We start from the raw sequence: 240824 nt of genomic DNA, 5'->3' as shown, positions 1-240824 counted from the left end.
CTAACTTTCACCACTATTTCTTAGCCAACAGTCTCCAAAACATCTCAGGATGGTTAAAACATACCCTCTTAGATGAGCTTTGGCTAGACGTAGAACAGGCACTATGCAATAATATAAAGATTTCGGATCTACCATTCATTAGCTTAAACATTAAACGACACGAATGCTTCAAAGGCATCAGTATCAGCTCTTCTCTGACAGCGTGGTGGGAGTTTCTAAAAGCGACTGAGTCTTCATTAATCCCATGCAAACGTACTCCCATCTGGAACAACCCTGATGTACTACTAAATAATAATATGATAAACTTCCCAGATTGGAGTTGTAAAGGTATTAAATACTTGGAACATATATTCGAAGGAATAGACTTTATTCCCTTTGACATATTAGCTAAATGATATGGGATTAACAAGAACAAATTTTTAGAATATCAACAAGTTAAATCTATAGTAAAAAAGAAATTAGGGTTTAATCAAATCAAATTACAAATACCACCAAGTGTGGCAGAATTCCTTAATCTAGAACCCCCAAATTACTGTCTAAAATATACAGGACACTTTCTAAAATGGATGAATCAATATCCCTTCCCATTGCAAAATGGGAGGCAGATCTATCAGTCAGCTGGGACCACAATTTCTGGTCTAAGATATGTTTAAAAACCTTTAAACTGATTAGAAATCCCAGTTTACAGTTAATACAATACAAAATCCTGCATAGAGTGACTATACAGGGCATCGGATGTTCAGGATGGGTTTTACGTCTTCTAACAACTGCTCACACTCTCAAGGCGACACACCTGACAGTTACATCCATGCTTTTTAGTTCTGTCCACCTACTCAGATGTTCTGGCTCAGGATCTGTGAAGACTTATCAAAGTGTCTGAAATGTACCATTCCAGCATCCCCTTCAGTCTGCTTGTTGGGCGACCTAGATGGTGTCACTACAGATTTTAACACAACCCACATGGCTTTCACCGCCTTATGCATTGCTAAGAAGACTGTCCTTATGAACTGGAAGAATAAAAATAATCTTAATATCAACCAATATAGAGACAGTTTGTTGAACCATATTAGTCTTGATACAGCTTCTGCCGCCACACTAGATCAATCTCTCTGGGCTCTTTTGATCAGCTCCATCACCTAGTGGGGGTGGGGGGTCAGGGTTTTGTCCTGCTTTTTTCAGTGTCGTTGGCATGGGGGGGGGCATATTGGTTCGGGGCGTCTGGGGGTTCCCAGGGGGTGGGTTGCTGGGGGGGGTTCGGCGATGGGACTGCGGTCCTGGCCTGGATGGGGCTTTGGTGGCTCTTGGGTGGGGTCCTTCTGGCAGCTGCAGGCGGCGCTGCTGGGGGAGCCTGTGCCGGCGGACGTAGGTTCCCGGCCTGGTGGCCGTGCTGCTCCTGGGTAGATCCGGGGCGGGCTTGGGGTTCTGGGGGCACTCTGCCTCCGGGCCGGGGTTCCGGCTGGCCTGGGGGGGCTTGGGTCCTGGTAGGTGTGCCGCCGGGGTGTGGGTTGGTGCATGCACGGGGGCTCGGCCCCTGTGCGGGGGCCTTCGGCGCGTCGGTGGAGCCGGGGGCTTCCTCGGCTGGCGGGGAGGTTCTTACCATCTGTCCGCAGGTGGTCCCTGCTTTTGGGGTATCCACTCTGCGGGGGGGGGGGGGGGGGGGATCCAATAGAGGAGAAGGAGGGACTCAACTTGGATGTCTTTTGTCTTGTCTTATGCAGTCTGGGAGTTGACTGAATGCTGGGGCGGGGGTAGTTTTTCCTCTGTGGGGCCCGGTGGTGCCACTGCCTTGGGCCCCGGTCTGGATAGGCCTGGGCCCCCCGCCCTGGGTGGATTTCGGGGAACGGGGGGTGCCTATGGGGGTCAGTGGGGGAGCTGGCTCCAGAGGGGGGGAACTTGCCCCCCCCATTCCTTTCCTCTCCATCCCGAAGTGCCTCCCTCCTCCTGCTCCATCACACCACCACACACGTAGGGCTTTGAGGTGCAGGTGCGTTGCTGAGATACAGGGGAAGTATCCCTCCTCTGTCCCCTCGCGACCACATGTACCTCATTCATACACTACACCGTAGACACTCTCATTACTTACTCTCTCACAACACATACATTTAGGGCCTTGGGGGTGGGCACACAGAATGGCATCCAGAGGGCGGTCTGTTCATTCAGCCTTACCTCTAGTGCCAGGGCCCACATCTCAATTTTAATCGCACATAGACATTGAGGGTTCTGGGGAGGGGCCGAGCTAACACCAGCTGTTGGTCGGCAGGGGGTGGTTAGCGCCATGCCCTTCACCTGTTTTAAAAGCACTTTAGAACAACACGCACCAACACCACATCTGAGCGGGCGAAGGGGGGCATGGGGTCTTTTCATACCCCCGTTCTCTGTTCGCCATTTGAAGCTGGGGGCTGAGAGGAAGAGCTGGCCGTCTGGTCGGGGTCTGGGCTGGTGGGCTTCTCGGCTGCTGCGGGGTCCGGGGTGGTCTTCTGGTCTCCTCGCCAGAGGAAAAAATGGGGTCCACATAGAGTATATATGGGGAGAGAGTATGTGTACAGCGTTCATTTCTGTGTCTCTATGTTGGGTGAATGTGTAAATATTTGTTTATGAGTACATGAGCATGGGAATGTATGCTTGTATATGTGTGTGCCTGTTTGTCTATACGCATGTGTCAGGTTGGGTCCTAGATTCCACCCGGGCTCTATTCCCCCCCGCCACACTCCCTGTCGGTGGATGGGGCCCCCGGCCGCTAGTGCGTTGGTGGTTCTCGAAGTCTGGGGCTGGATGCTCGGGTAGGTGCTGGCTCACCCTCGGCGGTTGCCTGGCGGGATCTGGCCCTCCTGGCTCTGTCGGGCCCTTGCTGGGGGGTGGGGGGGCCCTTGGATCTCTGGGCCCAGGGCCTGGTCTCCCCTGGTGGGGCTGGCTGCCACCTTTCAGGGGAAGAGGTGGACCTGGACAGTGATGCCCCAGGGCTACACAGAGTCACCTAGCGTGTGCAGGAACTGGCAAAAATTTGGAGGGGTTTACTGCGCCTGGGCGTAGCACACTGGTACAGTATGTGGATGGTTTGTTGCTTTGTTCTCACACTCGCGAGTCCTGTAAACAGGACACCATAGCAATGTTAGACTTCCTGGAAAAAGGGGACAAAGCCTCCAAAGAAAAGCTGCAGCTAGTGTCACAAAGGGTTAAATACCTTGGACATGTGTTGACAAGTGAGGGAAGGTCATTAGGACCAGACCGAGTGGCCTCCATACAGGAGATGCCCAAACCAGAGACTAAACAGCAATTCCTTTCAGTCCTAGGAATGATTGGCTATTGCAGGCCTTGGATTCAGGACTATGGACAGAGGTCACAGCCCTTGGTTGATTTGACAATTGGGCTGAGACTGACTGACAGACTGACGTGGACGTCCGAAGCTGAAGACAGCCTGACTGATTTAAAACAGGCGTTAATGTCAGCCCCAGCCTCTTAGGGGTTGCCTGATTATAGAAAGCCGTTTGTGCAGTATGTGGATGACAAAAAAGGGTTCTTGACTTCAGTTCTGACTCAGTATCACGGGGAAAGGTGCAAACCAGTTCCATACTACTCAAGACGTTTTAACTTGGTGGCTCGAGCATTACACCTTTGTCTTCCAGCAGTGGCTGTAGCAGCTGAGGCAGTAATGGTGAGTGCAGATCTAATCCAGTTGCATCCACTGAAACTTCGAGTTCCCCATGCAGTGCACGCAATCCTGACAGGTCAGGACATCTCATTTGACGCCTGCGCGATCTGTGCATTATCTGAATGTTTTGCTAACACTGGCAAATATGACTGTGGAAAGATACTCTGCTTTGAATCCAGTGACCCTTCTTCCTAGGGGGGGTGGACTGGGAGCCGCATGATTGTTTGCAGGTCATTGACTGTGTGTGCAGACATAGGCCGGATCTGACTGACATCCCACTGGAAGGAGGCAACATCCTGTTTGTCGATGGGAGTTCTTTGAGGCTGGAGGATGGATCCCCAGCGACCTCCTATGCCGTGGTGCTGCAAGATGGATCACTTGTAGACGGAGGGCATCTGCCCAGACATTGGTCCGCACAGGCAGCTGAGCTGTTTGCACTGCAACAGGCCTGCAAACTGGCTGAAGGACAAAAAGTCACTATCTACACAGACTCAAGATACACCTTCGGGGTGTGTCATGTTCATGGTGCATTGTGGAAGCAGAGAGGTTTTCGCACCAGCACTGGAAAACCTATTCAGCATCATCAGTTAGTGGAACAATTGCTGGACCGTCTCATGCTACCTGAACAGCCCACACAAAGCGGACTGATGAAATCAGTCAGGGAAATGACCTCACAGACCAGTGGGCTAAAAGTTTAGCCCAGGACTCCACTGGGTTTGGGAATAAGGTTTTGCTGGCAAAGAATGTTGATAAACCATGTGCTGAAAATGACCTTGTTTTGATTCAAACAGGTGCAACGGAGGCTGAGCTCCGCGGATGGAAACGGAGCGGAGCATGGAGTGATAGAGAAGGCGTGTGGCGACATTCTGGGACTAACCAACCTTATCTCCCTAGATCTGCGTATCCAGGGATGGCCAAAGCCGTTCATGGCCTGGATCATGTGTCTCGTGACAGGATGGTGGCGGCTGTGACTCGGGTGTGGCATGCCCCTGGGTTTGCCGCAGCTGCTGCCCAGTTCTGCGGGAAGTGTATGGTGTGCATGAAATTCAATGTGGAAAAGGGCATTCCAACCGGCCCTGCAGTGACCCCGAGTCCCCAAAGCCCATTCGATCACCTGCAGATGGATTTCATTGAGCTAACGCCATGCAGGGGATACAAGTATTGCTTGATGAATGTAGATCTGTTTTCCAGATGGGTAGAGGTCCAGACTTTTATTCTAAGTGAATCTCTGTGTTATCAGAGAGGTTGATTTATAATGTTTCTACCACAAGAGTGCAGCAGATGTCACTTTTCTGTGTTCCAGTTGATTTAGACTTCATCAAATATTTAGCAGGACTTTGACAAGTAATCATAGATAACTGATGCTATGTGCTATTTGCGTGTTTATTGTGTGAATTTTTATGCATAACAGTAAAACTTATGAACTGTACAAAAAAATAAAAGTAATATATTTAGCGTTTAGATTTAGAATAGATCGACAATCATGAAGCACAGATCGTGCATAAATATATGTGTAGGACATTTTTTTTCAAACCCGTTAAATAGATGTACATTTTGAAAACTTCTTCCTTTGTTCTCTGGGCATGCGTCAATCCAACCGGAAAGGGTCTGAGAGCGGCGTTGAGTGAGCTGTGTGCTTTTGCTGCAGATGGATCCTTCCGGAAATATCGAGTTTGTCAGTTCTATTCAAAGCGAGGGTCCTTCAGTCTCCACCAGATGGCACCGCTGATCTTAAGTACCGTCCTGTGAGGCGTGCAAGTGATGTGGATAACGGTGTCATCTAATAATGACCAAGTGATAAGTAAATAAAACGAAAAGTAAGATAAGCAAGTAAACGATACACAAAATTGCTCGAAGCAGTCAAATAAAAATTAGGGTAAATGTTAAATGTGACGGGATGCTGTTGTGTTGGTCTTCATTATCATTGTTTTTCCTATTTCATCATTAAGAATCCCCGCGACCCTGAATAGGATAAGTGGTTACAGAAAATCAATGCATGGATGGATGGATCATAAAGTATGTATCCTATCATCAACAATTGACCCTCATCCACACCAAAGAAGAAAATATCTCAATCTAACACGGAGACTAGAACCGTTTGCATAGGTGGGGAAATTTGCAGCAGTTACTAATATACTTACCATTCATAATTTCCTATGCAGAGGCCGAAGGTCTTCATTTATTATTCAATCAGCACTTTGAAGTAACACTTACGGTCTGAATAACCTTAGAATAAGTGCTCATCGTCCACTTTACAACAACAAAAAAAACTTTAAAAATAGAAAGCGAAGCATAGGCTCCCTGAAACATTGAAAACTAAAAAAAAAACTAATGTTGATTTCTGAGAAAGGTGTCAAAGTAGTACAAGTATGGTTCTCAGAAGCTTATCTGCATCAGTAATCTTCATTGTGCAAATTTCCAGAAAATCTTTGATGAAGATTCTCACACCTGATAATAAGGTGTGAACACCTCCCTTGCATATTTGTAGTATAACTTGTTTAATGTGACCAGAACTGCCATTTACACATCATACATTTACTGTTTACCTCAAATCAGCAGAATCTTATGCGTGATTCTCTTTTTCCTTTCAGGTTTTTATAAGAGCTCTTCTGATTCCTGTCTCTCTCCCTCCATTTCTCTCTCTGAAGGTCCTGTGAGGCTAGTGTTACACATCAGAGAAACCTGGCTGTCAGTATGTAAAAAGCCCTCCAGACAGCAGAGAACCAGTGGAATAGTAGTGTGCTCATGGTACGACGATGAAGAGCAGATGGGATTGGCTTAATTGTCCAATGGGGTGTGAGGTCAGGTTTTAGAATTCACCCTCTAGCTCCTCCCCTTTGGTTGAGAGCTGCGATGCACAACTATAGAAACAAGGAACTATCTATATTTAATTTTTAAATGTAAAATTAGACAGCTGAGCACACAAAGTATTTCATATGAACCATGTCCTAAACCACTGCTCCATCTGCTGCTGATTAGCTGCAAAATTCTAGGTATGTTGTTAATGCACTAGCAGCAACCCTTCCATCGCTGGAGTCCACCTCTATTACCTCTGGTTTTACTGTGCCCACCAGGTCAAGTCTGAAATGTCTCACCCCTGGGTTCAGAGGGCTGTAGGCGTCTGGCCTTTAAGAATCATGAAAGACTTGATAGAAAATTCCACGTGGTTCCAACTATCAACCTTTTCATTGCATTCAGTTTTAAGTAGATTTTAAAACATTCATCGCATTAAATAGATGAAAATGCCCTGATGAAGATCCTGAAACTTGATTTTGTTAAATGAAAATACCAGTTAGTCAGTAAAGTATTACTTTCGAGAGTGTAATACATGTCTCCTGTTTGGGTAGGGTCACTCCAGTTTTACGTCAGGCTAAGATAGCGAGACTGCCATGAACTGCGACTTTCTTAGAAGTTTGATCATTTCTGAACATGAACATCATTTCTGAAATGCTGGTGGTTAAGTAAGTTTCATTAAGGAATTTGTAGTACCACTAGTTGATGTTTGTCTCTTTTGCTGGTTTTCCCCAATATTTTATTCACATCAGTGAAAAATCTCTCATCATCATGCTTAGTGTCTTTCAGTAGTGATACAACCCCCTTCTTGTATGTTGTTTTCTGTGATCAAAGTGTTTTTAGACAACAATAGTTGGAAGAATAGAAGGTTCCTGAGAAGACCATTAAATGAAACTCAAAATGTTTCCTACACTTTAATTTATTAGGATTTCATAATATGAAATGTCACCTGTAGAACAGAATAGAATATCTTTATTGTATTTGTACACCAATGCTTTAAAATAAATAAAAATATAAAATAAAATATAAAACAAATAAGTAAAAATTTTTAGCTCTTGAATTGATATGAATATGATTATGAAACAGTTGTGTGTGTTCTATGTCTGTCCATCCATCCATCCATCGATATTCCCTGTACTTATCCTGGTCAGGGCTGCAGGTTTTCTGTTACATGTTATATAAAATCCCTTTTATAAGGCAGCATCGGGTACAAGGCACGGAAAACCCTGGATGCGTTGCCAGTCTGTCACAGGGCACACAGACACACACAGGACACTCATGATCACATGCTATGAGCTTGTCTTTGGACAGCCAGAGGAATGTATCGGCAGCTAATCCATGCAAAATAGGGAGCACATGCCATCTTCTGCGCACACACACAACACACACACACACACAAAGTGGAGGCAAAATCGGAGCCCAGACCTGGAGGTGTGAAGCAAGCGTTGGCCATGGAGCCACACATCTCAAAACAAGGTCAAAATCATTCTCATTATTGTGGCATTCATGGTGTAACTTTTGTTTCACGAGGCTTCCTTTAAGGGCACTAGTTGTGCAGTGGAAAGAGAAACTCATCCAATGATCTGGGGACAGGTCCATCAAGTGCTTTCACACCTCCGGAACGTTTTTCTGGAACCTTAGACTTTTGTCGTGTTCACACCGCAGGAACTCGGCCTGATTGTAGTTCCTTGAAGACAGTTCCAGACCCCCTTTTCAGTACCTACTCCAGACTTAGGATTTATTGTTCGTACACGAACTAGCCGCTTACAGGTATGTCTTGCTGATTGATTGACCACAAGTACCTGCGCTAACATGATTACCGGAAGTGCAAAAAATGAGATGCAGCGGAGCAAAAACTGCATCGGAAGATTCGATTGCTAACCGATACACTTAAGTGTAATACAAGGTGAAACTTGCCAGCACTTATTAGCGTTATAACGTTACATTGTTTTTTAATATGTGGAAAACGAAACACCGATCTTTACTTCGATTTAAAGGGGGAAAGACGTAGTTCAGTTGCTGTGCCGAATTCTGCACCCCTGCCGTGAAATGCATCCCCTGTCGGGAGCGCGCACTGCTCTTTACTTCGATTCGAAGGGGAAAAGACGTAGTTCCGTCAATCTAAATGCGCAACAGAAATATTACATTGCGATTGTAGTTTGTCACTGTTTCACTTCAGGAAAGCTGCATTTTACCCATATAAAACTGATAAACTGTGAGATGTAGACGATGAGCCCCGAACGAGAACATAGGCTATTTATTTGTCTCGCCATTATAGTTTACTATAGTTTATGAACAAGCAAGTCTTTGGCTTTAATAACAAAAGAAAATTACACAATACCATTCCATATACAAATTTAGCCATTTATTTTTTTCCACAATGAAGAGAATGTTGTGGTACAGTGATCTGAAATACCTAAATATAAAAGATGTTTGTCTTTGTGACGGCTTACCTGCATGGCAGTTAATCCATTTCCATTCTCTCCTTTGATTCTATCACGAAATTCTGTTAGCAACCAACACATTTAAGGAAATACAAAATAATTACTGAATTTCATAAATACCATATCACGTGCAGCACGCGAGGGAGGGGGGTACATTTTACTGCAGCTTACTTATTTCATATTTAAGAAACTGGCTCAGTAACTGTGTTGTTAGTACCTTACAAGGTTCGCACTGTTTATTCATATTATGAAAAGCATATTAGGAGAAGATCAACTGACAGGAACATGCAGGGGTGGAGGGGGATGCGTCCTTATGCTTTTCAAATCTAGCTGCACTGAAACTGATTCTGTGAAGTTTGCTTAGATAACAACTTTAGGTCCACTGTGTGTATTATCAAAAAATTATGATATGATCATCTCAGACAAAGATGCAGGGAACTGCACCCCCTTTGAATTCTGACTCGGAAAATGAAACTTGCTCAGATAGTACACTTTGCCACACAGAATGTACTCTCCAAAGCATCTTGTGATATAATTACCTGTCACAAAGATGCAGGGAGGGTTCATTTCACTCTGGTCGTGTCCTATGTGTCTTGTTCCGTGCGGCCAGCAGGTGTTCTGTTTTTCCTAGTGTGTATTAATCCTTTGCTTCCCCTTTTTGGTTTATCCTCAATTTGATATTGTTTATCCCTGTGTTTAATTTGTCTTGTTTATGGTTCTCTGCCCCTGCCGTGGTTAGGTTCTGTTTTCTTAGTTTCATTTCTTGTAAGTTCGGTGTTCATTAGTGTCAGTTTCTTCACCTGTGTCTTGTTGCCCTGTGCCCTCGTTGATTGGTTGTTTGATTCACGCTGCCTTTTGTTACTCCTCCTCTTCATCGTATTTAAGTGCCTGCCTTTGTTCATTTCCTCAGTCAGTTGTTGTTAGATGTCTGCGTTACTGTGTGTTTGAGACTCTGCCTGGTTTAATAATCCTGCTATCATTGTTCCCCTGATCCTTGTTTGGTTACTTTGATTCTTATAGTTACTTGTTTTGTTTTGTAGTATTTTTGCTCAGAACAAAAAACACAGTTTAGCACATATGCCAGTTAAGAGTAACACAATGAAAACTAGTCAGAATTTCTCCTGTTCTTCAAAAAGTTACTGATATCTTGTTAGAGAGCTAGATGAACACCACTTCAGTTCCCAAAACTCTCATCAGGGTACCCCAAACATTCCATGTCTTTATTATATTCCACAGCTCATTTTATTAACTTATTTAATTAGTTAAAAGTCAATGAGGTATTATGTGCTGCAAGGTGTACTAGTTGTCCAGTCAAAAACACATGGCTATAGTGGATAGTTGCTGCAAATTTTGGTTGATTTTAATAGAAGTTTTGAAATTTCCTGAGATTGATTAAATTTAGCCTTAAGAAAATCCACCTTTGCATTTTTGTTGGATATGTTATTTTCATGCACTAGAATCTGCTTACATATTTTGCATTCTAGTTAAATTGTTTTATTTCCGCTATTTGATTTAAGCCTAATGTGGCGCTTTCATTCTCAGTCACCAAAATTATGAGGAAATAGGCTACTGCACTCGCCGATAGAAATAGCACAATCATAGAAGTCCGTTAAAATCTGCTTTTCAGGCATGATCATCAGCAATACTGAACAGACCGTTCCGGTTTCCACGCAGGGGCCATTGTAACTGGCAAAATGCTGTTGCAACCTTGCAACGCAGGTGACGAAATTTCATCTTTTGAGGCAATTTCTTATTTATAACCGGGTTTAATTTAACTTAAATATTTAGATATTTATAATATTCACAATGCCGCAGTCTGAAAAACATATTGCATTATTAGGTCTACAATGAAGCCATCTAAAAATATAAATAAAATCTTATTAATTCCATGCGTAAATTTCTGACAGGTAGATATTAGACGTAATTGCTATTATATTAATGTATTTACGCGACAATTAAAAAAATCGCCGAAATGTTTACAAAAGTGGTGCCAAAAGCACTTCTATTTTAAGACGAAGGAAGTGAAACTCCTTTTTCCGTTAAAAAAAAAAGTGCAAATCGAGCCGATTGCACATGTACAAACATGTAGCCTACAGGCTACAGAGCAATGGATTTCACAATGTTTTCGATTGACTTAATTTCAAGATATATCGTACAGGTCTAACTAATATCCGTGTTTTCGCTGTACGTCTCTTATGTTACTTGTTCCGTGGTCACATAACAGTCATTAACAGCGTCAAGTTTAGATCTTATGCTGGGTTTTATACTTAGACCTATTTATATTTTAGTCTTTATATAGGCCTAATAGGTTGTGATGTACTGCCTGCTAACATTTTATATTAACATGCATAATCTTGTTAAACAATAGTGAATTGTTGAGCAAATTTGAACCTTTTTAATGTAATATAAAAGGTAGGATCCCTCACGTATTTGTAAGGCCATAACTTCGACTTTGGGTTGCACATTAGGGGGGAGGGGTGAAGTCTCCACTCATGTAAGGGGCTCCAGAGGGTTTTATTAGCTGGTTTTCATTATGGGGGGTAGGGGTTGCAACCCCCCCACACCATAATTTACGCCCATAGTTTTTCGCCAGTAAACCACATTACCCACATGGGGATATAGAAGCTTATTTCTGTGCATAACGTCTCAAACTGTTTTGGCTATTTGCTTTATTAAAATTAGTACCGTACATAAAATTCAAGAAAGCGGCTCCAGTTGCAGCTTGTCTTCAAGTTCACTTTTGTTTTCCAATTAGGCCTAGTAGTTTAGGAACTTATTCAGTTCCGTTACAGAAAGGCAATATATCATTTTACATGCATGCATTTCAGCTATTAAATGCTAAATGAAACTTTTCAACCAAGGTATAATTAATCAAACTCTCAGCCCATGGAAAGTAGTCCTAAGTTATGTGATATGCCTAACGTTTTAAAATATGATGGCCTACACTAAAGAACTCAGAGAAACCAAAAAATGGAGACGGAAGTACACTCCCTCATGTACTGTTAACTCGCTAAAACACAGACGATCTACGCTTTGCGTGATTTGACTTCTAATAGTTTTAGCAATTTGACTTTTCTTATTTTTTGATAAGAAAATGTTCGATTTGTCGGCTCGTTTTGAAAATGCTTTGTGTTTCTGCAACTGACTCAAATTGGACCCTCAACACCAGCTCCATTGCCAAGAAGGCCCAGCAGCGTCTCTACTTCCTGCGGAGACTGAGGACAGCGCACCTTCCACCCCCAATCCTCACCATGTTTTATAGAGGGACCATAGAGAGCATTCTCTGTGGCTGCATCACAGCCTGGTACGGGAATTGCAGCGTCTCGGACTGCAAGATCCTACAGAGGATTGTGAGGACAGCCGAGAAGATCATTGGGGTCTCTCTCCCCTCTATTACGGACATCTACACCACATGCAGCATCCGCAAAGCCACCAGCATTGTGGATGACCCCTCACACCCCTCACACACACTCTTCTCCCTCCTCCCATCTGGCAAAAGGTTCCGGGCCTCCACTGCCAGAATGGGGAACAGCTTCTTCCCTCAGGCCATCAGACTCCTCAATTGGAACTGAACACAATCCCCCCCCCCACACACACACACACTCATATCTGTACATCTGTATATACTATTTATTGTTATTTATTGCCTCTCAACTCTTTACTCTTCTATACCATAGCAGTTTTGCACAAATAACCCTCACTGCTACCATACAGTAACTCCACCATTAATTTGCACTATATGTTGTCTTGTCAATTTGTACTGTTATGCTGTCCTGTCTGCACTTATGATGTTGCTCTGTCTTTGTCTTGCTCTGTGTTGCACCATGGTCCTGGAGGAACGTTATCTCATTTCACTATATACTGTGTGTATGGTTGAAATGACAATAAAACCTACTTGACTTGACTTGACTTGACTTGAATTAGTAATAAAAAACCTCTATACCGTAATGTGGCCGTAAAATCAGACATATTTTGGCATTTCTCTAAATTCTACTTTATTCCGTCGTCCAGAAGTGTGGAACACTCAAAAAGAGAACACAAAGAAAGCGCAAAGCACTATGTAAGTAGTTTAGCTGAACTCCATTTATCAAACGCTTTGCCAGACGGATCCTCAGTAAGAGCAGAAATGCGATCATATAGAGACACGGAGGCAGCCGGAGCCAAACTCCTAAATCACGCAAACTGGTCCCCAGCGCGTGTGGCCCCTATCCGTTCGCCGTCCCATCGAGAAGGGCCCAGCTGCAGACGCCTGTAGAGTGGAGATCCACTGGAAATACGTCATCTCCACAAGAAACATGTTATCTCAACTCTGCGGTACAGCGAATTAACCTTAACCTTAACCCTAACCAGAACTCCACTTTACGTCCTTAAAGATCACATGTTTCCTGTGGAGGTGACATATTTCTGGTGGATCTCCACTCTACAGGCGTCTGCAGCTAGACCCTCTTGGTCCCACCTGCGTCCATGCGTGGGAGTTTGTGCGTGTCAGTCTCTGTATTTCTGTCTGTGTGCTTATCTCTCTATGGTAGGCCTATGTAGCCTATGTGAGTATGTGTCAGCAGGGGCGCCGCTAGCAATTTTGGGCCCTATGACAAAATATGAGGTTGGGCCCCCCTACCACACCCATTCAGATCTCTGGGGGCCCCTAAAGGGCGTGGGCCCTTAGAATTGTCCCAACTTTCCCCCCCTTAGCGGCGCCCCTGTGTGTCAGTGTATCTCTGTCTCTGATATGGTCTTTATCTGTATGCTTGAATAATCTTTCTATGTGTGCGTCTGTGTATCGGTTTGAGTGTGTGTGTGTGTGTGTGTGTGTGTGTGTGTGCGTGCATGCGTGTGCGCGCGCACGTGGGTGAGCGTGAGAACGCGCGCTATGTCTGATGTCCTGTCGTCTATCTTTGCTCATCTCTCACCAGTTCTGCACCCTTTCGGCAAACCCTCCCGAAGAGGTACTATGGCCGGCGCGACTACGGCTCTATGCAGAAACAGGAGTCTACGAAACCATAAAGAATTTCACCAGTTCGTCTTTGTCGTCATCATTTGTGAGTCTTTATTTTTGCTAGACATAAGTTATGCCTCCAGACATCATTCTCTTCTAGCGCAGTCCAATTATAACTTGCGCGAAGCTAAAATAGGGGCATGTGTTTGAACATTTAACAGCGCTGGAAAAGCTGAGATAATGCTGCACAGCGGCTGCTTCACTTATGAAGGTTTACGTATTTTGTTTGAAATATCGCTCGAAAAAGACTGAAAAGGCGTACCATAAAACGTATACGGGCTGCGCTTTGCTTTCTAGGTTTTCGTGGTTAGTAAAAACACGATATTTCGAGTTTAGCAATTGACATTTTTGCATGTAACTGCCACTTTTCTCTGTTTATAGGCTGCCTGTCTGGGTGTTGCTGGTTTTCCACTGTCAACACAATGGCTTATGGCGGTATTTTACTTGTTTATGTTTTAAAGCATCCTTCTTTTTGTAATGTAAAACGACCATTAAAATGTGTTACAAGTGTGACTTTGGCAAGTGTTTTAGTGGTAACCTTGTCCATGGTGAAATAGTTTAATCTCAGATACAAGGATTTATGTCGGGCGAAATTTCTGATTAATTTCGGATTAATTAAGTTTAATTAACTGACTCAATGGAACAAAAATCTGCATATATTTCAAAATTACTGATCCTCAGTTTGCTTAATCTGTGATCATTGTACTTTAAGAATAGTCTAACTAGTTCTTTATGGCATGGTCTGTTTTGAATTGGTTAAAATTATTCTGTAGTAAAGTGAGACAAATATATACCTCTACAACTTAAATATACACCGCAGATACACTATTTTTAATTCATATTTGTTCACGTAGGCAAGTTGGAGGTGTGATTGTGTGGTGGAAGACACGACACAGCTGGTCTCGAGCTGTGCTGCGATTCTCGCACATAAATTCACTGTCACACATTGACGCCTTGCGTGTGCAGGTGCCTGTTACCAGCAGCAAAGCTAGAAATTCTGGGGCCCTTGAGAAAATGTTTCCTACAAATGTAGAACAGGAGTCTTATGGTAAACAGCCACAATAAAGTGCTGGCCACTTGAATCAGCCCCCCTGCCTGTTACATGTGGAGATCTGTGAGGATGCTGAATGTAAGGGTCTCTGCTACCCCCCCCCCCCCCAAAAAAAGTTAAATTAATCAAATTAAACATTGGAAAAAAATGAATCAGATGGATTTTTGCTGACAAAGGATTACTACTTTTAAGAGGTGATCTCAGTTTACCACAGTTAGGAGCTTTTGGTTTATATGGATGGACAGAGCCTGACAAACAGTAACCTATATGTTTTTATTCCCCAGTCAACAGCAAACCATGTTCCAGTTATGAGCACTGCCGTTCATCTCCAGGTGAGCTGTTATATCTATATTTTCTTACGCAGCCACAGAAAGTAATGACAGCCACTACTGCAGTAATTACTGTAATATCATTGTGGTTGTACTTAATGATATAATATCTGATACGCTCTGATGGTGTGGATGCAGTATTAAAAAAAAAAATCAAAACAGATTTTGTTTCCAGCAGGGGCATTACCAGGGCTATAGCTCAGAGATCTGAGAATCTGTCCGAGGGCATGAGCACGATCATTAAAACATCAGAGCCAAATGATTCGGGGCTCATTCGCATTCATTCCGGGCTTCAGATAGTCCCTGGAGTAACAGATAGTTACAATGTCCTGTCTAGCTTTCATTAATTTATTATTATTTGTTATATGGGCCAGACCTGTGTCTTTTACAAGGTACAGAGCTGTAATAAGGATTTGCTGTAAGCCTGGAAATAACGTTATGTCAGGAGTCGTTTCAGATCCGTCCCACAAACGATCTGGCTGGTTATTTGCTGCTTTCGTGGCGTGTGTGAACATGCAGCTGAGCTCTTCGGCATTGGTGATACTTGTCTTGTCTGTTACCGATTAGCACGGACAGTCTGCCATAGTGAATAGGAAAAATAATATATTTCACAACTTTTGCTTTAGTTTTGGAATGAATCGAACTGTTACATAAGAGTTCATGGCAGTTATTGAGAGATAGATATGTAGTTTTGTGCCATTTTTTTCTGGGAGACGATATAACCACATAAATGGATGAAAATCTAAAATTATGTAAAACTAAGAATTCATCACAAATGATATTTATATTCTGAATTTTATATCTAACTGTGTATTTTTCAGTAAAATAATTCCTTTACCTGTAAAGCTCTCTTAAGACAGTAGCTGCTATTTATGGTTAATGAATTGTGTCTTTTAGATGGTGTGCATGATTTGGATTGTTTCTGGATTCGGAAGGGCAAGATGAAATGTACCTGGAAGTCAGGGAGATGGTCTTCAAGCAATGCAATGTATACATTTATCCATGAACAGTAAGTTTTTAAATTATTCTCTGGAAATGTTCAGACTTTCGTAGCTGTCTCTTTCAAATTAGAATTTGTCAGGCATGTTCATTTCCCTATTAATTTGTAATCTTAAATTAATTATACATTAATTTGTAATTTTTATCAACTGAATAAATAATGCTTTACTTAAAATTTTTTTTGATCTTTTTCACGGTTACGGAAATTGGGTCTATACCGTCCAAACCACCAAAACACATCAAATACATTCATCGAGTTTCTGGTATACAAGGCAGATAAGCTGAACGCTTGTGTTATTGATGCAAGTCATATTGAGATGAATTGTACTATGACAAATTTCAGTGGAATACCACAAAATCTGAGTAAGTTTTTCAAGGCAAGCATAATTAATGCACTAAATAAATTGAGTTTAATTTAACATACTTTAAATAATTAACCTATAACAATAACATAGCTTTGTTTTATTTGTATGTGATAAAAAAATCATTTTTTTAATTTTTAAGTGATGTCCTACTTGTAAGTGCTGATGTAACATTGTAGGTAGAGATAAAAATTAATGTGCAAATCTGATGTCAATAAACTGTATCAGGAAAGCTGGATTGGTTGATTTAACTAAAGATATTATCTTTGACTGATGATTAACTAGCTTTTTTTTTTTCAAAATATAGCATACTGAAGAACATGTTTTTTCTTTTATATCGACAACTTCAAGGTCGGTGCCATCCCAGAAACAATATCGACTTTAAACGATATTCAAGGCAGTTGGACATAATGCCATCTTGGGAGGAAGCTTATGTTAAGGATTATGTTGTACGAATCAGGGAGATGGGCGGCGAATTCTGGAGAATGGTATGGTACATTGCTCTGCACGCTACGTTGGTATATCACTCTGTGAAGTATAAACAGGGGGTGGCATGGTGGTGCAGTGGTTAGCACTGTTGCCTCACACCTCTGGGACCCGGGTTCGAGTCTCTGCCTGGGTCACATGTGTGTGGAGTTTGCATGTTCTCCCCATGTCGCCCAAAAACATGCTGAGGCTAATTGGAGTTGCTAAATTGCCCGTAGGTGTGCATGTGTGAGTGAATGGTGTGAGTGTGCCCTGCGATGGGCTGGCTCCCCGTCCTGGGTTGTTCCCTGCCTCATGCCCATTGCTTCCGGGATAGGCTCCAGACCCCCCGTGACCCAGTAGGATAAGCGGTTTGGAAAATGGATGGATGGATGGATGGATGGAAGTATAAACATGTAAGCAAGCTTGTGAAGTTGATTCAGCCTCTCTAGTAGTGTGGGGGGAAAATATGGTAATACAGATACAAATGGGATTCATCTGTCTCTCAGTAGGGTTATGGAATTGTCCATAATGTTGTTGGTTCAAATCCCATGGCCAAAATAGAAATTATATTATTTGTGGCCTGGTGAGAAAGATGGGATACGTGAAAACTGCCCAGTTTTCCCACAGACACAAAGACAGCAGCCGTCTCATACTGGAGAAAGAAAATGTTAAGGATTCATTTTTTTTTTTCTACCGTTACTGTCTACCTCCTGCAGCTGCAGCCAGTATCTAAAGAGATGAACAGCATTGCAGCCAATCTTACGTCATCAAAGTCCTATGAGATACAAGTGCAGTGTGTCACCAGCGACCAGTGCAGTCAATGTCCATGGAGTCAAATCGTCACTGTGCCACCAGGCAAGCTCTTCCGAATTTCATCGCTGTGTGATGTTCTGAATGACACTGGCGTGAAATATTTAACCAAAAACAAAAAGAAATTGGTTACCACAATGTATCATTTCAGAGATATAGCAAGCAAAAATGCCTTTATGAAAAGTAATTGATCATATATTTTTGGCCATTGTATGTTGTTTTTACAGAGTTGACAGATAATCCAACAGTCGACAACTTAGAAGTCAGCCCATATGAAAAGGGGAAAAGAATGATTATCATACACTGGAAGGTGACTATCTGAACTATACTTCAGTACTTTGCTGGATAAAATTAGTTTGTAGCTGAGGTGCTCTGCTAACTAACTGTGAACAAGCGTCAACAGTCGGCAGTTTTTGTGCTCTGGGGCTTGATCCTCATCGTTCAGTGGAGGTTGACACCATAAACGGGAAGCAGAAGGAGAAACAGAAATGGGGTGGAGCTGGGTCAGTGTTAACCCCCATCCCACTTCTGCGAGTAACCTTTACAAAAAAGTTAGGACGCTGTGTAAACTGTAAATAAAAACAGAATGCAATGATTTACAAATCATATAAACACATATCGTGCGCTGTGATGGGCTGGCCCCCCATACTGGGTTGTTCCCTGCCTTGTGCCCATTGCTTCCAGGATAGGCTCTGGACTCCCCACAATCCAGAAGGATAAGTGGTTTGGAAAATGGATGGATGGATAAACCCATATCTAATTGAAAATAGAACAAACACAACAATCTTTATTGCTTTATGAGAAATATATGCTCAATTTACATTTGATGCCTGCAACATGTTTCAAAAAAGTTGGGATGGGCATGTTCACCACTGTGTTGTAGCACCCCATGTGACCATATTGTAGCTTGATTCATCCAGCAAGCTGAAAAGTCAACTCATGATCCCATGAGATGAACTCGACACCACCATTTTATTCCCACAGCTCGAGGGGTACCGTTTAGTGGATGGTTACAACGTGATGGTGGCAAAGGAATCCAGAGAGTTCCAGGAGATGTTAAGCACTTCACAGCCTCCGTTGAGGCTCCTTCTCTCAGACTCAGCCTATATCATCAGCATCGTGGCCTTCAACCAAGCAGGGGCTTCCCCCCCCATGATGACTTCTGTGCAGACTGCAGACGATGCTGGTATGGGGGTCTTTTCTGCGGCTACCTAGCGCCAGACACTCAGAATACCAAGTGTCATGTTTAGCATTTAGCAGGTTGTCAGCTGATTTTCTTTACAAACCAATCATTGATTAGTTAAACTTCATAAAAGTTTGGTGGGGGCAGTGAGTGGTTTGGCAGGTTGGGTGATTGTGAGGGCATTTTTTTGATTATTGGGACTTTAATCCCAATTGTGACTTTTTGCTTTTTCAAAGAAATGTCCGTCATTTGGATAAAAAGCATCTGCTAAATAAGTAAAATATAATTGTAATGTATACAAGTTAATATTAGTTGTATATATTTATAAATCAGTTTAGAAATTTAATGAAGATTCAATTGTGATCTGTTTTCTTAGGTCTTAGAAATTTAGCCCATGGTCACTTTATGTAAACAAATACGTAATGAAGTTTATTTTTTAATTTGTTTTTTTCCATTTTAAGCTGATAGTCACAGAGTCTTATTTTGTCTGTTTCATAGTAAATTCTGGGTCTTTCAAAGGTTTGGTGTAGGGTTGCACGATATGAAGATATATACTGAACAAAAATATAAACGCAACACTCTTGTTTCTGCTCCCATTTTTCATGAGATGGACTTAAAGATCTACAATTCATTCCAGATACACAATATTACCATTTCTCTCAAACATTTCTCACAAATCAGTCTAAATGTGTGATAGTGAGCACTTCTGCTTTGCTGAGATAATCCATCCCACCTCACAGGTGTGCCACATCAAGATGCTGATCTGACATCATGGGTAGTGCACAGGTGTACCTTATACTGCCCACAATAAAAGGCCACCCTGGAATGTGCAGTTTTTTGCTTTATTGGGGGTCTGGGGACTCAGAACCGGTCAGTATCTGGTGTGACCACCATTTGCCTCATGCAATGCAACACATCTTCTTCGCATAGAGTTTATCAGATTGTCAATTGTGGCCTGTGGAATGTTGGTCCACTCCTCTTCAATGGCTGTGCGAAGTTGTTGGATATTAGTGGGAACTGGTACACGCTGTCGTATACGCCGGTCAAGCACATCCCAAACATGCTCAACGGGTGACATGTCCGGTGAGTATGCTGGCCATGCAAGAACTGGGACATTTTCAGCTTCCAAGAACTGTGTACAGATCCTTGCAACATGGGGCCGTGCATTATCTGTCTGAGTGGCTGGTCTCAGACGATCTTGGAGGTGAACCTGCTGGATGTGGAGGTCCTGGGCTGGTGTGGTTACACGTGGTCTGCGGTTGTGAGGCCGGTTGGATGTACTGCCATATTCTCTGAAACGCCTTTGGAGACGGCTTATGGTTGAGAAATGAACATTCAATGCACGAGCAACAGATCTGGTTGACATTCCTGCTGTCAGCATGCCAATTGCACGCTCCCTCAATGCTTGTGGCATCTGTGGCATTTTGCTGTGAGACAAAACTGCACATTCCAGGGTGGCCTTTTATTGTGGGCAGTATAAGGTACACCTGTGCACTACCCATGATGTCAGATCAGCATCTTGATGTGGCACACCTGTGAGGTGGGATGGATTATCTCAGCAAAGCAGAAGTGCTCACTATCACACATTTAGACTGATTTGTGAGAAATGTTTGAGAGAAATGGTAATATTGTGTATCTGGAATGAATTGTAGATCTTTAAGTCCATCTCATGAAAAATGGGAGCAAAAACAAAAGTGTTGCGTTTATATTTTTGTTCAGTGTATATCATGTGACGATAGAAAAATTCATACTCTTGTTTCATATTATGCTCTATCATTTATTTTGTGTCACATGTGATCTTTTGGGTAATATTTTAAATAATTTGGACTACAGAAATGTCATTACCAAATCCGTACCACCTATCTGATTTGTGCCTCACGCATCTCCCCATGTCTGATATTTTTAAGTATGACCTTTTCTGCCGATCAGTTTGTTTTGTCATTTTACAGTGAACTAAATTTACAACAAACTGCAGTGGTCGCTTTATTGTTTAATGAGAACTGGTGTTAATGATTCCACTTACTGAAAAAAAAAAACATTTTCTTTGCATGTCATTTTGAGTTTTCACTCCAGTCGTTTTCAGATTTTGGATCAATACTTTTAGCTAAATATCCCATATCTGAAATATTAGTTTATATTTCCATCAGTAGCAATTGCTGCTATCCAGTGACCTGATGTTTTAGTACTTATAGCTTTGGTTCACTTTGAACTGAATTATGAAGTTTGTCATATTTTGCATTTTTTTGCAGTCATATCACTCCACATCAGCAGAATCAGAAAAAAATGGACAAGTTCTTTGTCCTAGTGGCATAATGTACTGACTTTACTGGCAGCCATCAGAGACGTACACGGTCACCTTACCATGACTGGGGTAACCTAATGAGACCCATAAACACCCTCAGACACAAGTGCTGGAGCTATGCAGAACTTTTATTAAGCAGAGAACACAAAGAATCCAAAATCAGGTTATCGCATTCGGAACCGGTGGTGATTGCTCACAAGGAATACGTAAAAAGAACCTGATTTTAAGAAAAATATTAAGGGGATCATGTTGGGTCATGAAATTGTTGTGAAAATAAGTGGTTCAAATGGGGTAACATTGTAAAATATGCTGGAAAGTGTAATGCCTAATGGTGGTACAAACCAGTCCCTGCAACAGACTCAAACACCACGAACCTGAAACTGTTTACCTTTTTATACGTTATACATTTTATATTTTGTTACATGTTTAATTGAAAATTTGCACAAAAAGGGGTAAAATAATCTAATATCAGTAAATACCTTTTATTTGTCATGTATATAATTCAAAATGTAATAAATAGGTCTTTCCATGTGGTCGTTTTATGTAAACTCTTTGTTCATTGAATTTACATAAAATGTGCTATATCGTGATATGTATTGTTATTAGGATATGAAATGAAATGATATCAGAAAATGACATTTTTGTCATATCATACAGCCCTAGAAAAAACAAACATTTCCTTTTTTAAGGTTTTTTTGGGACGCTGAACATCACTTTCAACAGCAACATGAGCTTCGTGGTCGCCTGGGGTATCGACCTCAGCCCGACATACCGCTGCTTTTCTGTGGAGTGGTGGCTGATGGGAGAGAAACCGTCCTGGCAATCCTTTTACCTGAAGAAGGGACACCACAAGGAAATTATCCTGAAAGGTGACTTTCTGTGTTCACTGACATTGGCATGAAGGTAACGGAGCAGCAATATTGTTGATTTTGTATATCACATAGCTAGTCCCCAGGGAGCATGGAAACGTAACCACTCACAGCAATTATTCCTTACTTTCAAATACATCTGTTTTTGGTTGCTTGGACATTGCCCTGTTCTGACACCAGCTCATAGTGGTCATGTGGAGTTACTGAGGGACGGGATGCAAAATCCATTGAAGTGCTGATTGGCAAATAATGCTGCCGGAGGGAAGTTATGTATGATGGAGGGAAGGTATGAAATGATGTTATGATGCAAGCTGCCTTGAAATCATGGCAGGGAATGTGCATGTCATCTGTTTTACCGAAACAGTCAAAAAATGAAGACGCTGTGTGTGACATAAATGTGCCGCTTTTAGGAAACAGAGAAATGATTTAATTACATCTAATTCTATTGCATTTAATATCCTTTTTTAGCCCCTCTGCAACCATACAAGAAGTACTTTTTCCTCCTCAATGTGAGGCCAGACAAAAGCACTTGCAACCTGGAGCATGTCAACAACAGTGAGGCTACATACGGCAGGACTCAGCAGTACGCCTTGGAAGGAAGTAAGCTTTACCAGCACTATCTCGTTATATCATATCTATAGTGTCCTGTGTAGACTTTTTTTGGCAAAATATGTGAACTGAAGTTTAAATCCATGTGGTCATGGCTGTGCGGTTTTGGGGGGTGTGGTGGTGCTGTCATCTCTGAGGAACTGACATGGGGACAGGGATAACTTCGATTTGACACGTCTTTGATCAGATCTTGGTGCCAGCTGGTTTTTTGTTTTCTTTCCTGGAGAATGATATTCTTGTTGCCAAGCATAGAATTGTGTCTCGCTTCACTGCAGCTCCTGTGAGTGCCCCAGCGAACATCACAAGTTTAAACGCAACACGCAACTCTCTGGTCGTGCAGTGGAGTCCCATCGCAGAAGACGACCTCCGGGGCTTTCTGCTCGGCTACCGAATCTACTACAGCAAAAACAAACAGGAAAACCAGTCCATAGGTACAGCAGTCGAGCGTTTGGCTTCTTCCATTCAGTCTGTATGGCGGCAGTACTTTTCCCTCATACCTCGCAGAACTTGGTAAAGCAATTTACATTAGTAAATAGGCTAAATGTCTGGACCTGTTGGTGACTCCAAATCCGGTAGTGTGAAAAGTGTTGCGGCTGGCAATGAGTACAATGACGAGCAAAGACATATGGTGAAGTGAAACCCGAAGGAAGAGTTAAAAAAGGTGTAAAACTTTCAGTTTGTTTAGAAACTCTTCTTAATGTTTAGGGATACTGACCCAAGGGTACTGTTTCCAGAAAGTTCCATGTATACAAGGGTTAATTTGTCACACATTTGTAAATGTTAAGAGTGTGTTGTCATTTGATTACAGTTTTAACAATTTGCAATTCGTAGCATATTGACTCTAGAATTGTCATTTCCCTGTGTCCATGTGTGGTTTTGCAACAGAACGTAGTTTGGAGACCTGACAGTCTCATCAGTGATTTCTCCTTGTGAAAGATCTTGTAGGGTGCAACCGCCTGTCACTAATCATTAATGTAGTGTGTAAATCACCACGACTTCAAGATTCCCAATTACAAAATGACAAATTATGTGGTGTATAGCAACGCTATTGCAATTTGACGACTTTGAATCACGTGTAGTGTGACCTTAGCCTTAAGTGCCTTAAGTCTTTGGGAGCCGTCCGTCATATGACATCTGGATGTGATTAAAGCTCTTTCAGTATGCTGTGCTCAGACCACACATTAGTGCCAAACCCTCTGCTGGCCACAAACAGTCACTGCAGTGAATAATAAATAAACATAGGAGATGCTGAAGCAGCAACCAGATAGCAAGCTACGATCTTCAAACTCTGCTCGCTAACTACTTATTTAGTTGGGGGGGGGGGGGGGGGGAGGCACCTGTCACAACATGTAATGTCTAAGAAATAACTCTTTGTCTGCTATCTATCAGTTGTCCAGGTGGGGCACACAGAACACTCCCATGTGCTGTCTGATCTGAAGGAGCACACGGTTTACATGCTACAGATGTCGGTCTTCACTGCGGCTGGGGAGGGTGTCCGGAGCAAGCCCGTCTACCTTAAAACCAAGCCACCTGGTAACCTATAAAGTTATTCTCTTGGTCCAGTTATCTCTCTAGACAGTCTTTTAAACAAACGCACTCCATACAATGTGGGAAAAATTAAAAGACCACAGCACAATTTTTTGTTTCACTCATTTTTCAGTTTATGGGTGTGCATCTGTGAATAATATATATTTTTCGCAAATTTCAACCTGGTTTTTATGTTTCTCATTAATGTAGTGCTTCTTCCTTGCTTTATATGTCTTCAGTTCTGCTTCTAGAAGCCTGATACAAACTATCCTAGCAGTGCACTTCACAACTGCACTTACTTTTTCCCACTTCTTTTCAAGGTCACTTGATGTCATCCTTCGATTCATGAGAAACTGTCGGATAAGTCAATGGTCATCTCTGGCATTAGAATGATGCTTCCGCCCTCTAGCTGGCTTGTTTTTGATCATTCCCAGTGTTTCCAACTTATACTGCTGTCCTACAACCTGAGCCAGGAAGCAGCCTGCCTCGAAGTGTAGCCCTCTCCCAGCAGAACCACAATTAAACCAGGATTTTAAAATGTAGATTTGTTTAAAAATACAGAGTACACGTCTGTGTATATGCTGGCGTTTGCCATAAATGCTGTAATTTCGACCATTATACAAAAAATAACTGCAATTAAAAACAGTTTAAGCACCATGCAGGGCTGAAATGGAGTCTGTCACCCCTTCAGATCTGAGTGCAGTCAGACTTGTGGGAGTTATTACAGTGGTACTGCTGTTTCTCTGCGTGCCTGTTTTCTCCAGATTGCTTAAAAGGTACACTTACATTTGAATAATATTCATTCGTTTTGTATCTTATATCTAGCAGACATGTCAGTCATCTAAATTGTTTCAATGTTGTAGCGGTTCATTTTATTATCTTTAATGACAGTAGGTTTATATATATATATGTGTGTGTGTGTGTGTGTGTGTGTGTGTGTGTATATAGATATATCAGTGAATGAGAGAGAGTGAAACAGTTGAATGAAAGACCTAGTGCTTAAAGCAGAAATCTTCATAATAAATAGCTGTTTTTAGGGTGAAGACAGTTTTCTGGCCCAGTATACCCAACCCCGGCAACAGCAATGCAGTCCAGAAAATAGATGGCGCACACAGTCTCGTAAGTACTGATATCAGAGAGAAACACTCAAACTTATGCCCATAATTTCCACTTCAGTTTCAAATGCTGTTGATAACGTTTGAAGTTTGCTTCAGACAGAAAAAGTCACCCCCCACCCCCACCCTGGAGTGCATTCCAGGAAACCAGCGTCTGGCCACCAACTCGTTTTCTATTTTTACGCAGATGTTGCTGTTCAAGTTATTTTGGTGACCTCACCTGACAAGTACACATCTGGGTGCCTCAGACATAGCTTGGACTTTCTCTCATACCGCAATGGGTACTTTTATGGGTTGTTCCACCCACAAAATTATGTCCATTACATCCAGTCGTCATGCTAAATCCGCTGAGTGTTTGACTTAAGTTTGCTTTTATGAACGATCACATGTATACTGTATAACTGCATTGTTGCTAAAAATCAGCAAACCTAAACACGGATGCAAAACTCTCTTAGCTAGGCAGGTTGTGGAAGGTCGTCATGCACCATTGTGATCCTGTCATTCCTGGCAGATCCAAGGCAAATAAGTACTTATTTGCACCATTTCAACAAGAAATTACCATGCGTATTGCTTTACACAGAGGATGCGTACCAGTTATGTTAATTCCCTGACAGTTCCTAAGTATACCACTGTTACACTGGACCCCAAAATCTCATCCACTGGGAACGACAGGTTAGATCCCGGGACCAAACAACGTGGGCCTTGACCCTCTCACATTATTTATTTAGCTTTTATCAAGAATGACGTATATTTCTGAGAATGCAGTCAGACACTGACTGGTGCAATTAGGGATCAAGGGCCTCGCTCAGGGACGCAACAGCGAAATTGTTCTGCTGAGCCTGGGAGTAGAACCAGCGACCTTCTGATGACAGGCACAAGTTACTAACCCACTGAGCCACACATCGACCTAGAACATTTACGTACTGAACGTGACCTTCTGCTCCCAGGACCCACAGGACATCCTGGAGCCCATGGGGCATGGCCGGCTGGCCCATGTGAAGGAGAGCAACACGAGCAGCCTGCATATCATTGAGGACGAGGTGAGCCCCCAGCCCAGCTGCAGGAGCCCACTCATGGCGGAGATGGCCGGACAATGTGCAGCAGAAGAGGAGGGCCAGGCTGTCGGTGGGGACAAGGAGTCACCTGCAGCCACACCGCCATCCGCTCAGCCCTGCCCTGGGGACTACACCACCATGGCGCTCTTCCAGCAGATGACAACCCAATCGATGCTGAATGGTGCAACTCTGGTCAGCAAGCCAGGAGACGCTTGTCACACCAAACCGGACCAAGACTATATCCAGCAGGCCATCTGCTTAAGCATCAAGTGGTGCCATGAGGACAGTGACAAGGTCGAGATGTCCATCCTGTGAAGGTAAAATGGCCCACCCATGACCTGCGGCCAGCTACCCTGGGTGGAGACACTGTTACATTTCAATGTGAAGTGTTTCTCCCAAACTGGACCCTTCACTGCAAGACAGGATGAAAATGAGAGCAGTGTGCAATTAAATCGGGTCTGCATCACGTGGGCTCAATCACTGGACTGCTTCCTAGCAATGCAGCAATATTGTTTATGAAATTTTTTACTTGATATACTAACCTTGCAAACACAGGCCTGTATTTCTCTGGCATTTACATATAAATCCAGGTCACTTGATAATGAACTGAATCTGGATAAATGTGCATAGATCGGTCCCCTACCCACTGTTCTCAGTTATGGAGTTTGGGGAACTCACTTTTATTTACATGTAAGGCCACATTGTAGTGGTCTACAAATACAAACTGCATTACAAAGAGTGATGGTCATATCTTGAAATGAAAAAAAAAACAAGCATTTCTGTAATTCTCTGAGCAATACAATATTCTTTATATACACATATACATGGTGTTTCGGGAATCAATCCTGGGAGAATTTCATAAAGCAGGATTTCTTGCTTAGCCAGATAACATCACATTTAAGGTAGTCTGAGCTACATTTAAGTGGACGAAGACATAGCCCATTTAACACAGACTACCTTAAATCCAACAAGTTATCCGGCTAAGCAATAAATCCGGCTTCATAAAAATACCGCCCTGTTGTCTCATATCCTTTTTACTGTAATTTTGAGGCTGCTGGAATTTGAGAAAAGCTGTTCCTGGAGCAGAAAGACAGTGGTGGGGAGAAACTAGAGAGGCAGTATGGAAGAGATGCCCGTTTTAATCACAATCACAACTGTTACAAGTTCATGACAAGGCAATTATTTACAGTTAGCATGGGATCCAGAATGAAAAGGAAACAAATGACCCCCCCGCCCACCCTGGTTATTAAACATGATCGCATTCATGGTCACTGACCTCTTGTCAGATGCTGGCAGCGGAAACGTCAGAATGTAAACAGCCATTTTACTATCAAATGGGAAGAGTAAATCAGGGACTGAACTTTTTTCAAAACATCAAACCGTCACCAATAAAACTATCTTCGCAAATATACAATGAATATCTCTTTGTGAAGACTACACACATCCACCCAGTACCCAGATAAGCCAGAGAGCTGCATTAGGGATTAGAAAAAATACGCTTTGCAACAAAGTACCAGCATACACTAAATTTAAGCCTCAAATACAAGCAGACCTTTTTTCAGTATTACAAATTGTGATCAGTCTACCATTAATCAAATTTAATTACTCAAAGCACAAAATACAAAGCAAAACTCTGAAACTTGATGCAAAAGAATTGCCACTTTATCAAAAAAAAGTCACCCTCTAAAGAAACTTTAGAAGTATACAAATGGTGTACAATCGGGGAAGTCCACACTGACTCTCCACACAGTTAAAAATGATATATATATATTTTTAACACACTTCAAAATGTGTCACGCCTGTAATAACACTTCTGTCCTGAGTAAATCATTTCTTCCAAAAGACCAAATTCAGACTCAAACACACAATGGGTAATCCATCATCTTAGGGGAATAGAAAATGAAATACAAAACACATAGCTGAAAAGTCTTTTGTATAACACATATCAGTTCCTAGACATACATGGGTGCTTGTGGCTATTGGCGAAACAAAGTACTGCTCTAAAAAGTAAAACGTTTAAACTTCTGGGTTTAAAACCTCGGTTAAAACGGGCAAAGCTCTGTGAGATGCCTTATAAAACTGCAGAGCACGAAGAGGCGTCTCTACATCTCTGACCAGCCATGACTGTGTGTTCAGTGTTCTGTTCCCCTTTTGCGTGCTCACACCACTGAAGCAGACTGCTGCTCGTCCAGGACGCCCCTTCGTCTTCCACCGGAGGCACTTGTGTTGCTGTGCTTGCAGACCTTTTGTTCTTTTCAGCTGATGGGGGCTTACGAAAAATTTGCCAAAAGTACAGTGCGGCCCGCCTGACACCGCAGGACACATGTAACTGAATTTGGCATTGGGACGGGGGAGGGGTTCTCCACAGATAAGCCAAGCTGCTCTGGAGTCCCTCCATCACGGACACTCACCATTCCCCCACCATGTGAGATCTCTGCCTCTTTAAAACAAGTCGAGGTCTGCTGACCTATTTTACAATAGGGGGAATTAGCATTTCTTACAAACAAGGGAATTTTTTTGTTCTTAAAAAAACAGGACATCCAACCTTGACAACGGAAAACAACTTTCATGTGGGGGGGGGGGGGGGGGGAAATGAGAAAGCAGAACAAGAATCTACGCGTTTAATATAGCTGGTACTGAAATGAAGGTACTATTAGTGTGAAGGAGAGTGCGACGGGTTCATCCATTTTCTGTACATGTTGGGTGACAAATGGATTCACAGGAAGAGGGCAATCAGCTACAGTCTGTTTGGTGAAGATCACATTGGCTGCAGGACCTACAAGAGGCAGGAAGTGGGGAGCGGGAGCAGGTGGGTAGATGGGCTCAGCGGTGCCCTCACTGATCGTCGACAACAGTGCAGGCAGTGTCCTCGCCATGCTTGCTGTAGCTGCCATTGTGTTGGAGCTGGGAGGTCATCTCCTCGCCAGCAGGCAACGAACCCTCCCGCTCACTCTCGTATGTCTTCTCCTTGTCCGAATCCCTCTCCGCCTGAAATGACCACGCGCGCATACGTCAATCCCACCCAGGCCCCATCTAAGTCAGTCTTCAGAGGTCACCTCTATGACGACCTGATGCCATCCTCCTGTGGAGTAGAGCGCGCTGTAGGCTGAGCAAAAACCCCTCAGAGTGATGTCACCGAAACCTCTGGAGCAAAGACGTGAACCATGTGGGAAACACTAACGTAAGCCATGCATGATCCTAATTTGCCCCCAACTTCATTAAATAAATGAAGAAATAAATAAAAACTACCCTAAACAAATAAGCAAACTGGATGGCATCCTGTAACGAGCCAGTAAGCTGCTGGAATGGCAGATTGTGTGTAACTTTAGCAATGTGTAAATGGATAAGAAAGCGACCTTAAACACAGTGAGACACCGCAGGCTGAACAAGGCAGCATTTGAGGAGATTTTAACAGTAACAAGGGTGTAAACAGCGCTGATGCTCTACGCAATGCCTGCGACACCCGAATTGGCACATTAGACAGCCACAGCATAAATCAGGGCGAACTGAATTTCCACCTAGACTTCACGTAATGTCAGAGACAAAACACCATCACGAAACACAAAAATGTGTCGATAACCTCCATCTTTGGGTTACTGATTAAATGGGACACCTGATTTTGAAGGGATGATGGCAAGAAGCCTGACAGGCGCATGGGAGGCAGAACACCGGGCACGCGCGCCATATTACCTCAGCGACATACCCTGGAACTCCGCCTCCCACCCCTGCCAGCAAAGGGCCAAAGGCACTTCAGGCCTCCATAGTGCAGAGAAATGTCACGTCAACCACGAGATCTGACAGATTAAGGCGTTTCTTGCTTAAACTGGGCCAAAAAACCCAACAAACATCACAGACGCACGTCAAATACTCAGCCGGCTGCTGTGAAGCACATATCAGATTCTGGCTCAATCAGATAGGAAGATTGACCTGAAAACCATGTGACACTCACATGTTGTGCGAGGAGGCCCCGGCAGACAGCAGCCGCCCTCACCTTCCCACCTTTGGACCTGCGCTCCGCCTTCTCCTCATCCCGTCCGCTCCTCCTCGACCTATCCCGATCACTCCGCTCTCGGCTGCTATCCCTCACTTTATCACGTTTCTTGTCCTTCTTGCCCCTAGAGAACAAAGATGAGAGAGGATGGTCAGGAGGGTGTGGAACCCATTTCACCACGACAGTTGAAACTTCTGAAGTGCAGCCAAAGACGACTAAAGCACAGATAGGGGAACAGCAATCACTGTTTTCCACGGCACCTCTTTGGGGATGGGGATTTCATCTTTCTCCTGGGCGTCTTGGACCGGCTCCGGCTCCTCCTCCGATGACCTCTAAAGGAGAAAAACAAAAATCAGGGTTGGAATGAGGAAATCCTGATGGGAAACATTCCAGAGGTTGTTGTTGTGAAGCCAAACTAACTGCAAAAACAAAAGGCAGCTGTTTACAGCTCAACTTCAACACAATTAAATCCAGAGGTACTAACACATTTTTCCCCGGAAGGCATGTTGCTGCTAGAGCCGTGCTGATCGTGTTACCCACTGTAGAAAGCGCCAGAAAGGACACCCCTCCGCCCCATTCGCAACTTTACTTCAGGTGCTGCGTTGACAAAGGGTGAATCTCAATATGCGTACTTGTGTTGTCGCCAAACGAGACCAAACCCATTATTTATTGCACCCCATGTTTGTTCGTGGAAGGCAAATTCACAAGACCGGTTTGACCACAAGTATGGTCTTAGCTTTCTTGGTATTGAGATTCACCCAACATGTCAGAGAACTTCCTTTTAAGGTGGAGGTAGGTGACGTGACCCCAGCCTCATTTATCACTCTGCCAGGATACGCGTGTGCAAGCAAGCCATGACCCGCTGAGGGCACGCCCACCTGCTTGTGCTGCGTGACCTGCGGGAGGCGCTGTAGCTCTTGGGGGGCGTCTTGCCCTTCTTGTCCTTGGGCTTCCTGTCCTCCTTGTCCCGGGAGCTCTCCTCTTTGGCCCGTGTTTTCCCTTCCTTCTCCTTCCTCCTGTCCCTGCGTGCGGCACACAGGATGGTCATATGACCTGCCGCATACTGGAATTACTCTGGTTCCAGACGGGGCTTCACCTGGACCGTGAACGACTTCGCGAATGCCTCCGATCCCTGGACCGCGAACGCTTTTTGTGCGAAGCGCGAGAGCCGTGGGACTCGCCAATCTTTGACCTTGACTTTGTGGAGGGACGGCTCCTGCAGGGACAAAGAGGCAGCTCATTATAGGCTGTGAGATCTCGAGAAGCTGTCGGTAAGGTCTCCAAGCTGTACCTGTGCCTAGAGCGGGACCTTTTCCTCCGTGACTGGGACCGGGAGCGCGAGCGACTCCGAGATCTCCTCAACCTCCTCGAGCTGGTAGTGGAACGTTTCTTCCCGGAATCATCTGGGAGCGAAAACAAAATCAGCGCTCATTATTGGGATAACAAAACACACACACACACACAATCTACTGAGGGCAAAGGGGATACAGAACAGGAAGAAACCAAAGAAAATCCCCTACCTGGGCTACTGACCCAATGAAATGAAAATCTGATAAACAACCATTACGTGGGGAGGAAAACTTTCTGAAGAGCCACCCACTACTCTAATCAGCTGTCTGCCCTATTTTATCAGTGTAACTGTTTCTACAGTCATTTCCACAGGATGAAGGGATTTCATACATGTACAAGATACAGAGGAATGGGGTCAAAGAGCAAAGCAAAGGGCCCAGGGCGTGAATGGGGCTCAATGAATGAGGTGCAGGCCCACCTCCCGGCTCGATGGCTGCCGCAATGGTAGACTGTGCCTCCCGGACCCGCTTCATCACCTCCTCCAGCTCCTTCGCAGCACCCTGAGGCGTCAGCTCTGGGGGCTTGACGATCGCGTTGTTGGAATGATTAATTCTGCCACAGGACAGATGTGGGAACTGAGAGGAGACAGGCTGACAAGCTACAGTGACACGCAGCCAGAGCTGCAGCTGGCCGCCCAGGAGCAGACACCCAATTGGGAGAGACAGCCATCTTCCATGAGTGCTTAACCAATACAGGGTCATAGTGAGCCAGAAGCATAGGACAAGGCAGGGGATGGATGGGCCAGCTTGCCACCCATCACAGGGCACACACAAAGTGATTTAGTGTCACTTAGAGGACTTAACATTGAAAGTATGTCAGTTAATATATCAGTATCGATGTTTATCAATCAAGACACTGACAGAGGTCCAATGCATCAGTCTTGGTCGATAGTCAGCTGGTATTTAAACCTTAATCACGATTCGAAGTTAGCAGCAGCAGAGCTAAACACACAACTACCAAAATATCGTAGAATGCAGTGGACAATCATTTTCCTTAGTGGCAGACAAGGGATTATGTCAGCTTACTAGCCACTTACAACCATACTTTAGTCTCCCAAGTTCACGCTGCTTTGCTGACGTCTCACTGCGTACATGACATGATGTCTTACTTTAACGGCCGGTCGCCGAACATAACCCCGTTGAAGGTAAGGGCCCTTGACACAGACTCCTGGTCGGCAAACTCCACAAAGGCGAAGCGCGTGGGCTGAGTCTCATCCCCTGCCATACGCACAAACTTCACGTCTCCTACTTGCTTGAAATACTCCAGCAACTGCTCTGCTGTGGTGGTCTGGTGGGGATGAGAGTGTTCATTAAAACACGGGGTATGTACGGGATCAATTACAGGGTCAAAGCGAGGCTGTAACATGTCTGTACAGAAGTAGAGTTCATCAGTACAGAAAGCAATCTAGTCCACAAACCCTTGCAGAAATCAAGATTTATGCAACTCAGATTTACCTAGGAATGGATATTAAGAGTTGAATGGTACTACTACCACCACCAAAATGGTACTTTAACCGTACTTAGTACTTTTTAGGAGAGAAAAAAAAGAACAGAATTAACTTTGCTTCATTTTCTCAGATGTACATCAAATTAACATTGAATTGCAAAATGCAACATTATTTTGAAGAAGTCACTTATATAATGTGATTATTTAAATGCAGACATTTTTATAGTAAAAAAATAGCAATGTTTTGAACAAGTGAAAAGCTGAATGCATTTTCCTTGAGGTTATTTTACTGTGTGGTAACCTTAATTTGTCTGAATCACTAAATCCGTGACATGCAACTGTGAATTTCAGAACAACATATGATCCTCTGAACATATCAAATTGAATTTATGAAAGCACTCACAACAATCAGCTGCCTAATGGTTACTTTTTCATTAATCCATATTCGTTACATTTGATTAACCCTCTGGGATCTAGGGGTAGGGAACATATTTTCACTGACTGGGTCATGATCACACATTTCTTTAAATGTCATAAACTTAATTCATCGCAAATAAAATTATTTCTTATATATTCGTTTTGGCATTACACTCATCTTAATTTTAATGTATATGGTAAATATGTCAGATTTATGTGAAGTTTGTAATTTGACAAAGTATAGACATTGCAAAATGCAGTTTGGAACACTTGCAGAAACATTATAAAAGTACATAATAAGCAATGGTGGCAGATTGTTTTCATCCCAGATATCTGATCACCAAAGTATTGGCTACATGAAGATGACTAAATAGTGTAGTTACATCATTCAGTTGGATAAATAAGAAAAACTTGTCACTATTTCTGGCCTCCTTCCATTGAATATACAAGAGCCATTCACACCTGGCCACATCCTGCCCCCCCTTTTATGGTGCTGATGGGGATGTATGTGGACCACAGTTCACCGTTGCGTTGTTCATAAAATTACCATGAAAATGCGATTTGAATACATGCTAATGCAGCTATTTAGAATGCGAATAGTAATCTTCAGTTGAGGGCAGCACTACACGCCCTCGATGCAGGTAAAACAAAGAAAAGGTTTACTTTTTGCCGATTTAACCTAATTAAAAAAACTTTAATACTTCCGACAATGGACATTATGAAAAGACAACAGATTACGGATTTAGTCAGTGGTTTTGTCACGATTCTACATAAAAATTTCAGCGAGATATACACTGAAATAGACCCGAAAAATAGGCTGCATCGCCGACGATGCACTCAATCCCAGAAGGTTATGTATGAACTCCAGACCACCAAGCATACATAACGTATCTGAGGCAATAATAGATAAACTATGAGCTAGGCAGTCAAAAACAGCTAGATGTTTCCACAGATTGCTTGTGTTTCTGCCCTTACATGTAAAAAGACTTGTTACACTTGTGGCAACAAGCATTGTTAGCATCGATTCTAGTGAAGTGTTCACACTTTTGAACGTCTAGTTCTCTTCACCATCATCACTAAAAGCAGGGTCTCTGTGTGTCTGCTACACACTGCAGCACATGAGAGAACACAAGATGGGATTCACACAAGTAGATTTTATATAAGTAGGGAGTGGCCTGTAGTATCAAACGGAAAAAAAAACAATTCTCCTGTGAAGCACATAACAGATTCTGGAACACAGACTAACCAACAGACAAATTGAGGGTGAAAGGTCATTCTGCATGCCATAACGCACCTGCGAGTTCAGGTTGCCCACGTAGACAGTCCTCCTGATCTCATCGATCTTTGAGGGATCCACATTGCCCATGATGGGGGGCTGTGCAGAAACACCACTCAAGGCTGCCACAGACGAATCCAGGCCGCTCTGCATTGCCCCAAGGTTGCTGATTGGGATTCCCAGCTGTGGGGGGGGGGGGGGGAAGCATGGCGTGCTAGCATTAGTGCCCCGTGGAAACAGAGCAGCCTGTGTGGCTACCAAACGCAACCATGGCAACATGCTGCCAAGCAACACCACTGACTGCATCCCAGCTGCACTTCAATCTAACTAAATGCTATATGATTTAAAAAGTAATCAATCCTTTACTAGTTAGAGCCACAGGCAGCCAGGATTATGGCAGAACAGACAGTGGAGACTAAAGGGTAAAAGTGCTCCATAAGCATGGACTGTTCATGTGTGTGACGTTAGCGCCCCCTATGCTGATGGAAAGGTAAGAAACCATTTTTAATTACCAATATACTATTCTGGCCTAAAAAAAACATCAGAGCAATTACATCTCAACTAGGGCTGCCACAAACAACAATTTTGCTAGAGATTAATCTATCAATGATTTTACCAATGGTTCGATCAATCTTAATGATTAATTTTCCTCCAGAAAATCAAACTGTCCCATTTAAGTATATTTTATTTTGACAACATGTTGTATGTCATTGTAGGGCTTCAGATAATGGACGGCTATTTTCAACACTATACGAACATTCACTTGTGCCAAACGTTGATAAGCCTAAAATATTGACAGATATTGTAACGCCCAAAAGTTAGCAATCTGTATAAATTCAGCGTATTCTTATGCTTATTAAATATGTTTAGTGGAGCATGCCACATGCTACCGCTTTGGTATACTATGGAAGAGATAAGCACCAAAGTGGTGGAGCAAAGAACAGCTCAGCAACCGCAACATCTTTTAAAAGAAGAGATACTGTGGTTAAACAAGGTAAAGACGTCAGTGGTGTGGTGGTAGTTTTTGATGCTTTAAGTCCAACATGGCACCATGAGTCAACATAAGATAAGGCCAGATTCTAGCCTGAAAGTTCTCAAACACTCAATGGAGTTTCTAGGTTGGCAGGCAAAACAATTTATGGCTTTATTGAGGAGTGTGTTCGGCAGCTATAAGGAAAAAGGATATTAAAAAGCACACCATACTAATGATACTTTAATAAACATGAAAACAACATCTGTGGTAGTTTTGCCTTTTCTGGTAGTCCATAACCAAGAAAAGCGTCTGTTTTTCCTCTTCAGGTGCTCATAAATAGCGCTCGTCACACTGTGGTATGCCATCAAAACTTTGCAGTGTACAAACCACCTTTTTCTTTTATGATGATTTGAATTACTCATAGTAATATATAAGGATAATATTTGTTAAACCAAATTAAAGCATTTCAGCAATCAAAAAGGTAATTTCATTAAAATGATGTTAAAAAAAAAAAAAAAAAACATGCGTCGATTTAACATGAAATTGATGCAGTATTTACAGCTATAATCTTAACCTACACCAGGGTTTCTCAACCTGTTTGTTTGATGGCCCACCTTCATAATTAAAAAAGTAGTTACTTCTCACAATGAATGTAACCACACAAACACAATACAGTTTCATTACATGTTATTAACAACAAATACGCAAATGCCACCAAGCAAGCATATAAAATCTGAATACAAATAACTTTCTTTGCATATTTGCAGTGCTGTGGTGAAAGAACCGTTGTTTTTTTTCATGAAGAAGCTCGTTGGTTTGAGAGGGTTAGTTTTCTAGTCATTGTGGGTTGATCGTGAACATGTAAATAAGAATATTTTTGAAGCTTGCAGAAAGATCGCAGGAACTCTGTAAGCCAAAAACATTGCTGAAATGATTCAGCAGCCATTCACAAACAATAAATATTATGTATCAGTAATGGTTATGCAAATGCATACTATATCTAACAGTCTTGGCTTGGATACTCCCATGCATCATCTTGGCAGCCAGCCTCACATTAGTGCGGAGTATCACATTTCTTACAATATCTTTGACTTTTTAGTGTCACTAATTTAGCATTTTTAATAATGGGTCCAAAACAATGCTCCCAGTGTATACACTAGTAACTTTATACATGCCGGGACATAATTTAGATGGTTTGTATATTACAAAAAAAAAAAAATAAATCTTGAAAGAGAATGACAAAATAATCTCACATACAAAGTGACAAAGTGTACAGTACTGGTAATAAATAGGACTTTTTATGCAATCATTCAGGCTAGCAGACCATTATGGTTACGGGTGCCCAAGTATTATTAGTGAATTTTCATATTTGCAGGCATCTTCCTTTCCTAATGTCTACTTGCTCGTTGTTGGTTTCATCTCATTTTTTCCCTGTTGAGATTTTCTGATGGCTTGAGCCTGCTATCAAGCTTCTCATTAATTGACCTATAAAAGGCACTCTACAACATTTGGAGGCCCACCTTCAATACTCACGTGGCCCACTAGGGGGCCACAGCCCACAGGTTGGGAAACACTTTTCTACATTCACTCTTTAGCTAGCCAAATCACATTGCAGGCTACTATGTTAACCCAAGGCTCATGCCAACATATAGACTTTGCTGACCTTTTGTAAATGTAAGTTTGAACCTGTCCATCATCTTAAGATTCAGGGAGAATTTTATGAAAAAAAACACACAGCTATTTAAAGGACTTCTGGGTTTTAGCCAACATCAACTAGGTGACATCAACCCATGACAAAATTTGGAGGGAATTCCTGACTCTGTGATCAGAGACATTCTTGTTTACCAACGGCCCTAATTTAAGTATATTCCAGTATCAGCCTAATATCATTCATCTGTGCCAACCACTAGTAACAAATCCAGCACAAGCGGAAAGTGTACAGTGATAGGTGGCCAGATGGTGAACAAGACCTAGAGGACAGATACTACACAGCAGGACGTAAGCCCTGCCATCTGCCCTGGGAGGCAAAAGATCAGTCTGAGTGAGAACCACAAGGAAATGGAGCAGTCAAAGAACACCCAGAAAACCTCAGACAGTTCTGGAAGAGTGTGGCATCATTTGGGGCACTGTGCAACCAGGTTGTACGAGTGTGTGGCTTTCAAAAACTATGAATGTGAAGGTCATCAATGCAGAAAAACCCACAGCAACTTTAAATGGACAATATTGTCCATTATTGTCTGACAACACTGCTAGATTCTTGTGAAATCAAGACACAATGGAAGCATCACTGACATCAACAAAAGAGCCATAAAGAAAAAGGCAGAGGTAAGGAAGAGCAGCACACTCACATTCTGCAGAGGCGCTGGTGTGGGGATGGGCAGGAGCCCGCCCCCGGGCATCAGGCTGGCGACGGGAGTGGCCGGGGCCAAGAGCGACAAGGCCTTGGCCTCCTCTGGAATTTTACCTGCAGGGCAGAGCGAACGCATTAGGGCAGGTGGTGGAGAAGAAAACACCCAACCTTCTCCTCTATGAACTCACAATCAGCCCAGTAAGTTCTAGAGAAAAAAAACAAAAGGCCTCACAAAATCTACAAGCTTAGAAACTTCTTAATAAGAGTCACATGAAGTGGAGAATACCCTTTCCTGGAATACCACATACTGTCACATCTACTCTAAGGTTTCACTGTCATTTATTAGACTACAAGAAATAATTCCTTTTTTCCCCACAAAGAATCAGATCGCTCTTTCCCTTAAAAATTAAAAAAAAATAGTAATTTAGAGAATGAGTTAACACTTTGAGGCATGGGTCACCTGTACTGGAAACATATTGGTCATGAACCATACGATATCAAGCATGGGCGCCTTTCCGTGGGGCGATCGTTTCGCAGTGTTGGAAAGGTGTGCAACACAAGACAACCGTTCATGTTGGCTGCATCACTAATAGCACACAGAACATCGGATACAGAAAAGAAGAACATTTTTAAGAACCTTTCAATATCGCCAGATGCTAAACCAAATATATATATATATATATATATAAAAATATAGCCAAAATTTTTAAGATAACCAACATTCTCTACAGATCTTCTCCCTGAATGTTACATCCCATGGGCTTGGGGAGAGGGGGGTTGAGTGCATTCCTTACTGAGCAGTAAGAAACAAAATAACCCCCCCCATCCCAGCCCCCACCCCCTCCCAAAATAACATGCAGTTTAGCACTTTGGGCAGAGGCCTTAGCTACCTCTGCTAAAGCTGACTTATGTCTACTGATTGATAATGACCCCAATTACCTGTCATAAACACTACAGTAAAGCCTAAGAAATGCTGATCTGAATTACTTTTCCCAAATTGCTGGCTATCAATCATCACAGATGTGCAAAAAAGGCCAGTTTCAAGTGTGCCATCTTAATTTGCTTTAAAAAGTGACATGACATTTTAGATTGCTATCTAAAGACTAATCATAGTTTAACATCTAAAAACATACTAAACATAGTAATTTGTCTAGAAAGCAGCAGATTTAATCCTATTGTGATTCTGAGGTCAGAAATCCTACAAAAATGAGCGTGTTTAGGAGGACGTGACTGAGAGGAAATGAAATGTTAGCGTCCCCCTTTCTGCCCACTTACAAAACACAGTCCACGGGCACTGGTCATGTCAGCCCAGACAATATTCAGACAAGCATGCGAGGAGATCATTATGGGATAACGTACTGAGGGAGAACAGAATCAAAACAGGTAAACAAGGTCAACAATTGTGATGACGTTTTTTCTCTTAAAGGCAAACAAGGGACAAGAAAACAAAATGAAATAAAATAAAATGATAAAGAAATAAAAAGAGACAAGGTGTCCATCTTGGAAGGATTCAGCGGTAATTCTCCTGGTCACATTCCCCCCTGAAGGCTGCGCTGGCCCCAACGGGAATAGTGGCTTGGCAAACAATGCCGTACACAGGCTAGTGTAGTGTACCAGCTGGGCCAGTCTAGTCATCTGATATGCACACATAATCACACAGAAAAAAAACATACAAAACCAAATTAATAAACTCAGTATCCATCTGGCACCAAGTCACCAGGACAAGCATTATTAAAATTTTTTTTTTTTTAAAGAAAAAAATATATATATAAAACGAGAACCAAATTTAGAGGGAGTGCAGAAAAAGACCACTCTTTAGAAATGGGAACAACAGCTGTTCCAGGAGAGAAGGAAATAAAACAAAAAAACAAACAAAAAAAAACAAAAAAAAGAGAGAAAGAAAGTTGTCGTTAGCTACATGTTATGTATTGGGTCATCTTACCACAGCCTTTGATAACACGACAGCAGTCAAAAACATTTGGCATTTAAAAGCATCCCACCGTAGGGTTACAGTGTATTAAAGGACAGGTGGGCTTTAAGGGTTACTAGGCAAGGGCTGCATGGGGCTCACATGGAAATACTCAGTAATGTGCAAATAGCTACACACAGAACGGGTTGTGACTTTCTGAAAAATGCCCCCCCATCATCCCTTATGAAGCATGTTGGTCTTAAAAGGAACAACATCTTAAAACCTGCAAATCGGTATTCCATTATTTTTAAATGTGGATCTGTCAATATGCCTAAATTGCTGCATACTAAAGGGAACATGACCGTTATAAAATATAACTTTAAACCAAAAAAATAATTGACCCTGGGACTCTATCAATAGAAATTTACAGGAAAAAAAGGCATCCTTGACACACACAGAATCTCGCATTTGTAAGCAGTTTGTCTCTCACACACTCTCACAAACAGTGACAGGAATTTTTGCGAAAGGAACTCAAGGATACGGGAATCCTACAACACAGAACAAACAGGCTACAGTCTTCAAGTTTAAAATTCTCTATGCCAATTACGACTACACAAAAGACAAAGGCACAGACATCCTCTTGTACTTTTGCTTATATCTGGTGGGGAAAAAACTGGTTTCACTTAATTATTCTGTGACAGTGACTCGGGCATGCGAGACGGCCATCCTCACCTTCTGCGCAGGGCACAACTATCAAAGCTCTGTCAATAAAAACCGTGTTGGTTAAGTGTTGGGCCACGCCAACACTGGAAGGCTCTCGGTATTTTATATAACATACTTTGGAGGAGAAAGAGAGCGGAGCGTTGCTGAAAGAGAAGAGAAAACGACATCAGTCAGTTATTTAGTGGAGAATAATAATCCCCCTCCCGTGCTGAATGCCCATTCTTCGAGTTGCCTAAAACCTCCGGCTGCAATTCACAGGACACGGTGAATCTTTTACTATTAAAAGTAAATCTAAAGGAACATTGAGGAAAGTCATAAAGCAAAATTACACTAAGTGTAAAAAAAAAAAAAACAAAAAAAAAAAAAATCAGAAAATGGTTTGCCGGTAACAACCGATTGCTCTTCACCGGGGGGGGGGGGAGGGGGGCACGTATATCTGTATCTATGGGTTTAGAACTAGCCAAGAATGTAATTTATTTAGTTATTACAAAGTAACAAGCTTACTATTGCAACATAATAATGCAGACGTTAATATCGGATCTGAAGTATACAGAGCATTACAGTTATATAATGGTTATGGTGCCGAGCAATAAGTGCTGTCTCGTTCGCCAAGGCCGATCTGTACCAGTCAGTCATTGTTTACATGCTATAGTTTATAAAGGTGACCTGCCATGTCGACTACAAGGTTATAAAAACTATTTATGTTTTAACATTTCAGTCAGCTGTGAGCAAAGCCAAAAGCCAGGCGTTCAGCTAGCCGCCTAAAGAGACACTGCTGGAGATTATTTAGCCAGGAGATCTAACGCTAATTAGCCTAACTGCACAATATAAACGTGAAAAGCGAAGTAAACGTGAATTTATATTCCGGCAGGGCAATACAAATTTGCTTAAACCGCTGCTGATGAACGAGGGACGCGACAACAAACGCGCTCCGTGATTTGCAAAGGCCCTTCGTATCTCCGGTGTTTCCCAGCGTCAACGAGCCGATCGGGGGCTTACGTACTCAGGCGGGTAGAGCCGCAGCTCCTCGATATCACCGAGAAAGCCGAAGAGAGTCCGCATCTGCTCGCTGCTCACCGCCGACGACAGATTGGTGACCTGAACCACGGCGGTGCCAGGGATTCCACTCATGTCCGCCCGTTCCCGAGGAGACAGCTACTGAGGGAGAGAAAATACGAGCCGCGGATACAACTCTAGCGTTTAGTTTTAATATTTTTCTTCAATTTGTCTTCTTCTGAAAGTCGGTTACTCTTGCGAGCCAGTTAAATGAAATAAGGCCTGGCGCCGTGTCGTGGCTCATAGCCACAGCGCCCCCTTCCGATCGGGATGTCATGTTTCCTAAAATTACGTCATTCCAAAGCTACGGGTTTGCATTCAAGATTCAAGAGTATTTATTTGTCTTTTGTATATCAGTACATAAAAATTCTTACTCACACTATTCAGTCAGTAACATTCACATAAAATAGGATAAAGGCACTCACAAAATGTCTACATAAAATAGACCTATGGGTAGGTACTACAGAGGCATGGATTTATGACATAAATAATTAGATAAATAATTAGAAGAAACTGCGATGGGCAGTCCCGTCCTGGGTTGTTCCCTGCCTCGTGACCATTGCTTCCGGGATAGTCTCCGGACCTCCCGCGACCCAGTAGGATAAGCAGTTTGGAAAATGGATGGATGGATGGATTAGAAGAAATTGCCGAAACAGAAGATATAGCTATATAAATGATAATATTCGAAATAAATATGTAAAATTTCTATATTGTTTTTACCTTGCACTGTAGTTTGTCCTATTGTCTCCCGTGCACCTGCACCCTGTTCTTTGAAACACGTCACAATAAAACTTTAAATTTTAAACTCAAACTTAAAACACATGACTCAAATAGGAATATGGCAAAGTTTAATGCATTAAGTATTCTGCTGTCTAGTAAACTGTGCATTTATGAAGTTGTATTATTGTTTTGAATATCATGATGACTTAAAAAAAATACCGCTGTTATGCATTTATCGATTTGTATGCATGCTTTAGTACATAACAACTATGTTTAGCATCAGTTGAAGTCGCTCCTCTGACATCATTCCCCACCTGATAAGGGCTTCTCAACTCTTCCAACCAAAGAAGCAGATGGGAATGTCTGCATATAAAACTCAAGTATCATCCAGGGTTCAACTGATTACCCAGTAAAGGCTTACAAGGATCTAGGGGCCTATCCAGGAAGAACAAGGCACAAGGCAGGGATACATACCAGACGGGATGCCAGCCCATCACGGGGCACAAGGTACAGGTACATATGTGATTTAATTAGCGAAAAAAATAGTGATACACAGCAATTTTTCTGAACCTGGTCCTCTGGGATCCGCAGGTGTTTTTGCTCTCAGCCCCCTGCCAGATAGTCCACGTTTTTGCTCCTCACCGGGAGGGATGTACTGAGCATGAAAATAGTGCATCATACAGGATGGCTATCCCTGCCATTAGATACAAACCCAGTTGAAATTTTATCTGATTTGTTTCTTCTGCACCCTGGGTATGAGGAAATGCATCCAGCCCTGCAAGCAGCCCGCCAACTTGCAGGAAAACATTTAGGGGTTGGTGGTGGGGTTGGGACTCGAGCTACCGCAAAAAGTTCACACAGTTCCGAGACCGCAGATAGGACTCTTCGCAAGAGTTACTCGGCTGCAGCCGCTCACAGGAATCCCTCAGGAGTCAATGTTATGCAACCCTGCCTTGTGTGCCATGATGGGCTGACATCCCGTCTGGTATGTAGCCCTGGAATGCACAATCCCTGTGGGAGTCAAAACCGTCAGAGAGTCAATGGGGTCAGGCCTTTTGGGGACTGGAACTGGTGTGGTGCTGAGGCGTGAGCTACTGCATGGCCACGCTTAGATCCTAATTTGAGGTGGCACATCTGGGTAAGTACGTGAACTGCCTTGTCTCCTCGGTTTGATGACCATCTTTCCCTGCGGTTGGGGGAGCTTCTTAAACTTCACATTTCAGAAGCAGCATTTTCTGAGATATGCAGACCAGGGAGTGGCCAGATCTCTGTATATGGGTATACCTATCATTCGTCTGGTCATCCTGATGGCTGCCATGCTCAGGATCCACTTTGCTGTGGCAGATTGTCTCTTCCTAATGGCGTCCAAAGTCACTTCGTTCAATGACCGTATTATGAATCTCAAGCTAAGGTACTCTCTGGGTGTCTTGTCTGTTGCCCCAGTGTATGTTCCAACTACAGTAAGTTATATCTTGGTGAAGGAAACTTTTTAATCTCACCTCTTCTCACTTCACAAGGTGACACTCTTCTGGTCATGGGTGAATTCAGAGCAACCACTGATACTGACAGGGCTGGCTATGAGGACTCTGGTCCCCATGGGTCTTTGTGAATTCTGATAACAGGTTTGTTATTGCTACTCTGAAGATTCAGCTTAGGTCCAGTAGGCTACCACCTTCTAGGAGAATGAAACTGGACCTGGCATAGACCTTCTCAGGGAGGCTGAGGAATGTGATTCCCCTGAAGATGGAACACATCCTACGGTCCCCTTTTTTAAAGATGGAGACCAGCACTCCAGTCCACCAATCCAAAGGCACTGTCCCCAATTTCACACAATGTTGAATAGGCGTGTCAGCCAAGACAGCTCAACAACATCAAGAGCTTTCAGGAACTCGGGGCAAATCTCATCCAACCCCAGAGCCTTACCACCGAAGACGTTTTTTTGACTACTGCAGTGACCTCAGCCTTAGAGATTGGTAAGTCCTCCTGAGTCTTCCTCTACTTCCTCCTATTAGTGGGATTCAGGAGGTCCTCGGAATGCTCCTTCCATCAGGATCAACTGTATCCCCCATCCTTGCTGAAAACAGCATGGATAAAGCCTTGCTTCTCCCTCCTGAGTCACCTGACGATTTGCTAGAATCTTTGCCTCACCCAGCTCCTCCCACACGTCTTTTTCATCAGCAACTGCCAAAGCCCCATTGCACTTGATCTGCTGGTACCAGTAGCTCCAGGAATCCCTCCAGACAACCAAGCTTGGAAGGCCTCCTTCAGCCTCCTACAGGTGTCCACCACAGGCACCTGTGTTCTCTTCCAACAGCATCATGTAGTGACCTGAGAGATGTTATGTGGTACATTGGGCGGAGCTTAATTTTGCTCCACTTCTGACGTCATAAGCGAGAGGGGGCGTATCCTTTATTCTGATTGGTCGGGGGCTTATATCTATATACCATACATGCTTATGCCACGTGCTGCTGAGAGGGGGACATATGGTTTCGGAGATTGTCGTTAAACTTTAATAGAATTAAAATACCTTACATATCTTTTATTAATGTGCTTTTTTAAATTACGTTAAGGAATATAATAAGACATATAGCAGGATGAATGCAAGCTAGCGCATACACGTCCAGCGGGGGTCCGTCCGGCCGTAGCCGCGTGTTGTTAGTAGACACAAGCGCCACGGCGTATTTTAAGAGAAGAAAACACCAAAATGTTTTAAACAAGAAGAAAAACTTTAGCGTTATTTTAAAAGAAAAAGCAGGATGAATTTAAACAAACATGCCCGAAAGAAAGAGAAGAGCAAATTTAAACAAGCACAAGCGAAACCAATAGACATATCGCAGGTCGTTTTAAAAGAAGAGAACACTCATTACATTTAACCACCACGTTAAAAGAAAGACTTTAGGGATATTTACCAGGTTGGAGAAAGCATTTAAGCAGCAAACTTTTAGGAGAAATAGGACGAAATGACCACGGAGTTTTGCCATACGCGACTACACCGTTTGAACAACGCGGTCGAAATGAATGATCTTGGTCCAGCACTTGGCGCATGCGCACCCACACCGACGCCATTTCAAAATGGCGACACCGGCGGAGCACCAGTTATTTCAAATAAACCCCTATAACCATAACGTTTTTAAGTAATGAAGCGCTTTTCTGCCAATGTGAATAATAAACAATAATCAAGGAATAACGCGGTTAATTCTTGTTTATATGAGCGCATGCACTCTCTCTCTCTGGCTCACTCTCATGTAGCGCATGCGCGTAGATCCACACAGCATTTCCTTCAAAGAGCCAGCTCGTTGCGGAAAGCAGCTGTCAATTGGCTACCAGCGGAAATTGTGGCCGTGATGCTAACCATTGGCCCAGGACTGTGAGAAGCAGACAGCCAGCAGTCCCATCATGGCAGAATGCACATTAATTCTATATTTTATATGTTTATTTGTAAATAGTATAAAATAATCTATTTCTGATTTAAATAAAAGTTGATCACAGAACACCCCCGGATTGTTTAGCTGCATTTAGCTAACTTGAAAAGATGCATTTTTACACTTACATTTTACATACACATTTTTAAACAATACCATTTAAGGAATAAAAACAATTTACTTGTATTTTGTTAGTTTATTATTAATTTAATAGCCGTGGGCACTAGTGAGCGATATTTAGCAACATACATCAAAAAACATTTTAAAAACTTTGGTACCCAGCAAACAAGGTGTCACGCCCACACTGACGGACTCTGCCGAGGGTTCCACCTCGACCACGCCCCATAGGCGGGACTCGCCAGGTGTTTCACATGAGACTGATAGGGGAGCAGTTTTAGGCACCGAGCACCAGCGAGACGTTGCGAAGTATTGAGCCATGCGAGTGTGCCTTACTGAACAATCTATTGTCCTTTGTCTTCCCATTGCTTCCTCCCTGCTCTGTTTACCCAGTGTACTTACCATTCCTCTTCCTCTCCCCAGACCTGTTCCCGTACCTGAACCATCTTCCCTGCTGAGACCGGCTCCTCTTGTACCCCACACCCCGTGTTCTCGTGTCTTGTGTCTCCTCGTAGGACAGACCTATCAGCTTCGGACCCCTGCTATTCGACCTCGACTCTTCTCTTCGACTTGCCCTACCTGTACTTTTGCTCCCATGCATCCAATAATCCAATGCATCTGGTCCACCATCCGGCGGTTCCGGGCGGGAAAGCGGTGCAGCATCAACACTATTTATGGTGGGGATGGTGCGCTGCTGACCTCAGCTCGGGACGTTTTGGGTCAGTGGAGGGAGTACTTCGAAGACCTCCTCAATCCCACCGACACGACTTCCGATATGGAAGCAGAGTGTGGGGACTTGGGGGTGGACTCGCCTATCTCGGGGGTGGAGGTCGCTGAGGTGGTCAAAAAGCTCCTCGGTGGCCGGGCCCCGGGGGTGGACGAGATTCGCCCAGAGTTCCTCAAGGCTCTGGATGCTGCGGGGCTGTCCTGGTTGACACGCATCTGCAGCATCGCGTGGACATCGGGGGCAGTGCCTCTGGATTGGCAGACCGGGGTGGTGGTCCCCCTCTTTAAGAAGGGGGACCGGAGGGTGTGCTCCAACTACAGGGGGATCACACTCCTCAGCCTCCCTGGCAAGGTCTATTCGGGGGTCCTGGAAAGGAGGGTCCGCCGGATTGTTGAACCTCGGATTCAGGAGGAGCAGTGTGGTTTTCGCCCTGGCCGTGGAACAGTGGACCAGCTCTATACTCTCAGCAGGGTTCTGGAGGGTTCATGGGAGTTTGCCCGACCAGTCTACATGTGTTTTGTGGACTTGGAGAAGGCATTCAACCGTGTCCCTCGGGGGGTCCTGTGGGGAGTGCTCCGGGAGTATGGGGTACCGGGCTCCCTTTTAAGGGCAGTTCGGTCCCTGTATGACCGGTGCCAGAGTTTGGTCCGCATGGGCGGCAATAAGTCGGACTCGTTTCCGGTGAGGGTTGGACTCCGTCAGGGCTGCCCTTTGTCATCGATTCTGTTCATAGTTTTTATGGACAGAATTTCTAGGCGCAGCCAGGGCGTTGAGGGCGTCCGGTTCGGTGACCTCAGGATTAGGTCTCTGCTTTTTGCGTTCTGTTGGCCTCATCGAGCCGTGACCTTCAGCTCTCACTGGAGCAGTTCGCAGCCGAGTGCGAAGCGGCTGGGATGAGAATCAGCACCTCCAAATCCGAGACCATGGTTCTAAGCCGGAAAAGGGTAGAATGCTCTCTCCGGGTTGGGGATGGGGTCTCTCGGGATCTTGTTCACGAGTGGGGGAACGATGGAGCGGGAGATCGACAGGCGGATCGGTGCGGCGTCAGCAGTCATGCGGGCGCTGCATCGGTCTGTCATGGTGAAGAGAGAGCTGAGCCAAAAGGCGAAGCTCTCGATTTACCAGTCGATCTACGTTCTTACCCTCACCTATGGTCATGAGCTTTGGGTAGTGACCGAAAGAACGAGATCGCGGGTACAAGCGGCCGAAATGAGTTTCCTCCGCAGGGTGGCTGGGCTCTCCCTTAGAGATAGGGTGAGGAGCTCAGTCATTCGGGAGGGACTCAGAGTATAGCCGCTGCTCCTCCGCATCGAGAGGAGCCAGATGAGGTGGCTCGGGCATCTGATCAGGATGCCTCCGGGACGCCTCCCTGGGGAGGTATTCCGGGCATGTGCCACTGGGAGGAGACCCCGGGGAAGACCCAGGACACGCTGGAGAGACTATGTCTCTCGGCTGGCCTGGGAACGCCTCGGGATCCCCCCAGAGGAGCTGGACGAAGTGGCCGGGGAGAGGGAAGTCTGGGTCTCCCTGCTGAGGCTGCTGCCCCCGCGACCCGACTCCGGATTAAGCGGGAGATGATGGATGGATGGATGGATGGATGGATGGATGGATGGATGGCATCCAATAAAGTCTCTGGTTGCACGCGCAACTGGATCCCTGCTCCTTTCTGTTGGCCTGCACCACAGAATACTTCGCCATATCACTATGGATCCAGCACGCAGCCATGCTTTGGAGAACCGGATAGCGGCAGTAGAACAACTCCTGGCTAACCAAGCGGCCCAGGTTCCCCTGCCAGCTTCTCCACCTCGACCAGCCCCCTCCGTACCCATTGCATTACTGGAGCACTATGATGGGAATCCCGATTTTTGCCTCCCGAGGAGAGGCACTTTCGTTTGAGGAATTCGTCCGGCTAGCTGTCAGATTGGACAACACTGTCCGGGACCGGAGACGCAGGCGACTCCTGACCGAGGTACATCGAACCCCTCCCGGATCATCCTCGGACACCCCAGAACCTATGCAGCTAGGAAGGGCTCCCCTCTCCGCTGCCGAACGTCGGAGGAGAACCCTGGGAGGGTTGTGCCTCTATTGTGGAGAGGCCGGACACCTTCGGCTGACCTGCCCCTTAAGACCACGCTGTGAGGATAATTCAGCTCCGGTAGGTACCCCGCCTGTGGTAATACCTACTAAAAACCAACTCACTCTTCCCGTAGTCATAGGGGTAAGCGGAGGAACGGAGGAGACCCTGGCTCTTGTGGACAGTGGAGCTGCTGGTAACTTCATCGTCCAGACTCTAGCATGACGTTTGGGCTTACCCTTCAATAGACTGGCCCGTCCCCTTACCGTGCTAGGAGTGAAGGGGAGGAGAATCCAGGAGGGTACAATCTGATACCGGACACAACCGTTTACCCTGCGGTTAGGAGTACTCCACGATTAGAAGATTGAGATGTACGTTCTCCCTCACGCTAAGGATCCGCTTATCTTGGGTCTTCCGTGGCTGCAGCAACATAACCCGCAGCTAGACTGGAGAACGGGTGAGCTAACCTCGTGGTCGTCGAAATGTCTATCCACCTGCATCTCAATATCCTGTAATGCTTCCAGCATAGAGAGCCCCGAGCTCGAGGCCCAGCTCCAGATTCCCAGTGAATACCGGGATTTCATTGTGTGCAGCAAGTCACGGGCCTTTTCTCTTCCTCCCTACCGAGACTGTGTGACTGCGCTATAAACCTTCTGGAGGGAGAGACCATACCCAAGGGGAGGCTGTATCCCGTGTCTATCACAGAGGAAGCAGCGCTTGCTACATTCGGGAGAGCCTACTACAGGGGATCATCTGACCCTCTACCTCACCCGTCACGGCTGGGTTTTTCTTCGTCAAGAAGGACGGGGGACTTCCGATCCCGTCTCGACCTTGGTTCCACATAGCAATGGATTTTATCACAGACCTGCCCCAATCACGAGGTAAGACCATCATACTAACCATCGTCGATCGATTCTCCAAGATGTGTCGTCTTGTTGCTCTCCCCAAACTTCCCTCGGCGAGTGACCTTGCTGAGATACTTATCAACTCTCTTTTCCGCTATTACGGAATTCCTGAGGAGATTCCCGAGGACCCCAATTTAGCTCGCGAGTGTTTAAGGAGATTTGCATGAAGCTTCATATCAACCTTAATCTGTCCTCTGCTTATCATCCCCAATCTAACAGGCTTGCCGAAAGGACCAACCAGGAGGTAGCCAAAGCTCTCCGGACATTGTGCCACAGAGAACCCGCCGGGTGGGCGTCGCATCTGGTGTGGGCCGAATATGCCATCAATGCCTGGGTGTGTTCCTCTATGAACGTTTCCCCCTTCCAGTGTGTCCTCGGATACCAGCCACCCCTCTTCCCATGGGACTCTCCGGATGGACCAGAACCCCGAGTGGAGGAGTGGTACCACAGAAGCCAAGGAGCCTGGCAGAGAGTACAACGTTCCCTCCGTGGTCATGTGAAGTGGCAGAAGATCCAAGCAGATCGCCATCGCCGAGTCGGACCTAACTATCGGGTGGGGCAATTGGTTTGGCTGTCGACCAAAAACTTACGCATTCCGGGGTGTCGTAAGCTTACCGCCCGCTACATTGGCCCATTTCGGGTTCTGCACCAAGTTGGCCCCGTAGCAGCAGTACAACTCGAGTTACCCCGGGTATATCGAATCTGCCCTACTTTCCACGTGTCGCTTCTCAAGCCTGTCAAACGTTGTCCTCTACGGTCGGAGTCGAATCCCAACGTGGACCCCCCCCCACCCGGTAGAACCTGGCGAAAACTCCCCCAGTCGGATCCGAGCCATCTGGGACTCCCGTCGCCGGCGGGGACAGCTACAATACCTGGTGGAGTGGGCGGGTAGTTCTCCTGTGGACAGCTGCTGGGTCGCCGCCAATTCACCGACAGACCCCTCTGTCAAAGCCACTTTTCATGCACGGTTTCCTGCGAAACCTGCTCCGTGGCCCCGGGGTAGACCCCGCAAGCACCACCGGTCTCCAAGAGGTGGCCGTCAAGGGGGGGGGGGCACTGTCACGCCCACACTGACGGACTCTGCCGAGGGTTCCGCCTCTATCATGCCCCATAAGCGGGACTTGCCAGGTGTTTTGCATGAGACTGATAGGGGAGCAGTTTTAGGCACCGAGCACCAGCGAGACGTTGCGAAGTATTGAGCCATGCGAGTGTGCCTTACTGAGCAATCTATTGTCCTTTGTCTTCCCATTGCTTCCTCCCTGCTCTGTTTGCCCAGTGTACTTACCATTCCTCTTCCTCTCCCCAGACCCGTTCCCGTACCTGAACCATCTTCCCTGCTGAGGCCGGCTCCTCTTGTACCCCACACCCCGTGTTCTTGTGTCTCCTCGTAGGACATTTACATTTACAGGATTTGGCAGACGCCCTTAGCCAGAGCGACTTACATAAGTGCTTTGAGACTCTGCAATGAATTTCCGATGCTAGCTCAATAAGGACCCAAGCTATGAATACTATCTCTGAGAACTCCATTGAGTAGTGCAGAATTTTTTTTTATTTTTATTTTTTTAATTTTTTTATACACACACCAGAAAAAGAGTCGAGTAAGAATATAGAAGTTCTACGTCAGGTATTTCTGAAAAAGAAAAGTTTTGAGCCGTCGCTTGAAGACAGTCAAGGATTCAGCTGTTCGGACATCTAGGGGGAGTTCATTCCACCAATTAAGTGCCAGGACAGAGAAGAGCCGAAATGCGTGTCTTCCTTGTGCCTTGAGGGGAGGTGGGACCAGTCGAGCAGTGCTGGAGGATCGGAGAGATCGTGGTGCAGAGCGGGGTGTGATGAGGTCCTTTAGGTAGGATGGTGCCAGAGAATAGGACAGACCTATCAGCTTCGGACCCCTGCTATTCGACCTCGACGCTTCTCTTCGACTTGCCCTACCTGTACTTTTGCTTCCATGCATCCAATAAAGTCTCTGGTTGCACGCACGACTGGATCCCTGCTCCTTTCTTTTGGCCTGCACTACACAAGGGACATCCAGAGGACGTCCTCAGGTCATCCGCAACACGTCCCTTTTTTGGGGACGTCCTAAGGACGACTGTTTTACTATGAACAATAAAATCATTCAAAAGAGAGTTGTGTTGATAGCTTCCAGGAATAGCTTTTTAAATAAATAATTTTATCTGAATTACTTCTTTTTATTAATGGTCCATCAGGATGTCCAGAACTCGTCCTTTGAGGACGTCCTAAGGATGACCCAAGGAAGTCCGTATTACTATGAAAAATAGAGTAACAAACTTAGGCCAGCGGCGTTTTTGTACTTGATGCCATGGAGACGCTTTTTGCGGCTCCCGCTCCCTCACTCACCCTCACGCGCAGTTCAAAGCATTGTCACGGGTGAGACGCGACACTTTTCTTTGTGCATAAAACATTAACAAAATCCTCTAAGTATCATTAACGAGTATAAAGTTATAAAAATACGATGGGTTGAAACACATTTAGGCGTAATCCTACATTATTTTTTAGTATCATTATTAAACCGATTAAATTCCTGTCAGAACGAGCTAACGGTATTGCTATGTGATTTATAGGATCAGCTGAAGAGTTTTCTGTCGCCTGTGCTAACATTCAGGTATGTTCACTAAAATTGTCAGTTTATCACACAGTATCAAAGTACATGTTAATTGTTTATATTATTTGTGTATAGGAAAATATTGCTGTATATTGCTGTCCACCATAATCCATTTATATAACATTTGGTTAAAATGTTCTTTAAAATAGCCTCCTCCCCCCGATTGGAGAATTTTATCAACAGCAGTCCCATGTGGTACGTATTCCACCTTGATCGGAAAGTTTTGCTGCTCGCACATCGAAGTCAAATTAAACTGTATTATCTCAGCTATAAACATGTACTGTAAAGAAAAATCATAAAAAAAGAGAAATTCTGGCAGAATTTTTAATAAAAATTTAATAAAACATTGAATCGCTGTAAATTTAATAACAGTAAAAAAATTTTTTTTTTTCCAGTACTGTGAATACAAATAATTCCTGTAAAATAACATTAAAACTCTATTTTTTTGAAAAAATTTCCTTCGTGCCACAAAAAATTGTTAATCAGATTTAAGTTGGTAAAAAAACAGATCATCACTGGAAGAATACTAAAAAGTATTTGGGATTTAAAAAATTCCACAATAAAAATACCAATTAAAGTGTGTAAATTAACAGAATGTAACTGCTGTATCACCAAAAAATGCAGCAGTTTTAACATAGATCGCAGTAATATCATGATAATTAAACGCTTTTTAATATCAATTATACGGACAAAGGGGTGGCATGGTGGTGCAGTGGTTAGCACTGTTACCTCACACCTCTAGGACCCAGGTTCAAGTCTCCGCCTGGGTCACATGTGTGTGGAGTTTGCATGTTCTCCCCATGTCGTCATGGGGTTTCCTCCGCGTGCTCCGGTTTCCCCCCACAGTCCAAAAACATGCTGAGGCTAATTGGAGTTGCTAAATTGCCCGTAGGTGTGCATGTGTGAGTGAATGGTGTGTGAGTGTGCCCTGCGATGGGTTGGCCCCCCATCCTGGGTTGTTCCCTGCCTCGTGCCCATTGCTTCCGGGATAGGCTCCGGACCCTCGTAACCCAGTAGGATAAGCGGTTTGGAAAATGGATGGATGGATATATAGCACCCGCTGTCTAACTACAGCTGCATAACTATATATTTTCTATCATGTGAGGTAGGCCTGTTATCAGCGATGACACATATTTCAAATCCTATTTTATACATTTATACTTAAGTAATTCAGACATCCCTGTAACTTGATTTGGCAATTTAACAAATATTTATTCTCTTTATATTTTTACGATGAACATAAAAACAAGATTTCGTCGTGCAACTGTCTTCCATCTAAGTGGCTAGTGGCTCTTTGCAAATGAATCTCTGGATAAAGTTTTAACAGCTGAAACTGGGAGCTCAATTTTCAAAGAAAACATTCATTTGATGGTAAAAGTCATCAGCCACAGCCATGTTACAGAGCTAGATTCTTCATTTTTTTTCTAACTTTCTTCTTGTACATTTTGAACCACATATAACTTTAAAAACCAAGTAACCTTGTCATCATGAACAAGAGCAGATAATTCAGCACTTTGTGCTGCCTTACCTGATTTCCATTTAAATAGGCGGATCTGTTCCCAACAGAATGTGATTAACTAGAATTGTCTGGGAATGTTACAGTAATTTTAGATTTTTATTCTTAAGGTTGAATTTCTGCATGATTTATATTACATAAAAACACTTGTTGAGCAAGACAAAAGCAAGGGCTAAAGAGAAAGGGCACCAACAATGTGAAATGCTGAACGGGTCACTGTGCAAGAAGACTTGCTGCAGAAACAACTTTAATTCTGTGTTTTCTCCAGGAAAGCAGTACAAGATGCCCAGAGCTACATATGAGGAACTGGACACTAAGAGTGAATGCAAGAATCTCCATTTTATTGCAGTCACTTGAAATGCAATTTTCCTAAAAATATATTTTAAAAAAAGCCTGTCAATCAAAACCCCAACAGTGTTATCCTAATGAGGAGCGTGTTTGATACAATAATGAAGAGTTCACCATAAAGAGGTCAGAAAGGTAAGTAGGACACAGTCATTACCGCCATTTCATTAGGTGGGGATGGGTAGTGCAGTTGCCTCTAGGACGGCAAATATAAATCCCAGCCTGGGACAGCCATGTTGCATGCTGTATGACAGTGTTTTGCAACCCAGTCCAACGGGCCCCCCAGACTGTCCACGTTTTTGCTCCTTCCCAGCTCCCAGTAAGGAGCAAAAACATAGACTATCTGGAAAGGGGCTGGGAGCAAAAACATATTTTTTTTTTTAATCATTATATCGTATGGTGATTATCTCCACTGACAGGGCCAGAGTTTTTACAGCCAGGGCAATTCCAGCCCCATCAGAACAGAAATTCTTCACCACATGATGAGCCTGATCACCCGTGTGTGTGTGTGTATGTGTGTGTTAATACACTGCCTGGCCAAAAAAATACGTTGCCATTTGAATTTTTCATAAGACCGCCTTTAGCTTAGATTATGCCACACATTTGTCATGCCATTGTTTCCACAAGCTTATGCAACATCTCACCCTTTATTTTCATCCAGATTTGCATTCATTTCTCACCGAGATCCTGTATTGACAAGTGAGTTGAACCACTCCATAAAGCCTCCTTCAGCACATCCCAAAGACCTCCAATGAGGTTAAGGTCACAACTCTGAGGTGACCAAGTCATGAGTGAAAATGATTCCTCATGCTCCCTGAACCACTCATGACAATTAAAACTCAATGAACCTTAGCATTCTTGTCCTGGAATATGTCCATGATGATGGATGGAGGTGTAACCTGGCCATTCAGTAGATTCAGGTAATCAGCTAACTTTACTGCTGTATAATGTTGGTCAGTTGTAATAATGATTTAGTCATTGGCTCTTAAGTATTTGCTGATATAAATTCAAAGGGTGACTTTTTTTTTTTTTTGCTCAGGCAGAGTATTTACTGGTTTACCTAACCCTGCACTAACAGAGCCAACCCAGCCATAACAGAGCCAATAGAACACTTCAGCATGGAAAATGTGCCATTGTCTGACTCTACAAACCAAGCCAATCTGAACGGACATCCTTACTCAAGGCTGCTAGACTCGATTGTAATTTAATGCAGAGATGTTTTCAGAACAAAATTTGCCCATTTGCCCTACTCTAAAAAGTATTCTCTAACTTTGTTCACGCATTATCAATTCTATTGCTGGTTTATTTGTATTTCATGTGCAAATACATAGGGAAAATAAGCATACAGATGTGACATGATGCAACCATTCATTCAAGCATCCATTGGTTTGTTCATTGTATTTCTGAATTGTGTATACATTTTGGTGCCTGAACTTCAGGGTTGCTCAGGCATGTGTGTTTGACCATCTTTGCCTGGTTTTGAGTTTCCATGTGCTCCCAGTGTTGTGTGGGTTTGGATGCCATTTCCGGCCCATAGCTAACCAATGAGTCGGAGCCATTGTTAATATTATTGATTGGACATCACTCCTGAGAGATTATGAGACTAAGGGCTAAGGATAATGTTCTGCTTCTCCATTTCGGGGCTATTTTAGTAGCACATGAATATTCAGGAAAAAATAACCATAAGTTGTATTACTGCAAAAGAACCAAAGTACAAGGCACCATTTCAGGCTAAGCAAGAACTCTTACATACACATTTAAAGAGAATTAGTTTATTTTTATTTTCCAAAGGTCACCTCAGAAACAGAATAATTATATACAAAGTCTGGAATGTTGAATAACTGCGTATCATTCATCATAGCTGCTTCAGGAGATGCCTTTGAAAGAGTTGTACATTAAAACAGTCATTTCTGCTTTGCAATTTATTGCTGGTTTTTCAAACTCAAGTCACTAATGCCATAATCATTTGACTTTTAAAAAGTATTTACACTTTGATTAGTAATGTCTAAAAATCAGAGGAACGTCATCTAAATAAATAAAAAAGGGTGGGATTCACGTTGTCCTTTCTATGATATGCAAGCAGCCTGTGCTCTGCCCTTTAACCCCCAGATTGTCAACAACACATACATGAACAGCTTGGTCAGCATGGGGGGGGGGGGGGGGAGGGGGGGGCAAGACTGGCCCCAAAAATTACAATGACTTTAGTAAGCTTTTTTTTTTTTTTTTTTTTTTTAAATTCTAAATGTCGATAAACACGATTTGGAAGTGCATCATCTGCTGTGATTTCCAATTTCCAAAACCCTCAAGGATTGTTCTCCTGGTGCACTATTTCAGAGGGATTCAAGACAAAACAATCAAGTCAACAGGGGTAAAATCACACGCAGATCTTCCTGTTTCAGCTTCATCTATCAACATGGTGAACGCAGACTCAGCCAACAATTCGGCAGGCAGAGAATATTGTAATATCAGTAAAATGTGACAAAAGTTGATTCATAAAGCACATTAAGGAACTGGGCATTTCAAAAGCAAAATGCCTTCATTTATTTAAAAGTAAATCAAATAATGCTAAGTAATTAGGTGCTGTTATAGAATGGGTAAAATCATAAGTGACTACTGATAATGCAGACGATGGTCCCAGACTGTCTATTCAATTATTTCCTTGTTTAGGAAATTAAAAGAACATAGCAGGCTTCATGTTCAAACAAAATCTAGCCCCCCCACCCCGTCCTCCTGCCCCCAACAGACTCCCCATATCACTGAACGACATGCAGCAACAACACAGCGACATACCCGACATCTTTATTCACAAGACCACCTGGGGGAGGCCTTAAAGGGATGGATACCTTAAAGGGACGTACCTGACAATGAGACGTGCCGGGCAGAACTCAAGGCGACGTGGAAGACGCCATTAAGGGTGCTTCCATGGAAAGGCAACTTGTGGCCACAGGTCACAGTTTCACCAAGTTTGTGCCCCCCCACCACACAGACCAAACATTTGCACCCCTGCCACAGGTCATTGTGGACATGCCCCCCCAGGCTAATGATATGCCCAGAGGTTTCTCAGTACTTCCATGGAAGAGCAGGGGTGAAGGTTAAAAACAGACTAACACAATGGAGAAGACTCAGGGTCCCGTGCACACACATCATGGTGAGAGAAATAGTCTTCAATTTCCTCAACCAAACAATGCAGAAATTTAATTTCTGGTATCATAAAAAAATTTAAATTATATAAAATCCCATATAACAAGGGAGCACTTAAAGGGTCTCCATTTTGATTAAAAAAAATACATTGATGATTTTCTTTTAAGAAAAAAACCTGTCTATTGCTATTTGACCGAAGTACTTCTAAGAAGGACGTCTCTTCCCATGGTGGAGATGGAGATCATGGCAGCTACCCTCCTCCCAGGTCTATGGCACTTGACAGTCCATTTCCCAGCCTCATTCACACCTCTTAGCACAAAACGAGAAGTCGGGTACGAAACAGGATCACTCACTACAGGAAAAAAAATAAAATACGAAAGGTTTTGAATATTTCCTACAACATTGTGTGGTGCCTTTTTTTTACACAATGGAAAGGCAAACTGATCCTCATCCAAGTCCAAAAAGGAGTGAGACCCCTTCATAGCTGCTCCTTGTGAATGTTTTCATGAATGGCCATCCAGCCTGGAAGATGAGGTCCAAAGCCCAGGCTTGTCCAGCGTCCGACGTACTCAACAGGTTTCTCGCAGCTCTCTGACACCTTGCCAAATTGTACACATTTGCTTTGGTTACCTAGCACGCACACACACCACTTGCTCTTTTCACTTACTCAGGGCTAGGTGAATTAAGGCCAAGCAAATATTACCATCATCACCACCATCTCTTCTCACCTGCCACCCACTTCCCCTCCCTTCCTAAATGGTTCAGTCCATCTATTTCATATACAATGGGCATTTACACGTATTGCATGTTACAGGTTGGGAATGGTTTAGATTAAATTCTCTCTAAAGAGATTCCAGTCTTGGTGAGGAGATTCTGCTATAAAATTGTTTTCAAATTTCAGTGTTTGAAATAAAGGGGTGTCTTCACATGAATCCTGGCATGGGCTTCTCATCTGGACCTTCTTAATGGGCAATGCAAAGTCCTGTTCGCCAAGGAGCCTGGACAGCATAAGGGGCTATGGAGCCCCCTGGTGTTTGCTGAGTGCAATACTGGCTCCCCCTTTTGGTTCCCCACAGTGCGTAAGAGTCAGTGTTTGGGGGGGGGGGGGGGGGCATTCACCGGGGAATGGAAAAAAAGAACATCTAGTAAAACCAACTTAGCATTACATTGGTCTTCACATTCATCTTCAGGTCAGAGCACTGTCCTGATTGTATGTTCTGTACATTTTAAAAGTGGTTTTGTCACTTTAAGTTAAAAAAAAAAAACGATAAAAATAAAGGCATACAGGTGTTGGCAAACAGAGAGCCCTGCCCTCTACTAGCCAGCTACAAACTGTCACTTTACTACAAGAACTATTATTCTGTAAAATTCATATGGATAAAGGAGAAGGGGAAATAGGAAAAAAAATATGTCCTACAGTCTGTACAGAAAGCACACCAGGGTTTTTGTCACGTAGGAATACCACCTTCTTACTGTCCATCTGATTAGAAACAAGGGTAGGGTATCCCGCACTGGAGATTCTGCCAGGCCACACCACCTTTACTCCGAGAAGTGGTTTAGTCCCGTTTACCACAGCGGTGACACATCCTTTACCAAGTGTGAGCTGAACGCCTGCATATGAAAGAGGCTCGTTTGCGTGACGCTGTCCCACTCGTGGACCACCTCCATCTCAGGCGGACATCTCCCTGACAATGATCAGGTCCACTGTGCTGGGAAATGTCTTCAGGAGAGATACTGCATATCCATGATCGATATTAACAAAGTTGTATCCGTTTGCCTGTGCCGGTAAGTAAGCGATTAATTACATCAGTGTTATTAAACATGGTGACAGCAGTGAGACGGCACGGTGACCCCTAACCCCTCACCTGGATGATCTTGTCCCCTGGCTGCAGGAGCTTGGACGCTGGCCCCTCTGGCTGGACCCTTGTCACGAAAATGCCCTGAGAGGTGTGATGAAAGACTGTCACAACAGAGCCTGTTGCACTGGGACTCTCAGTTATGGGAAAATTGCCTTTCTGCTTTCTCTTAGTAAATGAGGAATTGGAAGAGCATCAGCCTAATATTAGCTCAACCTGTTTATTTTGAAGGAGATGAAGCATTAAATGTATGCCGATAAGGTAACTGACAAACACATACGTGATCTTCTGGGCGAAAGGGGTTTCCTCTGCCGCCCAAGCCTCCTGATATACTGAAGCCCAGCTCAGGATTCTTCTCAATCTGCACATGGACCTGTGACAAAGCCAAGTTTCAAAGCTCACTGAAAATAAGCCTGTGGTGATCATCTAAAGACACAATCCTGAGGTTATTTACTGCCATTAGGTAATGTCCAAATGTGATTATTCAGATCGAGGCAGCACTGTATTTTAATAATGTTTAAATAACCACCAGCTCCAGTCCTTTCCCAGTCCAGCTGTGTATATAAATCATAACGTTTAAATTTTGGCCGTTTTGCATGGCCCATGGGAAATGAGAGAACACAAATGCAGCTGCTGGCTGCTCGTCACTAGGGGGAGCTCTTTGCAGGCACTTGTCTGGTTGGCCCAGGTACCATTAATCTCCTAGCAACTCCAGCATGTACGTCCTGTTCAGGGACGATGTGCTTTCACAGGAGGACAGCATGTATTGACCCTCATTAAAACCCCTTAGCAGCAGTGTACAGGGCGCTGCGGCCATTGCCATGCGGCAGGACTCAAGGCCGCAGCCCCCCGTCGTACTAAACGAAGACTGCCAAGCGGAGCTGCTCATGGTACAGCCAAATCTTATCCGCAAAGGGCTAGTGTGTCTGCAGGTTTTTGGGATAACCTTTAGGTCAAATCTAGGTGTAAGGACTCTTCAACCAGTCAGTCATCTAATTAGTATACTAATTAGGAAGCTACAGCAAAAACCCACACATTCAACTGCCCTTTTTGGATAAGACTGGCCACACAAGATCTAGGCCGAGTGCGACCCAGCAGACTGCCGGAACTGTGTTTTAATGAGGAACACTGACATCTGACACAGCTGGGAACACAAGGGGCAGCTCTCTCCTTCATAGGGTACTAACGTGGCTCCTCTTAGAATGCAAGAGAGTCCCAATTTCGGTGATCCAGCCTGAAATGCAGGGCTGGTGGGGGGACCAGGACACCTGGGATATGGGCTGATCAGCTGGAGAAACCTGAGGCCTCTCTCCTAGCATCAGCACACCAGACTCCTTGTAGCAGATCCGGCCCAGAGGACTGTACATGTAAAACCCCTTGTTTATTACGTGTGGCTGGGGGTACCTCTTGCTGGACCAGGTCGAGCGGTGAGCGTGGGGGGCCCTGTGCCTGCTGGGACACCTTCATCTTCAGGTAGTCGATGAGCTGTTCGCGGGACGGGTGACGTGCCATGGGCGCCGGGCCACAGCTCATGGGGGGCCGTGGAGGTGGGCATACCTGGCCGTTGGGCAGAGGTACCTGCGGGGAAGTCGGAGCAGGTTATGTGACCTTGTACAGGCACAAATGGGAGACACACACCTTAAACACCATGCAGCAGAGCAGGCAGGCACCCCATCACTCACACTAGTAGAAAGACCTGAGGACTGGATGATCAAGCTATGGTCGAGACAGCACAGGCCGTACGACCGCAGGGCTGAACGTGGTTACCCACCCATTTATACTCGAGCTTCGTCCCATCACTATGGCGACCAAAAAAAGCAACCCCCAGACAGCATTAGTGGATTGAAGAGCTTTTGAGAAGATGGCGATGGGTGGGCAACTCTGTGGCAGCAAAGGAGGCTGCTTCCCCTGCACACAGTATGGGTGGCATTCCCATCTTACTAACATGCTCTCCTGAGAAACCTGGCACTGGGCACAAGGAATCCCACGGGTCTAATATCGTTACCTCAACGCTCTACTTGTACTGTTATTTAACAGACACTTATCGAAAGAGACGCACAACTGAGAAATCGGGGTCAAACAGTCCCTGGAGCAACTGGGATTTAAGAGCTTTGTTCAAGGGCACAACAGTGGCATCACTCTAAATGGTGGGATTTTAACCAGTGACCTTCGAATCAAAGGCACAATGTCCCAAGCCGCTGAGTCCCCACGCTCCACCCTTCAAGCATTCGCCATTACTGAACACCAGCACCAGCGCAGAACGCCATGAGATGGGTCACTCACGAGCCCACAGCCAAATGACACGGCGGCACCCCTTGGGGAACCGCACAGCACTTACGCTGCTAATAACCTACATCTTAAAGTTGATTAATCAAGGGTGCTGTTAATTAAGGCTTTAGCCACACTGCCACAGTATATCAAAGTGTGCTTTACAGGCTGACGTGAAAAGATGCAGAACTCTGTGTGAAAAAACGAAAACCTGCTGCAATGTGCTTCTGCTGACAGCTCCATTGCAGTTACTCAACAGCTTTTGCTCTAACACTGTACTACTACTACTACTACTACTACTACTACTAATAATAATAATAATAATAATAATAATAATAATAATAATAAAAGATGCACTAAATATTGCAGTTGCACTGTTCTGACGACAGATGGCACACAAAGCTACAAAAAATAAATAGATAAATGACCAAAGAACAGTTTAATGATTAGGGGGAAGGAATACCAAATAAGATGTGGGAATTCTCGGGAAAATTACATAATTGGTCAGGACAGACAGCTCTGTGAAGTGGAAACCCACAAGCATCAGCAAAACTGAAATGGGACACCAAATGGATCCATCACCTGGTGACCAGAGTCCATGAACCCACAGCATGAAACAAACTGGCAGACAGACCCCACGGCAGGCTGGAGATGGGCACCCCGAGAATGCCATGGAGACGCAGAGATGTTTTTCCATGAAGTGGTAATAGAGCAGCTAATGCGAGCCGCACTGGAATGTGCCTTATCGCGGTGGGGGGAGCTGGGAGAATCCCCCACACCCCTGAAGGGGGGGGATCTCTTCTCTTCATCTCTATTACCGGGGGAGGGTGGTGGGGTGTCAGTACTGAGAACGCTGGACGAGAAAAATGCTGTCAGCGTACACACTTCCACACGATCTGTTCCTCAACATAGGAGTGCAGATCACCACGGCTTTGGGACACAGCAGAGGCCGATTGGGAAGGGGGCATAGACTTGCTCCCGAGTAGAAGCTTGGTGGAGGAGCACAGAGTGGCCATTAAAAGCTGATTGGTACTATTAAGACATCATCTGCAGAAATGTCATGGGTCGAATGGGAGAGTTAGCTGTGGTGAAGCCTGTCTCGGGCGCCCCTAAACGAGGCTCCGCGTGGTGGACAACACTTGGCTCATGTCTGCGTGCTGCCTGTGTATAGCGCCTACCTCCTGCTCCTCCGACTCACTGCTTGCTCCCATTACATCCCCAAAGCCACAACGCAAAAAGCAGCTGGACTCAGTGGATCACAGTCAATCTCACAAACCATGATGAGCCACGCTGGCTGCTTTGAAACAGAAATACTGTAAATCACAATCAGTGGCAGTTAACTATCACACCACTTGCTGACCAACATGCAGAACTGCACTTGAAGGGTCTGATCTGGAGACTTACTTTTCGCAGCGTGTCCATGGTGTAGCTCTGTGGTCCAGGAAGTCCAAAAACATCTTCCTATTGAGGGATAGGGGGGACGAGGACAAGGAAAAAGTGTTTTTTTTTCCGTTTTTGGAATAATGCCAAAGAATACATTAGCAAATTAAATTAAAATGCACTGCTAAATAGGGTCATGAAAAGAAGAGAAAGGGTGAAGAAAAGTAGGAGAGGACCATGTTTTTTACAGATGGGCTTCCAGTGGGCGTTGAAGGCGAGGTCCACATCACCCAAAAAGCTGAACTCGAACTTGAATACCACTTAAATAAGCAGATTTATTCATTTTAAATAAATGTATATCAGGAGTATGAAGCAAGTCAGGTCACAGCTCTGTCCAGCTACAGCATGACACTGACACCGATGGCGATGCCGTCAGCTGGCCTAGCTTACGGGGCAGAGCAAAAAGCATGCACTGGCAGGTGGGGGGAGCTCTGCAGCGCTGCTTACAGACTCCCATCTCTGTGGCTTACTCCACCATCAAACACCAAGCCATCTCCAGCTTACAGGACCGGTCGGCTTTGGCTTTGGAAACCTGTTTACATGACATCACCCTGAGCGCATGGATAATGTAAGATGCTAGTGCTACAGCGATCCAACTTTCCATTGCGGGAGAGGAGGTACTGAGGTAATATATAAAATGAAAAATACATGAGAGTTAGAGTAAGCCACAGAGATGGGAGTCTGTAAGCAGTGCTGCAGCCCCCAGGCCCAGAGCCAGAACACTGACATCCTGGGACAACGGCAAAGTTTACACAACAAGCATAAACCAAGCGATTGTACTTCTGACTTTCCAGGTTTCCCACTGTTGACTGCCTATGCGAGGCGTAGACCGCGAAGCCTCAGCACAACACCAGATGAGCAAGCGCACGCCAAACTGCCCCAGCTGGGGGTGACTCGTACTTACCGGGGTGTGCAAAAATAAATAAAAAAATAAATTTAAAAAGCCACATGTTAGTGTGCGGTTCTGAGCATGCCAGGAAACGTTGGTCTGATCTGAGATCTAAGAAAGCAGCACAGATGACAGCCACTATGTTTTGGAATTACTGTGGGTTTTTCCAGGGGAATCAATGAACAGGGAGAGAAGTTGACTGGAGAATTATGTCAGGACCAGCAGGAATCTGGACCATGTGTCAAAAAAGATGGACCTTAACTGATCACGTTGCTGATATCATGGGATTATCGCGATATGGGCAGAGTGAAGGGTGTGGGGGCACAGCATGCAGGTTAACACGGGTATGTCTGTGCGGGTGGGAGGGGCTTGGGGACACAGCAAGCAGACAGGTTAGGATGCCTCTGCAAACGAGAGTCTGTCAGTGTTGGGGGGGGGGTGATGGGAGAGGCTTGGGGACAACATGCAGACAGGTTAGGATGCCTCTGAAAAAGAGGGTCAGTCTGTATAGGGGAAGTCATGGGAGGGGCTTTGGGAGACAGCATGCAGACAGGCTAGGATGCCTCTGTAAACGGAGGTCTGTCAGTGTGGTGGGGGGCTGATGGGAGAGTCTTAGGGACACAGCATGCAGGCAGGTTAGGATACCTTTGTAAACAAGGGCCTGTCAGTACTGGGCGGGGGCAGGGGTGAGTGGGTAAGGGGGGGGGGGGGGGGCTGGGTGTACTCACACAGAAGCTGAAGGCTCCGTACGGCCGTCTGTCCCCAGGGCTAAAGGCCACAGTGCCGGGGCTGACATGCACATCCCTAGAGCTGTCACTAGTGGCGTTAAGGGACCAAGAGAGCATGCTCTGTGCAGAGGGGACACAGATCCAACCATCATGGACACTTCAGTGAGCATGCAGGCGTTACACCCCACCCCTCCACCCCCCCACGACCTCCCCGAATCTCACGCTCTCACCCGTGCCCTGATATGGCATGCAGTGAGTCCCACACACCACGGGTAGAGACACAATCCACTTGAAGACGAACACAGTGTTAGAGGAATAGGGGGCCATTGCAGCACGCGGGGGGCGGGGGGGCAGCAGCAGGTGAGAGCGGAGTGGGTGAGGGAAAGCAATAGATACAGCGGCCTTCTGGAATAACAAGCACTGCAGAAGGTACATAAAACCCCCTGCAAAGACAATAGACCCAGGAAAGTGGCAGACCAAGAAACGTGAACCACAAGCCAGCTACTGGCGAGCAAAGGACCTCACGACTTCAGCAGACATCCGCGCTAAACCTGCGAGCACCAGCGAGGGGTGGCATCACATCCCGGCATCCATGGCAATCGCTTCGCTGTCCCTAGCCCATATCTGATTTATATTTAGGTCCTCGTTTTAAAGGCTGTTGGGGTTTTGACTCATTGGGGGAGCCCACGTTGGGGGGAGCCGGCGTGAAGCCGCCTACCTTCTCCATTTTCTTTGCCTCAATGTGCCTCATGACCTGGTCCCTCCAGTCGGCAGGCACGCGCCCCGTGCCTGGCCCTTCCAGCAGCGAGTGCTCTGACTTGACGCGCACATTGGGCCGCTTGCTGGGGCTCACTTGCTGGTAGTTGAAGTCAGTCACTGACATGGTCCTCTCTGGCACCTCATGGGGGGGTGGCCGCGCACTGTGAGGACGGGGCATGCCTGGCCCATCAACGCTATAGGTGCGGGCTGACAGGGGCCGAGGCCCCGCCTGACTCATGGATGCCAACCCCCGGCCCGGTGCGTGGATCTCACGGTATGTCAGGTAGTCACCCTCGGGAACCGCCACACGCCTGGGGTCCTGCAGTGAGATGGAGACAGCCGAGGAGGAGGATGTGCTGGGCTGCCGCTGCAGTGGGCCCCTAGGGGGCAACATCCTGTCCACGGGCCTCAGGTCCGTGGGCCGGAGCAGGCCACGCTGCAGCGGCTGCAGGGGGTAGGGCGGGGCATGGTTGCGGTTGGAGTAGTTGGTGTTGGCCAGCAAGTGCTGGGGAGGCAGGTAGGCCTGCTCAGGCGGCATGGGCGTACGCAGGGCCCACAGGCCGTCCTTGGACATTGCACTGCTGGTGTATTGGATGTTATACTGTGGCGGTGGCTGCTGCTGTTGCTGCTGCTGCAGCATGCCAGTGGGCAGTGGGCCCCTGGGGCCGGTGGGGTCAGCTCGGGCAGCAGTCATCCGGGAGCCCAGCATCAGGTCGGAGGAGGACGCAGAGGTGCTGGGGTATACTTGCAGGGGCTGGTCGCTTAGCAGCGAGGCTGACTTACTCCTGACGATGCTCTGGCCCTGAGCGCCAGGTGCAGGGCCTCGACCTGCTGGCCCCGCCTCGTAGAGGCCCCCGTCGCACTCGATACCATACAGCTTCATGCCGCCTGTCTCCATGTTGGTGATGCTCTGGGATTTGACCACTGGCGCGGGTGGCGCTCTCTTCTGGGGGGACAGCTCTTCAGTGCTCCGCGAGAGCTGGGCCTCGCCGCCAGCTGTGACACCCACGGCTGCTGTCCGGACCTCGGCCAACGAGCGGGTCCCCCCCCCAGGGCTGTCTGCAAGGGGCTGGTTTCCGTTCTCAAGGGCCCCGGCGAGCAGCGTGTTGTTGTTGGGGGTGGGTAGATCGGCGGCCTTGTCGGGGTCTCCCGCCCGTGTGAAGTTGTCCGTGAGCTCCATCACGTTCCGGTTGATGTGGTCCCACTTGTCCCCGGTGCGACTGTTCAGGTCGATGTCCCGGAGCAAGGAGAGCTTCTCCTCCATGGCGACGTCGAAGGCGGCCATGTGCCCGAGCCGTGGCTCAGAACCCGGCTGGCCCTTCAGCAGCGCTTGCAGCAATGTATCCGAGCCGCTGCCGTTCTGCAGCGGCGGCTCACTGCTGCACAGCTGGTTCTGATTCTCATCCTCTTGTCTTGAACTAAAAGAAAACAGAGATGGGGGGTTCATCACTGCGGTTCGTCAAGTGACAGGTCTGGCCAAACATCTGAATAGCCTTTATGCCGTGAATGGCCGGATCACTGTTGTGGGGCTCACCCGCTCTTGGGCAGAAAGGGCAGCCGGGCCTCGCGCTCTGGCGTGTACGGCGACGTGTCCTGGCTGCTGTCCGTCGTCAGGGACACAGAGTCTGACATGCGGGACGGTGACGAGCAGTTGCTGTTGTTCTGGTTGCTGTTGGCCACCGTATCGTCCAGCAGCGAGTCTGCATCCCTGTTCTCCTCTGGGAAGGGAGGAGAGGGATTCGGTTAGAGCTGCAAGGTCTGAGAGGCCCCCACCACCCCGGCTTCAATCTCCCACCCCTTCCCTGCCCTCTCACTCCCCGTACCTTTCTTATCCTTGCCCAGGACCAACACCTTCGGCTGGTTGATGGAGATTTCGATCAGAGGGGGGCGCATTTCTGCCACCTTCATCTCGTCGTCTTCTGAGGACAGCTCCTCTGAACCCTTTGGGAGAGGACGGTAAAACAAATAAAGATGAAAGAGGACCCTGCCGTGTATAGAAGCCTGTTGGTGATGTCACAACACAGAAGCAGGCCAGATTGCCATTACCTCACGGCTCTTCAGCTGCTATTCAGCATCATGGACAAGAGCACTGCGGTAATTACATTCTCAAATCCACATGCTGTTTTTAGATTTTTACAGATCTCTCAGCATGTAGGGCAATGACAGGGTGTGAATCACCAACAGCCTTCCAAAGACAAGCATATTTAATCATAAAATCTGGAAATGCACTCCAGTGTTTAAAGTGCAGTAGAGAATGCCCTGAAGCTGCTAACGTCATGTATGAGCTGTGAGCGCGAGCAGTGCCTCTTCATGGTACCTCGAGGGCATCCTTGTGGTTAAGCACCATGCCTGGGTTTTCAGGCATTATCAGGGGGGCATTCTGTGTCCTTGGAACCTCTTCCTCTCCCGGCTCAGGCGTGACACTGCCGGTGAGGCTGTTCATGGTGGCTTTGGAGTCTGCTTCCACTGGTTTTCCATTGGCACAGGTATTCTCGACCACCTGGCAAGGGAGATGAAGCATTGGGGCACTTTGCTGGAGGACAGATCACTCATGCAATGTGTGCTGTGACTCCTTTGCTGAGTGTGAAGATCAAGCCATAATTAAAGAATGATAAAAGTGTGCAGGAACTAATAGTTTTAAAATTTACTTAAGTAAAACAGGGCTAGAGCAGGGCTGGGCAATCTTATCTGCAAAGAATATAGACAAATTTTTAGGAGAACTTTCAGGTCAGGTGTTCAAACCCAGGTGTGAGGACTCTTCAGCCAATCTAATTAGTAATTTAATTAGTGACTTGCAGGGAAAACCCACATATCCAACTGCCCTTTCAGGATAAGACTGGCCACCCCTGTTCTAGAATAATGGAAACAAGGACTCCGTCCACTAAGGGGATACCATTTCCTTTTTAATGAATCCAGTGACCCTGAATAGACCCGCCTAAGCTGACAAGTGCCTCCTAGAGAACCGACCTTGACACCCATGTCCCGCACACCCATGGGTGTCCTGTCGCTGGCCTTGCTTTCCCTGCCAGACTCGTCACCGGACTCATCCTCCCTGAGGCGGGTGGCAATGGACTGGGCCGTCTTCACCATGTTCTTCAGTTCGTCGGGGTAAGGCGTGGGGTATCGTTTCAGGTTGCCCTCCTGTTAAAGTGAGCCACATTAAACAGCTGGGAGGAAGTAGGGGTGCAGCCCCAAACCCTCGCAAACCACAGGAGCCCAAATCAGCACCAGCTCTTGCACCCAGCACATTTACAGGCAGATGTGGGTTTATCTTATTGCTGCCTGTCTCACAACTAGGGATGAGAGAACATTCACCAAATACCAATGAGCAGGAAGTCACCACACCAGCTGTTACCCCCATTTATTAGCTATTGTTGGTAAGGGTCACAAGGAAAGCGGGCTGGGCAAGTCACACCCCATCTCTCCTGCCCCAGACAGTCCCCTTGCATGTTAAGTAAGGAAGGACTATAACAAAAGATGCGCTTGCAGACCCAGGGCCAGCACTGACCCGTGGGGGCATGTCCCTTCGGTCCGTGTCTTCGTCGCACTCGAAGGCCACCTGGGCGCGCTGTTTTCGCTGCTCCTCCCACAGGGAAGGGTTGAAGCTCTCATTGTCTGAGGTGGGGGTGTCTGAGGGCGGGAGGGCAGAGAGACAGAGTGGTGAGTTATCACGCACAGACTCACGCACAACACTGCACTGCGGGACGCAGTGGCAGCACAAGGTGCCCAGCATAGCGGGTAAACAGGGCAGAACGGCATCCCCACTGAGACGTGCGTCATCACGCCTCCCCAAGAGGCCACGCTTAGCGTCCCTGGTGCTGCCGTGCTCCTGCAGGCCTGGCCGTGTTGTGGTTACAGGGCATTCCTGGACTGCAGTGGGCTGTGCTTCATGCCAAGTGGCCACTTTTATTCACGGAAGACTGAAGTCAGGTTGCTAGGAAACAGGTTAAGACTTTAATGCCTCCCTGTTCCCCCGGGAATCGGTTTGGTTTCCAATTTGGGCCCCCCCCTCCTCCACCACCCCTTCCCGACAGCAAAACAAGCTGGTCACATTGTTCTGGTTGTACCGCAAAAAACCTGCTCTTCTAGGATCAGGTTAAACAGACATAGGTGGTGCAATGGCAATCAGACATGCGCACATGAAGCCTTCCCACTCTGCCACCGACACGAGCCTTTAAATCTAAGCTGTTAATCTCAACAAAAAGCTACAGAGCAGCTCTGTTAGATGGATGCGCAGAAACATCCCCACCTCCCGACTGCCCGGCCGTTCAGGTACCAAGCTGCACCACCCTGCTACGGCGACAGGCCGCCACAGGTGTGGTCATGTGACCTGCGTGTACAAGCAAGAGGGCACGGTGCAAGGCGGAACAGAGTTGCTCCGACGTCGTGTGCGTATTCTTAACAAGGAGTCAGACCGACACCCACTCTTAATACTATTAAAATGCACCCTAAGGACTGACTTATCCTTCACCAATGCCTGCAACACCTCTTGTTCGCGCTCCCCGGAGAAGTGGAAGACCAAAAACGGCTGAAGGAACAGGAAGCAGAAGCGTGCCCACAGGAGGTTATACTATCATTTTTAGCTTGACACTTTCCCCCCACCAGCTGGGGGTAATGGGGGGTGAGAAGACCAAAAAAAAAACAACCCAATTAACCAGCGGGAAAACTGTTTATATTTTTTAACATATGATGTCGCCTCTCCCCCGACCCCACTGACTGGTCTCCTGTAAACTGCCTGTTCAAACTCAGCAGCACAAGTAGGTGGAGGATGGCACTCCACACAGAACCCATTAGCAGGAAAGCTAATTAAATCTAAGTCACACATGTCCTTCTGAACTATGGGCCAATCAAGCGTGGCCCTGGGCCCCGAGGTGCAGCCCTGGCCCCTAAGGTGCGGGCCAGTCCTGGTAGGGCACCGTGCCAGGCGACATTTGGGAGACTCACAGTCCTCGGTACGGGGCTGCTGTGGAAACATGTAGTTGGTGAGCACGGTCTTGTGAGTCTCTGGGTCCTCTTCCTTCTGTAGCGGGATGAGCGGCTTCGACTACAGGGGTGAGAGAGCATAACAAATATTTTTTGTATAAATCCTGGTATTGTGTATTGTTGTTTAGCATTTCTGTAACTGTCCTTTGATGCATGTCCTTCTTGTTGTTCACTAATGCTGCTATAAGCACTGAACCAAACGCATTTTCCCTGCATGTACAATTCTTCATTCCCATAGGCTTACCACCTCATTAAAATCCCATGTGTGTGCTCTAATAAAAAATATTTAAACTGAATGCGGAGGACTCTGTGCAAGTGAGGCAAGGATGCTTGCTTCTGGGCCTTTCAGAAACTCCCTAAGATGAGCCGGGGAGTGGAGTTAACCTTTGACCCTTCTTAGCGACATCACTGCTTTCATCCACATGACTGAAGCACTGCCCTAAGATCAAAATCCGCTTTGGGGTTTTAAGCTAAATCCTTCCAAATCACTTCAGTGGATCTCATGTAAAGCTACATGGAGAGGCGCCCGTCTCAAACAGAATGAGCACGCCTAAACGAGGCTGCTGCTATTGAGCAAACCACAGTGGCAGCATGAGACTAAAGACTGGCATAGTAATTCTTAACCACAGTTCTGACCGTTCATGAAATCAGAGTTTAAAATCAATCTAGAAGTGTTGGTGTGTGCCTCATGTCTCTGGTCAAACACCCTGAAGGTTCCCCCTTGATGAGATTACAAAGCTGGGTCCTGGAGGGGGTGATCTTTTAATGCTACTAAATAATTATACCCCAGTACACAGGGAGCTTCACTACTCTGGTGTATTGGTGTGCAGAGGGGGAGGTTGCTGTTATCTTCTGAGTTTTTAGTTAGGCCTTTTGAGACGGCGGGGGCTGAACCTCATTCTCTGGCTGTCACCCCAAAGCCACCCATAGATGGGCCCTGGCCCCGCCCACATCTGCCTGCCATGCTCTGTGATAGAGGACGAAGCCGGTGGCTGTGTGCTAGCCTGGCAGGCATACCACGCAGGGCGGCATGTGGAGGAGCCTACGTGTGCCCCGGGGCTGCAGGTCGTACCTGGTTCTCCGATAGCCACATGGCAGTGAGCTGGTTCAGCTTGGTGAAGTTAAAGGGCAGGTTCTTCAGCCTGCAGAAGGACAAGGCGGTACAAGAAATGATGCACAGGAAATGTTGTGAGGGTCTGGTGGACAGGACCTATTTTCCATCACTGTCAGGGCCACACCTCTCTGCCGTTTCCCAAATTAAAGTCAGCCACAGCGCAATTAAACACAAAATCAAACACACAGCAAAGGATCATCTTACATAACTGGTGACTAAATATTTGCATATTAGCAAAACCACATCACATCGAAAGAAATGTAAGAAGAAATTCCTCTTTCATTGTACAGCAGTGGCCAGCAACCACAAGAACACACCCACTGATTCAAGATCAGAGCTCCTGGAGTTTAATCAAACCAGAGAGGAGCCCTCTGAAGCCGCAGACACTGACACCTCTGTCAAAAAGGGCCTTGAGTCCATTACCATCACCGCTGTCCTTGCCACGAATGGGCCGGAAGGCGGAGGGGGGCAGGAAGTCCCCGCATCACATGACCTTTAGCTTGTCCCAGTAACACAAGAGGAACTGATCTGTGGGATTATTTCACTGAGCTGTATAAATGGCTGGGACTGGGCCGGAGAGCCAAGACAGAAGTACTATTTAAAGCCAAACAGCACAAGTTACAGCATCGGTGTGTGGGGGGGCCTGAACTGATCTCAGAGTGCACAAATAAACTTAGGCCAAAGCGTCGTCTGCTGGGCATGAGGGCTTCCTCCGCAAGTCCACTTACATGCAGCTCAGGTGAATCAGCTCTGAGCGTGAATCCAGCGACAAACCAGCACCCCTCCCCCCATCCTAACCCTAACTTCTCCAATGGATCCTTGAGCAAAGCTCTTCACTGCCCACAAAATGCTCCAGATGAGCCAGATAAATGGCTGACCCTGTGCTCAGACTCAAAAACTCACATTCCTATGTACCTGTAGCTGCTCAAATGGTAACAAAAGCTTCACTCAGAGGGCCACCCAGTGGGGCTTGCTGCGGACTGTTCCGCCCCCATCTAATCCTGATTATAGGCCCGGGCTCATTCCCCATGTCGTAACTACGTATCAGCATCTTGCCACATGTGCAGGCCGCATCTCGCTGAGGGGCTTGGTCCTGGGCCTAATCAATAGCGAACATTCCTGCAGCAGATGCACATTGAAGCAGTGGCTCCGAAGTGACAGTAAAAGCTGTAAAGGCTGCCGCACGGATGAGTGAAAATGGCAGGATGGCTCGGATAAAAAGCCATCAAACGAAAAGTAAACGCACCCCAGGGTAGCGTAACTAATCTGGATTCCAGACGCTGAAATGGGAAAATGTAAAGTGGGAAGCTGTTCAGACCCCCGCTGGCCAGAAACTAACAAGAAGAGCAGCGCCAGAGACAGGGGCAGAGATGGGCACGGGGACTCACTTGTTGTCACTAAGGTTGATGACCTTGAGCTTCTGCATCTCCCCCATCTCCTCTGGCAGGGACTCCAGCTTGTTGGAGTGCAGGAACAGCACGGTCAGGTTCTTCCAGCTGCCCACCTGCAGGGGGCGTGAAAGAACATTTGTTAACTGTTATTTTGTTTAAATAAGCATTTGGGCAGTTTCTTCCACAATGAAATCTTTAGCCCCCTCCCCCAGAAAAAAAAATCCCACTCCACTATCCCCCCATCCCATATTGCATTCCTCTGCCTTGTGCCCTGGGTTACCTAGGATGGGCTGCAGGGCCCCTGAGACTGCAGGGCAGCCAATTGACCCTGACATGCCGGAGGGCCCCACTCTCACCTCTTGGGGCAGCTGGGTCAGGAAGTTGTGGTCGGCAGCGAAGGTGCGCAGGTTGATGCACTGGCCCATGGACGGCGGCAACGCCTCAATCTCATTTAAGCTGCAGTCCAGTTCCTCCAGGGCAGCAAGCCTAAGCCAAGTTTGGGGAGGGGGGTACAATAGCACGTGACCCAAGGCAGGCAGGCAGCGAGTGTTTCAAAAGGACATCGCTTCATCACTCAGTAAAGCACAAACAGGAGGTTGCCAATCCGTAGGCCGCGTCTGTACTAGTGTGACGTAAGCTAGGACTCAAATTCTCAAACCAACTGAAAGGCAGCCATTTGGCCCCACCCCTCAGGAAGAGACACCTGTCTATCAATCCTCCATTTGAGTTTGGCGCCCCCTTCCCCCCCACCAGCCTCGGGATGTGAGGTTGTCTGCTCCAAAGTCAGCTGCTTTAGTGAGTGGCCCGGAGGATCGAGCACACAAAGGGGGTCTTTCAGTGCCGCTCAGCGCTGCGGCATTTTCCGGAGAGAATCCATGAATAAATAAAATGCGTAAACGCGGTGCATATTAATTTCAGTGTTACTTATGCTTATGGATCAAGCATTCCTCAGAAAGGGAAAAAACACAGAATAAAACGAAAAAATACAGAATGTTCCCTGAAACCATAGTAGAGGACAATGCGAGTCGATTGGCAGAGCCGTAGTTCAGGTGAAGTGTGATTTACATGCGGGGGTGAAGGAAGGCGTTCACACAAACTGCTGGCAATCAAAGCATTTTACAGCATGACTGGAAAGCTAACGAACAGCCTGGGGGGGGGGCTTGACCCACTACACCAGAAGGGCTTCGGGTTAGAGCCCCCTTGCATCATCCTGTCCCATGACTCACAATGCATGGGACAGGTTTTTAAAGGTTTTTTTCTAAATAAATACATGACAATCAAACGCCAATCAGTCACTGAAACTCGAGGTTGTGCTTACATCACTCTGCTAAAGTCAGCCCTAAGCTACCAGGAAAACATCACTCCTCAAGGTTAGGATTCAATTTCCATTCCATGACCCACACAAAGATGGCTCACAATCAGCGACCCAAATAAATCGCTGTCATTCAGTGTACAGTCACACATCTGAAATCCACCTAACAACATGTGCTAATCCAGCACTTGGAAACACAAGTTCAGTGCAGGGCTGTAGCTCTTTGGGCTACCTGAGAACAATCCCTTGGACGACAGAGTGGTCACAATGTGATGGAAACCGAAAGGGGTGGGGTCACTATTGCCATACAGAACACACAGGGAGCAACAACAGGTTGTAACAATAATATCAATTATAGAGAAATAAGATAAGGGTTGACAGGTGAACCATTAAAAAGCCCATGGAGACACATTCGCGGGACATGGGTCTGCCTCTGTTTTATTTTCTTAACAAGTGCCTGCTATTAACGACATTTAAAATAACGGATGAATGTCTCTGTGTATTTACGTTATGCTCGACGTCTGGTCACTCTCAGCGGGGCGAGGCTGACGTGCTACATGTTGCCTGGCAGTAACAAGGATTCGGCATCCCTGCCTCCCCGGCCAAGTAGAAGAGACAGCTGCTTGTGGAGCCAGCCGCTCGACGGCGCCCCCACTTACCCGCCTATGGAGTCGGGCAGGTACATCAGCTGGTTCTCATCCACTTTCAGAGCAGTTAATTTCTTCAGGGATCCTGGGAAGAAAGAGGGAGGCAGGTCTGTCATGGTTGGGGGGTTTCAGGAGCTGAACTCAGCAGGCGCTGTTTTTATTTAGACTTCCTGACCAGGGCTGCAGCCAGGGATTGAAAAACAGTGAGACCTGGGACCCGGGGGTGGGTCTCAATCAATCACATCATTGAATCCACCCCCTTCATAAGCTATTTCTTTTTTAAAGCAATTAGTTAAGTGAAAACTACATTAGTGAGCCTATTTTTTTATTCAGGTAAATATTTAGCTTCAAATTTCATTTTTAGCTCCGAAAAAATTAGGTCTAGGCCTAGGTCTGGAACTCGGTGACCTCATAGCTAAGCCCCTGCACCAGACAATCCAACATCTTAAATCCATTTGATAGACACATGAATGTTGTTAGAAATTGATGTTGTTCAACTATTTAACATATTTTAATGGGTCAGATGTTACTTGCAGTCCTTTTCTTCTTCGCACAGTTAGTTATTCTTTAACTATAGTTTCAGGCTTATCACTGACTATCTTTTACGTGTTTATTGTCTTTCTCCTAATGTTTATCTTCTGTTGAATTTCTTCCTGTGCTGCTGGACAAAGAAAAATCTCCTCAGAGGGACTGATAACGTCCCATCTTATCTTACAAGCTGCTTTAACCCAATGGCGTTTTCATTTTAAAATGTCGTGAGGCCCAGCCCAGCAGGTAATGGTCTTACATCAGGACCGCATTCTCCTGCAGGTCCTTGCAGACAGATGCTGAGGCACCTGCTTTAATTTCCACATCAACCTGACTGTCTGAGCCTGACACTCTCCACCTTACGCAGCTTCCACTGCCCTCAGGGTTAGACAGCGGACGCCGCGTCCAGGTTATCGATTTCCACAGCTGAGGACACGGGGCCAGTATCAGGATCGGTGTCAGACGGATGAAATGTTTACATCGCTTTAGTGACACTGAGCCGTCTTGTGAGAAGGGCACCGCGGTTTGTGCTCGCGGCCAGACAAATCTCAGTGTGGTAGTGCTGCTGCCCGCCAGCTCACTCACCTATGGAGCCCGGCAGCTGGGTCAAGGCATTGTGGGACAACAGCAGGTCCTGCAGGTTCTCGCACCCTGAGATCTGCTCGTCTAGCATCTCCACATTGTTCTTGGACACGTCTAAGTAGGACAGCTGCTTCAGGCTTCCGAGCATCTACAAAATCAAAATGATGCGTGTCAGATGTGGTGGGGGTTTGAAGGCAGGCAAAAACCAACGAACTGGCTCAAGGGATGCCAATGGTGAAGGGAAGGCAGAAAGTCAGACATGCAGACAGAGACAAAGAGAGAAGATGGACAGACAGCATTACAGAGAGAGGCAAGCAGAGACACATGGAAGAAAAAGACACAAACTGAATTACAGACAGATCGACATATATAACAGAGAGAGACAGAATTATAGATAGAATGACAGGCAGAGACAGATCAACTGAGACAGACAGAATGACAGAGAGAAACGAAGAGACCAGGACAGGACAGACACAGCACAGGTAGACAGCCTTAATTAGTGGTCCAAATGAATAATTAAGAGGATGTGACAGGGAACGCGGCTGCCTCTGTTCACAACGGAGCCATAACCACATATGGACTATCCGACCAATTAAAAAGTAGAAGCAGCAGCAGCAGCAACCCAAAGACCACTAGCAGATCAGCACCAAGCTGCCCCCTGTTGCTCAGACGGTAGCCGCTCGTCCAGTGTGAGGGGCTTCATCACCCCAGCATTAAATGGAAAGACACTGATTTAAATCAAAGGTGGCACATTGACACTGGGCTCCATTTACCAGGAGAGGGAAATTTGGAAGGGGAGGGGTGGGGGATCACAACAATAATAAAACAGAACATGCTACCTTGGTTTTTATTAGGACAGAGATCAAATGCATGCAGAGGAAACAAATTTTATTACATTAAAAGATAATTAAATTAATTAAAAGCTGCTGAAACAATATGCCAACATACTAATCTGAAGGCAGTCGGCCTTAATTACTGGTTGCTGCCGAGATGCTTAATTACGACCCAGCCTGTTTCCGTGGGGACACACAGACACGCCCACTTGGCAGGAGGCCTATAGCAGGGAACACCAGCGCCGGAGAACGGTCACAGCATGCATGTAACACGTGCACGCGGTCAGGAATTCTGCGTGTAAACATGGGGAGCGTGAAGCGATTGCATGACAGTCAGCAGCAAGACAAGCACACACAAGTCCAAACTTAGACAAACAGAGTTTCGGTAACGTTAGCCAAATGTCCAAATGCATTAACTGGCAAGGTGAGAGACGGGCGGGCGTTAAACTGGAGCCAAGAGCTGGGGGATGGATGGGCTCCGCGCGTGACGCACATGGCCCGTATGACGGGCCCAAAACTACAGCTCGGAGCATCTCGTAAAGGCACACGGCGAGCCTTAGTCTGAACCTCAAGCTGAGAGAAAGGCACCATGGCGAGGGTGGGGGAGAGAAAGAGAGGGGAGAGAGAGTACATGGATAAATACCCCTGGCAGAAAGGTCAGTCTGTTTCCATCCAGCCAGAGCTCTCTGATTCCGGTCAGCTGCTCCAGGACTTCAGGCTAGAGTGATTCAACACAGAAACACAAAGGCTACTCTCAACATGTCATTACACCAGATCTTAAAAGTGGAGTAAGTACCACAGCGACATAACTGGACTACTTGGCACACCAACCGATTGGCTGTTTTCGACCACATGATCATCAAGTCAAACGATATTAAGGAAAAAATTCAAATACTAAAAAATGGAGCAATAAACTAGACATGGAGCAACAAGACAACTTCCCAAATAGTTCAAGGTGTACATATTTAAACACTAAAATGTTGCAACACACTGTAAACATGCTTGCTTTGTGGGGATGCTAAAACAATGACATTCTTTCAAGGTGAGCTAGCTCACCACTGGCCGAGGCCCATGACCCCTTAAGCCCCACTCCCACACTGGTACTCACCACTTCCGTGAACTCGTTACTGCCCAGGTCCAGCCTCTCCAGCTGAGTTAGCTTCTGCATGCTTCTGTGTTGGGAGAGCAGGTTAACAGGATCACGGAACTACCACGTATGGCTGGTGGAGGGCGCCCTACCCATACGTTAGGCCACTTAAAGTCACCCACTGCACTGACAGGACAGAGACTAGGAAGCATATCTATGCTGGCTAAAGGTGGCTATTTTAACTCTAACAGCAAAGTTGCTCATATCTAATTCAGTGCTTCACTGACAGCCTACAATAAATCACATGATATATATATAAGTCACATTGAATAGTCATGTCTTCATTTAGATGAGCATTTGCAGGTACAATGCAAAGGTTTTCAGATTACAGCTTTCATATTAAAATTACCCAATACTATTTAAAACTGAGTCTATGAAAAGAGTGTCAGCAGTGACGAGGAGCTGCCCATGTATTGCTATTCAGAACCGGTACAAGAAAAACAGGTTGAGCCGATACTGCTTGGGAGGCACTGAACCATCCTGCTGGGACACTGATGGGAGCCCATTCTTAAGCCCCATGACTGAATCTCACCACTCACACTCAAAGTGACTCAGTAATTTGTCTTGAACCACAGTCACTGGAGAATAACAGCCTGCGCTTCTAAGGCACCGCTTGAAATGGCAACTGTGTGGTACTTGCTTTGGGAGACATAGGGGTCTTTTCGACCGATTTTCCACAAAGATCATGGTGAGCAGTTTTCCCAGAATGGAAGGTAACAGACGTTTACTTCACAGCCAGGACCACAAAGACCCCACTCTGATTCAAACCGGACGGGACTGCACCACCATTTGTGAAACACCGCAGTCGGAAGAGTGCCTCAAACAGGAAGTTCCCTGTAACTACTAGATGACTCCACAAATGCTGTGATCATGTTCAGTGGCCAGACGCAAGGTCTCAAAAATCAAGATTTTGAACTTTTAAAACAAAAGGATCCAAGAACAAATACAGGAGGGTGCCACCTTCCTGCTTCCAACGAAGGACACGATTTGATAATGGTGGCGCCCCCCTGCATGGGTCACGGTGCGATAAAGAGCCCAGTCATGAGTGTCACCAGTACGGCCATGTGGGTGACAATAAGTTTCGAAAGCACTGAACACAAAATGTAGCCCTTGTTTGAGGGAGGGGGATTATGGTATAGCATGTCAAACAAACCACTACCAGCACAGTCAATCACATCATAGCTATTCTTCAATGCTGATGGGTATTTTTGTCATTTGCGACCTGAAATCTCCCTATTAAAATGCCAGCTCGCAAATCACCAGCAGAGTGCCCATTTCGAGTTTAATATTTCAACAACGCGGTTGGAGCAGGGGGGACAGGCTGGCTGTCCAGGCCGCAGAGACATGTCTGGACGGGTGCCAGCCCGCTGCCCTAGTTTCACCTTTCCATGAAACTCCACTCCAGCTATCCGGCCCTGCCTGACTGCTGCGGAGTAAACACAGCTGGCCCCTAATTACCCCCCGCTGGCTGGCATCCGCTGGCAGTGTCGTGGGATGACAGAAGTTTTTTTTTTTTTTTATTGAGAGTAGGGTAGGGGCAGGCCCCTCTAAACCAGGGGCCTAGAGCGACATGGCCGGTTGGAGGGGGCAGGATCCAGCCAGAGCAGGATAATCTGACTGGGGGAGGGAGGGGTGGTTTGTCTTCTAATCCCATATTGCTACTCCCAGGGAGTGAAGGACACGGCTCACTCACTTGGGCAATATTTTCAGCTGGTTTTCTCTCAGTTCCAGGATCTGCAGCTTCGTCAACCTGAAGGGAGAAGTGCTGTTAACAAGCCCGGAACAGAAACGTGGCAATGGCTCCCCACGCCACATCTCATATAAACATTACACTAAACGTACTGATGCACCTCTAAACTGCATTAATGTTTCTGTAACACTGTCTTAAAGAGAAATTCCAAAGATCAGGACAAGCAGACAGTGCCAATATGAAGTGATTCAAGTGGAGTTCTATGCCCTAAGCTTCCATAAGAGAAAGCCATGAGGGGGCGGAGCCAGCTCAGATCCATAGCCTCACCTGCCGAAACTGGCGGGCAGAAATTCCAGGAAGGCGTCATTCAGGTAGAGCTGGGTGAGGTTCAGAAGCTGCGTGAATCCTTCTGGGAGTCTGGGGGGGGAGGGGGCAGGCACGACATACAGTCACTAAGCACCTGAGCATGAATGATAATGGCAGCTCAGACCCCCCCACGCCTGTGGTCTGGCCATCAAATGGTCAGCAAGAGCGGGAAGGTGATGTACTGGGCTAAAAGATGAAGTGGAGCATCAAAGTCACAGCAGCCTTCGTTGTGAAACAGAAAACAAATCAGCAAGCGAATTGGCAGACAATCAGCAAGGCGGCGTCATGCCGCACGGGGATAATGTAGGCGCCCTGGTTTTAATTTAGCGCTTAAACGGAAGCTGCACTTCCTCTTTTAAAAACCATAACATTAGTGATTTTTACTGACAGTTATAACAGTTATAAAGCGGGAAATTAGAGCACTTGGCTGAGCAGAGACTGCAGATTTCAAGAGTAATTAAAAGCTTTTTGCTGCCTTATGAACAGCTGTTCCAGGATGTGGAGGATTAGAGGGCAGGAATCTCCTCTCTGATCTTAACCAAGTTGAAAATCAATTTTCTGGACAATCACAAGATGTTTCAATATTTTAGCCGCCTTTATTAAACACTTTCACTGATGGACAGTAAGCAGCCTATTAATCCTATACTCAGACAAACTGCTCTCACCCATTTATGCAGTTTAAATCACGTTCCTGGAAAAGCCCACTTACTTGGAGATGGGATTCACACTTGCTTCAACAATGGTTAAAACTTTGCAGTTCTTGATGTTTTCTGGGAACTCCTGGATGCCTGTTGGAAGGTGAAGTGGCAAAACGTTAAGCCATAAAACTTGACCAAAAAGTCAGCATTTAACACAAAACAAAACCCATCAGAGAAGCTTATCTGTAAGTAGGAGCAGTATTGTACATCACACATGCACGCACACATTCTGGATTTAACATTTTAACTATTTATGAAATGACTTTATATACTGGACATGGAAGTTCTACCAAAAAGAAATAAATACAAGTTAAAAAAATAAAATAAATAAATGAAACTATAAACCAGGCAATGAAGTTGCTTAAGGTGACCATAAATGTGCCATTGCTCACAGTTTTAATAGGTCATTAGGCGAGGTCAGTTTTCAAAACGCTCTGTTCATTCTAGCAAAACGCTTTTAATTTGCGCTGTTCCCCAGTGTGGTTTGTGCCGACCTAAGACAACTTATGGGGGATGCGGACAACTCAACAATGCCTTGAAGACACGACCTGGGATCGACCAGTTATCAGTCTGTTTCTTGAATACAGAGACCTGCCACTCTAGATTAAGGTGTCATCCATTCTGTTGGACAGCAGTTAGCTTATGGAGTTCTTTGTCACCTCAGGTTCTCACTGCTGTACAGATCGAACCTTGAAGCAGCCCTATATCATACGGGCCTGTGGCATGCCCTGTCCAGGTTTGGAGTGAACCTGGGAGAACAGGGCAAGTCCCATGTGGGCTTGAGTTCCTAGGCAGATCAGGCCACCGTATCAGGACAGGAAGGTTGCTGGTTCAAATCCTAGGCTTGGTGGTGTGACTTCACCGTTGGTCCCCTGAGTAAGGCCTTTGACGCCCGATTGCTCCAGGGACTGGCTGACCTGCTTTCTCAATTACATTTCTGCTAAATAAGTAAAGTGGAAGAGTGTCCCTCCTCCGGAGGGGGCGGATGTGCAGTGGTACATCACTGGTGTGACTGACGTGGTTACGCTCCTGTGGCCACTGACTCTCCACACATCACGGTGTACCTCTCCTTTCTCTGTGCACAAGCGGCGTGAGAGCGATGCATTTAAACATGCACAGGTGGTGGAATTTAATGATTCTGAGCAAATTCAAAATGGGAAAAGTGAAACCGGTTTCAGGAAGGTTGAATTGGGGGTGATTAAAGCTGTCAGAAATGCTTCAAGTGGTCAACTCCTCCGGGACACCAGTTGTGTGATCCACACGTTTATTTGTGGGTTCCGGGAACAGAAGCCTCAGTGATCTTCCTTCCTAGTTCCTTTATTACTCCCAATTACGGTTTCGTCCCCTGCAAGCTCCTACTAGATACGCGACTTGAAGCACCTTACGTACGAAAATGTGTGGGAGTGGGGCACAAACAGCAAGGAGGAGGATCGTTTTCTGCAAAGCTCTTCATTGGTCATGAGGGATGTAAATCCAGTCTCAGGCAGCCACTTAGCGGATTGCTAAGCACAAGCCTTAATCCTTGCGCTGGGTATGACTGGCATTGTCATTCTGGCTGGCTCCTGCACCCCCTGCCAAACACTGCTACCTTTGAGAAATGAGCCCAGCCTCCTGTTCGAGACAGGTGTCATTTTTCTGATTCTAAATCCCATCCTCCGGCTGCTTAAGAACAAATGTGTCCTCTAAAGAGCGAATCACAGCATCTTATGCTTTCCTGATGATGACAAGGGGCTGGACTAACGAGAGCATTAAGCAGAACATGGCCCTGAGGGCAACAGGGAAGAGCGTAGCTGCATTCATGCTCCCCACACACGTCTGCAGGCATATCTACAGAACTAAGGTGTGTTTCCTCGAGGCCAAAACCTGTAGGATCCGGCCAGTGTGTGAAAAAAGGGGAGCTGGTCAACGACAACGCTCATTGTTATTCACACTGACACAGTTTTTTAAATTATTTTTTATTAAAGGAATCATGTGCCCCTTCAAGGAAAATGCACTGAAATCTTGCAGGTGGGTGCTGCCGAACGCATTTCTTCAGACTAAAGTGGGATGAACTGGAGGCTCCCGGCCACCTCAAGCTCACAGGTACCGTGGCATCCTAAAGGGACCGAGCCTCACTGTAAAAGACCAGCTACTTGTACGGTGTTCCCCATATCATAGCCATTACATCACATTCCTCCACCCAGGGAGGTCTTGACGCTAAAAAAAATAAATAAATCACCCTGGGGGGCACAGCTTAGAATGCAATGCAGTTCGGACAGCTCACACACTCATACCCACAACTCTCTCCTGTCTATCCTCTCTAACAAACAAACAAACAAACAAACAAACACACACGGTGGTGGCTTTCAGAAAAGCAGGCAGCTGTGGCACTTACTGTTCTTGCTGATGTCGAGCTCCCTGAGATTGGCGAGGTTGGCGATGCCCGCGGGTAGCACAGTCAGGTCATTATCTGGCAGGCTCAGTCGATTCAGGGACTGGCAGTTGAACAGTTGCTGCGTGGAGGAAGCAGAGTTTGGGGGTCAGTTGCATGCACACGGTCAGGGGCCTTTCGGGGGTCTACATGCTGACAGGGGCAGTAAGCAACCCGTTGAACAGCACCTCTGCAAACACAGGATAGCAGAGGGGCTCTGCTGGCTGTACATGTGAGATGAGGATGCAGACAGTAGAAGTGGCTGTGCCAAGCCAGGAAGTGCAGGCAGCACAGTAAAAGATGAGTGAGGTGCTCGGAAGTGTGCTGCTTTTTGTACATTATTCCCTGGAGAGCAAATTCGGCAGAGCCTAAAGACATGCAGAATGGCATAGAGAAGACGTGCTCATGTCAGGTTCTGTATCCCACTGTATCCCAGCACAGAAACGGCACACACAGACACATGCCGATAAAATCATACAGATGCAAAAAGCGAACAAATCCACGGGGCAGTGAGAAATAAGTCAGGTGGTTAGTGCAGGTGTGATACCAGCTCCTGACCGAAGCATTGGAGGTACGGTGCAGTGCATAATTAATGTGCAGCCTGATCGACAGAAAGGGCAGGTGTGGTAAGGAGACACGGGGCCTGATCATGTCGAGAGGAGGCGGGGGCTCACCTTGGGCAGCTCCTCAATCTGATTGGCGTCCAGGTAGAGCTCCTCCAGCGTCTTCTCAAAACCGAAGATCTCCTTGGGCACCTGTTCCAGGCTGCAGTGGGAGTAGTCCAACGACGTGACGGCCTCCTCCTCCCCCCGCAGGCAGCGGCATGGCACCAGCCGCCCGAACAGGCTCCGCTTGCTCGTCATGCTCAGGCCCTGAGGGAGTAGGGGGAGGACAGCCATCAGCAGTGGGGGTGGTGGAAGGGAGGAGGGCACCACGGTCTCTTCATCACCACGTGAACCTTTTTAACAACCCCTCAGCTGCATGCTTTTCCCTCTGATTTCCCAGGAGATAAACATTTTTAAAGCCGTGCATGAGGTTAACGTGTAGGATGTGGGGAAAAAACTGCAGCGATCCAAAGAACCTTTTTATCCGGTTACATAAACAAATCGAGGCACTCAAGACCGCAATCAATGCAGTGAATGGGTCCACTGACCGTCATTAAAATGAAAACGACCCTTAAAACCGGTTCAAAGAGGAGAGCAATCACTCCCCCATAGGACAAGATGGGAACCGGGCGGCATGACTTCCTGCTTGGCCTGATGTTATCTACGTCACACCTCAGATGGGAACAGCTGCGGAGAACGTCGATGTATAGCAGAGAAGAGCTTTCAGATCTTTGCTTTGGATCTTCAACATCCAGGCTTAGATCTAGATCTTCCCTGGTGGGAGTGATGGCTTCATTTTGAAAGGTCTCCACACACTCGTAAAATCATCTCCATACACTCGAGTTGATTCCCCAACAATGACTCAACCAGGCGGGGTTAACAATTTAACATTTTGGGAATTCAGTGCACTTGGCTTCCCAACAGATTCCTTGCTGCCAAGTCGGAGCAAGAATAAGAGTATTAAAAAAACAGCATAAAGTGATCACACATTTCACAGCCATTACGAAAGCAAGCACCATTGTTTTTGGGGGAAATCCCACAGGCGCATGAATATTGGGACGACCACATTTCCCTGTTCGTAATGTGTGCGTGAATAGTAAACTTGCGCAGGAGAAACAAAGCCACTCCCGGTTTGCTACGCGATCACTGTGGAGGGGAGGATGCCACCCAAGTGACCCCACATAAACCAGGGAGTGATTCATATATCTGGTTACCGGGTTAAGGTGTCACATGAAGTGATGACTTATTAACGACGGCATAGCCGGAAGATGTATGCCCGTGTGGTCCGGGCATCACGTGATGTGGGGAGACTCGTTCCATTACAGGAATATTCTCCACTTTCAGATGATTACCATTAAAGCAAAGCTTTGCAAAGGGGTGGGAACAACATGTAAGAGTAGCACATTTTAAATATTTAAACAGACCACCTTAAGGATTCGCTGCAGTGGTAACTACACACTGAAACAGCCTTATAGGAGAGTACATTAGTGTACTAGGAAGAACCATGCAATGGCCTTAGAGGACCTATCAGGTTCTTTGACGAGCTTCAGTTTTCTAACAAGGTTAAGAAAGTTGGACAAATCGTAACTTGCTGAGAAGCGCCGTGCAGCACAGGAGTCCCGCAGAGCTACTCGGATACTGCCAACGGCCGCTTGCTTCAAATTCCGCATTGGGGGAGTTGTACAGATACCTACACGCAGGGGAGGCGAAGGTTCGTCAAGGCATGATCCAGCCGAGAACTAACATGCTTCAGTCACCTGGCACCTGCCCCACCCGGAAAGAGACAAGTGCCATAACTTTTGATTTGAAAAACTTGGAGAGCCCAAATTATGACCTTGACATTCTGCCAAGTGTGAGAATAGGTGAGTATTGCAAAGTGCGTTTGCTTAAAATTCTGCAACAGCTTCTTTTCTCATGCCAGCAGACTCCTCAGTACGCTTCTACCTCAGTCCTCCTGTCTGGGACTCCACTGAGCAGCTTGAATTCATAACCATCTGCACTGGTCACTTTCTGCATCAGTTGCACATAAATAAAAGAATGTCCACACACTGTACTTCATACACTGCTTTCACTGTAAGATGTTTACATTTCTTAAGTGACATAATGTACAAACTCACTGGACAGCCTTGGTCGAGAGCTGCACTACTTCTACATCTTATTCATTCATTCATTCATTCATTACTGTCTCATGTGTCTAACGTTCTGTGCCAAACCATTTTTAAAGACAGCGGCCATTTCACTCTACTGTATGCCTGCACATTTTGACATGACCGAAAAGACCGATTTGACTTGTATTGTCCATAACACAGAACAGTGAGAGATTGCCCTTAACACTTCCACTTAACCAAAAGCAATATTACACTATATATAAATAATACGGCAGCCCCCTCATGCGGGTCCAGCTGATGCTTCACCACATGTGAGCATCACTTCTTGCTGGGCCGTGCAACATGCCAGCAACACCGTGTAGCTCTGGGTCATAGTGAGAGACACTGTGGGGGTATACCAGGCCACATGCCCAAGGAAAACCTGTTTCAAGAGGGAAAACTGTATTCAATCTCTAACACTAAGTTTATAGCTATTTATAATTGGCATCATTCAGCTCAGCTAACAAAGACCATTGCGCTTAACTCTCCATGTCTTCGGCCAAGAGACCCACGTGACACTGTGGGATAGCAGCGGTAACGTCAGTGAGATGCGTCCAGAGGAATTACAAGGGAGCCATTATTCACCCTCCTGGTAAATATTTACACAATATACGTGGCAGTGATTTGTTACACCAGATAAGAGGCAAAAATAACCACTCCCTTCCATAGCACACAGACACATGCGTGTGCGCACACACACAAACATGCACAGCACGGCCCTGCAACCTCAGAGGGCCAGACAGGGCATCTAAAGGTCACACAAGCCGTGGGGTGTAAAGGGCAGCTAGGTCGGGGGAAACAGACACTTCATTGCCTAAATTCCACCCCCATGCCCCCTGCCCAAAGTGCTAAACAGAATAAACATGCCAAGGCCGATGTCTCATATCACTCTGACAACAGCAGTGCAACACTGAAGGAAATCCAGGATTCTGTTATTGTGTAAAGGTATACACCCCACACTGAGGTTTTCAATAAATTATCAGCTCTGGGGTGAAAGCAGACAGACAGAACCAGCGCCACTGGCTGAATGTAGGTGGGACAAAGCAGATTACAGGCCACAGGGGGAATTTCATGGGACATTCCATCGCAGGAGGTCATAAGCATTGAGCATGGCCACAAACAGATCTGCAAGTTTAGCTTTTGGGTTTCTAACCATCCCAAAAAAAAGAAGAAAAAAAAAGAAAATGCAAGCAAGGGGACGGATCCAGGTGCTCCTGACACTAAAAACAAGAGGCCCCATGGCAAGATGAAACAGAAACCGAACCATAAATCAGAACGGCCCCATTATTCAAACACCGTCACAGAACACACTGCGAGTTCGCTGGTTTCCTTCTAAAGAAACACCACAGCAGTACAGGATTTGAAGGGCCCATCACGACTCATAAGGGCCCAGTCACTAATGGAGCCCTCATAGTGTATGAAAGAGGGACCGCCTGCAACCACAGACAACAGGTAAACAAACTAACGAAATATCCTTCACTTTACGAGTCGAGGTGGGAGAAAGCTGGACTTCCCATCTGCTGCAGAGTGCTCCCCCCCATAACCGACTGGCTGGGATGCTGGTATATCTGCCTGCCACTTTTTGCTCTCAAGGTCCACCTCATACATCTGCGGACAGAGTGCGATGTCTGTGGGGCCCGCAGATGCCCCTCTTCCGTCAGGAAAAAGCCACATTCGACCCTTTTGCTGAATTACGCATTAAGTGTCTGATAGACCACTTTGCAAAAGAAAGGACTGCAAAATTAACTACAAAAACCAAAACATAGTGTAGTATAATCTGCATTTTACTACAATTGCATGACGAGGTACAAAACAAGTTCAAACTAAAGTAACGTAATCTGATTAAACATCGAAAAATTAAACATTAGATATAGTACCACAAAATTGCTGCCAGCAGCACTCTACAACCACCCACTGTGCAGAACATACTAGCACAGAGACTGAAAATGTGAAACATTAACCCTGGTGCAATGCAAATAACAAAAGCTCGCACCCAGTAGTTGCCCCTCCAGATCTGCACGTTTGCCGTGGTCTTGGTTACTAGGAGTTGGCTACGAACAATTAAATGGGAATATTTTTGGAGAAAGACATCACCCAGCCCTAAGTATTGACTACCAGAAAGTGAGCACTGGTATTCGTCTTCAGTCTGACAAAAATGGTACTGATGCATCCCAAATAACAATAAAAAAAAAAACAAACGCTAATGCTGTGGGCAGCTAGTGGGGTGGAGCCCCCCTGGTTGAGAACCACTGCTCTAAAGCACCATAAAATGTACAGGATGTCAGGCCTGTGATGCCGCCAAGCTGTAAGCTGCCGACATCTCACTGCCCTCAGCCAGCACTCAGATCCTCCCCAGTGAGTGCGGGACAGACTCTTGGTTCACCCTCCCTCTTTCCCTCCCACCCAATCAGTCTGTCCATGGGCATGCAGCTGATTTTCCACCTCTGAAGCTCTTACTTTGGAGACATAACACAGACCCAATGCCCCACATGACCCCGCGCCGACTTGCCTCTACAGGCCGCTTTAAAAAGCACAGTATTGACTTTATCGGTCCGCACTGGCAAAAATATTATGATGTCTGCCTTCAGGGTTTCTGTAAAGTTTAAGCCCATGGAGCAGCTACGAAAACAGGCCTCTCAAAAAATGCTCTGAGAAGAGTAATTGAAGTTCCACACACAGGTTCAGGTTAAGGTTCAGACCTGGCTCTGAAATCCAGCACGGCCGACTCCCGTTATCGTGAATTACGCTGAGTGGGTCAAGACGGATCGTGTGTGGGGTGCTTGGGCTAGTTCTTTTTAAACGTCCCCTCTGTGCGGACTGGAAGTATCACGTTCATATTTCAACAAGGGGGTGTGTCTAAAAAGCTGACACCAGAGAGGGGATACCTTATCGTACCACTCCTGGTAATGACAGCACTCACCTCAGGTAAGCTGCAAACATAGGCTGCATGGAGCCCAGAGAAAGGAGGGATTAAAGAGCAGTCCTCATTTACAAGGACAAGGAGAAAGTAGACCTGGTTAAACAAAGGGGCGCTGACCCAGAGAACTGAATGCCCTGTGTCCCCTCCTCATTTTTGTGCCATTGTAAACTCCCATGGGCATTGATCGCTGCCATGTTGGCCACGCTCACCGTTCCATTTGGGGGGGGGGGGGGGGGGGGGGGGACATTGAAAGGCCTCTCGTGACCCAGTCCCCATTTGGGTACTTGGACGCTACTTTAACCCCGTGACTCACAATTCAGTTCTCGGGGACCCCCTAGATCAAAGGTCTCAAACTCCAGTCCCGGAAGACCACAGCCCTTTTCTTTCACCCAGGTTTCAACACACCTGAACCAAGAATTCAGTGTTCTTGATTGCTTGGTTCAGGTGTGCTGGGAGGCAGCAATAATGTGGACTGTCTGGGGGTTCCTGAGTACTGGGTTGGGAAACCCTGTGCTAAACCATCACTAACATAAAGCTTAGATAGAGGTAGCTTTGAACTTATGCCATGAAGGCACACTGCAGAGACCCATGAACTAACAGCTTACAGACCCCGAAAGCCTGCATATATCCATGGCCAGAACCAGTAATCTACTTGTGAGGTAGATTAAAATCAATTTGCAGAAATAATCTTTTCTAATTTAAAATCAAGTAAAAAAATTGTCTAAAACGGCAGAATCGAGTTGTAGCTGGACAGATCTATAAACAAACACAGTTTCTGGGTAGTGTCAATTTAAAGTGGTGTGTAGAGGGCTTCTGGTGCCCACTGTATGTATCGATCCAGAACAAACCGTTTTAAAACACTGCCCGTCCTAGCCCGCTATGCTTCACCCATAGCCCTGGCATAGCAGGGGCTCATTTTTTACTGAATGCCAATAGCATATTACATATTTAGCTCTGGGAAAAAACAGAGACCACAGCACATTTATTATTTTATTATTTCACTCAATATTTGGGTGTGCAACAGCGAATGGCATTTTTTTTTTTTTTTGCAAACTGCTGTCTGGTTCTTCTATTTCTCATTAATGAAGAGCTTCTTCCTTGCTTTATGGGACTTCAGTCTGAAACGAACTGTCGTAGCAGTGTACTTCACGCCTGCACTTAATGTTTCCCATTACGTTTGAGATAATGGTCATCTCTAGCATTAGAAGGTTGCTTCTGTCCTTTAACTGGCTGATTTCTGGTTGTTCCCAGTGTAGTCTTCTTCAACTTATTCCTGTGTACTGCTGTCTAAAAACTTTTGAACCCTGAAGCTACCTGCTGCTCAGCATAGCCTTCTATGAGTAGAACCATAATTGAACCATGATTTAAAAATTCAGGTTTAAAAATAGAGTGGTCCCCAGAGCTGTGTGTGTGTGTGTGTGTGTGTGTGTGTGTATATATACAAATAATCACGCACATAAACCTATGCTATCAATGAACATTGACAACTAGAAAATCTTTTTTATGCTCTGATAAGTATATAAATTCCCATGCAGAAAACCTTACTGAAGAACACCTTCATAAGAATTCCTGTTATGCTAGGGTTCACCATAAAGCAAGGATGTGTAAAGTATTTGGTTATATCACAGCACCACCGAGGATGTCTGGACCCCATCCTGATGTGTCCGATTACGCTGTCCCCACACGTCGACTGTTTCTGGATGCTGAATGCTCACTCACTCAAAGCTCTCCTTAAAAGCTTTCACAGTCACTTCGGAAAGTGAGGACCAGGCCACGATGAGGTCAGGCAGCCAAGCCTAATCCTAGGAACAAAAGCAAGCTGCCGGGAAACAGCTCACAGAGCCGGAGGGCCGAGGTGCGAGACGTAAACAAACGACACGGTGTTCATTTCAAGGAGGAGAAGAATAGACGTGGTAACACCGGTACACGCGCTTCTCACAGAACACGGTGTGATTCGGCAAGAACATCGCCAATATTATTAATTAGAGCAAACAAGCGCAGCACCCCTGAACGGAAAACAAAAGCCTACTGTTACCGAAGCAGCCATCATTCATTTCCTTGTGTGTCACGAGGAACATTTTGTGTGGGGGCCCCTGCACGATAAGGGTGGAATTCCAAATTCCAACCCCACGCTCGACTGCTGCGGATGGGGAGTGGAGATCGGCAGCGGCTTCACCTCCATGTGCCGTGGTAACAGCGAGGTCAATCCTCCTTAAGGCAGGAGTGAAAGGGTGGAATTTGAAAAAGGATTTGAGAATTTCTTGGTGACGCTGAAAACAAGGGAGCTTGTGTGAACCCACTCTTCCTTAACTGGAAATAGCTTTAGGGGGTTTCTTTATACTCATGCAAGTTTCACTTCTCCAGGGATACTACCAGACAGGTTTTAGAGATTTAAGGTCACAAGAAAAACTACAAACTATTTGGGGCATAGGGGCATGACATGTGGTCTGAATGTTGAGACTCACAGGTGACACTGCATCAGATCCACCAGGACCAGCAGAAACAGGGTGAGGAGCAGAAAAACACACATGCAGGACAGGGCAGGGAATGGACACAGACAGACAGGGCAGGGTGAGGTGGGGAGTGGAGAGACATACAGGACAAGGCAGATAGCAGACAGACAGACAGGGCAGACTGGGGAGCAGATGGAGACAGACAGAGACACACCACGGCAGGAAGTGGAGAGACACAGGGCAAGGCAGGGGACAGACAGAGCAGGCTGGGGAGTGGACAGAGACAGGGAAGGTGGGGAGTAGACAGACAGATAGAGGACTGGGCAGGGAGCAAATGGACAGGGCAGTGTGAGGTTGAGAGAGGACAGAAACACAGGGCAGGGCAGACATGCGGACAGAACGACACACATTGTGTTTGTAAAGGAAAATTACTGAACTTTTAACAAGGCATCTAAAATAAGTGATTAGTTCATTAAAGTTACAAAAAAAACATCTAGAACGCCAATTAAAAACACATTCCATATTTTTGCCTTGCAGGAACATTTTCTAGGATGTTAAAGACAGGTTATCACTCTTTCCTAAGCCATTACCATCATGACTGTCGGAGTCATTCAAAAGAAGGCCAAGGCAGGAGCTGCACTCTGGCTTCAACAACAAAAAGGCTCTTGGACTGAACAGGCAAGGTCCAGTGCCAGGGACCGAAACGCTTCCATACAGGTGATTTTTAAATCTGTAAGTGGACAGTGCCAGGCAGTCTTATACCATCCAACCCACAGCATAAACAAGATGGCACAGAGCAGTTTCACACTTACTTTGGTCTTTATGGGCAGCATGCAATTCCATCCGGAAGGTTGCAGGTTCTCATCTCATGAGCAAAAACACAGTAGCTAAACATTAAGCTAGTTCAGGTTAAAACACCGGTACAGCGACACTGTTTCAAGAGTAGAAATGGAGGCTTGGACAATGGTTGTTCCTTGCAAATCCAGCCATGCCTCAGCTATCAAGACACTGTGCTCAGGTATGACCAGCTAAGATTAACAATAAGCCCCCTTCACTGCCAAATTAAGTGTCTTATCAGTTTCAGTTCATCAGCTTCCTGTGCTGCGTCAGTGTGCAAAGAGGTGACTTCAAAAACACAAGAAAGAGGCCAGATCTACCTGCTGCGGGTGAAAGCGGAAATCAACAAGGTCATCGCACGGTTTACATTCAGGCATTCGAGACCATTAATAACCCTGCCACATGGCCGAGTGCCCCCCCCCCCCAGTGAAGAGCAGACCTGCAAGGGGCCACCACACACCCGACACCTTTGTCAGGCAGTTTTTGAATTATGAAGCTCCTGCTCCGCATGGGTCCGTGCGTTCTCTTTAGGTGGCCATTCAAAGCAGAAACACAAAAACCTAGAAGGCAACAGGCACATCACAGGCGACAGAAAATATGTGGGTTATTTCAGGGAGAACTTCAGGGAGAACAGCTAATTAGCATATAAATGAGCTTGATGTTGAAGCTGACAAAGGTATAAGCTGACAACCTTTATAAAAATTTCAATCAGGGTAGTGGAGGGGGGGGCAGTAATTAACAGACGGTCACTAACGAACAGAAGCAGATGCATCAGTACTTCATAGGATGTGTCTAAAGATTCTGAATGACTGCTGCTAACGTACAAGACTGGGCAGTTTCAGTGAGTGCCTTACTCATCATGTCTACCAGGGCTTTAATCACGAGTGGTCTGGGGCAAGGGGGCAGAGCTGCGCATGCACACTCCCACTCACACAGACAAACACACACAGTATTCATAACGGAATGTACTGACACACAGGCTTCCAGAAGGTACGAAGGTTAAAAAAAAAAAAAAAACTGACATGTACCACACTGCTGAGACGGGTCAGGAATTTACAAACAAAGCTGATTTAAGGCTTATTAATGCAAGGAGGAGAACACTGGAAACCAGGGGAGACGTGGACCGGCTAAACAACAAAACAAGCATGTGATAGAGAGAGGAGAGCACATCAAAAGCAGGAATAAGAAGGGCTGGTTTGCTTCAGTTAAGTGGCAGGGGTCCAAAGCCATACACACGCCAAGGAAACACTGCTCAAATGGTGCGCTGTTGCTCAGTCCTGCAAAGCGCTTCGCGGTGCATATGCGGTCATAACGCAGATCTGCTACGGCCCCCTCTCCACGTCTCCCTGAAAGCCAAAGGACCCACTGCAGACAACCTGTAACGAATGACAACCTGAACGTTGAGCAGGAAGCTGCTGTTAATGAGGTGCTGAGTGTAACAGTTCTGCCACCTCGGTTTCCGTTTCGAGAGACAGAGGGAGAAATAAGGCCGGGCGGGAGAAGTGAAAAAGATCGGGGAGGGGCAATGGGCTGGGCGGGGCTCGGAGGTGGGGGTCCACATAATGAGATGTTAAACGGTCAGGAGCATTATAAGTATCTGCACTTAATTACACTCCACATTGCCATTCTCATTTTGACTGCAACTCTTTTACCACATCTCAGGCAAATGTTAATGGTAAAAGGATTGCATTTATATAGCGCTTTTCTACTCTTACGAGTACTCAAAGTGCTTTACATTTTTGTATGCCTAACATTCACCCATTTACACACCCATTCATACACCGGTGACGGAGGCTGTCATACAAGGTACCAACCTGCACACTGGGAGCAATTTGGGGTTCAGTGTCTTGCTCAAGGACACTTCGATGGGGTCAGGAAAAAAATAATAAAAAAAAAAAGGTATGATGCTCGTACAACTGGGCCATCTTAACTCTGCATCAATCTGTGGGAAACAGCAGTTTCCCAGCCCTTCCTCCCTTGCATGGTGCCCAGAGAATAATGCAATGCAGTGCTACTGCTGAAGGTGGCTGTATTCTGTGAGAGGAGTAAACACTCCCAGCAGGTATGCAGCCAGAAGACAGACATCTGTAAAAGCTTATCAGATACTGAAGTGCAACAGATACCCACAGCAGGCCCCCAAGTGCAGCTTCTCATTATCACCTTCATAGCATGGCCACCCCGCATCGGGGTTAGGGTGAGCGCATAACACATCCATCGCTATCTTCAGGGAGAATCTCAATTATCCCTGCAGACTAAAATGATAAAACTCTGTGATAATTGAATCTTGAAAGGCCTAGTGGAAATACAGTAAAGTATCTAACACTACAAGCAAGTTAGGGATGAGCAGTGTGTTAATATTACTATAACTTAATAAACTTTATAAAATATCCTGTAGCAAGTTAAATCTGACTATGTCTGGAACCATCTGTGTGGAAGTTAAGCCAGGTGACATTTCATATATTGAAAAACATTTTGTAAGATTGTTGAACATGTACGTGAGGATGGTTTTAGCAGTGAGGGACAGAAGAGAATCTAATGTTTGTGTGATATCCTGACTCGACCGTACGCTGACCGATTCATCAAGACCGTGTGGCCAGGGCGAACCGTGTGGCAGGAAACTCACAGCAACTAGACTGCAGCAACAGCCGGCCCACACAAAATCAAACCGTCAAAACCATGGGTCTGACAATCTGCCAATAGCAATATCATACGCAATCTATAATTAAGGATTCTGGTGATTCTTCTGAAACCAGAATACAGACCACCCTCGGCTGTCTTCATTTGGGAATTCATTCTAATTAAACAGCCTGAGAGACAGAATAAAAGGCATCCAGCAGACGACTGGTTCACGTTTGAAATCAGTCGTCTTTAAGACAGCTCTGTCTGTACTCTTACATTAGCCAGGTTCAGATAAGAGGAAGCCTCCTTCACACTTTTGAATTCCAGGAGCAGGGACAACCTGCTGGTCTTTTTACAGTGTTTTTATATCCCTCCCCTCCATTACAGGTCCAGTCAATCACGGAACGTCCCTGAATTTCCCAGCAAAAAGGGGCAAGCTGAGTATGTTTCTCCCCGGAGGAGTGGGTGGAATCCATATCAAACTCCCTCTTTTGAAAAAGGCACAAAAAGAGAAACAGAACCACCACTATGAGCTTCTTGTCAGAACTGACTTCCTGCATCCTAAGTTACTGTGCTGCCTGACAGAAAGACTTACGGCGTAAGCGTTCTTTGCAAGAGGGCGGGCACAACTTGGGTGACCAGACACGCTTAAGTGGCCAAAAAAGAAAAAAAGCCACCGCGGGATAAACTGTGCCGTGCCACAAGGTGGGTGGAAGTAGAGGCCTGGGATCCAAATTCAGGCGCCACGTTCAAAACTGTACCATCTGCCTCCATTAAAGTCAAAGAGATACACAGTCAGAGTCTGGAAACGATTCCTCAGCAATCATCCAAAGGGACAAGGTTTCCTCCATCGTGTTCTGTAACCGATGGCGGCCCATGGGAGCTCCCTGATACATTGACAGACAAAGCTAGCTGCTGCCAGCCTGGTCTCAGACAGTCTTTGAGGGTTTGGGGCCCGTCTTCTCAGAAATGCCCGTGTCATCGCTTTCCCCATCTTTGCCATTTCGCCGATCACTACTAGCAGTAACAGTCATTCAATATAAATGTCCCTCTGGGCGGTTCAGAACTGCTGCGCCGACTTGCAAAACCCCACCTGCAACTCGCATTTTTTGATAACACAAATCTATTTTGAACCCCGATACACTGCCTAAAAACACTTAGGGAGAGCTATGAAAATGTAGTGCGTGATTAATTTTCAGCTGCCAGGCCTCTTCACAGATCTCACTTAGCAGCACGGCAGAAACCCAAATTTGAATGCTGTTAAGATTTTTCATTGAGTATGTCTTGCAGGGTCCATGCCAGGGTGTGCCAGGGTGCTGAGGGGAGCAGAATGGTGGACTCGCCAATCACAGAAGAGAACAAGCATAACAGGCAGGTCTCTCACATCTCAGAAATGGGACACACTGGTCTCTCAAGGGTGATCGCAAATTGACACCATAAAACAGACCACAGCAACTAATGCTCGAGTGAAACTTTAAGACCAAAAACATTTTTTGTGCCATAAATAACATGTTCAGTGTGAGAGTGAGCACAATATGAAGACCAGCTCACTTGTATATACAAACAAAACAGAGTATGATGGAGTAAGTCAGAGACGGCACACGCTGACAGAGAGCTGAAAGGGGGGATTTGGGGGGGGGGGGGTGTCTGAATACATTGAGAGCTGTCCTTGATGAATAAATAAAAATCAATGATAAAATGTTTTCAGTCCCTCCATTAACTACTTACTACTTAACTAGTTACTCCAAGTCAGGGTCACGAGGGACCCTGGATCCTCTTACGAATTTGTATCATTCAGAAACATTTCAGAAAAAATCATTACCATTCATCCTAAATCTGCCTATGATCCAGAACAGATTCACGCCAAACACAGAATTTATCAACTGGAGGATAAACCACCAGTTTCAGCCCCAATCAAGCCCCATCTCTCACTCCAGTTTCTTTCACTCCCTGCAATAATCAAACCGCATACACCAAAGGGTTCTCAAATACTGGACTCCAGCCCACATCTGAATCAAAAAACACACGGTAATGTGGATTGTGCAACGGATCCCCCCTGCTGATAAATGTCATTGAGGGAGTCTCCCCCCTCACTTCCCTCTGTGTAACATTTTTTGAAACCGGTGGAAATGCGGGCAGGTTCTCAAAAGACACCAAGCGAAAACCAGCCCAGTACCTGCACTGTGTTGGTGGAAACGAGGCATGAGATGCAGGGCTGGCTCCTGGCTCCAATCTGTCAGGCTTCCTAGCCACGGTACGAGGCCAGGCTCACATTCACATGCCTCAGAGGCAAACAGGCCCATGGTGCTCACACCGGATTACATCAAGGAAGGACAAAGAACAGGAGAACCTTTGCCATGCTCACTTTGATGTTGTTTGGACGTCATCGGGGCCTCTCCCCTTTATTTCCACACAATGGGTGATACAACACAGAATACAACCAGATCACAGGCACTGTGCACAACCAGTTTGACTGTCACCAGACACTCTGTTTTAAATTGACGTTGTGCTTGTGAAGTGGACAGTTTTGGCGATATGAAGTCAGGTTCACCCCATGACAAAACATATGCAACTGCTCGATCAAAAAAAATCTCCCGAAACAAGGTCATGCTTTCAGTCAAGTCCGAGGCCGCACAACATTGCAGAGCTGTTAGAAACTAATCGTCTTTCAAAAATCCAAGGGGCATTGTAAGGAAATAAGTCTAAACTGAGTAGCTGTCCAGCTATGCTACCTTAAAAGAGGGCCTAGCATATCCAGTAGAAACTTTTTAAAGATACAACACAAGCATTTCGAAGTGGTAGACTCTGGGGTGGCAGCAACAAGCACCGGATATACAGGACGAGCAGGATTCACAAGTTATAGCTTGCGTGTTGAATAGAAAATGAAAAAATATATGCACGCTATATTAGGGCGCTTTTCCACCATGGTCATTTCAGTATTATCCCTTTTCCATTGACTTCGGTCGAGTACCAGGACCAAAAGTTCCATTACCTAAACTACCAAACCAACGGGTGTCATTTTTTGGTACTTTGGGGTGGGACGTTTTTGGTGATTGGTTATGCGATCAACCTGCCTCTGAAACACAATTCAGCCGGCGTCTTGAAAAAAGTTGCGAACTCAGAAAACACGATAAAGTAAGAAAATAAAAGTGACAATAATGGATGTGTGGACACATGAAGAGACCCAAGCTTAAACTGCTATCTGGTCAAGAACTGGTTGGCATGCAAAGAAATAAAGTAATGTATTTGGACAGTACGATGTTGAAAAAATTTGAAATATCACAATGTAATTTTGTTGTAATAATTACTGGGGTATTCATAAATCAAAAAAGTAGTTCAACAAATTTCTCACAAACCTGTCTAGGAGTGATTCAAAAAGCAAGGATGAAAATGATTATGATTGTCTCAGAGAAGACATGCAGCGCTCATGCAAAAGTGGTGACAGTAGACTTTAAACGGATTTTTTAAATATACTAGACTTTATAATGCTTATTCCTTTTAAGATTAAGTTATTTTTTCCTTTGGTAGAGTAAAAATGTTTTAGAAAAACTTAAGATCATAAAGTTAAATGAGGAGGCCATTTGGCCAATGGAGGTTGCTTAGAGGTAATTATACTAATAATTAAACTCCCTGTGGTATAATGTTTGCATCAAACAGAAGGTCTAGCTTCTGTTAATCTAGCTGACTTGTTGTGGGAATTGTATGTGCATAACATGCGATGCTGGTATTAACTGCACATCGTCCAACCCTATAATATACTACAGCCATTTTTCAAATTCAGTACAAAATACCCTGCCTTGTGTTGTGCTGTCATTCAGCGTCGATGTCAGGATTTACACCAGTGGAAAACCAACACCTTGAAGTACTGTACTCGTAGTACTTTCTTGAAGGACCAAAACTATGGTAACTGGTGCATTGGAAAAATGCCCTTACATCTTATATACAGTATGTATATATATTATATGTACACACACACACACACACACACACACACACACACATTATATATACATATATATACATATATATATATATATATATATATATATATATATACACACACACACACACACACACACACACACACACACACACACACACACACACACACACACACACACACACACACACACACACACACACACACACACACACACACACACACACACACACCGGCCACTTTATTAGGCACACCTGTCCAACTGCTCGTTGACGCAAATTACTGATCAGCCAATCACATGGTGGCAACTCAATGCATTTAGGCATGTTGACATGGTCAAGATGAACCGCTGCAGTTCAAACCGAGCATCAGAATGGGGAAGAAAGGTGATTTAAGTGACTTTGAACATGGCATGGTTGTTGGTGCCAGACGGGCTGGTCTGAGTATTGCAGAAACTACTGATCTTCTGGGACTGTCACGCACAACCATCTCTAGGGTTTACAGAGAATGGTCCGAAAAAGGGAAAACATCCAGTGAGCGGCAGTTCTGTGGGCGAAAATGCCTTGTTGATGCCAGAGGTCAGAGGAGAATGGCCAGAGTGGTTCGAGCTGATAGAAAGGCAACAGTAACCCAAATAACCACTCGTTACAACCAAGGTATGCAGAAGAGCATCTCCGAGCGCACAACACGTCGAACCTTGAGGCAGATGGGCTACAGCAGCAGAAGACCACACCGGGTGGTAGGGCTGTGCAATTAATCGAATTTCGATTTCGGGTCTCAACGATCACAAAAATGGTGTAATCGAAAAAAATGATTCACTTTTTTTTTTTTGAAGTTATTTTGACATGTGCTCTGACGCGCGCACGCATCCGCACTTTCGCCCTTCCAGAAGCCTGAACTCTCTCACTCTATAGTCAGCGAAGAAGTTGTGTATGTGGCATTTGATCGCATTTAAAAATTAGCGCGAGTGAAGATGGCAGAAAAAGAGCAGCCACAGAAGTCTTTGGTCAACAAAAGAGGTAGAAGCAATTCTGTTGTTTGGGAACAGTTTGGATTCGAAGAAGCGGACGTGGATCAAAAACATATTAGGTGCAAGATTTGCTACGCGGTTGTGTCGGCACCGGTTGGTAACACCACAAATCTTTTTAACCATTTAAAATTTAAACACAGACCGACATATGACCAACTAATAAAGAAACAGAAAGAACGGCGAACAACCACCACAACATCCTCCGCAACACAGTCATCCATTAAAGACACGCTCTTCAGTGCAACTCCGTATCCATCCAGCTCAGATAGGCAAGAAAAAAAAAACAACAGATGCTGTTGCATACTTTTTAGCCAAAGACATGTGCCCTATTAGCACGGTTGAGAATGAAGGATTCAGGAAAATGATAAATACTCTGGATAAGCATTATGCTTTGCCATCTCGACACCATTTCACGAGAGTTGCTCTGCCTGCTTTATTTGAAAAATGCCGTTCAGAAGTGGCTAATGAAGTATTAAAAGCAGAGTACTTCGCCACCACAACAGACCTTTGGTCTAGCCGCACAATGGAGCTATATATAAGCTTAACAATACACTTCATATTTTTGGACTGAGTTACTGACCGGAATTTTATTGTTAATTATGTTTAAAATGTAGAATGTTGTAAAATGTTTTGAATTTTTCAGTTTGTTAAGGCACATTTATTTTGAACTAATTTATTTATTATTTTATTTAATATTTATATTTTATTTACTACTTGTTTTCAAAAGATTGTGGAAGTGCACTACATTGTTGATCTTGTTTGCCTTTATCTGTTTTATCTGTCTTAATCTGTTTTAAGGAGAATTCACTGTTCTGTTCAATAAATGCAACATATTTCCAAAGTCAATGAGTAATCGTGTAAAATAATCGTGATTTCAATCATGACCAAAATAATCGTGATTATGATTTTTTCCATAATCGAGCAGCCCTACCGGGTGCCACACCTGTCAGCAAAGAACAGGAAACTGAGGCTACAATTCGCACAGGCTCACTGAAATTGGACAATAGAAGATTGGAAAAATGTTGCCTGGTCTGATGAGTCTCGATTTCTGCTGTGACATTCGGATGGTAGGGTCAGAATTTGGCGTCAACAACATGAAAGCATGGATCCATCCTGCCTTGTATCAACGGTTCAGGCTGGTGGTGGTGGTGTAATGGTGTGGGGGACATTTTCTTGGCACACTTTGGGCCCCTTAGTACTAACTGATCATCGTTGCAACGCCACAGTCTACCCGAGTATTGTTGCTGACTATGTCCATCCCTTTATGACCACAGTGTACCCATCTTCTGATGGCTCCTTCCAGCAGGATCATGCACCATGTCATAAAGCTCGAATCATCTGAGACTGGTTTCTTGAACATGACAATGGAGTTCACTGTACTCAAATGGCCTCCACAGTCACCAGATTTCAATCTAATAGAGCACCTTTGGGATGTAGTGGAACAGGAGATTCACATCATGGATGTGCAGCCGACAAATCTGCAGCAACTGTGTGATGCTATCATGTCAATATGGACCAATATCTCTGAGGAATGTTTCCAGTACCTTGTTGAATCTATGCCACGAAGGATTAAGGCAGTTCTGAAGGCAAAAGGGGGGCCAAACTGGTACTATCAAGGTGTACCTAATAAAGTGCCCGGTGAGTGTATGCATACATACATACATATACATATATACACATACATATACACATATACATATATATACATATACATACATGAGGGGCGGCATGGTGGTGCAGTAGTTAGCACTGTTACCTCACACCTCTGGGACCCAGGTTCAAGTCTCTGCCTGGGTCACGTGTGTGGAGTTTGCATGTTCTCCCCATGTCGTCGTGGGGTTTCATCCGGGTACTCCGGTTTCCCCCCACAGTCCAAAAACATGCTGAGGCTAACTGGAGTTACTAAATTGCCCGTAGGTGTACATGTGTGAGTGAATGGTGTGTGAGTGTGCCCTGCGATGGGTTGGCCCCCCATCCTGGGTTGTTCCCTGCCCCCGTAACCCAGTAGGATAAGCAGTTTGGAAAATGGATGGATATATATATGCACCTCTGTCGGACAACAGCAAGTGTCATATCAACAAGCCTGACTATCTTAGAGCATCAATCAGGGGAAAATCCAGATCTGTTGTTGGTAGCAGGTTAATAATACCGGGTTAATGATACCAAGTTTTCCAACTAAAGTACAGGATGACTGAAGGCTCCCCCCAAAACGCAAAGGTTTTTTGGTGAGCTGTCGTAATCCAAGCTCCTTCCGTTATCCTCAGGCTGATCCTGGAAAGTAGGGATGCCCCCACAGAGCAGAGCAGGACTCTCCTGTAACCCGACTGCTAACCTTGCTAACCTTGCTAACACGCAGGTCAGAGGCCTGTTTCCAAAGTCCCCTTGGGAGTTGAGTCATCTCAGGTGAACACTCCCAAAGATGTTGGCCTAGATATGATTACTGGGAAGGTAAGAAGCCAAACAAAACAAACTCAAGCCTCCACTGGCCTGACTAATTAACTCCCGCCTTTTCCCACCGCTGTCGTCATTGTCATCTATCATGGTTCAAAATACTGCCTTCGTAAAACAGTTTAGCATGAGGCCTGAAAAGAGCAAGCCAGTAACGCTCAGAGCTGGCCTCGACTGAAGACAGCAACAATAACACATTTAGTCCCAAGGCAAAGTATCGACGTCAACATGGGGAAAGTATATTAATTAATTACAATAACTCAGAAATGAGACACACAATCCTCACACAGTGAGGGCTTTTAAGTAATTTCCTGCTTTATCTGAAAATTTTGAGCAGAGTAAAAATACCAAATTATAATAATCCCTCACTGAAATGTCAAAATGACACTTAAAGCAGCATGGTAGCAAATTGTGTCAGTCACTGCTCAGAAAGAAAACATTCTTGTCCTGCCAGAAAGCATTTAACCATTAACTGTCAGAGACAGCTCGAACAACACGATATTAACACTGAGCTGTTTCACTTTTGGGGTTAACTATGAATTATCCTCTCAAGGCAGATAACTGGAAGACTAGATGACTCAGTACCTTGTCATTTATGACCTGGATTCTGGGATCCCAGTTTGGAGAAGCGTGGTCCCACTACAAATGCTTATCTGAGAAGAGAGAAGGGGAGGGGGGAGATTCCACTATGTTATCTAATCCTCTGTCAGCACATGACCTGACTGATTTATCATTATTGGTGACACCTTACCTATAGAGTTGCATAAGGCAAAATGACTCACATTGTCCACTGAAGGTCAAGCTCACTCAAGCAGTCAATAACACACAATGCGTAGCAATGAAAAACGATGCTCCCAGGACCCTCCCAGGTAAAGAACTTAAAAAGAATTCATAGCAAAGCTGACATTTTCATCTAGCACTGGAAAGCAATTTAATGCTTTCCTGTCTGAGACAGTGGGAACATGCAACTGTTAGAGGACTCGAGAGGGTTGATTAAATTGAATTTATCATACTCAACTCTGGGGCTGTAAAATGAAAACACACAGCTGGGAACCACAAATACAGAGGGGCCGTGAAAGAGGCTGAATGAGGGAACGACACCTTGGAGTGGCAGTGAAGTGGAGAAAAGGAGAGTCATCTGCCCGCGACACTCGGGTCACGCTGCTCTGTGGACTCAGAGCTTTTCATGAAGTGCCCCTGTTCATACACTAAAACATGAGCTGATCAGGAAAGGCCATATGTTCGATGGCACCTGCTAAACAGCTGCATTCTCAGTTCTTACACACTTGTGTCAGAAAAGCTGCCCTCCATCTGCTCCACATCCATTTGACAAGCATGGAGTGGCATAGCCAAATCAGGTGATCCATTAGGTCACCGGCAACCTAAATATCAATCACTTGAAACTGAATTTTCTCATTTCCAGGAATTTGTCTGTTTGCCAGTCACCACAGTTCAATCGCAAAGCCTCTCTTCAGTCAGCATGTCAAGAGGGCCCATCTGACATTAATCCATGCCTGTCTTGATTTCATGCCACTATAAATTCAAGTTAAATAAACAATAGGGATTCAGCTGTGAATGCTACATGGACCCCTAATTATTTGCAATTAATCAATTGAAATGTTGGGAGATCAGAGGAAACCACAACACTGAGAAGCAGCATTTCAGGGAAGGGGACACGTTCTCTGGAAAGTAGTTTCACCTCTGACAGAGCTGTGAAAGCAGGGCACAGTGGGGACAGCAAGTTCACGTCGACAGGACTAGTTTTTATTACGAAAGGGTGAAAATAAATACAAAGTGAGAAAATCGCACTTCATGTGGCCAAGCACATACACACAGGAACTTAGATCAAGAGCCAGAACCTGTCAATGATAGTCCAGCAGATGTAATTTAATGAATCCTCAAACTGGCTCCCATTTGATGCTCTAGCATGATGCATGGCCAGATCCTAAACCCTTACAGGTCCCCACATAGACAGTCATACATGAAGTGAAAGTGGGGCCACCCAGCAAACTAGAGTGGAGTTAAAATTATCCTCCTATGGTATGTTTTACAGTTTCAGCCAGATTAATTTTATGCTCATGTTTGTTGATTTTCAATAAATTATGGGGGGAGGCGAATAATTGACTTAATCAAGCATACAAAAATCCATGTTTAGCGCACTATAGGTAGACATACTATGCTTTATTGATGTACCAAAACTGACTGCTGACCTGGATTAATTCCCAAAAGATTATGGAGACATGTCTTGAGAAGAAACCTAAGCATGTCAGCACTGAGGTGAATGACCTGCACTGACAGCATCTCCACCCTTTTTAGCTACTGGTCACTCTTACGCACAAAGACTTCTGATTAAGCATTTGGTAAAATTAGGAAGGAAGGAGAAAAAAAAAAAAAAAAACTTACCCCTTTGTCTCAAACTAAATGGCATCGATTCATTATTGTTTCTTGATTGATATAATTGGTATCTGGATCATATTTGTATATTTGAAGTCTTTGCCTTTAACATCATTAATGACATGTCATAAAACTGAATAGCAGAGTGGTTCACAAAACATCAGCTCAAGTTTCTAATGTGGGAGCAGACTACCATTGAAACATGACACCATCCATGGTGGAAACGCCCAAGCGTGGTCCATCATTCAGTAGCTCCAGGGTCAAGATTTATTTTCATCTCAGAGTGATAATGTGTACATCCTAGTTTACAGGGGACACTGCTAATAAACTGCCACTTGCATTAACAGTCTCTCACGTTTCACGACAGGCTTCAGCACTTCATTGCAGAGGGCATCCCCATGGATGAGTTTGGTGCTCTTCGGAATGGAGGGTGCAAGAAATTCTCCAACACAGGTAACACCAGTACAACAGCACAATATTGATATACACCTCACAATTACAGTATGTGCCTCTTTCAGATAAGGCTTTTTGCCATGAACAGGTGAACCGCATTCTTTATAAAATACACAACCCATGTTCATGTTAATGGAACAGAAGCTTTTAAAGAATTTATCAAAAATCAGTTAGGTAAGGGCACTATTGGCATCGGACACACATCTAGTAAGAGAAGTCGGGCACAAAGGGCAAGGATGAAGCCGGAAACCACCAACAGTATGACATACGACCCTGTAATTCTAGCTTCTGACTTATCAGAACATGTCACAAATTGGACCCATGAGGCACTCACACTTTCCATGAATATTCACGGCGAGTCATTCAGAAAAATTTGATTGTGTGTACTGCATGGTCATGGTACAGGAAAAAGATTAGACAGCTTCTCTCTCCTGTGGGCACACAGGCAAGTGACCCATCAGGGGAAAACTGACAGGCGCAAGACATATCACATGGCATAACGGATGATGCAGACAAACAGCATGCTGGCTTCCGCATATGGATAGAAGTGGTACACGGCAAAATATGCAAAGGCCAAATTCGGAGCAAAGTAATGTTGACATTACATTCACAGAAAATGCATCATAACTAATTCAACTGTATGAGCTTGGAATAACTAAGGACAGTAACCATGTTTGAGAAAACTAAAACATTTAAATGACAAATGAACAGTTCAACTGAAAGAAAACACTAAGGGATCAGATTAGATGACCCAAAGTCAGCCCTCAAGAAACTGCATGGCTCCTGCGAAGCTACAGGTCTGCAAAAAAGAGTTTATGGCAAAGACAGCCACAGCACCACAGCAGCATCCAAAATATTAATATTTCAAAGTGTCTATGAACCCCCCCCCAAAAAAAAAAAAAAAATTCCTTTCAGAGATACTTGTACAGAGATACCCTCTGGGGTTGAGTGCATTGTTGGCGACGAAGCGTACTTTTCACATCTATCTCACTTTATATCTCGTTGAAATCTTCGTGTAGAATCATCAATAAACAACGCTGGTTGAATCCATAATCTGTCTTCTTTTCAAAATGTCCATTGTCGGAAGTATTAAAGTTTTTAAAATTAGGTTAAAATTGGCAAAAAAGTAAACCATGTCACCTTTCTTTGTTTTACCTGCATCGGGGGCGTGTAGTACTGCCCAGACGTGAAGATCGGCATTCGCATTCTGAATAGCCGCATTACCGCATATTCTACTCACATTCACATGGTAATTTGATGAACAACGCAACAGTGAAAGGCCATTCCTGATACATCCCCATCAGCACCATGGGGGCGGGGGGGGGGGCAGGGGATGTGGCCATGTGTGAATGGCTCATGCATACACATGACAGTGCTTACGTATTCAATGGATGGAGACCAAAAATAGTGACACGAGTTGGCTTTTTCTTATTTTAGTTATCCAACTGAATGTTGCACCTACACCATCTTCATATAGCCAAGACTATGGTGATCAGATATCTGGGATCAAAACAAAATGCCACCATTGCTTACTATGTACTTTTATAATGTTTCTGCAAGTGTTCCAAACTGCATTTTGCAATGTCTATACTTTGATGTCAAATTACAAACTTCACATAAATCACATGGCTTGCTCATATTTACAATATACATTAAACTTAAGATGAGGGTAATGGCAAAACAAATATATAAGAAATAAACTTAATTTATGGCAAATAAATCATTTGTGAAGAAATGTGTGATCATGCCCCAGTCAATGAAAGTGTGTTTCCTACCCCTAGACCCCAGAGGGTTAAATTTAATGTCAGGTGCATTCTTGAAGAGTAATCAGCTCTTTAAAAATTCTGTCTGTCCTTCTACGATATGGCACCCCAAGAGAACAAGCTTCTCAATGGACAAGAGGACTTAGATAAAACATGCTTAACAGATTATTGATGTCAACACAGAATTCCCTGAAGTTCCTTCCAACCCTGTTATATTTTCCATACCTAAGAGATGCTGTCTTCTGGACCCCCCACCAGAACGCTGTGGATGAAAGCACATCAAGTTGCAGTTCAAGGCAGCTGCCATGCAGCCCAATCGCACGGCAAGCACCACACTGGACAGGCAGATCCTTCCAGTGCTCCAGCTAGCACGCACAACGGTAACGGGAAATGATCTTTGGTCGGCAGGAATGTCCACTTTTATTAAATCTGGCTGGCAAATCCAGACTTCCCTGGAGAAGTGATGCGTTTCATCCCAGACTAGTGGGGTGTTCGCGGTTTCTGAGTTAGAGCAGAACAGGTACAGGACCAACCATCCGCTCAATGCACTCCTCACACTAATTGGGCAGGATTGGAGACCGAGAGCGGCTATGGGATCATAACGTAGGCATTAGTGCTAATGTTTGGGGCCGAACTAATTTGTGTGGATGGCAAACCTTCCTTTTAAGAGTGAGCCACATTGCACCTTTGAGCCCAGGGTGGCTGGTTCATCTTATCGGTCGGCTCAGTAAGCAAGGTCACTGTGGGAAGGCCATACTGTATCCTTATCCTTTTAGAGGTGGTTGCCTCTCAAAAATTTTTAAAATACAGAACAAAAACATCGTCTTTCTCTCTCTCTCTGTCACACACACACACTAAATTAAAAGCTCTCTGGACATGGAGTCCATTAACCTTGCAGTGGAGATTAATGGTGTGAGTTGAGGTGAAAGTATAAGGAATTCCAGTTGGACAGTTACATTACAGAGCAGAGCTGGCAAGCAGTTATGTCTGGGGGGGAAACGTCAAGCAGTGGCAGGAAGCACTGGGACGGGCGGTGTTTACAGTGGGGTCAGGCAATACTTCATCCTCACTGTATATTTTCAGATGCCATCCCACACACTCAGAGATGGGTGGTTTTTAAAGCTTAGAGATCTTTGCCTTTCCATTTCCTGCAGTCAGTGTGAAAATAATGGCAACCTCCCACAGACAGCTTAAAATAAAAGACCGTGCATTAATAGGACTGGTGTGAAGAGCAGCACAGACTCGGGATGAGAAGGCAGGAAGGCGGCCAGGTCGCTTCCCATAGGCCCCCATTGTGTGTGCGAGACAGCGCCCCTGCTGATAAGTTGGATTAATGTCAGCTGGACCCTCTTGACACGCTGACTGAAGAGAGGTTTTGGAAATGAACTGCAATGACTGTCAAACAGACAAATGCTGGCAGCCACCATGGAGAAAGACCTCGACGGACCCCGAAAGGTACAAAACTACCCGGTGACGTGCCTTTGGGGCAAAAGAAGCAGGCTGAAAACTAAGACGAAATCTCCTCTGGGGTTCACGGCACGCCAAAACAGGTAGACCTGAGGCTCCCCACCTTCGTATCGAACAGACAACTATACTGCCAGCGCTATGGAGGCATACCCAACAACCTTGTTACTATTCACAAAGTCCACCATCCCTGGAGGAAAATGAAACTGATGGCTGATAGCATACAGAGGCAGTTACAGCACCCCAGTGTCCAGGGGGAGATCTACAGAGGGATGATCACCCAATCCTATCCAATGTAAAAAGGCAAAGACTGGCAGAATATTGCGTCACCCTGATCTGCAGCCAACACCTCAGACGAATCTAGATTGGACGGCCTCTTTACATGCATGGTCCAGTCACACTCAGACAAGAACGGGCACTAAGATGCCATCTTCTCGAATCACCAGGGTGGAAATCATTAAAGAAGCACACCACCTTGAGGCACTACAAACTCTGCACAAGCTTGGAGCAAACACCGTAAGGGGTATGTTCTGGGGTTAGGGGCTTTGGTGTCATTGACAAGATGAGCCAAAGCGTCAATTGGCATGTTTACTCATGCAACACTTACATACTGTACATGACAAAGCAAACGCCGATATTCTGTAGGAACAAGCTGTGCAACTTCGAGTGGAAGCTGCACTTCAACTAGAGAGATGCAAGAAACATTTATGTAAATCAGCGCCCCCCCCAGCACATGTCTGAAGGGCTCAGTTGGTATCTCGCCCAATGACCGCTTGGCATTCCACACTTAGTGCACACCCTATCCCATGATGCAGGCGGTTTGGCCACTTGACAACCCAAGAGAGGAATGCGAATGCCACCTCCGCGTGAAGTGGGGACCCTGGGTTGCGCGACATGGAAGAGCACGAAGGGCAGGTACATTCTGTATGCAGAGCGCTCTAAACCACACTTGAGGGCTCGCTTCCTGTTCGTACAGACCGAGTTTCCCTCCTGCAAAACACTTCTTTGAAACAAGAAGAAAATAGCTGAACCTTCGTTCATTCCATTGCACGCCAAGGACCTGTCTAAATCGAAACGTAAAAAAAAAATAATCTCCCCCATCCAGTACAGCTCCTCACAGCTAAACCTACAGTGTGCAGATCAAGTGACTTATACATAATAAACACAGCTAATGGCCATCAATGACCCAATTTTCAACAAATAGACAAATAGAAGCTTGACATTTGCAGCCTAATACATATTGTTCTGGGACGACAACAGCCATCGTGACGAGAAAAGTAGCCCAAAATAATAATAAAAAACCCTATTAGAACTCATAAGCAAAATATTCGAAGGAAATGGTGTTGTTTTAAAATCTGCAAGTGTCACAGACTAGGCAGTTGTTTGGGAAAGATCTGCTGGCTTGGACATCTCTTCCTGGGAACACAAAACTCATTTGAGATACCTGACAAGTTACTCAGCTGACTGAGTGCTGAGCACCTTCTACTGTGCAAACTTTTTGTGGCTCAATCATGTGATGCACCTCTGTACCGCATACAGGAACAGAAGAGGCTATTTATCACAGATGTGCTTCATTGCACAGCATGTTTCTACACGCCAATGACTTGGGCCCACAATTTCAACTTCCGTGCCTATATACCCTATAAATCGGAGAACTAACTCTTGGATCCCACCTCAAAAACCAACACAAAGGCTTCATGCACAGACACTAAGGGTAGTCTGACGGTCAGGGAGCATCCAAAAGGGCCCAAAAGATACACTATATGGACAAAAGTATTGGAACATCTAGCCATTACAACTACAGGAACTTTTATGACATCCAATTCTAAATCCATAGAGATCAATATGGAGTTGGTCCCCCATCTGCAGCTATAACAGCTGCCACTCATCTGGGAAGGCTTTCCACACAATTTTATAGTATGTCTGTAGGAATTTTTGCCCATTCATCCAGAACAGTATTTGTGAGGTCAAGCACTGAGCTTGGACGTGAAGACCTGACTTGCAATCTCCGTTCTAGTTCATCCCAAAGGCGTTCGATGTGGTTGAGGTCAGGGCTCTGTGTGGGCCAGTCAAGTTCTTCCATACGAAACTCATCCAACCATGTCTTTATTGACCTTGCTTTGTGCAACGGGGCATAGCTATGCTGGAAAAGAAAAAGGCCATCTCCAAACTGGCCCCACAAAGTTGAAAGCATAGAACTGCATAGAATTGAGGGCTGTGTCTGGCACAATGACCCAAGTCTCTGTGGCTGTGATTAGAAAGTTGCTGGTTCAAGCCCAGCCTCGGCACACATGCGAGTCCTTAAGCAAGGCCCTTAACCCTCAGCTACATGGGAGCTGCAACAGGTGGCTACCTTTCGCAGTCAGCTTGCGCTCACCTACAAAGAGCAAGTTGGGGGAAGCGTAAAGAGGATTTCCAAATGGATATCAACAAAGTATCCTTAATTATCGTACAAAATGTCTTGGTATGCTGAATGATTAAGAGTTCCCTTCACTGGAACTAAAAGGCCTAGGCCAACCCCTGAAAAACAAACCCATATCATTAATGTAATGCTCTTCTGGCATCTGCCAAACCTCCATCAGACTGCCAGATAGAGAAGCATGATTTGTCACTCCAAAGAACACGATTCCACTACTCCAGAGTTCAGTGATGGTGCGCGTTATACCAGTCCATCCAACGCTTGGCACTGCAAGGCTTGCATGCAGCTGCTATGCAAAGGAAGCCCATTTGAAGCCCCAATCACACAGTTTTTATGCCGGAGGAAGTTTTGAACTCTGAAGTTATTGGGTCAACAGAATTTTGGCGACTTTCAGGCACTATGCACCACTGCAATCAGCGACCCCGCTGTTACTTTACGTGGTCTGAGCTTCTGTTGTTCCATGCTTCCACTTTGCATTATACCACTTACAGTTGACCAAGGAATATATAGCAGGGAGGAAATTTCACCAGCTGACTTATTCCAAAGACGCTATCTTATGACAGTACCACGCTTGAATTCACTGAACTCTTACAAATATTTGTCAATCTGACTAAAAGGCTACATGCACGATTTTTATACACCTGTGGCAATTTGACTGATCGAAACATCTGAATTCAATGATAAAAAAGGTGCGTCCCAGTACTTTTTCCCATATAGTGCATGCCCTCCCTAGCACTTTAAGGAAACATTCCTCAGCTTTTACGCAGCCCGCAGGCTGGGCATATACTAATGCATCAGTATTAGCAATTTCCATTCCAGAAGAACAGATTTTTTTTATTTATTTAAAAGGGGGCTACTTGGAAAATACTATAAATTACCATGTCTTTACTGCACACAGTTCCGTGTCAGGGAAGTACACCACAAGAGCACCTCATTCCCCTTTTCACAGATTTCCCCTTTGCACTTGAAATGTAATCCATTATGTAACGGCTGGCATGCTTACAGTAAGAGCTGTAGGCTGTCAAAGACTTGAAGGCAGTGGAGGTTACCTTGGCCACTTTGACACGCTACAGGGGGAAGTCACAAAGGAAGTAAGTGCTTCCTGCAAAACAGGTTCCATATAAGAATTCATTAAAAATAACAATAGAGAAATATCTGTTTTCTTCTGTCCTTGGTCATGCTGATAACTGGACTTGCATGGAATAGAAAATTATGAAGGTCAACCATAACAAAGTTATTGACAGACATGACAACAAAAAGTGGTCACTGCAATCCTGCCATTTAGCTTTCACGTCAGCACCTCCGTAATATAACAGTTTCAGCTATAGGATTTATATTTGCCCAGTGATTGAGTGAGTGATCAAGATTTTGCGTTGTTTTATAAGGATCAAGCAGCAAATAAAACTAGCTTTTCAAAACTAACAGATTGATGGCTGAACCTGAATAAGTTGGGGGTTTAAGACCAACTAGTTATTGAACACCCAATTCAGATTAACTGGTGACTTTGCCTGCTGCAGTAACCCCCAGATACAAAATTTTAATTAAATCACCTTAGCAGAAAACAACTTCTTGCACACATTTAACAAGTAATCAATATTTCAAAATGCAGAATTTAAAAAAGTGCCGTATATAAAGTAATGTTAAATGATATATAAAAAAACGTTTGATGTAATGAAAACAAAAGTCAATGGTTGTTCAAATCCTAGACAAGCAATTCCACATACAGCCTAAGCTCTGAAAATCCACTAACCCATAGAAAGCTGGACTGGATGTACTGATTAAAGCCCGACATGCTGGTGCGGTAGAACTGCCAAGAGGAATCCCTGTGTCTGAGGTCAAACCACAAAAGCAATTCAATTGATTGGTGGCAAGAATGAGAGATGAATCATCATCATCGTCGACATCTTATCACAATCCCCAAAGGCTAAAAATGCACAGACTATTTCCACGTCAATCAAGACTGGTGTTCCAGATGAGTAGTGTTTTTACCTTAAGTTGGAGTGTGTACAACAGATATCCTGTTTATCAATTCGACTATACAAACATTTGACAGGTCAAAATTATGAATTCCAAGAATCTTTTAGACTGGCATAAATCAATATAATTAAAAGTGTCAGAGAAAAAGTATTAGTCACTAAACCCCAGTAAGGTAAGTAATCCACTGTCTGTCACCTTTTCTTTTAAAATCACACTAAATCTTTCAGAATCCCAACTGCTTTTTTATGCTTCTGTTGTCAAAATCACACTAACAGACTATGGGGTAGGTGGCTTTCCATTTGTAGGTTAAAATGATTTGTCTCAACACAGATGTTTGACATCACAGGGAAAGAAGGGGTGATTGAGCCATCTCATTATTATTTATAAACTAAAATGTCTCAGCCAGCACTGTTGAAGAAAGCTGTGCATGAACAGTCTCATCCAATTTATAGAAAAAATTTAATCAGAATAAAATCATCACAACCTGCCCCCCCCCCCCCCCCCCATATGTCTGAAAATCCCACTTTTACTTGTTCTGCCACAATCCTTATAGGGCCTGATGAGTCCCAGAAACAGAGGAACTCAGAAAAGCAGCCAACGGCCCTGTTTACATAATTCAAAACCCACCTGCCTCTGTGGGAACACGGGTAAGACTTCTGAACACCTCCATGTTTCTAAACATACAAACACAACCCTCACACTTAGAGACAATCAAATGACATCATACCTCAAACGGAAGGCACAACATAATGTTAACTCTGGAACTGTATAAGCTTTGCATGTCACTTCGCCAACACCCAGGCTGTAAGTCTTTTCTCAGCCCACACAGGAGTTTGAACTTACTAGCACCATTTCCAGATCAGGCTGGTATGCCAGAAAGCAGGAGTTAGCTAGATAACTTAAGCCAAACATGAAAACTATCCAATAGCAAGAGAGGTAAGTGGACAATCCTTACATTCAGGTTATCGGGCCAATGAAGAAATCCTGTTTTATGGTATACTCCCCAGGACAGACCACTAAATAACAGATATTCACTGAGATATTGCCTGATGGTTATTTGATAGTTTTTTTGTTAAGTGGCTTAAAATGCTAAATTGAACAAACTCTCACGCCAACTGGGGCCAACAAAGAAGTCAATAGAGGCGATAACTTTAGACTTCACTTAAACACTATTTAGGTCTTTCATTGCATAATTACTAATAGAAGAAAGAACAGGATTAAAAAGGAAGCATTTGTGACTGTTTAAAGAAGAATAAAATACTCTATAATGTGTTACTCTGTGACTCAAATGTATAAATATATTTGAAGCCAAGATTTAAAAACCAACAAACAAATTCCATTGTGCTTGTGTGGATAATTCATTCGGACAAGTCCTATTTGTGGATTTTAAATAATAGCTACCAGTGGGTCTAACAAATTGTGGGGCCTCAAGAGTTTTCCTGATTCATCCACCCTGAGCTTCAGAATTGGCTTATACACACCCAAAATAAACCAAAAGCTGGATGGAAATACGATATATCAATCCACAAAAGACTTAATTCAAGACTTATTGCGCCTAACCTTAATTTCAAGCATTACTAACGTTCAGGTGTAATCCTTAAAGAATTTAAGTGAACAAACAGCACCAATCATTACTTATACAAGCATTATTTTATCCAAAAACAGGTTAGGTTGAACTATCCTGATCCCTTTAAATGTGCTTACATACAGTACAAGTCACAGACATTACAATCCTGAAATGTTAACTGATCAATGCTTTTTCAATATAATCCTGATGAGGCAGGTGAAAAGCTTCCATTTTTAATGCTCATGTAAATCAGCCTAACAATGAAAACCAAAAAACATTAACAGAAAAAAATAGTCACACTAACCCAGAAAAATACTACATTTGGTGAATAGCAGCATCGATATTATGTTTGAAGCACCGGCCAAATTTTCAGGCCGAAACTGCCGTTTTCTCTGTAATGTGGTACGGTGTGTTAGTGTGCAAAGCTTTGAGTGACTGGGGACCCAGGGACAAAACCCCGGCCCAAGAAGGGCCTTTAATCCTCGTAAACAACTTTATCCTATTATCGCGGTTTATCACTTGTTCAGGCGAGTCACTGTGATCCTCAGCCACAAATCAAAAGTAACAAATGCCTTTCATCCAGAAGCCACAATTATGAGTGAGGAAGAGCAAATAAACGGCACCTTAAACTTCATAATATCGTTTCATAATCGATAAATAATCGATTACAAGATTAATGGATCGTCCTTCCATAAATGTTAAATATCCGAACACTTGAGCCATATGGATCGTCTAACTAATCGTTAAGCAGATGACACATTCAGAAATACATTTCCGCATGTGAATTTTTACTCAGTAACGGCTTGCTTTTCATTGATCCCCTCCAGCGCGCAACGTCCCAATATCAGTGGCGAACGGCTTTCAGTCGATATAGGATCAAAGCATCCATATGTCAGAGATACTAATCTTATTACATCAAATAATCTGGAATTTGCTTTAATCTGCTCCAGTTCACACCTTTGCATGCATCCTGCACACGGAACAGCAGACGCCGACTGACAGCCGCGCGACTCCATACGATCATTTTATAGTAAAATTCAGCTTGAAATGCTAGCTATCTGGGTTTGTATTAAACAGCTCTGCGTTGCCTCCAGGCAAACACTGAATGTCTCGAAAATGGTAACATACAAAAAAAAATACAACCTGCACCGGCATTTGTTCTTCCTCCATAAAGACACAAAATACGTGCCTATAAAAAGAAAAGGAGAAAGGTGCAGAGCCCGATCCCACTCGTAGCCAGTCACAATCCAGCTGCCATTTTTCTCACAGAGAACCGTCAATGGGCAGCCAACAGCAGGAACCGGGGAAGACGTACCGTCTCCGGTCCTGCTCGGCCCCTGACTTCATCATCCAGGGAGCTGAACAAAGGGCGATCGCCGCACCGGTGCCGCTTATAAAACCCCCTTCCCTGGGCTCCGGATCCCACATACATGGGCCACCATCTCACACGACGGAATCCGGCGAGGCACAGCGATGAGCCACTAAGTTACAGCCGTGCGTGCTTACCGCGAAGAGGAGGGGGGCTGTATGTGACTTTTCTTAAGCCGGGTCCCGCCGGACAGTCGCGTCTATAGTCGCCACACACACAGACACACACACACACACACACACACACCACCTCCAGATCACAGCCGCGCCGCACGCCGCTGCTTACCTTAGACGTCGGGGTTTCTGGCGCCTTCTCTCATTGAAAATATCACCGAATTGGGTTTTTAATCCACAGAAGTGCCTCTCTCTTCCTCGGGAAAACTGAAGGGGGAAAAGTGAAAGAGGGGAAAAGCGGTTGTTTAGAGCGCGCGACGGCCGTCCGCGAGCAGATAGCCGGCCATTGAGTACAGCAGGCCGGCCAGTTGACGGGCTCTTCCGCCAAGCGCAGCCCTTCTCCGCCGAAAGTTGTTTATGTCCAAGTTTTGTTGACGCTAGTAAGTAACTTCCTGCAACAGCTAGAAGCGGGTGGACGTCGGTGAGCGCGGAAAAGAATCAGACAAATGAGCCGCGGAAGAGAAGCGAGCAAAAATCCACAAATAAATTAAAACCAAAAATATCCCGCGACGGGCAGCGAAATACAAAAGGCAAGAAAAAAAATGTCCACCGCTGGCTGAACGAAAATGCTTTCTTTCCTTGAGAGGACGCCGCACCCAAATGTGCTCAGTACGGGCACCGTCTCCTTCGCCTCACTGATAAGAGGGGAAAAGGAGGTGTGCGTAAGACATTTAAAAGAGAAATTGACGCCAAAAGACGGGGAGGACGGGTCAGGCGAAAAGACAGTAGGATGACGCTCAATAAGCTCAAGTCCACTATACAGTCAGAAGCGAAATCACTAATGCTCACCAGTGCCTCTGCCAAGCGCTTGCTCGATTTTGATTGGCGGATATTAATTTCAATCAAAATGTTCACCCGGGGCTAACCGTGAATGGCGTGGGTTACTGGCCAATGAAAATGGCACATTTGATGTAACTGAAGCTGTAGTGCTCATTCTTTGCGGAGGAGGGCGGGAACATGTAACGTAGCACGTTTGGTTGTGTCCTTTTTGTGTTTGACTACTTAGGCTTGAAGCACCGGAACAATTGAGCTTAGGATGTCCTGCAGGTAGGATGTTAAAAATGATGGATTAAAAACACGTATAATCTTAAATCTATCTGGAAATAAAAGTCTTATTTATAGACAGGTAACGCAATAAAAGTAAAAAGTTTTCGATATTTTAAAATAATTATTTAATGTATTAATGGAATCCGTATGTGTGACGCCACTGAGCAATTTGTTTAGCATATTATAGCAGCGTATACCTACTGCGCCGACAGATGAATAGTAGTGCTGTTGTCGCTGTATTAACTCACTGTCGTCGACGGGGTAAATTTATTGTCAAATTTACAGTTAATCATCAGTCAGTATTTCCCGTCCTGACTGGAACTACGTTAGTTAAATTATTTTACTAAGTGAAGGAGGAATTGTCGCACACCCTAAAATCGTTGCACTACCGGCGACCAAGAAATAAAATTATGCGCAAGATTATTAGACATAGAATAAGTTTGGAAAAATGGCTCGTGTCTTTTATATTCCTTTCCGAATTACCTTTATTACATTTAATTGTTTGGTGAACTAATGAGCAAAACTGAAATAGAAGCACATCTTGATTCCTACCATATTGCTCATAGTTGGCATGTCACTGACCCAGGTTTTGGTCAGGGCGGTGATTGCCCGGACATAAATATTTTCCAGGAAAATGGCATATCAGCAGTTTGCGATCTATCCCGGTGTGTATACACAAACTAACTGAACTATCTTCCGTTGACCTCGGTACTGTTGTAAGCCCATGAATGATTTAACTGTGATGACTAGTAATTTTGACACCCGGCTCCACAAATGAAACCTTCACTCTCTTACACCACATTTATGGCCTCTGTTGAACACCCATTTTGTCCTCTGTTGAATTTGTATGGTTCGATCTCATTGTGAAGGAGCGTGGCATTTATGCAGAATAGCATTTGTGTATATTATTTGTATGGTTTCAAGTGTGCTCATCTATTAATCTTCCAGCCACTTACATCATTCGCTGTCACAAGAGCCCAGAGCACGTATCCAGCAGCATAGGGCACACGTGCATTATTTTGCCTTGTGCAAAACGTACTTCTTTTTCTGCGCTATACTACATTATTTGGGTGGTCACAGCTGTTGTTTTTGCACATAATTATCGCATAAAACGGGATAACTAAATATTAATATTTGGAATAAATGGATATACTCAAACTTCCCGGATTACTAGATAATCAAACTTAGCTCCGTAGAATTTATAGGATAATACCACCTTCCATAACCGTCTGTTTGGAAGCGTCGTGTATAACTTGGAATATTATGCTGAATCAACATGCAACTACACTAAATAGTTTTTATTTGCAAAAAAAAAGTGGCAACCTTTAAAACTTGCATGAACTCTGGTGTGAAAACACATTTCACATTTATCTGGAAAAAAGAACATCAACTCACGACTGGATAATGTATAGCTCAATCTTATTTAAGATGAAAAAAAAATCAAGTTCCACTATTTATTTATTTCAATCAACGGTAGCTTCAAAAACGCTTTAGAAAGCCTTCCCTACTTCATGGATGTGTATCTCCCCCTGGTGGACAAATGAGAAGGAAAAATCGTGCAGAACACACAATTATCAAATGTAAAAACCACCTTAAAATTAGGCTTACGTTCATTCATGTTGCATTTTCCCAGTCCAGTTGTGTATATATTTACTATTGGAAGGGTGCTAATTATATACTTAGTTTTGGAAATGTATACCAAATTCTAAATAAATAAATAAAACCAAATAATACCAGTAACAGAACAGGAAGCACTTTCAATCCTTAAATAACAGTATATCACTGGCTGCAGTGGCAGCATGTATTTGAGGTATTTTTCTGTCAACATGTGACCAGAGCCCACGGAGATTTCACTAAAGTACAGGGGGTAGAGCTTTCAGTGGATCATGGTTCAGCACCCCAAAACCTGAATTATTAGGTAAGCTGTGGGTACAGAACTCAAAATTAAACTGTATACTGTGGATTTAGGTAGGATTCATCCTAGTATTTATATCCGTGCGTCTTCTAACTGCTCACCCTGGTCAAGGTCACGACAGGTCTGGATCCCACGCAGTACCGGGCTCATGACTTGGGTACACCCTGCATAATGCAGTGTTTCCCCTACCATTATATTATGGGGGCACCCCGCCTGCCCAACAGCACCTCCTGCCCCCCTTGAAGATCAAATTAATTTAATTTAATTTTCTATATAGCGCCAGATAACAACAGAAGTCATTTAAGGTTACCTTTCCTATAGAACAGGTCTATACATTGTCCTTTTATTAAATAAACTAATGCCTTATGATATTTATCTTAGTTACACAACAGCTTGTAATTTTTGTCTGTACAGGGTTGCACGCTTAAAATTCTCCTCTGCTCTCTCTATCGCACATGGTGGAGTTTCGTCCCAGACACGTGCACGCACACACAGGTAAGCACACTCCCAGCGGTGGACAGAGAGTGCATGTCGGAAAATATGTCGCGTCAACCACCTGAAAAGCAGACAAAAACATCTGTGTTTTTTTTGACTGCTGTCATTAATAGAAACGCATGAACACCTTGAATCCTGTCAGTCTCCCCCAACCCTACAGGTGTGATGCTGCCCTCTCTATATATGACAAGTATGATTTATACAGCAGATGTGTGGCTCATGCTGTTCACGTGATTGGTGACTTCAACTTGTCCTTAATGTGTGTAAAAGAATAGCTGGCTGGCATTTTGTCTAGGCTATACCCTACGATGGGAGTTTAACAACCCAGCATGTCTCCAGAACATCACAAATGTTACTGTAAGCAGTAGGGTGTGTATTTTAATGATACATTGTACATTTAGCATTATTTGATGCTGCTGTAAGCCTGGCAGGAGGGCAGTCACACTCACCGTTGGCCACAGAGCAACACGAGTGCTGCATGGCCAGCTCAGTCTGATTCCCTCAGTTGGGGCAGACCCTTGCACTGGAAGAAGGCTTCCTGACTAGGCTCACGGCCCAGGAAAGCCTTCAGCATGTCGGCACCGTCAACTGAGCCGCCAGCTTCCAGGATCACCTTCCTATATTCCATCCCTACCTGAAAACGTGCAGGCAGTCAACGGTCAAATACGGGCTCGTGTGATGGTTTTGGTAATGCTGTATGGAAGATAAGTTGTACAGAATAACTGGTAGGATGTACCTTTGGATTCATGACTCCTTCCTTCTTGAAGCGGCTGAAAAAGATGTCCATGGAGAAGACCTCACTCCACAGGTAGCTGTAGTACTGCCCATCATACCCCCCAGCCAAATGACTAAAGCTGGCAGTCATGTTTGTGCCTGAAAAGAGAAGTCCTCATTGTCATCATATGCCTGTACTGGAGGCAACCACCTTCTGCTCAGATGTACCTGGAGTTGCAGGAATCCCCAAGATGTCTCTGCAGTGCCTGGCGAATTCTTCTGCCGTGTCAGCACTAGACTTCGTGTGGAAAGCCTGGTCCACTTTGCTGAGGACCACCTGACGCAGATTCATGAGCCCTAAATGAGATTGCGGGATAAAGGTCACTCAGCAAATATATCTTCCAGATCAATGCAATTCTGACAATTAAAATGTCAAATGAAGACACTGTAGTGCCTAGTAGATGTAGCGTTCTTTGCATTCAAAAGATGAAGCATCCCTCAGTGATTTGCTATCGATTGGGTAAAGGAAACTGACCCATGTTGGCCACACGGGAGGCGATGAGTTTGTCTAACAGGCTGTTTGGGATGGGGCTGCCGTCCTTATAGTGTCTGGTCATTCTCTGCAGGGGCTCTTTCTCCCACGCCCAGTTCTCCAGCATCTGGGAAGGCACCTCCACAAAGTCTGTCTCGACAAGCGTCCCGCTGAACTCCACATAGTCTGTCTGATGAGATCAAGTGCGTAGATTTTTATTTTTATGGTCGTCTTGCATCCTTCTAAAGTAACATATTGTATCCGTGTTGTATAGTCATGCAGGCTGCAAATCCATTACTGCTTAAACTACTACATTATGTTGCCAGTCACCATGAGACGACAAAACTGATGTGCACTGTAACGTGCAATGGTGCGCTGAAATGCCAAGTTGTTCAGTCTCACCTGGTTATAAAAGTCTAACTACAGTGAAAAACAGACCAATATGTAATCAGTGACTGATAAAGTGCAGATCTATAACGCGCACGTGCAGGGGTTATGACTTATGCGAAATGCAGATGTTGGAAATTGGAATGACTTGGGGAAATAAGCTGTTCTTGAATCTGCTAGTCAGAGTGCTGGGAAGCCTCCTACCAGACTGCAGGGGGTAATGAGTTTGTGGCTGTGGTGCCTAGGGCCCTGAATTACAGTCTGAACCTTGTTATGGCAGGAAGATGGAACCATTCAACTGCTTGGATAGGTTGGCTTCAGTACCCTGAGATTTGATGTAATTGAGAAAATTCACTGCTGATTGTATCTCAGGAGAGTGTCGGAAGAACGTACCCTAGAGCAGATCTCGTGCATGACGTGGCCAAACTCGTGAAAGAAGGTCTCCACCTCGTGGTGCTGCAGCAGCGAGGGCCAGCTGGCCGTGGGCTTTGTGAAGTTGGCCACCATGGCTGCCACCGGCAGCCTGCGCCGTCCGTCGGGGCCCAAGCCACTCGGCTGCAGCCCGAAGCAGGCCGCGTGCCCGTACTTCCCCTCCCTGAAAGAAAGCACCATGGGCGGCAGCCTGAATCCGGCCCAGTCCGGCTCGTCCCTGTGTGTGTGAACTCAACATGTCATGAATCAGTTTTCTCGTAAAGGTCACGTCCATCTGGCCATCTTCCAAGTGCTTATCTGGTACAGGGTCACCAGGGGGGCCTGGAGCTGGGTCCAGGCAGCGCAGAGCACGAGGCAGGGCAACGTAAAGGTCATGCCTATACTTGCCACATTATTTACTGCAATTCATTAAATATTTCCCCCAAAATGATGAGGAGAGCAGGAGAGGTTAAGCTGGGAGACATCCCTCCTATATGTAATCATTTTCACACCAATTGTAGGAGCCAAAATGGGATGTATAACATCAAAGAGTGTCCCATTTAGTTCACTGCCTCTGGTAGAGGGGCAATCGATGCAGATGGTTGTTGTTCCCATATATTATGAAAGTTTACTTTCACACGTGTTACCGGACTTATAAAGAGCGACATAAAACGATGTCATTCTCAACACAGTACCTGGGATGCAGGTCCAAATAGAACTGTCCTATCTCCTCCCCGGAGGCGGTGTCCTGCACGGAGTACAGGCTGACAGTGTCATGCCATACGTGGGCATTGGGCACCTGCTGAAAGGTGAGGCCCAGCAGGTCCTGGTAGATGCTCAGGAGCCCCTGTGTCACCACCTCCAGAGGGAAGTACTCGATCAGCTTGTCCTTGTCTACAGCAAACTTGACCTGCTCCACCTGGTTCATGTAGTAAGGCATGTCCCAGGCGTGGATCTGCCCGTCAAACGTCTGGCCCATCTCCTCGCAGTCCCGCCTCTTCAGCTCCAGGATGTAGCGCAGCTCCTGTTCGCCGACCGGTTTCAGCGCCACATGGAATTCATCTGTCACACAGGACACAGGCTTCTGCATGCAGGAGTCCATCGCCTTCTCTACAAAAGCTACCAATCAGCTTTGATAATCTTCATATATACTGTATATTCACACAAAGGGCCAAACACACAACATATAGGTTTGTTTTGGTATATTTCCCTATTTTGTCTGACTTGTTTGGACGGTATACCTATCTACATCTGTGTCACTTATGGCAGAATCAGCAACAGCTTCTTCCCCAAAACTGTCAAGAGACTAAGTAACCTGTTGGCCCCCGTACCCCCACTCATTCCTGAGAATATCCCACCTCATTAGCAAATATCACTTTAACGTATCTTTTTTTTTCAATCTACTGTTTATTCCACCCCATGATATTTCATAGTTCACATATACACTGCTCGGGCAATAAAAAAGTCGGCATTTGAATTAATATCAGCAAATACTTAAGAGCCAATGACTGGATCATTATTACAGCTCAGCAACATTATGCAGCAATAAAGTAAAATCAGCTGAGTACCCGAATCTACTCAATGGCAAGGTTACACCAACATCCATCATCAATGGATTTTTTTATTCCCTGTGGGCATAGGCATATTCTAGGACAATAATGCCAAGTTTCATTGGGTTCCAACTGTCAAAGAATGGTTCAGGGAGTATGAGGAATCATTTTCACGTATGACTTGATCACCACAGAGTTGTGATCTTAACCTCAATGAAGGTCTTTGGGATCTCCTGAAGGAGACTTTATGGAGTGGTTCAACTCACTTGTCAATACAGGATCTCGGTGAGAAATGAATGCAAATCTGGATGTAAATAAAGGGTGAGATGTTGCATAAACTTGTGGAGACAATGGCATGACAAATGTGTAGCATAATCAAAGCTAAAGGCGGTCCAATAAATTCAAATGGCGACTTTTTTTTCTGGCTGGGCTATGTACCTTGCACAATATACATAAACCCTTGTGCCCAGCCCTCGTTTCTCACTGTCTTGCGTTTTGTGCACTTTACATCCTGTGAAAACCCTTCCCTTATCACACACTGTCTGTATGTTACACCGTGGCCCTGGGGTTGCGTTATTTTGTGCTGCTCTCTACCTGTATGCGAATGGAACGACAATAAGGCCCACTTGACCTGACTCGACTTCATGCCGGTACACATTTCTGTGCTCAGCTCTGGATTTCAGGAACATTGATATGCTGGCTGAGTCTGCTCCACAGCGGCCTTTGAAGGCACGTTATTGTGAAGGAGATTCCTTGGCGCATTTTGATAAATGTCCCCCGGCGGGGAGAAAACGCAGTCAGAAAGCGTGGCCCGTGAAGTTGGAGCCCTTTTCTGAATTCCGCTGAGGCGCTGGGTGAACGCGAAAATCTACAGCAGCGCCGACACACTCTCAGGACGCAGGATGCCTTTCCAGCTATAATTGCGACCGCAGTGAGCTGCTTGAGATCAGCAGGTTGGTTTCTGGATTTGCTGCCTACCCCACCCTGGGGCCCTGGCTGCTGAGCGATCGAAAGCCACCTCTTGCAAAAAAAGAAGAAAAACACTTCCCCGTAGTCACTGGCAATAAATATAATAAGCATGGTGTCTGCAGTCTGCAATCAGCGACTGTTTTTAATGTCTTTTATACCCTTTCTGCCACCAGGAATGCCATGAATTTGTATTTTGCTTTACTTATATGTTTTACATTTGAAACAGAATCATACGGCATTGACTGATTGTCTGAATAATCATGGAGGGGGGAATGTGCAGAGGTGGAAAGTTCAGAAAGTAAAAATCCAGACCAAGATTTTGTTTCTACCAACCAGTTGAGTACTCTGTCAACGTGAGTCTTTATGCACAGCTGGTTGGTTGAAACGAAATCTTGGTCTGGATTTGTACTTTCTGAACCTGAACTTGCCACCTCTGGAAATGTGATTTTGTAATATGAATAGCACAGTATTACAACAGTTGACTTAAGCTAAAAATTCCAAATGGTTTCTGTGTATAGTGTGTGTAATATATTTTAAGTCCTATTATTACCTATCTTCCCATGTTCATCATCCTCATGTAAAGAAGTTCTTGATAATGTGGATTCAGGTCACAAAACCATCATGGCTAGAGCTTGCGGAAAATCTGTCAGTTGTTCACTGACATGTTCATAACAAACATGAAGGAGGCCTGACCTTCCTGGGGAAGCTGCCTCGTTCTTCATTTCAGCAGATCTCTGATGAAAAGCTGAACCTTTAGGGGTTCTCTTGTTAACTGTTGATCTGATTTGCCGATAAGAAGCTAAGACCTGGTTTCCACTGATTTACCCTAAAATGTATGCAAATCCGGTGCTTAAAATTCATCGTGGTGGTTGCGGAGTGACCCTGACAGCCAACATTCCCCTCCGCCGGGCGCTGGGGTCATCCGCCATCCTGGCCATTTCTGAGGGGTTAATAGCCCGGCACCATTCCCTGCGCCCTGATCGATCTGGCTCTGGGGAACGTACCAAGAAAGTGGGCAACAGTAGCACTAGTTTGAGCCATGTTCACCGCGAGCATGTAGTTGGCATGCGAGCTGAAGCCCAGCAACCTTGCCACTCTGGCCCGTAGAGGGATCAGCTGCTCCAAGATGGCCGTGTTCACCTGCACAGCAAACGAGAGCGAAAGCTGCCTGATTACTTGGCACGTGGCAGCAGATCTGAACCTTTGGAATGTGTGTGTCTCAGAGGGTTCCAATCCTGTCCTTGCCAGAATAGACACATGTCCATTGCACCCTTAAGTAAGGCCCTTCCCCCGTAAAATTCTCCAGGGACGTCTGTGCTCATACCCCAAGCTTCAAACTCAGCTGTTTGTGACTGTATGTCTTAAAAAAGAAGAGCAAAGTGGGATATGTGAAAATAAGCATTCCAGTGTACCTGTGGAAATAAAGCATCATTAATGTACATTTTTATTTATTTTATTTACACAGGAATGGGGAACCTGACCCATGGAGAGCCGGTGCAGGTGCCGCTGATTGAAAGGTCATCCCAAAAACCTGCAACCACATCGGCCCTCTGTGGAACAGCTTCCCCACCCCTAATTCAGCAGAAAGGAGTAATTCAGTTTAATTCAGTTTCTGGAGTAATGTGGGGTTAAGGACCTTGCTCAAGGGTCCAATAGTGGCATCACTCTGCCAACCCTGGGGTGTAAACTGTTGACCTTGCAATCACAGGTACAGTGTCCCAACCCAATGAGCCATACACTGTACTCTCTTCACTTTCTGAACACTATTTTGTCATGGTTATTTTGCACATCCTGTATAGCTACCTAATCCCAAACCACATTACTTATTATTTTATCTGATCCCTTATATTGCACATTGAATTGCACTGCTGTTTATGGCGTAAGATGTTCCCTAAACGCATGCGATGATAACCGCTGTGAAACATGCCATGTCCCAGCAGGCCGCCAGCACACCTCTTTACAGCGGCTGTGGAAGGCAGTCTCCATCCTCCGCCGGGTGTCCTGGACGTGGCACCTCTTCATGAGCGGGAAGTAATGGGGGTACTTCAGCGTCACCCTGAAGCGGCCATCCTCCGTGCGTTCCAGGCCATTCATGTAGCTGTCTGCCATGCCGCCTTACCGAGGGAAAGGTGGCATCAGCCATGACAATGCTGCACTGCTCTTACCGCCACGCAAATGCTCACATGCCTACCTAGCTCGTCCATGGTGAAGAGCAGGTGAGTGTTGTCCTCGTTCAGGTTCTTGTTGAAATCTATGCAAAGCTTGCTGATCAACTTGAGGGTGGATTTAATCTCCTGAATGATACAAGGAAATGTGTAAATTAGGATTTTGTCATCCTGCTCATTTAACTTCCTCTGCTGGCCCCTGGAGGATGGGCTCCCCCTTTGAGTCTAGTTCCTCCCAAGGGTTTTTCCAACTAGAGGGTTTTTCCTTGCCGTTGGCTTGCTCACTGGGGGTTTTGAGCAGGGGCAATGTAAAGCTCTTTGAGTCAATGTAATGTTATGGAAATATGTTATATAAAATAAAACGTCCACAAAATGAAATGAATGAAATGAAATGTCCACAAAGAGCACTGGATGGTTTGTAAGAATTCTAGTCTGAATTGTTTATTGTATTATTATAAACTTTGTGATGGCATCTTACTTAAATGGCAAAGAGATCTGAGTGTACGAGTATCACATCAGCCCCAGCCCAGCTCAGCCATAATAGGCGTTGGATGTTCTCCCTGTTCTCCCACAATCCTTAGCGTGTGAGAGCTTTGGGATGGAGCCTCCTAAATGCCCTACTTTTTCCAGGATAGAGTCTGGATTGCTGCCTCACTGATTAGCGGTTACTGATGCTAGATGCACAAGCCGACAGAAGATTACCGAACGTTTGTGGAAATTTAGGGACGCAAGACAATCCCAGCCCACTGTGTCACGCACCGCTTAGCACAGACAAGCTATCTCATGGTACCTCCTGCACATCCTTGGAAAGATGCAGTCCGTTACGCCTCCCCAGCTGGATGAGCCTCTCCATGAATCTCTTGGCCTCGGTTTTCAGATCAGGCTGCTTACTCTACGGAAGATACGCCAGCACTTTGCATCAATCGACCCACATGAGGAACGGCGCCCTCGCCAATCTCAGCTTCCCTTTTCAGGTCTCCGCTACCCGAAGTGATTGAGAGCATAAAAGCCATCTAAATGCCTCTGTTAAAACAGGTCGAAGTGATTTACTAAAGTTTTGCAGATATATATCACCATTCTCTTAAGTGTAACAGCATGTGAAAAGATTCATTATAAAATTGCGTGGGGTAAATCGTGAACGTGTCACTTTGCGAGTCTGACTGCCGGACAAGCCCCCGGATAGCTGTCCAAGCTTAATGCCTGCCAGCTTAACGTTCCGGCCCTGTGGCACAGAAGCCACCCAAACTGCCCAAGGGTACCAGAGTGACAGTGAAGGCTTTATCTGTGCTCTCTCAGCGAAGCAGAGACATGCCCCTGATGACAACTCAATTATAAGGGCAGTAAATACTCTGGAAAGCACTCAAAATGACGCTGTGTTGTTCAATAAAAGGGGGCTGCACTAAAGGATCCAGGCATGCAGGCAGCAGAGGAAATGGGGGGGAAGCAGCGCCTGTAAATTTTCTAAATGCTGTATTGTATTACATGACAATACAAGTTAAAGACCACCAACGCAAATTCACTGTAAATTCAGGCCTGGAAAAACTTTTAACATTTTAAAGGTTCAAGTTTCTGAAATGAAAAAAAGATGTTTTTTTTCCCCCTTAACGATGCAATACAAAAGCAGTGTTTACTCTATTGTTCAGTGAAATCAATGGTTGGTAGCCTGTATGCAGACAGAGGACACAGCAGACCACAGAACAGTAACTTCATTGTACTGCTTACATAACTGGCCCTTCTCAAGCTGCCTTTGTAATTGTTACAGTAAGCAAGCAGCTTGCAGAGTGATTATTACAGTAGTTACGTGATGTTACTTGGGGGGCTGGGATACCAGTTGATGTACCAGAAGTGCAAAAAGAAGCCTTATAACATAATGCCGACTTAATAGACATCAAATGAAACTGCTCCCCCCCCCCCCATACCTGCAGAGCGAGGACCCTCTGGAAGACGTCCTCCCTCATGCTCAGTTCCACGTCGAAGTCGGACAGCTTCCTGTCCGCCTCCGTGCTGGCGTGCCGCACTTCCCGACATGGCGAGACATACTGGGGGAAATCCAAGGTGTGCCTGGAAGCTGCAAAGCATTGTGGGTATTAATCAGGATGATGACATCGAAGCATGGCAAGCGCTGGGCTGGTGTTACTGACTCCAGTGGGTTAGCCCCCCCAAAATGATTTAGAGCTGCTGAATAAATGGCTAAACCTGTGCTCTGACTCTAAGCTTTTGTCTCACCTCTATGTGGATGTATGTGTCAAAGAACCATGGGATAGGATATGCAAAAAGGCACAAATGGCAAGTAGAAACATCTTCTCAATTAAATGATCTATATAAGGGTGGCATGTGGCTCAGCTGGCTAAGCCTCTGATTGTAAGGGTCCCAATCTGAGCCCTAGCCTTGGCAGAATAGTGACATGTTTGTGGGCCCTTCATCCCCAACTACAGGGGCGTTGCATGCTGGATGACCCTGAACTGTCCCCCCCAAGCTTGCTCTCACCTGTATGTGTCTCATGAAGAGGAAGATGAGGTAGGCAAAGAGGCGAGAGTGAATTTCCCCATGGGGACTGATAAAGTATCACTTACCTGCATATTCCAGCTTGGCATCAGCCAAGGCTTTTAAGGTATTTTCGAAAGACACCTCATCTGGGCCCAGCACACCCACATTGTCATACATCTGTGTGATTTTCTGGATTAGCTTGTCTGTTCTGCATTTAATCTGATCAGGCATAAGGTCCCACCACAGTTCATTCTGCCCGTGAGTAGACAGGGAGCGATCTCGAACAGACGCCACAGGCCTGTCCTGAAGGGTCATCCTCAATCGCGGTCTAGCAGGAAAGTCTCTGAAATTCAGATCGGGTATAACGACAGTGATTCACAGCCGCCTCTATTACGGGAGAGAATTCGAGTGTGAGGAGATATTCTAAGCACTCGAGCAATGTGCCAGTAAAGTATTAAGCAAAATGCCAGTGAAATGTGACTCCTAAGAAGCACTACAATCTATGCAAACACTCATTTACAGTGTGTGGTGTACGTCACAACATGCCATCAAGATCGATATCCATTATGACCTTACAACTGAATATCAATTCTAGCCACTTATCCTGGATCACTGAATATAAAAAAATAGCATGCTAAGGTAGCTAAACGAGCTGTGTGGAGCACTGTGATGCACCTGACAGCAGCCTACTGACACAATCCCCCTTTAAGCAGAAGCAAGACCCTCTAAGATGGCCGCCCAGCAGCTTCCTGACTGCTGGCATTGACAGGACCCTGTCACGGATGACACATCCTCCGCGCCATAATCCAGCGGCATGGCTTCACCAGAATGAAGGCTGAAGCGCCTGCTGGGAAAGGCTTAGAAAACTAACAAGCACGTGCTGCTGATTTATGCATAGATATTAACTTATTTTAAATCTATACATTTTTGAAATTCTCCCCTGTAAGGGCAACCTTGCTTTAATCAAACTTTGCACTGGATAGGTATTACAAAGTATGAAAAAAATACTGGAATGGTGAATATCAGTTTTAACGTAGGTTTAATATGCACAACCTATGTGTTTTTTAGCTGTTCGATGCTTAAGAATATCTTAAATGTAATATTACGTGAGTAATTGATTTCCAGTGTATTGGATGAGATATATTACACGGAACATTTCTAATTAATCACAAAAACAGAAATCTTGGCATTGCACAAGTGAATTTAGATTCCATATCTATATTTAGGTTATTAAAAATAACTTAAAACATGCAACTATGGCTATACATAATAAGAAGTACGAACGAATCCACAGTTCCTCGGCATTATCTAGAGTTCCTCTTATCGGTGTTTGTATGTTACATAATTTGCGAGAGTAACTAGGCCTGACAGGGAACTGTGTTAATTTCAGTTGGCACTGACAAGCAGTAGAGACTGCGTTTGTCGTTTTGAAAGAATCCATGTGTAGCAATTAAAGTTCACAAAAGAAGCATTTTAAAATCTATGTAAGACATGCAGATTGACCAAGCGGCATAACTTAAATGGTCTGTTACCATAACTGCGCTTATTACTCATAATTTATTAATTCTATCATTTCTTTTTGGCAAATCATTTAAAGCCCACAAATGGATTAGTGTAATGGTCCTTACCTCACATTTCGAACACATATTTATTTCTTGCATAAACAATAATTAAATTCTTCAATGTTATAGCCGGAGTCTTGAAACTCAACCTACTGAAGCCTTATCAACTGTACACTGCCCCCCCAAACTACACAGCTGTTTTTTCCATGAGTGTGCAACTATCAAAAGAGGTTAACTTGATATAACTCGATCAGCGGATAGTATGCAATTTTATAGCCGTTTTAATGATTATGTTTGTAGAGACCTCTCAGTTGCAAGCAAGTGTCAATCTATCCAATGCTTTAAAAAAATCAGCACTGAAGTTAATTTGACTTGACGTGCTCCCACAGTCACCTAGTTTTATGAGAGATGTCTGTAAACACCATCAGGCATGTTTCATTCCGCTGGTTAATTTTAGTGCTTCACTCACACATATGGCACCAGACACAGGTCACATGGAAAAAAATCGTGCAGCGAAACAGATCCGTAGAAATACCTGGAAACAGCTCGACAGTGAAGTATACAGCGAAAGCGAAGCATGCCGCACAGGGAACATGCGCGCGCCGCAGAAGCCCAGTCCGCGCCCGCGCTCGACTTGACAGTCTCGGCCGAGGATCCAGCCGATTCGCTTCCTGCACCAGTGCGCATGCGCGCGGTGTTCTGTCAGCAAGAGCTCGCATGACTGCGTCGTTGGGACCGCTGGAGATTTTTCTCAGGTAGGTGGGTGGGGGAGGGGTAAGATCGTCCTTAGGCGCAAATGCATAGCTGACATACGCAATGATGCTTGGAAGATCGGGGAATGGCAGGTAAAAGTTCATTTTCGAGCATGTTTTTACCATCGGCGAGAAAGACTTACGGCCATGCTTGGGTGAACTGTGCAACACTAGGTAGCAGCCGAGAATCGTTACTGGCACCTTTAATGCGAGTTACGTAAATGTGCGTGCTTCTCATCCCCGTGCATGTGCAAAGAAGATTATACGCGTTTATTTTAACAGTTTCATTTGACGTGCATCCTCTTTTGTAAGCTTTGGTGATTTTTGCCGAGATGACATCACGGATCATTGGGGGAGGGGGTGTTGATTAACTGGGCACCAGTGAGGTGCGTGTCAATATCACTGATTCTCCAAGCATCATTGTGAACCGTCTCTTTCCTCACACAATTCCTCATGTCAACTGTGACAGGAGATTCATCTGTAACAAAAACGCAGATTTGCCTCGATTATGAAGTCTTCTCGCTGAATCGCTTTTATATAGTTTTATATAGATTTCTGTTTTGTGACGTGTATAGTTTATCATTATGGTTTACTATAGTTATAGTTTATTACTGTATTACATAGTTATAGTTTGTATTTTTTTGTGAGAGTATCAATTATATAACGTTAAGTCGGATAACAGCAGCGGTACCATTAACATTTGATACTGCTCAGTTTGTGAATAGCACAAGTGAGGCGAATTTGGTGCTTGACATCAATATCTATCATGAGGTATTTCGGTTAACTCTCTGACTTTGGAATTTAATGTACGTTAACCCTTCCATATGCATTCATGTGAATTAGTTGTTCATCTGGTCCATGATGTATTTGATTTTTGAAAAATGATGATTTGGACCATCAGGGCTGGCTTTGCATTTAGAAAGCTTGGGGTTCTACATTCTCTGAAATGACATGTTGAAAAAGAATCTGTCACAGCTTTACTTGTGTAGTTGAGGCCCATTGATAAATGAATTTACAATGAATGAAAATAGCTCATAGACAAGCACTGACCACAGGGCATGAACAAAATGTTCAAATGCTCAACAGTGTTTAACAAGAGTATTTAATAGCCTACTGTTGAATACATGATGTTCAATGGGCCTTAAAGTCATAGGAATCTGATGTGTGAGCATGGTTTACAAGCAAAATCCGTTAAGTTTCATACTGCAAGCAGGTGAGGACTGTTTCTTTAACACATTGGGGTTGTATTCAGATTACTGATGAATGAATGAAATGAATGAATTCTCTACAGTATGACTCTGTCCTCTCCCCCTACAGTTTGAGAACAGCAGGGGAGATAGTCAGGGATTACAAAATCCTGAATTTCCAGTAGTAATTCACCAGCAATAGAAATGATCTCACCTACTTTTGGGGCCTGTCACCAGCTGCCCCTCTCTTGCTGATTTGAGATTTGCCTACGAGTAGCCCAGAATGAACTCCAGATTTTGAGCTTCAGCCCACCCAGTAATCCATTTTCTGCGGTTAGCTCATGGCAGCAGTTTCAGGAAAAGCTCTCAGATGTAGGAAATGGTACAGTCAATCATTACTGAATTAGCATCACTGAGATAAGCCACAGCATGGCCGTAATGAGGTCAGGGGAGTCCATCGAACACTGCAGTGTGGCTGTAGCCTCATGTCAACTGGAAGGGAGAGTGGAAAAATTGATGTGATGCATACAGAGTGGAAAGTACCTTTTTTTGGATTTGGAGATAAGATAATCTGCTAATAGCCTTAAAAACAAATTCTACCTAATCAATCCAGCAGCTCATCAATACAGGATGTCAGATAATGCATCAGTTTTACTCCTGTGTTCTGGCAGCCTGTATTGCTAGAATCTGATCACGAGTCTTAGATACATGTGACTGAAAAGAAGGGAATATGCATAGACCAGCTTCTGCTGTACTTAACTCAACTCAAGTGCTCTATGTTGCTAAGCATCATGGACGAAGAATATGATTGGATGATAGGTTCTGAAACAGCCAAAAATATTTAGAGGGTGTTTTCCTTATCTTTTTGTCAGACCTGGTCTGTGGGTAGAAAACACGGATGCAGATACTTTTATACAAGTGAAATTGATCACAAAAAGGCATACAATGTGATCTACTTAAATTTCCAGAAGGCCTTTGATGTTGTCCCCCACAAACAGCTCTTGCTTAAGCTCAAAGCTGCAGGGATTTTAGGAACTGTAGCAGCTTGGATCGAAAACTGGTTAACAGACAGGAAGCAGCGAGTAGTTATTAGAGGCACAATGTCACAGTGGGCCTGTGTTCATAGTGGAGTACCTCAGGGTTCAATTTTAGGACCACTATTGTTCCTAATTTACATTAATGATATTGACACCAATACATACAGTAAACTGGTTAAATTTGCAGACAACACCAAGGTGGGTGGTGTAGCAGATACTGATCTAGCGGCACAGAGGCTGATTTAATTAGCGACTGGGCTGATACCTGGCAGGTGAAATTTAACATAGATAAATGTAAGGTAATCCATGCAGGGGGCAGAAATATAAAGTAGAGATATTTTCTGGGTTCGACTGAAATAAAGGTAGCTGATTATGAGAAAGACCTCGGTGTGTATGTTGATGCTTCCATGTCCCACTGTCGCCAGTGTGGGGAAGCAATAAGAAAGGCCAATAGGATGTTGGGTTACATCTCTAGGCGTGTGGATTATATAATCGTAGCATCATCTCCCTTGATGATGCTACGATTATATAATTCCTTGGTAAGACCCCACCTAGAATATTGTGTGCAGGTTTGGTCACCGTACCTTAAGAAGGACATTGCTGCCTTAGAATGGGTGCAACGTAGGGCGACGAGAATGATTCCTGGTCTTAGAGGAATGTCCTATGAAGAACGGTTAGCTGAGCTGAATCTGGTTAGCCTCGAGCAAAGGAGACTAAGGGGGGACATGATCCAGGTATATAAGATTCTAATAGATCTGGATGCTGTTTCAATATTAGTTTAAATACTAGAACCATAGATCGTGGCCATAAATACTAGATCGTGGCCATAAGTGGAAATTAGTGGGAGAACATTTTAAAATGAATTTGAGGAAGCACTTCTTTATACAGCGTGTAGTTAGAGTATGGAATAGTCTTCCTGCTAGTGTAGCGCAAACTAAAACCCTGGGTTCCTTTAAATCAGAGCTAGATAAGATTTTAACAACTCTGAGCTATTAGTTAAGTTATCCCCAAACGAGTTTGATGGGCCAAATGGCCTCCTTTCATTTGTAAATTTCTTATGTTCCTATACACTATATATAAATATTATACATTTTTTTATGTGTAAAATTGTGCTTGTCAGATACAGTTTGAGAATGAATGTATAAGAATAGGTGTCTGCAATCGTTTAAGCTGAAATGTTGAGTTTGGTTTCTGGTTGGGTGCGAGTGACAATGACAAACACAAATAGACGCCCTTGCAGATTCTGGCCTAATGACCTTGAAGAGATCCAGTTGAAGATGAAGGTTGAAGGTTATCTTCATAATAAGGGGGGAGGGGGCACTATGTCTCTTGCAATGAGTGTGCGATTAACTAGCGATTGCTGGAATGCTGTTGATGAATAATGACGCATACAGCAAGTTAATGCAGTGTTTCTGGAACTGGTCCTCGGGGACCCCCAGACAGGCCATGTTTTTGTTGAGCATCAATGTGGAATGTCTGGCAGGTAGCTGGGAGGGAACAAAACGTGAACCGTCTGGGGGGCCCTGAGAATCGGGTTGAGAAACACTAAGTTAATGGGTCCAGTCCGTTATCCATGATGTTAATGCCTCTCCAGAGTGACCCAGGTCACTGTTGCAAAGAAAGGGATGGTCCTTCCTATTTTAGACACTGCCAGTCTAGTTTTATTACCATGTTGATTGCATGATGAAGGGTGCCGTCTCATGACTGGTCTAAAGGGAAGTTTACAAGGGGAAAAAGAATGGTTGTGATAGCCACCCTCCCCCTAACTGTAGCTAATGGGGGGGGGCTTCCTATCAAAATGCAGTGGTGGTTTTTACCACCATTCAAACCATGCATATGTGTGGGGTCCCTGTTGGCCACCAACAGTCACTACACTATATGATAAATAAAGGCATTCCTTATTTAGGAGATGCTGAAGCAGCATGTTTTGCTAACCAACTAGCTCGGATCATTTGACTCACTATTTATTTAATTTTTAAAATATCTGGGTGGGGGAGGGGAGACGGCAAACCTGACCCTAGGTGGGCCCTGGCCTTCTCCCTGTACTCGAACAGGCACTGTGGTTCTCCGCTAGCAGAACCTCAGCAAAGTGTGTAGGGCTAATGAAGGGGAGCTTCTTGTCTGGCTTGTTTCACAGTATACACTGTGGCATCCAACAAATAATGCATGTAAGGAAAGGGGTGCTTGATCATGGTGTATGAAACCTTATGGCTTCGATATCCATAGGTGATAAGGCCCGTCCTCTCCTCTGCCGGAACCTCATTGGAGACACTCCATCCTTACTCCTGTCCTGGCTTTCAGCACCACTCTGGAACACTTAGTCTGTGCAGTCAGCACAATAACCATGTGACAGAAAGAGTCATAGTGAATCGGTCTCTTTTTATTGCTATCTGTTGCCTTGGATGGAGGGAAAAAAAGCATAAGAAGGTGCTGTGGGGGGGGGGGGGGGGTTACAAAGATAGAATCGGAATAATTGTAGTCTCCGAATTTTCCCTTTTAGGGATGACTTTTCTTTGACCATTAGTTTGCTGATGCAAGATTGGAGATGCATACTTGATTAGGAGTTGAATGTAAGGCATGGAAGGACCTAGAACAAGTCAGACCAAATACTTGTGTCTTAGGTTGTACTTTAAAACCCTCATGCTCATCCTCAACCTCATGCCTTCATGGCTACTCTGTTGTGAAAGGTGCTATATAAAAAATTATTGAATTGAATTGAATATGGGGAGTACATTAAGTAATTAAAGGCAGAACTTTTTAACGTAAAATTAGGTACAGTCAAACCTCGGATTGCAAGTAACTTGGTTTGCGAGTGTTTTGCAAGATGAGCAAAAACTGTTAATAAATTTTAACTTGATAAGTGAGTGAGGTCTTGTAACACAAGTATTACGTATATACTGTGTCTGCCTTTAAGACTGTATATACTGTCTTTCTCTCTCGCTGCGGGATTGTGGGTAATCGTCTCCCATGCTCAGTATCGTTCTGCGTGCCTCACTCATATAGTCAAAACTTAGTAGAAAAGCACCACCCGAATAAGGGTGTAGCAGTGCGAGTTAATCTGTTTAATAACAATACAATGTCCACATTTCCGCGAAAAGGAGGCAAAAGTGGCAGTCATTGGTTCCTTGTTAAAGTCGCACAAAAAGAAAGATTCCAGTGAGCCAACAGATAGCAGTGATTCCGTTAGATTTAGTTATAGTGAAAGTCGTTCTACAAAATATCCTTCCTCTTCTCCTCTCTCTCGTCTCCCTCACATCATCCATGATTCTTTTCAAAGGTAAAGTGCAGGTTAATTTGTTTTATGTACTTTTACTTTATATTTTGTATTAATCATTTTTATATGAATATTTTTGGGTTATGGAACGAATCATCCGAGTTTTCATAATTTCTAATGGGAAAATTTGATATACGAGTGCTTTGGATTAAGAGCACATTTCTAGAACGAATCATGCTTGCAATCCAAGGTTTTACTCTATTTAATTATCAGAGGCAAACCCCTGAGTTCCGCACTCAATTAGTCTTTCCCATTGGCTTTAAAACCTTGCCTGCAACTTTCATGTCAAAAAAAAGCCTTCCCCTACTTTAATGGAAAAAGAGCATAGTTGAGGAGCTTCACAGAATCAGTTGACTTAGCAAAAAATGTTATTCCAAGACATTTTATTGTCCCGTCCATGTGTTTGTTTGTTTGCTTGCTTGCTTCGCTGAAACACATAAGCACCAATGTTCTGCAAAAACAGTACCAAAATGCATTGAAGCAGTGCATGGAATTCACAACGTTCAGTTGAAGTAGCTCCCTTTATTATACTATTCAGCCTATGGCCAAGTTCCGAGCAGCTCGAAGTTGGCATGCCTTTGGGCGAGCTCTGTAAAAGTATCGCACTAAGGATGCAGGTGGATCGCTAGATGGCTAACGTTTTAAAAGGACTGTCTTATGTGATATGATTGTATGATTGTGTCATTTGTGAGCAGATTTACATTTGTTTGACCATGTTTCAGTTTGCTCAAAATCTGATAATTAGTTAATTTTTCTATAACAGGAATATTGTATCATGATTGGTTAATTTAAACCTACAGTAATTCTAAACATATTCAGTGTTGTTCATTTGACAGAGTGAATCCGTACTACTAGTACAAATGTCAACTTAATAATATATTAATTACCTGTGCAATATCTGTCATAACAGAAATATACTAAACATTTTAGCTAGTAATTAAATTACCTGAATCTATTATTTTGATGATGGTATATGCCATTTTACCAAACTGATAAAAGGAGTTTAGCTGCAGATTCTAGAAAACACCAACATCCTGTTTTGTCCTTTGACATGTATAATTGTCTCTCTGTTCTCCTCTCATCAGACAGTGCTGTGCCATTTCAGGTATGTCACCGTTTCACATTGACTTTGAGTGTTATTCCGGCGGCTTGTCCACACACATGTGGACCTGTGTCTGTGCGGCAGGAGTCTGCTGAAGATGTCAGTGGAGAGGCGACTGGCTTTTTCCATCGTGCAGTTTCTCCGCGATCTGACACATCGCGGGACTTTGAATTCGGACGAGCAGGAGAGCCTTGAAGGTAAATCCAACCGGAACCTGGTTTAAACTAAGAAGTTGCTTTATAGTGTGTGAAGGAAGAGGTGCTCAATTGCAGAATAATATATCAGCAGAACCTTTGTGTAAGTTGAGTAATATGAATTTTAATATTAGAACAATTTTTGTTCACATTGTAGGCTTTCAAAAAATATGTTAATGTGTCTTGATTTGTTTTGTAATATTGCGTTTGGTTGTTGTTACTGGACACAGGACAACTGGATACCCAGTTATTGATTGGATGAAAAATTCAGAAAGTTGTCCTGTTCTGTGTTCCTTCAGTTGCAATACAGTGCCTGGAGACCACGTTCAAGATCAGCTCCAGTGACAGCAACCTGGCAGTGCCCCAGCCTCTCACGGAGATCTTCAGCAACTCCATCTACATGGTGGAGGACTGACTTCATGTTGCCTTGCTTCTGATTATATCTACCATAGCTTAACCTTAGCTCTGCCTCTGCCTCAGTGAGCCTTAGCTTAGCCTTAGCTCTGCCTCTGTCTCAGTGAGCCTTAGCACTGCCTCAATCTCACTGAGCCTTAGTTTAGCCTTAGCTCTGCCTTTGTCTTAGTGAGTATTAGCTTAGCCTTAACACTGCCTGTGTCTCAGTGAGCCTTCATTTAGCAATAGCATGCTTGCCGACATGTGGCCACATCCTGATTTTCATCAGTATGTGTTGAAATATATGATTATACACAGTGAACCGTAAATTAGCTTCAGTGCTGCCTGTACAGTCATTTCTCTGTATTCTTTTTAGAATGACAATGTGTCCATACCTGATACTTCTCCATCGCCAGAAGATACAGAGAGGGCAGAGCAACTGAAAAATGAAGGTATTTGCAGCTCTTAAAGACAGTTTTTTTGGGAGTGATATTTTGAATAAACCATCAAGAAGCGACTTATGAAAAGGTGAAATAGATTCACATGACTGCCGTTACAGACATCAGGTTTACAGTGAGGAGAACGCTGTTGTTACTGTTGCAGCCAGTGGTGATACCCTAGGCGTCACGCATTCTGATTTGAACATGCGTTTTAGGAAACAACCACATGAAGGAGGAGAACTATGCCTCAGCGGTTGAATGTTACTCAAAGGCCATCGACCTGGACCTGAGGAATGCCGTGTACTACTGTAACAGGTTTGAGAGCGTGGCGAGGGTGGAGCTGAGGGCGCCTCTTGGAGCCCGCTGACGTGCTGGGGCCTTGTGGCCTCATGCACGCCGCTGCTTTGTAATCTCTGCAGGGCCGCCGCACACAGCAAGCTGGGAAACTATACAGAGGCCACTGTTGATTGCGAGAGAGCAATTAGGATCGACCCTGCCTACAGCAAAGCCTATGGACGCATGGGGTGAGTCTAGCTCTACCTGTTTCCATTTGGGCATCCCTGATTTAAGGAAATTCGGGAAGCCCTGACACAGGCGATGACTCGCCCCAGTTTGCTGAGTCAGCATGTGGGTTTCTCATCGTTTGGTTTTTGACGTCGTGTTAAAATGCACCTGACAGCTTTGGAAAGGGAACCCCCAGTTTGGCAGGAGAGTCTGTTCTCTTGGGTTTCCAGAGAGCTGTCACTATCGGGTTATGGACACTTATGATTTCAGGCAGCCGTCTTAATGATTAAGTTGTTTATATGAATTAAATCATTAAAGAAATTGGACAAGTTTATTTTAGCCCATTGACCAGGGTGTTTGTCTGCTACTGAGATGTAAGAGGTAATAGGAAATATAAAATCTAATTCAGAGAACAATTACTATTCAGCAGCATACAAATGCCGCTGCTTGCCCCCAGATTATAGCTATAGATAAAAAATTTTTATTTATTTAATGATGCCAAAAAAAATCTCATGAGATCAATAATAAATCCAGCCCTCGGGGATAGGTGTGAACAGGCCTTGTGATTAACAATGAGCTTGTCTGTGTAGAATCGGGGAATTAGCATGTGAATGAACGGCATTACAATAAATCAGAACAATTTATGTGGCCTTGTAGACACATTAACGCCGCAGAAATCCACCCACCAGTGGATGGCCCCGAACCAAGACGTCTCGTTTTTTTCCACTAAGAAGACTGAATGTTACATAAGTTAAACGTTGGCGGATTGCTTAATTAATGCGATTCAGATGAGTGGGCCGGGCCTGGGTAGGGTGAAAAACGCTTCAGCGTGACCCTCTTGGTGATTCAGGCTGGCCCTGACTGCCAAGCATAAGTACCCAGAAGCCATCGGATACTTCAAGAAGGCTCTCATGCTGGACCCAGAGAATGACACCTACAAGTCCAACCTGAAGATCGCAGAGCAAAAGCAGAAGGAAGCCTCCAGCCCTGTAAGTGGGGTGACGTAACGTGAAATGATGCCGCCATTTGTACCAGTGCAGAGGAATGCTTCGGTTTTCACATGTCTCACTTTGAGACAGAGACTCGTATGTGAACAGGTGTCAGCCAAGCTTGAGATCATTTATCAGGCGCTTCATAGCATTTTTTTGGGTTAATGGCCTTGTTTAATGGAGATGTGGCTACTTTGCTGAGCATAGAATTCAAACCTTCCAATCACAGGAACAGAGGCCTAACACATCACCCCCTCTGGTGTCAGTGAGTTGGGAAATCCTACATAGTAGTGGGGGATTTGGGCACTGTGAATATAATTGCTGATACTGCAATGTAAGAGACTGGATTGGAACTATTAATAAATGCATCACAAAATGGACAGGGAGGTAACATGTCTCAAAGGGGGGCTCTGTTTGAGTCCCCCGCCTCCAACAGCCCAAAGACAGGCAGCGCGCTAACAGGCGTCTCTAAATTGTCCTTAGATTGTGTGTATGTGTGCTGGGATGGATAGGCGTCAACCTCATGCCCTACTCTGCCTAGGGTAGACTTAAGGTCCCTTAACGATAAGTAGTCAAAAGATTGATGGTTGTGCGGGGGCAACTGTACACTAATACATTTTAATTTATCAATTAAAATTCTTGAAAATGCACTCTTAGGGGGGAGGGGGCTAATGTGTCAGTGGGTCCTGCAAATGTCCACATTTATTAGCATTTCTCTGTGACAGGTGGTAAAAATTACCACAGGATGGTGCGTAAACTATGCATTTCTAATGTGACTTTCCAGACTGCCACTGGACTGGGTTTCGACATGGCCAGTCTCATCAATAACCCTGCCTTTATCAGCATGGTGAGTCCCAGGCAGCCAGGCTAATTGTCTGTTTATAAATGCCTTGTTACCGTATTTCGAATATATATTGGAATATACTCCAAACTGACCTTTTGACTGGCTGAGCTAGGGTGGAATTCAGCTTGGAATAGCTGCAGTCAGAAAAGCTAACAGGAAACTCTCTGGTTTGCCTGATGTTATCCCCCTCTCTTGGCTGCTGCTGGAAGTGCATGCTTTGCACAAGCAGGACAATATGCATGACAAGAGCACAGGACAGCAGTCTGGTTTGAAGTAGCTGCATGTCTTGTTAGCCTGTGCTGTTTTTTTTGATTGCTCATTCACAGTTCCGGCTCAAAATGTTATCCAGCCAATATTTCTCTTTCTTGTTTTTAGGCAGCTAGCGTGATGCAGAACCAGCAGGTGCAGCAGCTGTGAGTATGCAGCCTTCTAGCATCACAACTACGCATCTACAAGCAGAATAAATGCTGTTAACAAATTCCTTGTATGTGATTCAGATTCTGGTTAAGCTGTGGGAGTTTACACTATATGGACAAAAGTATTGGGACACACCTCTTAATCACTGAATTCAGGTGTTTCATTCAGACCCATTGATACAAGTATATAAAATCAAATGCAGTCAGGTTTACCAACATTTGGAAAGATTGGGTCGTTCTAATGAGCTCAGTGAATTAGAGTGTGGTACTGTCATAGGATGCCACCTTTACAGTTCATGAAATGTCACCCCTGCTAGATATTCCATGGTCAACTGTAAGTGATGTTCTTGCAAAGTGGAAGCGTTTAAGAACAACAAATAGTCAGCCACATTAAGTGACAAACAACATAAAGTAACAGAGCAGAATCACAGAGTACTGAGACACATAGTGCATAATAGTCGCCAAAGCTCTGTTCATTCAATTAGTGCAGAGTTCCAAACTTCCTCTAGCATTAATCCCAACACAAAAACTGTGCACCCGGAGCTTCATGGAATAGTCTTCAATGGCTGAGAAGCTGCATGCAAGCCCCACATCATCAAATGCAATGGCAAGTGTCGGATGGAGTGGTGTAAAGCACGCTGCCACTAGGCTCTGGAGCAGTGAAATGTTTTCTGTGACATGGTGAATCATGCTTCTCTGTCTGGCAGTCTGATAGATGAGTCTGGGTTTGGCAGATGCCAGGAGAACATTACCTACCTGATTGCATTGTGCCAAATGTAGTTTGGTGGAGGAGGGATAATGTTATGGGATTATTTTACAGGGGTTGGGCTAGGCCCCTTAGTTCCAGTGAAGGGATCTCTTAATGCTTCAGCATACTGAGGCATTTTGGACAATTCTATGCATCCAACTTTGTTGGAACAGTTTGGGGAAGGTCCTTTTCTGTTCCAGCATGACTGTGCCCCAGTGCACAAAACAAGATCCATAAAGATGGTTGGGTGAGTTTGGTGTGCAAGAACTTGACTGGCTTGCACAGAGCCCTGACCTCAACCCCAACAAACACCTTTGGGATGAACTTGAGCGGAGCTTGCCAGCCAGGCCTTCATGTCCAATATCAGTACCTGACTTCACAAATGCTCCTGTGGCTGAATGAGCAAAAATTTCAACAGACCCACTCCAAAATCTTGAACATTTTCCAAGAACAGTAGCAGCTGTTACTGTATAGCTGCAAAAGGGCGACCAACTTCTATTGGATTTAGAATGTGACGTCATAAAATTTCCTTTAAGTGAAATGACCAGGTGTCCCAGTACATATAGTGTAATTTGATGTTTTTGTCTAGTGATGTTGAAGTGTTGACCAATGGTTGTATTTTCACTGGAGACTAAGGGTCATTCACTGACTGTCCTTCTTTTCCATGGACAGCATGTCAGGGATGATGTCCAATGCGGTGGGGGGGCCAGCCGCCGGGGTGGGTGGCATGTCAGACATTTCCAGCCTCATTGAAGCGTGAGTACTACACAAGGGGGGGGGGGGGGGGGGGGGGCAGGAGTTACAGATCACGGAGACCTTCACAGAATAGGGCTTACGCAAAGTGTGCCATCGTTTTCAGTGGCCAGCAGTTTGCTCAGCAGATCCAGCAGCAGAACCCTGAGCTGATCGAGCAGCTGAGGAACCACATCCGGAGCCGGTCCTTCAGCGGCAGTGCCGAGGAGCACTCTTGATCCGCGAAGGTGAGTGTCTTTTGGCTAATGCTAACTCATCCCGGTTTATGGTTAACGTTAACCAATTCTGCCCTGCAGCTAATTCTAACTCATCCTGGGGCACAGCTAAGACTAATCCATTCTGGCCCACATCTAGTGCTAACTCATCCCAGGACCGTGTGCATGAAAACAGGTTTAATGCAAATACTGGCTGATACCTGTACCCGTATGGAATATCACGTTTAGCTTGTACCATACATACCATCCATCTTCCATAACCAATGAAATAGAAGGTCACATTGAGCTTCGAGGTTCCAGGATCCATAGTGCGAACCCCGGAGAAGTTTATTACAAGACAAAGACACGTACAACATGGAAACTTTTGACTCAGTAAAGATATTGCCGAGTTTGGAGAGCAACAATGACGTAAACCGAGGTGCTTATTTACTGTTCATACGGTGTATATCATGATTTAAAATCTGCTAATCTCCTAATTTTCTAGCACATTTGTGAGAATTGCCATGTTATGTTAGCCTCAAACGCTGGCAGAGTTTACATTTGCTTGTGTAAATTCGCATTACAAATCCATTCTATTCAGCTGTTCTGTATTACTTCTTTAAGTTGAAGCTATGCATTCCAACCAGTCAAAGTGGTGACGTAACCCGCTCGGTTTGGTCATGCTTTCGGCCCTGCTAGTAAGCAAGGCAGTGTCAGCTTGGGTACAGCTCGGGTATGGACTTGGTTCTTGGTGACAGTGGAAAAACGCCATTTAAGGTGATGATTCAGTTAAGCTGCATGTTATTGGGTCATGACAGGCAAGCAACATAAACGGTGGAAGAACATCCAAACTCCACAGATAGAGCGGGATTCAAACTCACAACCATGGAAGCGTCAGGCCACTGTGCTGCCTGTATGAAAAATCTACCCTACACATGAATTGTAGTGCCCAAACACCACATGTAAGTGCCGCAGGTTCATGTTGCTATTTTACTGTTACCAGGTCCGGCAGCACCAGAACCAACACGGCCGCACTCTCTACATCCATTCCTTTTACCCCAGACCATCAGCAGTACTGGGAGGACGTGGCAGGGGGGCGACACTTCACTGTGACACTACTGCTCCGGGAATGCCATCACACACTGTCACCTAACGCATCGTGAAAATCCCACCCACATCCACTGAGAAGGCCCGCCTCCGTATGTCACCCCGGTAATGCTCAGAGCGGTCCTGTACACGTTTCTATGTGCAGTCTACGTGCTTCTTCTGTCTGCTATCAGCACTGTAGCTGTAAGTAGCATATAACAGCAGGGTTAACAATCGCACTTTTGTTCCACATGGCAAAGTGGATTTGAAAAGATTCTTGTATATTACTTCCTATATTATTTTAGGGAAAGCGCAAGTTGGACGGGTGGACCATAAATATATCTGATATTGATGTATATTTTAATTAAAAGTTGTACCTTTGAATGGGTGGTTTTACCCAGTGCCCCTGAAGGTTCTGTTACCCAACATGCAAGTATTTAATTTCATGTTGAAATATAAGTATGAGAATGCAAATTATTCACTGCATCCAGAAATATGCCATACCCCCTGAAGATTAAAACTTCAGTTTTGCACTGTTCTCAAATCAGTATATGACGATTAAGGTGAAATCTGCATTGCCAAAGTCGCACCAATCTCAGACCAATCTTGGTACGTTTTTATACCATTTTCCCCCCGATGTAATGAAAACGATCCTGATACCAAGTTACTACTTTAATTTGCATGCTCCCGCAACAATGTTAAATTTGCGGGGAAACTGAGAGGGAGCTCGGGGTGGCATGTGCAGGAAACAGGAGAGTCCCACATTATGCATTGTCTGAACTGGTATGTTACGTGATGTTAATAAAGCTAACTTGAAACCGATGGTGTCTGACGTGTCATTATTCATTGCTCGCTGTCGCCAGGCAAGAATGTTGCCACAGTGACGGGAGGTTTCAATTTCTCTCTTCTGCTAAGCCATGCTGACTGAAGATTTCTGGGTCACCTTCTCATTAACCGGTTTATGCCAGGTGAGCTAAAATCGTGGCCCAGCACACTGCTAAAAGTTTAAATGACCACTCTTCTCCAGCACTATAGTGTGTTAAAAGCACATACAGGGAACAATGAGCATAGCATCTGTCATCGCTAATGCAAATCATGAGACTGGTTCGCATCTCAGACGCCTGTCATGTCAAGGCCGCTTACAGAGGATCCCAACAGGAGCAAGTCATCAGGAATCAAAATAGTCGCTTCTCTGAGCACAGGCAGCAGCGAAAGTGAACCCCAACTCCAATGATCTTGGTAGTTACTTGAGTATAGAGATGTTATGTATCAAAACTAGCAAATAAATTGCTCATTATTGGAAAGGTTGTGAGTGGACAGTCATTGCAGACTAGAATTACCATTAAGACTTTATTCAGATATTTTACAAATAAAATATTTTTTTGACAATTAAAACATTCTACATCTTAAAACAAGGTCATCGAAATGCAGGAGGGAGAGTGCAGAGCGTTCCATAGTTGGTCCTTTGGGGTGCACAGTGCCACACTTTGGGAGGGGGCCTAGCTGTCCAGTCCGTTAAACGGACACACCACGCAGACCTGTGCGATGTCGTCATACTCGTACGTCCTTTTCAGGAAAGTGTCCGTGAGCCTCAGTCCCGATATACTCTGAAAAACATCACAGCGAAATGAACTGACTGACTGCTTAAACGCACTCCACTCCACCACTTATTTGGCTATGAATTAAGTGGTAGCTTAAATATGGGTTTAACTAAATACAGATTCTTTTGCCAAATTAGGCATGCTGGACCATGCCAAATTGTCTATAACCAGGAGGTTATATTGTCAGCTATTATGAGAGGGAGCGTGGCCCGGGCAAAGTCCTCCAGCCAAACGGCACATGGTTGCTGTGCCTGGCTGAGGCTTGGTCTCTTTCCCTACAGCGACTTGCCTGGAGGCCTTGGACAGAAGACAAGAGTTTCAGAGGGAGGTAGAGCGAGGAGCTGGGGCTTAATTTGCCCAGCTGCCTCCCTGAGACGCCACACCAGTGGATGGAGCTGGTGTTACACATCTCCAGCACCAGATCCATGGTTCTTTCACTGCTGGGGATGGGAGAGCATGAGGTCTTTCAAAGTATAGTCAAACGTCCACAGTTACTGCCCCGTTGTTAACGGGGAGACCTGCATGCCATTACCTGCAGTTGGTGATTTTACATGTGATGTCGAAGGGCTCCTCTAGATTGACTGTATCCGGGATCAGCTCAAGGGAAAGCCTCACGTCTCCATAACCAGGAGCCTTCAGAAGGAACAAAGCCGTCCTTGTCAGCGCACACTGGGCCAGGATGAGCATGTTAGTGTGCATGGAGTCTACTGCAGCAGCCCCATGGTCGGCGTACCATTCTCTGAAGCTGGCTGGTCTGTAGCCGGCCTCGCTCCCCCAGGTTGGTCTTCCACACGATGTCCAGCTTGCCGATCACTGTCACACCCTTAATCACGCCAGCCTTCTCCGCAAATTCTGGCTTCGGCTTCAGGCAGTACAGGTACTGGCGGGTGTCCATGGGCTGCAGGTAGGACATCTTGCCAAAGGTTGATTCACTGGGCATAAAAAAATACAATATGATTAAACCATATTAGAAAGCCCTCTGATCATGACCACAACTTAGATGAGAAGCCTAATCCTGTGCATAGCAGCCATGGATGATATGGCATAATCACTAAGAAGGGTATTTTCACACGAGTCTCCAATAACGGGTAAAAATTTAAGTCGCGTTCATAAGTCAAAAACAAATCACGGTGGACAGTGAGCAGAAGGCAGCAAGAGTGGAGGCTGGAAGGCTAAGGCATCTACCCAGAGTCCCCCGCTGTCACGGTGTTCAGCTCCGTGACGTTGTACATCAACGAGGGCTCCAGAGACACCTTCTCCATGAACATGGGAGAGGTGGTGATGTTCTGGATCTGAGCCTCCAGGAAGACTTCATCTGTCTGTAGGACAGGGCATAGGATCAGGTGCCTGGAAGGCCAACTCCCAAAATACTTAAACAAAATAGTAACAACAATATAAGGTATACTGGGCAGTACAATTATCTGCATGTGATTTTGTGATAGTAAATGGAAATCTGATAGTAATCGAAAAGCCATAAACATACAATATGGCTGGTAATGGTCAAAGTATATTTGGTACCACCTTGGGGTGTTACTACTAATTACCATCATTTGTAGTTTCTAAATCACCACATGAATTGTAATTCACACTTTACAAATCACTAATATGAAATATGTCAAAAACTACTCAGAACTACTTAAATCGACATTCAGCATTTCTGTCTCAGTCATGACAGGATACATATCAAGCAGATGAATGTCAGCTTGAAGTGTGCTGTAAAAACTAATCAGTCCTGGTGACCAATTCCAATATACTGCTTTGCATTAAAGCTTTACTTTCTGATTAAATGCATTTAAACTCTGCACTATACGACAATACTACGGTTTTCAAATAATCCCCAAAAACAACCCAAGGTCAGACAGGTAAATTCTAAGACCCAATTGTGTATTGACTGCTCAGCATACCTCTGAAGCGTGGATTAGTATTTTATCAAAAGTGACAGAGAAGTAGTGATTAGTTCATGCCTGCAATTCAAATCCAGAAATTAGGTAAAGGACCAACAGTGAAATTTGACTGAATAGCTGGGGTTATTCACACAATTATGGATCCCTGGACTTTTCACCATGCAGTCACTAACAAACTAATGGCTTTACCATTACCGACAGATAATATTTCCTAGATAAACATGGCATTACAGAATATTCTAAGCCATGAGTAAATAACTATTGATGACTGCTGATTAATAATAAATTGGGTGTGAAAATCAGGCCAGCTATACATGCTTATAAATTCTTAAATAGGAGAATATAATTTAGTCAGACATTTAGAATGCCTGGCATTAAACCCAAAAACAGGACTCGTAATCATTTTCATCACCTGATTGATTGACTGACACCCCCAGGCCATCAACAATGATGACTCCCCCCCCCCAAACATCCTCCAAGTGTGTCCCCAAGAATAAACGAACATCCCAATCGAGATGCGCATTAACAAGAGGAAGCAAGCCAGGACCATAGGGGACAGAATAGAAGCAGAATAGTGAAAAAGCATCAGGGCATAATGGTGAGCGCTTCCCCGGGCCTGGGGAAGTCAGGGCAAAAAGGCACAATGAGTGTCCTGTTCTCCCAAAATGCTTTTCCATTATCCCACCCCCGCTCTCGCCCTTCCCACCGCCTGTGTTCAGAATCATCGGTGTTGAAGAGAAGATTGTGCTGGAACAAAGATTAAAAAAAAGCAAGAAGGTTTGGCAAAGAAAATGAAAACTAATTACCACAGAACTGAGGTCACTCTAATGGGGAAAACAAAAGGAACACATTAGAGAAATGGGGATTACATGCCAAACAAAATGACAAGCACGTCTCGCTCATCTAAGCTGGCGCAGCGCAGACCAACAGAAAAGGATCAGCCTCACAATTAGACACCCATTAAACAACATGGCCCATTTTCACTCTTTATAGTAATGGAGTGATCCCTTTAAATGTTTAAATATTAGTTATAGCTGGGTTATGTTATAGCATGAAGAGAAAATAAAAGACTAACTATAAACTAACTATAAGGTTAACAGCACTATCACCATCATATTTCTCTTATGAGAAACATCGACCACTTTTCAGACCCAACACGCTTCACAGTTACACTGAAATAAACTTGCACCTTTGACATTCAGACTAATGGATTAATCTATTTTCTAAGCTTTATCATGAGTGGAATATTGTGAGATATTAAATATGTGAAATACTTTATATTCTGGGATGAGCATGTAGGAAAAGATACAGAAAGTTTTTCTTGTTTTTTTAGAAACTTCCCAATAGTGGGAGGTAGGAAAGTTAAACATCACATCCTGACTTTTGTAGTAATGGCTTGGGAAGCAGATCCATTTATCTACTAATCTAGTCCAGGCATTGTTTTTAAAGTTTAGTACAGGCCAAAAAGAGATGAAACCTGCGCCTATCGGTAAAATGCAGAAATAATATTATTTTATATGTGGACCACAAAGGCTGGCAGATATCTGGGCGTTCACTGGAAGCTCAGCCTAGCCGCACTTATGCCTAGCCGACTCCTTTACAGCTCGTATGTTTGTATTGTGCTATTTGCCTCACTTGCATGTTGTTTGGGACAAAAGCGTCTGCTAAATTTGTAGTTATAATGTACATACAGGCCCCCTACCTCGGCATTGTAGAACTTGGTCTTCACGTCGAGCGGCTTGAGCACCTGGTTGAAGAGAGATTGCAGGCTGAAGGCCGTTTTCTCCATGTGAGCGGGACCCTCACTACGTTGGACGTGAACAAGACCCAAAGCTAATAGTGCAGGAAAACCAAGAGCCCTTGATCATAATGCAGGGCTGAGGGGCTCCACTGAGAGGTGCTCAGACTTAGCGCCTTGGTGCTAATTGCTTTCCTCTGTTCCACAGACCTGCTAAATGCTTAGAGAGTGAGGTCTAAAGCCCGTTCCTGGACGTGGTGGAGCAGAAAGGTACATGAGAATGAAAGCCCACATGCAGAACTTACCTGAAACTTGAAGAACTTCCTGAAGTAGAGTTTCTCCCCCGACTGCGTAGTATAGCTGACAGCACATACCAGACTGCAACAAGCGAACATGGGCACAGAACTTAGCAGTGATGCGGCTAAGCTTTCTGGACATGCTATTAACATGCAAGCATCATGCCTGTAACGTGTGATGTTACAGTGAAGGCAACACACACAGCTGCCACACAGAACTAACAGACGTAGAGGTGTTGAAAAAACCTTAGCACAATACTGCACGCATTTTCTAACTTTATTAGCAGTTATAACACATACAGCAAGGGAGCCCAACTCCAGTCCTGGAGGGCCAGAGTCCTGCACATTTTTGGGTTTCCCCTCATTTAACACACCTGATTCAAATCCTTATGCTAATTACCACACAGCTCTTGAGCTGAATCATTTATGGTGGAACAGGGAAAGAACTAAGCTACACAGGGCTCCAGCCCTCCAGGACTGGAGTTGTGCACCCCTGACATACAGGCTAGTTTTTCTAGAGCCAAAGGCAATTAATAAACAGGACAGTCAAACATTAGCTGCCTAACAGATGGACCACCTTCTTAGAGAGAGAACCTTCTGATAATCTTATCTGGTAGGCCCAGGATATGTTGACTCCATTGATTTATACAGAAACCAAATTGAAATAAACACAAGTTAAAGAAAAACAGGGGCATACATGTGTGTCCCAATCTCCTTGACTTCATGGTGGATAACATCATCGATGCAGCATTCTGGTTTCAGCTCTGACACAGCAGAGTTAGATGCAGAGAGGTTCAGGCGCTGAGAGCTGGTCTGTAGGTCTGCCTGCAAGACAACACCCACCCACCCCAAATGTTGACATGTTCACAATGTCCAATATTCTTTGAAAGAACATAGTAGGAAGAAGGGTTTCCAGAAGGTCACTTACCTTTACCAGGATGTCCTTGACCACCTGAGCGCTGTCGTTGTGCACGCTGATGTAACTGGAGAATGTCTCACCTAGGAAGATATTACTGCGAGTGCAAAAAAAGCAATGTATGAACACAGGTTTCACAAAGATCCAAAACCTCAGGGAAATATAAAGTTAGTTTCCAATCTGAAGGTGATAAAAAGACCACTGCCACATGTATGCTTGGAGACAGAGGTGGAAAGTTCAGGTTCAGAAAGTAAAAATCCAGACAGATTTTGCTTCAACCAATCAGTTGAGTAGTCTGTGACTGCGATTCCTTATGCTCAACTGGTTGGTTAAAGCAAAATCAGGATCAGGATTTTTACTTTCTGGACCTGAACTTTCCACCTCTTGCTGGAAAACCAGTGGAAACTGTGGTGGGAAGGAGCAACTATGGTGGCAGATCATCACAACTTTGGACTGAGTGAATCCTGGGTGCCTTCGGCTCCATGACTACATTCTCTATTGGTGCTAAAGTAAAGGATGAGCAAAGTCCCTCACTTTTCTTTCTCTTGTATTCCCAATCGCACTTCCTTTTCTTTAGCCCCAAATCTATGCCCAGCATCTGATGTCAGACTCCATACATGCTATAGCTTTCTCCATGGCCCAACAATCATCTTGTTTTCTTGAGTTTCCCCTTTGCAATGACTCTCCCCCCAATCACCATCACTAGTTTTTCACCCTCCCAACCCATAATAAGTTTTATATCAATAGCTCAGTCATCAGAGTTTGCACGACCTTTAATGAAACTGAAAATGATTGTTTCCCAGAATGAAGCCACGTACAGGGTGATCGTTCACCTAACTGCAGAGAACCTGCTGGAAACCCAAGCACGTGGACAACACTGAATAGCTGTAATATATAGACTGACTGACAAGCTATGTCAATTTCTTGGGTAACGTGAGCGCTGTACAGTGCAGGGGGCATTAGCCCAGTCAAGACCTGTTCAAAGCCACAAGAAGCCATATGTGAAATTGCAGCACGAAAAGAAACGCAACAGGTGGTACCCAAAGTTCTGAGGAAGCGTGAGCATTTCCCCAAGCATGAGGCTCTCTGCTCCTTTAACGGTCGATGGGTCTTCCTTCATGAGCAGGTTGAACAGGTCACCTGGGAACCAGACAGCCAATCGTTAGGGATCCATTAGACACCGGTGCCACTGGGTAATTTTAATGCACAGACCAAAGAGACTGTGAAACCCTAAAACAACAAACAAAATAAATAAATGAATGCAAGGTGCTAATATCTTCAGAAGGAATTTTTCTCCTCACTATTAGTTTTTCAATGAGACCAATTTAATTGTGCCAGTGTTAAATACATTTATAATGTAATTTTTATTTTCCATAGAAAAAGTGCTATTATAAATAGCGAACTTTCCCAGTAGCATCTTGCTGAAGTATAATTTATATTAAATTCCAGTGACCAGGTCAATGACCATATTACTGTCTACTGAGTGTCAGGAAGATGAAAATAAATCACCGTTCCAACCAAGGGACTAAATTTGGGACCTGGGTTGTGCCAGATCCATTCTATAAACGTGATTTGGTAAATAACACCAATTAACTATGAAAAAATTACAAGCAAATCTGCATATCACACAGACCAATATAAATCAACTTCCTTTTTTGCACTACTGCATATCTCAGAAAACTTTCATGGAGTCCGATATTTATGGTATCACTCAGTTTCCAATTGTTCTTCATCGCAGATTTCACTCCACAGTAAACACAGTGAATACTCTCCGAAAACAGAACGAGCGATGAGCAGCATCAAAGGAAATCTATGCAAACTACATTTAATACGCGGGCTAAACACCTAGATTAAAGGGCTGTCTTCTTTAAAATGATTACCAGAGCAATGCAATTCACACAAATTCACTCAAGTATGCAACCAAATATTAAATGCATAACAAACATCGCCGCAACTCTATGCAATGAACTCTGGATAAACTACATAAAGATAATGATAAAGATAAGATAATTAAAGGACCTGGAAGATCTCTGTCCTCACACGTCACCGGCATGTTGGTGAAAAGCGTTGGCTTAGTCAGCCGCATCACTGCAAAAAAGAGCATTTGGTTACTGTAGTAAGGCTATGAATACGGTACTCATTTGTTCCGTAAAAAGGTTACCATGCAGCTAAATTGGACTCAACGACACAGGAACACTTAAGCAAAAAACTACGAAAGAAACACTGTATAAAAGGCAAACAGTATCCTGAACAGGGTCCTTCAGCAAGTATGCGTGCTGATCATCCATCCGTCCATCCATTTTCCAAACCGCTTATCCTACTGGGTTGCGGGGGGTCCGGAGCCTATCCCGGAGGCAATGGGCACGAGGCAGTGAACAACCCAGGATGGGGGGCCAGCCCATTGCAGGGCACACTCACACACCATTCACTCACACATGCACACCTACGGGCAATTTAGCAACTCCAATTAGCCTCTGCATGTTTTTGGACTGTGGGGGGAAACCGGAGTACCCGGAGAAAACCCCATGACGACATGGGGAGAACATGCAAACTCCGCACACATGTGACCCAGGCAGAGACTCGAACCCGGGTCCCAGAGGTGTGAGGCAACAGTGCTAACCACTGCACCACCATGCCGCCCCTGCTGATCATCCAACCAGGCATAACACATCTGTAATAATACGTAAAAGACTGTTTAAAACTAACCTTTCGTACAACAATATTCGGTGATGGATTATTTAGGTCCCAATAAGAATTACTAATTAAAACATCCATTTGAAAATAGACATAACTAAATATATTTCAACTAAGATTGAGCATCTTATTATGATGAACATTTGTATTTCTCTGAATGAGTGTAGTTTTAGTAATTTAGGTTCATTGATATATGGGTTAAAACATGAATAACCTCAGCACACATTATCATTAGAGTATTCTAGCCATCCGTCGCTGCAACTTCTGGGTGGTACTGTAAAAAGCATACTGGGAGTACTACAGTTAGTGTTTCTTAGCAAAATCACTTATTAAATGTTTATTTTATTATTTTCTTTATTCTCTCTGGTGCTTGGAGAAATGCAGCACATGTAAATAGTTATTTTATGTGCGTAAAGATTAAATACACCGTTGGTGAGCGAGCCAGCCTGGCACTACTACTTTGTAAGATGCGAAACTGTACCTAGAAAGGCATCAATAGATTGATACTGCTTTTTGTATTATGTTCAACAAAAAACGAATACATAACATTATAATTACAAAAAAGCACGTTATATTTACCACTATAGTGGCGTTATTAGAATATTGCACTATGAAGGTGTTAATTAATATTAATATATCTACCCATGATGACAGCTGCAGAAAATGCTGTCAAGGACTGACCCCCTTCCACAAACATATGAAATGACATTAAAATTAAAAGCTTGAGTGGCACAGAGGGTTTTTCAAAATGCCGATTCATGGTCGGGGGAGGGGGGGGGGGGGGGTTGGGAACTACAGAACTGCAACGAAGTTCTGCAAATAGATAAAATCATACATATAAAAATGTTACAATATGCGACTATGGGTTAGTAAACTTATAAATCTACATTTTACGAACAATTCTCCATTTCACAGTGAGCTATGTATAAACATCTGCTTGCAAATGTTTGGTTTATCGTGGCACTTGCAATAACGATAAACTTGTGCACATTTAATCTACGATTTTTCTTATATTAATGTTTTCACATCAGTGAAATTCTGGTGAAAATGTTATAGAGTGTACAAAAAGGCGAAGATATGAATTTCCACGCAATATCACATTTCGTGCCTTTCTCAAATTTCCCTTCCATCATCGTGTTTTGGTTTAGCTGTACGCTAGTGTGCTTTAGCTAGGCGTCCATTTGAAACATGCCCTTTAGCATAAAGCTAATAGCTATGTATTTATACATTGGTGATCCGAAGAAAGACGGAATCCAAATTAAGTTGTTTACCAAAGAGAAATACCTTTCAATGCAAGAAGATGCTCTTGTTTCGCCTGATTGACATCCATGTTTCGCCGGTACGCCCCCTTGAACTTTCACCCGCATAGCCAGGGTCTCGAGGAAGTAGGAGTGAGGCAAACCCTACTCTTCCTTTATGGCGCAGATGGAGATGTGTTTATGAACAACCAGAAGTGCTTTACTGCCACCTGCTGTTATGGAGGAGGTGTATTTAAAAAAAGAAAATTGAATTTTTAAATGCTTTTAAAAAATTATTATTATTATCCACCCATCCATTTTCCAAACCGCTTATCCTACTGGGTCACGGGGGGTCCGGAGCCTATCCCGGAAGCAATGGGCACGAGGCAGAGAACAACCCAGGATGGGGGGCCAGTCCATCATAGGGCACACTCACACACCATTCACACACACCATTCACTCACACATGCACACCTATGGGCAATTTAGCAACTCCAAAATATATTCACATACTTTTATATTTCAATGCATGTCTGCTATCTTCTGATTTTTTAAATAATGAAATCATGCTTTCGGCGGAAATAACTGAATAGATGTCGTTTACTTATGTAATGAAAACAAAATACATTTACTTTGCACCCTTAAAACGCAATCCAACTGGCAATTTGAAGTTTTTCAGTGTCTTACTTATTCGTTTTTGTATTCTTAATAGGTGAAATGATAATCTCCCCAATGCATTTAAGTCACTCTTTACAGACAGTTTTAAGACTGTGGTCGCACCAATACCAGAATTCTTTTTCTTTTTTAAATAATGGATTGGGTGTCTGTATTACTTCTTATTCATTTCGGCGTTTGGAAAAGCGATACTGTAGATGACGGAAACAGCTGACAGAATCCTCCATTTTTAGTAGGGGTGCAAAACGTTTGTTTGAGTGTCGCTATAAGTCTAACAATCAGGTTTTTTTATAAAATAGATTCGAGACAATAACAATAGTACAATGTCGCAAGTATAAGCGTTCTGACTGAATCAATAAAAAGACACGCATCATGAATTACGCCTGTCTCCCCCCCCACCTTTCTCTCCCCCAGCGCTGGCGTCGGTGGTAGTGCCCGAGGATGGCCGCCGGTCTGGCTGTAAACAAGCAGGGGACCGCCGCTGCAATGGAACCCTGCATTCGGCACGGTCGGGCGGCTGGTGGCAGTACGGTGAAGGTGCGTGGCGGCTTTGTGAAGGTGGGGTAGGAGTGTTTGGGGTTAACGACGACGATGCGTGTGGACGCTGCGACCCCTGGAGATGCCTTCGTGGCTCTGATACAGCCGCTGGCCGGGGCGTCGCATGTTTCGTTGCGGTGATGACAGCCCTGTGGCCTCAGCTATCGCGCAAGTGTAATCTGATATTTCACCAAGATGCTATTTAATGTCAATTCATTTCAATAGCTGGCTGGCTTTTGTGGTTCGTCATTAATGTGCCCGATATAGCTGGGTAGCCAGCGGTACTAGAGCAGATATACGAGGTAAGATGCATTGTATGGGACTTCAGGTTAACTACGCATTGCCAGCTAGCTATGTGCAGCTTAGCCTTGGTGCCAGCCGACAGCCTGGTTGCGATTGATCTGGAAATTTCCATTTGTGCTGTACTGTGCGATGTATGTGCAGCTGCAGTGAGGAAATTAAGGAGCGATATTAATAGTCCATTACCATGCCAAAGAACCTGACGGGTGGATGCGTCTTTCCAAACCCTACTGTACTAATGCATGATAATGCATGAATACGCATCAAGTGGCGGCGTTGCGCCACTGACATGCATTCTGCGCCTAAGCCGGTTTGACGGACTACGATAATCGTGTGATCTTAAAAAATAGTACCTCCAGACTGTTGAGGCATCAGAAGTTATTGCGTGAAATGTGTTTGGAAGTGCAACTTGCTGCGCCTGAAAGGTGTGTTCAGTGCTCTGCGCTGTTTTGTACAAGTTTGAAATTGTGCGATTTCTTAGTTAATTACGGAAGGTGCCCATTTAAAAATGACACATTATTCGCCACATAGGAATTCTTTGGTTTTCGCATATGCCATCTTGCTTTCCTTTAAGACACACACACACACACGCACGCACGCACACACAAATTTACACATCGAGGTGAGAGTGAAGCTTGGGGTCTGAGTACAGGGTCATTCATGTATCTGGGGGCTCTGGTGAATTTTTGAATTAAGGACCTTGCTCAAGAGCCCAATAGTGATCACAGATGGAGAGTCCAAGCACCAGCAGAACCAGACGCCGAAGAGTGCTAGTTTAAATGCAAAGGCTTCTCCATAGGAGTGTGTTCCTTGCTTGAAAGAGATGTTTACGCTAGTAATTCCAGCTGAATATATTTGGGTAGTATTCTGGTGCACTGAATATCTTTAAAAATGATGACATACTGTACCATTTAGGTGTCACTATTTATGCTGGTGATCATCTGATGAAGAATGTACAAAATGGTTTGCCGTTTCAGTCTAAGTTGTACCTATTTTATATGCTAATTCCCTCTAGCCTGTTTAAGAATAATATGTGTGGTGAAAAAGTTGTACGTTTGTTCTGTTTATAGTGTGAATGCATAATGGTCCCTTTTTCCACATGTGTCAAATTTTAACAGATGTCTGCCACACTGTCCTCATTGTCGGAAGCGCTACAGTAAGACACGTAGCTTTTTCCCTGTTTATTGAGTACTGTGTCACTCTGCCGCCAGGTGCTGGAATGCGGAGTCTGTGAAGATGTCTTCTCTCTGCAAGGGGACAAGGTGCCCAGGCTGCTGTTGTGTGGTCACACTGTGTGTCATGACTGCCTCACCCGCCTGCCGCTGCACGGTCGTGCCATACGCTGCCCATTTGACAGACAGGTCACCGAGCTGGGTGAGGAAATGCACGCTCAGTTATAATCTTACCTCGGTCCATTATGTATTAAGTCCATATCTCACATGTTCATATTTTATTCTCATATTACTGTTCCTTTGCACTATTCCCAGCAAGATCGAAATTCCATCTCAGCGAATGCCCCATGGATCATATCGCTGAAGATGACAATAGAGAGAATTTGAACTTGATTAAGGAAGTGTACCTTTAGGGTTTCAGGTTTTGAAATTCTTTTCTTCTGTTCCATCTTGCTCTCCATGAGATGCATATCTGACAGCAAGCTTGGAGGTCACTGTGTCGGGTCTGCCAGTGTACAGTGGACAGTGCAGTTATGGATTAACAGTTTTGATTATGAGCCCAATGGCAGCATCGGTCTGCCAGTCATGGGTTTCAAACCAATGGCCTTCCGAGCACAACCACAGGGTCCTAACCTGATGACTGCAATTGCAGACAATAACAATAATTAGCACTATTGTAGGCAAACACTCATCATATTCAATACACAAAAGCTGCTTGGAAGGTGCATTTGAGTTGCACTAAAAGGCAATTAGACGTTGCAGGGCATGGTGAGAAAATTTGTTGAAACCGGGTAGTGAGGGATTTATCTTTGATTTATGAACAATGCAGAATCCAAGCTCTGCTTGATAACATTACGTAATTGGTTGTGGGAGCTCTGCACTTCACGGTGAAGCTGGTGTATTTGCAGACTGTCTTCCTGTTTTGTTTTGTTGGAGTTTGGCTTCGGTAGCTGAGCTTCAGTAGAAGGTCACATTTAATCACAGAACTCGCAAATATGTTAAGTTATGTTAAGTGGGGGGGGGAGTTATGATTTTATGAAATTGTAACGTGGATGACTAAAAGGTAACATTCGGAATTTCTGGACGAATTGGACACATTTTATTTCTATTTTTGGACAAGTCTTGGCAGGGAGTGAATCCAAAGCATATAAAATATTCTAGGCATGAATCAATACAATAAATAATAAATAAATAACTAAAATATGAGATGCACAATTTTTACAAATAAGAGGTCAATATATGCTCATGAAATTGCATTGAACTCCAAGAAACAAATCGGCCTTTGAAACAAAAAGGGGAAAAACAAACATTTTCAGGAAACAGCTTAGCTCTGGCCGTTACCCATGAAAGGGTAAATACATTTACGTAAAGACATGCTCATTAAAGCTCAATCACTTCACAAAAAGAGACATTCCCTATCGGAGGTCAGGTCACACTGTAATTTCCTTGACGTCCTTCTTGCAGTGTTTTGTTGTTATGTTGTGGACATAACATTTCGGAGTTATTTCTGTGCTCCTCGCCGGCCGCGGTCTCACACGGCCCATTCGAATTGTTAAAATTCTGACTGTCCGTTACTCTCCAAAGCCCTTGTGTGCCCTGCCATATTTCTCCACACAGCCATAAAAACCGTGACCCCTCCTCAGCCCATTAAATTACCTTTGATGCAGCAGGAAGCACTTAACCTTCATTTTCCATCTCAAAACGAAGGTGCACCTATTCCAGTCTTTCTCAACCTGATCCTTGGGGACCTCCAAACAGTCCACATTTTGCTCCCTTTCAGCTCCTGGCCTATCAGGAACACCGAATGCCTGGTACAAGTGTGCTTGGAGCTGGGAGGGAGCAAAAATGTGGACTGTCTCGTTTCCCCGAGAACTGGGTTGGGAAACACTGACCCATTCACTGCACTTTCTCTGCAGTGAAAGGCCTCACAGAGTGATGTCTGCATTGAGTCGCTGGGTAGCTGTGGTCCAGTACAATCTGTGTTGTGTGGATGACTATCAGTTATAAGTTGCTTGATCACATTTTGTTTGCTATTGCTTTCTGTTATTATGTCAACTTGCAGTTGACTTGAACCAGCTTTTTATAACTTTCAGATCTCTAAAGGCTGCTGGTTGCTGCTGGTTAGTATGTAGCAGAGGGGGGTATTTCAGGTCCAGAGTGAACAAATCCAGACCAAGTGGATGGTTGAAACAAAATCTTGGTCTGGATTTGTTCGTTCTGGACTTGAAATCTCCACCTCTGGTATGTAGATATTAGGGGTGGGAATCAGCAGAAACCTCCCAAACGGATATTATATCGATATATGTTTGCCGATTTGACATGTATCACGATTTTGAAAGTTTTTGCTGAAGAGCATTTCTGGTCTACATTTAAAGCAAAAACCAGGGCTAAAAAAACTAATGCCAAGTATATGCTACATGATTTTAGCCCCAATTTTCCACTTGCTGACAATCGGAGGTAAAATCAGTGCTCAATGGCTATTTGTATACTGTTCCAAGACTCGACCCGACAGAGTTGCCGATGTGTCAGGGATGCCCATTTGGATATCTATCAGGCTAGATATCTGGACCTGTCAACAATTCAAAATTCTGTGTTTCCACTGCAGGGGATTCTGGGGTTTGGGGGCTGAAGAAGAATTTTGCCCTGCTGGAGCTGCTGGAGCGGCTGCAGAACGGCGCCTCCAACCAGTCGGGGGTGTCAGATGATGCCCTCGGGGGGGTGGGAGAGGTACGGCCAGGTCCGCAGGGGTGTTCACAGAGGGTGCAGCTGGAAATGTGCTACCATTTTCCTTAATTTGTTTGTGAAAACCTGGCAAAAGATGGATGGATGGGTGGGTAGGGAGGTAGGTAGGTATGTACATACATAGGTAGGTAGATACATTGTTCATCCTGAAGGAAATTGCAGGTTTACAGTGGCACAACAACCACCTTCTGACAGTGTAAATTACATTTAGACTGTAACAGACAGTAACACTACATACATGAGGATAATAAACTCTGGAATGGAGGCACATTCCCGGTGTTCTCTGTCCTCACAGTGCATCATCCGCTGCGACGAGGATGAGAGCCACACAGCCTCCATGTACTGCACAGTGTGCGCCACCCACCTGTGTGGCGAGTGCTCCCAGCTGACGCACTCCACGCGCACGCTGGCCAAGCACCGGCGCGTGCCGCTAGCTGACAAGCCGCACGAGAAGACGTTGTGCCCCCAGCACCAGGTGCACGCCATCGAGTTTGTGTGCCTGGAGGATGGCTGCCAGCCTGGGCCCCTCATGTGCTGCGTGTGCAAGGAGTACGGCAAGCACCAGGGACACAAGGTACTGGCTCCGTGGTCCACCGCTCTCCGCTGCATGTCCAGGCCATTCTGGCGATCGTGCCATTAGTCATGCCTGGTACCTCGTGGCGTCGTAGTCTGTCCTGCGACGGGCCTATTTGCCAGAAGCTGCTTTGTTTTCTGCGTGATTCTGTCTATTATTTATTGACCCCCCCTCTCCTATTGTTTTGTTTCCAGTTCGTACCTTCTTCATATTTCTTAATTTTGCCGTATAAAATCTCTTTCTAGTTGCTTTAAACTTTTGTCCATCTCTGGTCCCAGGCTTCTCTGAAGTTTAAGTTCTCTCATGGTGCCTCCGTTGTGGCATTTACCCCGGATCCTCTCCACTACCTCTCCCTTCCCAGCATGCAGTGTTAGAAGCCGAAGCCAATCAGATCCGTGCATCCATCCTGGACATGGCACACTGCATCCGCACATTCACCGAGGAGGTGTCGGAGTACTCGCGCAAGCTGGTGGGCATTGTGCAGCAGATTGAGGGGGGGGAGCAGATCGTGGAAGACGGGGTCGGCATGGCCCACACGGAGCACGTAAGTGGGGTGGAAGGGGGGTGAGAGATCCTTGCTCCTCTGTGAGGCCCAGCCTAAATAAGAACATAAGAAATTTACAAACGAGAGGAGGCCATTTGGCCCATCATGTTCATTTGGGGAGAACTTAACTAATAGCTCAGAGTTGTTAAAATCTTATCTAGCTCTTATTTAAAGGAACCCAGGGTTTTAGCTTGTGCTACACTAGCAGAAGACTATTCCATCCTCCAGCTACATGCTGTGTAAAGAGGTGTTTCCTCAAAATCATGTTAAAATGTTCTCACTAATTTCCATTTATTGCCACGAGTTCTAGTATTTAAATTAATATTGAAATAGACATTTAGCTGAACAGCATCCCGACCTGTTAGAACCTTATATACCTGGATCATGTCCCCCCTTAGTCTCCTTTGCTCAAGGCTAAACAGATTCAGCTCAGCTAACCTCTCCACATAAGACATTCCTCTAATACTAGGAATCATTCTCGTCGCCCTACGTTGCACCCTTTCCAAGGCAACAATGTCCTTCTTAAGGTATGGTGACAAAACCTGCTCACGATATTCTAGGTGGGGTCTTACCAAGGAATTATATAATCATAGCATCACCTCCTTTGACTTAAACTCCACAGACCTAGACATGTAATCCAACATCCTATTGGCCTTTCTTATTGCTTCCCCACACTGGCGAGAGTGGTACATGGAAGTATCAACATACACACCGAGGTCTTTCTCATAATAAGCTACCTTTATTTCCGTGGAACCTATAAAATATCTGTACTTTTATATTTCTGCTCCCTGCATGGATTACCTTTCATTTATCTATGTTAAATTTCATCTGCCAGATATCAGCCCAGTTGCTAATTAAATCCAGATCCCGTTGTAGCCTCTCTGCTGCTAGATCAGTATTTGCTACACCACCCACCTTGGTGTCGTCTGCAAACATAACCAGTTTACTGTATGTATTGGTGTCAATATCATTAATGTAAATTAGGAACAATAGTGGCCCTAAAATTGAACCCTGTGGTACCCCACTATGAACGATTTCTGGAATAGTTTGTGGAACAGAGCCCTGACTTTATTCTTAATTTTCTTAGTTAACCACCTTGGCTATAGTTTCCTAGATTTAGTTTAACTGGAAACAGGTATGAAATCCTCTTGCACTCCAAGATGATTCCAGAGATGGCTGGCTGTACACTCACACCAAAGCTTCACATAGACTCTTAATCTCATTGTACTGCAATATAATGACAGTAAAGTGTTGTGTTGTGTTGTGCTGTGCTGTGCTGTGCTGTGCTGTGCTGTGCTGTGCTGTGCTGTTCTGTGTTCCATGCTGGGGTGTGTTTCTTCTTTCTGGGTCCCCAATCAAAAGTTATCCCCCCTTCCTAGTTGTTTAAATGACTAAATATATAGCTAGCAATTGGAATCAAAAGATTGTAGCTAGCAAGCTGCTTAACGGCACATGTTGCTTCAGCATCTCCTAAATAAGGAATGGCTGTATGTACTATGTAAAGTGCATGGTTTGAGTGGCGGTAAACACCTCCGCTGGGACCGTGTGCTGCCATATAATAGCAGGGCGTGTACATCACAGTTGGCCACAGGCACGGGACAAGCTCATTAGTTCATGTGATTTTGAGCAGCAATAAAACAATTTTGTGGTTTAACTGTGAAATTTTTGTGACATTATGTTAGCTAGAGTGCTGGCCTGGCTCCATATTTGAAAGGAAATTCCTCCAAAAACACCGACCAGAAACATACAGTCCGAAAACGTACTAGCCACAAAGCAGGAAGGTGTTTATGTAAATACATTACATGCATATTGGCAGAGGAGCGTTTTGCTGGTCAGATTGATGGTGTTTACTCATGATGGCGGCTTTTGTCTGAATGTGACCTCTCCTACCTCCCCCCAGGTCCCAGGCACAGCAGAGAGCGCACGCTCCTGTGTTAGGGCCTACTTTGCTGACTTGCATGAGGCTCTATGCCGCCAGGAAGAGATGGCACTCAGTGTGGTTGACGCTCATGTGCGCGAGCGTCTCATGTGGCTGCGGCAGCAGCAGGAGGACATGACCATCCTGCTGTCCCAGGTGTCCACTGCATGCCTGCACTGCGAGAAGACGCTGCAGCAGGTAGGGGGCGCTGCGATGGACCGGAAGTCTCGTCAGGAGGCTGCCTGTTAACAGACTAAAAGTCCCCTCTAGTTTAAACATTTTATTTGTAGTACTTGAATGATTTGTGAGACCAGGGTCCTTTTTGGTGTCACCCCCTACAGGACGACTGCCGCGTGGTCCTGGCGAAGCAAGAGATAACCCGGCTGCTGGAGACCCTGCAGAAGCAGCAGCAGCAATTCACGGAGCTGACGGACCATGTCCAGCTGGATGCCGGCATCCCCGTCACCTTCACAAAGGTACACCCTGCCGTGCGCCAAAATGCGACCACATCAAAATGTGACCGCAAAGTGAGGCGCACGCCTTCTGGTTAACCAGATTATTATCACTCATGGGGGGAAAGAGAGCAGTGAATCACGATCGATTTGGGAGACTTGCATCCCAAGGATCAGTAGCCTGTAGGGGGCACTCCTACCGGACTCCTAAAAGTGCTGTTCAATTTAAATATAAATATCTTAGGAAACCTTTCATAAGCCGAAATGGCGTAAGGCAAAGAAGCAGTTTCCGTTCATTTATATGGGATAAAAAGTTTGAGCGTTCCAAGACCAAAAAAAACTACCAAATCATGCCAAATAACACGTAAAACCTAAAATTACACTAACATATAGTAAAAGCAGGAATAACATGATAAATACACAGCCTATATAAAGTAGAAATAATGTATGTACAGCGTAGTTTCATTTCTCAGAATCAGTACAGTCATGTTTCACTTAATGACAGGCGTTGTTAAACAATAAACATATAAAAACAGGATAAAGTGAACTTTAGTTCACAAACTTTAGTTAACAAAGTTAGATGGTAGCCCTCTACACACCTATGCTATATGATATAACTTAAACAATGATTAAAAAGTACAATATAGTAAATATATAAACCAGTAACTTAGGGTTAGGTGCTTTATTATCATTATCAAGTATTATGATAATGTATGTAATTGTATGTGTTCTACTTTCATACAACTGGCAGCGCGGTAGGTTTACTTATACTAGCATCACCACAAACATTTGAGTAATGAGTTGTGCTATGTGTTACGACGATTGTGGGGGTGGTAGGCAATAGGATTTTTTCTGCTCCATAAAAATCTCGTGTAGGTGGTGCGTTGTTCACCAAAACTGATTTTCTGACGCATGACTGTATATCTATAACTGGCTTGCTGATAAACAAACACTATTTTCGCATTTCTACTTTTTTTGTAAAAGCGAAAATCCTCTTTCAGTCAAGTTTCTTTTGGTTAGCAAAAACAGGTAGTAATGTTTTTTGTTCATAAAATTGAAATGACATAAAGCAAACATTTGTAAAAAGTTTAAAGGACCATTCCATAGGGCGCTTTTCCACTGCAAAAAAATTGGTACAGTACCTTTGGTACTTTCACTACTTTTGCTTTTCCATTGACTTCCAGTGGAGTTCCAGTACCGAAAGTGCCAAACCAGCATTGGTACTTTGGGGTGGGACTTTCTTTGCCATCTGGTTATGCAGATAGCCTGCCTCTGAAACACAATACAAACACCGCCTTGAAAACATTTGCAAACTCAGAAAATAATGATAAACAAAGTTAAAAAAGAAAAAAAAATAGTCGTCGTAAGAAGAGATCCAGATGGTATGGCAAGAAATTATTTTGTTGAATATTCTAATACAGCAGGCATATAGCGTGCTGTCCTAGCGATGTGATTTGGCTGTAATAAATATTAAGGCATTTATAAAACAAAGAAGGAGTTCATAAATTTCTCAAAAACCCGTCTTCGAGTGATTTAAACGGCAAGAATGAAAATTTCCTATTAACAATAAAAATATTTTAGAGAAACTTTAACCCCAGTCCGTACTGAGTTGAAAGTAAGATAAAGCCTTATTTTAGTATGGCTGACTAGCGATGTAAGAATTGTATGTGCATAACATGTGCATTGATATTAATATTGCACATCGCCAAGCCGTGGAACGTACTACAGCCATTTTTCAAATTCAGTACAAAATATCCCAACTTGAATTGTGATGTCATTCAGCACCAGTACCAGTTTTTATATCAATGGAAAACCAACACCCTGAAGTACCGTACTTTTGGTATCAGAAGTACCGTACTTTTGGTATCAGAAGTACGGCATCTGGTGCAGTGGAAAAACGCCAGTCGATCCCATAAAAATGGTACTCAATTTTCAGGACCCTTCCAAAGATCACATAAACATAGTACTGAATTGACAGGACTCTCCAATAGATCCCATAAACATGGTGCCTGTTGTGCATTGCAGGATAACCGGGTACACATTGGCCCAAAGATGGAGATTCGCGTGGTGACCCTGGGCCTGGATGGTGCTGGTAAGACCACCATCCTCTTCAAGCTGAAACAGGATGAGTTCATGCAGCCCATTCCGACAATCGGTAAGCTTGACGCATGCTGTCAGCCCTCTCTCTCTGCTGTGTGTAATGGGTCATGTGACTTTTCGGCTTCCTACATAAACATCTGCCTTCTTACCATTCAGTAGCTGGTCTGGATTAGATCCTTCACAAAAAAAGTAAAGCAATTGATGTCAATAAATGCTAAATTTGAAAATTACTTCAAAACTTTGGGTCTCATCCATATTGTCTGTCATATAAACAGTTGTTCTGCTTTCACAAAGAATCATCTAGTTTACCCTTGGTTTGGGTGCTAATGTGAATTGGATTCTCATCAGTGGTGGAGTGGGTTTAAATCCCAGGTGTTGAAGCCATCTCAAAGGGTATGAGGCTAAATTCAAGTTCCTGTTTTCCAGGATTCAATGTGGAGACAGTGGAGTATAAGAATCTGAAGTTCACCATCTGGGATGTGGGTGGCAAGCATAAACTCAGACCACTTTGGAAACACTATTATCTAAATACTCAGGGTAGGCTATGCTTTGTGGCTCTGTTGCTTACCTCTATTATCTTTTTTTCTTCTTAAGTGGAAACTAACCAATCTTTAGTTGTCAGACTGCCATGTATTCTGACTAGGGTTGTCACTGTCGATTTATATTAATAATCGAGTAATCTACTGATTAATGTGAGGAATCATTTATATACAATACAATACAATACCATACAATATATATGTTCGCGCAAGGCAGGAACCAACCACACATTGCAGAGCGCATGCTCAGTCACACGACATTTGTATTATACAGAATGGAAATATTTTGTATTTTATAGTGGAAATAAGCAAAAGAGAGTGATGTGTCGGCACTGCTTTTTGTCTGTTGGCAACTCTGGGCAACACCGAGTTATTTGACAGACACTGATGGTAGATAAATAACTACAGCAAAATGCAGAACTTTTCAGCTCCTAAATATCGCAGTGTGATCTTTTTCTAGTCTTGTTCAGTCCTATTCAAAACACAAAACATGTTAACAAGAAATAATGTTAATATGTTATTATGTACCATATTATGTAAAACGATGCAGCTCAGCGACGGGGTAACCTTCGTTTTAGCAGTGATTGTTTGAACATACAGGAATCCTAATAAGCAAAATGAATTAAGTCAAAGTGATGATAAACACAGGTTTAGCTACTTTGAGATGCTAAATGGGACATATAGGCTAACCTCGCATTATTGGGTGAGTCTGTCAAACCTGAATGTCTACTTTTATGATGTATTTATTTTGCAGTCGTACCCTGGTGATGGTTAAGTTCTGCTTTGAAATGCTGACAGACGACCGCATTTTCATTTGCTTTTAATGTGAAGTGCTTCCACACAAATGATGCTTTTGCTCTTAATTTGAATCCTCATCCTGCATCTACCTACGTTCCATCTACCTTCCGCCATATTGCCGAAAAAGTTTTATTGATGCTTGTGTATAATCGAGTGATTAAGCTTAATCGAATAATAGTGACTGCTCCAATTCTGACCACATTTTGAAGTTTTTGTGAAGATTTTTTAAGTCAAAATGTTTGTTGACATGTACCCCTTAGGCCAGCGCAAATCTGTTAAGCAGATCAAGTGCATAACATTTTTACCATATTTCATTTTGGGTTTATAGTAGTTGTTCATGCTCACTATTTTAAACGATCATGGAAGATCTGAAGTTAGATTTGTAATTGTAATGAAGTGGATGATGGCTGCGGTTTGCCATATATTTCGTATGTCCTATAACACTACACCCTGTGCTCTTGCACCCCCTAGCTGTGGTATTCGTCATTGACAGCTGCCACAGGGACCGGCTTATGGAGGCCCACAGTGAACTAGCAAAGCTGCTAACAGAGAAGGAGCTGAGAGACGCTCTGCTCCTCATCTTTGCTAACAAGCAGGTAAACAAAAAACTGCCTCCCACTATGTGACTAAGTGGTGTCCGACCCTATGACTGAACATATGACTGGTCGCTGGTTCAAATCCCAGGGTTAGCAGAGTGTGCTTTTTTTTTTTTTTAGATGCTCCAGGGCCTGTTGACCCTGCTTTGTATTGCATGTCACTTTGGATAAAAGCGTCTGCTGGAAAAATAAATGTAACATGAATGAAAGTCTCTATGAGTGGGGGTGTATAGTTTAGACTCAAATGAGGAGAACTGAAATTACGATGTCTGGTGAACTGTAGCTGTACATTTCTTATGCCTTGTCAATCTTGTCAACGCACGTGTACTGCATTTTAGGAATGTGAGGTATTTAAAAAAAAAAAATCACTTTCTTCACAAACGTGACTATGGGGAGCATGTTTGTGGATAGAGGGTAGTATTCTGGCTGCTGCTGACCCATGACCCCTGACCCTGTCTGCAGGATGTCCCGGGTGCAGTGTCCGTGGAGGAGCTGACAGCGTTGCTGAGCCTGCACAAACTGTGCTGTGGCCGCAGCTGGCACGTGCAGGGTTGTGACGCCCGTAGCGGAACGGGCCTCCATGAGGGGCTGGACTGGTTGTCTCGCCAACTGGTGGCTGCTGGCGTGCTGGACGTGGCCTGAGCTTCCGGTCCATTCCGTCCATAAATTTGATCGCCCTGACCCTACCTCTCCGATCACCGTTAATGCTATCCCCTGATGCTCTATGTGTGTGTGTGTCTGTCTGTGTGAGAGAGAATGTGTGTGTGTGTTTTTTGTGAGGGTGAGTACCCTCATTTAAACCAGAGGGATCGTGATGAAGTGATGCAGCTCGCTAACACACCGACCATCACTTCAGAGTTCCTCTGTGGTTTGTCTTTCATAGGGTTGACTATAATGTAACATGCACTCGTCAGCAGTGTATTAACTTTCACTGAGAAAAACAGGCTCACTGCATGCGTTTTTGTTTTTTTTTTTCTGTTACATATCCATTTCTGGAGTATTTTCTGGTTGTAGCATTTAACTTGAGCCGTTGTTTGGTGAAATAGCTCAACGCTGTGTTCAGTCCCCGTCTCTCCTGAACAGGTGGGACAAACAGCATTAGACAAGTTAGTTATGGCAGAATAAAACATGTAAATTCCTCCTCCTGTAGACTTGATGTACTGCGTTATAAGGCATCCAACATTGGTCACTTGATCAGTATTTAGGATTACGTCCCTCCTCTTGTGTAGGTGACTTTTTGTAATTCAGCTGAATCTCTATTTACAGCGAGAGGAGGACATGACTGACCACCAGGGGCGTGTTGGTCTCTGCAATGTTTGGTCCACTGTCCTTGCCTTAGTTTAGACCAATTTCTGGAGGACCACAGGATTGCGAAACCCGATGAAACTCTGCTTCTTGATCGAGCCCACATCATTTTCCCTGGGGCTTACCCAGCACCTAATCGAACAATCTTCTCTCTCCAAATATGTGCTTGTACATAAGACTGTGGGAAATCCTTGACAGTTTCAGAACCGTGTAGTTGTGCTAGATGAATTGTGAGCAGTATGTTCGTCTCCCCGCCTCCTGTTTTGAGGAGCATGTTAAGTTGTGGTAGGCTGGATAAAGGATGAGTCGTTAGAAAACTTTCAAGCCAAATGGACAAATGACTGCCACGCTGTGGATTGTGGGAGTTGCGGCCCTGGGCCGTTGGCTGTCCTGCAGATATGTGACCAACTGCTGTATAAACTGCTGTGGTGCTAGAAACGGACTCGGGTTCGTGTGGGCTTTGTTTAGGTAGATGATGGAAGTAGGCACTTTCTTTTGCTATACTGCATGTTATGAGCTTACAGTACATAGGAGTAAAAAAATATCCTGTATCAAAAAATATTTGAAAAGTTGGTTTTTGTTCTACTGTTCAGTCAACCTCATTGCTAAATAATGTTAACTGCTTGTACCTATTTAAAGAACGTGAATTTATGGGTTGTTTTCTTAGTCATTCTGTGGTGTTGGGTTGTGGGAAATGTTACATTTCCGGCATAAGCAGAATCTTAACATGTGAAAGCACAGTGCATACCCAGACATTTGTAATGTGTGAACTTCATGATGCTTTTGTACACCATGTTATGCTAGTAAATAGATAATTCATGAAAATCATACTGTCACAATTACCATCCAACATCACCTTGATCTTTTATATTTTCAGTGAATGTACATTAATAACATATGGGTGACATGATGTATTTAAAATGTAAAATTTCATCATTACTCTGTGTAAAACTCTTTATTAAAAAAAAAGAAAAAAAGCAAGCACCCTGAACACCACTAATTATTTGATGGTGATATTAATGATACTGACATCCTCATACGGCTTGTCTGTTTTTGGGTTGACTTTGACGTTAGAGATCCTCTGAACGACCTCCATTCCTTTCGTGGTCCTTCCAAACACCGTGTGCTTGTTGTCCAGCCAGGGCTGTACCAAAGAAGGAGGAGGGGTGGTGGTTAATTTTTTCCATCATCCTTATGTGAAAACAGCAGGACTTGTGGACTGTGGTTCCTGGGTATAGCGGCAGAAAGGGCTTACGGTTGGGACGACAGTGATGAAGAACTGGGAACCGTTGGTACCGGGTCCACCATTGGCCATGCTAAGGGTGTACGGACGATCGTGCCTCAACGTTGCATGAAACTCATCCTCAAACTCTCCACCCCAGATGCTCTCCCCTCCCATTCCCGTGCCGGTGGGGTCTCCTGTCTGGATCATGAAACCCTGCGGAACATGGGTTCCGTGTGTGAGTCAAAATTCCTGGTTAACATGACTTCAGGCTGGCAAGGATAACAAGACCCCTCAACATACCTTGATAACACGATGGAATATGTGACCATTGTAATAACCATTTCTGCTGTGGACACAGAAGTTTTCCACTGTCTTTGGACACCTGGCAAAAAGAGAATGCGGTAACTGAATTTAAGCAGAAAACATCAGATTATGTTTGAACAATATCAGGCCTAAATTTTTAAGTAAGAACTGTGGTTCAATCATGCAAACTTGGCACAGGCTACATACTCCACTGGGAAGAGTTTCAGGTGAACGTCCCCCATGGTGGTGTGGATGATGGCGCTGTCCGACACTCTCTTTGGGCCCTCGGCCTGTGTGGCGGCCATGACCTCCTCCTTGGATGGCTTTTCGTTGAAGATGTCCCTGTCTGAATCGGCACTCTTGGTATCTTCTGGTTCCCTCTTAGTAAACTGTCACACAAAAGCAAGAAAGCACAGTTTACTACACCGTAACCTTGTATGAAAAATGTACCCATCAAATTATTGTACTGCTAAGCACAAAAACTCCAGTCAAGCCTTGACACACTTCTTGTGGCATCTAGCTGGTTCATTTCGGTAAAATCTACTCACCAAGTAGAAGCGGTTCTTCTTGAAGGCTGTGCAGAAGATGGTGGGGTCTGGCTCGGAGCACTGCAAGGCCGGGTTGTCAGAGGCTTTCATCTCGATGGTAGGCGCCGTCTTGGTGACCTTAGCGATGCCCTGAAACAGGCTAAGCTGCACCACGCGGATGTTCTCCTGCTTCCCCAAGATCCGGACACACCTGGATGGAGATGAGCCATCAGCCATTGTAGCTTCTCCTGTCGTTCTCAAGACAGACATCTAAAAACCTTGTTTCACAACAATTCAACTTTAAGAACCAAAACTGCAATATGGCTGAAAAGAAAGAAATGGAAACTAGCGCAAAAAAGGCCGCTTTTCCATTGCACCTGGTAAAGTACTTTCTCTTTTGCATTGAATTCCAGTTGAGTGCCAGTACCAAAAGTGTCAAACCAACTGGGATACTTTTCTGGTACTTTGGGGTGCGACTTTGTCGAAGTTTTCTTGTCGATTGGTTATGCAAATAGCCTAGTCTCTGAAACGCAATACAACCGCCAACTTGAAAAAAGTGGCAACCTCAGAAAACAGACAAAGTAAAACGATAAAAGTAACAAATAATAGATGTGAGAACCAATTAAGAGACTCAAGCTTAACTTGCAATCTGGCAGGAACAACAAATAGCAAGAACTGAATGGCATGACAAGAAAAAAGTATGTTGTATAATATACTTGAACAGCACAGTATTAAAACATTTCCCAATATCTTGTAATAAATATTTGGATATTTATAAAATGAAAGAATTTCTCACAAATCATCTAGGACTGATTTAAACAGCAAGGATGAAAATAATTATAATTGTCTCAGAGAGCGCATGCATCACTCATGCAAAAGCAGTGGAAGTAAACGGTTTCTTTTAAGCATATACTACAACCTTGAAAAGGAATAATCATTAAAATTGCAAAACTTGCTAAGTTTCTCCCCTCCCCCTATGAGTTTGTGAAAACATTGTAGCGAAACAAACTCCCTGGGCCATCACGGCCATACAGAATCGATGGCAAGAAAAATCTAGCTGACTAGCCATGTAAGAATTGCATATGCATAACATGCAATGTTAGGATTAATATCGCACATTGTCCTGCCCTATAATATTCGGTACAAAACACCCCGCCTCCTGTTACGACGTCATTCAGGGCCCGTACCAGTTTATAGGCCAGTGGAAAACCAACACCTTAAAGTACTGTACTTTCATGAAGTACCAAAAGTACGGTACCTGTTGCAGTGGAAAATTGCCCAAGAAGGTGCAAAATTCCAGAATGGTCAATAATATTTTCAGAAACCATCCTTACATGACGCTTAAAAAAAAAAAATGTTAAAACAGGAATCAAATGGGCTGGTACCTGTTGGTCTCCACGTTGATGACTTTGATGCCGAGCATAGTACCGTAAAGGACGAAATGTCCTGTCTCATCAAAGATGATGTTAGTCAGGCGGATGGCATCCACTTTCTCCAGCTCCCTCTCCACAGCCATCCGCCGTCCGAACTCCATGTCGGGAAGCTGCTGTCTCATCTGTTGCAGCTCTGTAAACATCTGCAAAAGTGGGACAGAAAGATGAGAATTCAGAGCAGGAGAAAGGATCATTCAGCCAGAGACAATCAGACAAACCTGTCACTTAATTGAATAAATAACCTAACATGTCAATGCTAAACTAGCGGTCACCTACTGAAATGCAGATCTCTAATCGTGTGGACCCATATAACCCTTTTCTGACTACATTTAATGCAGCAAGAGACTCAAAATCAAAAGTTGCATATGCGAATTAACTTAATCAGATGTCCAAAGTATTGAAGATTTGAAATGCCCTTTAATAAACATTTTCACACATATCTCCATATCAGTTTTTTCCCCTCAAAGAACTGATATACATGTATTGTGATGCATTTGGCACGTTCATGATCATAGCCGTTAAAATAAATAAAAATTCCAAAAAAAATAAGAATTCCACAGTGAAATAACATTTTCAAATGAAATCAAAGACAAGGACCTCTTTGTGCATGAATGTTCAATGCGTAATGCCATGTTTGAACTTACGGTCAAGGATTCATCAAACACTCGCATTAGCTTCCCAGTCAGGAAGCGGAAGATCCGGACTTTGCGGTCGGTTGCGATGGTGGCCATCTTTTTGCCGTCAGGTGAGAAGGCCAGGCTGGTGGGGTATGTCTTGCACTTGGCGAACTCGTACAGGTCCGTGTCCGTCTTGTACTCCCACTGCACGTGTTTTGGAAACTTGAACTCGCTGGGAAGGCCAGTCCAGTACTCCAACATGCCACCCTTGTCAGCGGAGACGATGACCCGATACCGGGCATTGAGCCGGATGTGGGCCAGTGGGGAGGAGTGCATCTTGTCGAAGGTGTGTAGCGGCTGGTTGCCTCCCCTCCCATCATAGACACAGATCTTCCCCGTTGATTTTTCTGAACAGGCCACTGTGGATATAGCATCTCCTGGATTGTAGATCCACTCACACTGGCCAGGGTGGAAGCTGGAAGAGACAGAGGATTATGACCGAGACCCTAGAGACTGCACCCCTTTAACATATGGAAACTCAAAATATCCGCCCCGGTCAGTCGACCCCCTACCCCATCCTGAGCATGTTGATCATGTCGAAGTTGACAACGTCAAAGACCTTCATAGCCTGGTCGTCCCCCACGGTGCAGAGGAGAGCCCCTTCAGCGCTAACAGCGATGCACTCAATCACTCCTGTTGGACAAAGCAAAATATTCACACTAGGGATAGATAGCTGTGGACATCTGAAATAACTTTATCACACACACATACACACAGAGTAAGGAAAACCCATCAGCTTATACAAAATAAAAGTTTCAATACACTGACAGTGCAAAAAAAACAACACTTCAAAATGAACAGTCCAAGAAACAATTTTAGAGCATGTTAACAGAACACATTTCAGAACTATTTTTACTCAGTATCTCAAATTCAACTATACCAACATTGCACAAAGTACAATTACTGACACAATGAAGTTTGGCATCTAATTCAAAAGTGCAGTGTAACAGCCCAATTTATGAAAGATCCGAAAACATATATGCTGATAACATTGTCCTTGCTAAAGTCTCTAATACTTCAAACACTAATAACGTGTCAGTATTAGCATATTAACGCTGTGAATATTTCCAAATCTTATCCTTATATAAACATTCAAAAACACTTCTCCCACTTTGCTTAAATATCAAATTAACCCTTGGGAGGGAATATTTATCATAAAAACCTCTTAATGTAAGTTGTTTCAAGGACTGTACAGAAAAATGGCAGGAATGGCTATACAGACCGAGATGGCTGCGGAAGTGTTTGACAAACTCTATTCCTTCATCCTCCTTCTTCTTCCAGAACTTCACGTGGCCGTCCTGACTGGCTGTTAATATAAACTCTGTCCTGTAGATGAACAGCTACAAATGGGCACACTTCCTTTCCACCATGACGACACAGCTTTAAGTTAATAATAATAATACCATGCTACCATTTTCGTTAGTACCCAAGTTACCCAAAACACAGTTACAGAGTGAGCAATTCTTTGTTACTATTCTACATCAGAGGTGTCTTAATTTAGAGTCCCGTAATTTTAGCAATCTGTAACCCTGAAACAGTTGACAGTGATGTACAAGATCTTCGGGACTAAGCTGGGGATTCCAAGGTTCAGTGCCAACTAAAACAAGCTCATCCATGATACAGCAGTACACTGGGTGTACGATACACTTATCACAGATTACAATACAACACATTACTGTCCTGCATGACAATTTCACTCACAGTTAAATAGCCTGATTTCACAACACAAGCTAAATCTCCTGATGCAAATATTCGCTACACTGTTAATTATCACAAAAGGTTAACGGCCAATGTGTATAATCACAGACATGTCAATAAACTGCTAAAGTGTGGTACTTCATGCAGAAGCCTACTTGGAGTTGGCGATGAGTTATCACAGAGAGAAACTCTTTATTAACGGTGGTGTAATTATAACACTTACTTGGAGCAGGCGATGTGCGTGATCACGTCCCTGTGCATGTAGCTGCGCTCGTACATGGCGGCAGAAGGGAGGTTGTCCAGATACACACGTTCATACTCAAGCACTGCAGAAACGCAAAGCAAAACGCCACTTTACCCACCTACATAACGACCGTGTCTGTGTGCGAGCATCTTTTTCTCCTCTTTCCGCGTCTTTGCTATCGAGCTGATTAGTTGGATTACTTGTAATAATACCGAACCAGTAAATAATGCTCGCCTTTTCTTTTTTTCGGCTGCACAGCTTCGCTGGGCATGGGTCCGATCCACTCATCGTCTGCAGCATCATCTCCTTTTTCCTCATTCACTTCTGATTTTCTCTTGCGCTCATCAGAATCCGCACTGGACGCCATGCTTGTTTTTCAGGGTGAATCACTACTACCGGTGCTGCTACGAGACGCCAGGAACCGCGTAAAGCCGTGCATTTTCATTGGCTGTCGCCAACAATCTCAGCGTTTTTATTTGCCGGTCTTGGAGGGACGGGGCGGGGTCTGGATATGACTAGTTTTGGGGCCGTACAAAAGGGCAATATAGGTGCTCACTAGTCCCCTACTAAAAAGATGCGGCACCGGTTTCGGCACCTCGTTGGTGGAAACGAGGCGTAGTGCAGGTCGAGTTTTTTAGCTAAAAGATTCGTTCATTTCCTGCACACTCCGTGTAAAAATGTAATTACACCAGTTGGTATTTAATACGAGCATATCCTGCTTGTCCTGACAGTGGTTTAATTGTACATAGGCATGAACGAATTACGCTATTGTGGATATATTGCGAATGATTCCTAAGCAAACTATTATATTCTAAAATCCATTTTTTATTTTTTAAGGCTGTAACTAAGATTTAGTTTAATGGGATACAGTAAACTAGGTGGCAGTGCTATTAAGTTTACTAGGTGCTTTTATACAAAGCAACATGCTCCTTTGAGAGGGTAGTGTCAGCTCGTCCCTGGAGCAATTAAGGGTTTTGCTCTGCTGATCACGGGATTTAAACCAGTGACCTTCTGAACACAAACAGTGCCCTGACTCACTAAGTAACACATAATTCCCATATATTGTTATCCTGTTTCCGTGTTAAGTGGGTTTCCTCCCACAGTACAAAGACATGCAGTTTACTGATTATCTGTCCACCCCCCCATAGAGTGTGTGTGCAGAGTGTGCCCCATGTCCTTTCCAGAGCCCTGGCCAGGATAAGTGGTTAGAAAATGGGGATGCTGTTTTTTTCCATCCAAAGTGATGTTTTCTTCCCATCAGACACATGAGTAATCCATGACATGCCCACAAGCATTATTCAATACAACACCCTTTTTTATTGAACATGTGAATTAGTTATTACACTGGAAGCAAGCATTATTAAGAGGAGCACTTTTGGAGGCTTAGCTAAAAGGTTGCTCCATTGGCAGTAGGACGTACCTTTATAGAACCCAGCAAATCCCACTTCCCTGATGATATTATAATCATCATTTATCATAACATATGATTTAGTTATTACACTGGAGGAGAGTATTATTAAGGGAAGCACTTTTGGAGGACTTGCTAAGAGGATGCTCCAATAGCAGGAGGATGTGCCTTTCTGGAAACCAACAGATCCCACCTCCCTGATGACAGAGCCCTCTACACCCCTCCTCTCTAGTCAACACAAAGGACCTACCAGTACATGAAGCTTCAGGCCACTGCTACTTTCTTCTCACGCCCCTCGGATCCCGTCTCTCTGCTGCAATGGCCAAGCCTCACGATATCTGCGAGGGATACTACAGCGTGGATGCTGGCTTCGTGGAGCGCTTCTCCTGCCCAGCCGACCCTGAGAGACTCGAACTTCTCTACTGCTGCGGGTTTGAGGACATGAAGTATTGCTGCAGTGAGCCTGGAAGCTACTTCCCCTACAAGTATGCCTACATGTGGAGCCTGAGGTGAGAAGCACCCTGCACATTTGCATCTTGCTTAAAAGGTTATAAGGAAAGAGAGAGAGTGATAGAGAGGTCTTTGGAAAATGATGCTCGCAAGAAGGCAAATTGCTCTGCCTTGGGAAATGATGAAATTACATTATATTCCTTACTTTTACCTGCTCTCATGATGCTTTTTTCATCATTTTATGTTAAAGGCGCCCATGTGTCTTTGAAGAAGGACTGAAGTTTCAAACACTTGCTGAGAACAGAATGTTTTTCCACAAGGTCAAAGATGAATTAGTCTGATGCAGTTTTCAGAAGGCAGTTAGGAAATAATGGATGGATACAGGTCTTTCATCTGAAGATCCCCGTGTTCTAATCAAGGTCTGTCTGAAAAGACCTTTTAGCTCCTCTCATTTGAGCATCAAAATAATGGTTTGGTAGAGACCATTTGTGGAGCAATTTATTTTCTTTTTGAGATCATGAAAGTGGGTGAAAATCAATAAAAACCGAACTGTCAAAGTTACGTGAATGAGACGAATGCAGTATGAACTCTTAAATCATCTATCGCCTACTAGAATGTGCAAATGACAGTAAAATAATGAAGAATATTTTGTAGGCTTAATCATTTGGTAGGTCAGTCTTGTGATCTGACTCCTCAGATTAGTTTTAGGTACAAATGATGCATGTACAACATTTCCTGAGTTATACTCCATTTTGTACGGAATGACATTAAGAAAAACCTAATCAAACACTCTTAACAGAGTAAATATAAATTAAAATTACATTCAACGTGCAAATCATGCTAAGTTACAGCACCTACAGTTATGACAGATTTTATACCTATTTAATCTGAAATCATTGATTAACCTGTTTGGTTGTCACTATATTATTAAGGACTTCATATACGGCTAAACAATATTTAACTGTCAGTTATAATTGTGATTAATGAGGAATGATTATTGCTTCTATTTTCACAATGGCTTTTATACCAGGCCTAAAATAACACAGATTAGGCAGAGATCTGGCTAAATCCTTGATGCCCAGCCCATGATCTGATGCTTCTGTTTCAGCGTTGGGGCTCTTGCGGCGCTGGCCGTGGCGGCACTGGTCCTCCTAGCTTTCGTCCTCAGTGTTTGTAGACTCTGCTTCCTCTTCCTTCATACTAAGCCCCTCCCATCACACTCAGGGCTGAAGTCACGCCACCTGGAAAGCTCCGGAAGCCTGGGTAAGCACCCATCTCCATCCATCAGGCTATACAACGGTGTATTCCTCAGCAGGGTAGGGATGTATGCCTGGGTCTGGAAGGCTGTGGGTTTGAATCCCATGATGATTGGTGTAATCATATCAACACTGGGCTCTTGCACTATCATTCTTGCACTGATGATCACCTTGACCTAAACAACTTTTCAATATATCAATCATTTCCACAGCATCCATGGATGCACCCCCTACCTCTGCAGTCCTCACTATTGTTCTATTATTTTGTGAATCTTATGTTTGTATTTGAACTACTTGATGCCTAAAGTTCCTTTGGATCAATAATGAATGAATGAATCCATCCATCCATCCTTGAGCGAGGCTGTTAACTGCTCCAAGAATGCTGACTGATGCTGCTTTCTGACCCCAATGTTTCCTAACTTTGGACAGAAGCATCTACTTAATGCAAAGTAAAATTGAACCAAAAGGTTCACAACAAAAGACGACGACTGTCAGTACAAACAAACCAATGACCCTGAATCAAAATGCACCCACATTTCATTTATATTTTCCAGTACAGTTCCTATATTTGAACTGTCATCCAGCACTGGCCATGCAACAAACCCATAACCGAGTCATGCTTACCATTTTAAGCCATTCAACTGTAGAGAATGTGCTACAGAAGTGCTACAGAAATCAAATGCATCGTTACTATTATTATTAATAAAATGAAAACACAGAAACTCGTTTCACTTTATATACAGCTGTATCGTCTCTGGATTGTTCCTAGGTGCACCCAGCATTGGGCATGCAGTATCTCACCCAAAGACTCTCTCTTCTGACGTAGCTTTCAAAGGAAGCCTGATGAAGAACGAGGCCACAGGTCAGACACCTACGGAGGAGCAAGGGCCTTCAGCCAGGAGGGTGATCGTATTTAAAGACGACAAATCCACCTCCGTCGGATCAATAAAATTAACAATGATATAAGGGATTTTAGTTGTAAATGTAATGTTATGATCTCATGACCCTGATCAGGAAAAGCGGTTAGAAGATGGAAGGAAACATCACAAATTTCTGCAAAGGAAAACCAACCTGAATTATCATATATCTACAAAGTGGCTGTGTTGTAATGCTCTAATAAACTATATAAAATATCTTACTATACGACAAGCTGTTATTGTGATAATTATATATTTCACAGAATCCGTCTGATCACAACTGATCTACTGATATGGACATAAGAATAAAATGAAAATTATTCACTATGAGCAATTTAAATTACTATAATTTCCTGCTATTATAACTGCTAATTTTCTAAAAGCAATTTCAATACATAACTAACACATTTAAACCGAAACCACACAAAAAAGCACATGGGCCCGCCTCACCCGGTAACAACTTGTTTTTTTTCTCATCGAGACCCAGAGAGCAAGATGGGATTACTCTGATTGTAAAACAACTTTGATTCATCATTGACGTATGGTGAGTTTTTCCAACACTAAAAATGAGATATTGAGTCAACACTGATATTGCTAAAAAATTCAACCTTGAATTGATGCTTGCTCAGAGATGATAAATCAACATTGATATACAGTGCCTCTTTTCACCATCAAAAAAAAGATGAAGAACCGACATTGATATTCAGAGAAATTTCAAAATTGAAAAGCATCCATCCAGAATCTGTGTACGGAATGACTATTCAGACAACAATATCTGCCATCAATGGAAGTTATTTTCTTACTCACCTGGTATTCAACATGGGTTTGCTACACCCGCAGTGTTTTTGGGTTTTTAAAATAAAAATATGACGTTTTTATGGGTTTTTTATTGTTGATGATGATGTAAATGGTCTGGTGGGATTCGAAGTATCTTTATTTAGACTGAAACCATCAACAGCAAGGAAAATGTTGCACCGAATTTCAAATAGATGTCGAGTGTAAAAATGCAGCTGTGCACACGCCTTGGAAATTAACCAGTCCTGAGAAGAAAAAAATTATGTCGGAGGATCGAACCCTAAGGAATGAATTCATTACATGACACACAAACTAGAAAAGTAAACCTAACAGTAAGCGCAACACATAAAATCTACTAAGCAAATAATTAAGATGGAAAAATATCTTCAGAAGGTCAGCACATTTTGCAGAAAACAGTGTTTCATATTTTAAACGTACAGCACGACAGTTTTAAACGTACTCCACTGTTATCAATAATTCACAGCGTCCGCATAGCAGGCCTGTGATATCAGGAAAAGGGAATGCTGTGTATATCAAACAATTGCACCACTGTGGCTCAATCAAACATGATAAAACAAGAAAACATGACTCTCCGGTGATTTAACAGTATGCAGTTTAAAATGACAGAGCTTGGCTGCCGAAGGGGCACTTCACGCACACCTTCAGTCGCTGTCCCCGGAACTTTCCGACGGCGACGAGCGTCCGCTCTGTCTCTTCTCCTTCTTCTTGTGCCGTTTCTCCTTCTTCTCCCGTTTGCCCTTCTTCTTGTGGGACCTTTGCTTCTTCCTCTTCTTGTTATCCTCCTCGTCTTCATCGCTCGAGGACCGTGATCTGATAAGGGATTATTGCATACACTGGTAGGCCTACACAAATACATCACAAAGAAAGATTTATACAGTACTTTCGGGTCAAAGTAGCCACACAATGCATTTAAAAGGTGTTACTGATAGCTGGCTGGCATGACAGATGTACCACCTGTTTGATTCTTAGGATGAGCACTGAAAAACCAATATATGGCACTATTCAATGTGCAGGACATCATCCAAAATGCATTAGAACTACAGTAAGGGAAAATTTTATTACTGTGAACTCAGATCTAATTATAAAAAGCAACCAAATGACATACTATAGCCACAACCCTGCTGAGCTTATGTGGTCGGCTCCTCAACTCATTTGTCTGGTTAAGTGCTACTATGCAACTACAATATTATTATTTTTCTTTTAAGATGCTTTCAGTGCCTTAGTGCACTGCATTTATTTGTTCACTTATCGTTCACCTGCCGCTGGGTGGTTTAGCCAGTTATATATGGGGGAAAAAATGTGGAAAACAGGTTGGGGACTTTCCCGCAAGCACATTTTGTCATCTTATAGGGCAAATGCCTAACTCTGCCATCTTTCCAGGCATCAATGAACCTGCAGAACAGGCAGCAAATACACTGGACCTTTATGGCAGGCAATTTAGACCGAAGACGAAAAGAAACACAAAGGCTCTGAGGTCACAGATGTTTGGAGCAAGCTACAGATGAGTCAGCCACAGTTATTGTATGGCCCTGGTGGCACTAAAAGCCCACCTCAGAAAAGCTCTTAGTGGCCCAGAGGTAACAGCCAATCCAAGGTCAAATCACAGCAATAGTATATGTTACCCGAGCACACTGAAAGTCTTTCAGAATTTTTTAAAACTAAATATTTAGGGGAAAAACTCTAATTGCATGTAAGAATTTCATAGTACTTGATACATGACAATAAAAGCCTTTAACTGTATTAAAATAGACAATAACAGTGTGGTGTTACTGGAGTTTTCTATATTATGTCACACTCAGGTACCCAGAATCCAGGAACCAACATTGTGCCATTTAAGGTAATGGTCTCTGCCCAAATTCAAAAGGAGCCTTCATGCAGCTGGGTCAGAACGAACACATAGACCACGGGAGCCTCGAGGAGCACATTATGGATATCCATAATGGATGACACACTTATGTAGATGCACACACACATATGGACATGCACACAGCAGAGACAACTAGTGTATGTGTTGGATCCATCCCAATAAATCCACTGGTGGTATTTTCAGGAAAACCGTGACGGCTAACTCAGATTACCTTTTTTTTAACTTCTTGTGGGATTTGTCCCTCGATTTCCTTTTCTGTTGGACTTTCCTCACCTCGCTTTGGGAGCCTGAAATTGTGAAATTTGGATCACTGTAACTCCAAAGTTCACGCTACACCAATCACACATCTTCAGCAGTACTCCATGAAGTCATATTGAGGTCACATTGGGTGCTGGAAAAGAAAGCTTGAACTCACATATACTGTTTCATTATTTGGCACAAATGTAGAAAGCAGCTGTGAACAGAGTACCACCAAACAATATCAATTAAAGTATCACTCTGCTAGAAAACATATTTTAAACTATAACAAAACTAAAAAGCAGATACTTTGACTCTCTTTGCAGTTATCCATCTATCTTGCAACCACTTATCCTAAGCAGGGTCATGGGGAGGTCTGGAGCCTATCCCAGGCAACACAAGGCAGGGATGCCCCCAGGGGGGTGTTCCATGATGCAGGATTTCTTGCTTAGCCAGATTACTTGTTAGATTTAAGGTAGTCTGTGCTAAATTAACTTAATCTTCATTCACTTACATTTAGCTCATACTACCTTATATCCAACAAGTTATCCGGCTAAGCAATATATCCTGCTTTGTGGAATACCCCCCAGGACATGATGTCAGCTCATCAAAGGGCATCTACATAAACAGCATCACACACTATGCACATTTTAAAGATATCAGTTAACTTACTGTATATTTTTGGACTGTGCGAGTGCCAAGAACAAAACCGTGTATCATAGGGAGACCATACAGGATTCATACCCACAACTCTGGATGGGTGAGGAAACTGTGCTGCCAAACGAGCCATTGTGACACCCTGTTTACAGTACTGTTCCCTTCAAAATTCCTGTCATTAAAATTGATGTTGAACTGAGAAACTTTCCCATGCTAACTTACCCTTGGTGTTTGGGTCACCTGGTGTCCCATCATTCTGCTCTTCATCTTCACTCTCCTCAGTACTTGTGCTACTCACGTCGAGGACGATGTCCTTCCTGGGATCAACCCTGACAAAGTTCCGACACTCGAAGGTCAAATGTCCAGCTGGAAAAATAAGGTGCCACTTTAACATGGGATCTACTGGCTCAGTAGATACGTCAGCATAATAACAATGTGGCCACAACCTCTCCTCAATTCTCAATGTCTCCCTCATTTATTTTAAAGTTAAAGAATAAAGTTTCAATCACATTGAACACAATAAAATGCATGTGTTTTTGGAACATATTTATTTATGTGCAACCTAGGGGTACAGCAGGAAATCCGGTAGCGCACACCCTAAAGTAGTACCAAGACACACACACAAGCTGTGATTAATACACGTGACCTTTAATGCGTTTTAAAAAGATGCGATTACAGTAATCATTTAAAGATGAAGAATGTAAACAGGATTTCTTACGATAACCACACTTCTTGCATCCTGCTCTGATGTTGTCCTTATTGGGTCCTACAACGGAAAGAGAGGCGATCAATCTACTTAAGGGGTAAAACAAGCTATGCACTGTATTAGCGACTGGATGATCGATGAATAAATGGGAGGTCAGTCACATTTAATGTTTATTGTTAGTTATAAAATAAAATATCTTCAATTACGTGGAAAAAAACACTTAAAATATGATCAATTTAAGAGCATATTATGATGCTTAACGCAAGTTTCATGTAGCCAACCGACTGCTTTCAAAAGCAAACGCCACGTGCATACTGTCGGCAGAACCGTAAAATAAAAAATATTTAAGAAATTTAAGCTGCGAACTAATACACGAATTAGTATAACCGAAATAAGTTATCTAGTACAGTATAGAAAATTCTAGGACTGCACCGTTGCTAATTCAATGCCACATGCTAACACTCGAACTACTGAGAATTTTTATATTTCTATCATATGCAGCTACTTCTCTGAATGATCATATGGCTTAAAGCATCGTGATTTTGTGGAATATATTATACCTGGCAAAGCCATAGCGATACAGAATTGCTGCACTTTCAAAACTTCCTGAGCTCGTCAGTAAATATGGACCGAGGGGAAACAAACAATAATTCACATAATCGACCCGTTTCACGGCTGGCAGTGATCTTCTGCATTTTACTTTTGTATGGATAAAAAAAAGTTATTTCAAGACGTGCACACTTGAGAGATTTAACATTTCTATGTCCGTTGTCTTTGTTAACTAAAAAGCATTCACAAAACGAGGTGCTTTTTCTGTTATGGCAGGTCAAAATCTGTTGTTTTTGATAAAACGGTACGTCTTTATTTTACTTTGTAATACCTTTAACGTAGAGCTTCAGTTGAAAAATAATTAACAGTTAATTGTATTATGTGTAATTATTGATGCATTCATTTGTTAGATTTAAACTTCTTTATAATAAAAATAAATTAAAATAATTGTGATAATGGTTATCATATATTATTATATAAATATTGAAAATATTTCAATTAGTAATCATTTTTATGTATATCTCCGATAGTTTATGTAGATACGTAAATATCTGTCTGAAGTTCATCTCCAAGTCTACAAGTTTATTATAATTTGTATTCTTGCCGACCTTGGTTTTCAGGGACTACATAAAATGTAACACCATGAAAACAAGATAAACCAATAGTATATTTTTAGAGGGGGGTACATCAAATTAATAACTCATTCATATTTTCTAATTTGATGAGAAATAGTTAATAATTAAAAACATTAGATACTAGTACCTAGTTAATGTTAGATATGTATACGTGTAGTCTGTCTGAAGAAAGTTTTACTATTTTAAGCCTCCCCTCTACCATAGTTTCACATTGTACACCTTGGTATTGCTACAACATGGCGGCTTTATTCCTATAATCAAATGCCTCTTTTTTTTAGGAAATTCGTTTAGTGAAGGAGCGTAGCATAGACTTAAAGTGTTCATTAATAGCTGCAAATTTAACATATTTATGCGTAGTTTTGTTTACGTTTCTAGGAAGGTAGTGACAGTTAGACGCAGACATGAGTAATATATACATTCAGGAGCCACCCACAAATGGCAAGGTAGGCGGCTTGCATTTTCCAGCATCTAACATAAAACACGCGCATTTTTACTTATCAGTACAGTGACGATTATTCAAGTAAGATATTTTATCAGCGAATTGATTGAGTTTATTAACAGCCATAATGGTAACTGAAAAGGCGATACAATGTGCGGCAGTGAAATAAGGTTTACGGTGTACTGTAGTTTAAAAAACCTTTAACGCTGTTTAATGATACTGCAGGTTCTGATAAAGACGACAGCTGGCGATATAGATGTGGAACTCTGGTCCAAAGAGGCACCAAAGGCATGCAGGAATTTTGTCCAGCTTTGCATGGAAGGTAACTCGTCCTGAACTTACAATCTGAATCTCTATAATCTAGAAAATGATTACGTTGTTTATGGATAGTACTTGTACCTGGTGGTCGAGACAATATTTTAACAGTTCACTTTTCTAGGTACATTATATAACCACGTAGGTCAGTGGATATTATTTGAGTAAAAACCGAAACATTATTGCCTGACTAAGATGTCAGGACATAGTTCATTTTCTATGGCAGCCATGTATGATTGTTTTATAGATACATGGGTGTATCAGTATTGTCAACTCTCGCGCATCTGGCGTGACACGCAAGAAATCTTACGGCAAATGTATGTTATTCCATTATAAACCTATAATTAGCTACATCAAAAGCCTTGGGTAATTTGCAAACTCTACAGACTATTTACAAGGTAATAAAACTGTTGCATACATGTAAAAGCGTTGCGCATGCATGTGTAGACATATGGAATTGAAAATCTCACTTCAGCCAGCTGACCAAAGCTGGCAACCCCGGTATGTACACTGACTGGCCACCTTATTAGACCTACCTGCTTATATAAACAGTGAATCATGTGGCTGCAGCTGAATACATGAAGTATGTAGACGGGGTCTCGAGGTTCAGTGTCTTTGCATCTTACATTGTCATGGCTCAGACGCCTGACCTCAGTGCTTTTGAATGTGGTGTGGTTGTTGGTGCCGCACACGGTGGTTCCAGCATCTCGGAAACTTTCACCCTCCTGACATTTTCACACGATACCGTCTCTTGAGTCACGAAGAACGATATGCACAAAAAACAATGAGTTCTATTGCTAAAACATCATGTCAATAAATGGTAAGAGGAGAATTCCTGACTCATTCAAGCTTATCAGAAAGACACAAGGGCAAAAAGAACCAGCTCAGTACTAATGGTAAAGACGTCCTTAAAAGCACAACCTGTGTGCTACATAGGGGTACCTAATATAATGACCCACCACCAGTGTATGCTTGGGACATTTGCTTAATTCTATAAAAATGTTGCAAATTTATTGCTTTCATAACAAACGCTTGTTGACAAGCAGACAGCTTCCTCACAGATGTTTCTTTTTCATTAAGTGCCATTTTTTTGACTGACTCAGTTCTGGGGGGTATTTTTCATACGTGTAATACCCGTTTAGCCGGATGTAATTGTTGACTATTTAGCATGATCCTGGATCTGTCAGTTTTCTGAAACTCTTGCTGGATGTGTTGTCATAGCAGCACATCCAAATCCGCAAACCTGCTCAGAGCAGGTATGTTCTACGTAAACAAGGATTAGCTCACACACTTAATCAGTGTACTTGCATGGAAATCCGTTTAGTCATGGCCTCACCATTCATGAATTAGCAACCAATTCGGTGCACAAATTATAAGAAGAGAATTTCACATAGAGAGGGTTTTGCACGATCGGCAAGATCCTTTATTGCTCCCGGAGGAAATTCTTTTGGAAAAATACCACTTTAGCCAAGGGAGAATATTGTACCTCAAAGATTTATTAGCACCTTATATTCAAAGTCAAGCTAGGCGAAGTATATATACACGTGTGTGTATATATATACCCTCACATGGTTGTATGCATGCCTGACAATGTCGGGGCATGGTCTTAATGAGACCATGGATGGTGTCCGGAGGGATCTCCTCTCAGATCTAGACCAGGGTATCACTGAGCTTCTAGACAGTCTGAGATGCAACCTTGTGGTATCGGACGGACGAAACATAATGTCCCAGAGGTGTTCTATTGGATTTAGTTCAGGCGGGCGGGGGGGGGGCAGTCAATGGTATCAATTCCTTCATCCTACAGGAACTGCCTACATGCTCTTGCCACATGAGGCCAGCATAGGGTCTGACAATGGGTTCAAGGATTTCATCCCGATACCTAATGGCAGTCAAGGTGCTGTTGTCTAGCCTGTAGAGGTCTGTGCATCCCTCCATGGATATGCCTCCCCAGACCATCAATGACCCACCACCAAACCGGTCATGCTGAACAATGCTGCAGGCAGCATAACGTTCTCCATGGCTTCTCCAGACCCTTTCACGTCTGTCACGTGCTCAGGGTGAACCTGCTCTCGTCTGTGAAAAGCACAGCGTGCCAGTGGCAGACCTGCAAATTCTGGTATTCCATGGCAAATGCCAATCGAGCTCCATGGTGCTGGGCAGTGAGCACAGGGCCCACTAGAAGACGTTGGGGCCTCAAGCCACCATCATGAAGTCTGTCTCTGACCAAACAATCAGAAACATTCACACCAGTGGCCTGCTGGAGGTCATTTTGTAGGGCTCCAGCAGTGTTCATCCTGTTCCTCCTTGCACAAAGGAGGAGATACCGGTCCTGCTGATGGGTTAAGGACCTTCTACGGCCCTGTCCAGCTCTCCTTGAGTATCTGCCTGTCTCCTGGAATCTCCCCCATGCCCTTGAGACACAGCAAACCTTCTGGCAATGGCACCTATTGATGCGCCATCCTGGAGGAGTTGGACTACCTGTGCAACCTCTGTAGGGTCCAGGTATCGCCTCATGCTACCAGTAGTGACACTGACCATCGCAAAATGCAAAACTGTTTGGGGATTCACCTGTTGGTAATTTCATTAACACCGAAGCAGCTGAAACTGATTAACAACCCCCTCCGCTACTTAACTGACCAGATCAATATCCCAGAAGTTTAATAGACTTGATGCTATATTCTGATTAAAAAGTGTTCCTTAAATTTTTTTGAGCATATATAAAATACAAGGTAGCAGGATAGTAGGATTAAATGGCATAAATGAGTGTTCAAATACATCCATCCATCCATCCATCGTCCAAACCGCTTATCCTACTGGGTCGTGGGTGGTCCGGAGCCTATCCCGGAAGCTATGGGCACGAGGCAGGGAACAACCCAGGATGGGGGGCCAGCCCATCGCCATAAGAAAATATGAGAAAATTATTAAAATTTTAGGTTGCGGTTATAATTATTTTAATGTTTTAATTGGTGGTGTTAGTGATCCTAATGGTCTGTGGGTAGAATATTCTCCTCAGTCCTGTCATAAGCACATAAGACACAACAAACGTAGCACAGGCTATACACAGCACATCTCTGTAATGTGGTAACGTCATTCCACTCATAGTCTGTGTTGTTGTTCTTATAGGTTATTATGATGGGACCATATTCCACAGGGTGGTGCCGGACTTCATCATACAGGGGGGGGATCCTACGGGCACGGGGTCTGGTGGGGAGTCTGTGTACGGACATCCTTTTAAGGTGAGAGCGCGTCATAATCATCATCATCATCAAGGGTTCCCATGGGCTCGGAGTTTGGCAGGGAGTCTGTGTATGGGCTTCCCTATAAAGTGAGAGTGCATCATCATCATCAGGATTTGAGTGTTTTGCTTCTGATTTACACGTCAGCCAGACCCCCCTCTCCTTTTGTGAGGCACAGGCAAAATGTTCGTATTAATCAGTTTTTAAATGGATTTTCCTGACTTACTTTATTGGACCTCAGGTTACAGTAATGACATTGATGGTTAGGAAGAACCGGCTGTTTTTAACGCAGAATCGGCCAAAAGCGTGGCACACATCATTCAGAGAAGGAGCCACTGGTTTGTAGTGTTGTCACTTCAGGCTGTGTCACTCTCTCTCACCCCCTTTAGGATGAATTCCATTCCAGGTTGCGCTTTAACCGAAGGGGCTTGGTCGCCATGGCAAACGCGGGCCCCCATGATAATGGCAGCCAGTTCTTCTTCACTCTGGGTCGCGCTGACGAGCTCAATAACAAGCACACCATCTTCGGGAAGGTAGAATCCTCCTGGTCCGAGGATGCAGGATTCCCCATGGTTGCTTTCCTGAATTATCAGTGCTTGGTTCACCTTTCATGATATGCTAAGACATTAGCATCATGCTAACTGCATCATCCACCACCATATCTGGTCAAGTCAACCATGTTCGAATCCCTTCTTTCCCCACAGGTGACCGGCGATACCGTGTACAACATGTTGAGGCTGGCAGAAGTCGAATGTGACCGGGATGAAAGACCCCTGAACCCGCACAAGATACGTTCAACCGAGGTGCGTCTCCCAGCATGGAGAACATGTCCGCCGGCCTCAATTAGGGATGCAAATGCGAAAGCGCATGCACCTGTATGTGACTCTGTGACACATCGGTGTGTGTGAATGCACCCATGCAGGTCCTGCACTGTCCCTTTGACGACATCATTCCGAGGGAAACCAGAAAGGCGAAAAAGGAGAAGGACAAGGATGACTCAAAGAAGTCCCAGTCCAAAGCGACCAAGTGAGTATGCGTAAGAACCCAGGTCATCCCAGGGGAGCGAGGATCTCTGGGAAGAGAAGGGGGGGATGCTTGGTCTGGATCGGGAAAATCAGGGGATGTGCTTGAGGTGTTGAACTCATTTTTGACTTCAACTTGGGGTCCCAGACCTTGTGGCCCCGGTGGGGGTTGCAGTGTGAAAGTGAGAATGTGCTTGTGTCCCACCAGGAATTTCAGCCTGCTGTCTTTTGGAGAGGAAGCAGAAGAGGATGAGGAACTAGTGAATAAAGTCAGCCAGGTGAGGGCGCTTGGAGGGGCTCGAGGTAACATTAATCAGCTATACTGAAGTCAGCCAGGTGAGGGCGCCACAGTGGTGCTAGGGGGGAGGTGAGGTATCATTAATCAGCTATACTGAAGTCAGCCAGGTGAGGGCGCCACAGTGGTGCTGGGGGGGAGGTGAGGTATCATTAATCAGCTATACTGAAGACAGCCAGGTGAGGGCGCCACAGTGGTGATCGGAGGGGCTCAAGGTATCATTAATTAACTATATTGAAGTCAGCCAGGTGAGGGCGCCACAATGGTGCTTGGGGGGGGGGGGATATCAATAATCAGCTATACTGAAGTCAGCCAGGTGAGGGCGCCACAGTGGTGTTGGGGGGGAGGTGAGGTATCATTAATCAGCTATACTGAAGTCAGCCAGGTGAGGGCGCCACAATGGTGCTTGGGGGGGGATATCAATAATCAGCTATACTGAAGACTGTTAGATGGTAAAACAGCTGTGCTTAATGAACGTTTAACTAAGTAAGATGAATCAACTTTTGATGAATCAAATTTTTTATGTGATAAAAGAACAAATAAGATTATTAAAATAACCATAATGTGAGACAACAGAAATAAAGACACACAATATGAGTAACTATGTTTTCAGTATTTGCGTTAAGCAGTTTGTGGTGGTCAGGATGATATAAGATGTGCATGTGAGAGTACCAGAACATTCCGCAATATGGCTGGGGTTTCATCCTTGAGGGTGCTTGCCTGCGTTTCATATCATGGCCCTGGCTGCTGCTTAATGCTGAAATGCAAACCTCGCCTTTGCTCTCCCTCACAGACCATGAAAGGGAGAAGCAAGAGCAGTCATGACCTATTGAAGGACGACCCACGCCTCAGCGCCGTGCCAGCAGTCGAGCGGTAGGACTGAGCCCCATTTTGCCACACACTCATCCGCGGTCTACTGCAGGACTAGGATTGGGCACATTCTGGTGACACTGGGTACCTGGGCCCGGTTCTGAAGAAATCTGGATGCCTTATACCATGGCTTATGCTGTGTCACTCAGTGTTAACCTGTGCTAATGGTGCGTTGGTTTTTCTCGAGGAACTCGGAAATTCTGAGTTCAGTGACATCACGTCCGACAATCTCCCGTTTGAGCTACCACATCTCGGAACAAACATGGCTGCCTCCATGAACATGCTGCTGTGTGTTGTTGCTTTATATTTTACCAGATTTGGAGTGAGATTATTTTTTCTGAGAGACAAACAAACAAGAAAGACGAACTAGTTGAACCACATTAAAAGGTTTATAAAATATTTTAGTACATTCGTAGCGATGCTCTTTTTTCGAGAGGCAAACAAATTATAAACAAACCAAAGACACTAACAGGTCTGGTAAGAATCTGATATTGCATGCTAGGATACTGTTTACGGTCACGATATGGTATTCTCTAAGTTTAACACGCGCAATTACATTTATAACTGTTAATACATTTAACAAAGTAAACATTTTAAACGATTTATAAAATAGAATTACTGTTGAGTGTGTAAGCCACTATGTTAAAATTACGTCACAGGGGCAACTCGGACAAGAAAATTCTGTCTTACATCAATGTCATAAAAGAGGCGTGTTTCCGAAGGGAAGTGACGTTTTTCATGTCGTTTCGTAACGTTTTCATCCGAGTTCCATCTCGGAGAGAAATAATCAAACGCACCATAAAGCTCTCAAGACTGTCGTTAATAGCAAATGTTAGCATCATGCTAACTGCAATGCAAACTGTTGTTTAAATTTTTGAAGCGCCGACTAATATTCCTTTGAATTTCTCTTCAGGGATGAATCCAAAAATGCAGCCAAACGGAATAAGCAGGTGGGAGATGGGTTCTGGATGCATTATATATGTATAGATAAATACTTCTATTTATAGCGATATTGATTCTTGTTCTGACACTGTGCTCATATTCCGTGAAGGGAAGCGATGACGAGGGAGATGACGATAGCGATGAGGCGGGGCAAAGCAGCCACAAGAAGCCCAGGGAAGAAGTGCCGAAGGTCGAGCCTGGCGAGGAGGATCGCGGGAAGAAGGGCAGTCGCAGGTGGGATGCTGCTAATGCGGGGGGGGGGGGGGTTGGCTAGAGCTGTCATTTTCCAAATGTTTTCACTTTTCTGAATGCTCAGCAGGTGGCAGGATTGAGTCACTGGGAACTCTTGCATATGCTGGTGGTGGGGAGACCAGATTGGGGTGCAGTGCTTGGATATAAGCAGAGATTTCTGCACGTCAGAGTGATGGGGTAGTTTGGACATAATGAGAGCTGATTTCATCACAGCCATTCATTTGTGTCCCCATTGCCCGGGTAGCATTAACTCTCCCCCGTTGCTGTGCACCAAAGGTGTGTACATACCTGAGATAAATTTTGGCATTGTGGGGTGGTGCAGAGAATCGGTCGATGCATTGTGGGATCTCCTTCGATGCCCCTTGTTGCCTTTGATGCTCTTTGTTACATGTTCCTCTATGATCTGTGTCTTTGCCTCCTAAGGACAGGATGAGTAGCAGATAGCTGTAGCATGTGCTCGTGATCAGAAGGTCGCTGGTTCAAATCCCAGGGTCTCCAGAATGGTTTCACCTCGACCAAGGCCCTTAACCCTAATCGCTCTAAGCATTGACTGACTTTCTTAAAAATGTACGTTGCTTTGGGTAAAAGTGTCTGCTAATTAAATTAATTGTAAATATTTATGCTGTAATGGATGATCATGATCATGTAATGGAATGGTGCACCAGGGCGAGGCGCTGTTGAGCTTCTGGCATGGTACATTTGAATGTGCTGTAACGCCGAATTGCATTCCAGTCTTGTCCTTTTCTGCTGGCTGCTTTTAGAAAAGCTGGCGTTATTGAACATGACCCTTTAGGCTGACATGTGTCTTTTAATGCTTCAGAGCAGAAGCTCCATGCTGTAATCAGCTAATGGGCTGCATAGCAGGCTCTCATTACAGACTGTCTGAACACTGACATTTATAAGAGTGGGGGAAAGTCATGGTGTCCATAGTAGATGAGAAATCGCAGCATGGGTGTGTGAAAGCACAGGCTCTGGGATCCCCGCTGTTAGGGCACGCAGGTCAGCAGGAGGAATTCTGCTCATGACCAAAGATTCACCCATGTACGAACCCACAGCGACCGCGTAGCTGTGTAAATGGTTAACTGGTCCCCGAGATGGGAAGTGTCATTTCTCGCTTCCCACCATAGCCATAGGTTTTGCCCCTCTGTCTGTGATCTGAAGGTCACCAGTTGAAATCCCAGGGTCGTCAGTGTGGTTTCAGTAATGGGCACTTGAGCAAGGCCCTTATCCTCGCCTGGTGGGGCAGTGTGGGGTGGCGTAACAGTATGACTGCAGGCAGGCGGTGCTTTTAACCGCTGGGGGAGTAGAGAGCCTCGTTAAACTTGATATGATGATGATGAGGTAGTGGGCAGATTTCCAGTGCCCTGACACTATGGACAGTGCATGCTGCCACTGCCTGTTAAGGCCCACATTTGCTCTGAGGCCCTTGCCGTTCCAGGCCACGACTCGTCTTTTAACAGTTTTTAATTTCCCGTCTGACCGATGGGGCCCTGTCACGTCACCCAAGTTGCATCCGGACCGAAGAAACGTGACCCCCCCCCCCCCCCTACCCTGCCAGTGCGGTTCCTCGGTTACGACAGACAGAAGGCTCTGGAATGCACATATAGAAAAGGCAATGGAGTAATCAGTGTAAGGGAGAAATATTTCAGCCCTGCATTGGCATAAATGTCGACTTTATAAACTCTATGTGAGCTAGTGCCCCCCTGCCTCCATTGTGTGTGTCTGCATGTCTGCTTCCGATTTCCATTTGATTTGTAAACAGGGAGTGCATTTCACACTGGAGGGGGCACTGGGGAAACTCACCAGTCAGTGTAACACCACCCTGCTCCACTTGTTGAGGACATGGACTCAGTATAACGCTTAAGCCCCTCCCCCACCAACGTCCTCTATATACGACAGCATTGTTTTTCTGAATTCCAGCAAGATGATTTGGTCCAGCTTGACAGCATTTCTAAGATGAGTTGCACACTAATGGCCTCCAAACTGCAGGTGGCGCTGTGTTGGCCCACATCTTGCTCTGACAAGCCCTTTCTCGTAGTGCATTGTGGGTAATGCGCATATGAGTTGGCCACTCGGTGGATAGTGTTCAGGTTTCCTTTAAAATCATGCTCCAGCTGGCTCACTGCGTTTCTCTTTCCTGTTTATACCCAAGAAGCCCTTTTTCGTTGATGAAGTTGCGGCATTATCACAGAGGGGACCACCTTCCCCGCTACCTCTCCGATGTGAAACAGTGTGCGCTTCTGCCTCTTCACCTGGTGGAAACGTATGGGGGAATTCAGTTGACCTTGGGGTGGGAACGTATGGGGGGATTCAGTTGCCGGGGGGGGGGCAGGGGAAGAGAGAGAGAGTGAGGAAGGAGAGGAGCTTCCAGAAATAGAGGCAAGACCCATCGGTGGGCCTTCCTGTCAGTGAGTGACCTGCCCCATTGGTGGGTTCCCCCGTTGGGGAGTGAACCGCTACATTGGGGAGTCAGTCACCAAGTTGGTGAGTTATCTGTCCCATTGTGAGTGAGCTTCCCCATCACTGGGCCGCCCCATTAGCGAGTGAGCCACTCTGTCACTGGGCCGCCCCATTAGCTAGTGAGCCCCCCCATCAGTCAGCCTCCCACCAGCTATTACCAGGTGCGAGTCAGGTGTCCTTTGAAAGGTGATGCCGAGACCTGATCTCCCTCCACCATCTCCCCCAAGCTCAAGACACGATGGTGCGTGTTCACAGGAGGTAAAGTTGGGGCTTCCCCTGCCCCACTCCCACGGGCCTGGGGGGAAGCAGGCGGTGCTGGTTTTCACTCCCATGGCCCCCTTGGGCCGGTCGTTTGGGCAGGAAGTGTCCTCGCCTGGACTATTGAGGTGTAAATATCTAGAGGGGGGGGGTTACCTGGGGTCACTGACACTGTGCCCATTCCCCCCTCCCGATATTCACCTCAGCAGGGTCCTTACCGAGCTCTCTTGCAAAGACGCCCCCTGCTGTACGCTTTTGGTAAACCTATTGTGACATCAGGAATAAATATTTAGCGCTGGCCTGGTTACTGCTAATAAAAGGCTGTCAGTCTGAATGAAGAGCAGGACGTATTGCATGTCCCCCTTAGGCAGTGGGGGGTGTTGATATCAGAGACATGGCAGGCAGTGCGGGGCTGGGGAACACTGCGGACCCAGCCGGAATGTCAGCCATAGGTCCTGGATGGCCTCCCTCTGCTCAGACATGCCGCAGAGAGCTTAGGAACGTGTCTGAGCTCCTGGCGGCTATTTGGAAGGGTAGCGGCATCACATTTACATTTTATTTATTTAGCACGCTATTATCCAAAGCAGGGTCACACAGTCCTACCTCAAGGGCCCAATCACCCTGCCGACCCCAGGATTTGAACAGGCGGCCTTCTAATCATAGGCATAGCTTGAGGAACACGGCACCTACAAAAGTATTATACTGTAAGACAAGATATTTAAAGCGCTGAAACTGAATATCGTTGGCGGTGATTTTCATATTCTAAACCAGAACTTAACATTTATTTGTCTGTTCATCTGTATTTCTGTTGTACTTATCCAGGCAAGGATCCCACAATTTAATTAAATTATTGTTATTGATTATTACTGTTTCATTAGCTGATTATTCCTTTATGAATGAGATGTTTGCCCCCACCTTCCATGGCTGGGGAGAGACTCTTTTTGTGGGGGACTTGCTACTTTTTAAACCCGGTGGGGTGTGACAGGAAGCCGAAACGCTTCCATATGACTCATGTGGACACGCCCCCACCCCAAATCTTCAGCCGATGTCATAAGCAATAAATTTTTGTTATTTAAGGTCTCAGAGGATGTTGTACTTTTGGATGTTCAAAGGGAAGGTGCAAGATGTGACCTTTTGGACGGTGTCGCTGTCGTCTATCAGAGGGTCATGGTAAAAACGGCAACTATAACCCTTTTCCATCCTCTGCCTCAGCTGGTATCCTCACCACTTCTGGTTCAAATCGTATAGTCATATTCAGCCAGTCTAATTGGCCTCTCAGGATTTACTAAAGTGTGTTTGTGTGTGCTAGTGTGTATCAGTGTGTGTGTGCGTGTGTATCTGTGTGTGTGTGTGTGTGCGTGTGTGTGTGTGCGCTTGTGTGTGTCTGTGTGTGCGTGCATATTTGTGTGTGTGTGTGTGTGCGTGCGTGTTTGTGTGTGTGTGTGTGTTTGCGTGTTTGTGTGCTTGTGTGTGCATATGTATCTGTGTGTGTATGTGCTTGTGTGTGTTTGCGTGTGCCTGTGTTTGCGTGTGTGTGTGTGTTTGTGTGTGTGTGTGTGTGTGTGTGCACATGTGCCCCGTAACAATAGCATCCCATCCCCGGTGTCTCCTTCTTTCTAGGCTTAGGAGCTGGTATCACCTCAAGGACCCTCTGTAGCCAGAAGGCCGCATTGACCCAGTTATTATTTTTATTTTGGGTGTGTGAGTAGGTTATAAATGGTTGTTTTTTTAGTGATTTGAATATCTGCCGACTCAAGGGCGTTCGGAGTGAAGCGGCATCGGGGAAGTCATGGTGCAGTTTCCCCATGGTGCCTGAGTGCGGTGTGGATGCAGACTTCCAGGGAGAATAAAGGGTACAGTGTTCTTCTCTGATCTGCAGACTGGGCGACAGGCTACATGTGTGGGCCTGTGTTTGCACACCCCCACTGGCACGCTGCTCTAGAACCCAGACCCACCTGCACGGCGTATCTGACGCCACCTTTCCACCCTCCCTGTGTTCACATTGCATAATTAGCACTCTTTGCTGTGTTTACCGTGGTCATTTTTAGTGCATGTGTTTGTGTGTGTTCCCCCCACCCTCCAACCTCCCCCATGTTAATTTTCGTATTATTTTGTTATTTTACCTGAAAGTTATTTCACCAGACGCCAGCTGAGAAGTTTAATTGTCCAGCACTTCAGCCGAACAACAACGTATCAGTGTGGGTGAGGGAGGCTTTAAATGGAATGAAGCGTGAACAGAAAGGCAGCGCCTGGTCACCCACGAGTCACTGCCATTAGCAAACCGCTGTGTGCCTTGCAAATTTTTTCGCCTTGGTTTTGCACAAAAAATACATCTCTCATTATTAAGATCTTTGGAGTGTAATTACACTTGTGTGTCATGCTGAACAGTAATTCCACAGAAAATAAAAATTTACCCCTGTTTTTCTTTCCAAAATGCGCAAAAATTTAAATGGTTACCCTCTTTTGCCCACCAGTACCTGGCTCGTTTAGAATATTGTAACAGGGGAGAAAGGTCTATACTGACCAGTCTCACCTCCCTTCTTATCCACCTCCCCACGTTAGCTGTGCTTTTGATGAACCAAACGTAATTCTGAGGTGGTTTTCATCCTCATTTTACTTCTTTTGTTTACCCTGATGCTCTGGCAGAGCATGGCGGCCCTTTAAATCAAACCACTGCGTCTGTAACCCAATGTGGCGAACCATTGACGCTATACTGGTGCTTCCAAAATTTTCCTCCAGCTTTACATGATTCTGTCGGGTGTGGGGGGCTTTAAAAATGATTCAAGGAGAGCCTCTTACAAGAAACTGTTAAAACCGTTAAAAATGTGTATTTGCCAAATGCTGAATGATTGTAGGTAATCACATTTAGCCACTGGTAGCTGACTCAACCGAAAACGCACTGGGTGTTATTTAGAGAGGCCAGCCTGCAATAAGGCTCCAGATTGTTCTGTAATTCTTTCTTCTTAGTTGAAGGAAGTATGGAACACTGCTTGCATCCAAAACCATGAAACTGGCAGCGTGCTGATTGAAGAACAGTCCGGATCAAGCAGCGGCCAGAGGAATCAGGATTTAATGTGCCGTGTATTATGGGATGTCTGTATTTCGTGGTCGTTTTCTTTTTCTTAATCACCACCTGGCCACACAGGAGTGTGATTTCATACCTCAGGTTCTTTGCCCATGACCAGAAATCAAGCAGGGGAATTGGCTGCACCTGTTGGCTGTGCCATAATCTAGTACCCTTTCTGCCATGAGATTGAGGATAAAGGTCACTGGGCATTGTTCTGTGTAAGGCCTTGATGGATAATACAGCACTCGTGTGCGTGTGTTTGGCCACACGTGTGTGTGCGTGCATGCTAGCTCCCCCATTGCTGGACCCACTCAGGAAACGCTTCCAGTCCTGTTTGTTCACTTGAGGTCGTGTTAATGCTTTAGGTTTAGCAGGCACATAAAAGAAGGTCTTCATCTCATAGATGTTTATTTGAAGATCTTCAGCGCTCAGCCATTAGAAGTCGGGCTTGACTGCACTCTCAGCGGCTGTGTTCTTCCTGAAAATCACTCGATGATTTTATGGGAAGGGCGCAGTTTAATGCTAGTGACCTTGCCATGCTGTGAATCGTGACGGGGGGTGAGGTTGTCGGCTCGTCAGTCTGCCATGTCACGGACGCACTGCGGCAGTTTTCACGCTCCTCACATTATATGTGTTCCCTGTAGTGTCTGACTAAATTTTTGAGTAAGTATAGTTGAATAAGTATTTCATTTGGTTTAGTGCCAGACATCCTACCTATCCAAAGAAAGGAGCATTTGAAGAAATTTCCTCAAAACGGAATCAGAAGTTTTTGTACTTCAGTTAACAGTTGTTAAAATCTAATTCTATATACAGTGGTGCTGCATTTCCCATCTATGCTTGTGTGTGCCAATTTACAGGGATGTCTCTGATTTATGGGGATGTCTGCTGTGATTGCTCCTCGTAACAATGTCGGTTGTTTAGTCGTCATAGTGCAAACATCAAATTTATCCTCATAAATGTGATGTCTTTCCAGGGTAAATCAAGAAAACAGCTTCCTGTGCATGAAAAGCATTAGCACAGAGTCCTGAAGTCCTAATAAAAGCACACTGCAGGGCTTTGGACAGAGTCCTGGATTCTAATGTGGACACTGCGGGGCTTGGGACAGAGTCCTGGACTCCTAATGAGGGCACTGCAGGGCTCTGGACAGTCCTTGAGTCCTAATGCGGATGCTGCAGGTCTTGGGACAGAGTCCTAGATAATAATGTGGATACTGCAGGGCTTGGGACAGAGTCCTGTACTCCTAATGTGGACACTGCAGGGCTTGGGACAGAGGTCTGGATACTAATGTGGATACTGCAGGGCTTGGGACAGAGTCCTGGAGTTCTAATATGGACGCTTCTGCATGGCATGGGATAGAGTCCTAATGTGGACACTCTGCAGGGTTTTGGCTGGTCTCAGGCTGTAGAGAGTGAAATAAGACATGATAGATATTCCAGCTGTTTTAAGGGTATGAGACAACAGTGTCCCCTTAAAATCTCACTTTTAATATAAATAGCTATGGTGTAATGTTATGAACTCACATCAACTTGCCTCTGCATTGAACATATGGAGTTAATTGATTTGATTGGAAGCAACATTGTCATAATTCATAATTATATTTCCCCATATATTACGTTCAAAAGTATTACGCAGATCTTGTGTCTAAACTATAAGCCAGCTAGAATGATTTCCTTTACTTTTAGAGAATCAGATGAATGTAGATGCCCAAGGACATTAACCAGGCAGCGTGAATGCTCTGGGGAATTTGCTGCGACAGTTCTCATGATCACCAATGGCCACTGTGTTTCGAAGAAGGTATGAGCCTGTTTGGTGCTTAACGTAGTTGTCACTTGGCCACCACGTCATGTCCTCATAAGAGATACCAACATATGGACAGTTAACGCTCCCTCCCACAAGAAATGTCCAGAAGACCTTTCAGTCAGAGGAGTCTGATGATATGTACCAGACTATAGTGGGGGACCCCATAGGCTTGCCTCAGAGCTGCCATTGCTGACAGTGCACTACTGGGCTTTTTTTGGTTCTGCCTATGGTCTCCGCCTCTGTGGAGGGTGATTTTCATCTCAGCCTCGGAGAAAACACAGGAGCGAAGGACACTGTCACTGTTAAAACATGAATATTAAATTTAACAGTCACAAGCAGTGAACCTGGGGCCTGTTGGACAAAAGTGTCCTCACCAGACTTACTGGAGCACAAGTCATAGATTATAAGTAAGAGTTAAAGCATGACAGGTTGTACATTATATGTTTTTAAGCAAACTGTCGTTCTTTGGGCAAGAGAGTTAGAGGAGCCACCTGTGGTGGAGCTCTGCCGAGCGTGGAAGCGTTAACTATGCAGAACAGCTTCCGTAGGCATGAACAGTCTGTGTGCTGCCTTTATGAAATGAACATCATCCACAGCTCCCCAGAGTCATCACATACTCTGACTAACTGCCGCTGGAAGACATGGAAAGTTAGCGAATGGCAGATCAGCAACTAAACCGCGTAAATTAAGTTGATTTTAAACATGTCTGCCAGGTGTCCGACGTACCATGTGCTTTGGGAATGATGAATGTCGACGACTTATGAAAGTTATGGACGTTCCGTGTTTCCCCTCTACGAGGATGTAGGGGTTTTGACCAGAAAATTCACACATAAAGAGAGACAGTTATGTTTATCTATTCTTTAGATTAAATGGTTTCACTTCCTCCGAGGCTCTGGGAAACTTGGAGATCCAGCAGGTTTTGGATCGTGTCTTTAGTTGGTTGTTGGAGTAGAACTTGAAGACCTCTGTGGTAGATGATCGAAGAATCAGATACTATACATAAAGACTACCGAAGTCATAACGCATCAGACATTTTATTATCTGTATAACAAATTACCCACAATTCCACCAGCAAGGACATGAGGTTATGTGAGCTGCAGACACATAGACTGATACTAAAACTATAGAATCGAATTACCCCTCGGTCAGGAGAATCTACCAAAGTCTATTCATGCACCTTGTGAACAAGTTCAGTATAAGGAGTCACAATCATAGAATACTCAGCTGGTTGGTTGAAACCAAATCTTGGTTTGGATTTTTACTTTCTGGACCTGAACTATCCACCTCTCACATTAGGTAAACGCTGTTACGCCATTTTTAGTTAATGCTGTTACGCTACACCCAGCATCAGTGATGGCATTGTGGGAAATCTGAGGCCTTCTTTCCGAAGAGGCCCACAAATGGATGTGGTAAGTTTGGTAATAATTCACAGCCATTCTGGCTAATCATTTTGAGTTGTCCAAATATGAGTCAGTGGGATATTGTGAGAATGTTATGATACACTGTGTCGTCAGAGCCTGGCTATCGGAATCTGAGCGGGAGGGGTGACCTGTCCCTTCCTTGCACCTCAGTCGATCTGGCAGCTCCTTCCAAAACAAACAGGCTTCACAGGAAATGAGAATATTATCTCAGACTGGGGGGGGGGGGGGTGGCTCATATGCGACAGTGGTGGGGATGGGAGAATGGGGAGTCGTATGTCACCCCCTTTTTCTCAAAAAATGTCTTCCAGTGGCCCCTGGCGAGCCACACACTGGGACCTCAGGGGAGCAGGGCTGCAGGTGGAAGTCCCCCACCAAAACGGAGCTTAACGGCACACGAGGCAACCTTGGATGAGGGCTCACTAACGAAGCACTAACATCTCCAGCATCACGGCAGCACGGAAGCACATTTTGGAAACACTCCATCCATCCCTTTCAGACTCTCACCGATCCAGATCTGCCCCCCTACCCACCATGCACCAAAAAGTCAGGGGGATTTGGAGAAAGGGGCGCAAAGAAGGAGAGATGAAGGCTGTGGGGGTGGGGGGCAGTGGTGGTGGTTCAGAGAAGCAGATGTGTGGGAACAAAGGTAGCCTTTGTGTGGGGGGGTTGGTTCCCATCATTCTGGGAGCGGGGGCAGCTTCACGCTTACCTGTAGTTGTGTAGCAGAGTTCTGAGGCTGCTTAACGATGTTACCATCTTTGCTACACGGAATACGTGCCCCATGGCTCCCCCTTCTGGCAGGGGTGACTCATGACTGTCACACCCCCATTTTGAAGATTGTCCGTCCCATTTTTAAGACCTAAGTTGAAATGTGCAGTATGTAGAGCAGGTAACTGGACGCAAGGAGAGCATTTATGTGGAGAATGCAAACTGTTGGTGCTTTTCATCGTTGGGCCATGTCATCTCAGGGTACGGCTTTGGCACGGCTCAGTTTTTGGTGGGAAAGCTCTACATGGCAGGTGAAGTGCCGGGAAGCTGGTCTCTGCTGGAATGGAGGTTGTGATTCAAGAGAAAGACACTTATTTATTTAGGTTTAATAGGAAAGTTTTACAGCTTAATATTAGAGTAGACTTAAGAGCACTGATGGTCCTTATGAGACAAAAAAACTCCAGAATCATCAGATTTGCAACATTGTTGTACCCTTTTTGGTGTCCTGGCAGGATCTCTTTGTCCCCAGAACATTTGGATCGCATTGGAATTGAAGAATCCATAGGCACTGCTCCATGGTGGCTATAAAAAAAAATATAAAAGCGGCACCGCCTGAGAGCACAGCTCGACAGAGCTCTCTGCCACCACGCTTTAGGAGGGGAACGGCGCAGGAAGCTGCGTGTCCCAGGGAGAGGCTCCGTAGGGCGGGAGTCCCTCTCAGAGGAGGTGCGCACCGCCGGAGGTGGGAATGGGCGTCTCGGATCATTTTGCTCTAAGCAGCAAATGTGAGCCGGGCGCTTTTCCGCGCCAAATCTGCAGTGGGGCAATCTGATAGCGGCTGAGAGTGGCCGAGGGCAGTGACCATCTGCTTCTGATTTGGGGGGGTGGGAGGCGGGGCATTCTGCTGGATTTCATTTTCAGTGCTGGTCTCTCCACCAGACCGGGGGAGGTCTCCGCTGAAGGTGGGTGATACCACATGGTCAGTTTGATTCATCGAGCTTTTGACTGGCACTGGGGGTTGATACATTACATTTGACTGTATCCTCATGCTTTCTTGCCCGCAGAAGCACATCGTGTCCCTCTTTCACAAGCTACCCCATGTGGCAGTGCAGGACGAGCCTTTTCGTCCATCACTCTCCTAGATCCGAGCATCTTGTTGTGTTTCTTTTGAATTTCCTTGGGTATCTGCCAACACAGCGACAGTCGAGGACGGGGTCTTCCTCTAACCTATACACAAGAAACATCTCCTAGAGCGTCATTTATCTTGCTCTGTACTTAGTTTTCCCCCCAGAAGGAACAAATGTTTCTGTGTGCATGGTTTTTCTGCCAGACTCTTTGGATTTTGCAGGACACCTTCAGTATCAGAATCCTTCTACTTGCCATGTACAAAAAGCACATAGAATTTTCTTTTGGCGCAAATGGCGGCATGAAGTGAACAATCAAACAGAATCAAGACAATAAATACAACAGAACTAAAATGGAAATAAAAATGTGCATTTAATAAATAAGCATGTATGCATATAAATAAGTGACAGCCTGATGTCGGGTACAAACTGCTTTGGGATGTGTGAAAAGAGACATATGAAGGCAATAATAACTTCTCCCAGTGCCAGTCATCTAAAATTATGTTATATCTGGCTGCGTCCTCATACTTTCTCGCCTGCAGTTTCCCTCTGTAATTAATGTCCACCTCATCTGCGACTTCTTCTGTTAAAGGAAGTCTTCCGATAACAAAGCAGTCTTTAATGAGCATGTGTTGTGCCTCCCTCAAGGCAGGAGGTGGGGTGGGGGGTTCACTTTAAATCCCTCCATTGTTCTCAGTGGCATCGGGGGCCAACAGGAAGCCCTGCGGGGCGCGACTGTGAAGGTGGATGTTCTGTGCGGTCGACTGACTGACTGATAAGATGACGGCGTGATGACAGATTGCTCTGTGTATGGTGGCCCAAGGGGTATAGCGCGCGTCCCGCTGGGTTCGTATGCTGATTGCTAGAGGACTTGAAGCAGACTGTGCTTCAGGTGTGTCTCATCCTGCGCTTAGGTAACCTTTCAGCCTGTCAGTCTGACGCTGTTCTGTCTGTCTTTCTCTGTCCACAGTGACGAGCTCCGCAAAGAGGCCCGACAGCTGAAGAAGGAGCTGCTGGCCATCAAGCAGAGGAGAGCAGACATTAGCAAGCCGGAGGAAGTTGACGATGGTGGTAAGAACTTATCTGAGGACACCCCGGTTTTTGAACGTTCTCGTTCTGCTTTCAAACGTTTTCCTTGCGTTCCCCCAAACATCGAGCACCATGACGATAGTCAGATTGATCGGCAAGCCCGCGTTCATTACCTGTTATTTTTAAGTGTCTCTATGGATTTCAGGATTCAAAAGCTTTATTATCATTTGTGCAAGTAAAACGAAATGCTTGCATGCCTCCCTGCAGGCATAAACATCAGCCATATCCATCCATCCACTTGTCCTATGCAGCTTCCAGTATCAGCTCCAGACTTAAACAATATATAATAATAAATAGCAAATAACAGGATACTGAGGAGAAATAACATACATGTGCAACTTAAGGATTTCTAAATGGTGCTATGTGTCCCTCAGCTTGATGGCAGGGTGTCATGTCCGTCAGATATTAAAAGGAGCCGATTGTCATGTGAAATTACGCAGCTTGCCAGCCGGACCAAAATGGCCTCCCTTGCCGTAAATATTGTTTGAACCAACACGCTGGAAAAAGCAGCCGATTCAGGAAGCAGCCACAGAGGCCAGCGTCTCTCCCGGGCTAACGCTGACCAGCTTTCTGCCGTCTGGCCCCCGGGGGTGTGCATGAAAATAAGCACAGCTTCCCGTGCTTAGCTTTCGCTCTTGTGATGTTTATGTCATCCGGGCCAGCCATGACATCACCTTCATATTTATGCTGGACGCGGATTTAATTTTCCTAAGATCCATGTGGCGCCCCCGTGTGGTAATGCAATGAAACAACATTTTGTTTGGGCAGCTACCCCACATGTCCTAATGTCTTCATCATGAACCAAAGTTAGACTGTTAGTTTTCTGTAAAATTTCCATATATTAATTTTTTTGTACAGAAGTACAATTGTTTATGCTCCATTCCTGTAGATCTATCTTTCTGACTTTCACACTTATTGGTTAATCGTAGTTTGCCAGGCCACGCCCCTTTAGGTAGAGACTGCCATGACTGGCTGGTTTGGGATGGGGACTTTCCACCTGTTGTTTTTTTTCATGCATTCATTAATTACCCCCCCCCCCCCCCCCCCCCCCGGAGCAGGAGAGTCTGCACACCCCCATGCAACTGCCCGCCTCCTTTTTCCAAGCTCCTGCCCAGTCACCCTCCCCCCCAAGGTTGGTGGGTCAGCTGAGGCCATGCATGCCTTTGAAGGAGTCTCTGGTTACACACAAACGTGTAGGATGCGCACCCCCCCCGCCATGGATCCGCCGGCCCCCGAGAGGGAACTGGAGCCTCTCTTAACGGCTCCAGGTCTGTTTTTATGTCGCTGTACTGGAAGAACACTTGGGAACGACATTTTTGGGATTCTGTTCTGCATATGATTCCTTGTGGGGCCACAGCTGAGGAATGCTGACTTCCACAGATTCGGGGCAAATGGACAGAGCGATTGTTCTAATTCATCCAGCTTTTCAAGGATGACAGTCCATATATAATAACGAAATGAGCTGCACCCCAGCGTGGTGGTGGTTTACATGCTGGGGCCACCCAAGTCTGCTCATGAGAGTTACCCTTTTGTAATATTTAATGGAGGACATTTTATTTGCGACAGGTAAATTATTTATTTTCTTTCAGTTTCCACTCCCCCCTCATAAATTTAATGTCCCAAAATTGCCTTCTCTGCTGAAGTGCGTTTGTGTTTAGCTGGTGGAACTATGTGTACTTGGGTGCCATGCTACATCTGCAGTTGCATGTTCTCTGCCAAAGTGCTTATCTCTCTGAAAGCGTCCACCTGTGGAGGCCCGGTGCCAGTAATGCTCCGCTGCCTCCCATACGATGAGCCCAGAGACGTGCAGACTTGCGGTGTCCTTTATAACTTATGCTTCTTACAGCCGTATGCAAGGGGCCCTGGATGCCCCACTCAGTCTAGCAGAGATAAGGTGAATTCTCAGCTTCCTCCCTGGCTCGTAAATTCCTGCGGCTTATTTCCCACAATGCTGTGTGCGCTGCCTTCTCTGTGGATTAGCATGGGCTTGAGTACAGGGAAGCCTGTGGCCTCTGAGCTGCTGCTCTTGGGGCCTGGTAGGGGGGGGTCAGCCTTATTCAGCGTTACGACTTTTCCCCTCTGCATTTCCCCCGGGACATGCCAGCTCTGAATTGCACTTTCGTTGATAGTATCTTGTACACATTTAATTTGCCAGACAGATCAACGGTGACACCGTGTTTAGGACGCATTGTTAACATCTCGGAGTGTTTATATTACACCTGTTGGGTGCGTGGTGTGCCTGCCGTTCCTACATTTGTTTAGCCTGTTCCACGGCTGGGATTTGCATGTTTTGGTGCTAAAACATTACTCGTCTTGAAGAAGTGTCTCTGGATTTTCTGCACTTGGGAGCCCCAGAGTCCCGGATCTGTTGGTGATACTTTGCAGTTTCCTGTAATGAGGTACTGAGCTCCTGTGTGGCGAAAAGTTCTCTGATGGGGGGGGTGCGGTTTGAATCTCCATTGGGCCCTTAAGTAAGCCCTAAAATCCCTGGAAATGCTGCAGGGGCGCTGAATAAATGGCTGTGCTCCGACCCCAAGCATCTCTCTCACCTCTGTGTAGCTCTGGAAAAAATTTAGAGGCCACAACAAAATTTTTAGTTTCTCTCATTTCTCAATTTATGGGTATGTGCCTGTGCAAAATATGCATTTATTTGCAAACTGCAGCCTGGCTCTTCCCTGCTTCTCATTGATGAAGGACTTCTTCCTTCCTTTATGGGTCATTAGTCCTGTTTCTTGGAGCCTGATACAAACTGTCCTAGCAGTGCACTTCACAGCAATTCCCCATTCCCATTCCTTTTGAAGGTCAATTAATGTCATCCTCTGATTTTATGAGGCACTGCCGGATAAGTTGATGGTCACCTCTGGCATTTTAAAGTTGCTTCTGCCCTCTCATTGGCTTGTTTTTCATTATTACCAGTGTCTCCTACTTCACCTTGTTCTTGTACTGAGGTATTAGAAACTTTGAGCCTGGAAGCAGGCTGCCTCGCAGTGTAGCCTTCTGTGATCACACATTGGTTTTATCCATCCATTCATCCTTCCGTCCATCCATCTATCCATCTCCCAGCTGCTTATCCCTGACACAGCCACACTAACTCTTTTCTCACTCTTTCCTCGATCCTCCCCAGGATCCGAAATGCTTCATTCCAGCGATTTGTCATTGTAGTGGCAGTGACAGTGTTCATCATGGAGAATGAGCTTCACGGTGGCTGGCTAATGCTTGCGTGTTGTTTATGGGGAGGCCGGTACCGTTAGTACCCTGTACTGCATCTCATTATGACGGTTAGAGAGGGCTAAATCACTAATGTCACCTTGCTGTGACTTGTACCTTATACCAGTGTTTCCCAATCCAGTCCTCAGGGACCCACAGGCAGTTCATGTTTTTGCTCCCTCCCTGCTCCCTGCCAGACAGTCCATATTGTCGACTGTTTGTGGCTCCCAGAGGGCTGGATTGGGAGACACAGCTTTATATAGTTAGTACATTCACTGTGCCAATTGATGTCATACTTACTGTGGGTTATAGCTTACATGTACAGACTGTCCACGAACAACCGGGTTCTGTTCCGACAGGTCATATGTCGAAATGGGCGTACAGTGGAACAGGATTATTGCACTAGGTGAGAGAATGAGACTGAGTAGATGCATGTCTGGATGGGATGGTCACTATGCCGTACAGCACCGTACTTTCCCGAGGGAACTGGTATGGCATGAAGGGCACACTAGGTGGCGCAGTGCCGTCAGGCATATGGCTACATACCTTTTTTTAAACTTCATCATCGTCATATGTACGAGTCGTCATAAGTCGCATAGGTTGTAAGTCAGGGACAGTCTGTAGTCAATGCAGCTTGGCGTTAAAGTTGTCTACCCTCTGCCTTAAGGATCAGTCTGTCCCTTAGCTTTCCTGCAGCCCAACGTTGCCGCTTAGCATCCCATTGGTGGCCAGAGAGCAGCGATTTTGTATTTTAAACAGGATGGAGTCTGGAGGAAGGGTATAGATCCCAGCGAGTTTTGTATTTCTGGTTGCTGGCAGAAGCATGGTATGCTTACAGAGCCGTCACCTTCCCGAGACATCCTGGAAGGGCTCCCGATGAATGGCAGCGTAAAATTATGGTCAGAAAAGATGCTGTCAGGCCGCCAAGCCGTGGTCGTGCTCCCACTGTCCGAGAGCCAAACATAAACTCTATTATACTATTGATAAATACACAAAGGACTCGAATGGCTCTCGATTCATCTTTGTCTTTCGTTTTTTCTTTTTTTTGAGAATGAAATTACAGAGGGTAGGATTGGGTTTTGCTTGTGCACATGTTTGGCTTGGATCGCTGCTCCATGGCCGTGAGTTGGGCCGTGAGCCGTTATGGCCAACCATGCTCCATGTTCACCGTGTCCTCAGCCCCCCATTGGGCAAATTCCAGAGCAAAGCGAATGCAGGAAAGGAATTTTTTGTAATCACATTATTATAATAATTGTTATTATCACTGAGTAATAATCTAGCTTGTGTTTGTTCGTCTGTGTCAGGAAAAACTGCATGAGGAAATGTGTAGAAAGAGAAGGAAATCGAAAATATGAGGAAGCAGAAAACTGATAACTTTAAAGGCAGGTCCTCAGAAAGAGGGAGATACTGGATTTTTTCTGATGAAGCTCTCGCTCATTCTTCTTATTCATCCTGCAGGTAGGGGGCGACGTGCACTCCTCACCCAGCCAAATTGTCGCACCGATAAATCCTCTATAGGTCTTCAATCTCCTCTCTCCAGTCGCGTCTCCGCAGAGGACGGTTAGCTTCAGAATGAGTCTGGAGACCAAACTCATTCCTACTCTGAGCCCTAATAACAGCAAACCGCCCTGTTGGTGTCTGGCATCCTGCATCAGGGGGAAAAGGCAACGGTCTCACCAGCTGAGCTAAGAGAGACATCTGTACCTTTTGAGTTATTATTTTAGACAGACATCTCTTCAGTTTTGGAGACGTAAATTACAGCGTGTTCCCTTGGTCTGGTTTCCCCCGTCTTGGCACGGCCGCCCTCTCACAAAGCCAAAAATAAGAACAGAGCACTAAGAGACTTGAAAAAAACACTGTCCGCTTCATACCCACCACCCTAAATGAGGCGTGTGGCCACCTTTTTATAATACCGCTCTGAGGTATTTTTACAGGGTACGTTTGTGTTCGTGGGCTTTTTGGCCCCAGTGCCACCCTGTCAATCACATAGTCAGAAAATAGTGGGGAGATGTCAATGGTCTCTGCCTGTCCACGCCGCTTTTGAACTGTTAGTGAAAGTACATAATTTAGTACAATCCGAGGTGCGTAAACATGTAGACGCTCACCACACGGCTTGTCTTAATCTCATAAGCGCTTGTCTTCTGAGAGCTGAGGCACACAGATTTTTTTTTTGCATGTGTTTATCTTTATTTTATTAATAAAAAATTGTCTTTTTTCCATCACAGCATGCTAAATGTATGCATACATCCTGTGGTGTGTGGCTCAGCAGGCTAGGGATGTTTGCCAGTCTCCGGAAGGTTGTGGGTTCGTTTCCCATGGCCAGCAGAGTAATCATATAACCGTGGATCCTGCTCAAGGGGTCCTTAACTCCGACTGCTGCTGGACCGCTGGATTTCTGGGTAGCCCAGTGCTGTGACTGTAGGCTTTCCTCACTACTAAATAAGTAAATCTTTGTAATGTATTAGGTTTTCTATTTTAACGATTAGCGATTTTATCTAGTGACTAATAGCTCTCGTTATAGCCTCTATTAATCTCCGAATCAAACAGAGGTGACACCGGCATCTCTACAGCTTTGTAAATCTGTCTCATAGTGATTCCTGATTTGCCCCCTCCCACCCCCCATGTTCTTTGCTTTCCATATCATCCCCCCCTCATGGAAAGGTACTCCCAATGGATACAAAATGGTCATTTCCGGTGTAGCCCCACCCAATCGGGGTTCTACCTGAGCCTGAGCCATCACGCTCAATGACAGCGATGGGTCAGGTGTCAGCCCCAGCACTTCATTTTCGACTGGATCCCCTGCATGGTTCTCTGCCGGGGGGGTGGGGGGAGGTACCAAAAGCCCTCTCAACACCCCTTGCAGGACGACACCACAAAGTGGCTGATTTGTAGCTGCCTAGGGCCAGGTTGCCCGTATGGGCTAGGAATGCTGTTCTCAGGGCTGGCGAACTCTCCACTGGCATTTAGGGATGGTGGTTTGGATGACATAAGCGCCAACCCCTCATCTCTCAGGTGCCTCCTCACATTTGGTAGGTGGTAGGATGCCCAGAAAGACCATCTGACCCTGTCAGAATCTTTGGTGCCTTTCTATTTTCCCGCTATTTTTCTTCCGTTAATCAGAAGACAGTCTCTGCCCTTGCACTTGAACGGCATTTAATGTCAGATGGCGCGGTTTCACCACATGCTGTGCTTCCTACTGTACTTCCTGGGAACTTCATTCAGAATTCCCTAAAAATGATCAATTTCCCCGTTTTCACAACAGTGACATTAGCATTGCTGTCCCTTCAGGGATTTTTATCTATTGACTTCATTTAAAAACATACTTATATACCTCTGGGTGAGTCCCTCCCATCAAGAAAACGCTCTTCAGGGTTTTTTGGGGGATGGAACTTTTCACCGTTTTACTCCCAGGTAGCACGAAGCCTCTATGATGTGTTCCATCTAGCTTCATTGGCGTATCCATCCGGAAACTGAGCATGTGTCTGCATCCGCATCCGTGGCAGGCTGTTTATGAAGCTGTCAGCAGAGTTGATTCCTTCACTCAGTCATACATTTCATCAGCGTCCCACCCTCTAAATATTTAACGGGACGGCATGATGTCAGCGCCGAGCACACAAGGCCGGAAAGGCCCCGCGCAGTTGCCATGACGCTGTTGGCCAGGTGAGGTCAGGCTATTCATATGACGCATGGCCTGGCCTGGCTTGGTGCCAGGTCGTCTGATCTGCCGTAGGCGCGGCGGCGATCCCAGACATGCCGTCTGCTGAGTCTGGTCCCTGAGGATGTAATCTCTCTGTTTACAGATGTCGCCCCCTCCTGGCTTCGGTCCAGAAAGCTCCTTCGTTTCTGATTTCCTGGCACTTTCTTATTCACGTCATTTATTTATTTCCTCCTTACATGTGTGCTGCACTGTGAAAATAGTCGGAGTACCGACCGGACACCGTTAACCCCCCCCTTCTTTGTCACCCACTTACTGGTCCAGCTGTAGCAGACTTGGATCTCAATTGTATTTGGCCTGTTATACTGTTGGTGGCTTTTGGGTCCCTCCTCTTCTTTTAACACGTCCAGAATTCTGAAATTTGCCATGAAAATCAAATGCAAAACGCAGGTGTGTAATTACAAATCCCATAAGAGACGCGGGTCAGTTGAAGACGCGGACGTGGGGCTGCACCCACAGTACTTGCCAGAATATGTTCTCAGGAATTAGCTACGAAGACGCTGTGCTGCATCATACCGGTGTGACGGGTAACGTAATATATTCCCCGCCAACTCCGCATGACCAAGTCACAACTATCAATAGCCCTTTGAGCTGTTCTTTGAATTGCCAGCTCTCAGCTTCTCCAGAGGACCAAAAAAAAACACAGAATTCCTTGATTATCCGTGGTTTAGTTGCAGTGATGATGCCCCTGTAAGGAAACTAAATAAATAAAACAAAGTAAACACCTGCTGAAAAGAAAGACGCTGCCACGGTACAGCATCACTTGGGTGCATTTGGGACACTATGGTGGGGCTCCTCAATCCCGGTCCTGGAAGGCCAGACACAGTTTGCAGATTTACCTGTTCAAACTCACCTGGTACTTAGCTGACTGCGCTGTGTCTCTGCAGGTAAACCTGCGAATTGTGTTGGATTCTGGACCCCCCAGGACCACCACTGGGGAACCCTGAGCTATGGGGTGATCAGATTTTGGTGGCCAGGCCTTGGCGCCAGGCATGTGCAATACCACTGATATTCTTTTTGATCCGAAGAGATCTGTCTCTCTTTCCCCTGCTTCAGTCTCCCACAGCCAACCAGCTGCAGCTTCCTCCTTTAACTAGTCTCTGTCTGTAGTATGACTGAGTGACTTGCGTAGAGCTGTAGGTCTTGGTCTGGAGCAGAATGAGTAGTGCTTCCTGTCCTAACACTTACATTTAAGTCCTGGTGGTAATTCGTGTCATCTTCCTTATAATAATAATATAAACATTTAAATACCAGGTAAAATATCGACATTATAACATTAGAATCAGTTTTCAAAAACTGACCATGCAAAAGAATCGATACTTCAGCATCACATCCCTACTTGGCACCTACGTACCATTTTAGTGATAGGCTTGTCCCTTTGACCATCCCTGTTAACAGTGTGTTAGTAACCTCTCTCCCAGTTACATGCCTCGGGGTTTAGCTAAGCTGCAATATGGCCGAATAGCTTGCGTACGACAGCCTATCATTCAGGGTTTTGAGAGCTGTGTCACTCCCTCGGTGCTACTTCTTGTCTAGTTTTGATAACATTTCTCATGTTTTGTACCCCCTGGTGCTCAGAGGTATAATCCTCAAAAAACAACAGATTGTTTTGAAGGCTCTTGAAATAAGCAAACTCTCTGATCTTTTCACAGAGAGGTTTTACAGTATTAAGGATGCCGTGCAGCGATTGCCCGGGAAGCGGCGATGCCCTCATCGCCTTTGTACCATTTACTGTTTATTGCCCCTACATCTGTTTCCTGACCTTTGTAATTGATTCGACTATCAGTTTATCACTGAGCTGAAACTTGTTCTTACGCTCAGTGGGAAGCCAGTGCAGAGACATGTTAGATACAGTCCAACTAATGACAAGCACAAGCTTCTAGACAGACGGTGCTGGTGTTGATATCATAAGCCATTCTTCTGTATTTCCTGTACTGGAAAGAGAGTTGCAAAACCTCATCTGTAACTATTTTGTTTTCATTGTGAAATAGGTTTTTAAACAATCTTTAGTCAATGAAAAATGTCATTTTCAAGCACAGTTCATTGCCTTTTATCTATTCTGCAGTTGATTTTTCTTGACAACTAAAATGTTTCTGAAGCTATAACAGTACAAGAATTTATGCAAAGTATTAAGTTGCATTTATTATGTAAAACATCTACATAATTTGTATCAAAGTTTTTTTTGTATAATTTAATTAAATTTAATACTGTATTTCACTTATATTCAAAACTTACCCAGAAGTCTAAACTAAATCCAAACACATTTTAATTTCTTCATTGTTATGAATTTGGGTAATCATCAAAAAAAACAAAAAAACAATATACTGTGTGCGACTTCATTACTGATTCTTACAAGAGTAAAAGTCAGATTAAATTGTCAGTTGTTGATTTAGTCATCATTCTTTTTGCTGAATATATATTAATCACCACAGTTGTCCAGCCTGACTCAAAGCCATTAATAGAGTGAAAGTTTCTGAGATATGTCTACAGGCATTTCTATGTAACATAGTCGAAATGAATCTGTTACTCTCTTCCTTACATTCTTTACTTGATAAATGTTTATATTTTCATTTCAGGAAAACGTTGGAGTACTATTGTAAATTCCTCTGAGATCACACTGCCTGTTGTATAAGCCTACTTGTTTAATGGATTGGTTTCCAAGTCACATTTTAAAAATGTTTTCGTTTTCTTCCCCTCTCCCTCTCTTATTGCTTGTAGAAGAGTTTTGGATGGCTACCAAGCCTCTATTTTGGGTATTTAGTCCCATTTTTTAGCCGCAGTTGTGTCTAACAGTCTGGTCCAGTGAGGGACTGTTCAGGGCTTGGCAGTCGTCATCTTTCTAGATGAGCCAGGGGCCAAATTCAGGCTCAGGCAAACTCGGCATGTGCGCTGGACCCAAATATTTTGGGGAGCCGCATCAGTTCTGGGTTTAAAAAATGGATATGCGCAGTTGCTAAATCCCTTTCACTCATCGGGGCTCACAGTTTGAATCTGAGCCTCTGCAGTCTCACGCAAACCAGACAAAATCTTTCACTAGCAGCCTTGCTGAATCTGCGCAGGGTCACTCGCCTTCTCTCTACAGGAACAACTTTGCTGCCTTGAATGGTATTTTGTTGTATGATTAGCGAGTTCTCACAATCAGCGTTATTCTGACACATCCGCTTTGGATGTCAGTACGGTGATCGGCTCTCTGCCCGTTGAAGTTCAATCTGGGCCCACTTATTAGGTACGAGAAGCTGATGAGGAACAAATGATTCGGTTCGCTTACAAGCATCTGCTGAAATGCCGACAGGCTGTAGCTCCCAGTAAACACGTGGTCTCTGTTATGACTCCGTATCATTTTGTGTTTAGGTCTCGCAGGCTCACATTTACGAGAAGGTCTACACAAAAATTAAAGCGCCCTGCCATGTTTGAACTCCGCACAGCAGCCATGTTCCAGCAAGTTTGATCATAGTTTGACTTTTAGACTGTAACGCGATACGTTTGTTGTTCAACTCCATGTATTAATAGCGCTTAAATTTGTTTTACAGTGGCGTCAGAATATGTCAAAAGTGTATTGATTAGTTTGCATCCTTAGAAATCCTTGAAACTTATGAGACTCTAACTGAAAGTGATGTGACCTTACAGGTGACGGGAAGGCCCCAAATGAGGCAGTTGCTGAGTACCTGGAAGGGAGGAAGAAGTATGACGAACTACGGAAACAGAAGCTGAAGAAGGGGTCCTCCAGGGAGGCACAGGTAAGGGAAACCCTCACCGCACCTTAGCCGTAGCATGAAGATTACTGCTCGCAGTAAGATGATCTCTCTAATCCCTGCTGTATGCGAGGGCCGAAGGCGTTATTGCCGGATGGGTTACGACCATCACCCGGGCACAACAGGACCGCTCGCTGAACCCAGCCTCACTCATGACGTGGGCTTAATTGCTCTTGTGCTAGACGCTGGCACTCTTGGATAGATTCAAGACCAAGCTTTCGGAAGCCATCAATGAGACCCCAGAGGCCCCCGAAGAAGATGTAGAGGAGTTAGGGGAGGATGATGACAAAGGATGGTAAGTGCTCTGCCAGGGCTGCATCTCACGTCAAAGAGCCTGACTGTCAGCCGCTTGCATCAGTAAACCCGCAAGCTGTACTGTTGAGTAGTTAGAATGTCTGAATTGTTGGACCCTGAATTAATGGTTTTTCCTTCCCCTTTACGTTGCTTTGTTGGTTTATATAACGTCGTAAAAACTGTGCTTCTAAAATTGGGTTTTAGTAGGTTTGAAGTAATGTTCAGACTTTGTAGAAAACATTCTCGTCAGTCAGTGCTGAGATGCACTGTGCAACGAATGAGAGAATTAAATAATTAGCATGTTGTCATTCACTCAGCAGTAAATCACAGACCCCTCTTATGGAACAAATATTAAGTCTACATGGTCATATTTCGTTCCTAATTGAAGATCAAGACTAAATACTGTTCTTTTATTATCACCATAATGTTCCTCTGAATTTTTGGGGCCTTCTACATGATTATTTGAAGAGTGCCAATGAGGGAACAGTTTGTTTCTCTTGAAACGCTGGAGTAATGGAGTGTCTGGTGTAGGAAAAGCAGGTCTTCATAAAGAGATGAACCATGAAGACACGAATGGAACTCGTGTTGGATCAGCTGCTGGTCCTTTGAGCCGGAATATCGGGGGTAGGATTTTTCAGGAGACGTTTATCTCAGTCAGTTGATGGGACTCCAGACTTTCAGTTCCTCACCTGTTTCTGAATTGCATTAGCAGTAATGTTGAAGTGACTGTTGTTTGGTTATTCAATCTGAGAAGTGCTTTGAAAAGCTGCTGTTACTTATAGGGCCACTGAACGGCAGGCAGATGATAAAAATACTTTTATACCAGAAAATCAATGGGAAAAGTAAATAGCATTATTATTAGATTATGCGTTAATTAAACAAATATTCAGTTAATTGTTGGGCCTGGATTTCGGAACACTCACCGCTATGTGTTTGGAGGGTTGATGAACTCTGCCTGACTGTCTCTGCTGTTATTCTAAGGTTTGTACTTTTTCCTCCTGGAAAACTGCTTTGTAAAATTATATTCCCAATTAAGTCAAATGACTCATTTGAAAAGGACATTTAATCTCAATCCCAGGCATTCAAGATTGGGATCAACAGTAAATAATTTTAAATATATCAGTGTGGAAAAAGAAAGGAAAAAACAGTGCTGGCCAGTCAGAGTGGCTGAGAGACACTCCAGCAAGCCTTCTGGCAAAGCTAAAACTGCACATGGTACATACCAGCTCAAGCTCTTTCACAATAGGAGCAGTATTTATACGTCAGCTTTGTGACAAGGACGTTTTTCAGCCTGGTATGGGTTCTCTCATTTCCCCCTGCCTGAACGTTTAGGAGCGACTGGAACTTTGTGGTACGCTCCTCAAAAATATTGCCGAGACTTTGTGTCTGTCCCCTTTTATGGCCTGGTGAAAATATATTTCTCAGTTTGATTAACTTGTCAGACGTGCTCCTATTTTGCATTTCTCTTATGTGTTGGTATATTTCCAAGGTCTTGCTGTGAAAAGTACATCAGGCTGTGCTCTTCGTCTTTCCAGGCCATTACTGGAAACCTAAACGACTGGAATCTTCTGTAACCGTTGGATTTAAAAATCCAACATAGCTGAAACATAACGACTTCCTTATCTGTCTTTTTTTAATTTTTTTTGCCCATGGACACAGTGAACCTCACCTGTTTCCTTTCGGCCCATTTTAAAGCAGATCTGTGGCTGTTAAAGAGAGGTTTGATACAGTGAGACCCTTCTGTTTCTGTGACATAATATGCCCTGCTGTTCAGTAGCAGTTTCGCCTGCAGATAAGTTCGCTTACAGTAACCGGGCCAAGCAGGAAAATTAAACGTGTATAATACATCAGAGGACTTAAAAAATAATGCCTTGTGGTATAAATGCTATTTTATCTGGTGTTTTGACTTGTTGGCAGTGTTCACCGCTCAAATATATTTCCAATAATGAGGTTTTGGATTCGTTCAAAAGCTGCACAAACCTTTGTTATCTGTCGATCTTCTCCTCAAAGAAAGTGTGTTTACTGAAGATGTTGACTTGTTAGATTTGAAAAAACCTTTTAACCGCTAAGGGCACACATGGGGTTCCTGGCCGGAGACAACGTGTGTGTGCGTGGCCGGCTGAGAAGATTCCAGAAATAGCGTTAAATCCGTATGAAAAACTGCTTTAAACCTACGGTTGTAGGCTGACACTTTTGACAATGCTGGTGTGTTGCATTGCTAAGTTGTCCCTAGGGTTTTCCTCTACTGAAAGCATAAGAAAATAAGGTGTGTGTGTGTGGGGGGGGGGCGTACAGGGGGGCTTACTGCAGTCTCCCAGAAAAGACCATTGGGAGTCTGGAATCGGCACCACTTCTTGGAGTGATCCGTGCACCCCGTGTATGGAATACGGGTTACAATAGGTCAGACACTGGAAGTCAAGTCTGGGCCAGGAGTGTAAACTGTTCCATCTGTGTCTACAACCCTCCCCCCCGCCCAAAGAGACTGGCACCCGCTCTCCCACCCCCCTGGGGGCCGGCTTTTCAAACGCTAAGAAAAATAAATTTGGGAAGTGTTCTGAAATCTTGCGTCAGGGGCAGTGCACAGGGACGCGCAGTGGTAGGGATTTGGCCGGTCGTGTGGTGGTCGTGTGGTCGGGGCGTATTTTCGATAAGTGCAAACTGAGCTGTAGGGTAGAGCCATAATCATCTACCATAAATATGGGGCGGTGTGGGGAAAGGGGGGGTCATCACTGAGGCTGTTATCAGATGCTGCTTGGGCTCCTGGCGTGTGGCTTTTCTGCTCAGCCACAGGCTCGCCTTTGAACTGTCACGTCTCATAAAGGCCTTAATTTGGAATACAAATATGTACTGTGCTCTGATTGGCCTCGTCATCACCACCTGAGTGAGTGGGTGGGTCCCCGCACCGGTGATGACAGAAGGACAGAGCGCTGACACTGAGCTCAGTGCAATGCTCAATACTTATCATGTGAATGCAGCTTTAGGGAGGTATGGCCTTTTAATCGACTCATACTCAATATGGTAGCAACAAATTCACATTTCCAGTGGCTGTAAAATGTATAGCAGTCTTTACAATAAAACATTTTATTGTATTTGATCTTCAACATTTATTGAACATGCTGTTGTCAAGTAATTTTTAAAATATCGTATCTTCCAGTGTTCTTAAGTCATTATTCATCATTTTAACGGTATACGCAAGTACAAAGAATGTAGGATGCTGGGAGTTCGCACAATACACTGCTGCGTGGCGGGAGTAGCAACCAGAAGTCGTACTAGGCAGAATTGGCGAACAGAAAAAAAAATGATGTTGCGGACAGGAAACGGGAGCCCAATGAACAGATCAGATATGGTATACAGAGTCATTATGAGGTATTGGTGGGAAAATATATTTTTTTTATAGTTTTGAGTTCCCTCGCAATACTTTTTTGTTCCCTCTTGATATACTTTTCTGTGACTAATAATGACTGTACTGTATTCATTAAAGCAGTGATTCTGAAACTGATTTGTCCCGGGGACCAGTCTTGTCAGGCTTTGGGGCTGCAGGGCCCTGCATGAACGACTTCCCCAAACTCCCCTCGCATATATATAAATTCCTGATCTGACTGAATTTTGATTGGTGCAGAAGCGAGGCTCCGCGGACCAGCGCTGGTCCATAGTTTGAGAAACGCTGCGTTAAACCTTGCAATACTTTTCCGTCACTAATAATAATTGTTCGGTTTCCATTTAACCTCATAATACTTTTCCATTACTAATATTAACTGTCCTGTGTCCATTTAAACTACAAAAGATAAAATTATTGGGCTAGTAAGTGTACTTTGTCCTCCATAGTTTAAAGCTTAAAGCACACTTTACAAGACATGTCTGTATTACTTAGGTTGATCCATGCCATCACGTTGCAGAAAATAGCAAGTGGGTAAATGTAGTAGGATTGCAGAACTATTTCACAAAACGATTAAAAAAGCATTACCAGTCAGACATCCACCGTGGTACAAACTGGACAAAAATCTGAAAATCAAAAGGAGGAAAATCATAAATAATGTGATCCACAAATGTGCAAAACACGTTTCACATGTATTAATCGCTCCATAATTTTGTGTGTATGATTTTACACAAAAAAAATGCATATTTGTCGATGGTAAAATATTTGTGGATCTTGGTACATATTTGTCGATTGTCTGTGGGTCACAAATAACAAAGTCCAATAAAAACTTCCATACAAGTGCCACATCCCATAGTCCTTTGCGAACTGTCATCCACTGGATGAAAAAATGTTGTCGTACACAGTGTATTTGGCAACACCATGAAATATATGGAGCACAATATGAAACAAAAGACGTTTTTATTTCATCATCCGAAATATATTCGCATATCACAAAACCCTATTTCTGACACAACAGAACTATTTTTGTTTTTAACATGATGTTATTTGCCTTTAAGTTTGTTTGCCATGCATACCTGAATCATCGCATTATGGAAAAGAGACTCTTTCTTAAGACCACCGCAGTATCCATAATTTGCCAGGGAAATGTGCCCCAGGCCCATTACGGAACCATGGGCACGATACCACCGGAGCTGGGCCCCAGGGGGGCGGGGGGCTTGCCGACTGCTTCATATACGTCCAGGGCGTTGCGTTGCTTCCAGCTCCGGGGTCATTCCTTTTCATGTTTGTTCAGCGTAATTATAATATTTCAGTTCGCTTTAGTGCTGCTTTTGTATCCAACACATTTAGTATCTATTTGCATGATTCAGTTCATTATTTTTATATTGGATGCCTCCAAATAAACCAAGTCTGCACTACCTGTTACATTGTGTAGAAATTATATTTATAGCATAATACAAAGATGATTCATAATACAAAGACGATTAATGCTGAAGAAAACAGAATGGGATAAAGGTCAAAAACCCTAGTTAGCGCCGGTTTATAGGCTAAGCATTGTATGTCTTATAATATTAGCAGGAATTTTCTGCTTATGCATCATTATATGTATACTTGTGCAAACATGCACCTAATTAAGCTTGTTGTTCATTTGAGGAGCTTGTGGCAGTCGAATGTTTCGCCTGTCTGTCCCTATGCATGTGTTCCTTCTTGGACGGAATGCTAGACACTGCTCATCGCACATGAGACGGGAGACCGGCTTGCAGATAGGCATCTGTCTTCCTGCTCCGCATAAGGACCTTGTTCTCATGTGGTCAGGCAGCAAGAATTTTTGGTGTTCGGTTGCTACATGCGGCTTGAGGTAGAGGCAACCTCATTCCCCCTTACACTCACCCTTAAACATTTTAGCATGTTTATTGGCCGGGTCGCGTTCGTTTGCTATGAAACTTTAGCAGACAAAACATTGTTTTCCGTTGCAGGCTTTGTATTCGACGTCAATCCAAGAGAAAGAATGTCAGTGATTTATAATTAAAATGAAGATGTGCAGCGACAGGCTAGTCAAGTCTGAATATAAAATACAAATATAACACTTTAATTGTAAACTTTTTTTATATTCTCTCTGTTGTAGGTATGTATAACAAAAGGAAAATTGAACTTTAGTTTATAAATGTTTATTGTAAAATGTTGAAAGGCTGGGAGAGAGATTTTTAACAAGCAATCATCTCAGTTTTTTGTTTAATGTCTTAATGACTTGTTTTGTCTGCTTACCCATTATGTGCTACATTGCTAGCAATGTGACCTCTCCTGCTCCCCCCCCCCCCATCCCCCAACTCAGGCTGGTCCATGTGCTCCATTTCGACGAGCACACCAGAAAAGTGAAGGATGCCAATGTGCAGGATGAGGATACCTTCGAGATCTATGATCCACGCAACCCCGTGAACAAGCGCAGGCGGGAGGAGAGCAAGAAGCTGATGAAGGAGAAGAAGGCGCGGAGGTGAGCGGAGGCGCGGATCAGAACCGCCTGGCCTCCCATCAGAGTGATCTGGGCCTTTTCCCTTCCTTGGGCGCTTAGCTGTGCAGTAGGCTAGATCCATGCACCTGGAACTTTCTAGAATGTAGTTTTTTATGCTTGAGGAGCAGAGGAACACATACATGAATGGTAATGGACCCATATGCTGAATGGCACTGGTCTGAGCCTTTTCCCAGTTTAATACCCAGCTGTACCACCTCGTAGAAACAGCAGAATTCCCACTGTGTCGTGTCCGTCAGCGAGGCCATATGTTCAGTGGCCGCCGCTTGACCGCTTTCCCATCAATGCTTGTCAGCTGTACCTGTGGTTTGCAGAAGCTTGGCAACTTACATGTATAGGCTCTTTCTGCGAGAGCATTTCGGTTTTACCGCACGTGTTTTGGGTCGAGTCCCAAGGACGGTTCCAGGGAAAAGACATGGTGATGTAATCCAGCTTTGCCTCTGAGCTCGTTTCTGGTAATCACCACCATACAGCTACCAAAACGGCCGTTTCCTTTAATGTTATTAACCCATTATGCCATTGAGTTGTTTCTGTTGTTTGGTTGCGTGGATGAGAATCACTGAATAAATTTTCCTAACTAAATGCGACTTTGTATTTTTTTTTTCTTATGACCTATATTTTTGTATTGACTGTGGTGCTCCTTTGAATGTGAACTTGTAAATATGCTTGCATGATCTCACTACTATTATGGGGAAGAGCAGCAACTTTGCAATATAAATGTTTATGTGTGGACGGGTCTCTGAAACACGTTACTCCTTTCTGCTGTAGGTAGAATGAGAATGGACCATTTACAAGAGTAAAGGATTGAGGTGGTGGTGTGTGGATCAGTGTAAGATCAGGGTAAGATCAGAAGGTCGCTGGTTCAGAACCCATGATCAGCAGAGTGAAATCACTGTTCGGCTCTTGTGCAGTTAATACATCTGATCTTGAGGTATTGGGCCTATTTTCTTCTAGCGAACACTGCTAAATTATCATTTGAGAAGTTTGATTAATTTTATTAGAAATTTGATTAATTACTACATTTAATTCACATAAATATTACTGGTATGTGTTTCTTTAAATGCCTCTTAGGAAAGATAGTTGGTAGCTGATTGTGAATTACACCTTTTACCAGCTACAGCTATGATCTGGGTTGCAGTAAACATCTGAATGGCTTTTTGTCAGCGCTGTGTTTTCAATTATCATTTCCCAGGGCATAAATCATAAATCCCAGGGCATCCCTGCCTATACCTGGCAGGTGTCTATCAGCCGGGTTAATTAGCTGAAGATAGACTCTACTTGGTTTGCAGATCAATATGGGGGGAGACAGAAAAAACTAATGACTGCCGTCGTGCACCAGGAGAGGAGAGCAGATTCACAGTCATGCCTTATTTGATGCCAGGACCGACTGTGGTCTGCGTGAATGATCTACCACCGGCATGTGTAACCAGGAGCACGCCCTGGCTGGGGTCCCGGCTTTCACTGCCCCTCTGGGATCACGCTTACATTTTCATACGGAAAAGGGAGGAGGGCTTATGTTACAGCGGCCGGCCAGTACCGCCAAGCTGATGCAAATCTAAAACAGGTGAGATAGCCACCGCCTTCCACCGCTCCACACACTGTTGCTTAGCGGTTGCTGCGGTGTGAGCATTACTTTTCGATATTCTGTTTCACCATTTTAATATCTTTTATCGTAACCTTGGTAAGTCATTGTCATTTTTTATTCATAAACACTGCTCGCACATTTTAAACTCCCCCCATTCACCCATTATATACAAGAATTCCCTTACAGTTATCCATTCTCCATCAGCAGAGTCCATGTGTTCGCGATTACTTCTGTATGTTTTCATAATATCTATACGTAGGTGTGAGCTTAATGTGTCACCCTGCTGTAGGCCTTGGGATGACAGCTTTGAAATGTCAGATCACTCTGCCCTTTTATATTCAGTATCGATTGACTATTTTCTGTCTTCCAGTCACTGTTTTAATCCCATGAGCTTGTGGGCAAACTACACAGACAGCATCTACATAGATAATGGATGCAGGGTGTCACCATGTCTTTAAAGAACCAGCATCCGCTTGGACTTCATCAGCTGTGTCGCTGGTACAGGGGATGTTACACAAGAGCAACAATCGAACACGCTTCTACCAGTGTTTTGATGTTTAACAAACATAAATTGCACCCATATCTATTCCTCCTGCCCCTTAACCCTGGCTTGCTCGCTCCTGACTTCCATCATCCTGATTTCTACCCCACTAGGGCTTGAGAGTTCCTGTCAATTACAGCATGACTCTGGGCCACATTACCAGCCTGCAAACATCAAGGAGTTTGAGTGCATGAAATTGCTTATTTAATTTAATTTTTAAAAGTTACCGTTGACCAGAGAGGTGACAGAGTCCTGCTTTATGACGAGAGACATGCTTCAGGGGACAGTACAGGTCCCCTCGTTCTTCCAAATGGCAATAAGCCATTCATTTTTCTCTGATTCTCATTGTCTTCTGTCGTGCAGTATGTTGCTGGTGTCTGTAACGATAACCTGAAATCTCATTAAACACAAGTATTTACTGGCTGTGTGGCTCTATTCAGACTCAGCCTCCCACCCGAGTTCATCAGAGCATGCATATGCATTCAGTATGTACCTGCAGGCTATGTTGTATTACAGCGAGCCTGGCATATGCATGCACTCAGTATGTACCTGCAGGTCACGTTGCATTACAGCGAGCCTGACATATGCATGCACTCAGTATGTACCTGCAGGTCATGTTGCATTACAGCAAGCCTGGCATATGCATGCACTCAGTATGTACCTGCAGGTCACGTTGCATTACAGCGAGCCTGGCATATGCATGCACTCAGTATGTACCTGCAGGTCACGTTGCATTACAGCGAGCCTGGCATATGCATGCACTCAGTATGTACCTGCAGGTCACGTTGCATTACAGCGAGCCTGGCATATGCATGCACTCAGTATGTACCTGCAGGTCACGTTACATTACAGCGAGCCTGGCATATGCATGCACTCAGTATGTACCTGCAGGCCACCTTGCATTACAGCGAGGCTGGCGTACGCATGTATTCAATATGTACATTCAGGCCACGTTGCATTACAGCAAGTCTGGTGTATGCATACTTGCAGGCCACGTTGCATTACAGTGAGTCTGGTATATGCATGCATTCAGTATGTACCTGCAGGCCATGTTGTATTACAGCTAGCCTGGTTTTGCCTCATGGGTTAAGCTCCCATGCTTGCCTGCTGTAGACAAAGTTCACCCTGACAAATAAGTTCCAGAGAAGCCCCCCTCTCCCCCCTTTGTGGGGGCACCAGACGCGGCCTGTCTGCTTTCCTCTCTCCCGTTTGATAATCACAGTTTCCCCAAGGATGAGTGCAGCCATGATTATGCACAGCAGCAGAGCTACTTAAGGGCTCTCTCTCTTTCTCTCTCCCTCTTTCTCATTCTCCCTCCCTCTCTTCTTCTGTCCCTCTCTGCCAATACTTCTCCCTCTACCTTTCTTTTTACCTCTTTTTCTACCTCTACCTCTCCATCGATCTTCTCTCCCTTCCGCTCTCTACCTCTTTCCTTCCCTCTTACGTCTATCCCTCTCTCTACCTCTCTATCTTTGTCTACCTCTCTCTCTACTTATCTCTCTATCCCTCCTTCTCTTTCCCTCTCTCTGGCCTGGGCCATTCCTGCTTCAGTCTCGCCACACAACTGAAAATTTCTGGATGGCGAGAAAATGATTCTACATCAGCTGGTAACCATTTATATGGTCTGTGGGGTGTTTGATACAAGCAGGTCATGTGCCTCCCACCCCTTAGCTTACCAGAGCCCAGCTGTTTGGAATGAGCTCGCCTGTAAATGGAATGGTGCTAAAAGTCCAGATTGTATCTGAAGATGTAGGATTGAAGCTGCCAAACATTTGCTACCCTGTATATATAGTATTTATCAAGTATTGTATAGTATTTTATATGACCATGTAGGAAAATTATTAGACAGCATCCTAGTGTCCAGAATCTTTGTATAACAAATTTACTCACACTGGTGTTTTCCAGCTTTGTTTACTTTTGCTGTGTTTGTTTAGATTTTACAAAAGCTATTTAAATTAATGATTTACTCGTTTTATTGGTCTATGTCCCCTTAATGTGTCAATTAACAGGCCATCACCGTTCAGTCCTTGGAATAAAATCAAGATAGATATGAATACTGATGAATACTATGATGGATGGATGAATACTATGATGGATGGATGGATGGATAGATGGATGGATACTTTCTTTATTAATCCCAAAGGATATTTAGACATCCAGTAGCTCGAAAAATACAATGGTAGAGACAATAACACATGCTGATAAAATAAATTAATAAATTGGACAATAATTGCTGCTACCAAGCATTATATATGTGATAGAATAAGTAAATAATAAAAATATATCATTTAAAAGAATAGCATGTATTTGAAATATCTATTTTACTGCAGGCATATCTGTTAATAATGACACAATCAGAAAATAATGATGTGAGTGCAATTGAATGCTCTATTGGTGTATATATTCTGAAACCACTCATCCTGTTCAAGGTTGCAGCAGGCCTAGAACCTACAGACATAAGGCAGGGAACAACCCGGGATGGTGTGCCAACCCATTGCAGAGCAAACTCACACATCACTGACACCTATGGGCAATTTGGTATTTCCTATTAGCCTCATATTTTTGGACTGCGGGGGGAAACCTGACAATGACGCAAGGAGAACATGCAAACTCCACACACATGGAACTCCAGCGGACACTTCAACCCAAGTTCCAGAGGTGTGAGGCAACAGTACTAACCACTGCGCTACCATGCCACCCCTGTATGCATCTATGAATGCTTCAGGTTATTACAGTAATTAAATAGCTCAATATACCACATCAGTAGCTGTATTCACAAATGAGAAAATTCTCGATTATTTGTTAATGATGATTGCCAAAACTTAACTGCAGTTATTGTTAAATTTACATCCCTGATAGTCGGAATAAAAATATCTATGGATAAGGATCCCACTGTTAAAATCTCCTTTAAGTCTCTTGATGATCTCAAGGTGAAATTACACTTAAGTGGAGGTAACCCTTTTTTCCTATTATCCTAATGTGTTTTGGGAGCATTCCAACTTTGGAAGTAAAAAGGGCCAAAGCTGTCCGCAGGCTATCCACGGACACTATGGATAAACTGCAGAATTATATTATGACTTAATCTTGTCAATCGCTTGGAAGCTTTGAGTTACACTGAATTATAGTAAGTGCTCTGTCATCTAATATTCCCCTGTTATAGTGGACGCCGTCGTTCTTGTCTCAGCACAAAGGGGTCCAGAATGAAAGAGATGCATTTGTGGTCCCTCCGGCCTTCTGTCTTTGATTAAGTGGTCTCCGTGGTGAAAGAGTTGGTGAAACACACTGCGCACGCACAGACGTTTTCTGCTCTAAGGACCATTTCCTAAAGCTAATGCTAAATGTTGCCATGTATGAACGGCACATTTTCACCTCAAAGTGCAACACTTTTGGCCATGTGCAGTGTATTTTTCAGCAAGTGCAGTTTTAACAGTGAATTTTTCACAGTTCAAAACTGGTCTACGGGGCCCCTGGAGTAAGCTAATCTTGCTGGGCTGCCGCTAAAATCCCCTCATTAACGTCAGTGTTCTGGAGTATCCTCTTCTTGCAGGACATTTACCAAAATCCCTTGATATTTTGACCTTCTGGGAGCCCCCTGTTCTTGTGTGGCTCATAGCTGAGCATCCACTGCCTCTGTGTTTAACAGCTGATGGCTGCTATATCTTGTCAGTCATTGTAACTATGATGAATTGATTTTACTTTGTGTTTTTAATAATAATACTCTGCCAAACCATTTTTCATCCTGATAATTATATCATGTATAGAGGTCACATATAAGGACTCAGCCAGGTCGTTGACGCTTAGTTAGCTGATATGTGACACATGCTCCAGTTGCCCCACCCCCACCCCCGACTCTTGCACCTTTGCCCCATTTGATCGCAAGCCCGTGTCCTGGGGATAATGCATGACAACCTTGGTTTCTTCCAAGCTTCCATTGATGGTGAGCTTCTGGATACATTAACGACTCTGCGAGAGTACTTCAAACAAGCTTCAAAACACAGGAGAGGCATTTAAAATGAAGGCAGAGAGTCAAAATTCCTCCTCTCACGATATATGCATCTCGCTGGGCCGCTAAGCATTCAGGGTTTGCTTTGGAAATGTTGTAAAAATATTTCAGCACTCGCTAGCGCCTCCGTAGGATCCCCACCGTCTTTAGCCAATCAATTAGCTGCATTTTCGAAGACCTAATAAAAAGCTTTTAACCAGCTTGTGTGTCTTCCAACTTGCATGCATTCCTGCCCATTCTTTTAAATGAAGAACACACTGGTTTTATTTGTATTATTTATTTGCTTGCTTTACCCGAAGGAACTCATATGGATTAGATCCTGGGCATCAACTGATGCAATTCGCATACAACAGTTGTTTTTCTTGCGGTGATTTAATCAAAACCCCCTCAAATTATAATTCCTATATTTTAACCCAGTGGTTGCCAATGCATTGATCATGAGCTACTAGCAGCCCTCAGGAAGCCAATGGGTAACTCACATAACACGTATTAGAAATCATATTAATTTTACAGTCGCCATCTAACCCCAGTCACTTCCTTTAACCACTCCCACCATTGATCGATATAATCTTTGTATGAAACACAAACCTGCCCAGATTTTCATCTTTGTAGAAGTAGTCTTCACTGTAAATAAGGTTTTAATCTCTACCAGGCCTGCTGGACTAGCCTGGATAAGCACTACCCCCAAGCCACTGAAAATAGCTGGATTGTTCCAAAAGAAAGAGGTGATAAGCAGCAGTGGGCAGACGTCAGCTCATTCAGGATATCCCTGCTGTTTCATGTGCTAAATGAGTGCATCACGGGAGCCATGCGATCGGGCAAAAGCTTTGTGTCCATTTGAGGAAACTAGTACATATGTGTTAATTAGGGCAAGTTTATAGCCAACCGTCAGCAACGTGAGCCAGATATGTTGAAATGGAGCTGTTTTTCTGTTAATTCTGCCATTGAGTTGGTGAGGTTTACAGAGCAACACAAAGTCTTTGGTGTGACCCGAGTGCATCCTGGGTAAGAGCCACACTGGGACTGGACACATTATAAGGATAAATGGTTGAATGTATTATGAATCAGTCATGATTCCCAGCTACCCATCAGAATGTCTTTATATCATGCCAGTCATTTTATCCACCAATACCCTTGATAAATGAAGCATATTTTTGTTTGTGGTGAAACAGCTAGACTGCAGCCAGTACTTTCTTCCCAAGTCAGCATTTTTACAGAGGATCGTCTCCAAAAGCGGATGCAGCAAGGTCCCTGTCGCCAATGGCGCTGTAAAATCACTTGACCTTGCGCCGGCATCCTTGCCTCGTCTGCTCGGACTTTCAGATATATGATAATGTAATTAGCTCTGACCCCTGCCTGCTAAATTTGAAGGTTTTATTGCTTCTACTTGAGTGGGCCGCCATGACCCATACTGTCGTGACATTCGAGATGGGCACCGCCAGTGCGAGAGGCTTTTTTCCTATTTATTTGTCGTTTTATATTCTAATGCTTGGACCATGAAGAAAGAAAGCTACTATTAAATCAAGATTCTCAAGTGAAATGCCTCTGAAGCTGGGATGGGGCCCTCTTTGGAAGTCTTTAATGGGGTTAACCTGCATAAATGTCCTCGTGTCGTGGATCATATTTCACTGCTACTTTATAAGATTTATTCTTCAGGAGGCACATCTTCCCCTCTCCTCTCTCCTCTCTGTTCTCTCTCTCTCTCTTTTCTTGAGCTCTATTTTTCAAAATTTGTGTCTGGCAGCAGAGTTGGAATGATAACTGGGCATGCCCCAGAGTTATGAGTCTGTGCATGACGGATTAAAAATATCAAGGAAGGATCTGTAAGCCCGACCCTTTGACATTCATTTATTTTATTTTGTTGATTGACCCAAGTACAGGCAACTGATGCAAATGAGACTCTGAGGCACTTGATTGGGCTGTTGGAGAAGCGGCAGTCAAAAGCCAATTGCCGCCAAGTGGCAGGGCGAGATAGAGAAGGCAATATAGTACAATGCAATGGTTTTGTTTGTTTATGTGGATGGGATTTGGGGGTAGGATGCGGGGTAGTGACCGGACCATTAAAAATAACACAGAACCATTCCTCTAACCTTTGCCAGACTTGGAATCCAAGGTAGACTGCACATGAAAAGAGTTGTACCAGAGGAATTGGACGAGACTGATCAGGAATGATTTCTGTTTCCCAAAAATTTTAAAGCATTGAAAGGAACCAGTCAAAACAATAAATTTAGCCCGAGTCTACAACCAAGACCAAGGTTAAACTCTAAGAAGGAAACCTCAGAAATATTTTACCTCAGACTGAATGAACATTTTGCATTAAATTACACTCTGGATGGTTGTTATCTAACCTTCCAGTTGAAGACTGTAAAAATATTTCCATTTAAGGCCTGCCTGAGTTTATTCCATATTTTCGGAGACAAAAATGTGGAAAAGCAAAGGGGAGCTATTTAAAACCCTGCAGAGCGTGATAGGTAAGCTTTCTGCTGGATGCTGAAGGATGTCTTCTAGGACTAAATCAAACCGGTTTCCTTGTAACTTGTGGGAGCCTGGCCCAAATGCTTTCTTTATTACATTGCTCATTTGCTTTTTCATTTAACATGTTTTTGAATGATCTATTTGTTTAATATTGGTGCTCTTGACATTTCAATGAATTCTAAGGCACCTCATGTTTATGATGCCTTGTGTTAAAAAAACAAACTCGTATTTAAAGGAGGACAACTTGAAAAACAGATGCTAAATACATACTCTTTTGGTAAACCATTTAATTTTTAATTCTGGCTCATCCTTTGACGTAGGACATGAGCCAAATGTTTTCAATAGTTCCTACTCGCTCTCATATCTTTTTAGATAGATAGATTAGATAGATAGAGAGAAAGAGAGAGAGAGAGAGAGAGAAATTATTTATCCAGAAGGATAAGGTGTCCAGTAGCTTATACACCGTATACATACACATAGGCCCACAGACCTATGACATTCACACACATACATACTGCAACAATACAAAGGAAGATAACAGGAGGGCAGTGTGCTATACAAGCAAAACACGTAAGTCCATCACACTCCTCCCCTTCCATGTGACGTTGAAGAGCTGTATGGCCCTAGGGACAAAGGACCTTCTGAGCCTGTCTGTTTTGCATGACAGAGACAGGAGCCTATCGCTGAATATGCTCTTCTGTTTGGAGAAAGTGGTGTGCAGAGGGTGACAGTCATTGTCCAGTATTGAGAGCAGTCTGCTCAGGGTCCTCCTATCTGCAACTGATGTCAGGGACTCTAACTCCACAGAGCTAGCTTTTCTCACCAGCCTGTCCAGTCATCCAGCATTCCTCTTCCTAATGCTACCTCCCCAACATACCACAGCATAGAAAAGGACACTGGCCATGACAGACTGGTAGAACATAAGCAGGAGTTTGCGGCAGACATTGAAGAACACCAGCCTCCTAAGGAAGTAGAGCCTGCTCTGCCCTTTCTTGTAAAGTACTTCAGTATTGGCAGACCAGTCCAGTTTATTGTCAAGGTGTACCCCCAGGTACTTGTATGTACTGACAGTCTACACATTCACCCCTTCGATGGTGAAAGACGTCAATGGAGGGGCAGACCTCCTGAAGTCCACTACGATTTCCTTCATCTTGGTGATGTTCAGCTGCAGCAGGTTGGTTCTACACCATACCACAAAGTCCTCCACAAGGCTCTTATACTTAGCCTCCTGCCCATCCTTGATACAACCTACAATTGCAATGTCATCAGAGAACTTCTGGATATGGCACGACTCGGAGTTGTACTTGAAGTCTGTGGTATACAAGGTGAACAGTACAAGAGAGAGAACAGTTCCCTGTGGTCCCCCAGTGCTGCTGACCACAGCCCTAGATGTGATATCCCCCAGTCTAACAAACTGGGGCCACTCAGTGAGGTAATCAGTATTCCAGGTCACCAGGCTTGGGTCCACTCTTATCTGCAGCAGTTTGTCTCTCAACAGAAGGGACTGGATGGTGTTGAAAGCGCTGGAGAAATCAAAAAACATGATTCTCACAGCACTGCCTCCATTGCCCAAGTGAGAGTACACCTTGTGTAGCAGATAGAGGATGGCATCCTCCACTTCCACATTCTCCTGGTAAGCAAACTATAGGGGGTCAAGCACATGGCGAACCTGGGGTCTTAGGAGGAGGTGGAGCAGCAGCTGCTCAAGGGTCTGTGAGGTGAGGGCAACCGGCCTAAAGTCGTTGAGTTCTTTGGGGTGTTGCATCTTGGGACTTTTTTTTGGGGGGCAGTATTTGCCATCTTGCTTATAGGATTGCTTCAGCTTGTCTAGATTTACCTGCAGTCCTGCCTGCACGGACCGACTGGTCTAGGTCTTATTATGTTTGCCTGTCCAACACACAATTCCATTTTCTCACCACAGTGTTTCTAAAACAAGTCCTCGCGAATTCCGAGGTGTGCTGGGAACTGGGAGGGAGCAAAAAAGCGAACTGTCTGGGGGCCCCCGAGGGCTGGCTTCAGAAACACTGTATTAGTTAGACTTTTAGTAATACTAGGTTTAGTTTTGCTCAGTCAGTCAGGTAGTTAGTTAGTTAGCTAGCTAGTTGATTTGCCTGAATATGTAGAATTGTCATTTCCATTTTGAAAACAACTTCAAGTCATGAAGAGAGGCTGTGATGTTTCTTCTACCTCTTCTTCTTATTGTTATTTTTGTTACTATTTTGTGCCCTGTATTGCCCCCCCTGTTGTTGTGGATGAGCATGAAAAGTCCAATTTCCCAAAAATGTCTTTGATCATGCTACTCTTTCACAAAGTCTAAATGCTTGTAGCGTTTATGGGAAGCATCCCATGAATGCCATTGCTACCAGCATGGACATCAGCTGCAGCAAGGCAGGCCTGCAGGTCCTTGCTTCTTTTGGACTTCCTGTCTGATATTTCTTAATGCTCTCTGAAATAATTTTTGGAGGAAAACCACATCCTTATAGTCACCAGCAAATAGTTTTCTCCACCACTTGTCTTACAGTGGACTGACAAACTCCAAAATATCATGCAATGCTTTTATAACTATGTCCAGGCTACTGGATGCTCACGACACTATTCCCAAGGTCTTTTGTGGTCTCCTCAGACTATGACATAGTGTTATATTAACACCAAACTAACCCACATTTTTATTTATGTAGCATACGGCAAAGCATACTGTATACTGATGATTTAATTTAACACTTCACCTGGCCACACTTACCTTGTTGACTCACTTAATGAACATTTTTAAAACTCTTTCTGTTATTAATGGGTCTATTCCTGTAAACAACACATATAATTTGCCACCATGATCCTATTCTAAATAAGTGGTTAGAAGATAGATGGGCCGATGGATATCATTTCTGGTTTAAACACATTCCATTTAGTTAATGAGTTGGTGAAGAATAATAGCATTTTCAGAAACATTGCATGTGTTTCACAATGTTGCATGTTTGTCAAAATGCCAAAATGTATTTGTACATTGTTTTCAAGTATATATCATGTTGGTCCTTTCTAAAGACACTACTTGCATGTAATGCATTTTATCATGATACAAAGATGAATATAATTGTTCACATATAAATACACGCATGAGTGCATGCATTTATGTGTGCACAAAATCTGTTTTCACTTTACAGAAAGGAAATTCTGGGGTTCCCCAAGGTTCTGTCTTCAGACCGATTCTTTGTATTAACACAGGATTCATTAAAGGATAAATACTTCACGCATCATTGTAATGTTGTTTGTCCTCTATACACTTTTTGATGCTGTTTATTTTATTTGTTAGATTCATTGAGGTGTCTTAAGTGTGGTGAAAACACCATGTAGATTATATTAGCGGTTTTGTTTTTATTATTCGGCAGAAATGGTTAGAGCATAGCTTACCAGGCATAGTAGCAATTGCCCGGCGCTGGTGGGAGAGACAGCTGTGGAAGCCATCCCCAGTTTTCTGCTGTTTTTCCGATATCGCTTAAAAACACATGCCTTTCCACCACTTCTGAAGAAATGTTTGTAGCAGCCCTGGTTTCAGATCAATTAGCTGGACTGCTGTCTGATCTTATTCAGGAATGGGATTTTTTTTTTTTTAAACATCTGATACGGAGAAGTTGCTGAGTGGAGGCATGGATAGGTTTTGGACGGGAGTCAGATTCGAGGTGGCGTTCCAGGAAGGTGCCCACCATGTGGAGCCCTTTGGACAGAATGTTCCGGGTGATGGGGAGGGAGAGCTGGGGGAGCTGGTCAGCAGACGTCTGTTTTTGTTAAATGACAGGAAGTAAGAATGCACAAACTGCACAAACAGGCAGAAGCTCCTAAATCACTAGGCAGATTATCCAGAGAGACAGTCGGGTAGGTGTGCATGGAGGGACTGTGGAAGCAGGCCGAAGAGGCAGGAGGCACTGCGGCAGGAACGACCGCCTCTGCTCCCTCTCTGTCCCTGTCTCATTTGTTTTTTTTTTTTATTTTGGTTTCCGTAAAACCATCTACTATACTCCCTCTTCTTTCCCATGAGGATTTTTTTAAAAGGAAATTAACGACTGAACCCTGAATAATGAAATCCAACATCTTCTTTTTTCCCAGTCACTTATTAGAAGAGAGGAAGAATAAGTTGTGAAATTTAGTGGACAGTTGCCCGTTCCATCTAACCTCCCCCCACAGGATTTCTGCTTCTCAGCAGAATTGAATTTAATTTCAACAACGCGTTTAATAAATATGACCGGAGACATGTCCATAACGAATCCTCGAGTGGACATGTCCTACTGTTTATGGGTTGGAAATGGTGTTTCAGTTTTTGAAACGATAAAAGTTTAAGGGCTGTATTACATATAATTTTGTACAGCAATATGATTATCTTTGTGCATGTTGAATGTGTGTGTGTGTATATGAAGGTTTTTTATATATTTGTGGTATATTTGTGGTATGGTTTGATATATTTTCTGCTATATTGTCACCCAGCTCGTACGATCCTCGTGTGTGCCACGCCCCCCTGATTATCCACGTGTGCTTCCCTGATCGTACCCAGCTGTGTCTGATTATGTTTGCCCAGTCTTGTGTATTTCAGTCCGTGTCTTGCGCTAGTTCCTTGTCCATCATTGATGTTGTCAATGTCAGTACCTGCCCGTTACTCCTGTTTGTCTTGCTCCGTCCATTAAATCCCCATTTACCCCGAGATTCGCCTGCCTTGTCTGCTTTCTGCCCGTCTGCCTTCCCGAGCGATTCCCCGCTCCGCGACGATCGTGACATATATTTCCTATACTTAAATTATCTTTCGTTATTTATCTCATGACCATGGGGGTAGGATATTTCACAGCATACAATTGGACTGATAAGTCATACTCTGAGATAATGCCTGGGATATGCCTTTTTATTTGATGCTTTTTGATGTATTTGATGTACAAGACCAAAATGCTGAATAGTCAAAATATGGTTGGACAGAGCTAAAGGAGTTTGATTCCCTTCAGCTTATTGCTGTTGGTGTTAGGGACGTTTAAGCACATCGCCAAGGGGCAACAGTGAGAGGAATTTGCCCAGATTACAGTGTGTGTTTGCCTCTGAAGGTTGTGGTGTACTCCAGAGTCCTGGCCGATCAATATATCCATCCATCCATCCATTTTCCAAACCGCTTATCCTACTGGGTCGTGGGGGGTCCGGAGCCTATCCTGGAATCAATGGGCACGAGGCAGGGAACAACCCAGGATGGGGGGCCAGCCCATCGCAGGGCACACTCATACACCATTCACTCACACATGCACACCTACGGGCAATTTAGCAACTCGCACTGTGGGGGGAAACCGGAGTACCCGGAGGAAACCCCACGACGACATGGGGAGAACATGCAAACTCCGCACACATGTAACCCGGGTGGAGACTTGAACCCGGGTCCCAGAGGTGTGAGGCAACAGTGCTAACCACTGCACCACCATGCCGCCCCCCCCGATCAATATATGACAACACTAAACATCAAATCCATCATTTATTTCTATGCAAAGATGACCTTTACTGGTTATGTGGCTGATTTTGAATGACTCTCATATCTGCATAATCCCCCAGTTTCTTGGAAACTGAGAAGATTACTTATTGCTTTTTTGGGATTTTTCATGGAGGTTGAGGGGCAAGGAAACTTCTCCTAAAAGGGTGTGTGGACTAGACATGACAATCTGTCACCACACACACCTGACATCACCATCTGGGGTATGTAACCTGTACGGCCCATGTGTGACGCACAGGGCCTTAGCGCGGGGCTCAGAACAACGTGATTGGCAGGAAACAAGTGCCAGCTTTTCTGCTATTGGCTGTCAAGGCAACACATCTTCATTTGTAGGCACCAGTACATATTTTTCTTCACTCGTGTGCTGGGCTGAGAACATCCAAGTGCGAGGCCTTTGTCCGGGTGTTTTTACATAGTGATGTGCCAAATGTCAGTCTTATGCCTTAATTTTAAACAATAATTCTTTATTTCTCCTTGATCCTGTTATTGCTGAATGAAATCAAGCTTTGTTTGCCATGAGTATAAGTACATTGGAATGGGTTTTTTTTCTCCATGTATTTCATCATTCTCTCCTTCAAGACTTTGAAACACTTACTGAGAGAAGAGTGAGGCTTGGGGTCTGAGTGCAGAGGGTCAGTCATTCTTCCGGGGCCCCTGAAGCATTTTGTTTGGCTGTTTAGGGTCTTGATCAAAAGACAAACAGACATGTACCTACTTTGCCAAGGATGCTATTGGAAATGACAACCTTTAGGAATAAAAGAGTGTAGAACAGTGATGCTTAATTCATCCCTGTGGGGAAATCATCTTTTCGCGTGTGCCATCATTCTCTCCACGAGGCTCTCACACACATATGTGGGTGAGTACAAAGGCTGGGGGTCACAGCATAGGGTCAGCCAGCTTGCAGCATCCCCGGAGCAATTAGAGGTTAAGGGCCTCGCTCAGGGACCCATCGGTGGTATTAGTCACATAGTAAGTAAGTAAGTAAAATTTGTTTATGGAGTAAATGTCAATATGACAAGCGTACACCTAAGTGCTTTACAAAACATAAAATAGACATGTATTTTGAACCAATCATTGGTACAGAGGCCTAACACGCTGAACCCAGCTCGGCCCCCAAAAACAGCGTCAGTTGCCCTGTAAAACCTCCACTCCTCTGTTCTATGAGTCTTAAGCCTTATCTCACGATGCCTCTTTCTTCTGCCGTTTCCATCAATCCCATTATGAGGAATACTCCGAATCACTGGTGTTTTTTTTCCCCCAAGAGTGATGATAGTTGGTATCGTATTCATCGTGTGCGTTTGAAATCGGGGAAACGTTCACAATTTATTATCAATTAAATATGGTTTGGCTTTTATTTAAAGATGCCGTAAAACATTCTGCATCAGCTGGGCTACATTTTCTGTCTTCCAAAGGGATGTGGAGAAACTTATCCAAGGGCCAAAAAGAGAAGGAAAACACTAAAAACACTAAAGAAAGAACAAATTATGTCAACAGGCAGCACTTTGCCAGAGACTGTACCTGCCAGCAGGGTCGTCTTGTTCTTTTGTATATGATCTCCATATTTACACCCACAATGCAGTTCAGCCAACCTTCACCCAGGGGCTGCTTTAGCAGTAATGCGACACAAGTGGATCGAAAGCTGGGATGATACATTCCACCTAAGATGTCATCGCCTCAGGATCTAAAAAAAATAATAATAATGCGTTATTCACGGTACGATCTGTCTGTGCATATCAGAGACGTTTGAATGAAGAGCTGTTATGTTACAAGTAAACTGTGAAAAAAGTAGGCCTCTCCCTACTTTGTGTCCTAGGACTTCTGCAGAAGAATGTGCAAAGTATAGAACGGCAAGGTGTACCAGGTCCTTCACCTTTATGGCTGCTTGCATTGTAAATAAATCAAAGCCCTGCAAATGCTGAGTGACAAAGAACCCGATCGGTGGTAAGACAAACCTCTATCTGAAATGTAATGATCACAATCTAAGTTGTTTTTTATTAATAACTGCGTTGCGCTAAACGAAGACCGCTGGACATTTCTAACAAATGCTCGCAATAATCCTTCAATTACATTGGAAATACGTGCATCTCTTGTTATCACTCAGGATTCACACCAGTGATGTAATGACGACACCCACCATCTGCGGTTTGCCAAAAGCCTGCAGAATAAATCCCGGCTCTTGTCTGACGTCCTCCGTCTGTTTTATTTTCAGCCACTCGCCTCATTATTAAATCAGACACAAGGAAGGCCAGAATAATGTGTAGCACAATGCTGATGGAGATCAAGATCCATGAGCCAAAAAAATGCCCTTTGCCTTTACCAGGTACTCAGTTATTTGTGTGAAATGCAGTTGACCATGTCTTTAACCTTCCCACTGTCTCCGCGGCCCTGGTCTGGTGCCCGTGGCTTGACTTCATCTCCCTGAGCGATCTGGTATCGATTGGACAGGTCTTTAATGTACTTACCTGTTCGGGCAGTGCGCCACAGTGTCCATTAAAATTCTCGAAGGTGACTCTTTTCCCCTCTAAACATTACAGTTATACTGGGGTAATAAATTAAAGATGCTGGGGGGCCCAGTCTGTTAAAATGTTGTAGTTTACAAGTACGCCTCAAAAACAAAATTTATTTGATTTTGCTTAGCAACAGGGCATCAATACAAACAGTGAATTACATTTTATAGGTGGTAAAATATCAGACCGAAATATGGAATTAATAACCGTGTCGTAAGAAACAAAAAACAAAACTCTGATGACCCAGATTTTTGTGTTCTACTCATTTTAAACTTGAAACTTGGAGGAATACAAAGATTTTTTGTTGAGATTTAGAAAGCTGAAAATGGGTAGTGAAGAATTCTAGCATTATGGGAAGATTGTAAAACTGATTAATTGTTAATAATCATTCCAGCTTAAAAAAATAAAAATGCAACTTTTCTGGAGAGGAATATCTGAAATATGTATTAGACTTTTAGATTGGAAATGACACAGGTCTTTGGAATTGGGAGTTCTTATATTTTTTTATTGCTGCATACTCAGAAATGTATTGCTTCTACTACCTACCACAAATCAGAAATGTAAAATAAGAAGTGTAGGCAACATAAAATGCAATTAATGATCTGAAAGGTGCTGTACCTGCTGGTGACACAGCACATCAGATTACTGTTTAAACAAAGTTGTTTAACCTGATCGCTTTTACTGGTTCAGCTGTTTACTTTTAGTGCGATACTTAAGAAACTCTACATGTTCTAGCAGTGAGGGCGGAACGTGCCAGTAAAATTTATTCTGCCAATGTGCAGCTTGTTACCTGGAGTGCAGTTCCCAGGATGCACTTTGGGTCAGGACCCATAATTCAACACTTTAAAGTGCTAGGAGTCAGGGCGGTTTCGAGGGCATCCGGGTCTCAGGTTTCAAAGGATCAGTTGAAGACGCTTCACGTGGGCTGGGCGCTGGCGGAATCGGGAGGTGGGGGTGGGGGTGGGGGGGCAGGGGTACGGATGGATGGACGTCACTGAATCATGGGTCATGGTAAATTTGTGAACTCTCAGAGTCCTTGCAGTTTAAAAAGGTAAAATATGCTGTCTGGCTGTTTGAAGGAAGGCAGATGTTCCTGCCTTGGGCTCAGGAGCAGCTCTCCAGTGGATGGGCTTTGATGTTCTTAAAAGTAGTTCTACATGTGACTTTATGGGGGGGGGGGGTAGGGGGGGGAGGTACAGAGGATGTTCCTGAAGATAGTGTGGACCACGATTGCAATACCACAGTGAGACAGTGGGGGGCGCTTGCCAGAGTTTGTCCAGCATCGGGCAGCCTCTGTGTCCATCTTCACTGAGACACGCCATTCATGGGCAGTATCCTCGACAACAGCTGCCGGAGCCGGCGGGGGGCAGCAATTATTTGCATCTGGCCCTCCTTAGCTTCCAGACGCCTCCTTATCTTCCGAGCCGTCGCTGAGCTGAGAGCGATCCCCCCCCCCCCCCCCCCCCCCTTCCGTGCAGCCAGACAGATCCCGCCCCCCCGCCCCACCTGTTATCTGTTACAGCATCTTTCGAGAGTGTTAAAGCTTAGACACGTCTGGAAGTGGTACAGATTAAACCCAGCCGCTCATTCATCTGTTGGGGGCATCTTAAACCCCCACTGACCATCTTTGGTATTCTGTCTCAAGTGAAGAACTTAGGAGTCCCATTTGTTTGTTTTGCATGGGGATGACCCAGTGCGGTAATTGCCCCCCATTTAGGGTGAATGATCGAGCGCACAATTTAATTAGCTTATCTATCTCCGCTAGGTGCCAGTTCCCCTTCTGCATGGGTCACACATCAATTAATGGCTAAGTACAATGATGGTCCACGACTTACCAAACTTTACAATCTTTCCGCAAACTGCGCCTGTTGCGCTAAGTGGCCCCATCCATTAGTTTGAATGCCTATTTTTATCTATCCATTGAAATTGGAGGAATGTGAGAAGCAGGGAATGTCCCTCCGGGTCTTATCCAATCCATACGTTCTTATCAGGAAAGCGGGTGACCAGATGAGTTGTCTCTCCATGGCAATGCAGCACTTCCTTGAAGGTCCAGTGCTTCAAATATGCAGCACCCATCCCTCAGCATGTGGCAAGGAGCAGAAGCGATTCGGAGCTTTGAGTGACAGTGATGGGTATTCCAGCATGTGCCGTGAATTTTGTGGTGAAAAAACGTGCTCCATGGCTGTGCACCACAAAGGACACCTGTGAGAGTGTGACTGAGAATTAAACAGTGATTTGTTTTTTGTTTTTTGTTTTTTGTCGAAACTGAAAAAGAAATGTTTTACAGGAGCGTTCGTGCTTCTATTCATCTAGGTTGTTCAACTACGAGTTGCCTAGTTTTGGAGATTTCAGTTATAGAAATTCTGGGCTTCTCCCGAATATAATGGGAGTGACTGGCATTCTTTGTGTGGTGATTAAAGTGCTAGGAAAATACATTTAAAAAAATCCAACAGTAATGTCTCTTACCAGAAATCATGATCCAGGATACTCAAGATAATCCACAGACTTTTTAGTAAGCAGTTTAATCTAGGAGCTATTTTCTTCCACTGAACTCCACACAACAATAATATCACTGCAGAAGATGCAAGTGTGCAGCACAGACTTTAACACCTGACATGATTCTCTCATAAAATCATCAACAATCTCAAATTGTCAATCTCAAATCTTAAACTATTCTTCAGCAAAGAAAGGAACCTCTCATGTGCTACATTGGACAGGATTGTTGTATTCAACAAAAGGTACAAAACACTAAGCTAACGTTTGTTCAACTTGAATGACACAATTCACCATTCACATGAAAAAAAAGTGTCAAAGTGCCAGTGGTTTCCGGAAAGGTGACGTCACTTGTAAGCAGTACGGATTTTTGAAGTAAACGTGTGCATGAGCCTTGCAAACGCTGTGTGATGATACCGAGTGGCTGCCATATATTGAAAACTGGTGCCTTTTCCTTCACTTGGCACCCTGTAACCTGCACCATTCAGTCATATGGGTTGTGGTGCTAAACCCAGACAAGTCGCACAGACAGGGTCCCAAAAAGAGGACGAGTCCCGGAAGACTGACACAGGGTAACCCTACCTTCTGGACTGTTAAGGTTTGTTATTTATTAACCTAACATCTACAAATTTGTAGATGGCAGATTATACATTACTAGAGAGAACTATTATATGTTTTTTTCCCCCAGAACAAATAACTGCTGTGTCCCTGTAAGAGTCCCTAACCACTTTGTTCAGACACCCTAAAGCTTTCACTTTTGGACCCAGACTGTATTTTTAAAAGTTGCACTGATTCTGGTATTCAGAATCCCCCAGGATTTGAGTGCAGATGAACTTTTAAGGCGAACATTGAAATGACTTTAAAAAAATGTAACAGGGACTCTTAGTCTCAAGTTATAGATCTGACCTAATTTTGGATAATGTTTTACATGATTTTATTTGGAACAATACACTTTTGTAAAACCATTACTAGGTTTTACCCAGTCTATAACCAGATGTTCCACTGTGCTACTCCAAGATGTTTCTGCAGGACAGTATTGCAGCTCAGTTTCAAGTCTGTCTTGGATTGTACCTCAGACTTGAATCGAATTTGTAATGATGTAGCTTCTTTAGGAGCAGGAATATTTGGTTTGGTAATGCCTCTGTGTTTCTGTTTCATAAAAATACAACTACGAATTGGAATTGACACAAGTCACTTGTACTACTGCTTTTTGGAAATATCTGGGGGGGGGGGGTACGATAGGATAAAACAGTGCAAACAGGACACTCAACCTGCAGCTAACACTGCTTGGAC

The 240824-nt window shown here is 44.5% G+C and overlaps 11 protein-coding genes and 1 long non-coding RNA gene across 39 annotated transcripts; 6 read left to right on the top strand and 6 right to left on the bottom strand.

Annotated features, from left to right (window-relative positions):
• Positions 1-13674: 13674 nt before the first annotated feature.
• LOC125746015 (protein sidekick-1) lies at positions 13675-27975 on the top strand. 5 transcript variants are annotated; one of them, XM_049019532.1, is made up of 16 exons: positions 13675-13925; positions 14264-14317; positions 15218-15265; positions 16160-16273; positions 16460-16624; positions 16975-17111; positions 17808-17946; positions 18129-18211; positions 18886-19087; positions 22076-22255; positions 22724-22855; positions 23140-23295; positions 24254-24397; positions 25083-25167; positions 25429-25510; positions 26454-27975. In XM_049019532.1, the coding sequence occupies exons 1-16, from the start codon at positions 13757-13759 to the stop codon at positions 26874-26876; spliced, it is 2313 nt and encodes a 770-aa protein (XP_048875489.1). In that variant the 5' UTR covers positions 13675-13756; the 3' UTR covers positions 26877-27975. The 5 variants fall into 5 exon arrangements, with proteins under 5 accessions (XP_048875489.1, XP_048875491.1, XP_048875490.1 ...); XM_049019534.1 differs by lacking the exons at positions 13675-13925; positions 14264-14317 and adding an exon at positions 14324-15127 and having other exon boundaries at positions 16160-16271; positions 16465-16624; XM_049019533.1 differs by lacking the exons at positions 13675-13925; positions 14264-14317 and adding an exon at positions 14324-15127.
• Positions 27976-28205: 230 nt separating this feature from the next.
• srek1 (splicing regulatory glutamine/lysine-rich protein 1) lies at positions 28206-42306 on the bottom strand. 5 transcript variants are annotated; one of them, XM_049019544.1, is made up of 13 exons: positions 41006-41140; positions 39640-39999; positions 38825-38950; positions 38363-38478; positions 35060-35224; positions 33011-33189; positions 32321-32454; positions 31844-31955; positions 31649-31768; positions 31431-31574; positions 30813-30884; positions 30511-30676; positions 28206-29549 (listed from the first exon to the last, which is right to left on the bottom strand). In XM_049019544.1, the coding sequence occupies exons 3-13, from the start codon at positions 38853-38855 to the stop codon at positions 29397-29399; spliced, it is 1392 nt and encodes a 463-aa protein (XP_048875501.1). In that variant the 5' UTR covers positions 38856-38950; positions 39640-39999; positions 41006-41140; the 3' UTR covers positions 28206-29396. The 5 variants fall into 5 exon arrangements, with proteins under 5 accessions (XP_048875501.1, XP_048875502.1, XP_048875499.1 ...); XM_049019545.1 differs by having other exon boundaries at positions 39640-40198; positions 41006-41139; XM_049019542.1 differs by lacking the exons at positions 38825-38950; positions 39640-39999 and adding an exon at positions 42000-42306 and having other exon boundaries at positions 41006-41139.
• A 13951-nt stretch (positions 42307-56257) lies between these two features.
• erbin (erbb2 interacting protein) lies at positions 56258-116628 on the bottom strand. Of its 4 annotated transcripts, XM_049019528.1 has the most exons (27): positions 115974-116628; positions 102868-102935; positions 83958-84155; positions 83248-83365; positions 80885-80963; positions 80137-80226; positions 79813-79869; positions 78081-78144; positions 77616-77690; positions 76143-76287; positions 75042-75114; positions 73427-73556; positions 73068-73183; positions 71638-71707; positions 70527-70626; positions 69091-69212; positions 68550-68723; positions 67900-68082; positions 67406-67523; positions 67117-67300; positions 65542-67000; positions 64824-64943; positions 63171-63227; positions 60903-61076; positions 59779-59871; positions 59508-59582; positions 56258-59419 (listed from the first exon to the last, which is right to left on the bottom strand). In XM_049019528.1, exons 3-27 carry the CDS (start codon positions 84144-84146, stop codon positions 59312-59314), a joined length of 4173 nt encoding a protein of 1390 aa, XP_048875485.1. In that variant the 5' UTR covers positions 84147-84155; positions 102868-102935; positions 115974-116628; the 3' UTR covers positions 56258-59311. The 4 variants fall into 4 exon arrangements, with proteins under 4 accessions (XP_048875485.1, XP_048875487.1, XP_048875486.1 ...); XM_049019530.1 differs by lacking the exon at positions 64824-64943; XM_049019529.1 differs by lacking the exon at positions 102868-102935.
• A 117-nt stretch (positions 116629-116745) lies between these two features.
• Positions 116746-128102, top strand: LOC125746020 (uncharacterized). 2 transcript variants are annotated; one of them, XR_007398826.1, is made up of 4 exons: positions 116746-116908; positions 119238-119318; positions 125819-126097; positions 127972-128102. It is a non-coding gene; the product is annotated as an uncharacterized LOC125746020 (long non-coding RNA). The 2 variants fall into 2 exon arrangements; XR_007398825.1 differs by having other exon boundaries at positions 116751-116908; positions 125822-126097.
• On the bottom strand, positions 118349-130758 carry nln (neurolysin (metallopeptidase M3 family)). 4 transcript variants are annotated; one of them, XM_049019538.1, is made up of 14 exons: positions 130631-130758; positions 128620-128876; positions 127966-128114; positions 126837-126938; positions 126073-126175; positions 125835-125995; positions 124886-125021; positions 122058-122424; positions 121345-121600; positions 120568-120754; positions 120261-120389; positions 120055-120191; positions 119768-119952; positions 118349-119379 (listed from the first exon to the last, which is right to left on the bottom strand). In XM_049019538.1, exons 1-13 carry the CDS (start codon positions 130672-130674, stop codon positions 119806-119808), a joined length of 2175 nt encoding a protein of 724 aa, XP_048875495.1. In that variant the 5' UTR covers positions 130675-130758; the 3' UTR covers positions 118349-119379; positions 119768-119805. The 4 variants fall into 4 exon arrangements, with proteins under 4 accessions (XP_048875495.1, XP_048875496.1, XP_048875497.1 ...); XM_049019539.1 differs by having other exon boundaries at positions 118349-118437; XM_049019540.1 differs by having other exon boundaries at positions 121345-121546.
• Positions 130666-144830, top strand: sgtb (small glutamine rich tetratricopeptide repeat co-chaperone beta). 5 transcript variants are annotated; one of them, XM_049019549.1, is made up of 13 exons: positions 130720-130850; positions 137431-137450; positions 137532-137644; positions 137941-138044; positions 138411-138486; positions 138690-138789; positions 138894-138998; positions 139829-139967; positions 140752-140814; positions 141187-141224; positions 142648-142731; positions 142835-142955; positions 143926-144830. In XM_049019549.1, exons 3-12 carry the CDS (start codon positions 137545-137547, stop codon positions 142944-142946), a joined length of 921 nt encoding a protein of 306 aa, XP_048875506.1. In that variant the 5' UTR covers positions 130720-130850; positions 137431-137450; positions 137532-137544; the 3' UTR covers positions 142947-142955; positions 143926-144830. The 5 variants fall into 5 exon arrangements, with proteins under 5 accessions (XP_048875505.1, XP_048875506.1, XP_048875509.1 ...); XM_049019552.1 differs by having other exon boundaries at positions 130766-130850; positions 137435-137450; XM_049019551.1 differs by lacking the exon at positions 130720-130850 and adding an exon at positions 130880-130940.
• A 514-nt stretch (positions 144831-145344) lies between these two features.
• On the bottom strand, positions 145345-154589 carry trappc13 (trafficking protein particle complex subunit 13). Of its 4 annotated transcripts, none has more exons than XM_049019579.1 (13): positions 154442-154589; positions 152483-152551; positions 151504-151603; positions 150476-150560; positions 150245-150372; positions 149557-149629; positions 149216-149260; positions 148320-148337; positions 146795-146928; positions 146343-146541; positions 146142-146242; positions 145899-146049; positions 145345-145615 (listed from the first exon to the last, which is right to left on the bottom strand). In XM_049019579.1, the coding sequence occupies exons 1-13, from the start codon at positions 154485-154487 to the stop codon at positions 145508-145510; spliced, it is 1257 nt and encodes a 418-aa protein (XP_048875536.1). In that variant the 5' UTR covers positions 154488-154589; the 3' UTR covers positions 145345-145507. The 4 variants fall into 4 exon arrangements, with proteins under 4 accessions (XP_048875536.1, XP_048875537.1, XP_048875539.1 ...); XM_049019580.1 differs by having other exon boundaries at positions 145899-146046; XM_049019582.1 differs by lacking the exon at positions 148320-148337.
• A 694-nt stretch (positions 154590-155283) lies between these two features.
• On the top strand, positions 155284-169341 carry trim23 (tripartite motif containing 23). The gene is made up of 11 exons (XM_049019578.1): positions 155284-155607; positions 157119-157281; positions 159685-159806; positions 160117-160395; positions 160757-160939; positions 162840-163055; positions 163199-163333; positions 165335-165464; positions 165836-165946; positions 167218-167342; positions 167805-169341. Exons 1-11 carry the CDS (start codon positions 155512-155514, stop codon positions 167982-167984), a joined length of 1740 nt encoding a protein of 579 aa, XP_048875535.1. The 5' UTR covers positions 155284-155511; the 3' UTR covers positions 167985-169341.
• Positions 169342-169486: 145 nt separating this feature from the next.
• Positions 169487-175185, bottom strand: ppwd1 (peptidylprolyl isomerase domain and WD repeat containing 1). The gene is made up of 11 exons (XM_049019577.1): positions 174989-175185; positions 174734-174836; positions 174035-174138; positions 173325-173445; positions 172780-173227; positions 172088-172278; positions 170724-170913; positions 170383-170564; positions 170173-170254; positions 169903-170085; positions 169487-169791 (listed from the first exon to the last, which is right to left on the bottom strand). Exons 1-11 carry the CDS (start codon positions 175119-175121, stop codon positions 169648-169650), a joined length of 1881 nt encoding a protein of 626 aa, XP_048875534.1. The 5' UTR covers positions 175122-175185; the 3' UTR covers positions 169487-169647.
• A 1219-nt stretch (positions 175186-176404) lies between these two features.
• On the top strand, positions 176405-178834 carry LOC125746380 (protein shisa-like-2B). The gene is made up of 3 exons (XM_049020309.1): positions 176405-176671; positions 177721-177875; positions 178695-178834. Exons 1-3 carry the CDS (start codon positions 176481-176483, stop codon positions 178832-178834), a joined length of 486 nt encoding a protein of 161 aa, XP_048876266.1. The 5' UTR covers positions 176405-176480.
• Positions 178835-179701: 867 nt separating this feature from the next.
• On the bottom strand, positions 179702-183736 carry srek1ip1 (SREK1-interacting protein 1). The gene is made up of 5 exons (XM_049021051.1): positions 183629-183736; positions 183081-183128; positions 182585-182728; positions 181680-181755; positions 179702-180411 (listed from the first exon to the last, which is right to left on the bottom strand). The coding sequence occupies exons 1-5, from the start codon at positions 183639-183641 to the stop codon at positions 180243-180245; spliced, it is 450 nt and encodes a 149-aa protein (XP_048877008.1). The 5' UTR covers positions 183642-183736; the 3' UTR covers positions 179702-180242.
• Positions 183737-184475: 739 nt separating this feature from the next.
• cwc27 (CWC27 spliceosome associated cyclophilin) lies at positions 184476-232269 on the top strand. 6 transcript variants are annotated; one of them, XR_007398824.1, is made up of 16 exons: positions 184476-184695; positions 184917-185013; positions 188130-188242; positions 188632-188775; positions 188947-189045; positions 189165-189268; positions 189473-189542; positions 190353-190432; positions 191343-191379; positions 191481-191605; positions 203432-203532; positions 214100-214209; positions 214407-214519; positions 220227-220385; positions 221190-221261; positions 221711-221744. XR_007398824.1 is itself a non-coding variant. In XM_049019489.1 (16 exons), the coding sequence occupies exons 1-15, from the start codon at positions 184654-184656 to the stop codon at positions 221967-221969; spliced, it is 1653 nt and encodes a 550-aa protein (XP_048875446.1). In that variant the 5' UTR covers positions 184476-184653; the 3' UTR covers positions 221970-221985; positions 222377-232269. The 6 variants fall into 6 exon arrangements, 5 of the variants coding, with proteins under 5 accessions (XP_048875446.1, XP_048875447.1, XP_048875445.1 ...); XM_049019489.1 differs by lacking the exon at positions 221190-221261 and adding an exon at positions 222377-232269 and having other exon boundaries at positions 221711-221985; XM_049019490.1 differs by having other exon boundaries at positions 221194-221261; positions 221711-221808.
• Positions 232270-240824: the final 8555 nt, after the last annotated feature.

Source organism: Brienomyrus brachyistius, chromosome 7, assembly GCF_023856365.1.
Source record: "Brienomyrus brachyistius isolate T26 chromosome 7, BBRACH_0.4, whole genome shotgun sequence".
Taxonomy (NCBI): Eukaryota; Metazoa; Chordata; class Actinopteri; order Osteoglossiformes; family Mormyridae; genus Brienomyrus; species Brienomyrus brachyistius.
Note: the sequence above shows the minus strand (reverse complement) of the source record. Positions and strands in the feature narration are given on the sequence as shown.

Excerpts from the sequence above, each read along its gene's own strand:
- LOC125746015 (XM_049019532.1), top strand. The coding sequence starts at position 13,757 with ATGTCTGATGTCCTGTCGTCTATCTTTGCTCATCTCTCACCAGTTCTG. Across the intron at positions 14,318-15,217 it reads CAACACAATGGCTTATGGCG|TCAACAGCAAACCATGTTCC; the intron begins GTATTTTACTTG and ends TTTATTCCCCAG. Across the intron at positions 17,947-18,128 it reads AATCGTCACTGTGCCACCAG|AGTTGACAGATAATCCAACA; the intron begins GCAAGCTCTTCC and ends TTGTTTTTACAG.
- srek1 (XM_049019542.1), bottom strand. The coding sequence starts at position 42,127 with ATGAGTGGAATCCCTGGCACCGCCGTGGTTCAGGTCACCAATCTGTCG. Across the intron at positions 38,479-41,005 it reads AGTTGTGCCCTGCGCAGAAG|GTAAAATTCCAGAGGAGGCC; the intron begins GTGAGGATGGCC and ends TCTGCCCTGCAG. Across the intron at positions 35,225-38,362 it reads CACCAGCGCCTCTGCAGAAT|CTGGGAATCCCAATCAGCAA; the intron begins GTGAGTGTGCTG and ends CCCCCCCCACAG.
- erbin (XM_049019528.1), bottom strand. The coding sequence starts at position 84,146 with ATGACGAGCAAGCGGAGCCTGTTCGGGCGGCTGGTGCCATGCCGCTGC. Across the intron at positions 80,964-83,247 it reads GCTCGACATCAGCAAGAACA|GCATCCAGGAGTTCCCAGAA; the intron begins GTAAGTGCCACA and ends ACCTTCCAACAG. Across the intron at positions 64,944-65,541 it reads AGGCAAAGAAAATGGAGAAG|AGCATGCTCTCTTGGTCCCT; the intron begins GTAGGCGGCTTC and ends CCCTCTGCACAG.
- nln (XM_049019538.1), bottom strand. The coding sequence starts at position 130,674 with ATGCTTCGCTTTCGCTGTATACTTCACTGTCGAGCTGTTTCCAG. Across the intron at positions 126,176-126,836 it reads TTTCCAAGGATGTGCAGGAG|GAGATTAAATCCACCCTCAA; the intron begins GTACCATGAGAT and ends TGTATCATTCAG. Across the intron at positions 125,996-126,072 it reads CTTCACCATGGACGAGCTAG|GCGGCATGGCAGACAGCTAC; the intron begins GTAGGCATGTGA and ends TCCCTCGGTAAG.
- sgtb (XM_049019548.1), top strand. The coding sequence starts at position 130,813 with ATGACTGCGTCGTTGGGACCGCTGGAGATTTTTCTCAG. Across the intron at positions 138,487-138,689 it reads AGAGCAACTGAAAAATGAAG|GAAACAACCACATGAAGGAG; the intron begins GTATTTGCAGCT and ends CATGCGTTTTAG. Across the intron at positions 142,732-142,834 it reads ATTTCCAGCCTCATTGAAGC|TGGCCAGCAGTTTGCTCAGC; the intron begins GTGAGTACTACA and ends CATCGTTTTCAG.
- trappc13 (XM_049019579.1), bottom strand. The coding sequence starts at position 154,487 with ATGGATGTCAATCAGGCGAAACAAGAGCATCTTCTTGCATTGAAAG. Across the intron at positions 149,261-149,556 it reads GGAAGTTCTTCAAGTTTCAG|GTGCTCAAGCCGCTCGACGT; the intron begins GTAAGTTCTGCA and ends CTCTTCAACCAG. Across the intron at positions 146,243-146,342 it reads CCAGCCAGCTTCAGAGAATG|GCTCCTGGTTATGGAGACGT; the intron begins GTACGCCGACCA and ends TTCCTTCTGAAG.
- trim23 (XM_049019578.1), top strand. The coding sequence starts at position 155,512 with ATGGCCGCCGGTCTGGCTGTAAACAAGCAGGGGACCGCCGCTGCAATG. Across the intron at positions 157,282-159,684 it reads CAGACAGGTCACCGAGCTGG|GGGATTCTGGGGTTTGGGGG; the intron begins GTGAGGAAATGC and ends TTTCCACTGCAG. Across the intron at positions 163,056-163,198 it reads GCGAGAAGACGCTGCAGCAG|GACGACTGCCGCGTGGTCCT; the intron begins GTAGGGGGCGCT and ends CACCCCCTACAG.
- ppwd1 (XM_049019577.1), bottom strand. The coding sequence starts at position 175,121 with ATGGCGTCCAGTGCGGATTCTGATGAGCGCAAGAGAAAATCAGAAGTG. Across the intron at positions 170,914-172,087 it reads ATCAACGTGGAGACCAACAG|GTGTGTCCGGATCTTGGGGA; the intron begins GTACCAGCCCAT and ends ATCTCCATCCAG. Across the intron at positions 170,086-170,172 it reads TATTCCATCGTGTTATCAAG|GGTTTCATGATCCAGACAGG; the intron begins GTATGTTGAGGG and ends CATGTTCCGCAG.
- LOC125746380 (XM_049020309.1), top strand. The coding sequence starts at position 176,481 with ATGGCCAAGCCTCACGATATCTGCGAGGGATACTACAGCGTGGATGCT. Across the intron at positions 176,672-177,720 it reads GCCTACATGTGGAGCCTGAG|CGTTGGGGCTCTTGCGGCGC; the intron begins GTGAGAAGCACC and ends CTTCTGTTTCAG. Across the intron at positions 177,876-178,694 it reads GGAAAGCTCCGGAAGCCTGG|CTTTCAAAGGAAGCCTGATG; the intron begins GTAAGCACCCAT and ends CTTCTGACGTAG.
- srek1ip1 (XM_049021051.1), bottom strand. Across the intron at positions 182,729-183,080 it reads ATGCAAGAAGTGTGGTTATC|CTGGACATTTGACCTTCGAG; the intron begins GTAAGAAATCCT and ends TTATTTTTCCAG. Across the intron at positions 180,412-181,679 it reads CACAAGAAGTTAAAAAAAAG|ATCACGGTCCTCGAGCGATG; the intron begins GTAATCTGAGTT and ends ATCCCTTATCAG.
- cwc27 (XM_049019489.1), top strand. The coding sequence starts at position 184,654 with ATGAGTAATATATACATTCAGGAGCCACCCACAAATGGCAAG. Across the intron at positions 190,433-191,342 it reads GCCGTGCCAGCAGTCGAGCG|GGATGAATCCAAAAATGCAG; the intron begins GTAGGACTGAGC and ends ATTTCTCTTCAG. Across the intron at positions 203,533-214,099 it reads GGAGGAAGTTGACGATGGTG|GTGACGGGAAGGCCCCAAAT; the intron begins GTAAGAACTTAT and ends GTGACCTTACAG.